The following is a 288,358-nucleotide window of genomic DNA, read 5'->3' on the forward strand; positions in this document are numbered from 1 at the left end:
ATTAAGTGACACTGCAAAACAATAGCTCTCAATGACTGTCTTGCTCGCTCTGGAAAATACCTTCCTCATGGCCTCAAGAAATGGATTTCTGTCTTTTTTTTTTTTTTAAAACTGTGCGGCTTGCCAAGACAATATGGTTTTCTCAAGGAAGTGTTTGGTTTTTTAAAAATATATTTTATTGTTAGATCACCCAGCAATTTGGACACAAAGATGGTCATTCTAAAGTCATCCTGTAGGAGTCTTTTAGATTCAACACTGTTAGGCCACCTATAAAGCCTTCCCACCCTGAACAAAATCCACCACTCCTTTAAGGCTTCAGGTCCATAAAATTATTTTGGTTAACAAGGAATACAACTACCTACCATGCGAATGTATGACACTGATATTAATTTCACTAGGCACATGAAAACGGCAGGAATAATCTGGGGTCTATAAATTCTATTTAAAAACCCCTCCTATACTGACTGACAGAATTCTACCATGTCCAGAAACAAAATGGCTGTAGCAATGAGTTTTTTGGTTTCTCACTGTGCCTCCCCCTGGCCTCCAGAAAGTATATGTGTATATGTGTGTGTATACACATATATACATAATATATACATATGTATTTTTTTTAAAAAAATCCCCAATACACACAATTCTGTAAGTACAATGCACAGCTTGGACTCTGGGCTACACTTTTGGTGAGGGCCACTTTTTAAAAAATGTTTTGCTTTTATTGGTCATCTTTCTCTAAAAAAAATTTTTGAAAGTGCATCAATCACTGGAAATTTACATGACTGTGTTATTTGAACTTCCTGTTTTACATATTTATGAGGTCTTTCACCTATCTTGGCAGGCTTTCAAATTAAGTGGACTGGGAAATTTGATGCTCTGTCTCTTTTCGGTTGTGAGCTGAGTCAGGTACTCAGTTGTGTTGCAACTGTGCTTTTCAAAACAGACAAAAATCTAGTAATTTAAAATTTTAATCATAAAACTAACGCAGTACCAGTCTTGAAAATATAAACTCACAACAGTCAGTAAATTCGAAAGTACATACTGGATATCACAGATATATGCATATATGGGTTAATGAATTAATACTATACAAAGAATGTTTTGTTTTCTTAGCTATTTGTACCCTAAATTTCCAGTTAATCAAGGATAGTCTTTGTTTGAAGAAAGAGGTGGGTAGTAGGGGTGAGGGAGGAAGAGAATGAAGAAGAGTTTTGCCTAGAATTATACAGGGCAGATGCCTCTTGCTCTCATGATACATTCCTTTCTGGCAGTTAATAGCACATTCAAAGGGCTTTAGCCAACTGTGGGGTCAAGGGGACAGTTCCTTGAACTATCGATAGACTAGTGTTCTCTAGACATTGTCCTTTAGCTGACAGGCAACTCCTGGCCTTTCTTTGGAAGTGTATCTTCTTAGATTGTAGGCAAGGGGCAACACGTGAACAAAAGCTGAAGGCACTAGTTTTCAGAGCTGGAATGTACTACTCTTCTCCTGACCATCAATTGACAGGCACACCAAAGCCTCAGAAAACACTTCTGCATGTGGCTCAGATTCAGAAGCCAACAGTGGGCAACTGTGTTATGGGCTAAATTGGAAAACCCAGATTCTAAGGTTAATAAATTCTAACTATGAGATATGCTTTTATATTCCCATATAGCAAAAATTCCTTAAGGTCTCAACTCAATGAAGAAAATGGACCTTTTGAGATGCGATATGTGAATAAATGTTTTCTTTCAATGGAAACCACTTCCTAGAGACATTTTTCTCTTTGTATGGGTGTTTATATACATGTATCTATCATATCTATGTGTGTGTGTATATACATATATATATATACACATATGATATATCCCTAGTTTAGTATATTCGGGGCACACTGAACCATGAGGCCTATAGTTATAGATATTGTATGTAATTATATGAACATAATTATAATTTTAAATAACTTGGTAGAAGAAGTTTCTTAGACATCTGAGGACATAATCATGACAAAAATCAGTATAGCATGTCATGTTTGTTCATTTGAAATGTACAGCGAAAGTATCTAGAAAAATTATAACACAAACAAGCAATTTTAAATTTTTATTGGCAAGACATCGAACTCTTCTGAGCCTCAGTTTCCTTATCTGTAAAATGGGCTTCATACCTGTAGCATCTACCTCACAGGGCTGCTGGGAGTCTCAAAGGAAATAGATACATAAAGTGCTTTTTAACTTTAAAGGGTTCTATAAGTCAAATGCTACTGTTGTTGCTGACTTGGCAATTCTGTATCCTCTAGCCGCATTCCATGGTTTTTCTGTCTGTATTAGGGTCTTGGTGTTACTTTTTGAGATGTCTTAGTGTTCCACTTTTCCCTGCACAATTGCAGTCACTGATTTTATGATGTAACACGTAAAGAAAATGAGACTATTCAACAACTTTCCAAAGGCCAGAGTTACACTAGTAAAATGAAGTAAGAAATTTAGGCAATTATCTGATTTAATGTCCTACTGAGTTTTGCTAATGTTTGTCTCTCTCTGTCTCTGTCTCTCCCCCACCCCCCTTTCTCTTTTTCTCTATCACTCTGGCTAATGTTAGAGTAGGAAATAATAACCAGCAAATTCATGAAATTAGTTTTCATTTTGTTCAGTTAACAGGTCACTGTAGTCACTGATTAACGAAACCATTTTTATATTGCATAAGTATATTCAAATTTCACAAATTTTACATTCAATACTAGGGAATCAGGTCAGTTACCATTTTCAGTTTCAACAAACATTTATTAGACCTCTGTTAAGCTCAGGACATTATATTATGTACTGGGGAGATAGAAAGGCCAAATAAAAAATGACTTTTCCTGTCACAGAGCTAATCATCTATACCAGTTTCTGCTTTTAAAAAATAAGAAAATATTATGTTCAGAGCTTTGCAGTATAGGCCTTTTGTCATGCAAGGCCCGGAGAAGTGACTTCTTGGGCCCACAGGAAAGACACCAGGGAGCAAGAGGAAAAAAAGGCAAAGGGCAAGAGACCAATAGATTTAGTTGTGGAAATTGAAGTATTAAGAAGATATTTGATCAATTTGCTGATATCATTCTTTCTGACCAATATGCAATTGGATGTCTGAACCCTGCTCAAGATGTTAGAAAATAATTTTAGACCATTCATTACCAACTGAAGCATCAATATGCTTTCAAAGAGGTTGTCGTAACAAACATGCCAGAATACATCAACCAGAGATTCAAGTAGAGAGGAAAGGCTTTGAGAACATTGCTTTATTGACTTTTGCAAGTCAGATAAAAGGAACAGAGCTAGAATCTGTTTTGCTCAGGTCAGAGTTAATGGATTGAATGGTGTGTCTATTGGTGAATATGCAGATTTCTATAGTTTGGCCGGGATATATACATATTATATAGTTTACTATAGAATATTTATCTAATATTCACATAGGCCTCCACATATTGTTTAGAAGCCCTTGTAAAAACATTCCTGGATGGTCTCCCTTTCATTTTCCCCTATGCTGAAACCCTCTTCACCATATTAGGATGCCAAAATGAAATTCTAAATGCATAGGTCTGACCATTTTTCTCCCCTCCTTAAAAAGTTCCAGTGACTCTCTCTTTTCTCTAGGATCAAATGAAAACTCTTCTGTTGGACAGTTAAAGCCTTTTGCCATCTTGCTCCAGATTTCATTTCCAGACTTTTCATGTTATTACTCCCCTTCAGGCATTATATATTCCAGCAAAACTGCACTCATTTCTATTTCTGACAAATGATATTCAATTTTCCAACATTGTGCCTTTGCAGTCTGTCCTCTATGCCTAGAATGCACTCACTCCTCACCTCCACTTCTGAGCACCCCTAACTTCCTTCAAAGCTCTCCCATCAACTGCCGCCTCTTCCTCTAACTGTTAGGATCCCACCCATCACTCAAATTACCTTATATTTACTTAGAATGTATTTTGTATTGACTTACATATGCTGTTTCCCCTGAGAGAATGTAAACTCCTTGAGGGCAGAGATATTTGGTTTTGTCTTTATATACCCAGCACCTAGCACAGTGACTGGCACATAGAAAAATGGTTACTAAAGGCTTGTCAATTGACTGATAAAATTTATACCATTACAAAATATATTTTAAAGCGATGCCTTATGAGCCTTTTAACACACCAATATTTCAATAATGGCTACGCTATTAAGACTTCTTCCGTAGTCATTTGGGTTATACTCATCTATTATAGTTTTTTTAATCACTTTCATTTAAAAAACATCTTTCATCAGAGCAGTTTGTGAGCATTAATGTAAGATCTTCAAAGAGGTTTTAAGAAAACTTACTTGAATATAGGTGTGAGATTTGATCACTTCAACAAGCACATAAGACACTTAGGTTACTCTACTTGGTGCTGGTGGAGATACAAATATCCTAATAACTGAATGGACCTGTGATCTTATCGGATCTTCTAGGTAGGCCTTCCAACTGTGGAGATCACAACCTACCCGTGCAGGCTCATTATATGGAAAAATTTCCCATGTTCTCCCACAAATGAGTCACAGGGTTTCTATCCAAATGTTGGGGAAGGATATAAAGTTCAAATTAAAAATGATCCTCACTTTCATGAGGCTCACCATCTATCAAGGGTTCTTAACTGTTTTTGTGTCATGGACCCTTTTGGCAGTCTAGCAAAGAATAGTATTTTTAAAGGCGTAAAATAAAAAATATAGAATTACAAAAAGCTGCAATTATATTGAAATAGTTATCAAAAAAAGTTTTTTTAAAGTTCAATGACACCAGGTTAAGAACCATTGCTATAGATATTGCCTTTTACTTTTTTTCTTGATTTATAGATTGTTTTCTGGGCCTTGCATTATATGCTTCCTGTTACGGAAAAGAACCAGAGAAAGATGATCCCTTTGCCCACAGAAAAAGAATTACTCACATTATGATCACTTTGTTGACCACACCAAGTCCTATCTCAATATTTCCTGCTTTTAATGTGCATATATAGATGCATATATATGTGTATATATTTTTTTGAGGAAGGGGAATACACACACACACATGATATATGTGTGTGTGTGTGTACGTGCGTGGGTGTACACACACATACATACACATACCATATTACTTGAGAAGCAATGTGGCCTAGTGGAGATACTGCTGGTCTTGGAGAGAATTCTCACTGACTAAATCACAGTTCTTTGATATATGAAAACCTCTCCCTGCTACCTCAGGCCTCTTTCCCCACACATAATCTCAACCCCCAACACACACATCTGTCAGTGGCAACAGGTAGGATCATTATTCATGGTGTTTAACTAGCTAAGCTATAGGGTATTGTTTCATTTTAGATTTTTTTTTATTTGCACAATTTCAGATAAACGAAATCAATAGAGCACTCCTGCCTTTACCCTTTGCTGTATGGGACAGCCATCACTGTGTCTCTGGAGTGACAATGACTATTGCCTATGGAACAAAGTACAGATTCCCTAGTCCAGGCTGGTTAGCCTACCAAAGAATTTTCTGTAAAGTTGTAACAGTGGGAGATTTGAGTGTGAGTGCTGTATACACTTTGAGGACCAAGCTTCCCAGAGAACCTGGGCTTCACAAGATTAGGTGATCTGCCCCTGCTCTTATAGTGTTGCTGGTAATGCACATTGGTTCTGTCTATTGTCCTAGTCCAGGCTTTTGGCAGTGGTCCAGAATACGTGCATGCTGTCCTAAATGTTCGTGGGAGAATGAGGTTCTTTTTGTCTGTGTGTATTTGTGAGGGAATTGGGGCCCAGGCCTGGGCTAATAGAGCCTCTGTTATGGAGAGGGCCTTTAGTGAAAACTGACTCTCAAACTAGTTTGAACTTCAGACTTTTAAATGAATGACCACAATCTGAGTCTCCACCTTTACGCATGAATAAAGAAGTATAACTGATGTAGAGGCAACACCTATCATCCCACTCTGCTTCTTATTTTGTCCATTCTAAATCTTAGACACCTTTGGAGTTTACTCATATTATCTACTGTCAGGAACAAGTGCGGAGGGACACAACTAGGGCCATGTTTTGGAGATGAACTCCATAAGCTTCTTCTTGCACCTGAGGAGTGAGAGAGATGGGATTGGTGCTAAAGAATAGCACTGGCATGTAATAAATGTCCATCTAGATGACCTTTGGTGCCACTCCCCACACAATGTGTTAGACAATGTATGAGTAAATGTCAAAGTAACAAAGCAGTGTATCGGCTTAACTATGGCAGAGAGTTTCTTTTTCTTTTCCTTCTGTGTTTGGTTGTATATGACTCTTGATTATTGAGACACTGGGAGAAATGAATAGGAGCCCATATGGCAGACCGATCTGCGTGAATCTACGATTGAGTTCTGAATTGCTTAGGACCATGACAAAGGATCTGGGGCAGCTGGATGGTACAGTGGATAGAGTACTGGGTCTGGAGTCAGGAAGATGCGAGTTCAAATAGGACCTCGGATACTTACTAGCTGTGTAACCCTGGGCAAGTCACTTCACCCTGTTTGCCTCAGTTTCCTCATGTGTAAAATGAGCTGGAGAAGGAAATGGCAGACCCCTCCAGCATCTCTGCCAAGAAAACCCCAAATGGGGTCACAAAGAGTCAGAAATGACTGAAAGGACTGAACAACAAATGACAAAGGATAGATGAAAAGGGAATCTAAATATATAGATTTAGAGCTGGAAGACAGCTTTGGAACTATTGTGTCGAGTTTGTTACTTTTTAAAAATCACAAGCTATAAATATAATAGAGATCTGTGATTTAATATACAATCCTTCTGTTTTTCATTATATATGGAAATGTTCATGTTTATTTATATTCATCAAGTTCATAACAGAGACTGAAACTGTGATTTTATTTGTATGAGGAACTGATGGATAAGGAAATTCTCTCTCTCTCCTTTTCCTCCACCGCCCCCCCCCCCACAAAATGTGGCACCTACTTTTTTTTGGCAACTTATAGATTTCTTGAGTTGTTCTCAGAGCACTGAGAAGTTAAGTACCTTGAGCCTGGGCAAGTTCTTCTTGACTTTGGGGCCACTTCTTTATCCAGTTTGATCCTTTGATATCTTCAAAATTAAAAAAAAAAGATTTACAGCTTCAAGAGACTATCCAAATTATTTAGTTCAACCTACTTATTTTATAGATGAACAAACTGAGTCCAGGACAGGGGTTAAACCCACATCCTGTGAATTTAAGTGTAATGATATTGCCAGTGCACCATACTGCTTCAGAAGAGAATCTAAGCAAAAATGACGTGTCACAGACTCAGCTTGAGATCTGTGCATCTGACCTTCAACTACTGAATTCAGTTCCCCTTCCTCAAAAGAGTGCCTGGCAGCAGGTACTAGGATGTGACTTGTCTGTATTCGAAGTTGTGTTACAATCCTAGAAGCATGAAGGAGCTTTTATTTTGGTGCCTGAATTGGCTAATAAAGGAAGGAGAGGTCCTGAAGGGTAATTTCTGGAGTGCCAGTGAGGTGACTCATTATAGCTTTTCAGCCAGAAAAATAAGCCCTTCAAGGCAACTTTTAGTAAGTACATTGATAGCCAACTATTATCCGAAAAGCAAATCTTTTCTTTCAAGTTTCTGATTCACACTGTAATAGAGGTTTGTGATCGGACTGGCCTACTGCCAATCAGTTTCAGCAAAGCAGCTGGTGACCCCAAATTTAAAATGTTTCCTTTCTCCTCAAACTTTCCATAGACCAGTTTATTTGGACTTCTCTTTTGTCCTCATCACATTATGCCTTTTATTATACTTCTGTGTGTACATGCCATATCCTTCCTAGTCTGTTGTAAGCTCTTAAGGGCAGGAACTATAAAATTTTTCAAATGTAATCTACTCCACTCTCTTCCTTTTATTCAGTTTTGGGCCAACCTCATGGTCTATGTGCACTGACTGTCCTACATATAAGTACTAATGAACAAACTTAATTAACTGGTTTTCTGATGGCATACCATAATTGGAACAATAGGCATTCTTCATCCATTTTGTTTTTCCTAGAATAGATTTGATTCAATTTTTAAAATTAAGAAACTACTAGGTTCAAGACTATGTGCTGGATTTTGGGAATGCAGACAAAAATGAAAACAACAACTGCTCTCAAGGAGCTCTTGTTCTCTTGGAGGATACAACATGTAAATAGATAGCAGCGGAAGGAACGCCAGATTTAGAATCAAAAGACATAGCTTTAACTACCAGCTCTCCTCCTTGTGTGACCTGAGATGAATCATTAAACTCAAGTTCCTAAAGCTGTGTAATGAAGAGGGGTTGGACTAGACCAAGGGTTCTTAACTTGGGGTTCCTGAACTTTTAAAATTATATTTTGATATAATTGGTTTCCTTTGGAATCCTATGCATTTTATTTTATGCATTTGAAAACATTCTGGAGAGTTCATAAGCTTCACCAGACTAACACAAAAAAGCTTAAGGACTCCTGGACTAAGCAATGTCTAAGGTCCTTTCTAGCTAGAAATCTATCATCCTCAATACGAGATATTTTGAGGTGATAGAGGACATTGATGAAGGAGATTTGAAGTCCTGGCCACTCTGTCTTAACACCAGAGGGGAGCCTGAAGATCCAGGGAGGCTTAACTTGAGAAAGTACAGATCGATGAAAAATCCCAGGGGACCCACTGTGAGAGCGGGCAGGGCAGGTCCTACCTAGAAGCACAGGGAGAGGCAGAACCTGGCTTTCATGATTTGTTTGGCACACAGTCCCAATTCAGGTACTAAAGCTGGAGAGATGAAGAAATCCAACCTAACACCAACCAATATAAAAAAATATGGCAAATCTTGATGGTGGTAAAGGTGATTTTGGAGGACCGCTTTGGAAGTATTGTGTTAAATATTTTACTTACACACAGACACACAGACACAGACACACACACACACACACACACGCACGCACGCATGCATGCACAAGCTATATAAGCATAATAGAGATCTATGGTTTCATATACAATCCTCCTATTTTGTTTTTCACTGTATATGGAAATGCTCATGTTTATTGATATTTGTCAAGTTCATAATGTTAGCAACAGAGAATGAACCTGTGACTTTATTTGTATAAGGAACTCATGGGTAAGGAAACTGTCACTTTCATCTCAAATTGGTTCAAAGAGGGAAAAATCCATTAACACAGAAAATTGGGTATGGAAATCTTTCTTACCCAACAAGGAAGTAAAAGTGGAAGGGGATAAGAGAAAGATGAGGGTGGGGGGTGATAAAAGGGAAGATGGATAAAGTAAGGCAATGGCCAGAAACAAAACAGACTTTAGAAGAAAGATAAAATTAAAAAAGAAAGGGGGAGGGAGGGAAGGAGTAAGAGGGAAAGAGAGAAAGAGAGAAAGCCAGAGAGAGACAGAGAGATAAACAGAAGAAAATGGGATAGAGGATAATGTATAGTGTATAATCATAACTGTGAAGGGATAAATTCACCAATAAAAGAGAAATGGATAGCAGAATGGATTAGAAACCAGAATCCACAGTATGTTGTTTACAAGAAACATACTTGAAACAGAGAGACACACATAGAATTAAAATAAGGAGCTGGATCAGAATCTATTATGCTTCAGTTGAAGTAAAAAAAAAAGGCAGGGGTAACAATTATGATATCAGACAAACTAAAAGCAAAAATAAACCTAAGTAAAAGAGATAATCAGGGAAATTACATCTTGCTAAAAGGGATCATAGACAATGGAATAATTATCAATATTATATATGTACCAAATTTGGATGCAGAACATCCAAATTCTTAAAGGAAAAGTTAAATGAATAACAAGAAGAATAGACAGCAACAATATACTAGTGTGGGAACTCAACTTTCCCCTTTCAGAGCTAGATAAATTAAACAATAAAGTAAATAAGAAAGAAATTAAGAATCTTAGAAAAGTTAGATATGCTAGACCTTTAGAGAAAAGGAATCAAAAGGAATATACTTTTTTCTCAGTTGTACATGGCACCTTCACAAAAACTGACCTTGTATTAGGGCATAAAAACCTTACAACCAAATGCAAAAAAGCAGAAATATTGAATGCATCCTTTTCAGACAATAATGCAATAAAAATTACATTTAATAAAAGGCAATGGAAGCATAGATTAAAATTAATTGGAAACTAAATAAGTAATTATAAAAAATGAATGGGTCAAAGAACAAACCATAGAAATAATCAATAATTTTATTAAAAACAATGACAACAATGAGACAACATACCAACATTTGTAGGATGCAGTCAAAGCAGTACTTAGGGAGAAATTTATATCTCTAAATATGTACATCAATAAAAGAGAAAAAGAGCCAATAAATGAATTAGGCATGCAACTGGAACAATTTAAAAAAAATTTAAATCACCATTTAAACACCAAAATAAAAGGAGAGATTAATAAAATTAAAAGTAAAAAAATTGAACTAATAAATAAAACTAGGAACTAGTCTTATGAAAAAATCAATAAAATGGACAAACCATTAAAAAGAAGAAAACCAAATTATCAGTATCAAAAATGAAAAGGGTGACTGCATCACCAATGAAGATGAAATTAAAGCAATTATTAATAGTTGTCTTGCTTAATTATATGACAGTAAAATTGACATTCTAAATGAAATGGGTGAATATTTACAAAAATGTAAATTGCCCAGATTAACTGAAGAGGAAATAGAATACTTAACCTTATCTTGGGAAAAAAAATTGAACAAGCCACAAATGAACTCCCTAAGAAAAAATCACCAGGACCAGATGTATTTATAAAGAAAGAATTAATAAAGTATTTGAAAAAAATAGGTAAAGAGGGAGCTCTACAAATTCCTTTTATGACACAAATATGGCTTTGATACCTAAATCAGGGAGAGCAAAAACAGAAAAAGAAAACTATAAACCAATTTCTCTAATGAATATTGATGCAAAAAATTTAAATAAAATACCAGCAAGGAGAGTACAGCAATATATCACAAAGATTATACATTATGACCAGGTGGGATTTATATCAGGAATACAGGGGTGGTTCAATATTAGAAAAACTATAAGCATAACTGATCACATCAGTAACAAAAACAACAAAAATCATGATTATAGCAATAGATATAGAAAAAGCGTCTGACAAAATACAATGCCCAATCCTACTAAAACCACTAGAAAGCATTGGAATAAATTGAGCTTTCCTTAAAATGACAAGCAGTATCTATCTAAAACTAAAAGCAAGTATTATCTATAATGGGAAGAAACTAGAAGCCTTCCCAATCAGATCAGGGGTGAAGCAAGGATGGCCATTATTGCCACCATTTTTCAATATAGTATTTTATTAGAAATGTTAGTTATAGCATTAAGAAAAAAATTGAAGAAATAAAAATTGGCAGTGAGGAAACAAAACTATCACTCCTTGCCGATCACATGATAATATACTTAGAGAACCCTAGAGATTCAATTAGAAAAACTAGTTGAAACAATTAATAACTTTAGCAAAGTTGCAGGATATAAAATAAACCCACATAAATAATCAGCATTTCTATATACTACCAACAAAACTCAGCAGGAAGAGATAGAAAGAGAATTACAGACAATGTAAAATACATGTAAGTCTATCTGCCAAGACAAACCCAGGGACTATATAAACACAATTACAAAACATTCTTCATACAAATAAAGACATATCTAAACAATTAGAGAAATATTAATTGCTTATGGGTAGACTGAGCCAATATAATAAAAATGACAATTCTACCTAAGTTAATTTGCTTATTCAGTGTTATACCAATCAAATTACCAACAAATTATCTATAGAACTGGAAAAAATAGTTAACAAAATTATTCTGGAAGAACAAAAGGTCAAGAGTATTAAGGGAATAAATGAAAAAAAAATGTGAAGGGAAACAGGCTAGCAATACCTGATTTCAAACTATATTACTAAGCAGTAATCATGAAAACAATCTGTACTGGATAAGAAATAGAGTGGTGGAACAGTGGAGTATATTACATATACAATACACAGTAGTAAATGACCACAGTAATCTGATGTTTGAGAAATGCAAAGATCCAAGCTTTTGGTGCAAGAATTAACCATTTGACAAAAATTGTTGGGAAAACCAGAAAGTAGTTTGGCAGAAATTAGGCATACACCAACAACTCACACTGTAATAAGGTCAAAACCGATAAATGATTTCAACATAAAGGGTGATATTATGAGTAAATTAGGGGAGCGTGGAACCATTTACCTATCAGATCTATGGATAAGGGAAGAGTTTATGACCAACAAGAGATGGAGCAGATCACAAAAGGAAAATGGAAAATTTTGATTACATGAAATTAAAAAAAGTTTTGCATCAACAAATTTGCATAAACTGATGCAGCCAAAATTAGAAGGAAAGCAAGAAACTGGGAAGAAATTTACACGTTTATCTGATAAAAGACAAACGACAACATTTAAAAATATATAGGGAACTAAGCCAAAAGTACAAATATCTGAGCCATTCCTGAACTGATAAATGATCAAAGGATATGAATAGGCAGTTTTCAGAAGAAGAAATCAAAGCTATCAATAATCAGATAAAAAAAGCGCTCTAAGTCACTATTGATTAAAGACATACAAATTAAAACAACTCCAAGGTACTACCTCATACCTATCAGATTGGCTAGAATGACAGAAAAGAAAAATGACAGACGCCGTAGGGGATGTGGAAAAATTGGTACTCTAATGCATTATATTTAGAGTTGTGAATTGGTTCAACCATCCTAGAGAACAATTTGGAACTATGCTTAAAGGATTATAAAACTGCTCATATCCTTTGACCTAGCAATATCACTACTAGGTGTGTATTCCAAAAAGATCAAAGAAAAGGGAAAAGGATTTATTTGGACAAAAATATTTATACAAGCTCTTTTTGTGGTGGCAAGGAATTGGAAATTGAGGGGATACCCATCAATTACAGAATGATTGAACAAATTGTTGTGTATGAGTGTGATGGAACACTATTGTACTGTAAGAAATGGTAAGCAAGATGGTTTCAGAAAATCTCGGGAAAATTAAATGAACTAATACAAAATGAAGTGAACAGAATCAGAATAACATTTTACACAGTAACAGCAATATTGTAATGATGATCAACTTTGAAAGACTTAGCTAGACTGATCAAGACAGTGATCCAAGACAATTCCTAAGGACTCAGTATGAAAAATGCTATCCACCTCCCAAGAGAAAGAACTGATGAACTCTTGAGTACAGATTGAAACATACTTTTTCACGTTCTTTTTTTTTGTGTATGTGTGTTTCCTTTTGCAGCATGACAAATATGGAAATGTGTTTTGCATGATTTCACATGTATAGTTGATAAGATAGTGCTTGTCTTCTTAAGTGATGATTGAGGTGTGGGAGGGAGGGAATTTGGAACTAAACTTTTAAAAAATGAATATCAAAAATTTTCAAAATGTAATGTAATTGGGAAATGTTTAATGAAACAAATTAAAAGAAAGAAGTTGCTGCAGTTGTTTGCAAGGTCTTTTTTCTTATTTTTAGCCTTCCTTCTCATTTAATGTTAGTTTAGACCTTTGTTCTGAGAGTTAGACTGCTTTTGAACAGTGGATTTTCCTATGACTCCTACATCAGTAACTAGTCATATCCTGTCTGTTAAGATATAGTCTTTCATTTTTGTGATGTTCAGTATTCAGTATGTCCAGCACCTTTGAACTCTCTTCATGAAGAAAGTAGTCCTGATCTATAAGCATGAGACTTTGAATAGTCTACAAGTCTTTGTTCTCTTTTGTTTCTCAAACTTGTTTCCAACATATCTTTTGCAATTCTACTCTGTGTCTAGTTCCACAATGAAATCACCAAGTGTCTGAAAAGATAATATAATTTGGAGGACCATGCCATGTTCTTTATAGAATTTCTCTACCTCCTCATCTTCTGCAACAGATGTTGTCTCATAAGCTCCAATTATCTTTATGGTGGCCTTTTTACTCATGGTCACTACAAGGTGAGATGACTTGTGTCCCATGAAAAGGCATTTCTTGTTGCCTTTGGACACACAACTAAAAAACTGCCAAATCCTTTGTTTTCCTCTCCAAGGAGAGCCAGTAGATGAAATACTGAAGAGCTAACTTTGAGTAAGTGGAATGACATGATCAAAGCTATGCACAAAGAACATTTATCTGAATAGCAGAATGAATTGGAAGAGAGAGAAACCGGAGGCAAGACCTATTAGGCTATTTCAATGATGCAAGGAGGAGATAATGAGGACCTGAACTGGGGTGGCAGCAGTAGGAATGGTAAGGGAGGGATGGTTCTGAGAGATCTTGCAGAGACTCAATCCACAGGATTCCTCTTGGCCAAGAGTGACATCCTTGGGCATCATTTAGCTTTCTTGGAGGTATCTTAGTACTAATGGATCCCCAAGTTGGGATGGTACTGATAAGGTTGAGCCATGAGTTCCACATGCTTAAAGGTCACTTGAAGTCATTCTTGAAGGCAGGTGGCTCAGTGGATAAAGCGCCAGGCTTGGAGTTAAGGATGACCTGAGTTTAAATCCAGCCTCAGACACTTACTAGCTGTGTGACCCTGGTCACGTCACTTAGCCTCTGTTTGCCTTAATCCACAGGAGAAGTAAATAGCAAACCATTCTAGTATCCTTGCCAAGAAAACCTCATGGACAATATGCTCCACAAGGTCACAAAGAGTCAGACACTACTGAATGACTGAACAACAACAAAATCATTCTATTCATGATCACAAAGTCCACTTCCAAGCTTGCCATCAAAAGCCTGGGCCATGTTCCACAAAGAGAATTGAAAGACTGTGCCTGGATCAGCACAAATGCAGCTACTGCAAAGAAATACCAAAAGTATAAACAGCATTAACATGTAGATACTCAAAATATATTCATAGAGGCATTTTGTGGTGCAGTCGATAGAGCATTGGTCCTGGAGAGTCAGGAACATCTAAGTTCAAATTCAACTTCAGACACTCACTGGTTGTGTGACCTTGGCCAAGTCACTTCACCTCCGTTGTCTGTGTGTGTGTGTAGCTGGGTGCAATGGAGAGAACATTGGGTTGAGAGTTCAAGGAACCTGGGTTCAAATTATAGTTTTGCTACTGGGCTACTTTAGCAAACACGGCCACTTGCTTCTCATCTCTAGGCTTCAGTTTCCATCTAGTTGCACTAGATGATGTCTAAAGTCCCTCCCAGTACTAAATTCAATGCTATACCCTATACATCATAAGTCAATGGTTTCATCTTTGCTTTCAAAGGAAAATAAGTGTAATCTATATATAATGTTCAAAACACCTTTAAATTTAAAGACAAATGATTAGTCACTGTTTTCTAGTACATCTAGCAAGGGTAATTTTATTTCTAGAAATCACATATGAATGACTTTCATTGAAATGCCTATGGAATCTTGGCCAATGTAGTAGCAAAATGTAAAAATGATAGACCAGATCTCTAATGGTAAAGTAAAGAAGGACACTAAAGTAACTGTTAGGTATTGCCCCCTCAAAAGATAATGTATGCCCATAATCATTCATTCTATAACATGACTTTTTCCTTTGATGACCTTAAGCAGATTTAGCCTAATAGTGAAAGGAGCTACGAAAACTTGCTGTTGTGCTTTGATTTTCTTATTCCAGACTAAAATAGTAATGCAACATGTGGATGATGACCTATTTATCACTGACTGCTTGATCCAAACCCCACCTACAGCTCACTCTTCTGCTGTGCTACCGTTACCATTCTTCTGTCTCTCTTTTAGATATTTCCTCTTCTTAGTCATAGCTGCCACAGGAGATTGGGGTTAGGGAATGGGGAAGATTATGTCAGGAGAAGACAAGGAAGGCTTTGCGTACACTGGGTGGACTCATTGAAATGAACTCTTTGGAGGGCATAGATGAAAATAACCCAGGATGAGCAGGCATGGATGAGCTGCAATCAGCACCATCGGAAGAAACTCTCAAACTGATAAGGCCATGTATCCATTTGAGTTTTTTAATGTATTATATTTTATTTCCCCCCCCCCCCAATTACATGTTAAAATAATTTATAACATCTGTTTTCCACTTGAGTTTTAAATGAACAGAAAGTACAGAAATATATTGATAGGGGTAGAAGTGAGACAAAGAAAGGAAAAAAGTGTTCTTAGAGCCATAACTTTAGATTCCAGATTCTAATGAAAATTTGTTGCAGAAGTTGTTGTCAAGCTTCCTGCTCCTGAGCATATTCTTGCCATACATCTTGGAGAGTTATCTCCTTTCTTGGGCCTCCAAACATTGCATAGTTTGATTGGGTGGCTGCTCATGTGATTATCACAGTTACAGCTATGGCATCTGTTTGGTTCTTTATATCTCAAGAGAAGAAAAGAAAAGCCAGTAGGTCTCCTTTACAGAAGTTCTTGGAACCATTCCAAGGATGATTTGCTGTTCAGGAACAATTCAGAGAAATCACCAAATTCCCATATATAGAGAACATATTCTCTGAGCCTTGACTGTAATGTCATTGGAGATGACTCTGAAAGACATTTTTACAGTGGTTCAATTGCCAAGAATGGAATAATGTGACATAAGCTTAGTGGTGGGAAAAAATAAGCTTAGTTACGGGCAATTTATGATTTATTTTGGAAGAAAGTTCTGAAGGAAAATGAGAACTGCTGGCTAGACTATTTGGTAATATCATTAATGGATGAATTGTTTACAAATTATTTTCAATTAAAATGGTTGCTAGAGAAGACATAGTGGTTAAAGAGACACTGCAATGTTTGGGAAACTATGCCTACTCAGACAGTGCAATAAGATATAAAGAGTAAGACGGTAGAGAAACTTGAAAGAAAGATAGAATAATATTTCCATGTATTCATATTAAACTAAATTCAGCAAGCATTTATTAAGCACCTACTATATGCCTGGCACCATGCTAATCAGTGAGGATATAGAGACAAGAGCGAAACAGTCCCAGACCTCAAAGTGCTTACATTCTAATGGAGAGAAAAGAAGTTATACACATATAAGTTATATACATATAAATTCAAAGCAATGGCATTCAATTTAATTCAACAAATACCTGTTAAATGTCTCCTATGTGATAGGCACTCAAAACAAAAGATAAAACAAAAAAACAGCCTATGCCCTCAAGGAGCTGACATTCTCCTAGAGAATGTTACACACACATATGTTTATGTATACACATACATATGTGCCAATAAATAAATATAAGATAATATGAGAAGTGAAAAAGTGATAATAATCAGGGGATAATGAAAGGTTTTTTACAGGAGGTAGTACATGGAGAATGCTTAAATTAGGAATCTAAGAATTCTAAGAGGGGAAGGGAATGGGTGAGTATATTCCAGGGAGATGGGAGATGGGATGCTGAATCTGGGGAACAGGAAACAGGCAAGTTTGGCTATAATGTAAAGCAGATAAAAAGGAATAATGCAAAATTAATCTGGAGATGTCTATTTGATCCAGACTGTGGAGGGCTTTCAATATCAAGCTAGAGCACTTATATTAAGGTAGCCATTGATGCTCCTTGAGCACTGTGCTTTAGGAAGATTATTTTAAAAGCTTTGGGGAGGATGGAGTGGGGAGGGGAGAGACTGGAATTAGGGAGGCTAATAAGGAGAGTATTACAGTTATCCCCAGAGAGAAGAGATGAGGACATGAAGCCCAGTGGTGGCAATGCAGGTGGAGAGAAGGGGACATAGGTAAGACATAGAGTGGAAGTAGACTTGACAAGCTTTGGCAGCTAACTGATTGTAGGTGGGGGATAAAGGAGTGTGAAGAGTCTCATCAAGGACCACTAAAGGGTTGCGGACTTGGAAGGACGTTGGTGTACTCCAAAGAAATAGGGGTTTGGAGGAAGGTCGGGTTTAGCGGGGAAGATGAGTTCCACTTTGGATATGCTGAGTTTGAAATGACTATGGAATACTCAGATGGAGATGTCCAGCAGGGAGATGGTGATGCATAATTCTGGTTAGATTTGAAGAGATTAGGACAAGGTCTCCAAGTCTGGGAATCATCTGAATTGACATAATAATCTCACCGATGTGAGTACTCTCTCTAAAGGTATATAGTCAGCATTTGTCCACACATTCTCACCCTATGCAACTCTTAACCATGTACTTCCACAAATTCATCAAAATAGATCTACTGAAAGGTTTTGTCTTTGAGTTTTAATGCTTCACAGATACTACTATAGCATTTGGGTTCACCAGCTGTTATATTCACTCTCACTATATAACTGGCCCACCTCTTTTTCTGATCATCAATTTCCTGGGAAGATCCCTTTTATAGCACTTCCTGCATCCAAGTTCTCATAGGTATATGTGTCGCCTATTTGTGGTGCCCAACATTGCATTTGGCACATCACCTTTAATTTTAATTCTTTGGATATTGTGGTGCTCCATAGCTCATCACTAGATTGGGAGGATACAAGTGTTAAAAAGGTGGGCTTTTGTTTCAGGAAGTAGCTTGGTATATTTAAAAACACTGTACAATTTCTCAAATTCAGTCAAGTCCTCTCTCTTCCTTTATTGAAAATATAAACAGGAAACAGAGGCTTTTGAGAATTATTTTCTTTAGCAATTCATACCTTCACAGACACACAGTTGACTGAATGGTGAGAATACAGACTCCACAGTCTTTACTGTATGCTGATGATGAAACAAACAAGATCCCATTGTGCATCAAGTGTGTAAAGGGCACAGATGTCATGATTTGGGGGAGGGGTGGGGAACTTAACCCTATAAGAAGTTATGTGTGAGTTTTTAGCATGAGGGGACTCCAAAGTGGGAGTTATAAAAATCCTAGGAAAAAAAAGTATCATTAAGAATGAAATGGAGGAGACTGGAAGGAGAGAAATGAAAAGACATAGTAGTTTGTAGGTCTTGCTAGAGAAGAAGCAGTGCTAGAGAAGAAGTACTCTCCAGGAGAACCCCTTTATTTACAAAAAAGGCTTATTTGGTTGTCATGGCAAGAAGGGTTTGTCTAGACCAGGGGTAGGGAACCAGTGGCCTCAAGGTCATAGGCTCCCCACCCCTGGTCTGGAGGTTGTGCAAAAATCTAGGGCTTCTAAATTTGCCTATTCAATGAGAAGGAATGAAAGTGCTTTCTTAGAGGAACTGGTGCCAAGATTGACATTATAACATCCCAGAACGATGAATCTGGACTGAGCAGAGACCTGCTCCTACTAGTTTGGGGTGAAGAAGGGAATTAAATAGAGAATATGAAGACTCATCTTCCTGAGTTCAAATCTCGCTTCAGACACTTTCTAGCTGTGTGACCCTTGGCAAGTCACTTAACCCTGTTTTTCTCAGTTTCCTTATCTGTAAAATGAGCTGGAGAAGGAGATGGCAAACCACTCCAGTATCTCTGCCAAGAAAACCCCAAATGAGGTCATGACACCACTGCAACAACTGAACAACAACCATAAAAAAAAGATGAGCATTCTTGAGAGATATTTGGAGAAGGCAGTCATATCAAACAGCTGCCAAACGTGCGGCCATGATTTACTCGCCACTCTGCTTTTGTTACTGCTATTCTGCTGATAGCTAGCAGGTAACATAGCATTTTCAAGTTTGCAAAGTGTTTTACATAGGTTACTTGATTCTCATAATAACCTTGCAAGGTAGGTGCTTTTATTATTCTCATTTCACAGAGGAAAATGAGGCTGATGGAGATTAAATGACTTGCTCGGGGTCACACAGCTAGGAAGTGTCTAAGGATTGAGGGCACACATGCTACATATGTGTAATTTAATCTAATTAAGATTTTATAGAAATGAGAAGCTTCTTAATCATCTCTTTTGGTTACTTAATACCATCTGTGAATGTTTTCAGTCATTTGGAATCTTCTCTTCCAGATATCTTGAGATATTGTCTCCTACGTGGTTATCTTCGATGTATGCTTGGTCTAGTTTACTCTCTCTCTCCATCTTTGTCTTATGGTGCCATTTCTACTTGTTGAATTGGCACATTTAGAACTGAAATCTTAGACTTCAAATGTGTTGGTTCCATTGTCATTAAGGATAAAAATAACTTGTTACTGAGATTCTGACAGATTTGTTCCATTTTTTTCATCTGTTTATTAACTTTCTTCCAGTTTTACCTTGAAATGCTCTTGGGATGATCTCATCTAATTAGATCTCACATGAAGCTTCTGCATACTGTTTCTTCCTCTACCATTCTTCACAGCTTTTTGAGATGATGTTATTTATAAACAACATGAAGGAAACAATATGTGTTATATCAGTGGTAAGAAGGAGCTGGAACAAAATCATCTTCTTAGAATTATTTTAAAATATATTTTATTTTTATCTTTTTTCCATGCGGTAATCCTCTCTTCCTCCTCCCAGAGAGTCATCTCTTACAATAAAGAATTTTTTAAAGAAAAAGAAGAAGAAGAAAAAAACCTCAGCAAAACTGTTTGATTCATAGAAAAAAAATGATACTTCAATATTCCACACTTATGGTCCCCTTACCTCTGCAAAGTTGTGGGGAGAGATATCTTCTCAAAACTCATTTTTGGGACTAAGCTCTTTTTATTTTGCATTCATTCATTTTTTATCAACTTGATCGTTCTTTCTGTTTGAATTTTATAGTCATGTGTATTGTTTTCTTGGCTCTGTTTACTTTACTTTGCATCTGTTCATCTAAGTCATTCCATGCTTCTCTGTGATATTCATACTTGTCCTTTCTTCCAGCACAGTAATATTCCATTATGTTCATGTATCACACTTTGTTTAGTCATTTGCTAATCAGAGACCATCTACTTTGTTTCCAATTCTTTGCTACTATAAAAAGTGCTACTATAAATATTTTGATGTATATAGAACCTTTTTTAACCAATGATCTGTTTTGGTGATTGATAATACCTACAAGTAGAACCTCTGGGTTAAAATGTCTAGGTATTTTATCCATTTTATTTACATAATTTAAAATTGCTTTCTAAAATGGTTGTACCAATTCACAGCTTTTTTTTGTTTTGTTTTGTTTTTTTAAAATTTTTTAAAATTTTTTTTTTAATTCACAGCTTTACCAACAATGCGTTAGTGGGCCTGTCCTGTCACAACCTCTTCAACACTGACTACTGTCTTTTATTATCTTTGCCAATTTGCTGGGTGTGAAGTGAAACCTCAGAATTGTTTTGATCTGCATTTCTCTTAACATTAGCGATCTGGAACATTTTTTCACATGGTTGTAAATAGTTTGTGATTCTTTTGAGAATTGTTTCTTCATATCCTTTTATTAAGGAATGACTTTCATCATGTACATACATTTTAGTTGTTTATAATAATTATAGACTCTATATAACTTAGATACCCAACCCTCATCCAAGAAATTTGATATAATGATCTCAGAATTCTTCATGGGGCAGCAAAGTGACACTGTAGAATATGTATGAGGCAGCCACATCAGAGAGGAGTTAAGTAGTTATATGCAAGGCACTGTGCTAAGCACTAGGGACACAAAAAAGGCAAAACCATGGTTCTTGACCTCAAGAACCTCACATCCTGATGGGGGAAGGGACATGCAAACAACCATATACGGACAAGATGTATACGGATTAGATGTAAAGTAATCTCAGAGGGAAGGAACTAGTAGTGGGGTGGGCAGTGAGGTGTGAGGAATAGCATCCTGAAGAAAGTGGAATTTAAAACATCTTGAAGGAAGCCAGAGAAGCCTATATTCAGAAGTGCAGAGGGAAGGCATTCCAGGAGTGGGGTACAGCCATCGTAAAGGGGCAGAGATGGGAGATGGAGCCCTGTGTTGGAGGGACAGCAAGAAGGCCTGTGTCCCCGGATCATAAAGTTCATGGGAAGCAGTAAAGTGTAAGAAGACTGGAAAGGCATGAAAGGGAGGGGCCGGGTTATGTAGAGCTCTAAATGCCAAGTGGACGTTCTATATTTGATCCTAGAGACAACAGGGAGTTGCCTGAGTTTATTGAGTAGAGAGGTGACAGGTAGCTTCCCTGACATTTTCCTCCTTGGCTCTTCTTTAGTGTTCCTGGTTACCACTCCTGGGGACCTCTGCCCTAGGATAAAGAATCATTCCTCTTGCTTTGCAAGCAGCCTGAAGGACATCCAGACTAATCTGGATCTTTGGGCTATAACAAACTTGAGAGGCATTCCATCTCTCCCTGTCCTATATGATGAAAGCTCACATGTTACTATTTTCCCAACTCCCAACCCAAATAATCATTATTATCATTAATAATGAAAAGTAATGCAGTACATATAACTGGTCTTGCAGTCAGGTGGACCTGGGTTCAAGTCTTACCTCTGATACACACTAACTTCTCAGGCAACTCTCTAAAATGCTAAGTTGTAAAGCAGTTGTTTACTTGCATTGGTGGAGGGATTTTCCTCCTAAGGAGCGCCCTATGGCAATAAAATCACAGGTTCTGTCAAAATATAATAAGTAAACATTTTTCAATGCTTGCTATGCCTATATTAAAAACTATGAGAAATGCAGAGCAGTAGAAACTATGTATAGGCACAAAAAATTACTAGCTACAGTCTCTACCCTTTATAATGTAACCCGTTCCAAAGCCCATTGGTGTGGGACTCTCTTCTTTTTGGTGGAGATGGATGCCCTGTCCTGAGTGGAGGAGTTGTTGAGAGGCTAGAGAGCTTCCATTTTCAGCCAGTCCAAAGGCAGTCCACCTTCAAAACTCAAGTGTTGAGTTGTTTTGGGTACTTTTGGCTTACAGCTTTGAGAGGGAAGATAGGAGAAGCCAACTCCATTTCAGGTTGCTGACAAAAAAAAAAAACTCTGGAAAGGCCTGGGAGGAGTCAGCATTCTCCATCATGTCTTAGGCTTGTTTTGCTAGGGACTTTAGGGGAGTTTCCCCTTGGGTGAGATCAAGGACAATCCCTCTTGGTTTTGCTGAGTTATCTTGCTTTCAAAAGGAGAGCTCCTGCACCCTATATTGCCTGCTATATATTCTCCTATGTATACCTTCTCTGATTTCAGTTTTGCTGTGGTTTGGATAAATGAGTTTCTTTGCTGTTTTCACTATGCTTATTCATTATGGAACTGGTATTTAGTGGGAAAGGAGACAAGCCTTGGATACAGAACCTGGGGTTCTCCTTCCTCTAATAGTTATGAAGAAGTGATCAGAAATTAGCTCAAACTTGATCATATCCCTTAGACTATTTAAGGAAATAGATAGGTATAATTCTGGGCTAATACTGCCTTTCTCTGAGGAGAGTGGAGTGGCCTCCAGCCCTAACCTCCTGCTTCCCCTCCTGGCAGGAATAAAAGTATCCTTTGGACAAAGGTAGGGGGATGACAGCCCTCACCACTGGTGGGCCTCTCTACACATAGGGCTCATTCTTTTCCTACATACATTTATAATCTGGCTGGGAAAACAATGTTCACATGGATGACCATTCCCACTGCATACCCCTCCCTCCCCAGCTACAGAAGAACGTTTACAAGACGACGAGAGTAACTGAAGGAGGCAAATGAAGTCCATAAGTTTCAAAGGATGGTAAAGTAGAGGAATACTCTGAGTTGGGTAAGGGAAAACTTTCCTGGAGAAAGTGAGTTTGAGGTGGAGGTTTGAAGGCCATGGCTTAGAGGAGCAGAGGGAGAAAGGGATCCCAGGCAGGGGGAATGCAAGGTGCAAAGAAACAAGGTGGTGATGGGCTTGGTCTCAACCCATCCAACACTTTCCAACATTTCCAACATTTCCACACTTATCAGTGACTGGAATGAAGACAGAGAAGGCATTGGTACCAAACAGGGGTGTGTCCCAAAGGGATGAGCAGATACAATGACAAATAACAGAGTCAAGATTCAAAATGATCTCGATAGGCAGAAACATGATGGATAGGAGGCTCTTCTCATGTTGTATGATAAAAGATATTCGATTTAATTCAACAAGCATTCATTAAGTTCCTGCTGTGAACTTTACAGGTTACAAAGGGGTTTACATGCATTGTCAAGTCACAGAGAATGCATTATGTGCCTGCTATGTGCCAGCCACTGTGTTAATCATTGAGGACACAAAGAAAGGCAAAAAACCCACTATCTCATTTGATTCTGAAAATAAATCTTAGGCACTAAAGGCATTATTATATCCATTTTATAGATGAGGAAACTGAGGCTTAGAAAAGTGATTTGCTTAGTTATGCTTCTCCTGAATGTACGATTCAATCCCAAGTAATCATGGGGTTAGTTTACTCCCAGCCATGATGACTCAGAGGTTGGTCCTGTGTGATGAAAAAAAAAGTCTCCTAATTGGCTGTAGAGCTAGAAGACCTAAAGAGTCAGGGAGTGCTGGACCAGAACTGAGCATGCTCACAAAAGGGCTGACCCATCCATCTCTCTCTTTGGTAGGTGGCTGTGACCATGGCAGCACTACTTTGAGCTGATTCCAAGAGTCGGGGTGGGGTGGGGTGATGGCCCCACATGCTATCTTATTACAGCAGCTGTGAGTACCTCTTGAATATGACATAATTATTATTCTTGCTTTGACTTCTGTTTAATAAATGTTTTTGGTTAAGAGTTAATGTAGTTATCTTGGCTGATTTGTTAGTAGGAAATATACCTGTGGGAGCTCATGAGCTAATAGTGTTAATAGGAACAGCTGATTACCAGGCTTCTCCCTAGAATCCTGAGAATAGTGAGTTGTAGGAACCTCCTTAGTGACCTTAGAGCTCACCTACTTGTTAGATTATGATCTAACCTCCACATTTTATGAGAGAGATAGGTACAGTAAGAGATTTGACTAATGTTGCCCCATAGTAAAATAGTACAGCCAGTATTTAAATTCATGAAATCTGACTCAGATCTCACCCCTGCTCTTCTCCTTCCACACACTGCTTCAGAAATTCCATGCCCTTAGAGGACTGGCCACTCCCCATAGCTGGTGCCAACTGAACACCAAATGAGACATTCTAAAGGCATGACTGCAAATCAAATGGAACATGGCTCAAATTAACCAAGTCATAAACCTAGCAGCACTTTTATAACACGAGTTTTTTAGTAATATCCCTTGCCTACTTTGCAGAAAAAATGATCATGTCTGTTATTTAAAAAAAAATATGTGCACACACATATGTCTGTATCTTTATGTGTGTATATGTATATGACTGATTGATGTTCCTTCTATTGTTTTGAAGACTATGCTCCATTCATAGATTTTTAATCTTGGAGGAGAGTATGACACACAAAGAAATATATTTATGCCTCAAGACACTAGTATCATGCTGACCTAAAGTGTCCTAGGATCTCCATCAGATTATACACAGCTTATTTTAATATCAACCTCGTAACATTAAAATGGTTCTTTCTAAAACATAATAAAACTTCAGACACCCAGACATATTGTGCCACTTGTCAGATATTGTTTATTCAGTCATTTCAGTTGCGTCTGACTCTTCGTGACCCCTTCTGGGGTTTTCTTGGCAAAGATACTGGAGTGGTTTGCCATTTCCTTCTCCAGCTCATTTTACAGATGAGGAAACTGAGGCAAACAGGGTTAAATCACTTGCCCAGGGGTCACACAAAGCTAGTAAGTATCTGAGACCAGATTTGAACTTAGAAACATGAGTCTTCCAGCACTCTATGCTCTGTAGCACATAGCTAGGGCTTAAGGCTTTTTGTTAGGATTGGGATAGGGCCCATTGGACACACATGAAGAATTCATTTGGAGGTATGTTAGATATAATTGGTGAGAAGTACGTGTTAATTGGCTGAGAACTGAACATTTGAAAAAAGATCTTAAGGACAACTACGACCGGAACTTGGACGAGTTCCAACTGAGACACGGGGAATAAGATGAAGAGAAAAGATTGTGGCCCAAATGTAGTAATGGAGTGGAAAGGCTCAAGAACCTTTTACCATGGAGGATTTCCATTTCCAAAGGCTGATGTTAATGTGTTAATTGTAAATTACACAGACACAGAGGACAGAGACGGGGAAGTTATACAACTAAAGGAGAGTTGGTCATACACTGAAAAAAAGGGTAAGGTAACACTTCCAGGCTTGAGTGTGCTTTTGGGTGGTGTAGTTCATACTGCTGTAAGTTATGCAAAAAACTGAGTTAAGCTCAGAGCCTGCATGGCTCTTGCCTTGGTAGGCTGCTAAAATTAAACTCTACCAAATGCTTGTTATTAAAGAGTCCAAGTTATTCTGTGTCTTGGGCACGAAGTGAGGAGGGAGAAGACCATAGCTACATAGGAGACTAACAACCATAAGTGACATAACCTTTGAATTTCAGCTACTAAAAATGATATGAAAAAACTATGAAAAATCATAAAAAAGACATTTCTCTGTTCTCTTAAGAAGAGGATCTAGGATATAATACAACTTTTTTGTTGATGGTCCAGGACTATTCTAAGAAATAATAGCTGACATTTAAATATACCTTAAGGTTTAGAAAGCACTTTGCATACATTAACTTATTTGGTCCTATCAACCACTCTGTGAATTAAGTGCTATTATAATTCTCATTTTATAGAAGAGAATGCTGAGGCTTTGCGAGATTAATGACTTGACTAGGGTCACTTAGCTAGTAAATGCCTAAGGCAGGTTATGATTATTGGGCTTGTTTTTGTTTTTAACATGCTAAAGCTGTAGTTGTAGGAATAGATGTTGATAAAACAGGGCACGGAGTAGGCTGGATACTAAACCCCAGAGTGGTTCTGATACTTGCTTTCTTTTTTTTGTTTGTTTTACATTGGATGTGTTGTCTTTTATTTTTTTTATATTTAATTTATTTAATATATTTAGTTTTCAGCATTGATTTTCACAACAGTTTGAATTACAAATTTTCTTCCCATTTCTACCCTCCTGCCCACTCCAAGATGGCATATATTCTGGTTGCCCTGTTCCCCAGTCAGCCCTCCCATCTGTCACCCCACTCCCCTCCCATCCCCCTTTCCCTTCTTCTCTTGTAGGGCAAGATAAATTTCTACGCCCCGTTGCCTGTGTATCTTATTTCCTAGCTGCATGCAAAAACTTTTTTTTTTGTTGTTTTTGAACGTCTGTTTTTAAAACTTTGAGTTCCAAATTCTCTCCCCTCTTCCCTCCCCACCCACCCTCCCTAAGAAGGCAAGCAATTCAACATAGGCCACATGCGTGATACTTGCTTTCTTGAAAGAGGCCTAATAGCTTATATTTCTCATAGCAATTCAATTCACTTAAATTCAACTGGGTAAACACTTATTTAATAATAATAATAGCTAATATTCATAAAGTTTTAAGATTCGCAAAGTACTTTATGGTACATATATATAGTATGGTTATAGCATGTGGTCCTTACAAGAAGTCTGGGAGGTAGGAGGTGCCTATTATACATAGAGCACAGTGCTAGGTAGTAGAGATGCAGTCTTGAGCAAGTTATGGTCCCTACATTCTGAGATCCATCCCTTCCTATTTATCCCCACTGTTACAACTAGAACCTCATTATTATGTGTTTGGACTATCTCAATATCTCAAAAGTTTCCTAAAAGCTTTTCTGTCTCCTTTCTTCCTCTTCAGATTCCCTCCTCTCTAATTCTGTATTAAAACTCTCTTTAAGTGTTCTTCCACAAGATTAAAAAAATCTATGAGTGAAGCATGGTCTTCAAAATGATAGAAGAAACATGATAGAATATAGAAGAAACAGCATTAAGAGGAAATTAGAGTGCAAGGTAGGCAAAGTGATAGCAAGGGAGCTTTTGCCAGGCCCAGATAAATTACGTCCCAGTTTTCTACAACTTAGAGATAGATGATCTCAGAAACATTGTTGAGGTGATGATGTTTGAGAAATCATACAGAACATGAGAGTTACAAGAAGACTAGATATCCAAATGTATAGAAAACTGAGTCAAATTTATAAGAATATGAGTCATTTCTCAATTGAGAAATGGTCAAATGGAATGAATAGGCAGGTTTCAAAAGAAGAAAGCAAAGATATCTATAGTGATATGAAAAAATGCTCCAAATCACTATTGATTGGAGAAATGCAAATTAAAACAACTCTGAGGTACCACCTTACTCCTCTCAAATTGGGCTAATACAACAGAAAAGGAAACTGACAAGTGTTGGAGGGGATGTGGGAAAGCTGGGACACTAGTGCACTGCTAGTGATATTGTGAACTGATCCAACCATTCTGGAGAGCAATTTGGAACTATACCCAAAGGACTATAAAACTGTGCGGAGCTTTTGAGCCATCAATACCACTACTAGGTCTGTATCCCAAAGAGATCAAAGAAAAAGGAAAAGGACATATGTGTACAGAAATATTTAGAGCAGCAATTTTTGTGGTGGCAAAGAATAGGAGATTGAGGGAACGCCCATCCATTGGGGAATGGCTAAACAAGCTGTGGTATGTGATTGTGATAGAATATTACTGTGCTAAAAGAAATTATGAGAAAGATGTTTTCAGAAAAACCCGGGGAGACTGATGCAAAGTGCAATGAGCAGAACCAGGAGAACATTGTACACAGCAACAACAATATTATGTAATGACCAAGTGTGAATGACTCAGCTATTCTTAGCAATCAAATGATCTAAGCCAATTCCAAAGGACTTATGATAAAAAATGCTATCCACCCTCAGAGAAATAACTGATGGCATCTGAATGCATAGGAAAGCATGTTTTTTTAAAATATTCTTTATTTTTCTTATTTGCTTTTTGTCTGTTTTTTTGCAACATAGCTAATATGGAAATATGTTTTGCATTACTGCACATATATAAGCTATATTAAATTGCTTGCATTTTCAAGGAAGGGTGGGGGGAGGGAGAGAGGGGAAGGATTTAGAATTCAAATTTTTTAAAAAAAATGAGTGTTAAAATTGTTTTACATGTCATTGAAAAAATATATAAAAAATTCCTCCTTCTCCCTCACCCAAATAAGACTAGAGATGTACAAATTTTCTAGTTTTAAATAGGGGAAAGAGTGGATTTTTGAAGCAGTGAACTTATAAACTGGATGTTAATTCTCAAAAAAATTCTAGAATGAATTATTAAACAGATAGTTTTTGAGCATTTAGAGAAGAGAATGAAGTTATTGCTAGAAGCCCATACATGTTTGATAAAAAAAACCTTCTATGCAGCTAAACTCATTTCCATTTTTGATAAGGTTACTAGATTTGTAGATTAAGAGAATCCTTTGGACATGGTATATATTGATTATAGCAAAGTATCTGGCAAAGTCTTCAATTATATTGTTTTGGATAAAATCTCAAAGTTCAAGTTAGATGATAGCACTGATAGAAGGTGGCACAAAGTGTAGAACTTGGAGTCAAGAACCTGAGCCTCAGATACTTACTAGTTGTGTGACTCTGGACAAGTCATTTGACCCCTGTCTAAGTTTCCTAATCTGTAAAATGGAAATAATAATAGCATCTACCTCCTAGGATTGTTGTGAGGATCAAATGAGATTAATATATGTATATGCATATATATTTTATATATAAAATCTTATATATAGAAGTCCTATATCCTAGTGAAGATGACGATGAAGTTCACAGTTAGGTTGACAGTAATTATCACAAGGGTATTGATTAACAGAATTTGTCCAATAAGCTTAGGGCGAGGTCTCCAGACCGGTGGCCTGAGGTCTTTTCCTCCTTCTTCCCGTCCCATTTACCAATCATTTCAACGGAGACTTAGGAGAAAGGATCACCAACCTGACGGGCGGTAGAAAGTCACGATGCAAAGCAGGGCGGGTAAAATGACCGATGACGGAGTCACATCCGAAACGTGTGTTCAGTTCTGGGTACCACATTTTAAGAAGTGAGGCAAATTTGAGGTATCGATTCCATTTAGACATCAATGCAGGAGCCCCGGATGTGAATCTTGGTGTAGTCATTTGCAGGCTCAGTCATGTGATCTCAGGCAAGTAACTTTTTTGGCCTTTAGCTTCCTCCTTTGCAAAAAAGGGATAACCATACTGGCCCCCTGGACCTCAGAGGGGGGATGAGAAGATAATGTGCTTAAAGTGATCGGTAAACCCTGAAGCTCTCTACAAATGTAACCTAGTGTACCATGAAAAGAGGAAGAACTTTGACGGGTGAAACAGTATTGGGGATGGGAAGGACATACAGGAAGCTGGATGGCAAGGCATCTGGGATGTTTTGTTAGAAGAGAAGATTAAAGAACATGACAACTGTTTTTAAATAACCAGGGCCTATAACATAGTAAAATTTGATTTACTATGTTTTGTTCTAGAAGATAGAAAAAAGACCAAAGGGAAGAAATTACAGGGTAGTATCTTTTGATTTAATAAATCAAAAGCGGTTTTAATAAATAAAATTGTCCAACAATGGAATACACTGACTTAAAGTAAGCTGTTCATTGCTGAAGGCATTTGAGCAAAAGCTGATTATCTGTCTGGGTTGGAATAGATGAAGTTCCTGCACTGAGAAGACGTGAACTAGATAGCTTCTATGACCCTTTCCAATCTCCAATGCTCCCCGAGTCTATGAGGCATTGGTTTGTATTCCTGCCCTTCCCCCCCCCCACCTCAAATGTCTTGTACACACACACACGTACATACATATATATAAACATTAGTATATCAATACGAATACATTGCTATTGTACAGATACAGAGAGAATAATATAAACTAATGACAAATCTTTTGGTGTTTTAAAAAGTCTTTTTAGCACTATAATTATTTAGAAGTGGACAAAGAATTGAACAGTTTACTATAGGAGGCCATGGACTCTATTAATGTTCATCAAACATTAGCTAATTGTGTGCTTAGGTTGGATTAGATGTCGTTCTCCATAAAAACAGCAGAGTAGATAAGGAAGTTCTTTGAAATCTCTTTCAGACAAATAATTTCCTGAGAAGAGAACTATTATGCTTCGGTTGAACTTTTATCAAAGTGTAAAGAGTAAAAATATTGGTGGTGGATGCTGTTATAACCACAGCCAGAGGGCACTCTCAAATAAGAAAACATTTTTTTTAAGGTATGTAACTGTTATCAGTCACAGATTTGTATTTATTCTAATGTGATACTTTTTGAGGACAAATTTATAGGATTTCTTCTAGACCTGGCAATGCTTTTCTTTCTACTCATCTAATTAAGGAAATACAGAGCTTGACCCAAGAGAACAGCCCTAGTTTACATTTCAGTAAAAATGTTACTTAGGCAGACATTTTAGTTAGGTATAGTCCAGGATGCTGCTTTTTTTGTTTCATACTAACTCAGCAATCAATCAAGAAGTATTATTCAATGCCAGACTTTAAGGGCGCTGTTTCTACCTTAACCCACCTTTGCAGGGAGAGACTGTAAACCAAAGTAACATGACATACACATAAAACCCCCTATATTTTTCTTTCCTAATTCATTTTATCTCAGACATGCATTCAGCACTTATTCAGACTTCTCTAATGATGTTCTTTGGGTATTGGAACCATTGTCTGTCTTCATAGGATATGGTCTGTTCCTTTTACGATTTTAGTCTTTTTGGTTGAGAGACCCCATTGCCTATTTCCACCCTCCCTGCACTTTCTTTGCCATCCAGTCCCTCAAGGCTAGACTAATTTCTAGACCTTAAAGCCCTTTTCGTGTGTGTGTGTGTGTGTGTGTGTGTGTGTGTGTGTGTGTGTGTGAAAGGGGTGGGAGAGACTGTATTTCTTCCCTTGATACTACCTTAAAAATACTTCCCTTCATTCTTCCCAATAACTCTTAAAACATTTCTATCTAGTGGTAGTCTTATTTTTTAGTTTTCTATTCACATAATTATAGATTTGTCATCCCCCTTCTGTAAAATTTTATTTGTACCTTGGAGTTGATTGGGAAATTTTTCACAAAGTCTGGTCACTGAATGAAACTTTGAGCCAGTGGAACTTTGGAGGGTGGAGCCTTCACAATGTTGGGCTCTAGAATCTCTGAGCCCTCCTTGTGCCACCATGTGGCTCCTGGGTTTGAGCTGTGCACAAAGTAGAAATCACTCTTCTGTAAAAAGGAAGATGATAACTTACCTACATACCTTACTTGGTTGCTATGAGGGTAAAATGAGATAATATATGTAATAGCAAAATGTACGTTTGAAAACAGAGTGCCAGAGACATGTTGATATTTTATACTTTTGGCCTTGAACACTGTACGTCAACTCTTAATTTCATGAACACTTTGCTCTAGCCAGCCAAATCTACTTGCCATCCCCTCAGCGTGACTTGATCTTTTTGACCTTTTTGTCTTTCGTGTCCACCGTTGTCCTATAAGAATGCTCTTCCTGGTTATCTTATCAAACTCACATTTCTCATTTCTCTCACAATCCGTCTACAGACTCACCTTCTCAAAGAAGTTTCCTTGATTAGAATAAACTACACTTTGTGGGCCCTCGTTACTTACATATAAATCTATTTCAATTTATGTGGTATATTCCTGAAAAGTGATATATGAACTCAATTTATACACATTAAATTGTATGCACATTAACATTTTAAATGAGGAACTCTGGTGACACCTTGCTATAATTAAAGTAACTATCTCTTAATATGTTAAAATTATATGTATATGTTTAGAAAGTTGAATATATGCTGTTATTTCTACTAATAGCTGGTGATGCAGCAGATAGAGTTTCGGGCCTGGAGTCAGGAAGAGCCGAGTTTGAATCAGACCTCGCATACTTACTGTGTGAGTGAAGGCAAGTCACCTAACCTGTTTGCCTTGGTTTCTTCAAATGGAAAATGGGATCATAAGAGCACCTATCTCCCAAGGTGGTTGCAAGGATAAAATGAGATAACAGACAAAGCCTGGCATATGGTAGGTGCTATATAAATGTCAGCTATTATTACTGTTATTATTAATCACAGGTACTTAGTGTATTTACTTATAGCAACTAACAGCATATAGGAGGTTGTCAATGAGTGTTCTTTATCAATTCCTGATTATGAAACAGAGGCTAATAATGAAAACTCTGAGAGTTTCCATTATATGGCCATTAATAGCATCAATGTTGGTTATATACCAAGGCTGGTATATAAGCAACCCCCCATCCAAAGTATAATACAACATAATGCTGTTCTTTGCGCCTAAGCTGTACAGTTGTTCTCTTTTTCATCTCAACGAGCAACTCTTTCTAACTCCTTATTAAGTTACCTCTTGCTTTTTTATTTTAAATAACATTCTCAATTTAAAAAAAAGAGATAGCAATGGTAGCTATAGTGGAATATACTGAAGAGTCAAAACACATTATATAGTATTGTCTTCTTATATAAAGTAAGTATATCCAGGGTGTATGAGATGTTCCAGCAGAACCAGCACCTCTGGTGTGAGAGCTTGCTGAGCCCTATTCAGGGCTGCTCATCCACCTTTGGGGTCCACCTTTCACCTGTGGCTCCAAGAAGCTGGAGCATGTGCAGTGGCTATACCCCAGTAAACCATCTCAGAAACAGACCTCAAATCCATTGGTGAGGTAGGGGGATGTCCACCCCAAGCATGGGAAGCCTTCCTGAAGCAGAATGGGTGATGGGAACAATTTGTTCCAATGGCCATGAAGGTGGCTTAAGCAGGTTCTGTGGAACATTGAAAATGCCAAGGTCATCCGACCTGGGCCACTGTTAGACATCTTGACAAACCACTGGACTCAAGCTCTGGAAGAGAGACTGAAGCTGACAACTTTGTGTCACTCTGCCTCACTTAAATCCAATTCACCTGTGAGTCAAGACATCCCCTGAGATGTCATTGGTCCTCTTTGAAAACAAAGGACAAACAATAACAACAAAAAATACATACAATACTGCATTACTTTTTTTAAAAGCATTTGAGTCATTTTATTAGTGAAACTCTTAAAACAGAGGATTTAGGGTTAGGGGGCAGTGGTGCTGCCAAGTATATATAGGGATAATATTTATTTTTGAGAGGTTGACCTTGGGCAAATGATTTAACACCCTTGGGCTGCATTTTCTTCACTTTTAAAATGAAGGGGTTGGACTAGATGGCCTTTGAGGTCCCTACCACTGCTCAATCTAGTATGATCCTAAATTTATTACAAATAAGTCTAGATTATTTTCTTTTTCCCTTTGAAGAGGAAAGAGGTTGTATTTTTGCTAATGTTACCAACAAATTTAAAAAGCTTATTAAGACTGAAAACATTTTAATCTTTCTACCAACGTGTACTATTTATCAGGGAGCTGGTGGCAGAGTCAGGAATAAACAGTTTTCTCAGCTGTAAAATGGAGGCATTGGCTAGACGATTTTTATGAAATTTTCCAGCTTCAAGGTTCTCTAATTCTCCAGTGTTGTGCAAACTTCAGAAGTATGAGGGTGGACGCGGTTTTTAACAGTAGGTCCTTAAGAGAGTGCCTGGTAGGTGGGTAGTTACCTGTGCATTTTAAAATAAAGATTTTAATCTTGTTACCAGGGCTATGACTAGAACTGTTGAATCAACAATATATACATATGTGGGCAACTAGGGGGCACCTTGGATAGAGTCAGAAGACTCATTTTATGAGTTCAAATCCAGTCTCAGACACTTATGAGCTGCGTGACCCTGGGCAAGTCATTTAATCCTGTTTGCCTCAGTTTCTTCATCTGTAAAACGATCTGGAGAAAGAAATGGCAAACCGCTCCAGTATCTTTGCCATGAAAACATGACTGAAAATGACTAAACCAATGGTGGAGAACCTGTGGCCAAAAGGCCACATGTGACCAAGTTTTATAGAACAAATCCTTTTATTAAGGGAATTTGTTCTGTAAAGTTTGGATTCAGTCAAAGGGCTGCACTTGAGGACCTAGAGGGCCACATGTGGCCTCTAGGCTGCAGGTTCCCCATTCCTGAACAAAAACATATACATATGCATGTGTGTATACACACATGCATATGTATATAAGTGAGGGAATAATTGTATTTAACCATCTCAGCCTACATTTAATGTTAGCTAAGTATGATAAAGTAACAAAGGGTCCAGAGCTAAATTTTACATTTGTTAATTCCATTTCCTTTCTTCTGAGACTCCTCAATCCCTTGTAATTTGGTCTTTGACCTCATTTATTGCACTCAGAAGGCCCTCTCCACAGTTACTAGGGTTCTCTTACCAGCCAACTCCAGATAAGTTCTTACCTTTCTTGACATCTGTGCAGCATTTGAAACCACTGACCACCTTCTCCTCTCTTTTCCTTGCATTACAATCTAATACAGGGGAATAAAACATGCACACACATGACTAAATTGCAAGATGAAATGTGATAGGCATAAAGGTAAATACAGACAAGGTGTTCTCACAAATTTTAAGTAGAGAAAGAGTATTTTCAGGGGAATGGGAGATTGGCTTTAGGAAACAAAAGGAGACATTTTAAGTTTTTCTTGTGATTTTGTTTGCTGTTATGAAATTTTTCATGCTAAAGATAGTCTCTCATCATTATTTTGTCACGTCCAGACTTTTTATTTTAACCTGTCTTAAGACAAAAGGAAAAGGTGACTTCAACTGAATTTGAATGATTTTGCATCCCATACTCTGCTTGGATGTTCTAGGCCTAGGAAAAGTGGCACCAGCTTCTAGGCCTGAGAGATTTTTAAGTGGAAGGGCTGAGGAGGAGGGTACCTAGCTGTTGCCCATGTATTGCCACACCTCATTCAACTATTCAATTAAAAAAAAACTTTAAGCGACTGTCACCTACTTTGTAGTGCTAGACGCTAACAAGCAAAAACAAAACAAAACAAAACAAAAACCACAATAAAACCAAACCAGGATTCCCCGGGGAGGCAGCTAAATATCTCACTTCAAATTCAGCCTTCTTTACTAGGTGTGTGACCTTGGGAAAGTCATTCAACGTCTCTCTCTGCTCAATTATAAAAACATGTTAATAACAACAGTTGGGGCACCTGGGGGTGCAGTGAATAGAGCAGCGGGCCTAGAGTCTGAAAAGTTCATGTTGCTGAGTTCAAATCTGCCCTCAGACACTTATTAGTTGTATGACCCTGGACGAGTCACTTCGCCCTGTCTGCCTCAGTTTCCTCCTCTGTTTCTTCATCTTCACCAGCTTTACCAATGAGACGACACATGCAAGCCGATGCGCACACCTTAAAGGGCTATTGCGAAGACCAGGGACGATGATGATGGTGATGGCGATGATCTGGACGAGACAGCCCCTGTCCTCGAGTCTTTTCCGCCACGTCCGACTCTCGGTGACCCCATGGGGGTTTTCTTGGCAAAGACCCTGGAGGGGTTTGCTATTTCCTTCTTCCACTCATTTTACAGATGAGGATGAGTAGGTAGAAACAAGGCAGAGATGGGGGCAGGGATCAGGGTGACCTCCTGCCACGGAGGACCACCTGTGTGAGGACGTGGAGGTGGCGGGCGCGGTGCTGCTCGCAAAGAATGGCCTCCGGTCCGGAGTCGGGCTATGCGATAGGATGCGAAGGGCGGGTGGGAGCTTTGCTGTGGACTAAACGTTGGACTGAGAAGGCTGGACGTCATTCTGGAACAGGGGCTCCTAACCTTTCATCGTCTGGGGAAACCTATGGACCCCTTCTCGGAACTAATATTTCGCTTTTCTAAAACATAAAATGCACAGGATTACAAAAGAAACCAAATATACTGAATCAGCTCTCACGATGGTTTAAAAAAAGGTCCTCGGACGTAGCGTTTAGAAGCCTGGCTGAGCACGGAAGGCGCACGCTGGGATCGCGCTTTAGGAATAGGAGGTGGGTGGGGGCGGGGGCAGGAAAAGGGCGGTTTCCGCCCAGTCATTTCCTGTCTTCCTGTAGGGGGCGTTCCAGCGCAGTAGACATTCCTCCTAGGGACTCGGCCGCTTTCTCTCGGACTCTCTTCTCGCCCTACTCATTTCTATCTCGATTTGCGGGCGTGGGTCCAAAGGTCGTCGGCTAAGCTGGCACAAACTGCCGGAAGGGCGAGGGGGCCCAGAGTTGCCCCACCGCCCTGGAAAGACGGAAAGCATAGGAAGGACCAGCGCCGTCTGGGCGGGGAGGCCCGAGGCGCGATCTGCACCTGCGCGAGCCGCGAGGTGCGAGACTCCGGGTGTGAGCCTTCCCCCCGCCCCACACCAGCGCCTTAGGACGCACACGCATGCGCGGGGCGCCGGGAGCCGTTGTTGGCCTGACCGCTGGGGCCCTAACCTGCGCAGATGACAGCTAAACGGCAGGCCCGGGCCAGGGTGCGGAGGGCAGCGGGAGCCCGCCTTTGGGCGGGTTGTATAGGCCCGGAAATCACCAACACCCTCAGAAGAGCATCGCCCCCTTCTCCCACCACCTTAACCACTAGACGCCCCGCTGGCATTCTGTTATTGAGCTCAGACAACCTTGAACAGGTATAAACCTGGAGGTGCCGGTGCGGTCTCCTCCCGCGTGGGGAGGCACGACTCCTTCCCTGTCCCGCCCCTCCCCGGCTGGGCCCAGAAAAGAGCCTCGGGGCGACCGTGGCCTCGCCCATTGCCCTGCTCTTCGCTCCTCTCCCTTCTCCCTCCTTCCTTCTTTCCTCCTCTCCGCCTTTCCTCCTCCCTCTTCTCTATTCCTCTCTCCCTCTCTCCTTCCTTCTTTCCTCCTCTTTCCTCCCCTCTCTCCTCCTCCCTTCCTCCTTCTTCTCTGCCTCTTTCTGGAGAAGAGCTCCAGTTCATATCTTCCCCCTTATTTCAGCTTCCCTCTTCTTCTTTCCTCCTTTCTTCCCCCCTTCTTCTCTTCCTCTCTTCCTTTCTCCTCTTCTTCGCCTTCTTTCTCCCTTCTCACTCTCTCCTCCCTTTTCTCTCGAGTCCCTTATCTTTCCCTCTCCCCCTTTTCCCTTTCTCCTTTCCCTCGCCCTTTATCTTCTCTTATCCTCTCTCCATCTAGCTTTTCTGTCCTTTCTTTTTTTAGTGCCCGACCAGAGAAACTACTTTCTGCTTCTATCCCCGAAAGTGGAGCTAACAGGATAGAATATTCCACTTCCCCCTGAAGTGGAAAAGAAGATTGTAAACTTCAAAGCTTAGCATCCCCATGCAACTCATATTAGGGGTAGGACATAATTGTTAATGGAGACTAGGGACGAGGGGATTAAAGCTGGTCTTTTCCTTCCCTATGGAATGGGTATGTAGTCATTGGTCATTTCAAGCCCTCCCTCTCACCGTATATTAGCTATATGACCATGAACAACTCAGCTTAACCCTCAATGCTCTTGACAACACTTATGACTACTATGATAATAGCATTGATATTGCAACTGAATTATGTTACGTTACCTCAACTTGAAGATACAGAGAGCTCTTCCACCAATAGAAAACAATCATCCTTGCTCAGGCTGTAACAGATCTTCCTTTCCTTTGGTAGCATTGTAGAGTGGTATGACAACAGGAAGGGTTTCTTATCTTGAGTGCAGAAAAACAGACCAGTTCACTTGGGCCCAGTCCTAAGGTACACCTTTGGTTTGCCCAGAAGCTTCAAGGCAATTGAGGATTTGGGCCATTTCTAATCCCATCTATACTCATTGTAAATACTCATCGACTCCACATTCTTACTTGGTTTTTTTTCTTCCAAGGAAGTAGGTAGCAACTCATCTGTTCCTGCCCATTACGAATATTCTAAACACACATATATATGTGTGTATATATATATATGTATGTATATATATGTATGTATATGTGTATATATGTGTATATATATATATACACACACACACACACACACATATATATATATATCCAGTCTTCACAATTGTTTAAGTCTGTCCACCAAAACACTTCACAGACCATGTGAAACAGTTCTGTTCAGGAATTCACCACCCAAAGGCCTATTCCTATTCTTTTGGAATGCATAGTTGGCTATATTTCGTGGTCCAGTGTCCATGGGTCAATTTCCTGATACCTTGTTTGGCCCTCCTTGGTTATAAAGGATATTTTTCTTTAATCAGAGGAAGGGTTCTAGTGCTATCTTACTTATCACTAGGCTAGCCTCCAAGCCAAAAATAGTCTGTACCAACCCATCTCAGGCAATTCCCTTTAGAGACTATCACATCATATATTACAATAATCTCTTTTTGATAATAGCACTGAAAATCAGAAAATACTCATTCAGTGCACATGTTCTTAACCTTTTTTTGTGTCATAGACCCCTTTGGCAGTATGAAGAGGCCTATGGACCCCTCAGAAAAATGTTTTTTTTTTCATCACTAAATTAAAATAGATGAGGTTATGAAGGAGGGTTGAACGTTAAAGTTCTCTTTGTGCAATTCCTGTGGATTCTTTCTGTCTATGTGTGTATAACACTTATATTGAAAAATGGCAATTTTTTTTGAAAGTTCATAGACTTCCCCAATTCAGAACTCCTAATTTAACGTAACTATTTTGGGAGTCATTGTAATGCCATACACTAGAGATTTTTAGCCTGGAGAAAAGAAGACTTAGGGGATATGACTAGTCTTTTAGTATCTATCTGAAGGCTGCTTCTATAAATGAAGAATTTGATGTGTTCTTAGCTCCACAGGGAAGAACAAAGCAGTAAGTAGAAATTTCAGAGAGGCAGATTTTGACTCAGACTTCCTAACAAGGGGAACTATTCAAAGTGGAAGAGGAATACCTTGGGAGGAACTTGAGAGTGCTCTTGGCAAAGGCTGATTGACTACTTATCGGTAATGTTGTAGAAGAAAGTCTTAGTTATTTGGATTAAATGACTTCTCCAGGGGGTTGCTGGACCCAGCGAATAGCAGACAATTGAAAGCTACAAATCAGGACTTGGTTTGTTGGGTTTTGGTTTTTTTTTGGATTGTCTAGACTCATGATAGGAAAAATGTCAATAATGCAGATTAAATTTAAATGTGTCATGAATACTTTTTTTGGAGAATCATTTGTTAAATATTTACTAGCACATCCTTGCTGATGTGCCTTCCAGCTCTGAGATTCTTTGAAGTGTGTTTTGTTTGGTTGTAGTTTTTTGGCATGAACAGGAGAAAATAGGAGTCATATCAGTATTATGGTATATTATACTAGATATGTAACATTGGCATATTACTGCATTATTTATTATAAGATTATGATTTATGTTCCTGATTTATGTCTCTGTCTTCTTTTGAAGCCCTCCTAAAAGTTATATTCTTCATTTTCTTTCTAGTATGTGAGATCAGCTAGTATAGTAATTGGCTTCCTTAACTCTAGCATTTGTTTGAGAAGAGATACTCTTTACCTTCTTGCTAATAGGTACAGGTTCATGCTAATAGGTACAGGTTCATGCTCCGAAGGTAGGGAGAGAAGGAAGGCTGAGAAGTGGAGCATTTGAAATGGTTAAATTGGCAAGCTTTGACCTTGCATAGTACTGTGTAATGGTATGTATGCACTTACACATACACACACATATATATACACACTCGTACATGTATATGTATATGGTGCAGTGGATAGAGTACGAGGTCGGGGGTTAGGAAAATCTGAGTTCAAATTCAGCCTTAGACACTTACTAGCTCTTTGACTCTAGGAAAGTCAACCTCCCTTTGCCTCAGTTTCCTAGTTTGTAAAATGAGGATAATAATAGCACCTATTTCCTGGATTGTTATGAGGATCAAATGAGCAATACAAATATTTGTAAAGCACTTAGCACAGTGGCTGGCACATAGTAGGTACTTTATAAATGCTATTAATTATGCAAAATTCATCCAGGTGTGTGGTGTGCTTTAGGTGTTCCTTAATCTCTCCCCGCAACTATAGAAGATGTCCTCAGCTTCAGATTACACACACACACACACACAAAATCAAGGGCTTCCAGATATTCGTTAAACTAGATTCTGCTTATCCTTACTTAATACAGTTTCTTAAAGAAGATTAGGCACTTTTTCTGGGCTTATTATGATTCATTACTAATGTGTATTCTACTGCTCTGAGTTAATTCAGAGTTGCTTATTTATGCCCAGGCTAAATAACTGAGACATTGGAATAATCTGAGTCATTGCATTAAGAATATAATTTATGGTATAGTATATTAAAAAGAGGATGTCTTTTTTAGTAATAAAACATAGTAGTTTTCCCTGATTATTTTAATCTTCTTTTCATAGGAAGAATAAGAACCTACCATCTAAACTTTGGAAGACACATAAAAACCAAAATGAAGTCATCAAAAGCTAAAACCATAACTTTTCCTCTAGGCATGGAAAATTCAGAATTAGCTTCTAAAAAAGCTTCAACTGTTTCAGCAGGATTGCATAAAACAAGGAAAAAAAGTAGCACAAAATTTATTAATGAAAATGAATTAATGTTCCTTGCTCCTCCACCTGTAGCAGAATCAATGCTAAAGCATGCCATCGCTATTCCATCTGAAAATTCAGGGGACATTCTAGATGATGAGCAAGTTGTTAGGAAAGTTACTAAACATCTTCAGGAGGTAAGAAACACTTTAGAACAATTACAATTCTACACTTTTGATTTCTGAATTTGTCTTATTAACTCTTGCTTTTCAGAGATCGTGTCCTAGTTTCCAGGTATAAAAAAAGCCTGGTTCATTTGCCGCTTCCTTTGGAAATGTAGGCAGAATACAGATACATTTTATCTGGGGATAAAATTCTAATCTGCTTGAGGCAGGAACTGTTTCATTTTTGTTTTTGTATCCCATTGCTTAGCATAGTGCCTTGCATAGAGTAGGAACTTAATAAATGCTTGCTTTTTTGCTTGATAAGTACAAAATCTGAAAGTGTTTCAGGGTCAGTGTTTTGGAGATAGTGAAATAGACTAAGCTGAAATGAATAACCTTTAGTAATTGATGATTACATTAAATATGAAGTGTGTCACTGGAGAAAATCAATTATGTGGCACTGGAATAGATAATTGCCTATGCAAAATAGACCCAGTCTTGGTTAGTTATGTGTCTGTGTTAAGTATATTTTAATTGATATTAAAATTTATAATCATGTTACTATTTTATTGTTTTTGTTTGGCAGATTTCTTCTTCTTTACAAAAAGCTTATGGAATTGACAATGAAGCACCAACGCCAGAAGGAGAAGAAAGTACACCTGTATGTATATGTAACCTTTGTTGCCAGGGCATTAACAGTAATAATGGCTTAGGTTTTCTTTTGGAGTCCACATTTATAAACAGAATGAGCAGGTTAGAAAACTTGGTAGTGCTAGTTCTGGCAAAGTCCTGGTGAAACTATCCTTTTCCATATGCAGAATTCAATAGTCTGCAACTCTGAAGTCACTTAGGTCTAGAGGGATGGACTGATTTATCCAGGATCCACTGGCTACCCAGGCAATCCTTCAGGGATGTTATCCACAAGGATCTTATATGCTGCCCTGTAACAAGATTTTCTGGTTGGCCAGATGATTACATCTTTCAGTGTCTTCTTTATACCCACCAGCTGCCTTTCAGAGACAGCCCCCCTAGGTCCACCATTTTACTTCCCTCTCCACGGGTTGCTTTCCTGTACTTTGTCCAGCAGTGTGGTAACAGTATACTCTTCCAGGATTTTCAGCAGTAATCTTCTGAAATGAAAGATAATTTCCTTTGGCTTTGAAGTTCTGTTGGTTCCCAACAGGTTGATCATAATCTACCAGCTGATCTTGAAATTTGCCTTACATGGTTTACCTCCCTTCTCACTGCTTGCAAGAATTCCCTGTGAAGAGAGGAGCAGAACCCATGGCTGTTGTCACAAAACCCTATCTGTGGCTTGTCAGGTCTCATAGCTAAAAGCTATGCTTTGCTCCCACTACTGTCATCTATTTGTTACATCATATCCCCTCCTCTATCCAAAAATAATCATAACACTTAAGTGAATTTAAAAAAATGCCCTTATTGGGAAAAAGATCAAGAATTCCTTAGCTAGATAATTTACAACTTTCTTGCCAGTGATCCTCTGAGAAAAGGCTTTTTTTCACTACACAAAATAACATGCTCCTCTTTACTGCCTTTAGACAAGTCTTCAGGATTTTAAAACAATGACAAGGACTTTTACATTTAATATCTCACTTGATTTCAATAAACCTGTGACACAGGCAGGACCCAGAGACTATAGTAACTTGCCCAAGGTCACATCGCTGGTAAATAGAAGAACTAGAATTTGAACTTGGGTCTTCTTTGAGGAAGTATTTTTTTTAACTTTTGGCTTTTCTTTTTTTTTTTTAATTTTGGAGGGGGGGAAGGCAGGGCAGCTGGGGTTAAGTGACTTGCCCAAGGTCACACAGCTAATAAGTGTGTCAAGTGTCTGAGGCAGGATTTGAACTCAGATCCTCCTGACTCCAGGGCTGGTGCTCTACTCACTGCTCCACCTAGCTGCCCTGAACTTGGATCTTCTAACCTAAGTTAAGTTCTCTTTTTACTTCACCATACTCTTTCCAAGGTTCAGATGGCCGACAATCATGTAGCCCTGCTGTGCTTCCTTGGTTTCTATAATCCAGCTGTCTACCTTTCCTAAGAATTAAAATTCTATTTGTGCAGGGATGTGGGAGCATCTTAGTTCATGTCTCATGCTGCCCGAAGGTGTGGACAAGCATGTCCTATTCATTGTCACTAATTGGTTCCACCAAAAATTGACTTTAGGACAAGCGATTATTCAGGGAGTAACTAGTTCCATAGGAACAATGTTATATATGGGAGATACATTCTTGGATGGTCAAAATTTGTACTATTAAAGCTTAAAATAAGAGGGGATAGTGGAGGAGCTTAGAAACTGCATGATGAAAATCAGGTAGTTCTACTGGCTTGGAAATTGCAGGTTTTTTGTCAGTGGTGCAAGGTTGAATCAATATGAGACTTGGTGGAGCTCACTTTAAGACCATACTGGGAAGTGCTGGCTGGAGGTGGGCAACACAAGTAGCTATGATAAAAGACTTTGGGGAATCAGATTGATTCCTGGCATTCCTGCAAATTTTTTGCTTCCTTGTACAGATAATGGCTCAGATTCTTTGCATGGCTATCAGTATTTCCAGTTTTCTCAGCCCTTGAATCCTGGCAATCTGCAGATGTTCTGGTACCACACTGGCATGACTTTTTCAGCTTATGCTTGCTCTTAATCCAGCCTTCCTCTACATAGCCTCTTTAGAACTAGGCAGGAATTATCCTAACCCAGCCTGGGGCTGGCCCCTGTGATCTCTGCAGCAGATATTGTGTGTGTGGCTTTACAAATGGATGGCTTGTAGTTGTAATGACAAAAGATGCTTGCGATACTTTCTGGCAGTTAGGTTCCAGAGATTGTGGAACTATTATGGAAGCTGTCTCAGATCTCTGAAGAATGAACAATGCTGCAAACCCCTTTAGATCACAGTTGGAATTAATGATCCTGTCCTCAGAAAATACTGGGAATATCTCAGATTTTTTTGCCAAGTAGGTGAGAACCTCTTAGGGTTACTGTCCCAATGCAGGTTGTTTCTAGACCTCCATTCACCACAGACCAAGCCAAGGTGGTGTCTTGCCTAATGGAGCAATCTGCTCATCTACTGTTCTTTTACAAATAACAAGTCATTTTTCGGTAATATGGTGGAGTATCTCCAAGAGGTTTTTGTAACTCTGTTTAGAACTGAGATGCTTAACAAGGAACCTTGATAAAATATGCCAATTCCTTATGGACACTAAGGTAAGATTTGACATGGAATTACCTTTGCTCTAGTGGATCAAATTTTGGAGGGCCTGGATATGCCTGTGTAGAAGGAATTCACTTAAGTGCATGTAGCTTCCGACTTGCCTGCATTTATTTAACAACACGTCTGCACTGAGACCTAGCTTTGATCATGGCCAAGTTAGTAGTGGATTGTCTGTACTTTTCCAGCCCATCTGATAAAAAGTAGGTGTACAATGACAAGTCGGTATAGCTCAGACAATACTGTATCTACCATTATCCTACTGTTCAGGCCCAGGGGTCCACCCAAGAAGATTAATGTTAAACCTGAAAATTTGGTTGAAGGAAACAACAGAGCTAGGTGATAGAAAAATCCATGTTGTTTATTATTTTCCCTTAAAGCATAGCTAGGCTAGCTTACTTGTATGTACAAGGAGTCAGAGCATAGGCTCTGGCTGTCTGAACAAAGCAATGAGAAAACTTATATACCTTATTTTGGCAGAGCTAGCAAGCCTGTATTACCTCATTTTTTATGACCCCCATGTATGTTTAACCATGATACAAGAAGAGGATTTTCCTTAATTGAATAGAGTTGTAAACAATGTTAACAAAAGTCAGTTGAAACTACAGCCCAGCGTCTCTGTGTCTCATTACATCCCATAACATAGTATATACCTGTAGGATATTAAGCAAGGTAATCTCTCTCGGGGTTAGGGTAATGTCCTTAGGTCAGTCTAATCTGGCCTTGTTGACAGAGGTAAGGGTATGTCCTGAGCAAACTTTTAGAGAGAACAAAGAAGCCCAGGTCCTGGATCTTCATCCAGTTACTCATTAATTCAGGCTCTGGGTCTGGTTGAAATAAGAAATGATATAAAATAGTATAATATTTTCCACATTAATCACACATAGGCCGCCTTGCCTGAAACTTTAGAGGAATTGAGGGTTAGACTTTTGCCCTGCTACCATTTTCTAGACTGACCTTAGCTTTGCCACGTGATCCATTTGCTTTTGATCCTTGACATGAAAATTCCAGGTTCCCAAGTATTTTGCATGCAAGCTATAATGGACTCTGAAGTGCCTTTGGGTATCATGGACTTGCTATTGCTCTGAAAAGGGTGACTACCCCAGAGATCTTGTGCCACCCTAGTAGTAGTTATAACAATTGAAGGGCACTCACATCATTCCAGACCAGTAACCCAAAAGACTCATCTCTCATGGATTTGACTTAAGTATATTTTTTAACACATAATATTTGAATATTTAACAATTTTGGAATTGTTCATACCAGTGAAACAACATGTGAAACAAATAGAAAAGTGAACAGTGGAAAAGAAGATAATGCACAGCAGCTGTCCCTGTTTTTTTTAAAAGTCTGCAAGCTTGTGTGCCTACTTAAAGATAATGAATGCTGCTAGTGACCAGGTCACTTAACATTGTTTTAACTTCATGGACTATTAATTCTAAAAATTCACTTGGGAAAGACAGACTTCTACTTTGAAAGTAGAACAAAGATCTAAGTTTTCATCTCCTGCTTGGGCTAGGATCATGGAATCTTCAGACGAACTGACATTGTCTTTACAATGAATCTAGCAGCTGGCCCTAGTATTGTAAACTTCCAGGGATGAATCCCTGCCCAGAGCTGTGGAGCACCCTGTTCCTGATATTCTCCTTCAATTGCACATACTTTAGTATGGAGGGGACTACTGTTATAGCAAAAACGTTTAACAGAGGCAGCTGTGGGGATACAGAAAGGAACTTCTAGAGTATGGATCTGAAGGAAGCCAAGCTCTGGAGTAGATGGAGTGTAACGTTGTCTTTTTAGCTCCAAAGGACCCTAGTAGTTGAGTTTTCTATTGTGAAGAATGTGTACGTACTTGTTCTCATTCTTGGTTGAGTGAGAAAGGAAACGCATGAAGTATTTCCTTCCTAGAAATCCAGGCTTTCCATTTTAATATGTATTATCTAGGAGCTGTACTTAGTGTGGTTTGATATTTTGACTTTTTTTTTTAATCAGGTGCTAGTTAGAAACAAAGTAGTAGCTTCCTCTTTGATCATCAAGGCAGTAAATATTATGAAGACTTGGTTGCCTTTTCATTCAAGGGCAGTGTGGCATTGGGGTTGAAGTGTTGAACTTTGAGTCAGAAAGGTCTAGATTTGAATGCTACCTCAGACTTTTAATAGCTGAGTTACCCTGAGTAAGTCATTTAGCCTCTGAACTTCGCTTTTCTCTTCTGTAAAATGGATATCATAATAGCACCTACCTCACAGGGTTGTTGTGAGGGTTGAGTTAGATAATCTGTACTGAATGTCTTGCAGACCTTAAAAGTATTACATAAATGTAGGCTGTTACTGTTACTGTTCAGAGTGCTGTATAAATAGATGTCAGCTAAATGATCCAACAAATTATGGATTAGAATATGGTAAGCATTTGTTTGTCTTTAAATGCAATATGCACAGAAACTCTCCTCTCATCAGTTGTCAGCTTACTAGAAATATTTAGTTACATGAATATAGATACTTAATAATACTTTCAAACAAAGAAAACAAAATTGACTGTCTTTATTAAACACATTATGGAGGTATGAAGCAATCAGATGATACAGAACAAAGAGAAGCAAGGGAACAGGGCATTTATTTAGGTGAACTAGTTTTCCAGTGACTCTTGGTGCCTCATGGAACCTAGAAGAGCTTCCATTAGTTGCTGACTGCAAATAATTATATATGAATAAATACTTAAACCAGAAGTTTACCATTAGTTTATTGGAAAAACCTAGATTAGAAGCAATTTATTGGCCAGATGGCCAGGTGTTGATGTAATTTGGGGGACATCTTAGATTTCCTGTGATCTTTCCACTTGTTCCTTCAAGGAAGCCAGGGCTTTTGTGGCTGGGTCTCTTAATCCAGTCTTCTAGGCTGTTTGGTGCTACTTGAGCGTAGTGATAGTCTTCAAGAAGATAAAAGCATTCACGTATTCTTCAAAGAGATTCTCTTTGTTTAGAGTTAGATTTACTATCGGTGGCTTGAGTATTGTCCTTAGAGTTTTCGGCGATATTAATAACAGGTTTTCTCCCCACAGTCAAAGCCTTACTTTTGGGAATAAAAAAAAATCTTGATTATTGGGCTTCTGGAGACTGGAGTGGTGAGTAAATGCAGTTTTGGATCAGGTCAGTTACTTTATCTTGAGTTTAGCGTTCTTCCCCCAGTCTCATTGATGGTAGTGCCATTCCTTCATAACCAGAGAGGAAACTCCTTTGGGTAGATATCATCACTTCGTCCATGTTAGATGGAACCCTATACTTCTCAGTTGTAGCAGCAGTAAAAGTAGGGCAGCATGTAGTGTTCAGGCTCAGTATTCAGTACTGTAGGTTCATGCAATGCTTATACTGATCATCTGGGGAACAGGTGCCACTTTTTTCTGAGTTGGGCCTATTTGCAAAATCCCAATCTGGTACGCTGCATTCTTTGATGGCAGATGCCCCAGCGGCATCTTGAATACAGTTTTGTTGATTATTCCTTAAACCTCGTCAGTTTCAGTCTGTTCCACAGTTCCAGAGCTCTAATAACTTATTCTTCAAGTGCTGGCGTCGTATCTCACACTAAAACTTGGGATAGATCTCCTGGAGGCAGTTTCAGCAATGTCCAAGTCTTTAGGAGCCAGTTGCTGTCCGTTAACCAAGAGCTTGACGTGTTAGCATCTGCATAAAGGGCCTTGGCACCTTCTCTCTGAGAAGGCCTACTGTGGTATGCATGGTGCTGGATATATTTCTTTCTTTGTTGCTTAGGAAAGAGAGACCTAAGGGAAATTTTCTGACTTTCTTGAATGTGAGGATTTCATTTAGAATCTCCCGGGATTGCTTTAGTTTTGGAGCTTGACCTCTTCTGATTTATCTTTGTGGAAAGGTTAATAAGAGGTGGTTCCAGTTTGGGATACAGTATGAGAGTTTCCTCTCTTTTCCCACTTGTCTCCTTGTTCCTGTGTATGTAGGGTGAGCAAATGGACTTTTTGTATTGGTTCCAGGACTAGTTCAACTACTTGTTCTCTTTCAGGGCTCTCTCTGGTGAAACCAAAATTTTGTCTCTCATCATAAGCAGACAAGGTCTTATCTCTTTTTGCCAGGGCCTTCATCACTCACAACTCCAACCTTCTTAGCAGTGAAACAGGGTATCACTTTTTAAGTAGGGATTGCAGTACTTTTCTTGGCAGTAGACGGGATATAGAGTTGTTCATAGGTGGCTGTTCTCACCAAGTTGTTAGTTTCTGGTCTCCATTGCAGCTTTTAACAGAGTTGTGACTAGGTCTTGGAGCTACAGTCTTTCCATGCACTGCGCTCCCATTATTCCTTAGCTTTGACTTGGAATCTGGATTCAAGCTATTTTGTCCTCACCTATGACCAACTTCTTCTCAGCACTACGTGTTGTTAACAAATATAGTATCTTATGAAAAATAGTGAGCACAAGAACAATTTATTTAAAATAACAAGCACTGTGATATTAAGAAAATATATTACTAAATACTTCCCAATACCTGTGGCCTCAAACAAATGACTTTGCTTCTTCCCAATAACCTAGAGACAAAATGTTGTAGGTCCTGGTTGTGAGTCTTTGTGACTTGGCCTCTAGGCTCCCAAGGTCAGTCTAGGGAAGCTGGAAATTCTAGGCTAGTCACTTGCCCCTGTATAGCACAGAAGGTAGGTACTGATGCTGCTTAATGTCTCAGTTGCTGGGTGATGCACCTTGAAGTTCACTGAGAGATCAGGATTCATGCTGGGTCACCTCAAGGATTGCTGAGAGATAAGGAATCACCCAATGATGCTTCTACTGAGTATGTGTGGGGGAACCAAACTGTTCTTGGTGTTATCAAATGAAGAAATTGAGACAGAAGCAGATTTGTTTTGTCTGTTGTCTTGTATGATATAGCCTAGCTATATCATACATTCTTCTTCTAGACTGTTTTGCTCTTTTCTGCACTGATTAATTTGTAGAAGTATCCACAAGGCCAAGATATAATGAAGGGCAATGCGGCCTGAGAAAGATGCATGCATATGCAGAATGCTTCAGGCTCCATAATCAATAGTTTGGCATTCAGATGACTGCTGTTCTGAGCTATGGTGAATGGTTGTACATTAGTTCTCACTGAGAGGTAGGTCTTTTGCCTGGGATTGTGTGTCATTCTGCTTGTGGATCCAACTTTTATTTCTTTTGTTTGTGGTTCATATTTTAATTTACTTGAGGATATTTTTTCCCTCTTCACCAGAGGGGAGTAACCTTATCTTTGGTGGTATTACCAAAGTGGGTCATGTTCATGGAGATGTTCTCACATTTTGGGTCTCAGGCTCATCTAGAACATAAAACTGATCTTTGGTCTCTGGTGTAATTCAGTTTGCAACTTGAAGACAGCAGAGCCTTTCCAGAAATTGGAAGTGTCATTGAATCCTTAGGAAGCTATTGTCTTTCTCCCTCTTGCAGACTGAACAGACCTGGGGTTGGCCATCACAGATTAGGTGGAACATTATCCCCTTAGAGTGACTTACAGGGCAGCTGTATTCGTCTTCTGATATGTTGGAGCTGTATTACCCTATTGGAGAAATAATGTGAGGCACTGAATCTAAACAAAAACCTATGCTTCCTGCCTCCCTTTTCTCAGTAGTACTGGGATTTGGTTGTCTGGTGCAGCACAATACAGCCTCATATGGGAATTGAGAGCGTCATCTGCATTTAGTATTTCTGAATGCCTGACTTTATGCTAAATCCAATTTATAGCTAGCCAGATCCCACAGTGAAACTCATTCTATGGCCAAATTGTTGAGATGTGTTTAGCATAGTTGAGGTAGAGGAAGAATTTTGGTATGGCTCTCTACCTCCCTGATGTAACTTTAGTAATATCTAGGATCACTGTTCTCTACCTTTGAGACTTGAGTTATATTCACCTCTGAAGTAAGTAAAACCCAATCAAGATATGAAGGGATAAGGGATTGGATTTGGCTTGTATGAATACTGAATGTCCTTTGGGTTGTACAGTCTTACAGTTTTTTCTCAGGTCCATGAATTCAGTGTTTCAGTACCTTCTGGACCAGGAAATGGTGGTTTAGCTCAATAATGTCCTGTTCTATGCCTGGAATCTTGTCCAACAGGCTGAATTGGTTTGAATTGAACCTTAGAACCTATTCTAGCATGAGCTATTTGCCTCATTAAAAAATCACAATTTGACAAGACAGGAATGAAATTCTTGGGGCTCTCAATAGGTTAGCAGGGATGTTTGTATGGATCCACAAGGTAATGTCTGTGTGTGTGTGTGTGTGTGTGTGTGTGTGTGTACAGATCATAACCTCCATGCATTGGTTTCTTACCCATATGGGCTATGGTGTGCTTCATCCTTTGGTTCTTTGCCTTGACTTTGTCCTCACTGATTATTGAAATATAACCCAATGCTTTCTAATGAACACCAGGGGTTGAGGGTTCATTTTTAAGAACTGAAATCCTGGTTCATTTCTGCCTTTAGCTTGATATATCTTAAACCACAAACCATTGATTATGGAGCCTGAAGCATTCTGTATATGCATGCATCTTTCTCAGGCCGCATTGCCCTTCATTATATCTTGGCCTTGTGGATACTTCTACAAATTAATCAGTGCAGAAAAGAGCAAAACAGTCTAGAAGAAGAAACTACCAGTTAAAGCCTCATTTGTGACAGGGTAGTACCATGTCAGTGGGGTGCAGTATCTTATCCTTGTCCACATTGATCTCAGGAGCCTATAGTTCCTTCAGATTGTCTGGGCACTCATTCAATGACTGGTCCCCTTGAAATTGTTTTTTAGGCAGTTCACTTTAGCATTCCTGAGCACTAGAATCTATAAGCAGCTGTGTTGTTGTTAAGACCTCAGTTTAGACACCTGATAGATGAATTATTCTCATAGGCCTATCTATAGATTATCAATTCTGTATCTTCTAAATCTCATCTACCCTTACTCAAGTAGTAGCAGGCAAGAGACAGTTATTCTTAGACCTTAAAGAGTCTGCTCTCTTAAGTAGACATGATGTCTGCATTTCAAAAATGGAAGACCCATCTTGAATAGGAATGGGCATCTCTTCTGATGAAGCTCAGTGGATAATGCACTTGTCTTTCTCATGTTTCTTCAGTGGAGGCTTATGGAATTTTGTTTAAGGATTGATGCATGATTGCCCATGTTCTCTGATGATTGCAATTACATATAACTTATAAAGTCTGTATATTCAGTATATGTTTGGGTTGAGGATCTAGCAGGCTGGTCAGTAGAATTACTGCAATTCTGGTGAACCCTGCTTTCGTATCGAGGGGTTATGACATTAGATTTTACCATACCCCTTTCCTCATTCTTTGGGTACAGTGCTATATTTGAGGTAACTGAATACTTAACTAAATTGGCTCACTTCTTCCTCTTTGAAAGTCCTCTATTTTATTGAAACTCCATATTTTGCCTTGGAACATGATACTCAGTTTTGCTGGGTAGGTGATTCTAGGTTTTAATCCTAGCTCCATTGACCTCCGGAATATCGCATTCCAAGCCCTTCGATCTCTTAATGTAGAAGCTGCCAGATCTTGGATTATTCTGATCGTGTTTCCACAATACTCAAATTGTTTCTTTCTGGCTGCTTGCAGTATTTTCTCCTTGATCTGGGAGCTCTGGAATTTGGCGACAATATTCCTAGGAGATTTCTTTTTGGGATCTATTTGAGGAGGTGATCGATGGATTCTTTCAATTTCTATTTTGCCCTGTGGCTGTAGAATATCAGGGCAGTTCTCCTTGATAATTTCTTGAAAGATGGTATCTAGGCTCTTTTTTTGATCATGGCTTTCAGGTAGTCCAATAATTTTTAAATTATCTCTCCTGGATCTATTTTCCAGGTCAGTGGTTTTTCCAAGGAGATATTTCACATTGTCTTCCATTTTTTCATTCCTTTGGTTCTGTTTTATAATATGCTGATTTCTCATCAAGTCACTAGCTTCCACTTGCTCCAATCTAATTTTTAAAGTAGTATTTTCTTCAGTGGTCTTTTGGACCTCCTTTTCCATTTGGCTAATTCTGCCTTTCAAGGCATTCTTCTCCTCATTGGCTTTTTGGAGCTCTTTTGCCATTTGAGTTAAGTCTGTTTTTTAATGTGTTGTTTTCTTCAGCGTATTTTTCAGTATTTTTTTGGGTCTCCTTTAGCAAGTCATTGACTTGTTTTTCATGGTTTTCTCGCATCATTCTCATTTCTCTTCCCAATTTTTCCTCTACTTCTCTAACTTGCTTTTCTAAATCCTTTTTGAGTTCTTCTATGGCCTGGGGCCATTTCATGTTTTTCTTGGAGGCTTTGGTTGTAGGCTCTATGACTTTGTTGTCTTCTTTAGGCTGTATGTTTTGGTCTTCTTTGTCACCAAAGAAAGAATCCAAAGTCTGAGACTGAATCTGGGCGCGTTTTCGCTGCCTGGCCATATTCCCAACCAACTAACTTGACCCTTGAGTTTTTCAGTGGGGTATGACTGCTTGTAGACTAACGAGTTCTGTGTTCCACGTTTAGGGGGGTGGTGCCAGCTCTGTCAGACCCGCACTGCTCCTTCCCCAAGAACCCCCAACCCGAACTGGGCTTAGATCTTTGGCAGGCTGTGCACCCCTGCTCTGATCTGCCACTTAATTCCTCCCACCAGGTGGGCCTGGAGCCGGAAGTAACAACAGCTGTAGCTGCCCCACCTCTGCTGCCCCTGGGGCTGGAAGCTGAACCTCGAACTCCTTCCACTCCTGCAGCTTTTCCCACTAACCTTCTCCGCAATCTTTGGTGTTTGTGGGTGGAGGGGTCTGGTAACTGCCGCAGCTCACTGATTCAGGGCGCTAGGGCCCCCTCCGCCCGGCTTCTGGTCTGGATGGTCCACGCCGCTCAGGCTGGGCTCTGCTCCACTCCGTTCCCAGCTCCCAGCTCCCAGCTCCGTGTGGAATAGACCTCACCCAGAGACCATCCAGGCTGTCCTGGGCTGGAGCCCTGCTTCCCTCTGCTGTTCTGTGGGTTCTGCCGTTCTAGAATTGGTTCAGAGCCATTTTTTATAGGTTTTTGGAGGGACTCGGTAATGGAGCTCACTCTAGTCCCTGCTTGCCAGCCACCATCTTGCCAGCTGTACTTCTGCAACCTCTGCACAGACTTCCCAGAAACTGGCAGACAGGGTGGTAGTTCAGTTTCCTCTCACTTAGGCCTGTCATCTGGGCCTAACGTAACTCATACTAGTCTATTACAGTGCTTTTTTGGATCCTGAATTACATCCAAGATCCAGACTGAAAACCTGGGAGAATACGGTATGCATTCCCTGGAATTACCATAGGCCTTGCACCCTTTCTCCTTCCTCCTTTCCTCAAAAAACATAGTCTTGAGGTCCAAGAAAGTGTTCTAATTGAAGGGATATTATAGACGTCCATTGCTTGACAATGAAAGTTGAGTCAGAAGCAGGTGTGGTGGCTTGAGCCCATGATTATATCACTACATTAATGACAGAGAATGGGGTTGCTGGTGGTTTTAATAAAAAGACTGAAGCTTTAAAGATAGAAATTTAACTCCCCTGGTATTCTGCATTTTTTTGCTCTTATCCTCAAAAGGACTCCACCACTCTTGAGCCTCTGCCCAGCAACTGGTGTTCCTGCTTGTCTCAGATCTTTTTGTTTGTCTTAGTGCTGCAGAGAAACCTTGTTATCAACTCAGACAAGCTTTTTCAGTTTATGCTTGCACCTCTCCCAGTTTGGTTTCTGCCTCCCTAGCTCCAGGTGTCTGTTACTCAATTGCTAGCACAACAGTCCTGACATTCCAGGAATACTATAGCAAGGAAAGTTTATTGAGCCAAAAGTTATAAGGAAAAGGGTGTGGCCACAGGGAAATAGCAAGGGAAGGAACTAATTCCTTTCTTGTAATTTGTTCTTGCTACCCCAAAATGCTCAGAAATAATTTTGTTTTTGTCCAGATTTTATACTGTTAGAGGATAGCATGATTCTCCAGGGTGCAGGCAACAGAGACAGTGATTATCTGGATAGATATTACAAAATAGTTTTATATGCATTAAGGTTGGTCTTTGTTATAATGTGTTGATAATATTGTAAATGTTTGTGGAATTATTATGGAGGATATGATTATATAGAAACTAAGTATAAAGCTAAAAACAACTTTGGTAATATACAATTAATAGATTTATATGGTATGTCTTTTTGAAATGTTTGTATTTTTATTAGATATTGCTGATGTGTGTTTTCATGCATGTTTACTATAAGATGACTACTTCTGAACTTCTTACAAATAAAAATGAAATTTAAAACTGTCACACTAGATTTGAAATTTACTTGGTGATCTTATCCGTTTCCATTAGTTTATCTTTATGCAGATGATTCCTAGATCTGTATACCATCCTTAGTCCCTCTCCTGAGCTACAGTCAAGCATCACCAACTACACCTTTTTTTTAATTAAATTCTGCATCTCCCTATCTTGCCCAGACTGACATGGGCATCTCAGACGTAGCATGTACAAAACAGAATTCATTACCGTTCACTTCCAAGTTAACTCCCTTCTAAACTTCCCTATTATCATCAAGAGCGCCACTGTCCTCCTAATGCCCCAAGCTTGCAACCCTAGTGATATATTCAGCTCTTCACTCTCACCTCATATATCCAGTCTGTTGCCAGGTTTTGATGTGGCTACCTTCAGAACGTTTCTCGCATTATTTCTCTCTAGTCAGGCAGGCACAACTCGAGTGTGGGCCATTATCACCTCTTACCTAGCCTATGGCAATAGCTACCTCAAGTCTTTCCCTGCTCCCATCCATCCTTCACTGAGCTACAAAGGTGATCTTTCTAAGGTGCAGGTCTGACCATGGTGACACCCTGCCTGTTGAGCTCCACTGACTTCCTGTTGCCTCAAGGATCGAATATAAGTTATTTTTTGGCATTTAAAACTCTTTCCAATTTGACTAATCTTTTTATTCTTTATTCCTTACCATGTATGTAATTTATTGATCCACCTTCACTGGACTGCCTGTAGTCATCTGACACGACACTCCATCTCTCTTGATGCCTTTGCACAGGTTGTCCCACATGCCTGTGATGCTCTGCCCCTTCTCCTCTGCCTCTTGGTTTCTCTGGCTTACTTCAAGATAGATCAGACTGCACAATTTACAAGATAGGGGAGGCATTGATGGAAAATTTTTTTTTTGAAAATTATTTGAGGGAAGTCTTTTTATAAAAATGGTATAATTAAAGGTTCTGGACAAATTACCTTCTTTTCAAAAAACAATAAGAAATGTGCTCCAAAAAGAAAAAGGTCAACAGCTGAAAGGGGAATTTAAAGCAATCTTCACAAGGTAATTACCAGATAAAACTAAGAATCAGCCAAAGGTAGCACTATTAGCTCTACATCCTGCCTGGCTGTCATCCTGATTACAGCCCCCTCTTCTCCTCCTCTCCAAGGTTATGTCTCTGCATGGCTGCTGTTGACTCCCTGTTCACTAATCGTAATTACATTCCATTTGTCCCCTGTACTTCCCATGATAAGGAGTGAAAGCTCTGGACTGAGGGCTGAAGACTACATGATTTCTTCTTGCCCCAACCCCAGATCTTTCTGTTGAGGGCTCTAACCTGAAGAGTATGCATTTCATGATGAGGACTATGGATTCTGCATGGCTACTGCTGGCTGCTTTCTTGCTGTATCCAACTTGGACGCTAAGGGAGGGTTGAGGACTCCATATAGTCTCCCTATTACCCTTCCTCAATTCATGTCTCTGAGCTGAAGGCTCTGTATACCAAAAGTTCCAGTTATTGAAGAGTCAAGAGATAATATGGAAGTAACAGGATATGGGACAGATCTTTACCAGCTATCTCCATTGGGTTCACCCCTCAGCAGTGAACCTGCAATCTTCCAATCCTTACTAGGATTCATAAGACTATATATGGGAGAGAACCAGCAAGGAAACACGGGGAAAGAACAACCAAAGGAACACCTAATCCATTGAAGAAATGCTACAGGCTGAGAGAATCCCAGAATAAAATTTACTATTTGCTAGTTTGCAAAAAACAAATGGAACACTAGAACAGGCAAGTATTGTCTCCAGGAATCATAAGAGTGGTTGGAAGGCCTGATAAAAGGATTGAAAGAAGATCTTATAAGAAGTAAAATTTCATCCATTGATAAAAAATGCAAAAGAAAAATACACTGAAAAGAATCTAGAAAACCTTATTGAAATAAAGGACATCCTAAAAAAATTATAGGAGGAAGTGGAAGACAAGAATTCAGTCATAGTTATTATCGAGTGTTTATATCCTGAAAGGATACCTTTGGAATCCCATCATCTCTAATGTTCAATAGGGTAATAAAAAATAGAGCTAAAGACTTCAAAAAACAAAATTAGAAAAACGTGCCCCCAAATAATAGAATGGGGAGAGAGGAACTTAATATTTCTGATAAATTGGATGCCACAGGAGAAGTTAATTCAAATATTGATATGTGTGTGAGAAAGGAATAAGCATTTATGTAGTGCTTACTATGTGTCAAGTACTGTGCTTAAACACTTTACAAATAGTATCTCATTTGATCATCACAACAACCCTGTCAGGTAGATGCTATTAGCCCCATTTTACAGTTGAAGAAACTGAGTCCAACAGGATTAGTCATTTTTCTAGGGTCACACAGCTGGTGTGTGAGGCTGGAGTTGAACTTAGGTCTTCTAGTCTCTAGGCTCAGCACTCCATCCACTTCATCACCTAGCTGCCACCTTGAGTGAATGATGAATAATGAGGTCAGAAGCCAGAATTCAGAGGATTAAGAAGAGAGTGAGAGGAAAGGAAGTAGAGGCATCAATTGTAGACTTCTCAAGGAGTTTAGCCAGAAGAGGCAGAATGAATACGGAATGATAGCCAGCAGGGATAGTCAAATTATGTGAGGGTTTTATGAGACTGGGGAAGACATAGACATGTTTGTAGTCAGTATGTAGCCAGTAGACAGGAAGAGATTGCAGATAAAGTGAGAGAGTGGGGTTGATAGAGGAGCCATCTGCTAGAGAAGATGGGATAGAATTGGAACACTTATTTAGGAGTTCGACTTGGCAAGAAGGGCAATGTTTTTTTTTTCCTGAAAGGGGTGAAGGATGATATAGTAGTAGAAGGCATTTGGGTGACATGAGATGAAGAGGCGGAGAAGAAGGAGCTCTGAGTGAATGGCCTCAACTTTTTCAGACATGAGGAATATGAAGTATGTAATATGCCTCATTTCAGACAAGGTTTTCAGATGAGAGGGTAGAGAGCTGGGGACCACAGGAAATTTGAGGAGGAAAGAAAACATTTGTGGTGAGAAGGGGTAATGAGTTAATTAAGTAGGTATAAAACTATTGCCTCACCGCATTGATGGCCTGGTTGAGATTAAGTAACAAATTTGTGGTGGACCCAATTGGCATGGTTTCATGATTTTCTCTAGCTTCATTCAACACCATGCAAAGTAGGAGTGAATTATTTATGTGTAAATAATACTCAAGAATGTTATATAAATGTGAAAGTAGACATATGGGTTGGTAGTGATGTTCTCGTGGTTGCTTCTTTTTGGTGGTAATAAGGTCTAAGATTTTCTTCATCCTTTTGATATTTCCCCTTTCTTCAGATATCTTGAGACTCAGTTCTTCAGTGTCTTAAAATTGTTTTAATTTAAGCATGGACCTCTGTGTTTGCTTGGTTTAGTCGTCTGCTTTTCCATCTCTATTTCTTTCAGCGCCATTTCCACATCCTCTGTAAGCATATGTCACTGTGATGTTAGAGCCCAGATATAGTTTATTCATTCTCCTCGATGGTAAGAAATTTGCTTTAAAAATACTTGAAGATCTTTTATATCTTTCAATTGTTTGTTGTCCTGTGGTCAAAGAAATTTGCCCTTTTTCACACCAGTGATCCAGTGGAGAGTCCATGTTAAATAGGAGGAATTCTCTCAATTATGGTAAGGTTCTTCACATATTCCTGTTTGCAGATGATATTGTACTGATTGCATCAAGCCTCAGGATGTCACAGAGCTTCCTAATTGAGAAGCACAATCACTCAAAAGAGTTCAACTATCTATATAGGAAAAGCCAAGCAGATGAAGAATGGCTGTTGTCCAGAATATGACATACTATTGAATTGACAACATATAGAGCTCATGCATCAGTGCACTATAGCAAATGGAAAATGAGTTTAGAATTGAATAGAAAGGAGCAGGTGCATAGGCTTTATTATAGCCTTTGGGAAATTGCAAAATATTTTAATGACCTCAAATTTCTTTCTGAAACAAAGGCTCATTTCTTAATGGATTGAAATTTGAGTATCATTTACAAAGCAAAATAATGGCAAAGGGCATTAATAGGCAGTAACACAATAAATGAGAAAGCATGGAGGAGAAGCATAGTAAAGAATCTTCATACATACAAAATGTATGAAAAAAGAAGATAGGCTGGTTACATGCTGTAAAAATAAGTGATAACAAATGGAAAGCCCATGTGTTTCATTGGTGTACTCGAATGTTCAGAGAAAGCAAGGATAACCTCCTTCAATATTGGGTGGTTCCCCTTTGGAAAATTTATGGGAGGACATGGACAAACTTTGTACAGCAAGATTAGGCATGAATGTGTTATCTGCATTGTTGGAAAGATGGTGGTCAGATCACATGTCCAATTGTGCTTCATTGTGCTTCAGGAGGTGGGTGGGAGGGAGAGACAGAAGTCTTCTTTTATTGCCCTTTTTGAAGTTTCAGTTCTTCAGAGACTAGAATCCTATCACTCATCATCAGAAGAATGTTGATATTTTAAAGAAAAAAATGGAAAACAAACTCCAACCCAAACTCAGAGAAATCTATCAAGCCATAAACAAGTTCCTAAAGACAAAAAGCCAGGGGCAGAAAGATTTACAAGTGAATTTTATCAAACATTTAAAACCAACCATTACATCAAATAAACTTTTTTCAGGAATAGAGAAAGGAGGCATCACAAGAAATTCCTTAAGGTAAATATGGCTCTGATGCCCAACCAGGTAGAGAAAAACCTCTGAGTCTCCTTCTTATTCTGAGAATCTGTGGCCTGCTTTGTAAACATCGACTGAGGTCAGTCCTCTGTGATTTCCTAGCCCTATCATTGAAACAATATGAGCCCGATTATCCAGAAATCTGGGCTCTGCAGTACAGGAAGGAGGCAGTCCGAGTAAAACTATGACAAGTTTGGTTTTATTGGAGGTGCAAAGATATAAAGAGCTGCTAGAGATAGAGGGTAAGAGGACAGAGATGCAATTACAAAAATAAAATAGATAATTTTGATTGCATGATATGAGAAAGCTTTTGTACAAACATGCAGTTAGGAGAAGGGAAGTCATCTTCATATCCAATATCTATGATAACAGCTTGATATCCAGAATATATAGATAGCTGATAGAAATACAAAAAAAAAGCCAAAAGCCATTCCCCGGTAGATAAATGATCAAAGTGGGGCAGCTAGGTGGCGCAGTGAGTAGAGCACTGGCCCTGGAGTCAGGAGGACCTGAGTTCAAATGTGACCTCAGACACTTGACACACTTACTAGCTGTGTGACCTTGGGCAAGTCACTCAACCCCAATTGCCCTGCCTTTCCCCCTCAAAAAAAGAACTAGAGATAAATGATCAAAGGATATGAACAAACAATTCTTGTTTAAAATTAATTTATTTTTAGTTTACAACATTCAGTTCCACAAGCTTTTGAGTTCCAAATTTTCTCCCCCTCCCTCTCCTCCCCACTCTCCAAGATGGCATGCAATCTTATATAGGCTCTACATATATATTTACATTAAACATTTTCACATTAGTCATGTTGCAAAAAAGAATTATAGCCAATGGAATGAACCACTAGAAAGAAGAAACAAAACAAAAAAAAGAGAGAACAAATAGTTTGCTTCAATCTGCAACCATCCTTTGGATGTGGAAAGCATCAGGAGTCTTTTGGAGTTGGAACAAACAATTCTTAAAAGAATTGCGAGCTATTAGCTATATGAAGGAATGTTCCAAATCACAAGAGAAATACACATTAAAATACACCCACCAAAATGGCAAAGATGACAAAAGACAAGAATAGTTAATGTTGGAAGGGTTGTGATAAGACAGACACAATGATGCATTGTTGATGAAGTTGTGAATTCATGGTACCATTTTGAAAATCAGTTTGGAATTACATAAATAAAGTGGATAAAATGTCCATACCCTTTGACTCAGAGATTCTACTGATAGGCATATTTCCTAAGGATGTCATTGACAGCCTCTGTTTACACATATTTGTAGTAGCAAAGAATTGGAAATGAAGTAGATGACCATCAGTTGAGAAATGGCTAAACAAACTGTAGTATGTGAATGTAATGGAATGTTACTGTGCTGTAAGGAATGACAAGACATGATAAACATGTAGCATGTACTTAAATGAATTGATTCAAAGGGAAATAAACACAGCCAGGAAACACAATAACTACAACAATGTAAAAAGAAAAAAACCAAAATAACCTAAACTAAATGTTGCAAAAATATAATGACCAAGCTTAGCCCCAAAGGCCTTGAGATTAAATAATTTAAGGCTCTCATATGATGTGCAACATAGGATTATGAAAAGTACACTCTATTAGGAGTAAAAAGATTTGGCTGTACCACTTGCTAGCTGTGTAATCCTGAGCAAGTCACTTTATCCTCTTTATGCCTCAGTTTCCTTATCTGCCTAATGGAGACAGTCATATTTATACTGCCTACCTCATAGGTTTGTCTGTGAAAAAAGTGCCTCATAAGCTACTATCATATCATATATTAGTAATTGTCATCTACTTGTAAAATCTTATGTTTTCCCTGACATTATTCATGACCAACTAAAAGTAATAGGTGATCCAAGTTCTTTTTTTTAAATTTATTTAATATATTTAGTTTTCAGCATTGATTTTTCACAAAAGTTTGAATTACAAATTTTTTTCTCTATTTCTACCCTCCCCCCACTCCAAGATGGCGTATATTCTGGTTTCCCCATTCCCCAGTCAGCCCTCCCATCTGTCACCCCACTCCCCTCCCATCCCCCTTTCCCTTCTTCTCTTGTAGGGCAAGATAAATTTCTATGCCCCATTGCCTGTGTATCTTATTTCCTAGTTGCATGAAAATACTTTTTGTTGTTGTTTTTGAACATCTGTTTTTAAAACTTTGAGTTCCAAATTCTCTCCCCTCTTCCCTCCCCACCCACCCTCCCTAAGAAGGCAGCAATTCAACATAGGCCACATGCGTATCATTATGTAAAACCCTTCCACAATACTCGTGTTGTGAAAGATTAACTATGTTTAGCTCCTTCCTAACCTATCCCCCTTTATTGAATTTTCTCCCTTGATCCTGTCCCTTTTCGAAAGTGTTTGTTTTTGATTGCCTCCTCCCCCCATCTTCCCTCCCTTCTATCACGCCCCCTTTTTTATCTTCTTCCTCCTTCTTTCCTGTGGGGTAAGATACCCAATTGAGTGTGTCAGGTCAGATCCAATGAGAGCAAGATTTACTCATTCCCCCTCATCTGCCCCCTCCTCCCTTCCTACAGAACCACTTTTTCTTGCCACTTTTATGCGAGATAGTTTACCCCATTCTATCTCTCCCTTTCTCCCTCTCTCAACATATTCCTCTCTTATCCCTTAAATTGATTTTATTTTTTTAGATACCATCCCTTCATATTCAGCTCACCCTGTGCCCTTTGTGTGTGTGTATATACATATATATATCTACATATATACATACATAGACACACACATATGTATATATATGTATACACATATATATGCATATTCCTTTCAGCTACTATGATATTGAGGTCTCATGAATTATACACATTATCTTTCTATGTAGGAATGTAAACAAAACAGTTCAACTTTAGTAAGTCTCTTATGATTTCTCTTTCTTGTTTACCTTTTCATGCTTCTCTTGATTCTTGTGTTTGAAAGTCAAATTTTCTATTCAGCTCTGGTCTTTTCATTGAGAAAGCTTGAAAGTCCTCTATTTTATTGAAACTCCATATTTTGCCTTGGAGCATGATACTCAGTTTTGCTGGGTAGGTGATTCTTGGTTTTAATCCTAGCTCCATTGACCTCCGGAATATAGTATTCCAAGCCCTTCAGTCCCTTAATGTGGAGGCTGCCAGATCCTGTGTTATCCTGATTGTTTATCCACAATATTCAAATTGTTTCTTTCTGGCTGCTTGCAGTATTTTCTCCTTGATCTGGGAGCTCTGGAATTTGGCGACAATGTTCCTAGGAGTTTTCTTTTTGGGATCTGTGGATTCTTTCAATTTCTATTTCACCCTCTGGCTCTAGAATATCAGGGCAATGATAATTTCTTGAAAGATGATATCTAGGCTCTTTTTTTGATCATGGCTTTCAGGTAGTCCAATAATTTTTAAATTATCTCTCCTGGATCTATTTCCTAGGTCAGTGGTTTTTCCAATGGGATATTTGACATTGTCTTCCATTTTTTCATTCCTTTGTTTCTGTTTTATAATATCCTGATTTCTCATCAAGTCACTAGCTTCCACTTGCTCCAATCTAATTTTTAAAGTAGTATTTTCTTCAGTGGTCTTTTGGACCTCCTTTTCCATTTGGCTAATTCTGCCTTTCAAGGCATTCTTCTCCTCATTGGCTTTTTGGAGCTCTTTTGCCATTTGAGTTAGTCTATTTTTAGAGTGTTATTTTCTTCAGCGTATTTTTCAGTATTTTTTTGGGTTTCCTTTAGCAAGTCATTGACTTGTTTTTCATGGTTTTCTCGCATCATTCTCATTTCTCATCCCATTTTTTCCTCTACTTCTCTAATTTGCTTTTCCAGCTCCTTTTTGAGCTCTTCCATGGCCTGAGGCCAGTTCATGTTTTTCTTGGAGGCTTTTGGTGTAGGCTCTTGCACTTTGTTGACTTCTTCAGGCCGAATGTTTTGGTCTTCTTTGTCACCAAAGAAAGATTCCAAAGTCTGAGACTGAATCTGGGTGTGTTTTCGCTGCCTGGCGATGTTTCCAGCCAACTTACTTGACCCTTGAGTTTTTCAGCGGGGTATGACTGCTTGTAGAGCAAAGAGTACTTTGTTCCAAGCTTGAGGGGATGTGCCGTTGATTTCAGAGCTATTTCTATATAGCCAGCTCTGCCACCCCAGCACTCCTCCTTCCTCAAGAACCACCAACCTGGACCTGACAGAAGTCTTCAGCAGGCTCTTCACTCCTGCTCTGATCCGCCACTTAATTCCTCCTACCACGTGGGCCTGGGGTCAGAAGTAACTGCAGCTGTAGTTCTGTAGCTGCACCTCCCCCGCTGCCCCTGGGGCGGTGGCCGAACCACGAATTCTGTCCCCTGCAGGTTTTCCCACTAACCTTCTCTGTTGTCTTTGGTGTTTGTGGGTTGAGGAGTCTGGTAACTGCCACAGCTCACTGATTCAGGGTGCTAGGGCCTGTTCTGCCCAGCTCCTGGTCTGGCTGGTCCTGCTGCCTCCCACTCTGAGCTCTGCTCCCCTCCACTCCGTGCACGATAGACCTCAACCAGCGACCATCCAGGCTATCCAGGCCTATTTTTATAGATTTTTGGAGGGACGTGGTAGGGAGCTCACGCAAGTCCCTGCTTTCCAGCTGCCATCTTGGCTCCACCCGCCCTTGGTGATCCAAGTTCTAAGAGCTATGTGTGCCTAAGGATTTCCAAACACGTAATGAACTCTCATGCTCATGGGGAGCAGCTCAGTAGTACTGGGGAAACAGCTGAGAAGATACTGCCTAATTGCAACAAAATTCTAAAGCACTGCTGAAGTACCCTTATAAGTGAGATGATGTATATAAAGTACTTTGTAAATCTAAAGTGCTATATAGATTTAATGAATAAGGGACACTCCTGGACAAGTACCTGACCCTATTGGGGCCCAGGTCTGGGCTCACTCTAGAAGTTACATGTGTATCTTCTGTGTCTGGAATATAGTAAACAATATTTTGTTGATCTCTCTCTCTCTCCCTCCCTCCCTCCCTTCCTCCCTCTCTCTCTCTCTCTCTGTCTTCATCTCTCTCCCCCTCTCTCACTCTCTCTCTCCTCCTTCCCTCCTTCCCCCACCTCTCTCTCTGTCCCCCTCCCACCTTTTCTTCCTTTTTATCACTTTTTTCTTTCCCCTTTTCCCTTTTCTCTCTCCCTTTGATGCCAGAAGTTGTTCTGGGGAAACACTGAACACTCTGGGTACAAGGGGCACACTGTGCCAGAGTCCTTCCCAGGTTAGTCCTATGTCCCTCTAACCCACTGTAGCATAGAAAGTACTCATCTTCCTCAAGCACAGATAACTCAAAGAGCATGCTATTCAGTTGCTGCAACATTTTAGGTTCTAAAAATTGACCATAAAATCACTCATGGTTCTTTTTTTTTTTGCATGGAAAAACTTTTTTTATTGAACATCTGCTTTTAAAACTTTGAGTTCCAAATTCTCTCCCCTCTTCCCTCCCCACCCACCCTCCCTAAGAAGGCAGGCAGTTCAACATAGGCCACATGTGTATCATTATGCAAAACCCTTCCACAATACTCATGTTGTGAAAAATTAACTATATTTTGCTCCTTCCTATCCTATCCCCCTTTATCCAGTTTTCTCCCTTGGCCCTGTCCCTTTTCAAAAGTGTTTGCTCCTCCCCCTATCTGCCCTCCCTTCTATTGTCCTCCCTTTTTATCTCCTTTCTCCTTTCCTGTGGGGTAAGATATCCAATTGAGTGTGTATGTTATTCCCTCCTCAGATCAAATCCAATGAGAGCAAGATTCATTCATTCCCCCTCACCTGCCCCCTCTTCCCTCCCAGCAGAACTGCTTTTTCTTGCCACTTTTATGTGAGATAATTTACCCTATTCTTTCTCTCCCTTTCTCCCTCTCTCATCCCCTAATTTGATTTTTTTTAGATATCATCCCTTCATATTCAACTCACCCTGTGCCCTCTGTCTATATATATATATATATCTATATATCTACATATATATGTATGTATTTATATTCCCTTCAGCTACCCTAATATTGAGGTCTCATGAATTATACACATCATCTTTCCATGTAGGAATGTAAACAAAACAGTTCAACTTTAGTAAGTCCCTTGCAATTTCCGTTTCTTGATTACCTTTTCATGCTTCTCTTGATTCTTGTGTTTGAAAGTCAAATTTTCTATTCAGCTCTGGTCTTTTCACTGAGAAAGCTTGAAAGTCCTCTATTTTATTGAAAATCCATATTTTGCCTTGGAGCATGATACTCAGTTTTGCTGGGTAGGTGATTCTTGGCTTTAATCCTAGCCCCATTGACCTCTGGAATATCATATTCCAAGCCCTTCGATCCCTTAATGTAGAAGCTGCTAGATCTCGTGTTATCCTGATTGTGTTTCCACAATACTCAAATTATTTCTGGCTGCGTGCAGTACTTTCTCCTTGATCTGGGAGCTCTGGAATTTGGCAACGATATTCCTAGGAGTTTTCTTTTTGGGATTTTTTTCAGGAGGCGATTGGTGGATTCTTTCAATTTCTATTTTACCCTCTGGCTCTAGAGTGTCAGGGCAGTTCTCCTTGATAATTACTTGAAAGATGATATCTAGGCTCTTTTTTTGATCATGGCTTTCAGGTAGTCTAGTAATTTTTAAATTATCTCTCCTGGATCTATTTTCCAGATCAATGATTTTTCCAATGAGGTATTTGACATTGTCTTCCATTTTTTCATTCCTTTGTTTCTGTTTTATAATATCTTGATTTCTCATAAAGTCGCTGGCTTCCGCTTGCTCCAATCTAATTTTTAAGGTAGTATTTTCTTCAGTGGTCTTTTGAACCTCCTTTTCCATTTGGCTAATTCTGCCTTTCAAGGCATTCTTCTCCTCATTGACTTTTTGAAGCTGTTTTGCCATTTGAGTTAGTCTATTTAAAGTTTTATTTTCTTCAGTATTTTTTGGGTCTCCTTTAGCAAGTCATTGACTTGTTTTTCATGGTTTTCTCGCATCCTTCCCATTTCTCTTCCCAATTTTTCCTCTACTCCTCTAACTTGCTTTTCCAACTCCTTTTTGAGCTCTTCCATGGCCTGAGCCCAGTTCATGTTTTTCTTGGAGGCTTTTGATGTAGGCTCTTTGACTTTGTTGACTTCTTCTGGCTATATGTTTTGTTCTTCTTTGTCACCAAAGAAAGATTCCAAAATGTGAGTCTGAATCTGAATCCGTTTTTGCTGCCTGGCCATGTTCCCAGCCAACTACTTGACCCTCGAGTTTTTCGTCAGGGTATGACTGCTTGCAGAGTAGAGAGTACTTTGTCCCAAGCTTGAGGGATTGTGCTGTTGTTTTCAGAGCTATTTCTACACAGCAGGCTCTGCCACACCAGCACTCCTCCTCCCCCAAGAACCACCAACCCAGACCACAACTCAGATCTTAAGCAGACGCTGCACTCCGGCTCTCATCTGCCACTTAATTCCTCCCAGTAGGTGGGCCTTGGGCCTGAAGCAACTGCAGGTGTAGTTCTTCCCGCAGAGCTGCGCCACCTCTGCTGCCCACAGGGTGGTGGCCAAACCGTGAGATCCTTTTACTCTGACCCGCAGCTTTTCCCACTAACCTTCTGTGTTGTCTTTGGTGTTTGTGGGTTGAGAAGTCTAGTAACTGCCACAGCTCACTGATTCAGGGCGCTAGGGCCTGTTCCACCCCGCTCCTGGTCTGGTTGGTCCGGGTGCAGCCCACTGGGCTCTGCTCCACTCTGCTCCAGCTCCGTGCGATAGACCTTACCCAGTGACCATCCAGGCTGTACTGGGCTGGAGCCCTGCTTCCCTCTGCTATTTTGTGGGTTCTGCAGCTCTAGAATTTGTTCAGAGCCATTTTTATAGGTTTTTTAGAGGGACCTGGCGGGGAGCTTATGCAAGTCCCTGCTTTCCAGCCACCATCCTCACTTATGGTTCTTGTGCTATACCTTTATACACTATACAGAAAATAATTATCAGGTACTGTTAGGAGGCTCTGCTCACCCTTGAAGCTCTCTTCCCATTACGCGTTCATAGTAACTGGGATTGTTCATATTCAAGAGGCATTAAATGTGGATATTGTTAGTGTCCTGTGCCAGGACTCAGTACTGAGGTGCACACATTCCTGAAAATATTGTTACCAATACAGGTATGAAGACTTCCAAGCAAGGAGTTTGTCCTTGGGTATCCTGGGAATACACATAAACAGATTGACCAAATAAAAGGTGTTTTCATTTTGGAAAACTCTTATCTTCTTACTTTCCTTATTGCATTTCTGTTGACCCTAATCATGTAACTATAGCATACTGGAATTTATCACACAAACGTAGCTTGATTGTATTTTATTACCCAGAGAGTATCCAGGAAGAGAGGATTGCCAAATGCGGAATGGGAGTTAAGAAGAATGAGAACTGAGAAAAAAATTCATATTTTACAATTAATAGATCATTGGTAAATTGAGAGTCATTTAGGTTTGGGAATTCAGTTGGAAGTCAGATTGCAAAGGATTGAGAAGTGAGAGAAGGGTAAGTTGAGACACTGAGCATAGATGGATTTTCTATAAGTTTGGTTGTAGCGAAGGTAAGAGAGATATAGGGTGGTATAACACAGAGAGGTGTTCTCCCCTTCTCCCTCAAGATGGAGATTTGGCAATGTTTGTAGGCCAAGGAAGGAAATGAAGGTTAAATAGAAAAGGGATACTTGTTGTGGCACTCTGTTGTATAAGATGGGATTCGATCAAGGGAACACATTGAGGGATTAGTGTTGGCAAGAGTGTCACAGCTTCTTTGGAGACTGGAGTAAAGTAGGAGAGAATAAGGGATTATATCCAGGGGATTTGAGACATAGAGGAAGAGAGAAGAGGGAGCTCATGGCAAATGGTCTCTTATTTTCTCAGTAAAGCCTAAGGCAAGGTCCATTGCTGAGAGAGACTGGGGGGGAGATGGTGTGGAAGGTTTGAGTAGAGAAAAGGAAGTTTGGAATGGCTTCTGTGGGAGTCCTAGGGTCACAGATCTAGAGTTGGAAGGGATCATCTAGTCTCATTCCACTATTTTACAGATAAGAAATAAGGAATCTTAGGTCCAGGGAAGTTAAGACCACATATTCAGAAGTTTTGTGGGAAGGACCTGACCAAAGCTGGCTCTCTAGTGTGTTGGTAAGCAAAATGGGCTCTTAGCACTTAGTTCAACCGAGTACCCTTGAAGAGTTTGGCTTTTGTTTCCTTTGAGTAATTCAGTGTATTTCATTGAGTCTTACTAAGTGCTAAGCCCCAGGCTCTAACCCCTATTAGGTGTTACCCTAACCTATGTGGATGTGAACCTCCCAGGGTCCTAAGGGGAGGGGCTAACTCAAGAGCCAATCATAGGAGCCTAAGTTCTGGTCATTCAGATGACGTTTGATGATATCTGAAATCCTATAAGAAGAGAAGACAGAGCCATTTGCGTATGGCTCTCACTCTTGGTGGCGTGTGGAGACTCTGGGCAGGTGTAGCTAAGAAGCTCTCCAGCTCGTAAACCCGGATGCTGAGACCTTGTTAAACTCTGGTACCTATGTATTGGGATTTGAATCAGACAAGGTCTGTCTGTAGATGTTTGTACTTTCTTTGTATTTTGCTCTGAAGTTCAGGGTGCTGTTTTTTTCCCCTGAACTGAATGAATGATATTTGTATGCTGAATTAAAGTAGGCTTGTCAACCCCTTAACGTTGCTTTCCTTGCTAAAGCAGATCAAAAGAACCTGTGCTTTTGCAGCGTGCTGGTAGCGTTCTTGTTGCTGGGGTTGTGTTGGTCTTTCACCCCCCACAACAGCTGCTAGCTGGATCGTTGGAACATCTAGCCACCATCGCATACTACCTTTTGTGTTCCAGGTACACCAGAATTCTTTAGCAAAACTCCCATCAATCATCAGTCAGCAAGCATTTATTGAGTGCTTAATATTTGTCAGTAGATAAGACTGTGGTCACCGTCTCTCTAATTGTCTCTCTGTCTCCGTCTCTCACTGCGGTCACTACGGTCACTGTGTCTCTAATTGACATTTAAGGTTAGGCTGACAGAGGTGGCGAGCTTCAGTGGGAGCAGTTGTTCTGAAAAGCCCTGGAGGAAAGGCTTTGTCAAACACGCCACCCTTGACTTGTGCACGGAGTCCATCCCACTCTGGAACTGTACAAACCATTAAGTCTACTCTGCTAATGCTGTTCCTTGTCATATGAGGAGGCATCTGCATTGGGATTAAGAGGATTTACTCACAGCCGGGAAATGTTCATTGGGGCACAGGATGGGCACCAAGGGAACATAGGTAGTGTAGATGTTTTCCATGGAAACTCACAGCACTTTATGGAAGAGATTTCATATGTTCCAGTGGGATCATATTCAGAGTTTATACGTGAGTAAGAAGAAAGTATATAGTTATCATCCTCTGGGTGATGAGTCTTTAAGGAAGGAAGGTCCTGCCTAAGGTGGTTTTTAAGTTAAAGACATGATCAATGAGAGAAACTGTTGAGCTGGAGAGAATAACACCAATCCAATACTACTACCTCTCTGAAAGAAGTCTCTGCCCACATCATCAGTCGCATGGCATGTTTTAAAGTACCACTTAGTTTTCTAACAATTTGTTTGGAGTACTGACCATGCACCTTTAAGCACATCATGATAAGAATATAGAACATAGAAGAGCCTTGGGAAACAATACAGATCTCAAGAACTGGGAATATTTGAAATGCAAAAATGGAGTAATGTAGTATTTAGAGGAAATTATTGACAGCAACACCATTGAACTATGGTATTGGTTGCCATCCTTGGTGATTTTGCCGTGCAGAAGAATCTGCACAGTACACAGGAAAGTGAATTTTCATCAAACAATGAAAAGTTCTGCACAGCACCTCTGACATTCAGAGAATGGGATGTCGGGGGTGGGTGTTGAACAGTCTAATAGGTAGTATATGAGTTCAACTAGCAATTCCACCACTTCCTTTACACCTAGAATTCATGGGGTTTGGGGATAAAAGTACCAATGTGGTAGACCCATCCTATTAGTGAGATAGTAACTACCTACTCCCATGACAGTAGGGTCCTGGATATACCAGCCTCCAATGAAGGGGCAGTACTCTTAGGAAATAAAGTAAGTACACGTCTAACTGAAAGATGGACCTGCTGCCAGGACATTTGGAGCAGCTTGCTCTAGAGTTAGCAGGAGGCACATATTAAGTAACATTGAGCTTGACTACCAAGGGTGAGTGTGACCATATATAATGATGGCCATCAGACCTTTAGCTGGGATCCAGGAGATCTGGCCTGGTTATTGTCTACTATTGCCATTCCTGTTGGCACACAGCTCATTAGAGTGTGGGTTTTCCCTATGGGAAAGGAATCATTCTTTCTACCCTATTTTCCTTTGTCTTTGTATTATATATGATTCTTCTTAGGTACCACTAGAGACCTCTACCACTAGGAGATTAACTTATATGACAACTCCTGGTCATTTATTGGCAAAGATAGAAAAAGGACCCTTTTTGGCTTGGTGATCCAAGACCTTTGCACAGGAGTAGAGAAGAACACATTAACAAGGATGTGGCCTCAGAAAAGGACATTGGATTCAAGATGAGCCTTATTAGCATGGGCCAGAGATGCTCATTCACTTCCCCTCTCCCCTTCCTAAATGAACTGCTCCTTTGTGGTTTGGCTTAAAACTCTTCATAGTTTATCCTCCTCCTAGGTGGCCCAGTGGATAGAATGCTGGTCTTTGAGTTAGGAGGACCTGAGTTTGAATCCTATATCAGATACTTAGTAGCCATATGACCCCGGGCAGTTAACTTAAAGCTTTCAGAGCCTTAGTGAAACGGAGGTATTAGCACCTACTTCACAAGACTGTTTAGAAGGATTATGTGAACTAACATGGAAAGTGTTTTGTTAGCCTTAAGTGTTCTATAAATGCTGGCTATTTTTATGATCTTGTTAGCTTTCTTACACATTGCTCCCATCCATACACTGTGTTTCAGCCTTACCTTGCTGGTTCTCATACTTGATGCTCCATCTCCTATCCAGGCCTTTACACTGTCTGACGCTTGACCCCACCCCAATCCCTGGAATAGGCTATCTCCTCACCTCTTCAGATTCCTTGTTTCCTTCAAGACTTAGCTTAAGTGTCATCATCTACAGGAGTCCTGTACTTATCTTCCCTTCATGGGAGTACCTTCCCCTCCCAGGTTATGTTGTATGTATTCTGTGTATTGGGATAATTCTCTATGTACACATTTTTTTCCTGTTAGAATGTAAACTTTTTGAGGGCTTGGACTGTTTTGCTTTTGTCTTTGTATTTTCAGTAAGACAGTGGCAAAAGTAGGTGTTTAATAAATGCTTATTGATTAATGAATTATGAGATAGAGCTGGCAGGCTTTCACATTATTTGCCCTATTATTGTGCATTGTGTACCTTGCCCTCTTATTGTGTACCTGAATCACTTGCGCAATGATGATATGTTTGTTGAAGCTTAATGTTGACTGCCTTTTAAAACTCACTTGTAATTGGGCCATTCACTCAGTACTACTTCTTTATGCATAGAAGGCTATAAACCTGATTTTTCTCTAGGTTGTTGCAACCAGAACCATTAGTCCCAAAGAGTACTCATTTATTCCTAGTTTGGCGACTATTCTAGTGATGGCTAAGTCATGATATATCTCAGTGGTGAGGGTTTCTGAAACACCAGGATTGATTCTGTGGGTAGGAAATATACATGTGCATGGTTGATATCTGTGTGTATATGTGTCTATCTCTCTCTCTATATATATGCACACATATATATGTGCGTATATGTATGACACATGTATATTGTATATAGACACATACAGTATATGCACATATATATTGTAGTGGTGCATCACTGAATTTGGAACACTGAATTCTAAGTCATAGGATCTGAGTTCATTTACCACTTCTATGACCTTCCAAAGGAGGAGACGGACTGGAGAGAGCTACGTCTAAACTAGATGGGGATGCAAGAGTGGGGAGTAGTGGCAATGGCTAGGAGGGAAGAAGAAGTTGGAGTTTGCTAGCTGTGAGATCTGGGAAGGCTCTGCTGACTGGAGCCTCACCCGATAGTTGTGGTGACAAAGGTTAGCATTTGTCTGTTTTCTCTCCAAACACCAGGATCCTTGACATTATGTTTATAATATTTTAAGAAGTATAGCATGATATAATTAAATGTAACTAAATAGAGGGCGTAACAATAATAGTTGCCATTCATGTAATGCCTACTCTGTGCCAAGCACTGTGCTAAATGCTCTGCAAATATTATCTCATTTCATCCTCACAACCACTCTGGGGGATAAGTGCTATTATTATCCCACTTTACAGATGATGGAATGGGCGAATAGAGGTTAAGTGACATGCTCAGGGTTGCAGAGGTAGGAAATATCTGGGATCGGATTTGAACCCAGGTCTTCCTGACTCTTAAGTCTGGCACTCCAAACATTGTGCCACCTCCTCTCACCACCTCCTGCCTCTACATCTGGAGACTGAAATAAAAGTCACATTTCTTCGTTAACTTTCAGACAGAAGCAGAAGATATGACTTCATTCTTGGTATCATGTACAGCGCTTGCAAAACAGCTTGAAGAAGCAGTTAAAGAAGAGCAGCAGGTATTTATCCTCTGTAAATTGCAAAGAATGAAAACATTTTAAATTTGCTTTAGAAAAATGTAGAATACAATGATCCATCTTCCATTCAGCTGCTGAGGTGACTTTTCTAAAACAATTCTGACCGTGCTGTCACCCTGTTCAATGAAGGTCAGTGACACCCTGTTACCTCTAGACTCTAATTTAAACTCCTCATTTTGGCATTAAAAGATCTTCACATGGTTCCTTCCCATTTGTCTAGTGGTGTTCTACTATAATTCCTTCGTTAAACTCCCCTACACTGGCCTACTTGCAGTTATTCAAGCATGGCCCTCTAGTCCTTGTTTTTGTGCATTTCTATGACTTCCCTTCACCTCGGCTTCTTGGTTTCCCTGACTTCATTCAAGACTCAGTTGAAGTCCCCCCTTTTGTAGGAGGCCTTTCCTGGTTCCCCAGGAAGGTCATACCTTCCTCTTTTAGATTATTTTCCATCTACTCTCTCTATCTCACATTGCCAATATGTTGTCTTCTCCATTAAAATGTATGTAGACAGGGACTTTTCCTTACCTTCCTTTGTATCCCAAGGCTTAGTACTATGTTTGGCACATAGCAAGCACTTAAGAAATGATTGTTGACTGCCTGACTGACTGATTCAGGAATTCCAGTCCAAGAGATTTCAAGTCTAATGAAGGAGGAAGGGAAGAAAAAAATGCTTACAGGTAAGTAGGGTACAAAGTAGAAAGTGCTATGTCCAAATGGGAAGTCATCTGGTGGAATTAGGACAAGGTGGTACACAAGCTGACTCTCAAAGGAAGAAACAGATTAAAACAGTTGCTGTGGGATTGCATTCTAGGCATGCTTGATAGCTAATGAAGATGCAAGGATGCAGGATAGGGTAGGGCAAGATGTCAGAAAAGCTGGTGGTCTAATGTGCATGGAGCAGTGTCACGGGCTTCCGAAGCCTCGTGACTATGCTCGGGGTTCCCCCCAAGCCCCAGGCCTCTGCCTAAGCAAAGGACCTGATCTCGCGGACAATGTACGGGGCGGGAGCCGAAAGATGGTGAATGACTCCGTTTATTATTTCAGCAAGCAGCACATTTATACCTTTAGTGACGTAGGTACACTCTTTGGTTACGTGGGTGAAAGACAGGTAAAGCTAATACACCTGGGTCCTAGGACCTCCCTGACTCCATCTACTCTCCTCCCCCTCTCCTCCCACACTACCCAAAGCTCCCTGCTGGCAGGCAGTCCAGGCAAAGACCGGAAACTCCACGTGGTCAGGCGGCCGAAAGTTCCACATGCTCTGCCAGAGAGCCGGAAGTTCCACGTGGTCTGGCAGGTCCGACCTGGAATCGCTAGGGAGGCAACAAAGGCGAGACCCCTCCTCCTGGCTCCACCCACATCCCAAAGCCCTGAGTCTATCTCAGCAGGCCCCTGGGCCTGGAGGTCTGAGGAGAGCAGGGCTCAGCTCTAACTCAGCCCGTAACATCTCCCCCTTTTCTGTTTAGCAACAAGAGTCAACGGGTACTGACTCAATGGCTGTATACAGGGCCCCAAAAAACATACTCGTCACTAAAGGAGTACAACATTGCAAAAAAGGCAAAGCCCCCACAGTGGCCACATTCTCTAAGACATGACTAGGCCAATTGAGGGTTAAAAAGATCTTAAAATGACTCAAACTTATCTATAACACTGTCAGGTTGTAAATTCTCAAGTACTGCCCCTCCTTCCTCAGTGGCCAATTGTAACACCTGGGTAATTTCTGCTGTAATGTTCTGATTATGAAATAAGGCTTAAACATAGCATTCATTATCCTAAGGACACAAGGTAGACAAAAACTTATTCTGACCTAACAAAAAACATAAGGTACTGTATGGAAAATAGTCAAGAATACATTAGGAAATGGGTAAATGTTTTGAAAATACCAATAATTTTTTGAAACTATCAATAATCAATAATTGTTCTGCTACTTCAATATTCCACTCAATTACGCATACTCCCCTTTTTTGTCTTTGCTGACACCTCACCACTATAGGTACATCCGAATTTTGTCCTTTAACTATCCCCTTGTAAGTAAATATTGGAAAGATTGATTGATGCATTGATAAATCAAAGGGGGCAGTCCCCTTTGTAAATACAGATACATAGACCCAAAAGGAAAAGCAATGATGTAATTGTCCCTTTAAGATTCAAAGAGTCTTTTCCTGTATAGTGTCCAGCAGGGAGCATCAAGTCTTCTGGTCCTTGGCATCTGCTCCAGACATCTCCAGCAGAGGCTTCTTCTTCTTCTCTTCTTGCAGGAACCAGCTTTCTGTCCATTCTCCTACAAGAGTAATCTTAGCAGAATTTTAAGTTACCATTTCTAATCCTTATAACCCTAATCATTTTACAAATTCAGAATTGGAACCTTGACCAATTGTTCTGTTTAAGAAATTCACATCAGAACCCAAATTCTTATACTTTACATTACTCATCATTAATTTTTCCCACCAGAGGGATGAAACTCTAGTACATGCATAAACACATTAAATAACCAATTTTCAACACAGTACATATAATGTCATAAACTTTTCTTTGATGGCTTAGACAAGCTTGATATTAACCAAATAGCAAAACAATATTCTCACAAGCCCTTGACCTAATTGTCTCCATACCTAACTGAGAGAAAACCTAACTTATGCCTACACAAAAACACTGATCCCAGTCCTATAGTAATCTAAGATGTTCCATAATTAATATTAATAGATTTTCACTGTGCTTACAAAACCTTCTGATTAATAGAAATTTGCCACCAAGAGAGTAGGGACTTAAATTAAGGGGACCATATTTTCCCCAGCTTCCTGTCAACTCCAGGCAGAGGCCATGTTAAACTACAAGCTGCATTGAGCCAGGCCTAATCTGCCAGGCTTCAATTAAGGCATCAGGTCAAAACGGTCCCACCTCAGCACATGCTGAACAGTTGCCCTCTCAACCCTGCCAAGAAATCATACCTGCAGCTCATGCTTGCCCTCTCACAGGGCTGCTGGCATCTTGGGTCAGCCTTCCTTGATACTCACACCTGGAGTTAGACTCAGAAAGACAGTCAGTTAATAGTCCCATAAAGTCTTAGAGTGGCAAGATTGAATGAATATAATCTCACATTGCTTCAGGAACATCCTTAAACTAGCTCTAAATAGCTTGTATGCATTTTCTCCCTTGTTCATAAAAATCTTCCCCTTAAGATCATAAGTTACTACTGCTCTAACACATTTGCATCAGTTTCTCTTCTGTCTTTCTATTTTCTCTAATTATGCCTGATCTGAAAGAATTGAGCCACATAACTTTATCTTTATGTTTTAGATGGTGGAATGAATTCAAATCCACATTTAACTTTTTCCCATTAATACAGAAATATTCTACAACTTCTCTTTTGTCACTAAAAAGCATCATATCATCTCACCCAGAACTTGGATAACTCACAGAAAACTGCAACCAATTAGCTTACAGGTGGAAATTCAGCAGGCCTTCTGAAAATCATACAAAAAGATTTTACAGAGCATTTTAAAAACAATTTAAAATTTATCGTGATATAAACAGGGATGGTCACTAAACTTTCATGAAGAAAAATTATTTGGAGAGCTTTAAAATGAGATGTGTCCCCTACTTAAAGCAAAATAACCTTTAAACATTTGGATTCATTCACAAATTAGACCATAAACCTCCAGATTAACATAAATACAGCTTTAGATGATGATAAAGGCTTGAATTGTTGATCCTGTGACTTCTGGTATTTCTACATTAATATATTAATATATAAATACATGCATAACATATATTAATACATTAATATCTTAAATACACTTTATCAGGAATATTTGCCTGGCCATGAATGAATTTATAAGAGAAAAGAAAAAACTTTATTTGCATCCCGCTTTCTCCAAGCTTCATCTTATGCATTCCAATCCCTGACTCTAATTCTTCCGCTTTTACAAAAAAAAAGTTTGAATTAACAAAAAACCTAAGGAATTTGAAAGAGGTGAGCCACTTCCTTTTAAGCAAAAGGAGCAAGCTAAAACAATTTTAGTTGCTGAGCAGAACTGACAAAGGTGAGTTAAAAAGGAACTCAGGATTATCCATGATAAAAATCTCAGCCACAGGTAAATTACCTTGGGCCGGGAAGTCCCATTGAAAAAGAAAAGAGCCTGCTTATGTTAATTTCCCAGGCGGGGAGCTTCCTGGACCAACAGGAAAATTTTTAACATTTTTAACACAGTCATACCTTACATAGACAGAGCTTAATGAATCAAAATCTTTCTGATAGTAAATACCCAGAGATACAATAAAACCTTTCATCATTAACTACAGGTTACAAATTTCTTTTAGTTTCAGCTCCTAAGGTGGAGTGGGGGGAGGGGATGGCCCCTAGCCACGTGGACCCCAAGCAAGCCACATGGACGGCCTCTATCCCCACAATCAAACTCCTCCATACCAGTCTCTCTCACCTTCCCAAACTTTTACCTTAACTTTTTTCTTTTCTTTTTACTTTTTACCCTCTATATCTCCAATTACAATCTTTCTTTCCCAAACTACCTTAAACATTTCAAGCAAATAAATTACACACTCACCCAGCTTTCCCTTTCCCCAGCTGGCTTACTTTTCACCTTAAAACTTAAAGATTAAAATGAGCAACAGCTTAAAACTTTTTGGAAGAGAGAACTTTGAACTTACCAGTCAAAGGTGAGTAGGACTCTGGAAAAAAGAGAATCCAGTGGTACCTTGTCCCCTCTCCTTGTACTGGAAGACTCAGAGTGTCTCTTTATTAGAGATTCACGCATTTTCCGAATTTGCCTTAGTGCCAAATGGTATAAGAAATTCTGATTTTATCTTAAGCCAAATTAGAACACATTTTCACTTAAATTTTAAGGGAAAAGTTCCTGCTTTCTTTCTTTTCTCTCTTCAGATCCCTCAAACTGGCCACATTTGAAGGAATGAAGTGAAAAAGAAAGAGCATTATTTTCCAGCACTTTTCCAAAACTACTTTTTTCTCTTTCTCTCTCCCCCACCCCTCCCAAGAGCCTGGGGTCAGGAAGGGAGAGAAAGAGATAAGGAAGATTACAGGGTGGCTGATTACACTCACACAGAGACGCAGAGGATTTTTTGAATCCTATATACAAAGTGCTTGGCCCTCTGATGTAACAGAGGCCAGGTGCCATGCTTCATTGGGGTCATGGAGACCCCGCTGTTAAGATAATCTGGGGCAAATCGCCCCTTGGTCTCTTCCAGTTGTTTAGGAGATATTTTTCCCCTACTAGCTTCTTCTGAACTTTCCTGTAATGTATTTTAAGTTCCCAAATGCACGGATTGAATCTGTGTAGAGGAGTTGGGGGAGGGGCCGAAGGAGACTTCATTCTTTCCTCCGGATCACAGTCTAAGTTGCCTTTTTCTGGTATCTTGTCCTTTAAATCTGCCAAGTTTGCAAGTCCCTCCTCTTGCTCTGTTCCAATAGCCCCAAAAGTCTGTAAAACTTTTGTTTTGAGGAACTTCAGTGTCTGCAGCTGCTGCTGTGATGTGATGCCCCTAACTTTTCTCAAATAAATCATGCATCCTTGCTTCTTGCTAAGCTTGTGAAGTATTCTACGGAATGTCTCTAAGTCCTTAGAGTCTGTAAAGGATGCACACTGCCCCATGATAAGAAGATAGACCTCCTACCTCATCAGCTTTGTTGAGTTGTGGTTATGAAGCTGAGTTGTCCGCGGAGACGAGAAGATAAAGCATTTCTCGCTGAGTTGAACCTGGACAAAGGCTGTGCGTGCACGCGAAGTCTTCCCTCCTGATCGTCTCCTTCTTGTTCCCCGAAGGAGGCACCTTGGGTACCGAGGGAACACACAGGCGTGGCCAAATCTGTGTCTCTGCCCCACGTTGGGCGCCACTTGTCACGGGCTTCCGAAGCCTCGTGACTATGCTCGGGGTTCCCCCCAAGCCCCAGGCCTCTGCCTAAGCAAAGGACCTGATCTCGCGGACAATGTACGGGGCGGGAGCCGAAAGATGGTGAATGACTCCGTTTATTATTTCAGCAAGCAGCACATTTATACCTTTAGTGACGTAGGTACACTCTTTGGTTACGTGGGTGAAAGACAGGTGAAGCTAATACACCTGGGTCCTAGGACCGCCCTGACTCCATCTACTCTCCTCCCCCTCTCCTCCCACACTACCCAAAGCTCCCTGCTGGCAGGCAGTCCAGGCAAAGACCGGAAACTCCACGTGGTCAGGCAGCCGAAAGTTCCACATGCTCTGCCAGAGAGCCGGAAGTTCCACGTGGTCTGGCAGGTCCGACCTGGAATCGCTAGGGAGGCAACAAAGGCGAGACCCCTCCTCCTGGCTCCACCCACATCCCAAAGCCCTGAGTCTATCTCAGCAGGCCCCTGGGCCTGGAGGTCTGAGGAGAGCAGGGCTCAGCTCTAACTCAGCCCGTAACAGAGCAGAGACTATTAAATGCAGGTTAAAGCCAGAGAACCCAGGAACACAAATGCCAGAATGAGGAGTTTGCATTTGTCCTGTTCTCAGTGGAGAGCTGTTGTAGCTTTTTGAACAAATTAGATATGTTTATTATTTGGAGCATTATTTTGACAGCTATATGAAGAATGAATTAGAGACGAAAAGTACAATGTAGTAGACAAAGTGCTAGATTTTGATCCAGACTACCTATATTCTAATTCTAACTTTTCATTGGATAGAGCGGAGAACCTGGAGTCTGGAATCCTGGGGTTCACATCTGGCCCCAGATCCTTATTGTCTTTGTGATACTGGACAAGTCACTTAGCCCCTAACTGCCTCAGTTTCCTTATGTGTAAAATGGGAATAATAACGGCACCCACTTCCAGGCTTGGTGAGAATCAGATCAGATAATATTTAGAAATAATTTTGCAAATATTAAAGTACTTTAAAACAACTGCTATTATTCTGAAAACTAGATGTGAAATCACATTGTCATGACAAGATAGTTTTTCACTCAACAGAAAATTGCTAGAGACTTGAAATAAATACAGTATCATATATTTTGCATTTTGAAGGTTGGCTGTTGTAATTGTGTTTATTGATCATATCCTTTTATTTTCCAGATATTGGAATCTCTTTTTAAGGTAATTATTGTTGCTGGCATTTACAAAACTTGTACAAAACATTTGCATAACTATATTTATAAAAAATCCACAAAGGTAAGGATATAAAATAGGATTACATATGAATGAATGACTAAACAAGTATTTAGTACCTACTATGTACTGCCTGGTGGTAGGCAGGCACTAGGGATAGAAATTAAAATGTGATACTGGCTTTGCCCTCAAAGAGGTTATATTTTAATAAGAGGGATATGGTGCAAGATGCAAGGGAATTGGGAGCCAGGGGAAGAAGTTCTGTCCTGAGGAGTTACAGAGATTGTGAGTGAATGCCTTTGCTAGTTACAGCGACAGCACCCATTTGATTGCTGTGTATAGTGCTAGATGGAGAGGTGCAGAGGGAGTGGGGGCGGAAGGGTAGTCTGGTAGGACATAGAACAAGATGCCTCTGCTGAGTAGACCCTGGTCTTCTGGCTAGATGGGTAAGACCGACTGAGGACAGGTAGATAGAGTGTGTAGTAGGTCACTCACCTGTAGAATAATTCTCCCAGTGTCGGGGGAAACTTGATTTCTGGAGGTCTGGACCAGGAGAGTTGTTATTCCTGGTAGGAGAAAGGGCAAGGGTTTCCACATTGTGTCTTTGGGAAGGCTCTTATAACAAAAAGAAGATTATCAAACTTTCCTACATACACACACACACACACACACGCACACATATACATTTCCCTGTCCGCTGCTGCTTCAGTTTGCTGCCTATCTGCACGCTCACTGGAGGGATGGTTTGGGATTTGGATTAGAATCAGAAAAGCTGTAATCTCACTGTGATACGTACTTCAAAGACAAAGGTGTTCATTTTGATATTTTGCTCATCTTGGTGTTTTGTTTCAAGACAAAATTTTAACACGTTAGTAATTAATATTCTTTTTTTCCCTTAAAGTGGTTTCAACAAGAGGTCTATCATGTAGAAGAGGTAAATATAATAACCTTAAACGATTAAGATGATGTTTGGTCTAACTTTTGAACCCTAAAAATCCTGGGTGTCTAGAGAGCCCTTAACCAAATTTATTATAATTAGTTAACATTTCTTGAATACTTTTTGGTCATATGTTACTGCTACTTGTTTTTTTTTTAAACTTTGAGTGGATTTTCTGCTCTGGAGGCATTCACTAACAAGACGTTTTCCTCCTTTCATATTAATTAGCAATGTGAACAATATTTTCTACCACGTTCCTTTCCCAATATTTTTGAGATATTTGTAGAAGTGGAATTCAATGTTTACTTATGATTGTATATGTACCACAGAAGAACGCATTTGTTATTAATAGCTTTTTTAATAGTTAAATCTTATAGGGAAAATCATTTTAAAAACTGGGAAACATTTTAAAAAAAGTTGCTCTCCCTCGGCCCCGACCCCTGTGGGGTCAGAGAGAAAATAGGCTGGGCGTTGTTTCCTTATTTCCTCGAGGAGCTTGCGGTCCAGTTGGGAAAAGACTGAAGTGTTTAATGTAGCTGAAGATTTGAAATGTGTAGTTTGAACGTCCTTAGTAGGCTCTTGATTCTTTTGAGAATAAGGTAGAAAGGGATATATGTGAGAGATACTATTAAGGTAGAAATGACAAGATTGGGCAACTGTGTGGCAGGTGAAAGTGAGGAGCTGAGGGTGGTAGTGAGGATGCAAACCTTGGTGACCGGGAGGCTGCCCTCACCGATAACAGGGAAAATCAGAAAAGGAGAAGCTGGGAGTTGGGAGAAGAGAAAATGATTATGTGTTGGACATGCTGAGTTTGAGATGCCTGAGGGACGTCCAGTTTAAATGTCCAGTAAGGTGGGAGAGAAACTAGGGATGTCTATATGAATCTGGGAATCATATGTTTAGAGGTGACAGTTTAATCTGTGAGAGGCAATGACATCATCAAGTTGAGAGAGTAGAGGGCTGCACGAGAAGAGGACCGAGGAACGGAGCCTTGAGTAACATCCGCAGTTATGGGGATGACTCGGATGAAGATCCAGCAAAGAAACCTGAGAAGGAACAGTTTTACACACAGTCTGTGCTTTCTTTTAATTTTATCAGCTTCTTGGCTTCTCCTTTGTAATCTGTTGACCACAGTCCTTGCCAGAGGAGTATGAGGAGAACCAAGAGAGAGCAGTATCATGGCAAAAACAAAAAAGAAGACGGTATTGAAGAGGAGGACGCAGCCAACGGCGTCAAATACTCCGGAGAAGTCAGGTTGTGTGAGGCCTGAGAGAAGGCCATGAGATGAGGAAATTATTGATAAGTTTGGAGAGATCAGTTTTGCCTGAATGATGAGATCAGAAGCCAGATTGCAGAGGATTTAGAAGAGAGAAAAAAGGAGAGTGTCTGGAAGCATCAAGTTCAGATAGCTTTTTCTTTCTTTTTAGAAGAAATTATTTGTTTTTATTCCGAACTTAACAAACTTTGAATAAAATGAGTGTTTCCACATACAGATTAGAATAGAAAAAGAGGTTTGTATATGAATCTGAAAATCTCTTTTATGAACATCTTGCTTTTCCTTTTAAATGTATAGTAAATTCAACATGTAACTTTTAAAACTGTCCTGCTTTTCTTTGACCTGTTTTCCAGGACAGTTGTTTTTGATAATTTGATACCTATATTACATGGTCTTCTATTTTTTTCGTCTTGATTTTATTCAAATAATTCTTATTCTCTTATGGAATCACTGAATTCTTTTTACTTTGTTCTGTTTTCAGTGAAGTCTACTACTAGGGTGAGGTTTTCCACTTTTTGTTTTAACCTATTTATTATTCTTCAATTTTTTTGAGTTCTAACTGTTTTTTTAATCTCTTCATTTTATCTGGTCATTCTTGGAATCCTTATGGCCAAGCCATTCCTTTCTCTGAGTGTCTTCTTGTCCTTGCTGTGGGATTACTCTTAGACTTCTGTTGACCCATAGTATTTCTCATTGTGTTTGTGATTTTCTTGTATGTCCAGCCTCAGTTTTGGGGTTGGGACTTTGTGCTAGGGCACAGCTCTACTGCTCTCCTGCCCCCCTCCATCCATTTTTGGATGGGATAAAAAGGCGATGCTTGGTTCTGTCCCCCCTGTAGTCTGAATGCCACTACCGGACATTCTGGATGGAATAAATGGGATCAGACCAACCCTTTTTCCTTGATCCCAGGTTTCTGCCTCTTCTTGTGGTAGCCCACTATAGCTGTTAATTTCAGCTCTTCTCCATTTCCTTTTTCTTGCACAATCTCTGGGAGTCGGTACTGTTTCTTACCACGATCCTGAAAGGCTCCAGTCATTTGTAGGAGATCGTCCTGGCCTCAGGCCACATGCACGACAAGCTGTCTCCAACTTTGAGTTCCTTAAGGCCTATCTTGCCTTGCCTCGTGGATACTCTTTCCCTGCCCACTGCTTCTCTGAGATTCCACAAGCCTTGAGCCTGATAACTGCACATAAACTATGCTGTCTCAGAGCTCCCCAGGCTTCTGGCCCTGTGAGAACAGGCGAGGTTCTGACTCTCTGAGTTCTGCTCATAGCCTCCATAGTCTGTTTGACCTGAGTTTGCGGGTGCTTTTGCCTTTCCTGTTGCATCCTCTGTTGGAGTGCTTGCAGGCTGTTGGCCATCCTCTTGGGCAGTCCTGATTTGGATGGAAGAACCTGCTGCTGTATTTCTTTTATCCTTTTTAATTGCTTTTAAATATTTGCTAGAGGATATGTGAGAGAATTAGGTTCTTCTTAACCTTTTCACATGGTAATTTTAAGCAGAAATTTTGGTAGCAAAAATGCTAAGTTAAAAATAATTTGAAACTTGAAATTTTTAACTTGAAATACATCTTGTGTGATTAACTTTTCATTTGTTTTTTTCATGTATTCTCAACTGCTCCTTGAGGGCAGAAGACCTTCTTGTTGCCGTATCTTTGTGTCCCATACGATGTCTAACACATTGCTGTACACACAGTATTCGGCACAAAACTGTGATCCACTTTTCTCTCTGTTTCTAGCTGTGTAATAGAAAACACATGACTCGTGGGAGAGTCTAATAGCTTCCTCCTTCCTTTTCCTACAAAGCATTGTTTGTGTCTTAGGCTATCAGGCAAATGATGGTCAACAAATCAGGGCTGGACCCAACCCTGCTCTGTGGGTTTGCCCTCTAGGGCTCCACTATTAGCTTTTTGGAATAATGTGTATCAGATAGATGAGGGATGATTTGGCGTGACCCAAGGCATCTGATGACTTTTAGTGGCTTATATATAGGCTATCCAGCTGTATGTTGCCAGAGTGACGAGATTTTCAGAAAGAATTTTGGGTAAGCAAATTTATTACCACTTACCAATACTTTAATTTGCCTTTCATTATTACTGTTATATCAGTTGTGTAAATATTGTTAGGAAAATATCTGGTATAGAAACTAAAGATTGATTTATCTTCATATATAATCTTTTATTTTCTCATATTAGAAGTAGTAGATGATTCTGATGCTGTTTTTACCAAAGAGACAAATATATAGGGAAGCACTCACTTGATCTTAATGTCATTTTGCTTTTTAAAATGTCTGATAACGATCTTAGTTTTAAACTTAGTAGCAACCCTTGTTGCACATTTGCTTACAAGTTTATGAAGTATTACTTTAACATTTGGCTGTCACTACAGGTAAAAATAGTATTCCAAGGATACTTTTGTTATGGTTAATAAAATATTTGGGGGAAGAGCCTCAGTTATAGTAACTTTAAAGTATATGATTGAAATTTTATTATTTTAGTTAGTAAAAGAACAAAATATTTCAGACTGGGAGCTTCCTTTGCCAGATAAAGCAGTATCTTCAAGTATTGCCAAAGTGATAGAACATTTGCAAAAACTTGAACAATTAAGGAATCGCCTTGGTACAGTGCCGAAGGTCACCCGAAGAGCTGTAGCTGCAAAACATAAGCTGTAAGTGAATTGTAATATCATTACATTAGGACCATGAAGAGGGAGATACAAGAGTTGTAGACACTTTTGACAGTGAATCTGTAGGTTAATTAGATCACCTAGCACACTTGATCAGCTTGCCATGTCTTCTCTATCTGTCTAGAGTTGTTTCCATGTGAAACTTTGAGCACTTGACTATGCCTCCCACCATAACATCTCCTATCTATCCCCTAACTGTCACTGCTTAGTTTTTCCACTCTTGTTTCTGGGCTGCAAGAGTTAATAGAAAGTAGTCATGTAACTATACTGATGTGTTCACCACAAATTCATACCACCTAAGCTCACGGGGGCTTCACTCTCCTATTTTTTAGTCATCTCATTTGTTCAGCAAGTATTTATTGAGTGCCTACAATGTGTAAGATGCTCTGGATGATATAAATAGGGATAAGACACAGATCCAGCATTTACAGAGCTCACTATTCTAGTAGGAGAGGTAAGACGTGTATGTATTTGAATCCTGTCTCTGTGACTGTGGGCCACTATTACACCTCTCTGGGTTTGTTTGTTCATTTGTAAAATGAAGGGATTGGGTTAGATGATCTCCAGGGTCCTTCCCATCTCTCTGTACTATACTATAAATAATCACAACATCAGGTAGAATGTGACAGCGAAAGCCCAAAAGAGTTGCAAAAAACCCACTTAGTGTTCAGAAGAGGCCAAGACTGCTTCTGTTTGGGAGGTGGGGGTGGAGGTGGAGTGAGGAGGGAGGTTTAGGGAAGGCACCTTGAAGGAGATGGCTTTGAAAATGGAGGTGCTTATTGAATTTACTGCAGTGATTGTTTTCTACCTTTTTCAACTCTACTTATCCACCCCAACCCTATGTCTTCCTTTAAGGAGATAACCTCATTGTTTTCCCTTGAACATCATCCTTGGAGAGAGGAGACAAGAAAGCCTCAGAAACGTACTCTTAGATAAAAGTTTAAATAGTCTGGGGCTGGTTTTCAATGAAAATTGTCACTCAGAAAAGTTCCTGAGCTCTTTCTAGCTATTCGCTGATAGAAACAGACTCATACTTGAATTAGGAATCCCAGAGACTAAAGGAGGAGGGTATTCCCTAGGTCACACAGTTCTTCGAGCATCTTGATATGACATTTCAGTTTTTTCCCCTGTAGCAGCTCCTCTCAGCAAAGCTAAGAGAGATGACCGGAACATATCACTAATTTTAGGAGCACATATGATGAAGTTTCTTATTGGCTCTGGCTAACTGTCTCCAATGGAGAGTGACTGTTACTGAGACAGTGCTTCATATTTTAAGTCTGTCTACATTGACAATCCACTTCACTGACTATGTGGAGGAATCAGCTTTCATTGAGTGTCACTGAGTATTTACTTCCTGTCTAGGCATGAGCCTGTCATCACACTGCTGATGCACATTCTGCTTTACCGAAGCTCAGGCTGTCTTTTCATCTCTCCATTCTTCCTCTTTCTGTTTCAAAGGAAGATGTATCCTTACTTGTCGAGGCTAATGCCTCAGTTTGTACCCTTGATTCCATTACTTTCTGCCTCCTCCAAGAACTGGTTTCATCATTTATCTTCTACTTTTCTGTAATTTCAGTCCCTTCCTCCCCGCCGGCTCCTCACCCTTTGGCTTACAAACATGTTCGAATCTCTAATAAACCTTCACTTGGTCTTACTGCATCATTTTATCTCTCCCTTTGCTTTTACCACGAAATTTTTTGAAAGAGTAATCCACACTTACTGCCTAAATTTCTTCAGCTTTTACTTGATCTTTAACTGCCTAACATCTGAATCTCCCCGACTCCCCCAGTCTATTTAAACGGTTTTCCAGAAGATCATCAGTGAAAACCTGATGGCCAAATCCTCACTTTTTTTTACCCTCTTTGCATCATTTAGTGCTGTTGACCAATTCTTGTTTAAAAGCTCCTATGGCCTTATATTTTCCTGATATTCTTTCCCATTCTCTGAATTCGGCTTCCTTTCTTAGTTCTCCTTCTAGCTCTCTAAATGCAGATATTTCTCCTGGCCCTCTTCTCCTGGTTTTCTCTAGTCTCTAGCCTTACCTACCTCATGTGTTCTCATCGATTCAATTATCACCTATATGAAGATGATCCTAAATGTTTCTATCTCTCCTGCCTTGCTCCAGACTTTCATTTTCAAATATCTTTTGGGTATATCTATCTAGATATCTTGCTGGCACCTTAAATTCAGTATTTTGAAACTCTTTTTTCAGATTTCCTTGTCTTCCTAATTCCCATATTTTTATAAATGGTATCACCCAGTAACCCAGGCTAGAAACATTCAACTTCTCCCTCTCCCTTGTTCTCCATGTCATTAAATATAGCTAAGTCTTCCTTTAAAGTGTTTCTTACAGGTGGAACCAAAAGATGATAGATTATATACTTTGCTCAGACCTCATCAATTTTCAGAAATATCCCCCCCAAAAGAAATTATATACCAGATATTGAACAATTACAGCTAAATCCACCGGATAAAAAAATAGTAACTCCAACTAGGTAAAATCCTTATGAATCAATACCAGCGCATGCTAGTCCTTAAAATATTTTCTCAGCACCCTTCCTCCACTAACTTCCCAGGCTTCAAGGAGGAATGCACATAACGACTTTTCAGCTTGTGCCTGGGACTCAGATTGAGATCCCACTTCTCTTCCTCCTCTCCTGATAACAGAGATTTTGCTGACACACCTCCCATCCTACCTGCCTCCCACCCTCAACAAATGGAAGACATATATTCTGATCAATTATGTGAGGAGGAGATTGGGCAATGTACTGCTTTTTATGTAGAGCCACCTAGGTTAGAGGAACCCTGGGATTACTCTGACTGTAACATTCTACCCTCCTCCCTTACACCCCCTGCAAAAAACTGAAGATGCTGACTCAGTCCAACTAGAGAAGGAAAGGAGGGGAGCCAATGGGATATAGAATGTAGTACGGTGACTGCATTGGGCCTGAAGGAAAGGGGACTGCAACCCAAGTCCTGTGCCCCAAGAGACTATTCATTTCAGGAACCCAGGCTTGTGAACTCTTAATTCCCCCAGTACAGGAAGAGGTTGAGGAAGGTTTTTAGTCCACAACTGGTATATACCCATTAATAAGGGAGGGGAGAGGAGTTAGAAAGTAAAGTAATAGGGGAATATAAGGAAAAAATGGCTGAGGCATTCAGAATTTGAAGAGGAAAAAAAAACTTAATAAAAACCCAGAACATAAGAAGATAAGTCAATAGAGAAAATCCTAAGACTAGAAATAAAGATAAGCACTAGTTGTTGAAAAAGAATATGAACACTTCTTAACAAATATTATAACAAAAGGAAAGTTAATAAACTCCTAATAAAACACAGAATTTTGTGGAATCCTAAGACAGCATGGAACAATAACAAAAATTTCTAGGATGATTTGAGGGAGAAGTGAAATTAATAATCATTCAATACATGTCAGAATCTATAATTCAGAAATAATAGAAACTCAGTAGATTAGAAGACATAAATACATAGTAGAGAGAGTTTTTCCAAAGAAGTAAAAGAGAGATGAACATATTTGGAATACAAAAAGCAGTGCAGTAGAAGAAAATCTGGCAGAAGAGAAGCGAAAGGCAACATTAAAAGGTTATATGGTTTCTAATATGAACCAAAGCCATTGACCTCAAAGACAGGATATACTTAAGGATCATAGTTCTCCTAGAAGAATTTGAAAAATTAAGAAACAAAAGCCAACATCATAATGCAGGAAATAACACAAGAAAATTGCCCCAAACTCCTGAGTACAGAAAACAAAGCACCAATCAAAACAATCTACAGAATTGTCTCAACAATATATATTTTTTAAAATCCTTACACTTCAAAGTCCAAGATAGAGAGTGGTTAAATTTAGTAGTTTCAATGCAGAAGCCAGGAGGAAGGCCTTCAAATAATAATCGAATAAAAGTCAAATAATACAAGACTATTCTGTACCCACTAAAAACCAAAGAAGGCAATGAAATAGTATATTTTGAAAAGCATGCTGTAACTCAAAATGATTTACCCATTAAATGCGAGACTAATCATCTTCAAAAAAAGAGTGAACATTCAACAAAAGAGAGACGTATACGGCATTCATGAAAAAACAAACATGAGCAGAATATTCACCTTGTAAACACCCTGAACAATAGAAATATAAGAAAGGTTCAGTGTCTCCCCTATCCATCCCCTCCTTTTCATTCATACTACTGCTACCTAGCTTAGACCCTTATTATTTTCCATCTGGACGACCTAGATCATTGAATTAACCTCTTACCTGTTGTTCATGCCTTGTTGAGCCTCGCTCTTCAATTTGATAGCTTTTTTTCACTACTTATCCTCCTCATCCTTTCTGCAGATTTTTGACACTGTTGATCATTCCTATCTCTTGGACATTCTCTTCTCCTTTAGACTTCATGGCATTCTTTCCTCCTGGTTTTTATCCTATGTGACTCCTTCTTTGTCTCCTTTTCTTTCTCATTATTCATCTCTTGGTTCTCCCAACCCCATTTCAGTGTGAGTGTGTTTATCACATAGTAGATATTCACTAAATGTCTTCTGAATTGATGTTAAAGAAACAAGGGAATTTGCCTACATTCTCCAGACATGCTCCTGATAACTTTTCTGTACAGTTCTATTTAAGTATTCTGCCTAGCTTAACTTAGTTAAAACTCTTGACTCATGAGATTCTCACCCTGAAAGTTTTGTTGAAGCTTTGTGTTTTAATTTCTTTCTGTCTTTTAAGCGCTTGCCCCAGCAGTATCCTTTTCCTTTCTTTTTGACTCCCACCTGCTGTTTTCATGTTCACCCTTACTTGTCCCATCTAGTTTGGCACTTAGCCATGTACTGCTCATTATTATTGACTTTCCATGCATATATATTGTCTTCCTAGTGAGATTATATATTCTTTCTGAGGGTAGGAACTGTGCAAATAGTATCCACTCAATAAATATTAATTGAATAAATGAATGAATTATTAAATGGTTAGTAATTTGTCCTTTTTCTGTTCTGTTTCTTCTCTGTGCTCTGATTGGTTATTTGTCCATTTAGAATTTACTTCTATAAATAACTATATTACATCAAACTTACATAAAACATTTCCTTTCCACAGCCAAATGGTATATATGTATATACCTGGGGAAGGAGACTACATATTATAGACTCCCCACTCAGTAGAAGTTATGAAGGAATAAGAAAAAAAAACTTAACAGGCAGAGCCAAATGTAATCAATAGATAGAGTTTTTTTTGATTCTTATTGGCTGGCAACCTCAGACTCCCCTTTCCAATTAATTTACAAAGAACTAGGGGCAAAAGGAGAAAAAAAGCTTGTGTTTCCTGCATATTTGAATCCTTGATTCATAATATATGAAATTGCCAAGCTTTGCTCAATTAAATTTTGAGTTTTAGTTTTGGTTTTCAAGTGTTAATGAAATTATTCTTTAGCAAAAAGTTTTCTTTTCCTATTGACTTCACATTTGCCATTGTTTATTTTGTTTGCATTCTTATTTTTGACTCACAGTTTGGATTGGCCATTTGGCTTTATAGCTCTACTAAGCTTTACTTGTTTCTCATTTGATTATTCTTTTTAAAAATTACTAACAGAATTCTCATAAAATGTGGTTTTTCTTACTTTTGTAATCAGATATCCATAGTACTTCTTAGACTGAACAGCAAGCACAGTTAAATGTAACTTCAACTCTCAATATTTATGTATTAAATTAGGTTTCATTGTGGTAAACTTTGACAGGGACGGACCATCAGAAACAACCCAAATTTATGAAGATGTAAAGAAGATGATTGAAGGTGATGATTTTTTTCATTAATATTGCTTTTAAAGCATTTTGGATGTTAATTTATAGTAAAAATCATTAGTAAAAGTTCTAAAAAATCTAATATGGATTTCTTTTCCTATAATAAGTAGGTATTTTTATATAAAATTAGAGTGATAAATTACTGCATAACTTTGTAAAAAATAATTACAAGCCCAAATTTACATACTTATAAAATATCAGAGTTGGATATTTAATTTATTAAATACTAGAGAAGCATGAATTTACCTCTGTAATATCTCTGATTACAAAATTTACTCCTGATCTACCTTAATCCAATTCTACCACAATTTTAAGTGAAATTGCCTTCTAAATTCCCTACTGGAACCTCAGGGATCCTTTGATAGCAGACTAGCATGTCATGATAGATTGCACTCACTAAATCACATAACAGACTTCACCTTGAAAACAACTGTAAGTTCATTGAATGCATACTTCATGACTTTAGGAATAGGTGATTTCAGGGGTATGGACACTAAATCCACCAATTCTGACCGTTACCTTTCTGTGCCTCACTAGAACATCTTTGTGTGAGTTGCTATGGCCAAAATTTTATCATCTTGTGATCAACCTTGGGGTGAGACTTTTTGAACTTAGGTAGGCTGGTCCTCAGATGACAACCATAGCCCATATTGAACACATAGAAATAACATAGCCATTGATCTCTTTGGAAATATTTTAGCTTCAACCAAACATGTGAATCTTTTCTAATAATGACTTTGAAAGAGGATTTTTAGTTTTAACATAAAATCCCAATCATATATTCAGAGACAAAAATAGATGAAAGGGTGGCTGCCAACACCCCAATACAGCTCCCCACCATTTAGAGGATAGAAGTGAGCTGGCTATCCCTTTGACTTTATGATTGAATAGGCAGAGCTAGCTCTATACATCCTAGCTTCAAGACACAAAAGCTTTGAAAACTAGTCAGGGAAATCAATTATCCTGAGCCTCTTTGATGATACTGGGTCCCTGTACCTTTTATAGCCTTACCCTCCAGTTTGCTTAACACTTTGGTCCTTAACTAGTCATTTCTTCTTGCCCTGTGTATCCTGTTCCGGCTCTGTTTTTATGAATATTATCTTACACAGAAAAGCCTGTTTACCTTGGCAACCCTTAGAAACTGTTTTGAATAACCTAGGACTGATCTATTTTCTGTATATTTGACAATTGTCTTGCTTGTGCCTCAGAACTTTTGTTAATCATGAGTGTGGATCTAGGGTTTGTATACTAAAACTTTGGTCTGAACTATTCATACTCCCATCTAGTTAAAAACACAAGGGAGTTTAAACACAACAGAATTTTTTGAAAAGCCTGTAATATCTGTTAACTCACAGCATGCTTTTCTCCTATTTGCTGATTTTGGGCCACCCAGGTAGTAAAGGATAAAGCAGACCTTTGGGTACCTGGTCTCAAGAAAGTCTTAGCTATGCTATGATCATTACATCAGAGGTTCCCTTTTCATACAAAGGTGCTTTTTTGGTGGGCTTCTTAATTTTCTGGCTCATGGCTAGCATCCAGATAAACTAGGAACTTACTATCTGACACAACCTAAGAAAAGTGTGGATACACAGGGAACCCACTAAGTCACTTGTGCTTTATAGAGATAAGGGCGGAAGATGAAAGCAAAGGCAAGGAATCCTGTAAGAATAATGATGAGAAGCTCAGAATAAGGTTGGTGAAAAAAAAGGATAGCAAAAAGATTTTTAAATATTGGGAAAAGAGTATCAAACAGAGACAAGACTGATGTTTGGGGTAAATGAGTTATTGGTAACTGATAACAGAATAGATAATGCTGTTTAATTTTATTTTTGATTCTGTTTTCTCTGTCAAAAAGAAAGTCTTTTGGCCTGGAAAATGTAGAACAAAGTGGGCAATATGAAGCTGATGTTCAGGAAAATTAGGGAGATGGTAAACATAGCATCTACCTACCACTTATAAGTTATAAGGCTCACGTGAACAGATATGCCAGAGTTGTGAAGGAACTGATAGATGTAGCTACTGAAACTGTAGTCAGTGATCTCTGAAAGATCATGACAAGTGGGAAACAAATCTCAGGGTTTGAAAAGGGCAATATATATATATTATATGTATAATATACATATGTGTATTTATATATAAAAGGATGAGAATGGAGTTTATAAACTCTAAGCCAGTGAGTTTAATATCAAATCCTTGCACAATCTAAAACATATTAGGAAGAAGATGGTTAGAGAACATCCGTAAAACTCATGGCCCAGCCCTCCCCTCCTCCCTCCCAGGAACTTTGGTCTATGGAGACCTCAATAGCAATTTGATCACCCCCTTACTCCAAGCATTCTAATGGCTCCTTATTACCTTCAGGATAAATTATAAACTCCACTGCTTGGCAGCTAAAAGTCTTCACAAACTGGTCCCTTCCTACTGTATCAGCAAGGCAATAAACACAACATCAATGATAACCGTGAACATGCCTATGTAGTTCTGTATTGTAAAGTATGAGAGACTCTCCCTAAAGAAGGTAGAAGAAGTATAGCATTTATTCAGACACCAGAGAACCATATCCCATAACCAGATGTTCAGCTCCCGTATCCAGTTAGCCCACTTTATCATAACAGCAAGGAACTTAAAACACCATATCACAGCATGGAGCCTGGCCATCCCAAAACCTCTCTGACCCCCTGCTGGGGTCTTCCCAAAAACAAACTCACAGTGCAGCTAAGTTAGCCTGGTCAGCTCTAACTCTCACTATGGTGGCCATTAGCAGCTATAACTGCTCTCATTCTCTCTCTCTTCTCTTTCTCTCTCTCTCTCTCTCTCTCTCTCTCTCTCAGCATTTCCTGTGACATAACTTCCTTTTCCTGTCAGGAAGCTCCTCCCCCCACATGTGACTTAGGCTTCCTATGATATAAGCAGGTCACATGGCCTATTAATGGGTGGAAAAGATCTTCAAATCTAAATTGCTACTACACCTACCTATTCGGCTTTATTATAGATTACTCTTCTCCATATGCTCTTTGGTTCAGCCAAATTGTGTATTTGCTATTACTCCCATACAACAGTCCTTTTTCTGTCTCAGGATTTTTACAATCCTACGTTTCATCCAAAACTCAGTTCATGTGTTATCTTCTTTATGTGGGCTTTCTTGGTCTTCCCCTAGGCGCTATTACCTTCCCTCTAAAGTAATCTTGTATCTATATTTATTTGGGTTTTGTATTTATTTGGGGTTTTTATATGTATGTATGTGTGCAGCTTGGTATTAGAACCATTTTCCCCACAGGTGAGGAATAAGTTCTGGGATAGCTGCATATACCTCTGGGAATCATGGTCTAGATGGAGAGGTAGCATCCTCTTGTCTGGTAGAAATTTTATCATGAAGTGAGAGTTGGAATTGGAATTAAAAGCAGGGGAGTGGCTTTTTTCCAGTCCTGTTAGCAGAATACTAAGCATTTATCTGGTAGTCTCATTAGCAATTTTGGCTAGGAGCAGAGAAGAGCAATGAACACATGGAGGGGGGCACTGATTGCAGTGGGATTGGAGAGGTGGACCAAGCTTATGTGACCCTGGGCATGTCTCTTAATTTCCCAGTACTCTGGGCACTTACCTAAAGCTATAAATTGTAGAGAAGGTGCTGACCTGCATTGGCAAAGGGGGTTTCCTTACCTGGGAGTTTCTTATACCAGTAAAATTACAGATCCATTCCCTATCCCTATAATTACTATTAGAAAATTATAAATAGTAGTAAAATGATGAAAATTTCATTTCATTTTCTTCCAGACTTTGGTACAAATTTTCAAAACGATGAGTTTGTAGAAAATATCATGGAAATTGCAGATAATGTGTTTTTAGCAGGTGAGTTTAAAACTGTATCACTGTGCTAATTACAGTTTGTTGGATACACTTAATTCTGAATTTTGTTGTTGTTTGGTCATTTCAGTTGTATCTGACTTTGTGATTGTGGTTTTCTTGGCAAAGATACTAGGATGGTTTGCTATTTCCTTCTTCAGCTCATTTTACAGATGAGGAGCTGAGGGGTTAAGTGGCTTGCTCATGATCACATAGCTAGTAGGTGCCTGAAGCCAGATTGAACTCAGGAAGATGAGTTTTCCTGACCCAGGCCCAGCACTCTATCTATTGCAACACCTAGCTGCCCTAACTCTGTAGTTTACTACCATGTTAGTTACATTAATTGCAATATCAATAATAATAACTCACCAAGGTTTAATGAATAGCCCTGTAAGATAGGTAGAAATTTTACTTAGTAAAAATAACTGATGTTTAGAAAGTAGTGCTATAGTACCTTTTAAATTATTTATGTGAGACAATATGATTCTGAACCCTGGGAGTCAGCATACTAGTTTTGCCATTAACTAGTGGTGGGACTTTTGGCAAATTGCATGATCATTCTGACTCTTGGTTTTCTCATTTGTAATATGAGGAACTTAGATGTAGATGGCACTCTTGATCAGGTATAGGTAGTCCTTGATGTCCTCTTAGGGCCCATTCTGTTTTGAGATTCTGAGTCTATTCAGCAAAGAAGGTGACAATAATGGGATGACAAAAACCAGTATGTGGATTTAAGACTTGGTTTTGCCACTTACTGGCTATGGGACCAAGGACGATTCACTTAATATTTGTCAACCCCAGTTTCCTCATCTATACCTTAATGATAACAATACTTGCCCAACCTACCTCAAAAGGTTGTTGTGAGACTCAAATGGACTATTTTTAATATACTTTCTAGTAATCCATTTCTATTCAACATTTAATAAATCATGTAATTATTGAGTTTCAGAGTTGGTACTGATTGACCAATATGGATGACCTTAAAGAATATCTAACCTACCCTCTACCTGATCATAAATACTTTGCAAAGTAGTCCTCCAGATTTCTTCTTTGGTTCTGGTCTTTCAGGTTCCAAATCTACCTAGTTATACTCTCTCCCAAGCTACTTCTCTCCATCTTGTCCACGAGGATGTTTTAAAAGTCAGTCTGTAAACAACAAAAGGCTTTGACACATGCCCTGCTTAAACTGTGGGTATATTATCCATCTGGGATTCTCCTAACAGTCTAATCGCTTTGTCAGAAAGAAATGAAGTCAAACTTATCTTGCTCTTGGAATGCACATTGACTCACAGTCAGTTATTGCCGTTTCCCTTTCCAAATGCTGTGTATTAGCCCAGTTGATCAAATTCTTTGCGGGTTCCAAGAAAGACACACTCAATAAAAGTGTTAAATCATTTAATGGAGATAATTGAGAAATGGTATTCAGCTATTTGAGTCACGTCTGACTCAGAACCCTTGGCTCTGGGGTACATTGTTGTCTCCTCTAACTGAGAGGGCTGTAAACCATTCAGGACAAAAATTGGAGTGTGGAGACCATATCCTCAATGGCTTCTCTATCAAAGCCTCAGTAAAAGAAGGATCTGTCAGCTATTCCAGGAAACCAAAGCCCAGAGAGGTTGTGATAGCTTAAGATTATAGAGATAGAAATAATTAGCAAAATCAGTAGTTAGCAAAATTGGATTTGACTTCAAATCTAGTGCTCTTATCACTCAAGCAAGGTTCAAGATCATAGAGGGGCAGAAAGTTATCAGCCAGATAATAAGAGGGGAAGAGAAAATAGGCACATCAGACAAACTAGATATGGCGAGGTTAGATACTGAACTTAAGTCAAGGCAAAGATGGGATCATTAGCAGCTATATGTATAATCTGTTTCTCTGGAGACAGAGGCTACTGCATTTCTGAGTTTTTTTTTATCCTTGACTACCTAGGGCTATCCTGGTTGCATCTAGGAATAATTCTCTGGATATTAGAGAGGCTTTTCCCTGTTAAGCTTTTGAAATGGGGAATCATTCTAATTTGCACAAGGCCTATAAGTGTCATAGCAAAGGCAAAGCCCCACATCCTTTGCCCTGATTCAAGGCTCATTGAGGGGCCTGCATTTCTAGCAAGTCCTCTGGGTCGGTGGGGTAAGTTTGTGAGGGTACCTCTTTCTTTTCTACCTAATATGTGTCAGGCCTATGTATCCAATCTTTTGCCAAATCTTTTCATTTCTGTCTTTGCAATATCTCTCAAATATATCCTCTTCTCTCCAATCACACAGACACCTCCCTGGTTGAGAGCTTCAGTTTAAGCCTAGACTATTGTAGTGGTCACCTATTGAATCTTCCTTCCTCAAGTCTCTTCCTGTTTCAGGTCATCTTTCACTGAGCAGTCAACCTGATCTTTCTGAAGTATAGGTCTGATTATGTTACGCCCCTCAGGAATAAACTTAAGTGATGTCCTGTTACCTAGGATTAAGTATAATATCCTCTGTTTGGACTTTGCAACCCATCGTGACCTAGCACCTTCCTATATTTCCAGTATTTTATACTTTCCTCCCTTCTACATACTCTATCCAGCAATCCTGGCCTTCTCATTGTTCTTCCCATACAACAGCCTTTCTCCAGACTCTGTATTTTTTCCTTGGCTGTCTCCCGGTTTGGAATGCTCTCCTCACTTCTGCTTCCTGACTTCCCTGGCTTCCTTTCAAGACTAAACTAGAATCTCACCTTCTTTGGGAGGTTCTTCCTGGTCTCTTTCCTACCCCCCCCCCAATATCTTCTCTAAGAGATTATAATAGTTCCTTTACACCGTATATATTTTGTGTACAATTTTTGCATGTTGTCTCACCTTTAGAATATGAGCTCCTTGAGAGTAGGGGCCATGTTTTGGCCTTTCATTGTATCTCCCATGCTTAGCACAGTGCCTGACACTTATTAAATGCATAGGACACATTTCTTGATCATTGACTTTGGTCAATGCTGCCCACTGTCAAATGGGAACTACCAAAGGCCCCCACCAGAGGTCTCCATTCACCCAAGAAGACATTTGTCTGAGCCCGGGGTATTCAGGTAAAACCCAGAGAAGGCACACAAATTCTCACACAGAGTATAACGTGAACTAGGATTCCCATACTATTAAGGACGATGAGATGCTGATGTTGATAGTCTTGTATAAGCTTCCAACGGTTAAATCAGGATTCTTGTGTGAATCTTATGGGACTCCCTAGTGCTTCCCATTTCAGGGGAATACTGGTAGCAATGAATGGCTCTACAGAACCTTCATTTTGTGTGTGTGTGTGTGTGTGTGTCTGTGTGTCTGTGTGTGTCTGTGTGTCTGTGTGTGTATGTGTGTCTGTGTCTGTGTCTGTGGGGTTACCCAAGGAAGCTAAGAAATCAGTCTAAGTCAGATAAATCACTGTGGAAATATGCTTATGAGTTTATTTATCCTCAGATTGGCTGGTAACCATGTACCTGAGAACATCATCTGACAGGTTTTTTTTTAACCCTTGCCTAGGGGAGAGCAGCAGGGAAAAGAACATATAGGCTTTTGAAAGACTGAGTTTTATCAATAGCTTACAATTTGGATCCTCCTGTCACTTCTCCTTTAAAACAGCATCAATCAATCAACATTAAGTGCCTGCCATGTGCCAGGCACTGTGCAGCTTGTCTTAGCCTTTGAATCAGTTGATACATTGAGAGTTTCAATCATTGGTCTTGGATACCAGATTTCTTCCACAAGACATACTGATATTTCAGCATCAAACATTACAATATTTCATTAGCATTCTAGACTTTCCCCTTGTGTTGTGTCAACAGATTAGCCATAAACATTCCTTAATGAACATCTTTTTGCATATATGTCCATACTGTCTTCTTTGCCCACATGTTTGGTTTTGCTCATTTTGACACCAAATGAACTCAGTATAAGGTTCAACCCCCTCTCCTCATGAGATATGAGCCTTTATATATAAGCCTTTAAAATTTTTTGGTTTTCATCTCATTTCCCCCTCAGCATCTACTGAATCAAAGGATCTTCAGTTTCAAGAAATGTTTAAAATATTTGAAAAACAGGCAATTAAGTTGAGACGGTAAGCTTTAGTTATTCAATAACTAGATTTTTTATGACTGATAATTTTAACTGTGTATAGCATCTTTCTCATGTTGTAGATTGTATCAATCTTATAATGAAAACATGAACAGCAACGAAAATAACAAACTATTACCTCTTTAGATACTTTATGATTATATAAATATATTTTCTGCCTAGCTGTAATTAATGTATATAAATCATTATCATTTCTATTTTTTCCTGCATTTTACTACATCTAGAGAGGTTTCTCTAAACACACACATTACATTTGTCATTTTCAATGGCAGAATAATGCTCCATTTGCTTACATGTCACAGATCATAGATCTAGGGCTGCACTGGACCTGCAGCTAGTTCAATCTCATTTTACAGATGAAAGAGACAGTCAACTAGCATTTAGCAAGCACTTACTGTGCTAAGCACTGGAGATACAAAGAAAGGTAAAAAAGAGTTTCTCTTGTCAAGGAGCTCAAAGGCTAATAGGAGAGACAACATGCCAACAAACATGTACAAATAAGGTATAATAGACAAGATAAATTGGAGGTAGCCTGTAATAGCAATTTAGATTTGAAGATCTTTCCCATTTTTCCCAGGAAACAAATCTAGCAAACAAATTTAACAGACAAAAGCCAAAAAGAAACAATCATAGCCTCATTCATAGTAGAGTGCATGAGTCAAGAATATAGTTTGGAAATCATCTTCTCCCGAATAAACAACAGTTACAGTATTATCTTTCCCATGTGCTATTAAGCCCCTTATCTTGGTATATTTTGTATAGCTCATTAGTTGGAATACCATCTATATTGTGATTATTGCCTTGGTGATACATAGCCTTAGAGGGAAGGTACTACAATTAAGGAAAAGGCTTCTTATAGAAGGTAGGACTTTAGCTGAGTGTTGAAGGAAGCCAAGGAATTCAGGCAGCAGAGGTGAAGAGGGAGAGTGTTCTGGACCAAAGTGATAACCGGTGAGAACACTTGGAATCAGGAGATGGAGAATCTTGTGTTAGGAGCAGCAAGGGGGCCAGTGTCCCTGAATTACAGAGTATGTGGAGAGACTGTAAGGTGTTAGAAGACTGGAGAGGCAGAAAGGAGTCAGGTTAGGAGGAACTTTAAAAGCCACTCTGGAAGAAATAGTGAGCCAATGGAGTTTTTTGAATGGGAGGCTAGGGTGGCAGGGTGTGTATGATATGGTCAAACCTGTGCTTCAGGGAGATAGGTGACAGCTGAGTGGAGGATGGACTGGAGTGGAGAGAGACTTGAGGAAGGAAGACTAACCAGTTGGCTAGTGCAGTAGTTCACGTGTGAGATGATGAGTGTTAGAGGAAAGGAGGGAGATGTAACAAGTATCACCCTGACCTCGAAGCTTACTTGCAGAATACTCTTTTTATTGGTGGAGAGTGATTATTCTCCCCTCTGATTGGAGAGCTGGAAGTTGGAACAATAAATGCCTTCCAAAGCCTTCATTTATGGAGGACTCAGAACTTTCCAGGTAACTCTTCGTTCTCCATCAGTGGCTCTGTTTGGCTTCAACTCCACAGAACATTGTGCCCCTGCATTGGTTTAACTGGTGGTTCCTACCCTCTCCCTACATTTTTGGCATCCTTTTGTGTACTGACTCCCATTAGATTGTAAGCATCCTGAGGGCAAGGAGTGTCTTTATTTTTCTTATTTGCATCCTCAGCACTTAGCACAGTACCAGCCACATAGTAGGAACATAATAAATGTTTATTTAATTGAATTGAACTGAAAAATTACTCAATGATCTTAACTTGTGTGGGAGGTGGAATTGATGAAAGATTGAGAGGAAAGATGGAAGCCTAAAGATAGGATCTCTCTTTCCTCTCAAGTTCTTGCCAACTCTGCTCTTCACACAGTCCAAGAACATTGAGTAATCCATCTCTGTCAACAAGGAAACTCCCATTCAAATGGCCTTTGAGCATTTCTCCCATAGGCAGAAACTTTTACAGCCCTTTACAAAAATCAATAATCAGTCTTCACTAATGAAGAGAATCTTATGCAAATGTAGTTTAGCTATAGGTTACACGAAATTTGGACTTGTTGAACTTGACAATTGATTGGATGGATGTGTGTGTGTGTGTGTGTGTGTGTGTGTGTGTGTATTCCCAATAATGAGATTGCTAGGTTAGCCAATATAATCAGTTTTATGATTCTGAATATGTAGTATAAGATGTTCCACCAAAAAAACCTCAAAATTTATTTGCCTTGTTACTAGCAACGTGTACATATTTTCCTATAATCTAATCAATAAATTTTAAAATTTCAATTAATTTTGCTAATTGAATATGAAGTGATACTCCCCAATTGATTTAATTTGTATTTGTTTACTTAATCGGTGAGGCTGGTCGTGTTTCAAATGTTTATTTACTATTTCTCTTTTCTCCTCTATAAACTGTTTATATCCTTTGACTCTTTGCATGAACATGAACAATAGTTTGCATTTTATCCTAAGGGTAATAGAGGGCTGTTAACATTTTATGAGCAGAGCAGTAACATTCTTAGACCTGTGTTTTAGGAATTTGGCAGCTATGTGGAAGATGGGTTGAAGACAAAAGAGACTAGAGGCAGGGAGACCAATTAGAAGGCTATTGCAAAAGTCCAGGTGAGGGAAGATGACGGCTGGAACTAGAGTGGTGACCTTGAAAGTGGAGAGAAAGGGATGAATATAAGAAAGATTGTATAAATAGAATGGAAGAACTTGGCAACTTGATCAGATGTGTGGGATGAGGGAGAGTAAAAAATCAAAGATTAATGAGATTGAAAATAGGGAAATTAGAGGAATGAATGGGTTTGGATAATGAGTTATGTTTTAGAAAAGTTGTTTGAGATATCTATGGGTTATCTAGACAGAAAGGTCTATCAGGGAATTAAACATGTAGACCTAGAGCCCAGGAGAGAGGTGAGGACTCAAAATGTGAGTTTGGGAGTCATTTACTTAGTGATGATGATTGAATCAGTGGGACTTAATGAGATCACTAGAGAGAAAACATAGAGAAGAAAGATCCAGGACAGGATGCTAAGACACACTCACACATAGGATGGGTCATTTATGATAATGTTGCAAAAGCTGATGAAAAGGATTGGTCAAACAGTAGGAGGAGAATCAGGAAATAGAAGTGTTATAAATACCCAAGCTCCTTGTGAATGTTTTGTGTGTAGGTGACCAGGAAACAATGTCAAGAACCTCAGCCATTAGTTCTCATACCCGATCAAGTCTCAAGGATGGTTTAAATACTTTTAAAGGAAAAAGTAGCCCTGCTTTACATGGAAATGGAGGTAGGGATATTAGGGTATTGTTGCACCACGAAATGATATCGTTGTGATGTCAGAAATAGTTGAAGAGCTGATTTCGAACAAAATTAGGATGACTTGAATGAAGTGATGCAGAATGAAGTGAGTAGAAACTGGAAACAGTTTCTACAGTAACAGTATTGTGAAGAAAAACAACTTTAAAAGACCTAAGAACTGATTAATACAATGAACCAGCTGTGACTCCAAAGGACTAGTGATAAATTACCTACCTCCTGACAGAGAGTTGCTGAAATCAAGGTACAGAATGAGATCTACATTTCAGACATGACCAGTGTGAGATTTGTTTTGCTCAACTATGCTTATATGATACAATGATTTTATTTTATTATTATTTCAATTTAGGAGGAGGGGGATTAGCAATAGGGTTACCACAATGAAAAATTAGAAGTAATAAAAAGAGTTATTGAAGCATTTAAAATGCATAAAAGAGAAAAGAACGAAGCTCATTGGAAAACACAGACAAGCAGGTCAGCTTTGGAGATACAACATGTTGAATTTATCATATCCTTAAAGAGAAAAGCAAGCTGTTCATAATACCAATTCATGCCTTCATATGTGATCCTATTTTTCAGCTTTGTATGGAAATATTTATCTTATTTGATGTTAGATGAGTTGAGAATCAAAAAGCTCAAAAACCAATAAAAATCACCACCAACAAAAAAGACTTTAGAGAGTGGATGCTGCAAATATTGTTTCTATTTTTTTAAAAAAGGACAAAAGTAGAGTCCAGTGATGTTAATTTATGTAGCACCATTCAGGAAAGGCTTGGATTTGATGCCTTTCAAAGGTAACATAGTTGCTAAAGACCATGAGAGCAATCTTTCTTCTAGTTTGATAAGAGACAAAGCTCTTATGAGATCAGAACTGATGGCAGAGTTTCCACTGTAGCAGCAATTTTTAAATCTTTCTGAAGAGAGACTAGAGAGAGATTTGGAGAGAGTGAGTAGGAAAGATGAGAATGGTTGCAGCTGGTGTTTCCCCCTTTTTGCTTTATTATTGCCTAAATACAGTCAAAACTGGTTATCACTAAGAGTTTCTTTCATTCAAAAAATTTCCTTACTGGTTATTTGTATTTTAATGATGGTGCTAGATAAACCGAAGATAATTTTTGTTGCATCCTAAATTAATGTATAAGGGGAAAATCAATGAATAATTCACTCCATCAGATTCAGGCAGCTGGGAGACCACCTTCCAGTTTGACAATCAGGAGACTGTCTTGGGACAGAAACAGAGTATTAGAGAAGAGTGCAGTGAGCTGCTTTATGGAAACTCCCCCGAACTGATAGAGAAAACACACCAGACAGAATATTAATTGGGGAGTCCATTACCAGTCAGAGTCACTTTTCCAGCCCAGGGTGGCATAGGGAGATAGAGAGGTCTGTGGACACTGAGGACTTGGTCTGATCGGGAGTGTACTTGGGGCACTCTAGCACAGGGAGAAATTGTGCACTAGGACAAGAGGAGGTCTCAGATGCACACAAGGGCACTGTATGCAGGGTTCAAGAACATGTCACAACTGGTTAGCATTGTCACCCTGGGTCACAGATCAAATAGATTGAGAAGGGGATCTATGCCCAGGGGTGGTAGACCCTAGGCTGTGCAAGCAGCAGTGATGTGACCCCAGGAGCACAGTGAGTTCTCAGTCCCAGTTTCTAGCTCAGTGAGAGGTCTGCAGAGGTCTGTGTAAGATTCAAAGGAAACTAATCACTGTCAAATAGGGACTTAAGTAGAAAAAGAGAAGTTCAGAGGATGCTTAAGTGACCAATACTGTATTCCCCACAGTCTGTATGTGATCAACACAATTGACCAAGAAGTTAGAGGTACAGTGTGTGACCATGTCCTCCAGATAACACTAACTGAAACACACAGGGATGGAATTAATAAGCTTGAATTTAACATATTGTTTTAACAAATCCAGACACATAACCGATAAACTAACTTTAGTTATTGAAAGATAATGGGAGATAGCTCACTATGACTCTTAAAATATATCAATAAATTATTTTAGTACTTTTGTCAGAAAAGTGGTAAAATTGTCCAATTTAAGTATTAATTGTTTTATATACTCCCTGACATCATTATGGCAGAAGTGTTAGTACGTTTACTTGTTTGTTAGGCAAATAGGAGAGAGCAGGAGAAAAAGAAAAGCACAAAGAATAGTCTGAAAATTTGATTAAGAAACCTAATTACTTGGATGTTAGTAGCACATTGAAATTTAATTTAGAATATTCAGAAGATTCAATTCTGTGTAAACTTGGGTGTTATGCAACAATTATTAATGGAAAATATATTTCACATATGAAATTTGTTTTTTTTTCTCCAGAGTGATGCACGAACTAGATAGTCTTGAGTTTGTAAGTATGCTTTACTTTCAAATTGAAATTTTCTATTTCCTGTAGTAAATGCATCAGCAGCACCCTGCCTTGATACATTCAGCAGTTCTTAGAATTGCTGTGAAACACAAGAGGTCCAGGACTCTCAAGTGATTTGGTAGAGATCCATGAAGAGAGCTATATAGCTGTCGGAGCAGTAAAAATGGAATCTAGGACTCAAGTCTCACATTCGCATAAGACTCTCTTCATTGGTGGAGAGAATGATTACTTGATGTTCCAGGCTTGCATAAGGGGTGAAGTCGGGGAGATCCTGGTAAGGATAAGTAAGAAAAATTGAGTAATTTTCTCTCCCTCAATAAGGAGAGTCTTATGCAAATGTCAGGCTTAAGTTCATAAAAGTTTAAATTAACAATAGGCTTCCTGTTCAGCTCTTACAGTAAAATCTTTCAATTCAGCTATGTACATATATTCTTTGACATAGACTCTTCATCCATATTTAGATATAGATTTTTTTAGAGTACTTCTCCATCCCAATTAGTTTTTTTAGGTAGGAAATTTCAGATTTCTGCAACTATAATCTTGGGCTTGTAGTTTTTAATGGTGCTGGAAAAGTGGCCCAAGATAATCAGAGAAATTCCAACACTTAGGAAAAGTCTCAGTTTCCTATTCTATAAAATGAGGGGGTTAGATTAGATGATTCTAAGGTTCCTTCCAACCCCAAGGTTCTGTAGTTCTATAAGTCAGGAATATGTTCTGTCTTGGAAGAATTCCTGGGAATGTCTTGACACCTCATTATTAAAAGATTCGGTTATAGATTCTTGTGATTTATGGACCTAACTGGTAACCATTCCAAGTTGATTTGTTGACTTGGAACCATACTCCTTGGAAAACTATAGTCTTACGGTATAGGTTCCATACTATTTCACAGATTTTTCTATTTGTACCTAATTCTAGTGGGGCAAGTTTGTTGCCATTAACTAGAGTAACAACAGACATCCTGATGCAATAAAAGTGCAGTATGTCAACAGTATAGGGTAGTTTTTTGAAGAAAAAAGCCCAGTTATATTGGAGTATATTTAGAAGAGTAAATATAATATAATAATGAGCCTCTTGGAGACTTAATATAAGCATTGTACTAAAAATTATTTCTCACATTGCCAAATTTTAGACATGGATAAACCTCTGATCTGACCAAAGCAGGATATTCAGGATATTTGTAAAGTTTTTGCACTAGCATATTAAACTGTTAATATTGTGTTAAGTCCAATGTAAAATTTCTCTAATCTGCTACATGGATCTGTCTCCTTTTCCTGTTCTTAGGCTACAAATTCTGTTTTTCCATGACTTATTTTGGAAACTAAACTTCACATTGCTGACATAAGATGTGATCATGTTCATTGTGCCACATATGTTTCCTAGCTAATTATTTCATAAAATTTCATTTAAAGAAATGAAATCTCTATGAACATATTTTGAAATTCTTTCTTGATGTTACCATAGGATCATAGATTTAGAGCTCAAAGGGACCTTCAAGGCTTTTGAATCCAACTTCCTCATATTGGAACTTGTTTTAGAAGAATTTCATAGACTTCCTTAGACCCTTGAGATTTAGGAAGCTGCAGGATGAATACAGGGTTCTTAAGAGCTGCTTGTGTCAATTTTAAAAGACTTTAAAAGGTGACAGGTGCTTGAGAAAAGATACTTTGATTAACTAATGATAAATGCATGAATGAAAATGAGCCAAGTTTCCCAAACTCTCCTCTCCAAAAAATAAGAACAAAAATGATTTCTAAATTATATAATCACTTTCCATTGTTTCACTGCTTCCACATGAATGAGTAATTTTTAAGGGGGAGAGGTAATATATATAGTTTTTTTGAGGAGGTAGTTATATATTAAATGTTTCTAGCTTGATATAGCTGATGAATAAGTTAAGTAATGTAAGTTAAGCAAGTTAAGTAAGAATAGTTAAAGAAGAGTAAGTTAAGTAATGTAACCTATTGAAAATGAGCAAGGCAAAAGAAACCCCCCTTTTTAATTTGAAGATATTACAACAAACCTGATGAACATAACCAGAATAAAAAGTCAGTGAAGTAAATTTGAGACATTTCTAAGTGAAATTTATATAAGATCCAAAACTGCAGAACCATGGCCCTTCCTCTCTCATTCTTTTGTTCAGGTACCCTTATTCTCAGTGGTACACATAGATTTAATGTTTTAATGGAAATGGTAATTTTTAAAAGAAGTCCCAAAATTTACTGTTAGATAAAAAAAATTTAATGTAGTTATATTCCACTAAAGTTCTACTTCATCATAGCGGATAGATGACCCTGGGTTCTCAAAATCTTTGTCTGTGGAATGCAAACCCTGATAGGTTCAGTCCAGCTGAAGAGGCTTCAGCTAGCGCCCCAGTGATGGAATGTAACTGAGGACCAGCTTATCTAACCAAGGAACTCTTGACCAAGGACTAATGATTATTTTTCTCTTGGTTGGAGTAGCCCGTGAAAATAGTCTCATCATGCACAGGGTTTTTGCAGTGTGTTGATGGAGGGAGTATCCACACAAATGAAACCATAGATATTTTGAAGTTTTGAAGGACTCCTAATTATGTAATGTTTCTATTTAAAGCATTTTACATCAAGCAGTAGAATAAGATACCCTAACAAGGGTAACCTGGACCCTAAATTAACTGCTTGTTTACAAAATAGTAAATGAAACATCTTTGTTTTCTCATTAATTTCTTATTATTAATTATCTTAATAACCTATAATTTGAGATATGCATGTATTTTTCATTGTCACATAACAATGTAACATTTGCTTTTAGAAATACAAGTTGATTCAAAATGATTTAGATATAATAACAGAGGAAAGAATGATATTAGAGAATGAACTCAAAAAAATTAAAGGTCCAGAAAAAACAGAGGTTAGTATGAATTTATAGGTTAAAAATAACAATAAAAATACTAGTAATTTGGGGTCAGGGCGTCAAAAAGATATTTTGATAAATGTTTTTGGTTATCCCTAACATATATATTTGAAGCAGTTCTTCTTCAAAAATAATGAAATAAAGCAATGCCACTGTTTCAGGGTAATATTTTTAATCAGTTAATATTAACTATCTGGTAAAAAAGGAGGCAGCTAGGTGGGTCAGTGGATGGAACACTGGGCCCGGAGTCAGCAAAACCTGAGTTCAAATGCAACCTCAGACACGTACTAGCTGTGTGACCCTGGGCAAGTCACTTAACCTCTGTTTGCTTTAATCTACCAGAAAAGGAAGTAGCAAACCACTCCAATATCTTTGTCAAGAAAACCCCATGGACAATACTGGTGTGCTATGGTCCACAGGGTCACAAAAAGTTGAATACAACTGAACAATAAGAAAACTTAAAAAAACTTTAAAGTAATTTTGCTGTCATCTACAATAGCTTTTATTCATTCACTCAACATTTATTAAATGCCTACAGTATGCAAGTCATTAGCACATATGTTATAGGGAAAAAAGAGCTGACCTCAGAGTTGGGAAGACTTGGATTCAAATCCTCTATCCTGTATCCAGCATCCCTGGAGGGTGGTAGGGTTCATGGAGGGGAGTACAGTGAAAGAGCTCAGATTAGGAAGGTTTTAAATGCCAAAAAGGATTTCCTGTTTACCTCCAGAGCCACTGGAGTTTATGAAAGGTGGGGAGGGTTGGGGGGGAACGATGTGATCAGACCCGAACTTTAAGATTACTTTGGGCAACTGAGTGAAGGATAAATTGATGTAGAAAGAGACTTGAGGCAGGGAGAACAACCAGAAAACTGTTGCAGTCATCCAGGCAAAAGGTGGTAAGGTACTTGTGTGACTGTGTGAATGGAAAGGAGGGGATATATGTTAAAATACTGTGAAAGCCAAAATGACAAAATTTGTTAACAGATTGGATATGTAGATCAAGTGTATCTATCACTTTACAGTAATTAACAATAACAACAAAAATTATAAACTCTACTGTTTGGCATCAAAACTCCTTCATAATTTACCTCTAAAGTACCTTTCCAGGCTTATTGCACATTATTCCCTGGCATAACCTATATGATCTGGACAAACTGACCTTCTGGGTGGTTCTTGTTTCATCTCCCATCTTTTCATAGACCTGGAACCCCCTCTCTTCATTCTGCTTTTTGGAATTCTTGGCATCCTTCAACATTCATTTGAGGTGTCACCTCTTCCATGAAGCCTTGGCTCATGCCCCAGCTGCTAGTGTTGTTCCCATGTCCAAAATTACCTTGTACTGATTTTGTATATATTCTATATACACTTGTATGTGTACATGTCCTTTCTCCACCAGGAGAATGTAAGCAGAGGCTCCTTTTTTTTCTTTGTATTTCTAGCACCTAGTACATTTTCTGAAACACAAAAGGTGCTTAATAAATGCTTATTGAGGTAGTGCAGTGGATAGAATAGTAAACATGGCATCAAGGAGACCTGAGTCTGGCCTCAAACTCTTACTAGTTGTGTGACTCTAGGAAAGTCATTTTACTTTTATCTGCCTCAGTTTTCTTATCTGTAAAATGAGGAGGATAATAATGAAACTACCCAGAGTGGTTGTAAGGATAGAATTAGTAATATTTGTAAAAGTGGTTTACAAACCTTAAAGTGGTTTATAAATATTATTATTAGTATATAGCATTTCTGGTTTTCCCTTCCTTGTCGTATTTTAATGACATGCTATGTAAACTATACATATTATGATACTCTTAGAACTTTTGAGGTTGGAATTGGTAGCACCTACAAGAAACAATTCCTGTTACAATTTTGTTGTAGAGGTAAGGATTCAAGGAGTTGTTTAGAAAGTCTTGAAGGTACCAGGGGGGAGATAAGGAGAAGGAGAGGGGAAAAGATAGAGACAGATAGAGGGATGCTAGCTGATGACTAATTTTTGTGAATTTCTGATTGTTTGAGGTTTTCAGAGTGTTGAGGCTCGTAGAATATTGAGATATTTTGAAGATATGCTTAATACAAGGCCTCATGCAAAGTAGGTGAACCCAAAATATTCTTTGAATGACTGAAGGAAAAATTGAATAATAATTAATTTGTTTAGTCATTTTTCAGTCATGTCTGATTCTGTGACACCATTTGGGATTTTCTTGGCAAAGATATTGGGAATGGTTTGCTATTTCCTTCTCTAGCTCATTTTACAGATGAAGAAACTGAGGCAAAGTTAAATAACTTCCCCAAGGTCACACAGCTAGTAAGCATATAAGGTCAGATTTGAACTCAGGTCTTCCTGACTCCAGGCTAGGTACTCCATCCACTGTTCCACCTAGTTGAACTAGACATAGGCAAATAGATGTAATTATTCTAATAAAGCATTGTCTTTTAAAATTGAAAGCTGCATTTTTCCTTTTATCTTAGAAGGCTCTTTGTAAGCTGCATTCCCCCTTAAGAGGATGTTGCTATCATCGTGAAAATAATTACCCCTAGCATTTAATTGAATGACAAAATGCACCTAGCATTGGCACAGCAGAATAAAATGATAGGTCTTGTAGACTTTATTCTGGGGACAGAAGATGTGCACCAGGACTTCTCAACATTGATGAAGTCACAGCTGCAGACTAAAACAAAAAACAAAACAAAACAAAAACCAAAGGAAACTGGATAGATATTTGCCTATATTGGGTGGATTAATAGGACTTTAAGAAAATTGGGGTATGTTGTCATTATCAGTCACTATATTTATTTGATAGGTGAAATATGAGTTTTGGATAGGCTTGGCACAGTGAATTTATTATTGTAGGGAAGGTATGCTCTAAGGGACAAATGCATTTTGCTGGGGTTATTTTGCCAACCCAATCTAAATGCTATAATAATATAACTTTAGTGAAAGAATGATTTTTCCTAGAATATTAAAAACATTGGCTGTTTTCCCACATACATAACATCTATAAATCTTTTGTTGCTGAAAGATATACATGGTGGGCGTAATCAGCCTGTAGGGTTACCAATGATGTTGCACAAGAATCAGTGTAAAAGACATTATTAAGGATATATATGGGTGGGAAAAAAGCACACTGGTCAAGTAATGAAAACAAACGAGAATAAAAGAATACCTGTGAGTATACCCAGACAATAAAAGAATGAAGCACTGCCCCCCCCCACCACATGCTGGGCAGATGGATAAAAATCACACATGGTGAGAGGTGTAGAGATATGCATATTAAATATCCGTCAGTGGAGGGCATATCTACAATGATGAAGTCTCAGATTCATCATAATATTCAAGTAAAGTTGCAGTAACCGTGGGTTACCAAACTAATTCGGTTATTTGACTTCCTTAGATGACATGCAATAGGATGTACAGTAAAATACTACTACAAAACACCTTACCACATCACAGATTCTATTATATTGCAGATCAAATGCTGTTCACCTACTACATGGTATTGAACAAGGGGCCCATAACTAGGAATTTTGCTCTTGAGGCAAATACTGCAAACTATTCTTTGGCTTGAAAGTGGATTGAAAGGTACCCTCAGTAGGAGAGGAGGGGTTGAGGAGGAGGGAGAATGGGGTAAGATACCAGCCTGTTATGGGAGACCACAGTATATCATGGAGCCAGTGAAAGTACCTAATCCTGGAAGTTGGCCATTTGATAGCTGCTGTTTGAGCTAATTATCTTGGGTAACTAGGTCAGTTGTTTTATCATATTTGGCATGCAAGCAGCCTGATTACTGAGAGGTGAGGGTGGAATGGTAATTCTCACAGCAAATACATAGATGCTTTTGAGGAAAGGGCTGAATGAGGGGACATGACTTGGCCAAAGTCAGAGGAAGGTTGATGCAACCCTTTTTGAAATTAATGCTGAGTTGAGGTGGGAAGCAAATGGAAGCCTACTCTCCTAGCCCACAGATTGTTGGAGTCAGAAAGCACCTCAGAGACCACTTTGTCCGTGTCCTTAATTTTACAGAGAAGAAAATACAGACGTGGAGTTAATGTGAGAGCAAGAACTAGAGCCCACATCTCTTGACTTCTAGCCCAATGCTCTTCGAACTGACATGTTGCAATTTGGCCTCTGTTCAAAGGACAGGGGCACTGACCGTTACTGAGTAATGATCTCTGGATTAATCAGGCTAAGCGACTGAGCAGGGGGAAACCTCAGTCCTTCTAGGTGTACCTTATCCCCAAAGTTCACCTCATGGGAAAGTTTGAGTTGACTGAGTGGGTAAATAAAGTAAAAGGTCCTTGAGATAGGAGACAGAAGTGGGGGCCATTTAGTATTCCATCCTTTCCCTCTAGTCTCGTATTGACTCTTTAAGTATAAAATGAAAAAAACTTATTTCTTGATAGCACGATAGGAGGATTTGCTATAATCTGTGATTATTTGTTCTGACTTATCATTATCTAGCAATTGCTACAGAGAGAAAAGACATTGTTGGAGTTGCAAAGGAAAAAATCAGAAAAAAATTCATCCAAAGACTCGAATAGAGATATAGAGAGGTAAGAAATAAGGATATTTTTTAAAAATGTATTCACATTGTTTCCATGTACTTTGTATTCCAGCTTATCTCTGCTATTCTCTCGCTTGACCATGGCACTGTATATCTTGGCTCACATTGTTACCTGGACCTGGAATGCTCTTCTGCTTTTTTTTGTTCGTTGAATCCCTACACATTATTTAAAGCCTAATTCAAATGCACCTCGTCCAGGAAGCCCTCTCTGAACCCTTAGTTGCTATATATGCCTACCCTACCAGATCTCACATAGAATTTAGTTTTATAACTTGCAGACGTACTCATCATATAATTTTGTGTATTATAGTTGTATATGCTAGTGATTAGTATTTATATCTTCAGGCTCCCCTCCTTTCCTTTCCAACGAGAGTGTAAGTTTACTGAGGGCAGGAATTTATGTAAACTATAAATCTTCTGAAAGTGCTCCAAGCACAATAGGTATTTTAATGTTTGTTTTGTCATACATTAAGAATGAGTGCAAACATTTTTTTCATCAGACCTCTAGTTGTATTGGTATAGAGAACTCTCCTTGTATAAGGAAGTTCAGCCCCTGGCTTAGCGACTTAGAGTCTTAGACAGGTGACTGGGCCACCAGGAGTGACCTGACTTCCCCACGGTCACACGGCTAGTATGCCTCAGAGACAAAATTAGAACCCAAGTATTTCTGACCAGGCTGTCTATTGACATATTATGCCATGCTGCCTCTTCATTAAACTGAGGCAGCTGGAGCTTGTTAACTGAAAAGCATTTATTAAGTACCAACTACATTTCATGATGGGCAGCTAGGTGGTACAGTGGGTAGGGTGCTGGGCCTGGAGTCAGGAACACTTATCTTCCTGAGTTCAAGTGTGACCATGGACACGTAATAGCTGTGTGACCCTGGGCAAGTCACTTCACCCATTTGTCTCAGTTTCCTCATCTGTAAAATGACTTGGAGAAGGAAGTGGCAAACCACTCCAGTATCTCTGCCAAGAAAACCCCAAATAGGGTCATACAGAGTTAGACACGACTGCAAAACGAATGAACAATATTTTGTGAACTATTCGTGGTGCTGGAGATACAAAGATAAAAACAAAATGGCTTCCATCCTCGATACATATATACATGCACATGCACACATATATACATGGATATATGTACTTATATATACACATATGTGTATGTATATATATATACATTCATGTATATATATATATATATATGTAGAGAGAGAGAGAGAGAGAGAGAGAGAAAGAGAGACAGAGACAGAGACAGAGAGAGAAAGTAAATGCAAGGTAATTTCAGAAGAGGAAGCAGGTACAAACTCCTTGAAGAATCAGCAAAGGCATTATGGAGGAAGTAGTACTTGATGTGAGCTTTAAAGGAAGCTAGGGATTTTGAGAGATGAAGGAGAGGAGGGAGTGAATTCTAGGTCTGGGCACAGACACAGAGAAGAGCAGTGGGATAGTGTATGTATGCGACGGATAGGAAAGATATGTTTACCTGGACAACAGAGTGGGAAAGGTAGTAATGTATGCTTGATGTGGAAAAGTAGGCTAAAGGCAGTTTATGAAGGCTTTTAATTATCAACAGAGGAGTTATCCTAAAAGCAACCTCACAAAGCACTTTGTGTTCTGAAGTCTGAGTATCAGCCTCCCAGCAGAGTGTAATAGTTATATTGTTACTAAATGATGTTTTAAGTTTGTTTTTGTTAGAAATACTCTTATAAGGATCCCATGTTTAGCATTTGTGTGTGTGTGTGTGTGTGTGTGTTTGTCTGTGTGGGATCTGTCCCATTTACAATGAATGTTTGTTTTTTCCTTCCCTTTTGGAAGGTACTAAACATGAGCCGTAACCTAACTTACTATAATCACAGTTGTCCTGGGATCAAGAAGTAGGCATCTTAATGAGCCAGTGATTATAAGAACAAAAGGATCCTTCTTATTAGAGGCAGATCTCCCTTTGAGTTGAACCTAGTACAAACCTTATGCCTAGATACAGAACCTGGAATGAGTTTGGTGGATCCAATGAGCAGTTCCTTAGTGCTAACCTAGGTAATACATATTTTAATACACACTGACTTTTTTTAAAAAAAATTTATTTTAGACTCAAGGGCCAGAACACAAATACAGAATAGAGAAAAGAAACAAAACGTATCATAAACTTAAATATTGAAACTTAAATACAAAATGAGAAAGAAAAAAAGCATGTCATGTGCATAGCCGAATGTAAGAGAGGATTCAAAATATGTAACAATAAATTTTCATTTCAAGAAAGCCTATATGATAAGTAATATGCGTGTTGAGAATTGTCCACCTTTTCTTCCTTGCGAGTTTTCTTTTGTTCTCTGCTGTGCATTTTTACTTTGTTCTTTTTTTCCCTCCCTCTGCCCCCCAGAAGGCTACAGTAATTAGATGTTTCTCTATAGCTATAGATGTATACATACATATATACATATTTATACATACATATATAGACATGTACTTTCTCAAAAATACTCTACTTCTGATCTTTGTTTTTATGTTTGTGTACATCTCTTGTTTCCTATCCCTTCTGACTCCTCTACTTTACTTCTACCCACTACCTTGCCCTATTAGTTGCCTACCTCCCTCCTAGAATCCCTCCCCTATCCTCATAAATCTAAACACCCTTCTATACCCCTCTTTTACCTATTCCCTCATTCCCCACTCTAAAAATCTCTTGTCCTCTCCCCCCTCCCTATGCCCCTACCACTTATTTCTTCTAAATTTAAAAGACTTTTATACTCTTCTGAATATATATGTTTTGTTCCCTCTTAAACCCATTCCTGGTGAAAGTAGCTACCAGAACCACCAGCCCTCTTCCCCCATCTAATTCCTCTATATCCATTCTACCTCTTGTACCTCATTTGTATAAAATAATTACTCTTTTTAGCTGTTCCTAAATGGTTTTACTTTTTAAATTCATATCATAGTCAGGTTTACCCCAATCTTTCTTATGAGCTCACCAATTATTAATAAGAATCTTATACATATATTTTATGTTTTACATATATAAAAGGTAAACAGTCTGTCCTTATGAATCCCTTATAATTAGTCTTTGGTATGTAATTTGTGTTTCTCTTGGTTCTTGTATGTCAAATCTTTTATTAAGTTCAGGATTTTTTTAACAAAGTCTTGAAAGTCTGAGAGTTTATCAACTGTCCATTTTTTTTCATTCAGGATAATACTTAACTTTGCAGCCAGAGCCCCAGTTCTTTTGCTCTTTGATATATTGTTTTCCAAGACCTGCGGTCCTTTACTGTCTCTGATGCTAGATCTTGTGTAATTCTAATTGTGGCACCATCATATTTAAATTGTTTTAATCTTGATACTTTTAATATTTTATCCTTGAGCTGGAGGTTTTGGAATTTGACTGTGATATTCCTATGAGTTTTCCTCATAGGATCTCTTATAAGTGGTGCTCGATGGATTTTTTCTATTTCTACTTCCCTGCCTTGTTCTAATGCTTCAGGACAATTTTCTTTAATTATTTCTTGTATTATTGTATTAAGATTCTTTTTTTGGCCATAAGTTTTAGTTAGTCTGATTATTTTTATATTTTCTCTTCTTGATCTATTCTCTAAGTCTGTTGTTTTTCTTATGTTTCATTTTCTCTCCTATTTTTTCATTATTCATATTTTGTTTAATTATTTCTTGATCTCTTATAATTTCCCTGGCTTCACTTTGCCCAATTCTAATTTTCAAGGTGTCATTTTCCTCCTTAAGATTCTGGATCTCCTTTTCTAATTGGCTGACTTTCCTTTCATAACCTTCTTGTCTTTCTTGGATTATTCTTTTTTTTTTTAAAGTTTTTCCTAGATTTCTGTCACTTGATTTTTAAAGATCTTCTATAAATGCTTTTTCGGCAGGTGACCATTTGATGTTACTCTTTGGGGGTTTCTTTACTTCAATATCCTCCTCTGAAGATGAACCCCAGTCATCTCTATTCCCATAATAGCTTTCTATGGTTGGATTCTTTCTCCTTTGCCTGTGCATTTTTTGTGGTAATAGCTTGATTTTTGTAATCACCTCTACCCCTGGGATATGGGAAATAGTGCATCTTGCCCCAGATCTTCACTTCTCCCCTCTAGCCTGGAACCAAAGCCAATCCTCTAACCTCCTGTAAATGCCCATAGCCAGGGTCTTTCTGCCCCACTGCTTCTGCACTCACCAGGCATATGCTGGTTCCTTCTCACCCCCACTGCTCTTCGCAGCACTGCTGGGTCTGGTGTTCCTCATCAGCAGAGGTTCTCTCAATCTTTCTGAACTCAAACGCCCAACTCCCCTCACTATCCCTGGGTGAAAAGTTCCTGTGGCCAGTGCCGAGGCAGCCAGCCCCTCAAACCAACTGTGCTTGTTGTTAAAATAGAACCTAGTCTGGAGGTGTTTGCTCTTCGCAGCGACCAAACCTCATACTGGGATTTTTCTTCTGATCTTCTCAAATTGTCCCAGGAAGATCCATTGTGCCCCTATTCTTCTTTGTCCCCACCCACACTTTTTCACCCTAAGGTGCTATTTTAACTCTTTTTATGGGGGAAAATCTTGAGAGCTTGGAATTTTCTGACTTACTCTGCCATCTTCCCAGAATCTTCTCCTACACACTGACTTCTGATGCCTAGCCCCTGTAAAAGACTACTGTATATGTCTGATTATTGCTCACTGTTATCTAGTGTATTGGAGTGATCTGTTTTTTTATTCAGGATCACGTAGTTTAGATAATTGCTTTACAGTTGACTCTGTATGTTAGTCATATGTCTTTATAGATTAATTCCCATATATGCATCTATACATTTATCTTGTCATATTTTAAATTGTGTTTCTCTATTACTTTTTCTGTTTAAAATTTTTTTGGAGGAGTAATATCACTAAATCACAGAATTTCAGAGTTAGTACAGAGTTAGGACCCTGAGGCCATGTGGTCAGTCCAACCCATACTTGAACAAGAATGCTTTCTACAACAGAATGACATGGTCATTTAGTCTTTACTTTAAGACCACCATTGAGGGGGAGTACACTACCTTTCTAGGCGGTTCATTTTACCCTTGATCCACCATTAGGTGTATGTGTCTGAGAATGAATTTTTCATGGAGGATTTAAATTTGAACTTGATCATTCAGGACCTTTTTTTTGGTCACTTTCTGAGTCCAACCAGGTATTGGACTTATCTGTAGCTCTTTGAGTTTTGCTATGCATTCATAGGAAACACGCAGTCTTGAAAGAACCTCCCATATGTTCCATTTCCTTTGCTCCATTCTAGTTCCTACGTATTTAGATCATAATGGTTTGCATAGACGTTTGACAATCCAACTTCCTTTGTCTCCTGGCATTTCTATCCTCTTGGTTCATGGCTGGCTGGCTGGTTTATGACCCATTGCATTTACTGACCCTAAGTTCCAGTCCCCCCCCATTAGAATCTAAGTACTTTCAGGACGGGGACTATCTTGCTTGCTGGTCGGGGTGTAAGGGGTATTAAAGGAGGATTAGCACCTTTGGTATGAGTGCTTGCTGAGCCCTTTTTGGAGCTGCTCATCCACTTTTGTTGTCCACCTGTCACCCAGCTCTCACCATGGCTCCAAGAAGCTATAGCTTCTGCAGCGGCCACACTCTTGTCTTGGCAGACAGGCCAACATAATTGATGGAGCTCAAACGTAGTAGTGAATTAAATGGAAGTCTACCCCAAGCATGTAGAAACTTCCCCTGGCAGAATAGGTAGATGAAAACAATTTGCTCCAACCAACAAAAGCAGGTGCTATGGAGTTGTTAGAGCTTCATCAGACATCGAAGACACCAAGGTCATCCACTGTATCCTGGGCTATTGCCAGACATCCTAACTTTTGTCTTGCCACTGGATTTTGATGCCTCTGGAAGAGAGAATGAAGCTGATGACTTTGTGCAACTTTGTTTCACTTAAATTCAATTCATGCACAGGTCAAGACATCACCCTGTGATGTCATTGGTTCTCTTTGAAAATTAAGGACAAACAATAGATCTTGCTGGTATTTTTATCCTGAGCACCAAGCATAGTACCTGGCACAGATTAAGTGCTTAATAATTTAATAACTTGACAATTAATTGCTTCATCTGTCTGTCTCTGTCTCTGTTTCTTTCTCCTTTTCTCTTTCCCCCTTTTTCTCTACATTCCTTGATGATTCCTATTTGTTCTTTTTTCCTAACCTCATATGTCAGTTTTTTAGTTTGTTTTAAATAGTAATCTTTAAGCATAATAAAAGTGATTTGTTTATCTCTTCCTTTGTTTATTCATTTTTTGTTTACTCCTTCCTACCATATTTATTTAACTTTCTTCTATATTTATTTGGGGTGTCTACAAGACAAATATCTGTTTAGCTTTTGAATTAGTTTTCTTCTAGAAATACTTGAAATGCATCTCCTTTGTTGAAGTCCATTTTTTTAAAATTTATGATTAGTCTCAGCCTTGCAGGTTATGTCGTTTTGAGTTGCAGTTTGGTATCTTGCTTTTTTCGTCATTCTGTTCCGTTCTCTTTTACTGTTTCCCATAACTGTAGAATAAGCTTTTGTTATTCAGTTATTTCTCCCTTAATACTTGTAGGCATTTCTTTTGCCTACTTGCTAAATTTTCTGTGACTGTGACAAGCTCAATGTGACAAGTTGAGCCTTGAAGGATGTGCAAGTAGAGAGGAGAGAAGAGGGCACTTCAATAATTTGATAAAAAAATACAATAGTGTTTATTCTCAAGGTTTATTCACAGTGAAAATAATAGCTTGACTTAAAGAGAGAGTTTGTGTAGCAGAGCAGAAGAAGATAAAAAAGAAATATAAGGCCTAGAGAGACTTATATGCAATATAAAGGAATTTTGACTTTGTGCTATAGGCAATGGAGAGTCACTGAAGATTTTTGATCAGGGTAATTTGACAGAAATATTATTTTGCAAATATTAGTTTATGTTAAGAAATTTGAGTGGGAAGACATAGGAGGCAGGGAAATCAATTGAAGGAGTCTAGGAATAAAGTAATAAGGGTCAGAATTATGATTGTAGCAGTGCGGTTGGGAAGGAACAGACAGATTTGAAATATACTCTAGAAAAAATTTTAAAGCATTTTTTTCTATAAACTTTTCACCAATCTTTTATTATGGCTCCTTTGATTAAGGAAGACCCTTGCTCAGCTTCCAGGGATGGAGAACTGTGACCTTGAGGCTTCATTTGGGAATTTGTTTTGTGAAGTTTGGATTCAGTCAAAAGGCTGCACTTGAGGACCTAGAGGCCCTTAATTAAGACTGCAGGTTCCCCACCCCTGGCCTATCTGGAATATGTCCTAGTCTACTCCAATCACCATAGACAATAGCCTGTCTATGAATGGGTCATCTTAGCAAGACTATGATAATATCTACCATATGCTTATCTAAAAGAACATTTAGCAAGTAGAACTTTTTCATTTCCTCTTCTCCTCCTGTGTTGTGCTAATGTATTCCCAGAATTTGAATAATATATTAGAGTGGAGCCACAGACCATTCTTGGGCTTCATAGCATATTTCCACAATTCTCCACACTGATTATACCTGTGAGGTTCAACAGCCTTTCACTATTCTTAAGCATCAGTTTCATAGTTGTCTCTGTCTTTTGGCAGTCATGATAGGTTCTGAAGATACCTTCAAGATAGTTGTGGGAACACTTTTATACCAGCCTGTCAGTCAAATCAGTGAGCAGTTATTGTGTCTACTATATATTACTGTGTGCTAACATTATGTTATGTACTGGATCAAGAAGCATATCGTGGGTAAACGCCTATTGCTATTCTCAGAAGCCAATCATTGTTTCCATAATCCACCACTTTCATAGCTAACTATTCTTGTATCTGCCAATGCCTCTACCATAATGTTGCAACAATTGGGCTAGCAGCTGCTGTGGGGGTGAAAGACCAACACAAGCTCAACAACAAGGACACTGCCAGCACAGGATCTTTGATCTGCTTTACTAAGGAAAGTAGCATTAGAGGGTTAACAATCTTATTTCAATCCAACATACAAATACCATTCACTTTCTCTTGAGTTCACTTAGTTCAGGGAAAAAAGCCAGCACCCTGAACTTCAGAGCAAATACAGACAAATTAAAAACATACATCATGAACAGACCAAATACAATTCATAGTTACCAAGAAAACATCTGGGTTGATGAGTCGGGAGGCTCTTACAGCGGCTGCCCAGAATCCCATGCCAACACTCTTCCAGTGAGTGAGAGCCTCAAGCAAATTGCTCTGTTCTCTCTTTTTGTACACTCTTTAGCCGTCATCAAACATCATCTGAGTGACCAGAACTATTACTATTGGCTCTGGTCTTAGCAACTCTGCTTAGGACCCTGAGGGCTTCATGCCCACATAGGCTTAGCACCTAGTAGATAGGGGTTTGAGCCTAGAGCTTTGCACCAGTAAGGCTCAATCAAAGACACTTAATTAACCTATCATTCTAAAACAGTAAAAAAGTCCCAACTTGATAATACACACAACCACCTGTGGAAACAGCCATGACAGTGCTGTAGACCTCCATAACTTTTTAATTCACAAGTTCCAATCCTGGACATATCTGCCATGGGATACTGGTTTGAAAAGATGAAGAAAGAATATCTAAAAAGAAAAGTCAGCGGCCCCCAGGAAAACTCACCTTTTTGTATTTCCCTTGTACTAGTTGCCAAGCGAGTGAGTTTTTACCATGATCCTGGAATAAAAAAGGACCTGTCCTCTACCTTTCACTGGAATCACATAGTATCACCTGAACAGTCAAAGTCTAGAGGGCCAGCCAGAAAACATGTCTTAGACATGGGGATTTTATTGGACCATGTACTTAATATGGATCACCTGTGTGACATGGCAACAAAAAGAAGATAAAAAAGTAGATTTTATTCCCTAATCTGTACCTGCAATGTAATCAGCATAGAGAACTCCTGGTGTGGAAATTCAACCACTGCTATCCATCAAGGCAGAGCAGCAGTTGAGACTCTTTTGAGAGTATTGAGAGTTTAAATGACTTGCCCATTTTCACACATGTAATATGTGTCAGTTATAGTATTTAAATCCATGTCTTTTTTCCTTTTGTATTAATTTATTTTTAGTTTTCAACATTCACTTCCACAAGATTTTGAGTTCCAAATTTTCTCCTCATCTCTCGCCTTACCCCACCTGCAGACAGTGTGCATTCTGATTACCCTTTTCCTTAATCTGCTTTGCCTTCTATCACCCCACTCCCTTCTCTTATCCACTTCCCCTTTTATTTTCCTGTAGGGCAAGATAGAATTCTATACCCCATTGCCTGTATACCTTATTTCCCAGTTGCATGTAAAAACAAGTTTTAACATTTGTTTTTAAAACTTTGAGTTCCAGATTCTTTCCTTTCATCCCTTCCCACCCACCCTCATTGAAAAGGCAAGCAATTCAATATAGGTTATACATGTGTAGTCATGCAAAACACTTCCATAATGTCATGTTGTGAAAGACTATTTCCCTTCATCCTATCCCTCCACCTATTTATTCTATTCTCTACTTTGACCCTGTCTCTCCTCAAAAGTGTTTGCTTCTGATTACCCTCCCAATCTGCCCTCCCACCTATCATCCCCCCTTTCTTTCCCCTTCCCCCCACTTTCCTGTAGGGTAAAATAGATTTTCATACTCAATTGAGTGTGTATGTTATTCCCTCCTTAAGCTAAATCCGATGAGAGTAAGGTTTACTCACTCCCTCTCACCTCCCCCCTCTTCCTCTCCATTGTAAAAACTTTTTCTTGCCTCTTTTATGTGAGATAATTTACCCCATTCTACCTTTCTTTTTTCCCTTCTCCTGGTACATTCCTATCTCACCCCTTAATTTTATTTTTTAGATATCATCCCTTCATATTCAACACACCCTATGCCCTCTGCCTATATATGTATACGTATGTGTATATACAAACATATGTATGTATGTATGTGTGTATGTGTGTGTGTGTATATATATACATACATACATATATATATACACATACATATACATATATACACATACATATACATATACATGTATATATATATAAATTCCCTCCAGCTACCCTGATATTGAGAAAGGTCTCATGAATTACAAATATTATCTTTCCATGTAGGAATGTAAGCAGTTCAACTTTAGTTCAGCTTATGGTTTCTCTTTCCTGTTTACCTTTTCATGTTTCTCTTGAGTCTTGTATTTGAAAGTCAAATTTTCTATTCAAATCTGCTTTTTTAATCAAGAATGCTTGAAACTCTTCTGTTTCATTGAATGTTCATTTCCCCCCTGAAGTTTCATACTCAGTTTTGCTGGGTAGGTGATTCTTGGTTTTAATCCCAGTTCCTTTGACCTCCAGAATATCACATTCAAAGCCCTTTGATCCATTAATCTGGAAGCTGTTAAATCTTATGTTATCCTGATTGTGTTTCCATAATACTTGAATTGTTTCTTTCTGGCTGCTTGCAATTTGGCTACAATATTCCTAGGAGTTTTCTTTTTGGGATCTCTTTCAGGAGGTAATTGGTGGATTCTTTCAATTTCTATTTTACCCTCTGGTTTTAGAATATCAAGGCAGTTTTCCTTGATAATTTCTCGAAAGATAATGTCTAGGCTCTTTTTTTTTGATCATGGCTTTCAGGTAGTCCAATAATTTTAAAATTATCTCTCCTGGATCTATTCTCCAGGTCAGTGGGTTTTCCAGTGAGATATTTTATATTGTCTTCTATTTTTTCATTCTTTTGTTTCTGTTTTATAATTTCTTGATTTCTCATAAAGTCACTAGCTTCCACTTGCTTCATTCTAATTTTTAAGGCAGTATTTTTGTTAGTGGTTCTTTGGATCTCCTTTTCCATTTGGCTAATTCTGCCTTTTAAGACATTCTTCTCCTCATTGGCTTTTTTGGATCTCTTTTGCAATTTGGGTTAGTCTATTTTTTAAGGTGTTATTTTCTTCAGTCTTTTTTTGGGTCTCTTTTGCCAAGCTGTTAACTCATTTTTCATGATTTTCTTGCATCACTCATTTCTCTTCCCAATTTTTCCTCCACTTCCCTTACTTGATTTTCAAAATCTTTTTAGAGCTCTTCCATGGCCTGAGACCAATTCGTATTTTTCTTGGAGGCTTTGGATGTAGGAACTTTGATTTTGTTGTCATCTTCTGAGTGTATGTTTTGATCTTCCTTGTCACCAAAGTAAGATTCTATAGTCTGACTTTTTCCTGCTGTTTGCTCATTTTCCCAGCCAATTACTTGACTTTTTACCTCTTTGTTGAGGTAGGACTCTGCTTCCAGTGTGGAGGGGGTACTGTCCCAAGCCTCAGGGGTTTTGTGCAGCTGTTTTCAGAGATATTTCTAGGGACCGGTAAATTTTCAGTTCTTCCAAGGTTGTATGATCAAAGGAGAGGTATTCCTCTCCTGGTCTGTGCTCTGGTCTGTGAGTGACCTCAAATACTCTTTTCTGTCTTGTAACTGTGAGGAGGAGTCTCTCTGCACTGCTGCCACAAGCTCTGCCATGGCAGTGCTCCTCCTCACCCCAGGACTGCCAACCAAGACTGCGACCCAGATCCAGGAATGGACAAAGCAAGAGAATCCTGCCTCAGCACCTGCGAAGAGATCCCTGCAATCCCCCTCTGATCAGCTGCTCAATCCCTCCGCCATCTGTGGGCTGAGAGCTCCAGAAGCAGCCACTGCTACTGCTGCTGCCACTGCCACCCTGGGGCTGGGGCTAGACTGTGTTCCTCTCTTACCGAGGTCCGACAGACTTTTCCTACTGACCTTCTAAGTTATCTTTGTTGTTTGTGGGTTGAGAAGTCTAGAAACCACCACAGCTGCCAGTGATTCAGTCCCCTGAGCCCTGCTCTGGGTGTGTCAGCCCCTGGCTATGCTGGCATGACCTATGCTGGACTGCGCTCCTCTCTCAAAATGGTGTAACAGACCTTTCCTGTCAACCTTCCAGGTTGTCTTAGGCTGGAAATTTGTTTCATTCAGTCTACCTCACTGGCTTTGAAAAAAAAAATCTTTGGGAAATATCGCCATCTTGTGGCCCCGTAGAATATTGCTGCATAAAGCCATCCTACTACTTTCCTGAGAAGTGATCAATCATTCAGCCTCTGCTAGAATAACTCCAGTGACAGAAAACTCTGTCCTGAAGAAGGTTGGGTGGGCATATAGACAACATGCAAACAGATATGTACATAGATAGTTATCTAGGCATGTGTGCACAGACACATATATAACACATATATACCCACAACACATGTGTTTTGTGTATATAACATGTATATACACAACACTAAGCAATACATATATACACACATACGCAAATGTGTGTATTATATATATATATACATATATATGCCAAGAAGTTTTATGACTTCCATATATACACAATATATAAATATATGTATAAATATATACACACTATATATACTTGTATATACACACGTGCATGCACATGCATATATGTCTATGTGTACATGTACATGCATGTGTGCATACACACACATATCTATTTGCATTTTGTCTCCTCCGTTAGGAAGACTGCGAGCTTCCTAAGAGCTGAGACTGGTTTTTTTGCCTTTCTTTGTAAAGGGAAAGCCTTCTTGTGGAAGGTGGGACTTCAACTGAGCCATGAAGAAAGCTAGGGATGCTGTGAGGCAGAGATGAAGAGGGAAAATATGCCAGCATGGGGGACAGAAGGACAATGAAATGCGTGGAATAAGGAGGTGGCGTATCCTGTGGTGCTGAACAAGGCAGGACGCCAGTGTCATGGGATCACAGAGGAGGAGGAGCAAGGTAGAAGGAGGAAGGGAAGGTGTGGGAAGACTTGAAAGGGAGGATGGAGGCAGGATAGGAAGGACTTTAAAAGCCAAGCAGACGGTTGTTTATTTGATCCTGGAAGGAACAGGGAGCCACTGGGGTTTATTGAATGGGAGGGGGTGACATGGTCACACTTGGGCTGCAGGAAGATCAATTTAATCACTGAGTGGAGGATGAATTGGACAGGAAAGAGACCAACCAGTAGGCTATTGAAATAGTCCAGGCATGAGGTGGCAAGAGCCTGCACTAGGGTGGTGGCAGTATCAGAGGAGACTAGCCAGTATATGGGAGAGATGTAACTTGAGAACTGATTGGAAGTCAGCAATGACACCCAGGTTGTTAGCCTGGGTGCCTGGAAGGATGGTCGCACATCAGGAATAGGGAGGTTGGGCAGAAGGGAGGGCTTGGGAAGTGAAAGAGAACGAGTTCAGTTTTAGACATGTTGAGTTTAAGATATCTTTGGGACATCCAGTTCAAGATGTCTAATAGGCAACAGGAGATGTGAGACCAGCTGTCCGGTGGCTCAATTTAATTCAACAAGCAGTTACTAGGCTACATATACTGGTGTTATAAAGATAAAAATGACCATCTTTTCCTCAACGAGTCTGCACTCTTCAATTCCTGACTTCCTGAATTGCCCCAGTTTTGTCCTCTGCCTCTAGAATTTCCAGCAACATGGAGGAGCAAAGAATTTTTGCAACTGTAGAGCTAGTATTTATCTAGCACTTCAAGGTTTGTGAAAATATTTTACAAATATTATTTCATTCAGTGTTTATAATGTTTACTATCCTCATAATAAAAGTGTTTGTTGAATTATAGGTAGTGAGTCTGGCCTGACGGGTGTGGAGGCATCTGTCTGTGAGCCTGATAGGGCTAATCAATGAGTTAATCAAGAAGCATTTATCAAGTCCTACCGTGTGCCCTGGAAGGCACATTTTACAGATGAGGAAACTGAGGCAAAGAGAAGTCAAGCAATGTGTCCAGGGTCACACAGCTGGTAAATATCCGAGGCTGGATTTGAATTCAGGTCACCTAGTATAAGGATCATGTGTTTCAAATAGACATGTGAACAAAGAGAAAGGTAAATGAATTGCTTCTTGTCTAAAGCCACAGGTAAGAACAGAGCCAAGATTAGAACTCCAGCTTCTTGGGTTCCAGTCCAGTGTTCTTTCCACCCCGCTTGGAGAAGCATTCTGCTGTACTCTTCGGAGCAAAGAGTTTGCCTGAAGAAGGCTATTACCGACACCGGGACAAAGAGGTTTGATGTAGTAGGGATTCAGTCACAAGCTTTTTGGCTGTGTCTTAACTCATCTTTTCGTTCCCGGGGATCAACAGGGTAATGTTCAGATAATAGGCGTTTATTAAATAAGAGGCAGCCAGCTGGTACAGGGGTTAGAGTGCTGGATGTGGCGTCAGGAAGGCCTAAGTTCAAATATAGCCTCAGATACCAATGGTGTAATTATGGGCCAGTTACTTAACCCTTGCCTCAGTTTCCTCATCTGTAAAGTGGGGATAATAATAGTACCTCCCAGGGTTGCTGTAAGGATTATATGAGGTAATATTTGTAAAGTGCTTTGCAAACCTTGAAGCATTTTAAAAATGCTAGCTATTATTATCACTAATATATAATGTATAATAATATAATTGTAATAACTTTTTTAGCTGTCAAGTCTGTTATGAGGACTATGGAGGCAGCCATTTGTGGCCGTGATATGGCCAGTCATTTAGTCAGTGAACAAGTATGTATCGAATGCCTACTTCAAGCCAATAATAGATGGACACATAACCGATGAGGAACACAAAGAACGCTAAAGTCGGTTATGAAATGGAGGTTATTTTGTGAAAAATGCAGAAAAGTTATTTTCAGCTGCTCGTGGAGCACAACAAGAAGGAGAAAAGGCCTGCGGATTGGGGCAGGGGGCGTTTTTTTCACGGATTTGGTTGTTGTTCAGTTGTGTCTGACGCTCCATGACCACATTTGGGGTTTTCTCAGCAAAGATACTGGAGGGGTTTGCCATTTCCTTCTCCGGCTCATTTTACACATGAGGAAACGGAGGCAAACAAGGTGACGTGACTTGCCGAGGGTCACACGGCTTGTAAGTATTTGAGACTGGATTTGTACTCAGGCAGATGAGTCTTCCTGACTCCAGGCTGGACACTCTATCCACTGTGCCATCTAGCTGCCCGGAGGAATTGATGAGGATGAAATCTAGCCAGATTTGAACTCAGGAAGACGAGTCTTCCTGACTCCAGGCCTAGCACTCTGTGCATTATGGCCTAGCTGCCATAAACTTTAGGGTCACTTAATTACTGGAATATAGGTGGTAGAAGACATTTTAAAAAACTGTGTAGTAGGCATTTGCCTTCTAAATTATTTTACTTTTAAAGTGACCTTGATATAATGATTTCCAAGGTAAGCACAACAGAATATAGAATAATTGCTTCATAGAGAGTCTATGCTCTGGGCCAGTGTTGTCAAACTCAAATAGAAATAGGGGCCGCTAACTGTAAACAAGGATCCCTGCAATCTGGGCCACGTGTTTGACAGCTCTGCTCTGGGCAAGCTCTTCTAACCTCGGCTTTCTTCTCCTCAGGGTTCTAGGGATTATGGGGTTCTTCTCCACAGCTAAGTGGGCCGCATCGTTAAGCTCAGAGGTTCATTTGATGGATCAACAACAATTAGCTTTTACGAAAAAGATATTTATTAAGAAAATAAAGCAAGACCGAATATAAACCTTTCCACATAACACCTAGAGGCGCACTTTACCCTCTGCTACTTTAGTCCCTGGGGACAGTGGGCTCAGATTGAATGTGGCTGCTACAAAGCATCTCCCTAGTCCAGGAGAGTTACTGCAGCTTGCTCTGCTGGATCACGCTCTTTGCTCTGTTCTTGCTCTTCACAGATTGAGCACGGACTTCAGTGACAGGACCTCTACTATCTCACTTTCCGTGCCTTTGGAAGTTCAGAGTGCTTCAGCCTTGTTGGATGTTCTACCTAGCAAAGAACAAATACAGAAAGGAAGGAGATCAGAGCCTTTTGGGCAAAGGTATGCTAGAGCCAGACCAAGAACTGATTGTTAAATTTTCATTATTAGTATTCATACATCTGAAATTGACAAATGCAACAATCAAGGCTTGATTTATTGTTTTGTTGATTGCCTAGACCTCATGAATGATGGATAAAATGTCAGTAATATAGATTAAATCTGAAAGTATGTCCTGTGTACATTTTTTTTTCAGAGCTGGTTGTTGAACATTTGCCAGTACATTCGTGGGGTATATACATCAACCTGAGTGGGGAGTTGATAGCATGTCTTCCTCGCTCAAACCAGCTAGGCAAGAAAGAGGAAGAGTGAGGCTTGCTTTGGCTGGTTTGTAACTCTTGAATGCACCCTTAGCTCTGGGCCAGCAGCTAATCAAAAGTCTGTTTCTTCGGCATGTGGTTAGCAGACTAGAAACAATGTTAGAATAATTAATTGTGTCTGCTTTGAAACCTATATAAGGATTTCATCGCTTGAGCAGTCTATGCTTACTCGTAAGGGTTGGGCTTGGTCAGTCCCCTATTTACACAAATCCAAGTGAGCAAGACAGGTCCTAATGACAGGTCAGATTTGGGAGAGCAGTATGAGTATGAAAGAATTCACTTAGATGTTCTCTGTAGCCAACGGGAACTATATTACATGAAAGCACACGAACCTTGTTAGTGAGAAGCTAATGAAAAACCCTATATTTGGGGGAACCAGGCCTGTATAGAGGTTTCAGAACGATGATGTAGTTTAAGTGGGTTTTAAAATGAGGGTTAAAGATTAAGGGCAGGACAAGAAAGGATTTTATGACATAGGATGAGGGAGACAAAAGGAATTCTTTATGGTTCAAAGATTTAAGGACAGGGCAGGGGGACACAGGCTAACGATTAAGGGACAAGGAGGAACGTAGGATAAGGGAGAAAAAAGCAATTCTTTTGATTCAGGTTAAGGAAAAGTTTTATGGTATTTCAAGATAAGGAGGAAAGGACTTTAGGATGCCCTCAAGTTATAGGATCTCAAGTTATAGGATGGGCTACAGAATGAGCCCCAATCTCCCTCAGGAGGTTCTTCACAAAGTACTGGAAAAGCAACCCTTAATATTCTTCTTAACCCTTAGGGCACCATATGCTATATCCACATCATTGCCTAAAAAGGACTTACATTCTAATGGAGAAAAACAACAAAGAGAAATTCAAAAATACTTCCTAGCTAGATAAGTGAAGCTCACCTATCAGAGCTCAGCATCCCAGGGGCAAAGTCTATGTTTTCAGTGGGAGGGGAATGAGGATGATCTGAGTGCTTCTGGCATGTTATGGAGATGTCCAGGAAGTTATATGAGGCCTAGTTCTTATTAAGGAATGCTAACAGTAAGGGAGAAAACTTCTTGGAGGGAAGTGCCAGCTGATTTGAGAGTTGAAGGAAGACAAAGATTCCAGGTATGGATCATGGCTTGTACCATCCCCTCCACAGAGGTGGGAGGTGGAGTGTTGAATTCAAAGAATAGCCAGTGGTTTAATTGAGCTGGAGTATAATTTGTAAAAAAAATACTATGAATTAAGTCTAGAAAGGTAGGCTAAGGGGTTGGTATCTTATACTATAGGCAAGGGGAATGAAGGATGATATTTTGTTGTTGTTTGTTTTGAGCAAAGGAGTGACTTGTTGAGTGTTATCTGAGTAGTAGTTACCCAACCTGCCAATTCAAGCAGAATGCTACTATTTCTTCTTCTCCTTCTCCTTCTCCTTCTTCTCCTTCTCCTCCTTCTCCTTCTCCTTCTCCTTCTCCTTCTCCTTCTCCTTCTCCTTCTCCTTCTCCTTCTCCTTCTCCTTCTCCTTCTCCTTCTCCTTCTCCTCCTTCTTCTCCTTCTCTTCCTCCTTCTCCTCCTTCTCCTCCTTCTCCTCCTCCTTCTCCTTCTTCTCTGCCTACTTCTTCTCCTTCTCCTCCTTCTTCTTCTCTTCCTTTTTCTCCTTCTCCTACTCCTCCTCCTCTTCCTCCTCCTCCTCTTCCTCCTCCTCTTCCTCCTTCTTTTTCTCCTCCTCCTCCTTCTTCTTCTTCTTCTCCTTCTCCTCCTCCTCCTCCTCTTCCTCCTTCTTTTTCTCCTTCTCCTTCTTCTCCTTCTCCTTCTCCTTCTCCTTCTCCTTCTCCTTCTCCTTCTCCTTCTCCTTCTCCTTCTTCTTCTTCTTCTTCTTCTTCTTCTTCTTCTTCTTCTTCTTCTTCTTCTTCTTCTTCTTCTTCTTCAACAGAAATGGTGAATTTGGGGTAGGTTTGAAAGGGAGGAAAGTTAATAAATTCCACTATGGTATTTTGAGTTTGAGATACCTAAGGGACACCCAGGGGAAGATCTCCAGCAGTCAGCTTATGATGTGTGGCTAGAGGTTAGGAGAAAGACTTGCAACATACCAATCTGGACCATTGGCATAGAGATTATACTTGAACTAATGGGTGCTGTTGAAATCTTAAAGACAGAGTATAAATAGAGAAAAGACAAAGGGGATTAGGAGATTGTTAGTGATATTGGAGAGAACAGTTTCAGTTAAATGATGAGGTCAGAAGCCAGACTGCGGAGAGTTGAGTGAGAGTAGAGGAAGAGGAGGCACCAATTATGGCCTTCTCTAAAAAAATAGCTACAAAAGAGAGGAGAGATATGGAATGATAGTGGGAATGGACAGAACAAGTGAAGGTTTTTTGAGGAAAGACAGAGGTGTGTTTGTAGGCAGTAAGGAAGAAATCGGTAGATAGGGAGAGATTAAAAATTCATGAGAAAGTATGTATTAAGTATAGCCCCTCACCCTAGGCCCTTGTTATAGAGACTTGGTAGAGTGAGAATCCTAGCATGTAGGCATTACTGATCCACACTGATCCTCCATCCTTCTCTTGTTGAGCTGGTAGAGAACTGAAGTACTAGGTACTGTTTCTATAATAGAAATCAGAAAAAAAGAGAGAAGTGAAATGTTGCAGTAGGGTAGAGTATTCATGAAGTCATGGGAAGATCAAGCAAAAGCAGACTGAGGGGGAAAGACAACTGGGAAGTGGTAGCAGTGGCAGTGTATGAGATGCCCTGAGTCCAGTATGCATTTCTCTGCACTCCTTTATGTATCCAATCATTTCACTTCCTATTTCCTCTCTGACCAGTTTAGAGGGGAGGGTCAAGGACATTCAACCCCTTGACTGCATTAGGTTTAATGCTTTTTGAACTTTTTTTTTATCTCTTTGGGACATATGGTCTCTTATGGGGTCACTGAGTCAGAGGTTAGCAACTGTTTACTAACTTGCATGATTCTAAATTGCCTTCTAAGACAACTGGACTACTTCATAGTTCCACCAGTAGTTTTGGTGAAGTTGTCTTCCCATAGCTCCTCCAAATTGACTGTTTTCCTTTTTTGATATTTTTTGCCAGTTTGCAGTGTATGAAGTGAATTCTTATTTTAATCCACATTTCGTATGGTTATTGATAGTTTGCAACTCTTATTTTGAAAACTGTTCATTTATATCCTTTGATCTCATCCCTGAAGCAATGTGTTAAACTTGGAATCCCACATTATTAGAGGGATATTGCCAAAGTGGAGCACATCTAGATAAGGGTGACCAAGATGGCAAGAGGACATAATCGTGTCCTATGAAAGATGTTTGGAGAAACTGAGGATATTGGATCTGGAGAAGAGAAGATGTTGGAATAGGGCATAATAGTTTTCTTCAAATATCTGAATGACTATTATGTGGAAGTTACTCTGGAGGATAGAATTCTGACCACTGGGTAAAAATTACAGGGAAACAAATTTTAGGAGGAACTAATAATTAGAACTTTTCAAAAATGGAATGGGTCACAACATGAGTCAGTGAATTCTTTGTCGGTGAAGATGTTCAAGAAGAGGCTACATGACTTCTTGTCAGGGATGTTATAAATGAGGATTCGTGTGTTGGGTAAGGTTAGATGATATCTAAGGTCTCTTCCACTTCTCAAATCCCATTATCCTACGATGTGTATATATACTGAAAAGTCATGCAAGTCCAGAACTTCTTGATTGGTAGGATCATGGGATCTGGAGCTGGAAGAGACCTTTGAGATGATCTGCCTCCTCATTTTATAGATGAAGAAACTGAGGCTTGAAGAACCTTAGTGAATTGCCTGAGATCATGTACAAATAGTAGTTAACAAGTCCAGGCTTCAGATCAAGGTGCTCTGACTCCTCCTTTTCCAAGTGCCATTTATACCCCATTTATACTGGCTAAACTCACCTGCTTTATCTTTGCCTATAAAATACAACTCCTAACTGTAAAGATGAGCAAACTGAGGTTAGGTGAATTGACAGCTAGGTTGGTTTTTCCTGACTACAGTTATCAACAGCTCTTTGATTCTTTGTTTATGTGCAGGTTCTCAGTAGTGCCAAAGAGATGAAAGTCCTAGGATTCTTGATATTGCATAATCTGTTTTATGATACTAACTGTACTGCTCATCTTTGGGTCTATACTATGGCACTTCTGGTATCAATATTATACACTCGGCATAGTGCTCTAATCTTTATAGGCACTTAATAAATGTTTTTCGAAGAACTGAGTTGAATTCTAGGAATATGGAGTCTATGATAGAGCTAATTTTTACTGTATCTTGTATTTGAGGAGATCTTGTAATAGCTAGTGTATGATTCAGGAAAATCTAACTTGGAATTTGTGATAATTCTATCATGTCCAGGCTCAAAATTTACCTGAAAAAAATAATTTGCTAATTGGCAAATGGATTGCAAGGAGATTGTTTAACATAGTTGAGATATACATTTTTAAAATACTTGGACAGCTTACCCTTTGATTTTGATTTAAACTATGTACTACGGAAGGCAAGTATGACATAGTAGAGAGAGAGTTGTTCTTGGAGTCAGGACAGTCTGGGTTCCAAGGAGTCAGCATGGTGCAGTGAGAAAAGTACTGGTTTTGGGATGAGAATACATTTTCAAGTCCCACCTCTCATACCAATTGTGTGACTTCCTGGGACTCAGTCAAACGAAGTGACTCTATTAAATGGTCAGTAAGTCCCCTTGCAGCTCTCAATCTGTGATCCTAACACCTACTTTCGACACTTGGGAAGATAGATTTTAGAGGCCATGGAGTCCATGGAGTCCAACCCCTTTATTCTATAGATGAGGAAACTGAGACTCCTGGAGATTAACTTGCCTAGGATCATCCAACTAGCAATTTCAGCTTGCTCTGTGACCCTAAGGTAATTCACTTAGACTCTATGGTAAATTATATTTTTTCTAATTAATTTTTCTCTAGTGTTTATTTTGTAGATGTTGGTGTGCATTACTTAAATTTTTAATAGCTAAATTTTAAATCTCAGATGAGATTTAAATGAGATGAGAGCTACTCCTCTAGCTAATAAAGCATATGAACTTAATCAGATTATTGCGTAGTCCTCTTGCTTGTGCTGTTCCTTATGTGATAGCACAAATCTGACACATATGGTAGCTTTTTTCTTAGTTCTCACCCTTCTTGGCCTTTATGAAAAATTTGACATCAAGATACTCTCTCTTCTCAGGGATTTCATGGCAGTACATTCTCTGGGTTCTTTTATCTGTCTGACCATTCCTTTTTAGAATCATTTGCCGACTCATCATCTATATTCAGTCATTTCAGTCATGTTTAACTCTTCTTGATCCCATTTGGGATTTTCTTGGCAAAGATACTGGAGTGGTTTACCATTTTCTTCTCCAGCTCATTTTATAGACGAGGAAACTGAGGCAATCAGGGTTAAGTAACTTGCCCAGGGTTACATAGCTAGTAAGTGTCTGAGGCCAGATTTGAACTCAGGAAGATAAGTGTTCCGGACTCCAGGCTGAGTACTTCTATCCACTGGGCCAGCTGGCTGTCTGTCCTCTCTAACTATAAATTGCCCCAAGGTTCTTTTCTGGGTTCTCTTCTCTTCATTTTCTGTCTGTCTGTCTGTCTGTCTGTCTCTCCTTCTCTCTCTCTCTCTCTCTCTCTCTCTCTCTCTCTCTCTCTCTCTCTCTCTCTCTTTCTCTCTCTCTCTCAATTCCAAATTCCAGTGTGGTTAAGTATCATTTCTATGCAGATCTATCCAGTTACAAGCTCTCCCACATCACCAGCTGCTTATTGGACATTTGAAATTGGATATCTTCATAGACATTTCAAATGTAACATATCTAAAACAGAAGAATTTATCCTCTACTCCTCATTCCAAACCCATTCTTCTACCAAACTTACCTCTTTCTGTTGAGGTTACCACCATCCTTCTGGGCTCACAGGTTTATAACATTCCTGTTATCTTTGTCTCTTCATTTTCCTTAATCCAGGTATTGAGTTAGTTGCTGAATCTTTATGTTTTTATCTCCATATCTGTCTCATATGTTCCCTTTTTTTCAAGTAGAGTTACCACCCTTGTTCTCCACCTCCATCATCTCTTGCTTAGACTATTGCAGTGGCTTCCTAATTGGTCTCCTTGCCTTGAGTCCCTTCCCTCTCCAATTCATTCTCCACCCAGCTGCCATTTTTTTAAACTTTAGTACAGGTTTGGCCATATTGTTCCCTTACTCTCTATAAAAACTCCACTGTTTGGTATTTAAAGCCTGTCAGAGCCTGACCCCAACCCATCATTACAGCCTCATTTTTAAGGGAGAAAAGAAGGATGTAAGTGTGATATATAAAAATAAAAGCTGTAACCCATTTTTGAAAAAATATTCAAACTTCTCTATTGAGTTGTGACTGGAAAAATGCAACATCCTGCAGCCAACCTGATGGTGACTCTTTCCAAACAGGCTAGCCTAGACAACAGCTCTCTCTCTCTCTCTCTCTCTCTCTCTCTCTCTCTCTCTCTCTCTCTCTCTCTATATATATATATATATATATATATGTATATATATACATATATATGTACATATGTATATATATATATATATATATAGCCTTGTCACTGGGCCTCTACTTAAAGCCTCTCTAGCTTAGTAGGACATACCAGAGCTTGCCTTTCGTGGGACAGTCTTTGAAAACCCAGACACTCACCGCTGTACCACAAAGCTTTAGAGTTGGATTTTGGGGGGAAAGTTTTTTTAAAAAAAATTTTACTGATCAAATAAAGATGTAGTTTTGATTAGTAAACATTATTTTAAAATGTCAGCCTATACATCGACATTTAAATCTTTTTGCTTTATTGTCTAAAAAAACCCAAAATGATTATTTAAAAATATTCATAATTATAGCTTTTCGAAGAAATCTTCCATGGTTTTAACAAGTTCTGATGCTGCTAAATTAAAAGAAGAATTGCTTCAAGCTCAGGTAATACATATTCATTTTTGTACTATGTGTTTCTGTCTTCAGAACACATAATATGGCTTTTTTCAGTTTTATAAAAGCATACTTCCTTAATTATGCTTAGTTTAAAGATCTGCTTAAATGTTTTGCATTCATTTCTTTCACATATCAGTTGATGGATGAACTGAGGAATCCTAGAGTTTAAGGATCTGCTTAAATGTTTTGCGTTCATTTCTTTCACATATCAGTTGATAGGTGAACTGAGGAATCCTAGAAGTATGCTCAGTGACAGCTGGAAATGAATATTGAATGATTTACAAAGTAGCTAATTCACATGCAGATAACTGATAATGTACTTTGCTTTTAAAAATATTTAATTTTGTAGTTGTAGTTGCCTTACTGAAAAAGCTGTATGAATTAAAAATCATGTCCCACTTGGTATATATTTCCTTTTCAGTACTGGTGTTGGGGAACAATTATTAAAATTAATTTTTTTATAAAAGGCTTTTTTACATTTCATCATATTTTGATAGCTATCATTCAAGCTTCTATACACAAATTTGTGTGAAACAATACGACTTTAAATTTTAGAAATTGTGATGTCCGTGAAAATTACATCTGGCTTACAAAATTTATTACACTAGCTTTGACTCCAAATAGCAATGCTGTTCCCTCTTGTGCTTGGTTATGGTCATATATTTTTGCTGCTGATCTCTGTATTCACAAGTATTTAGCCTACAACAAATACAGTTAGATTCTAAAGAATTTCCCATAGAAACAAAATTAAAAGTTAAATGGAAAAAGCAGACTACATTAATTTGTTTTTGTCTTGCACATGTATTTGTTAAATTCACTTTAATTCTTTAAGGCCATAGGTATCTTACTGAAATAGGACTGCTTCATTATATTATTAACAATAGTATGAATGCATTATAAAACTAATATAAAACATAAATTTGCATAAAAACACAGAATGGATAGCACAAGAGTTGTCTAGTTTGGGGGAAATATGATATGAGAAAAGAAATTAAAGGTAGGTTATACAGGTGTTTAAATGACAATATAATGAGTTTACACTTCATTCACCAAGAAGTGGAACAATGGTTTCAAACTCAAGAAGGAAACAGAGGCCACTGAACCATAAGGAACCCTAAAGATTTTGTTTTGACTTAGAAAACAATATATTAAGATGACCTATGTTCTATTGTATTTTTACTTATTTTGTGAAATATTTCCCATTTAATTTAATTTGATTTGGGCAGTATTTAGGCCCAGGGCTTCAAATGTTTGACACCTCTGGAGCAGAGCACCACTGAAGGCTTTTGAACAGAGAACATGATCCTAGTGATGCCTTATTAGCAGCCTTATTTATACAGTAGTATGATGGATGGATTGTAGAGACTGGCATCAGGAAACCTAGTTAGGTGACTGTTGCAAGAGTCTAGGTGAGAAGTGATGAGAGTTGCAGTGGGAGTGGAAAAGAAAGGTCAGAAGAAGGTGATATTATAGAGGTGGAATTGATAGGACTTATCAATTAAGTGAATGTGGGGATTCTGTGAAGGAGTAGGAAGTTTCAAAGTTTATTCCAAAGTGTCATCACTTTGGGTGACTGACTGGGAGGATGGTGGTATCATCAACAGATAAAGAAATTTTGTGGAGAGGGGCAAATTGGAGATGGGGTGTAGAGGGAGAGAAATGGTGAGTTAAGTTTTGGATATTTTAGGTTTGAGGGATGATGAAATATTCAAGTGGAGATTTCAAAGAGTTGGGAATATGTTACTAGAACTCTGGAAATATGTCGGAACTGAAAAAATATGATTGGGAGTCATACACATGGAGTACTAATAGAAATCATTGGAATTGAGCATATAATTAAGGGAGAGAGTACAGAGAAACAGAAGAGGGCCAAGAATAGAACCTGGGGGATGTCCATGTTGGAGAAGGAGGTTATGTTATTCAGTTGTTTTCATTCGCGTCTGACTCTTTATGACCCATTTCAGGTTTTTTTGGCAAAGATACTTGCAGTGGTTTGCCATTTCCTTCTCTAGTTCATTTTACAGAAGAGGGAACTGAGGCAGAGTTAAGTGACTTGCCCAGGGTGACACCGCTAGTTAAGCATCTGAGGCCAGGAAGATGAGTCATTCTGACTCCAGGCCTGGCACAGAGAAGAGGGGAGAGGGAGGAGGAGAATTATGAGGCTATAGCCTCAATAAAGTCAAGGGAAAAGATAATATCAAGAAGGAGATAGGTACTCAAAAGTGTCATGCTGTAGAGAGATCCAGGAGGATGAAGACAAAAAACAATGCTGCTGTATTTGTCAACAAGATCATTAGTGACCTTATCCCAAAATGGTAGCATCAACCTCAAATAAAAAGGGATACCTAAAGATGACAAATTAACATTATTTTTACTTATTTTGTTAAATATTTTAAAATTATATTTTAATCTGGTTCTATTGCATTTGGGAGTTTTGAAGGTCACAAGTGGCCCTCAGGCTGCAAGCTTGACACCTCTGTTATAGTACATCTACTTGATATTGTCGTCTATAGGGTGTTCAGGGAGGCCTAGCACTTCTGATATGAGGGCTTGCCAAATCCTTTTTAGGGCTGCTGCTCAACCTTTGGTGTCCACCTGTCACTCAACTTTCACCTGTGGCTCCAAGAAGCTATAACATGCTTAATGGTCACACCCCTGTCTTGGCAGATGGGCTGAACCAGGTTGAGGGTAACTGGCAGAGCTCAAATCCATCAGTGTGATAGGGCCATGTCTACCCCAGGCATGTGAAGACTTCCCTGGCAGAATGGGCAGATGAGAGCAATTTGTCTCAACCAGCTGAAGCAGGTGCTGTGGAGTGCTTAGAGCTTGGTCAGACATCAAAGACCCCAGGGTCATCCACTGCATCCTGGGCCATTATTAGTCATTCTGACTTTTATCTTGCCACTGGATTTCCACTACTCTAGAAGACAGAATGAGGCTGATGACTGTGCAACTCTGCCTCACTTAAATCCAGTTCACACACAATTCAAGACATCACCCCATGAATAATTAGGATAAACTCTTTTAATCTGTTATGGATTTCATTTATGAGATTATATGATTGTAGAACCACCGGAAAAAACTAAATGAATAAAAAAATTGCTATTGTCTAAACTGCAATATACAGTTGTTCATCCTTTGTTTTTGAAGAGGACCAGTGACGTCACTGGGTGATCTCTTGACTTGCATATGAGTTGGATTTAACTGAGGCAGAGTTGCACAAAGTCATCAGTTGCACTCTGTCTTCCAGAGTCATTGAAGTTCAGTGGCAAGACAAAAGTCAGGATGACTGACAATGGTCCAGGATGCAATGGATGACCTGGGTGTCTTGAAAACCATGTTCATTAACCTGAAAGGCCACAGTTGTGTTATAGAATTCAAATAGTATCACAGGAGAGGTACATGATCCTAGCCACATTAGAAATACTAGACTATATGTCTATTCTTGATCAAGTGTGATGGAAATTGAGGTGTTCCTCAACTGGCACTAGATATCTGGGATTAGTAGTATGGTACGCACTGGTCATGGATGGTAATAATATTAAGAGTCTGAGTCATGGTACGTGATGAGCTCACCACTTTTCTTTTTTACAAAGAGTGGAGTTGTCCTATGGGGACAATGGGTGGCTGGCATAAACTGTGGCCAGGGACTCCTTAAGAACTTGGGTCTCTGGACCAGTCAATGATTATAATTGTGCTGCTGTATTAAAGCCGCTGTCTAAGTTTATGTAACAATCTCAGACTATGTGAGGGTAAGGTTGCCATTTTTTGGGTGGAAAGTTCTTTGGATATGGAATACTCCCTGGTTATTGTCGGGAAGTCAGGGTATAACCATTAAGTGTAACAGACCCTTTGTGCTACTAACCACTGCAATCTAAGAAAAAGGTCATAGACTGAATACTCTCTGTGATACATGGTTTGTACAGGGTCTGTCTGTAAAAGAAAGCTTCCCTAGAAGATGGGTAGAATTAGTAAGTCATCAGTTTAGTATAGGTGAGTTTAAGTCTACAAACAAATGACTTGGCAGTTGGGAAATTTGAGCTCTACTAGTAGGAAGAAAGGTTTGTTTAGCCTGAACCCTTAGATGAAAAGGTGGTTCCCTCACCTTAGATCCTATCTGTCTCCACTTCCTTCAGCAGATCCTCATCTATCAGGTAGCTAGATGATAGGGTGGATAAGGTGCTGGATTTTTTTTATCAAATCATGCCTCAGACACAAATTGTGTAACCCTGGACAAGTCATTTGATTTCTCTCAGCCTCAGTTTCCTTTTCTATAAAATAGAAATAATAATCACATGGTTGTAGTGAGGATCATATAAGATAAGAAGGTAAAGTGCTCTGCAAACCTTAAACCCAAATAAATGCTAGCTGTTATTATCTCAAGAAGCCACACTAAAGTACTAACTACCCTGATGTTTCATCAGGTATGAATGACCTTAAAGGCATGCCAACAGAGGGTAATTTCTGGCAGAGCATACCTATCTTGGAAATGCTTCAGGCTGTATATTTGTTGTCTGAGTACTGGTCTGGCTAAGGTTGGAGATAGGACTACTGGCACATTAATAGTGTTCAGTTTTGAGTGCCATATTTTAGGAAAGGCATGAATAAGCTTGAGTGTAAGGCCTTGAGATCATGCCATATGTTATACATAGAGATAAATAGATAGACACATGTGTATATATATCCTTAAGAAAAAAAATACTTAGAGGGGAAACTATGGCTATCTTCACACATCTGAAAGGCTGTCATGAAAAAGAGAGATCAGACTTATTATCTTTGGGCTTAGAGGGCAGAACCGGGAACAATGAATGAAAGCAGTGAAGAGATAATGTGAGCCCCAGTATTGAGGAGAAAACTTTACAACAGTAGGTTGTTGTCCTTCATCCTCTAAAAGGACCAAAATGGCATCACTATGTTGGAGTCAAGGTACAGTATGTCCGACTGTCACTCATCAGACCATTATGAGCTTGGAAGGCTCTACCACAGGTCAGGCACAAATAGTCTAGATTAACATTTGAAATGGAGATGTTTCTAAATTTGTGCATCTCATGTTTCTTTTGAGCTATAGCAATTTTGCTTCACTCATACAGCACAGCACCTTCTTTGATACGGGCACGCCATGCTGGGTGATCCTTTGCCAGTGTCTTCCCATGTCATGCAATTGATTTCAAAGTTCTTCAGAGAGACCTTGAGAGTGTCCTTGTATCACTTCTTCTGTCCTTCCTGTGAGCACTTGGCTTGTGGGACTTCTCCATAAAATAGTCTTTTGGGCAAATGTACATTTGGCATTTGAACAATGTGGCCAGCCCATCGTAGTTGTGCTCTCTGCAGTAGAGTTTGAATGCTTTGCCGTTTAGCTTGAGAAAGGACTTCAGTGTCTCATACCTAATCTTGCCAGGTGATCTTCAGAATCTTCCTAAGACAACTCAAATGGAAACGATTCAGTTTCCTGGCATGGTGCTGGTATACTGTCCCAAGTATCACAGGCATATTACAATGAGTTCTCTTCTTTCCCACACTGAGCTAGCTCTGGTAATGCATGCTTCAACCTCATCATCTATGTGTACATCCCTGGGAAGTATACTGCCAGAGTAAGTGAACTTATCCACAGTATTCCAAATTTCTCCATTTCTACATATGGATGGTGTGGTGCTAGCTGGTGGACAACCTGTATTTTCCTGGTGTTACTTGTTAGGCAAAAATTAGCACAAGCAATAGAGAATCGATCCATACCTTGTTGCATCCCAGCCTCAGAGGCTGCATTGAAAATGCACAATCATCTGCAAACAAAAAATCATGCACCAACTCTCCCTCCACGTTAGTCTTGACTTACAGCCTTTTCAAGTTAAATAATTTACCATCAGTGCAGTAACTGACCTTGATGCTGTTTTTGTCCTCATTGAAGGTGTCTGACAACATTGCTGAAAACATCATGTGAGCAAGCACACAGCCTTGTTTCACTCCATTTGTGACTGGGAAAGTATGAGATCATCATCTGTTATCCAGAACCTATGCAAGCATGCCATCATGAAATTGATATACAATACTGATGAACTTCACAGGCAACAAAATTTTAACATAATTTTCGACAAGCCCTCATGACTGACAGTATCAAAGGCCTTGGTCATTTCAATGAACATCACGTACAGACCTCTCTTCTGTTCCTGATGTTTCTCCTCAACCCTTATTGAATTCACACTGGCTCTCAGGTAGATGACTATTTTCCAGGTGAAGGATCAGCCTGTTAAGGACTGTTAAGGACTCTGGCAAGAATCTTGCCAGCAATAACTAAGAAAAAGACCCTCTGCCCCTCCTTCCAATCTGCCTCCACCTCCACCCCCTTTACCTCTATACAGATGGACAGTGGAGGTGTTCACTCCTGGGGCATAATGTTTTCTTGCCACATAACCCAGAAAATGCCAGTCTACCTTTATGTGAGCAGTGGACCCCCTGTCCTGTGAATCTCAGCTGGAATAGAATCAGCACCAGGTGCTTTGCCACACAAGAGGAGCCTAATGGCGTTCAAAACCTCTTCTTCAGTTGGAAGTTGAGTTAGAAAGGGATTGACTTCAATCTGAAGTATACGGTTAATGGTTTCGGCATTGATTGATAATGGTCTGTCGAAAACATTATAGAAATGTTCAGCCCATCTTTCCAGGATCATGTCCTTATCACTAATCGATATGCCTCCGTCAGCAGTGAGTAGTTGAGATGCACCTTAGGTCTTTAGCCCATAAATAGCTATCAAGGCATTATAAAAGTGCTTTAAATTGTTATTATCAGCACAAAACTGAATTCCATCGGCCTTCTTACTGAGCCAAGAGCCCTGCATCTCTCTAAGTTTTGCTTGCACTTTACTTTGGATAGAGTTAAACAATGCCTTCTTGGAGGTGGATGAACTATCCTGCTGGTAAATTCTGTGGAGTTCTTGTTTTTCGTTTAGCAGCTTCTGAATTTCCCCATCATTCATCAAACCAACCTTGGTATTTGCAAGTGTTCTGGCCCAGATGAATAAATTCAATGCTGTACATCACATCTCTGAAAGCTGCCGACTTCTTTTCTACTCCACTATTTCCAACTATATGTTGGTTTAGCTTTTCCTCCAAGTTAGCAACAAACTGTTCCCACTTGGAGGAGTGCTCTAATCTGTTGACACTAAGTCTTCTGGTAGTTATCTTGCTTTTGTTGAATGCAAATATTTAACTTGGAGAGGATATGTTTATGATCGGTGCAGCACACATTGCCTTTATCACTCTCACATCTTGTCTATCTTTTCTCCTTACAGTGACATAGTCTGTTAAATGCCAATGTTTGCTGCCAGGGTGCACCCATGAAATTTTATTGTGTTTAGGTAAACAGAAGACAGTGTTGGTGATGAGAAGGTCATTAAGATGAACAAGTCTTCAGTAGCAAGTGACTGTTGCTGTTGCTGTTTACAACTCTATTCCTCCCAAGGACTCCCTGCCATGTCTGGTAGTCTGTACCTACCCTTGCATTAAGGTCACACAGAATTATAAGCTTGTTCTCTTTGAGCACATTGATGATGAAGGTCTCCACATGGTCATAAAAATTTCCTTTGACCTCTTCGGGGTTCATCATGGTGGAATCGTATACATTGATGATGGTGGCATGGCACTTTCTGCAACTGACAGTCACATTGCTCAAGCCTGTCATTCACTCCTTTTGGGAGGCATTCAACCTTGCCTATTAGATTAGTTTTGATTGCAATACCTATGCTAGTTTCATGGTACTCCCCTTCACTATGGCTGCTTTGGAAACGTGTGTATCTAGCTTTGACTTGGGTATGCTGGCCTTCATTTGCCAGCCTTGTTTGAATTCAGCCTTGAGTGAACTCAGGGTTGCTATTTGGATTAAATATCTACTGAGTTCTCTTGCAAGAAGAGGTGTTTGTCTTCCAGGTCTATTGGATTTTGTGTTGTCCATAAGCATGTGCATATTCTATGTACCAATGGTGAGTGGAATCATCTTTGCAAAAGTTTTTTTACCCTTTTTGTGGGATTCTCCAGGAGGCAGTAGACTCCCCTTTTGATCACTGGGCATGTTTTAAATTCAAGCATGGGTCATACTCCATAATGACTAAGATCACTTCACCTTTGGGATTTTGGATTCTGTAAACTTGTCTTTAGCTGGCAGCCTCCATGCCTGGAACATTCTCCCTCCTTCTCTCCTCCTTCTGGCTTCCCTGGCTCCCTTTAAGTTCCAACTAAAATTCTGTCTTTTACAGGAAGTCTGTTCCAACCTCTTAATTCCAGTGCTTTCCCTCAGTTAATTATTTCCTATATTCTGTCTATAGCATTTTTGCACGTATTTGTTTGCATATTGTCTGACACTGGGAAGAACTGTATCAAGATTTTTTCTTCTTCTAGTTCTTAAGGTGGTCAAAGCCTTGTGGGTTCTGGCAATGAAGATTTATCTAGGATGATGGAAGTGATAATAGAGAGGGGATGGATATGAAATAAATTCTGAAAGAAAAGTTGACAGAACTTGGTGAGTGAGGGGGACAACCTGTAGGTTTTCTTGTAATGAAGATGACTTGGAAATTAGTAATGCCATCAACAAAGATGTGAAAATTGGGAGAAGAGAGTTATTTGAGGATAAATTTCTTACTGTGTTGTTTCTTTGGCTACTGTGGATGTTACCAAAATCCAGAAGGCTGGGTTAAGTAATGGAACCATAGAAGCAGGAAGGCAGCAGTTATCACTAGTCCACCTAATGAAGGCACCAGACTCTGAGGCTTCCTATACGCAGACTATAAAAGCTGAACCAGACCAGGCTTCTTGGTGTGTGTTTCTAAACTGGCTCTCATATTTCAGAGCTGACTGTGAAGCCAGAAAGGAGACCGAGGGAGACTAAAGGAACAAGGTAAGATCTCTTTGTGGCAGAGCAATGAAACTGAGGATTTGGTTAATCAGGTTTTCCTTGGTGGTGTCTCTGTCTTGGAGGAATAGGCTTCACTGTAAGCTGTTAACAGTTTTAAAGAACAGCATAAACGAAAGGGTTTGGCTTGACATGTTGATAACACTATGCACAAGGTCAGCAATTACATAAGCCAGGACTCAAACCCATTCTGCTGAGACTGTCCTCAGTGGTGGAGAATGATTTCTCATTGCTTATTGCGGGGTTGGTTAAAGTTTGAGAAAAGAAAGAGCTTATCCTTCTGGCTTCCTCATTTGAAAGAGGAGAACACTCAATTCCCGATAACGGTACAGAAAGAGTCTGAGAAGAAGCTTACATGTAGAGTGGAGCTAGCACCTTGATCATGTCCCTATCCCCAGTTTGTTAAGATTTTGGAGAATTGTATTAGCAAGGCAATAATCACAGTATAGACAGTAATTGTCAACATGCCTGTGTGGTTCTGTATCACAAAATATGAAACTCTCCATATAGAAGATTACATTTATTCAGCCACCAGAAAACCAGATGCCATCACAGCAGCAAAGAGTTCAATACACAATATCACAGCAGAGAGCCACTCCATCCTATGACCTTCCAGCCTCCTGCTGGGGCCTTGCCACCAATAATCACTCACAGCACAGCACAGCACAGCACAGCACATATCTGCTCTCTCCCTCAGCTCTAACTGCTGTCTCTGCATTTCTGGTGACACATTCTTTTTCCTCTCAGTAAGCGCCTCCCACCACATGTGACCCAGGATTCCTGTGATGTAAGCAGGTCATATGGACTATTAATAGGTGGGAAAGATCTTCAAATCTAAATTGTTATTACTGGAACTCCCCCTTGTTTGAGATCTGGTACTCTCATTTTTGGTTGAAGTGAGCTCATTCACTCTGTATTGTCTGGCATGTTCTCATCTGTATAACTTCTGTGATTTCTGTTTGCCATCAGCTTGAATACATAGGTATAGTTGCCATTTGTGATGGTCTTGGTGGAGCTGGCATTTGGTGGGAAAGGAGTCAAACCTTTAGATATGTAGCTTGGGGCTCCACTAGAGAGATAAGTCAAGTCAAAAATTTAGCTACTCTGAGCAATGTAATGATCCAAGACAATTCTGAAAGACAATGATAAAAAGTGATAAAGATAAAAAGTGCTTATTCACCTCCAGAGAGAGAACTGATGGAGTCTGAGTGCAGATTGAAGCATAATTTTTTTCCCTTTTAAAATTTTTCCTGTTTTATTTTATTTTCAACATGGCTAATATGGAAATATGTTTTGCATGCTTTCACATATATAATTGATATCACATTTCTTTCCTTTTCAATGGGTGGGGGAGGGATGGGAGGGAGAGAATTTGGAAGTCAAAAAATGTTTTTTAAAGAATGTTAAAAATAAGTAATAAATTTATTTTTAAAAAGATGGTCAAGAGTAAAACTTGAACATAAAATTATTTCCCATAGATTAGTAATTATTTTTGGTAAATAGTTTTTTATTTTTTCCAATTACATGTAAAGATGGTTTTCAACATTAATTTTTTATGAGATTTTGAGTTTCAAATTTTTTCTGTGTCTCTCCCTTCCATCCCCCCTCCCCAAAACAGCAAGCAGTCTGATATAGGTTATACATGTGCATTCATGTAAACATAGTCCCACAGTAGTCATGTTGTGAAAGAAGAAACAGAACAAAAGGGAAAAACTGCAAAACCCAAAAAAGTGAAAATAGCATGCTTCAATCTGCATTTAGACTCCATAGTTCTTTCTCTGGATGTGGATAGTATTTTCCAAAATGAGTCTTTTGGGATCATCTTGGATTGTTGTTTTGCTGAGAAGAGCTAAGTCAATCATAGTTAATCATCTCACAATGTTGCTGTTACTGTGTATGATGTTTTCCTGTTTCTGCTCATTTCACTTTGCATCAGTTCATATAAGTCTTTCCAGGTTTTTCTAAAATCTGCCTGTTCATTATTTCTTATTGCACAATAGTATTCCATTACATTCAGGTACCACAGCTTGTTCAGCCATTCCCCAATTGATGGGCATTCCCTAAATTTCCAACACTTTGCCACTATGCAAAGGGCCACTATAAATATTTTTGCACCTGTAGGTCTTTTTCCCTTTTTTATGATCTCTTTGGGGTACAGGCCTAGTAGTGCTAAATGGACAGTTTGGTTGCCCTTTGGGCATAATTCCAAATTGCTCTCCAGAATGGTTGGATCAGTTCACAACTCCATCAACATACATTATATAAAATGTCCCAATTTTCCTAATCCTCTTCAACATTTATCATTTTCCTTTTTTTTGGTCATATTAGCCAATCTGCTATGTGTGAGGTGGTACTTCAGAATTGTTTTAATGTGCATTTCTGTAATCAGTAGTTATTCAGAGTGTTTTTATAGATAGCTTTAATTTCTTCATCTGAAAATTTCCTGTTCATATCCTTTGGCCATTTATCAATTGGGGAATGACTTGTATTCTTATAAATTTGACTCAGTTCTCTATATATTTGAGAAATGAGGCCTTTATTAGAAACACTTGCTGTAAAAATTGTTTCCCATCTTTCTGCTTTCTTTCTAATCTTGATTGCACTGGTTTTGTTTGTGCAAACACTTTTTAATATAATGTAATCAAAATTATCCATTCTGCATTTCATAATGTTCTGTATCTCGTTTGGTCATAAATTCTTTCCTTCTCCATAGATCTAACAGGTAAACTATTCCTTGATCTCCTCATTTGCTTATGGTATTACTCTTTATGTCTAAATCATGTATCCATTTTTGACCTTATATGGTGTGAGATGTTGGTCTCTGCCCAGTTTCTACCATACTATTTTCCAGTTTTCCCAGCAGTTTTTGGTCAAATAGTGAGTTCTTATCCCAGAAGCTGGAGTCTTTGGGTTTATCAGACAGTAGATTACTATAATCATTTACTACTGTGTCTTGTGTACCCATGGGTTAGCAATATTTATGGGAGATAGCTATCATTAAGCCTGGTTCTTCCTCTCTGAGGACAGCAAGGTCAGCCTTGTGGTCCCAATCTCTGGCTCTCTGCCTGGTAGCAATCAAAGTCTTTCTGGAGAGGAATGATTCAAGGAGAGTATAGAAATGTCTCTTTATGCCTCCCTATGAGCCACTTCTAGACAGATTCATATGGACACATACAATCTTCATGGATTCACATCCCCCATCCCCCCCAAATATACACACACTACAGCTGTGTCATTGACAGTACCTGTGAGTGAGGGATGAAGTGACTTGTCTAGGGTCCTGCAGTGTCTTAGGAGGGATCTCAACTTGGCTCCTTGTTGTTGTTGTTTGCTTGTGCCTTGATGTTTGTATTGATGTCCACCAGGGCAGGGTGTGATGAGTTCTTGTGAGTGTGACAATAGTCATTTTTAGGCTAGATATCTTAAGGTCACCCTCCCCTAATGCCTTCAAGTAACCATTATTGCAATTAAGTAATGTCACCAGAACTTTCTGGGATAGTTAATGACTACAATTCTTGTTTTAGCTTTAAAATATAGTAATGATAATATTTTCTAAAGAATAAAAATAATCAAAGAAAAATTAAATGATTTAAAATTTTTCTCATGTTTAAAAAACAAGTAAAATGTAATGTTTTTAAGTGTTCTAAAGTGAGTACAATCATAGAAAAGAAAAATAAATATTTTCTTATTATCTTATAGAAAGTAGTAATTTCTCTGGAAAGCGAGAACAAATTTCTTCAGGAACAATTGAAAGATGCTTTACAGGTAAAGGATAGCATGGCACTTTGATACAGTTTGCAAATTAAGCAATTGTTTATAAAGGATTTTTTAATCAGAATATATTTTGCATGAAAACAGAAAGATTCTATTCTATTATTTAATGACTGTATATTTTTGAAAATTGTGTCATTTTATATACTAAATATTCATTGTATATATACATATATACATAATGATCTCCTTTTTTGGGGCAACATCTGTTAATTTTCCATACCACTGTTCCTTTTTTGATAGAATCAATTTCAGTTCTTCTAGTGCAAATCTTTCTTCTTTCACCTATGGGCTTTCCATTTCAAAGGAATTATTTGCAGGTCTAGCAATAAATAAGCACTATTATTTACTTGGGGAACATGTCAGTTGTAATAATGACAGGCAAAAGAGTCTTAACTACTATCCTGGCAAATTCACCAACCACACTGTAGCAAATGTTTCATGTTAGTGCTGGTAGACTGTAGGAGATAAGCCTTAGGCACCACTTTCTGGGCTTCTTCTCTTTGTTTTCATTCTTCCATTTACTTTGATATTGGGATAGAAAATATAGTAGTTTCAGATAGCACTTAGGTAATGGCCATGTTTTCAAGGCAAATATGAACTTTTAAAATACAAGTTGAAAGTGGATGGGCGTGGTGAGGTTGAGACACATCTTGGAGGAACTGAGCAAAAACCTTGCTAATCATTGCTAACTACTTTTTAACAGGAAGTTGAAAAAGCCAAGAAAGATCTTGAAGTATCGCATTCTGAAATACGAAAAGGAAGTAGAAATGATAATGAAAGCATTGCTTCTAAAAAAACCAAGAAAGGTAAAAAAGAGAAAGGAGAGTCGAAAAAAGACAAAAAAGCAAAAACAACAAAAGCATCACAGGTACAGGAAAAAATGTGTTTTCATATTATTGCATACTTTATTCTTATTTATTCTGTTTGATCTTTTGTGCACCTAATTTTACCCTCACTACTGCCTGTTTTCCTGTAGGAATACCAATTTTTAAGTACTTGCAGACCAATGAAATCATTTAAGAACTACAGATTCCCTGATCTCAGGTGATCCTCTAAACCAGGAGTCTCCAAACTTTTTGATCACATTAGTAAAATATTTTTGAACATGCACTACCAATGGGTATATTTACTTATTAATTATATGCATGTACTGTTATACTAATAATTATATAAAATGAAACAGACAAAAATTTAAGAGGATGAGATAAAAATAAAATAATATTTGATCCTAAAATCCATAGGTAGCCACTGGAATTCATTGAGTTAGGGGGATGGCATGGTTATAACTGCACTTGAAAATCACTTTGGCATTTGAAGTATAGATTGGAGTAGGGAGAGCCTTGAGGTTGGAGACCAATGAGGAGGTCCTTATTTAGATGAGAGGTGATGGGGTCTTGATAGGGGATGTATGTGAGAGATGTGGAGCTAGAAATGACATCATCTGACAACTGGTTGGATATTTGGTTGTAAAGTGAGAGAAAATGAAGAGTCCCGATGACACCAAGGTTGTGAAAACCTGAGAGACTTGAAGGATGATGTTGACCTCAATAGTAACAGGGAAGTTTGGAAGATGAGTGGGTTTGGGGGGCTGGGGGAGGACCGCAGAAAGGAAGTAATGATATCTATGATTCAGATCACAATCCATCCATGCTTTTTCTTTGTGACTCACTCTGTCCCATCCAAAATAGAAAGGGGCTGGCAGGGCTCTTACTTAGGTCCTTGCCCTAGAGTTCAGAGCCCACCCTTCAAGACTTAACCTGTTGTAGCCACAAAATGATCTGAGGAGCAAAATTTTCCCTATTATACCTCCTAGGTTGCTGTGGGTAGGAGTTCAGGTATTGGCCATGTGGGTCTGACACTAGGTTTAAAAGAGGCAAGGTTAGTAGCTTGCACATCAGAGGAAGGGGGAGGAATGTTGGGGCATAAAGAGAGGTATAGTTGTGTTGTTGATAAGTCCCATGATTGGCTTTTGGCTCTCTATTGGATATTTTATCAAACGTGGGACAGGATTTTTCTCCCCATGATTACATATACCTTGAAATGATATCATAGTTGGGGGTTGGAGGTCAGGGTGTGACATCCCATTCTTTGGAGATCACTGCTCTAGATAGACTAAAATTGGAGTATAAAAAGAAATAGGACAAAATGCCCATCTTTTAAATTTAAATTAAGTAGAGTATAAGGATGGACTTTGAGAAGAGTCTTTTCCTTCCATCCTCATGTATATAGTTAGGCCTTCTGGAATTCAAGAGTGTTTCTTAACAGGGCAGAGATTTTCATATAATTATTTTGCAAAATGCATAATTTTGACAGTGTAGGCACCACAGTAGATCATATCCTTTCTATAACTTAGTAAATAAGTCCTAATTGCATGATGGCAAAGGAGATAATAGACCTTCCTATTTTCTGAGAACTAGCTAGTATTAGAGATGGGATTTGAACCTCAGTCTTCAGAACTTCTCAGTCTGCCAGGGTGCTAGTAACAATACAGAGGAGAAAATAGAGAAAGAGAAAAGACAACAATTGTAGGGAATAGCAAGAAAGACAAAGACAAAACTGCAGAGCCCACATGCATGGTGCCAGGAAAGAGAAGTGGGGTCATCTTCCAATTTTATTTCATCAGAGTAAGGCCCTATATGTGCAGGTAAGTCAAAGCTGGAAAAGGACTTGGAGTTAGGGCTTGAAAAATTTGCTTTTGTAGTCCCTGGGAATAACCTGTAACTCATATGGTTGAAGTCTCAGAGAGGGCTACCTCAGGTTCAGGGGACTCTATGGGTCCAGAGTTCATGAGCCTTCATTTATAAGTTGGCTTTTGAGTTAACAAGAGAACACAGTTAGTTCCTGCTAAATGTTTCCTATCTATGCCGGTTGTTGCCTTGCTGCACATAATATAGTTTTGCTGGATATTACTAGACACAGCCTCACCAGGCATGTTAGCTTTTCTAGGCTTTAAGCTTATGGTTTCAGCTTTTGGATAGCTCTTACTCATGAGTGGACTATACAATGTTCTTTCAGTTCAAAAGCCTATTCAAAATCCAGAGACTGAACAGAGGGAGGCAGAGCCAAGATGGCAGAGTAGAAGGGACATTCAAGCCAAACTCTCCCAAAATTCTCCTCCAAATAATTGCAAAATAATGCATCAAATTTAATTCTGGAGCAGCATAGCAAACGAAAGGTCAGGGTGAGACATTTTTCCAGCCCAGGACAACTTAAAAAGTCAGAAGAAAAGGTCTGTGGCACAGAGGTAGGTGCTGGCATAGTGCAGTGGTGACACACTCTGTGGGCCTTGGAGATGGCAGTGGCAGTAGCTACAATACCAGGAGCTCTGTCTGCTCAGAGCAAATAGGGGGATTGAACACCTGGCCAGGAAGAGATTACATAGGATACCTATGCAATACTAGGTGCAGTACTGGGCACCATTTGGCAACTGTATTGTCCATTACCTAGTTCTGAGTTGCAGTTCCAGGGCAGAGAGGAGTACTTGCAGCAGTCCCAAGGGAGCAGGGACCCTATTTCCTGGTCACAGTTCCAAGGAGGAGAAAGAAGCATTTTCAATTGCAATTGAAAAGATTGGGGGCCCTTTCTTTTTAAGGACCAAACTAAGACCAGGAGAGCAGTGACCACGGCTTTCCTTGGATCACACACTCTTGGAAACACCAAAAATTTACAGATGCCCAGAACTAGCTATGAAATAGTAGGAGAGAAAAAAAAGCCTGATGCTTCAGACGGTGATACCCCCCACCCCAGGTAAATAGAGATCAACTTTAAAATGAAGTTCAAAGTCAAGAAATAGGCTGGAAAAAAATGAGATAACAACAAAAAAGAACCTGACCATAAAAAGCAACTGTGGTGACAGGGAAGCTCAAGACACAAACCCAGAAGGAGAAAACAATGTGAAAACATCTACAAGTAAAGCTTCAAAGAAAAATGCAAATTGGTCACAAGCACAACAAAAATTCCTGGAAGAGCTAAAGAAAGAATTAAAAATGATTTTAAAAATCAAAGAAGAATGGTAGAGGAAAAATTGGGAAAAGAAATGAGAGCAATGCAAGAAAATTATGAAAAGAGAATTAACATCTTGGTAAAAGAGGCACAAAAAATACTAAAGAAAACAATGCCTTAAAAACAGAATTGGCCAAATAGAAAAAGAGGTACAAAACCTCACTGAAGAAAATAATTCCTTAAATATTAGAATTGGGCAATCAAGAATCAAGAAACAATAAAACAAAGTCAAAAGGATGAAAAAAAGATCAAAATGTGAAATATCTCATTGTGAAAACAGATAGAAAATAGATTAAGGAGAGATAATTTAAGGATTATTGTCCTATCTTAAAGCCATGATCAAAAAAGAGCCTAGATATCATATTTCAAGAAATCATAAAAAACTGCCCTGATATCTTAGATATCATAGGTAGATATCTTAGATATCTTAGAACTAGAAGGCAAAATAGAAACTGAAAGAACCCACCAATTACCTCCTGAAAGAGATCTCAAAATGTAAAGTCCCACAAATATTGCAGCCAGATTCTGGAGCTTCCAGAAGATATTGAAAGCAGCCAGAAATAAATCATTCAAATGCCATGGAGCCACATTCAGAAACACAAGATTTAAGCAGCTACCATGGTAAAAGGCAGCGCTAGATGGCAGAGTAGGAAGAGTGACCAACCTGCAATTAGAGAAACATCTTCCGGCGTTCAAATCTGGTCTCAGATATTTAGTAGCTGTGTGATCTTGGGAAAGTCACGTGACCCTGTTTGTCTCAATTTCCTCATCTGTAAAATGAGCTGAAGAAGGAAATGGCAAATCACTCCAGTACTTTTGTCAAGAAAACCCCAAATGCGGTCATAAAGAGTTGGACACTACTGAAATGACTGAACCAAAACATCAAGGAAATCAGTGAAAAAATGTTAAGGAAGGAAGCCTATGTATATATAAAATACTGGATTTCAAACTATGTTACAAAGTGTTACTCATCGAAACAATATAATACTAAGAGTATTTGAGCAGTGAAATATATACAGTATTCCAAAGAAAATTACCATAATAACCTATTGGTTGATAAACCTAAAGAGTCAAGATTTTGGGGCAAGGACTCACTATTTGACAAAGACTGCTGGGAAAACTGGAAAGTAATGTGGCAGAAACTCATCATATACCAACATCTCACACTGTCTACCAAGATAAGGTTAAAATGATATAGATAGAAAGGGTGACTTCAAAAGCAAATTAGGGGAGCATGAGAAAAAATTACCTGCCAGATCTATAGATAAAATAGTTTATGACCAAGCAAGAGATAGAGAGAATAAAGGGAGGTAAAATGGATCATTTTGATTATATGAAACTAAAAAGATTTTGTGCAGACAAAACCAATACAGTTAAAGTTAGAAGAAAAGCAAGAAACTGGGGAAATTTTTTTTACAGGAAGCAAAAGACCTCATTTCGCAAATATATAGGGAACTGAGCCAAATTGATAAAAATAAGACTCATTCCCCAATTGATAAGGGTCAAAGGGTATAAATAGGCAGTTTTTTTAAAGAAGAAATCAAAGTTATTATTAGTCATATGAAAAAGTGCTCTAAATCACTAAGAGACTTTTTAAAGGCTATTTTAGGAAAGCAATCATCTTCAGATACAGGAACAACAATTATACTGGGGTGTGGGTTAGGAAAGAAACTTTCATGTTTTTCCTGTGTCCTTATTAAGTTACCTGTCATGTTCCCTTAAGAACCTTGGCTATAAGGCCTCTCATTTCCAGTAGGAGATACCTCAGAAAACAAGATATTTAGAGCAAATAGTAGAGATGCTCACAGGAGTTAGTACCCTCATGTTCATCAGTTTTTTATTTGAACTAAACTTTCTGGGCCGGGGTCTCAGGCCTCTCCATCAGCGATCTCACCTTACTTTATGGTGAGTGTTCTTTATGCCTCCTAACTGTAATCCTTGAAACCTCTTTGCCTATGTACTGGAAAACAGCTCTGAGATATTGGATTCCCAAGTTTTCCACTTCCAAACCTCTTTTGTTCTCTTATGTAAATTTGTCTGGTTAGTGAAAAGTCAAAGAGACAAAAATAAGCCCAGGGGGAGAAGACATTGGTGTCTTTTTCCTAGACACATTTTTGTCTTTTCACATGTATTAAAATGCTTTGAGCTCACTTTTCACTTTGGATTAAGGAGCCAGAATTTTGAGTAAATAAGACAAATCTAAAAAGGCCTCCAAATGATAAAGTAGTTTGATTTCCTCATCAAGAGAAAGAGACTTGAGTGGCATATTACAGAGCTAGTCATAAAAGACAAAGAACTTGCTCTCACTGGAAAAGATGCCTAAGCCTTCATGAAGAGGGACTGATGGGGCATAATCTGATAGAGGCTGGGGATTTAGGAGTAAGATCCCTTCATGTCATAGGGGTTTGAGAATTTGGAAGTTAAGGGAATTTGGAAATTTGGACACTAAGGAAGACAAAAAAATTATTAAACTTTATAGGTCAGCAAATCAACAAATATTCATTGAGCCCATTTATAGGAAATGATCTCTGCTCCTCAAGAATTTATAACCTAGTTGTGGGAAACACAAGAAAATATTACTAACAATTGGGGTGGTGACTTCTGATCTCACTGGCATAGGGAACACTCAGATGAGGAAACTATCACTTCAACTCAGGACCTTCTCTGCAATTCATAATTTTAGAGAAACACCTAGAAAACTAAGAGGTTAGATGAGTTGTCCTAGGTCACACAGTCAGTTCTTTTAGAGGCACGAATTCACCTCAGGTCTTTTCCAAAGCCAGCTTTCTATCCACTGTGCCATGCTGCCTTTCATATAACTAATGATACATTCTAGGCAGTAAGTTATATCAGTAACAAATAAATGATGGAATTAGTAAAGAATCTAGGCATGCAGGAGAAGAGGAAACCTTTTTTGACATGTGTCCAGAGAAGGTTTCAAAGAAGAGATGAAATCTGAGCTGGGTTGTATGTATGTATGTATGTATGTATGTATGTATGTATGTATGTGTATATATATGTGTATATATGTATACATGTGTACATGTACATATATATATACATGGAAATTTATATGCAGATGCACATACATATATCATACACATACACATGTATGCATATAGGCATTCAATAAATACTTCTAAAATATATATTGTATACAAGGCATTGTGCTAAACACTTGGGTTACAAAGGAAAAGCAATGGGGACTGTCTCTACCCTCAAGGAAATCTCTTATAATCTGTAAAAGTAAATATTATACACTGGTAGCCATTATTCTGCCGATGCTATATTTTGCTTAAAATCCATATGTTTTGGCTACATGCACTGATACAGCCTGAGAATATCCTACGCAGATTTTGAGAATTGCCTTACATCAAACTCTGAGGAATTCTAGAGAGCTGCATGTTGGGAAAGAAATGTCTTCCCAGTTATCCTCTTTACCTCATGTGACAGTGAAGTAGGTATTCCTCAACTGTCCTGTCAATTTTCCTATTAACTGAGGCAGCATCATGCTGTGGAGTCAGAGGTCCTGGTTCAGATGCTAGCTCTGCCCCTTACTCTGTTTGGCCTCAGAGAAATCACTTTTCTGAGCCTCAGGTTTCTCTTTTATAAAGTCAAGGTATTAGACATGACTTCTAAGGCTTTCTGTTTTCTACCTCTAAAGATAGGATCCTATGACATCCCTATTAAATTTCTCATTAGATGAGGCCCAATAGTCTAGATTGGGGTGGGGAACCTGCATCCTCAAGGCTACATGTGGCCCTCTGGGTCCTCGGGCACAACCTTTTGACTGAGTCCAAGTTTTACAGAACAAATCCTTTTATTAAGGAAATTTGATCTGTGAAGTTTGGATTCAGTCAAAGGGCCATACTTGAGGACCTAGAAGGCCACATGTGGCCTCGAGGCCACAGGTTCCCCACCCCTGGCCAGTAAACCAGTTATCAAAATGATTTTAATTTGAGAAATGAGAAAAAAAATCCTCAAACCAATCTCCCACTACTCCTACCCCCAGTGAATTATTGCAAGGTGGTACATCACATGTAAAATCACAATTTGAGGGCTGACCTTAATGACCATCTTGTATGATCACTGACTGAAAGGAATTGTCACTGTAACAGAGTAATGTGCATATCAGGGATAAATTCATTTGGGTTTGGGTCTTGAGAATAAGGCTAGGATTGTGGTGGAAAGGGTAGAGGGAACTTAGTCATGGAAGCTTCACATCCAAGTTGGATGAAGCTAGGAAAGAAATCCATGTGAATTTATTTGTATATGTACACATACACATAAAATATATATATATATATATATACACACACAGTACACACACACACACACGTGTGTGTGTGTGTGTATGAATCTAGGAAAGCATTTTACATCACAGCTCACATGCATATACACACATATGTGTTTGGGGGTGGGGAATGTTCAGCTTAGTTTCTACTTATGTATAATCAAGATAAATGAAAGGAACTATTTTTATGATGGCTTTAGTCTTCATTGTTAATTTTTCAGATGTGACATCAGAAAGATTTCAAGTTTTAGCCTGGAAAACTTCTGCCCTTTTGTACATACATATTTATATCAAAGGGTTTTTTATTTCAGAGCTGTGGTCAAGGAAACCCAGTCATTTTCTGTTTATATTGCTTCTCTGGGTCAGAAAGTGTTTGGAAACTTTGATCCTAAACTTTAAAGCATTATAGCCAGAACTGATGAAGATACCATGCCATTTTCAGCTAAATTTTCTAAACTTCAGGTACTTACCAACTTGCTAAAGACCAGTTACTCAGCTCCTTAAGGAATAATGACTTTTGCAACTCTGGTCTACATGAGGAAAGCATAAAAAAATGGAGAGCAAGAGAGATAAAGTTACTTCCTTTTTCTTTCTTTCTCTGTAGGCCTAAATCACATGTAGGCAAGGCCATACAGCCGGCAAGTAGTATCTGCATGTAATCCAATGTAGGTTCTATATTTACCTTCACATTGAACTTATTTACATACTAGTCCAGTTGTAAAGAAGAATTATAACCAATGGAATAAATCATGAGAACAGAGAAACAAAAACAAAAAAGAAGGAAAAAAAGAGAGCAAATAGTTTGCCTCCATCTGCATCCAGACTCCACAGTCCTTTCTCTGGATGTGCACAGCTATTTCCATCATGAGTCTTTTGGAGCTGTCTTTGAACCTTGCATTGAAGAGAGGAATCAAGTCTATCAAAGCTAGTCCTTACAGATACCGTGTGTCTGTAATCATGTATATTGATCCTTGGTTCTGCTCCCCTCACTCAGCATCAGTTCACATAAGTCATTCCAGGTTGTAATGAAGTCTGTCTGCTCCTCGTTTCTTTTTTTTCCCTTCAAATCATTATTTATTTATATAATATTTTTAGTTTTCAGCGTTAATTTTCACAAGAATTTGAACTACAAATTTTCTCCCCATTTCTACCATCCCCCCCCCACTCCAAGATGGCATATATTCTGATTGCCCCTTTCCCTAGTCAACCCTCCCTTCTGTCACCCCACTCCACCCCATCCCCTTTTCCCTTCCTTTCTTGTAGGGCAAGATAGATTTTTATGCCCCATTGCCTGTATATCTTATTTCCTAGTTGCTTGCAAAACCTTTTTTTTGAACATTTGCTTTAAAAACTTTGAGTTCCAAATTCTCTCCCCTCTTCCCTCCCCACCTACCCTCCCTAAGAAGGTAAGCAATTCAACATAGGCCCACATGTGTATCATTATGCAAAACCCTTCCACAAAACTCATGTTGTGAAAAACTAACTATATTTTGCTCCTTCCTATCCTATCCCCCTTTATCCAATTTTCTCCCTTGACCCTGTCCCTTTTCAAAAGTGTTTGCTTTTGATTACCTCCTCCCCCTATCTGCCCTCCCTTCTATCGTCCCCCCTTTTTTATCTCCTTCCTCCTTCTTTCCTGTGGGGTAAGATACCCAATTGAGTGTGTATGTTATTCCCTCCTCAGATCAAATCCAATGAGAGAAAGATTCACCCATTCCCCCTCACTTGTCCCCTCTTCCCTCCCAACAGAACTGCTTTTTCTTGCCACTTTTATGTGAGATAATTTACCCCATTCTATCTCTCCCTTTCTTCCTCTCTCAATATATTCCTCTCTCATCCCTTAATTTGATTTTATTTTTTTAGATATCATTCCTTCATATTCATCTCACCCTGTGCCCTCTGTCTATATATATATACACACATATACATATATATGTATATTCCCTTCAGCTACCCTAATACCCTCGTGAATTATACATATTATCTTTCCATGTAGGAATGTAAACAAAACAGTTCAACTTTAGTAAGTTCCTTATGATTTCTCTTTCTTAATTGCCTTTTCATGCTTCTATTGATTCTTGTGTTTGAAAGTCAAATTTTCTATTCAGCTCTGGTCTTTTCACTGAGAAAGCTTGAAAGTCCTCTATTTTATTGAAAGTCTATATTTTACCTTGGAGCATGATACTCAGTTTTGCTGGATAGGTGATTCTTGGTTTTAATCCTAGCTCCATTGACCTCTGGAGTATCATATTCCAAGTCCTTTGATCCCTTAATGTAGAAGCTGCTAGATCTTGTGTTAACCTGATTGTGTTTCCACAATACTCAAATTGTTTCTTTCTTGCTGCTTGCAGTATTTTCTCCTTGATCTGGGAGCTCTGGAATTTGGTGATAATATTCCTAGGAGATTTCTTTTTGGGATCTTTTTCAGGAGGCAATTGGTGGATTCTTTCAATATCTATTTCACCCTTTGGCTCTAGAATATCAGGGCGATTCTCCTTCATAATTTCTTGAAAGATGATATCTAGGCTCTTTTTTTGATCATGGCTTTCAGGTAGTCCAATAATTTTTAAATTATCTCTCCTGGATCTATTTTCCAGGTCAGTGATTTTTCCAATGAGATATTTTATATTGTCTTCTATTTTTTCATTCCTTTGGTTCTGTTTTATAATATCTTGATTTCTCATAAAGTCACTGGCTTCCTCTTGCTCCAGTCTAAATTTTAAGGTAGTATTTTCTTCAGTGGTCTTTTGGACATCCTTTTCCATTTGGCTAATTCTGCCTTTCAAGGCATTCTTCTCCTCATTGGCTTTTTGGAGCTCTTTTGCCATTTGAATTAGTCTATTTTTTAAAGTGTTATTTTCTTCAGTATTTTTTGGGTCTCCTTTAGCAAGTCATTGACTTGTTTTTCATGGTTTTCTCACATCACTCTCATTTCTCTTCTCAATTTTTCCTCTACTTCTCTAACTTGGTTTTCCAAATCCTTTTTGAGCTCTTCCATGGCCTGAGACCAGTTCATGTTCTTCTTGGAGGCTTTTGTTGTAGGCTCTTTGACTTTGTTGACTTCTTCTGGTTGTATGTTTTGGTCTTCTTTGTCACCAAAGAAAGACTCCAAAGTGTGAGTCTGAATCTGGGTTTGTTTTCACTGCCTGGCTGTGTTGCCAGCCAACTACTTGACCCTTGAGTTTTTTGTCAAGGTATGACTGCTTGTAGAGTATGGAGTACTTTGTCCCAAGTGTGAGGGATTGTGCTGTTGTTTTCAGAGCTATTTCTACACAGCAAGCTCTGCCACACCAGCGCTCCTCCTCCCCCAAGAACTGCCAACCCAAACCGAGACTCAGATCTTAACCAGGCTCTGCACTCCTGCTTAATTCCTCCCACCAGGTGGGCCTGGGGCGAGGAGCAACTACAGCTGTAGTTCTGTCCTTAGAACTGCACCACCTCCGCTGCCCCTGGGGCGGTGGCCGAACCAGGAACTCCTTTCACTCTGTCCCCTGCAGCTTTTTCCACTAACCTTCTCTGTTGTCTTTGGTGTTTGTGTGTTGAGAAATCTGGGGACTGCCACAGCTCACTGATTCAGGGCACTAGGGCCTGTTCTGCCCAGCTTCAGTGTCTGGTTGGTCCCAGGCAGCCCACTGGGCTCTGCTCCACTCTGTGCCCAGCTCCATGCAATAGACCTTACCCAGTGACCATCCAGGCTGTCCTGGGCTGGAGCCCTGCTTCCCTATGCTATTCCATGGGTTCTGCAGCTCTAGAATTTGTTCAGAGCCATTTTTATAGATTTTTGGAGGGACCTGCGGTGGAGCTTACACAAGTCCCTGTTTTCCAGCTGCCATCTTGGCTCCGCCCCTCTGCTCCTCATTTCTTATAGCACAATAGTATTCCATTACATTTATATACCACAATTTGATTAGCCATTCCCCAATTTATGGGCATCCCCTTGATTTCCAGTTCTTTGCCACCACAAAAAGAGCTGCTATAAATATTTTTGTGCATACTGGTCCCTTCCCCACTTGTCTGATCTCTTTGGGATACAGCCCTATAAGTGGTATTGCTGGGTCAAAGGGTATGCACATTTTAATAGCCCTTTGGGCATAGTTCCAAATTGCTCTCCGGAATGGCTGGATCAGTTCACAACTCTACCAACAATGTAGCAATGTTCCAATTTTCCCTCATCCTCTCCAGCATTTATCATTTTCCTGTTTTGTCATGTTAGCCAATCTGACAGGAGAGATGTGGTATCTAAGAGTTGTTTTAATTTGCATTTCTCTAATCAATAGAGAGTTAGAGCATTTTTTCATATGCCTATGGATATTTTTAATTTCTTCCTCTGAACATTGCCCGTTCATATCCTTTGACCGTTTCTCAATTGGAGAATGACTTGTATTCTTATAAATTTGACTCAGTTCTCTGTATGTTTTAGAGATGAGAGTAAGGGAGAGATGGAATAATAGGATATTTGAGATTTTTCTTGGTGGCTGAACTACGATTTTCCTTTCAACTACAGTGTAAGAATCAAGAGAAGAGTTAAGAAAATTTAGTTGAAAATCAGAGTTCTGAGAGCCATCTCCATTAGAAAAAGCTTGAAGATTTACCATAAGTAATCATTAAGAATCAACAATCCATGGACAGAGTACTTTTACTAAGTAGTACTTTTGTGGCCTGAATAAGTTGATGTAGTTTTCAAAGGGTGCCTAATATAACTAGGATTATCCAATAGAAGAATGTCACAATATCCATCACATTCATTCATCACTCAGTGAAAGCAGTGTGGTATGTAGGAAATGATTTTGTCCTAGAAATTTGGGAGCATAGGTTCTGTTACCACCTTGTTCCCTAATTAGTTGTGTGAACTTTCCTGGAACAGTTTCTTTTTGTGTAGGATAAATGAGATTATCTTTAGGAGTCCTTTCAGTTCTGAAATTCTATACTGATTGGTTGATGATAATTGCTACCCTAAATGAAAAGTGTTATGAATTCTAGAGTCTTCCAAATGAGCTGATTAATGTATATATATTGTGTTTATCATGTATGTTTTTAAAGTTTACTCTAGTTTTATTGTCTTTTTTGCAGGCTGCAAATACCAAAACAGCAGGAAGAAGGTAAAAAATATTTTTCATTAGCCTTCCTATTCCTCCCCTCACACTTTCTTCCATTCCCCCACCAAAAATAGAGAATGGCAGTACTCCTTCCCATCATGGCTTTAAATTTTTTTAATTACACCATTACCTACTTTACCACAGTCATTTACTTGGGGAGGGAGCTTTTAGTCAGAGAAGGCAAAGATGTGATGATTAAAAAACAGCTAAATTTAAAAAAATATTGAAGAGAAGCTTCTTGGCTTCTTACTAAAACTGAAGTGTAGTGGTCAATATAAACACTGAATTTTAAAAAGAAATTGGAGAAGTTCAGTTGAATTCAAAATATCTCTTTGAACTACCTGCCAAGAAGGATGACTTGGGGAGCACATTTTAGTGGATCAAAGATCTCAATGATGTATGTAATCCCTCCGATGCATATTGCTACTTATTTATGTCCTTCCTATCTCCATGTCTTCTTATAATCTTCCATTCACTATCAATATTTGTTTTGTTAATTTTTGCCTTTTACTTATTTTCGAACTCTACCTCCTAAAATACACAGGCTTCCATAGGTATTAAGTCATACCCCTACACCTCATAACCCGCTTTGCTTTTTTCCTCCTCTCCCAATGCAGCTGAACACTTCAGCCATTTTCATTTATATCCTTCCTCTTCATTGGTAAGTAAATTTTACTTAGCAGATGCCTACTGGTTTATGAATCCATAAAAATGTCATCTCTCTCACATTTCTAAGTTACCAAGCTGACTATATCAGAATATTAGAAAATCTTGCCCCTGGAAGGTTTGCTATTCCACAAGTATTCTCTGTGACAGTGCATCCAACTGTTAGCTTGGATAATTAAGCATTGATGTATTTTAAGCATTTATATATTATCTTTATAGGACTTAAGAGTTTCTTAGCTTTATAATTACTATGTGGATGGGTAAGATGTCAGGAAAAATACTAAAGAATATTCATTTTTATGTATAATATTCATCTTCAAAAGTTTGAGAATTACTGAAGTAATCAGGTTTGATGAGAATTAAGTGATGATCATTCATGGTCAAAATTTAAGAAATACTCTACTCAGTACCTTAATGGTTATTTATATTTTAATAAATTGTTATTTTAGTCTCAAGAAAAATAAGATTTGGATTTATTCACTGGTCATAATGAAGCATATTTTGTGAATGTATTTCTTGTCATTTCCCTCTTTATTGCCTTGTATTCTGTGCCAGCCTTAAAATGAACAGGTGGAAAGATTAAAAAAACCAATTCATAGACAGTAGAAATAATGTGTGGACAAACAGTTGTCATGAAGACATTTAACTATTGCATAAATAGAAATAAATATAATATTGGAGTTTTCACTATGACCTAATGATATGGCATCATATACAACTCAAGCCAGTCTCTAACGACAGTGAAGTATTGGCTTTGAAACTAATGGAGAAGAAAACCTTGACTTCACTACATCTGTAGGAGAAGGAGAATTTGTATAGCTGCCACACCTAATTTATCAAAGCAATTCACGTCAATGGCCAATTTGAGACGAAGAGTTACTTTAACAATTGGCATTTCTCTATATAACATACCTAAATTTTCCATAAGGACAGACCACAGCACTTCAGAACTTGATGCACTACTTTTTCTGTAGAATTTTTAAGTCACAACTGGATTTTTTATTGGAAATGATGTGGTACTGCAGGAAGATAAGGGGCAAGAAGTGGAGAGAAGGATACCAGGTATAGAAGGAACCATTATCATTTCACGAATAACTTGTCCTTATAATGTTTTATTAAGTTTATGTTTTTTGTCTTAGGTAGATTTTCAGAATTCCTGCGCAGTATTCATTTACGGCCCTTGAGAGAAATAGTGGAATATTATTAAATAAGAGATAAAATTTCAGAAAATTTAACCACAATGACACAATATTATTCATCAAAATTTATTTTGGGTTACTCCTTAGATCCTAATAGAATTTCTGAAATACTTTGGAAAGTCTTCCAAACCAGCAGCGAGTGGAGGAGCCCCATGGTGTTGCTGTACAATAAAGTACAATTGTTTAAGCTTTACAACATTTAGCAATTTATTTGGTTGTAGTGAATGAGTTACTGGCAGAGAGTTAAATAAACTCACATTGATTTCTAACAACCAAAGGTTGCATGTGACATAGGGTATTTCATCACTACTTCAAAAATTCATGAGTTCATTGGTATGGTGACTCCTCCCATGATTGCAGATCCTGACTCCTTCATGCCTTAGAAGTGGTCTTCAAGATGCAACACCTTGTTGTATTTCCACCCCTATGGTGGTAAAATACACACACATACACACACACACACACACACACACACACACACACACAAACCCCTTATCAAATTTTCTAAAAGTGAGGTATTTCTAAAAGGATATTTGACAGCTACAAAATTTTGCACACATCTGTTGTTGGATAAATGTTCAAGTTCTACCCAGCATCACTCCTTCCATAGCTGAAGCCTATCTAGAGACTTCCCTTTATGTGGGTTGTTAGGTTAGCTCTTTAAAATAAAAAGGGCTTAGAATCATATATAGTAATAAGATGATAAATCACCTTTGGAGATTTCCCACCTCTAGCAATGATAGTTTCTGCAAATGAAAATTTGTCATGTTTCTGAACACTTCAGAAGAGATTCCACCATCTCCCTACATAATCTATTTGAATGTGTAACAATTCTCAGTGTCAGGAAATTCTCCTTATGTCTATCATACTTTCCTTATGGTATAATTTAACTTCATTCGTATTGGTCCATTGTCAGGAGAGATTGAGAACAGCTGTTTAACCTTCTGGCATAAGAATTAAGCACATAGTTGAAGATTTTAAGTAGCCTCTCAATATCTTTTTTAAAATAAGTTAAATAACAGCAGTTGTTTTAATCATTCTGCTTTCCAACCCTTTCATTATCTTTTTTGGCTATTACTCAGTCCTCCAAAGCTGAACACAACACTCCAGAAAAAAAATCTGACCAGTTCTGAGTATAATGGGAAAACTATCAAATGCTTCCTACAGTTTTTACACTCATTGACACATCTCTGTTTGAGACTGGGAATTCATTGCCTTAGGCATATATTGTGTAAAAAGAGTGCCTAATTATGGACTTCATTAATGATCTTTTCTATTATGACTAATAATTTTTTTTCTTGTGTACTTGTATGTAGTTAGTTGCAGTTAAATGTTTCCCATCTTGCTTTGGTGCAGCTTAATTTTTGCTCCCCAAATGGTATCACTTTACATTTATTTTTGAAAATAAACTTTATTGATCTCTTTTGTTCTTATATCACCTAAATTTCCCCAGGTAATATTCTCCCCTCCCCTATCCCCCCACTCAGAACTAAACTGTATAAACAAAGAATATTTTCTTATTTTTGTTTTTAAAGAATTTCTGCAACACTATGAGCATGAACAATTTAAAATTTGCTGGGAAAAAATCATCATTATGAGGGTTTTGAGGGGGTTGGATTAGGGATTGTGTGTGCAGTTTGGAAAACTCCTGAGGAAGAAGGCTTCTTGTAATAAAATACTTCCACCAGTAGGTATGGGTAGATCGTCAGAGTCATGACATTGCAGAAAAAGTCTGAAGGAAGCTTAGCTTGTGGACAGCTCCCATCCTGCTTAGTAACCCCTGGTGTCCTGAAGAATTAAGAAACTAATTTCATAATCTCTTCAGTCTCCCTCAGAGACATACAGAGCAGCAAGACCTATAGGGAAATTCCACTCTCACTGGTACCTAGTAGACAAGACCCAGGTTCCTGGGCCCTGACCAGGAGCAAGAGACACACATTCATGACCTAAGAAAGGAAAGGACTGGTTGCCAGGTGCTTCATGAGAAGACAATTCTTCCATAACCTCACTCGCTTCATATGCCTAGTTACTTACTCTGAAGGGAATTTCCCAATCTGGCTTGAGGGGTGATTAGGTTAAGATAACCAGCAAGATGCTTAGAAAGGTACATTGTCAGCCAGTTAGCTACTGATTCTGTAGCTGTGGTAGCGGATGGTTAGCACCATGGTTGTTCTAGGCCTAACTTTGGATGATGTGTGACTAGGGGGTGATGAGGATTGCAAGACTATAGATGGAGACTATAGATATTAAACCAGGCAGAAGCTCAAACTATGAAGGTGTGTATATATAAGTGTGTGGGTGACTTGGTCCGGCTGTTCAGAGGCAAGGACAAGTTGGGGGTTAGGAGGAGAAGGGAAATCCTTTATACAGAGTTTTCAGAGCCTGGTTGGCCCCACTGGGTGCTGGGTGAAAGGATAGGTTGGAATTTCTCACATGGTACTCAAGGTTGACCAGGTTTGTGTAGAGCAAAGTGGAGTACAGAATGAGGGAAGGACCCACCTAAGCCTCTAGGAGCACCCAAATCCCTAACAAGCAGGGGATGAAAGAGGGGGACACAAGGAGAGAGGGGTGTCACTGCCTGGGTTGCCCAAGTGGGAGCAATATGCCATGTCAGAGGTAAAGGGTTCAGTGTGGGATTCAGGGCAACTTAATAACTAGTGGTAATAATCTAGTGGTAACCTGACCAGCAACTGCAGCAATCCCTGGTCTCATCTTATCCAGGAGTTTTAGAATTTTTGCTGCTTTTTTCGGCTTTCTTTTCCCTTCCCCTAATATCTAGTTGTCTACCCTTTGTCCTTAAATCCATTTTTATGACACCAGAAAGGATGCTGTGGCTTTCCACCACCCTTCTATCACCTGTGTCCACCTGTGTCCAAGGAGAGTCTCTTCCACTCTGGTCTTGGTGGTGGATGATGGTCTTAAGTAGGCAAACCTGGCTGATGACCATGGGCAGATTTTTAAATCTCATCTTCTGTAGTAAGCCCTTCTTGATCCCCCTTGATCTAGAGCTTTCCTTCTGTTGATTATTTCCAGTTTATCCTGTATATAACTTGTTTGTACATAGTTGTTTGCATATCATCTCTCTACAAAAATGTGAGCCCGTCAAAGGCTGGGGCTGTCTTTTACCTTTCATTGTATGCCCACTGCTTAGCACAGTGCCTGGCACGTAGTAGGTGCTTAATAAGTGTCTGTTCACTGATTAACTACAGTTTTAGTTCTTCAATTTTAAACAAATATTGATCTGATATCAACTAATTAAATTTAATGTTGCATCAGTGCGGATGCTGTGAGATAGATTACGTTTTAATGAAGATAGGCTGAATTTTAAAATTTGCCCATGGTCTTCAGCCAGATTTGTCTACTTAAGACCATCATCCACTGCCAATACCACAGTGGAAGAGAACCTCTTAGGACACAAATGAGTCTTCAGCAAAGGAGATTGAGGAGTAAGCAGGGTCACAAAAATCTTCAAAAAGAAGAGTGTTATTGGCAGTGTCAACAGGTGCGGAAAGATCAAGAAGGATGAGGATTGGAAAAAGCCCATTAGATTTGGCAGTTAAGAGATCATTAGTTTGCTATTCAGTTAAACAATTTCAGATAAATGATGAGGTTGAAAACCAGATTGTAGAGAGCTATGAAGAAAGTGAGAAGAAAGAAAGTGGCGGCAGCTCTTCTAGCCAGCCTTTTCAAGGAGTTTAACCACAAAAGGAGGAGGGAGATGAGATGATCACTGAGATGAGATGGATGGACTAAATGAGGACTTTTTGAGGCTGGTGGAGACATGGGCATGTTTGTCAGCATTAGAGAAGTAGACAGGGCAACATCAAAGATAAGTGAGAGTGGGAATGTTAGAAGGGGAAGATGGAAGGAAAGGTGATTGCTTGTTAATGTAGAAGGGTTTTCCTGGGCAAAAACTTTTTCATGGTGAGATAGGAGTGAAGGAAGAGATAGTGGTAGAAGGCTTCTAGGTTAAATGAGAAGAAGAGGAAGGGAGAAGAGAACTCTTAGCTGAGAGGAAGATAACTTATGTCTAGGATAGGGTTGGACATACTCTCTCCTCTGACTCAAAGATTATGGAATTCCTGGAAACCTGGGAGCTGATTCTGTCCCATCTAGGGGTGGAGTGGGGACTGAGTAACATGGGGAGAGAGAACAGATTCTGGGAAAAGCAAACTCAGCTTGGGAGCTGACTCTGAGAAGCTCTGAGTTCTTATAGTGGCATAACTTCTGGAAACGGGTGGGATGGGGGGGTTGCCCTTTAAACTGAAGTGTGGAAAAAGGGATTGAGGAAGAAATGTGAGTAAAGGACAGTTGCATCCTCCCACATTCCCCAATTTTTATCTCAACCCTTCATTGGGCAAATATCTATGACTCCTTGTGACACTGTATCTATTTACACAATTATAGTATTTTACTTAAGAATGGCTTGCTCCCAATTTTGTTACTATGGTTGTCTTTTTTACGAAGCATCCATTTAAAAAAAATTTCCCCTGTGAGTTAAGGGATACTACAGGCAAGAATGCTTAATTAGCATTCTCTTAGATAATACACTGAAGATTTCAGTTCAAACAAGAATGTTTGTCTTCATATTTTCATAGCTAATACTGGATGTTTTATAATTCTAAAGCACGGACAAGAGAAGAGATAGTACTTATTCTTAGCTCTCTTAGAGGGTAAAAATGCATATAAGAACTGAAACCATCATGTTACAGAAAAGCCATCCCAGGTAGTCCTTGAGAAAAATGATGTTATCCATCAAAGGAAAAAAAGTGAGTTTTTGTAAAGATGTTAAAAGGAAAAAAAGATCTTTGACCAAAAATGAGAAAATGCTGATATCACCTGTACCTGCAATTCCAGTCACTCAATAGCTCTCTCTTCTTCCTGGACAAAAAGTGGCTGAAAGTGATTCATCTAAGGTATAGTATAATGTAGAATCTCAGAACCTCCAAGTTGTAAGGGATCTCAGAGGTCATCCAGTCTAATGCACACATGATCAGGAAACTCCTATAGAACATTCCTCACTAAGCCTCTACTTGGAACGCCTCCTAGGTGAGGGAACCTATTATCTCTTCAATCCATTCCACTTTTGGCTAGCTCTAATTATTAGAATGGAGACAGCTAGGTGGCTCAGTAAATAGAGCTCTGGTCCAGCAGTTGGGAAGACCTGAGTTAATATCTGACCTCAGATACTCACTAGTTGTGTAGACAAGTCACTTAACCTCAGTTTGCCTTAATCTGCTGGAGAAGGAAATGGCAAACTACTCCAATATTTTTGCCAAGAAAACCCCATATGGGTCATGAAGAGTCAGACAACAACAACTGTTAGAATATTTTACATTAGCATCACAGTAATGCTTACAGTGCTATGAATTACAAACTACTTAAACATCTTGAATAAAAATATCTAATTTAAAAAACATGTTCATAGCTTCATATTTCAAATGAATAAAAATCCTTCCCCTTTTCATATTTTATATTTAGGGTATTCAATGAAATGTCTGGAGATCTAAATATGAATATCTCAATTAGTAATAAACCTAGTAATTTTACTTTCAAGGTAAAGGTATGGTATAGCCCTGTTCCAATCCTAGCCAAGGGAATACTAGTCTATTTTACCATCAAAAAGAAAAGTATCCAGTATGAAATACTTTGGATAATATGCTAATTAATGTTTGCATTTTTGCAAACATTTTGAAAGCTATTTAATGTATCTATTTTTAAAAATCAGCCCAAATAGAGAAGGTATGCCATCACACCAGAGGACATAGGAGAAAGAAAACTGGGTTTTGAGAACCTGGATTCATGTCCCCAGTCTGCCATATATCACAGGATAACAAGTATGCTTCATTCACTTATGTAGTTATTAGGCTGAACCTTTGTGTGACTGTGGATCTCCATGAATAAGCTTTCCAGTATTCTGAGCCTAGATACAGTTAGAATACCCCTCAGGTGTTTGGTATCCTCCCTTTCAGAAAGCTTGACAGTCTCTCAATACACTGTAAATTGTGACCTCTACTTGTTCATCCTTTGTTTTGAAGAGGACAAATGACATCACATAGATTTGAGAGAGGCGTTGTACAAAGTCATCAGCCTTACTCCCTCTTCCAGAGTCATCAAAGATCAGTGGCAGGACAAAAGTCAGAACAAATAGTGATGGTCCAGGATGCAGTGGCTAACCTTGGTGTCTTTGACGTATGACCAAGCTCTAAGTGCTCCACAATACCTACTTCAGCTGCCTTCATGGCTATTGGAACAAATTGTTCTTATCTACCCATTATACCAGGGGTAGTCTTCACATGCTTGGGGTAGATATCCCCCCAACTCTCCAACAGATTCGAGGCCTGTAGGTTATCCTTCAGTATGGCCATTCTCACTGTTTACTAGGTCTAATCCATCTGCTCTTCCCCTCTTTGCTTTCTTTTCTGTAAGGATTAAATTATTAAATTATTATTTTAAATTATCTCTCCTGGATCTATTTTCCAGGTCAGTGGTTTTTCTAATATGGTATTTGACATTGTCTTCCACTTTTTCATTCCTTTGGTTCTGTTTTATAGTATCTTGATTTCTTATAAAGTCACTAGCTTCCACTTGCTCTAGTCTAATTTTTAAGGTAGTATTTTCTTCAGTGGTCTTTTGGACCTCCTTTTCCATTTGGCTAATTCTGCCTTTCAAGGCATTCTTCTCCTCATTGGCTTTTTGGAGCTCTTTTGCCATTTGAGTTAGTCTATTTTTTAAGGTGTTATTTTCTTCAGTATATTTTTCAGTATTTTTTGGGTCTCCTTTAGCAAGTCATTGAGTTATTTTTTCATGATTTTCTTGCATCATTCACATTTCTCTTCCCAATTTTTCCTCTACTTCTCTTACTTGATTTTCCAAATCCTTTTTGAGCTCTTCCATGGCTTGTGACCAATTCGTATTTTTCTTGGAGGCTTTTGATGCAGGATCTTTGACTTTGTTGACTTCTTCTGGTTGTATGTTTTGATCTTCTTTGTCACCAAAGAAAGATTCCAAAGTCTGAGACTGAATCTGGGTGTGTTTTCGCTGCCTGGCCATGTTCCCAGCCAACTTACTTGACCCTTGAGTTTTTCAGCGGGGTATGACTGCTTGTAGAGTAAAGAGTACTATGTTCCAAGCTTGGGGGGGATGCACTGTTGTTTACAGAGCTATTTCTACACAGCAAGCCATTACAGCCAGCTCTGCCACACCAGCACTCCTCCTTCCCCAAGAACCCCCAACCCGGAATGGACTTAGATCTTCAGCGTGCTCTGCACTCCTGCTCTGATCTGCCACTTAATTCCTCCCACCAGGTGGGCCTGGGGCTGGAAGGAACTGCAGCTATAGTTCTGTAGCTGCTGCACCTCCACTGCCCAGGGTGGTGGCTGAACCGTGAACTCTATCCCCCTGTCCCCAGCAGCTTTTCCCACTAACCTTCTCTATTGTCTTTGGTGTTTGTGGGTTGAGAAGTCTGGTAACTGCTGCAGCTCACTGATTCAGGGCACCAGGGCCCGCTCCACCCAGCTCCTGGTCTGATTGGTCCATGCCACCCACGCTGGGTTCTGCTCTGCTCCACTCCCAGCTGCCTTCGGCATAGACCTTACCCAGAGACCATCCACGCTGTCCTGGGATGGAGCCCTGCTTCCCTCTGCTATTTTGTGGGTTCTGCAGTTCTTCTCTGTTGTCTTTGGTGTTTGTGGGTTGAGAAGTCTGGCAACTGCCACAGCTTACTGATTCAGGGTGCTAGGGCCCGCTCTGCCCGGCTGCTGGTCTGGTTGGTCCACGCCGCCCATGCTGGGTTCTGCTCCGCTCCCAGCTCCGTGGGCGAAAGACCTCACCCAGCAACCATCCAGGCTGTCCTGGGCTGGAGCCCTGCTTCCCTCTGCTATTTTGTGGGTTCTGCAGTTCTAGAATTGGTTCAGAGCCATTTTCTATAGATTTTTGGAGGGACTTGGTGGGGAGCTCACACTCGTCCCTGCTTTCCAGCCGCCATCTTTGCAAATAATTCTACATAGGTGATGACAAAAACTAAATTGGAAATATAATTTAGGGCTAAGTCAAAATGGCCAAACTCTCAGGGAAAAACATTTTAATAAATAATTAAATATTTGCATACAGATACACACATAGACACATACATAGACATAATACATATGTGTATATTTATGTGTATACGTATATATGTATATGCACACATTAAAAACAATCCATGAGCCCAAGGGCAGAGCTTTTTCTTCTCACGAAGAGGCCCCAGCTCTGGAATTAAGTGGACCAGGTTCATGTCCTAGGCTGGAAAGCCTGGCCCTACAGTGTATCCTATAGGTAATTAGGTACCTCTCTTGCTTTCTGGATCAGTACACTTCCACCAGGGAATCCTGAGGAAAATCTATTAAAACTTAGGTTTGGTTTATGTCCAGGGTCTATCCCAAAGAGCACCTTCTATAACCAGGATTTTTCTAGAATGGCACTCATTATACAATGTAACTAAATAGAATAACTATTCCCTCTACCACAAAAGAATTGGTTAAAAAACAAAAGACCCATAAGCATGTATTGACATATACTTAAAGTATGATAAAAAGAACCTAACATTCCTGTCGTACTCTACCCAGAGGTTGATACTTAAACTACTTTGGGGGATAGCTAAATAGGCATTTTTACTTTTAGCTTAGGTCTACTGCACCATCTGAACAACTTACTCGAGGACCGCGTCCTTGGGCCAGCCTCCCCCTACATGGCATATTCTCCTGTTGGTGATCACTTCTACTCTAAGAAGTTGTAGCTACAGGGTGCACCTTTTTCAGAGCAGCAAATACTGACTGAGGAACGAGGAACTCCTGAACACTCTCAAGGTGGCCCCCAGGCTTGAAAAATCTATCCCTCAGAATTGCCGTTCAGTCTTTTGTGTGCTTAGGAAATGAAGTATACAAGAGGCAACTAGGACTTGGGGGTCCACTTTCAGGCTCACACAGATAAGCATATGCTTCTGTTTCTATGTAAGAGCAAATACCCTTGCTGCTGGGGGAGGGGAAAAATGATCTCCCCACCCCCAATCATGAGACACCCAAGAAAGAACTGTCAATCTCAAACCACATGGTCAGAAGGGAGGAAGAAGAGTGTGAGGGCACAAGTGGTCTCTTGAGTAGGAGGCTCACTCTGCTCAGGAGCCAGTGTTCTTCAGTAGAGTGCCTCATTCCTCAGGGTTGCACATACTCCTTATTAAGAGACCCACAGGACTACACCCATATATGACACATACATTATCTCCTTTGAGCCTCATTGCAGCCCTTTGAGGTATTACAAGTAGTGTTGTCCTTATTTTACAGAAGAGGTAACTGGGACTTAAAAAGGTTAGATGACCTGCCTATGATCACAATATTAGAAGAGGAATTGGGGCCCAGTTCATCCTGACTCCACGTCCAATGATCTCTTCACTATACAACCCACATATCTATTGATTATAGTGCCAAATGTACATCCACCAAAAATCCCAAGTGACAATATTTTGAAGGTCAACATGGCCAGTGGCTGAGCTCTCATTACCCATCAAACCTCTTCTAAGAGCACTTCGCATCCCAAGTGGGGTTGAAGAAGCACAGCACGAAAGCGTAGGATTTCAGTTGCGTGAGACTTTGGAGGCTCTCTAATCCAATTATGCCTACATAGAAACATCCTCTACAACATCCCAGCAAGAAGGCATTCATCCTTTACTAAAGACCCCCAGTGCTAGGTAACTACTGAGGCTATTTCAATTTTGGGCAGTTCTAATCAAATTAAAATCCCGCCCCCCATTGCTCCTAGTTTTGCCCTTTGCTATGAAGGAAAATATATTTAATCCCTCTTTTCACCTCACCATCTTTCAGCAACTTGAGGACAGCCATCATCTCCCTCTCCCCACCAGTCTCCCAACCCTCCCCTCTTCCTAATGCACTTAACCAGTGATGTGCTTTGGGCCTTTCTTATCTAAATTAACCTAGTTTGGGGCAAGAGGGTTTTTCTCATTGGAGCATAGACTACTGAACTTGGATATATGTACCCTGCCATTTTTTTTTCTGGCAAATCAGAACCAGAATGCCTGGCTTGTACAGAATTGCTGTGAAAATTTTTCACTTTCAGGTTAGAAAGTTTCCTGTACTGCATTTTCAAGATTAGACATTTATTCACTTAATGCTGCTACCCGAGACATGTGAAACCTGCTGAGGAATGACACCCTTCAGATTTGCATTTCCAGACAGTTTGTTGTGGTTCAATATTCCAATGGTTGGTTTATATGATTATGGTTTATATGGGATTCCAGGTGCTCCCTATCCTACTGCTATTCGGCATTGAGTGAAGTCATGACTATGAAGACTTCTTTCTCCACAATGATAGAGTTTCTTTCTTCTGGTGATAACATTTGGAAGAAGTGGAGACTCATGCTTCCAAAATGATATCAGACATGTCAGTCTCCAAGACAAAGAGCAAGTTGTGATGGGAGTTTTGAGAAACCAAGATGGAGGCAGTCATAAAGTGTATTGTTTGGGGTCTAGACCACCACTCCATGTTCAAATAGATACTGAAAGATTGAATTTGTGAACTTCTGAAAGACTATGAGGGCACTGTATGACCTAAAAGACATCACCCATGCAAAGTGAGCATGCCCAGCCTTGAAAGGAGTATTTCATTCATCATTCTGCTATTTACAAATAAATTGTGCATTCCCTGTAAGTCCAAAGTAATAAATGTAATAATTTGAGCCAGCAAATTTAGCTAGATATGAAGGGTAGGAAATACTAGTCTCAGATAGTTACTACACTGAGAATCTTGTAATCATGATAAAAGTATAGTTCTCTACTTTTTTTCTATTAATAACACTTGGGTTACAACAGAGAAGGTAAATAGAAGGCCAGATCTCTTTTGTAGTTTCTTCTCTGAGAACTTCTGGACCTTCAGATTCTTGGGCCAAGTTAGGGGATATCAATAATCCTATGGGATTGGGGACCATGAGACCAGGTTAATAATGAAATCATAGGATTGATGTGGTAGTAAAGTGTCTATCTCTATGGGTACTAAGATATTCCATAATTATAGGTATTAGGGCATCAGTACCAGGTTGGAGTTCAGCAGGAGCTGATGGCTGACAATCACATAACCCAAAGCAAAAGCCCAAAATTATGCTGCTTGCAGTATGAAGAGTGAATCATGATCTTCCCTGGATTCCACTAAACGAATAGTCTACTTGACACTTAATATGACTGGAAGTAGAGAAAATCAAGTAGTGAAAAAAACCTTGGTATGGTCCTGAGTCTCTCAAGTGCTGTCAGTCAAAGGAAATGGATCCTAGTTATGCATGGTCATAGCCACAAAGTTTCCAGAAATCTCCATGTCCATAAGGTCTTGAACCAAGAGCATTTGGCAGTCAAAAAGTTTAAAGTGAGGGCAGAAATAGATGGGCTAATGGACAGACTTATTTTCTTTTGGGAGCTAGAAGGGAATTGGTTTCATTAGTAGCCTCCTATTACAAAATGTTTCTCACTACTCTAGCCATTACATACATCCTCCAGAGGAACAACTTGCCAAATAGTGGTCATCTAAGTGACAGAAGAATATAGTTATTCTATTATAATAACCTATAGGTGTAATAGAGGTTGGCCTCCCTGAGCTGTGTAGAATCTTTGGTTTCATAGGTTGTGAGTCAGTGATATCACCTCCTGCCAGACCTCTGTATGCAGTTGGAGGTGGGAGGGTGTGAAAACAATCATGAAAACGAGCTGACCGGTGATAAAGGCAAAGGAGGGATGTGATGACAGGAATCCTCTTGGGAGGAGTATAACCGCTGAGATGACCATCCGGGTTTATAGAATCAGGCAATGTCAGAACTGGAAGAGATTGCATAGCTCACCAAGTCCCACACAACATCACACAGACTAAGAATTAAAGACCTCCATGGAGGGGAACCCATCATCTCCCAAGGCAGCACCTTCCACTTTTGGACAGCTCTCAACTGAAATTACTTCTGTTTGTCAAGAGACAACCTGCCTTTCTGTAGCTTCCACCTTTGGCCCTTCAACATTGTACCTCCTTCTCTTCTCCAGGCTAAGCATCCTCAGTTCCTTCAACTGATCGTGGTATGCCATATGCTCTGGTCCTTGTACCATCACTATCTTCTAGATGTCCTCCAGCTTATCTATTTCCTTCCTAAAATGTTGCGCCCAGCTGGAAACAGCACTCCAGATGTGATGCGACCATGGCAAAGGATGGGCACTATGTCCTCCTTAACACAGCCTAGGATAGCATTAACCAACATCTTTGGCTGCCATGTCATGCTGTTAACTCATATAGAGGGAGAAGGAAAAAGAATACTCATTTATATAGTGCCTGCTGTATGCAAGGCATTATGCCATGTGCTTTACAAATATCTCCTTTGCCTTGCCAGCAACTTTGCAAGGTAGGTGCTATTCTTCTCCCCACTGTACAGTTGAGGAAACTGAGGCACACTGAGGTTAAGTGACTTACCCAGGATCACACAGCTAGTAAATATCTGAGGCTAGATTTGAACTTGGGTCTTCCTAAACCCAGGCCCAGCTTTCTATCCACTGTGTCACCCAGCTGCCCCTTATTGTACTTATATAACATTAAAATCCTCAGATTGTATAAGTACTTTTCTAGCTATGCCTCTGTATCCTTGTACTTGTATAGTTGAATTTTTAACCCATTTGTAGGTCTTTACATTTATCCCTATTACTGGCATTCCTGGAGTTATTGTAGTGTCTCAGGGAATAGGGAGGCCTGAGGAGAGGGAGAAAGATGGGGGGAATGGTTGGTGGGATAGTCAGAACACACGCAATATTTATTGATTAAATTCTCTGTCTTATATAGGCATGGTTAATGGAGGCCCAAAAGAATTAAAATAGTAATATCAAAGGTCACAGTTCATCATAACAGATATAATAATAATGAAAAAGTTTGAAATACTGTGAGAATTACCAAAATGTGAGCTTGTGCTGTTGGAAAAATGGCACCAATTGATTTGCCCAATGCAGGGTTGCCACAAACCTTCAGTTTGTAAAAAATGCAGTATCTGTGAAGCACAGTAAAGCAAAGCACAATACAAGCTATGCCTGTAAATATTATATTTGATTCTGGCCTTTAATCATTTGAAATCTTTTTTGGATCTGCTCCCTGCCCCAACCATAATCCAGTGTATTAGCCACCATCCCCTCCCCACCAGTTTTGTGTCATCTGCAAATAGACAACAATGATTCTTAGGGTTTCATCCAAGTCATTTGTAAAAATATTGAATAGCCCAGGGCACTACCCTCATTTTTTAAAATGGAGGAAACTGAATCCAGAGAGGTCTTAACTTGCTCAAGGTGAAAAGGTCACATAGCAGAAGAGCCAGGACAAGCTGTCTTCAGCGCTCACTATAATTCATGCCAGTGAAACTTGCTGACTCCATCCCCCACTTTACTTAGCAAAGAGTAACTGGGTCTTTCTTGGGGTTTACAATGGCCTTGCCACTGAGCTAGGTCACATTGGGCAAGTCATTTAACCTCTATGAGTCTTAGTTTCCTAACCATAAAACATAGATAATCATGTCTGTCCTCCATACCTCACAGAATTACCTAATAAGATAATACATATTCTTTAAAAACTGAAGCACTATATGTAGTGTAAGGTTTTATATAATTTATATATTACTATATTGTTATGTATACAATAATATATTATAAAATGTATATTATTTAAAGTTTGTGTATTTTATAAACTGTCACGCTATAAATTATAGCATTAGTCAATATTATTTAGCCTCATTTTAAATTTGTTGTTGTTGTTTCTGTTACTAAAGCCTCATATTGCAGTATGGACTCTTCCCCCAAAGAAGAAGCCTCGAGGTAATCACATTTCTTTCTGCTTTACAAAATGAATACTGGACAAATGTACATCTAGATGGAAGGGTATTCTGGCAATGAATACCTTATTAGCTAGTTAACACTTGGATACACACACACACACACACACACACACACACACACTACCTAAAACTAAGATCTCCTGACGAGAAAACTGAATAAGTAGAATGTTAAAGGAAAGCAAGATAGATTCTAGTTCCAACCCTGTAAGTACTTTCAACATAGTAGAAAATTGAACTGAATTGAAATGGAATTGAATTGAAATAATTTTAATACTTAATATTACGAACAGATGAAATTGGATAGAGCTTGTAATCAGATTATGTCTACATCAGACGTAAAGATTAGCTTAATCCACTTAGTAAGGATGAGTAAAAAAATTAACTTGAGCAATGGAAAAAGATGTGAAGATTTATAAGCCCATTGAAGCCACAATTTCTAGGGCTGTATCATTCCCTTGTAGTCTTTTCTGTACTGTTGCAAGCATTATTATACACCTAACCCTGCTGAATGTACAAATGGCTACAACTATTTAGACCATCTTTGTGAGGGTAGGTACGTTATGTGTGAAAAAAGGAAATTTCTGTGATTTGAAGATGAGGTATGGAAAATGGTTAAGAATAGATTCTAAAAATGTATCTGAAAGGTTGATTTAATATGAATGGTTATGTAGTATGTGACTTATTTTGCATTTATTTTTGCATATATTTTGCATACAGCTGACATTTTCATTTTAAGAGAAATAGATTAGTACAGTATTGTATACTTAGTACAAACCTAGTATCTTAAGAAAAATTATTAAATCTATGCTTCATAGAATAATTTTTGAATGCCTTTTTTGGGTATTATACTCAATCCATTCCCAGCCCTTTTCTTTTTATTTAAATTCTGGACAAATCAATTTAAATATGCCAATTTAAATTCTGGACATACTAGAATAAGACAATATATATGTGTGTATATTTTATAAACATACACACATATGCATATAGTACCTACTAATTGTTTTCTTTCTTTTTCTAGAGGATCAACTGATTCGACTGTTCTAGAAAATGAAATTGAACAGACTCTTGTAGAATCCAGTAAGAATAATCCCATAGTAGAAATCTGCCTATTGATGCGTTTTTGCAAACAATGTTAGAAAATGATTCAGTTCTCCAAAATTTTATTTTTTGTGATGAATTAATATACAACCCATTCACATCGGGTCTTCTTTTCATATAGACAAACTTTCAACCTAAAAAATTCATCATTTTCACAGTTTCATCTACGTTCACTAGGCATACACACTCATTCTCTACCTGCATTTTAAAATTACTTAATTGCTTGTGCTTTCTTCCCTGAACTAGTACCTATTCTCCATTTGTATTAAGTACTAGTCACCATATTATGAGGCAGCTCTATGGCTCAGTAGCGGTTTGAGTGGGCATTAATGAGTTTGGTGAACAATTCAGTGGGAGAGATAAGAAAGGATACAAAAAGAACAGGAGATACGGTTCTTGCCCTTGTTGATATTCAATCTAGTTTTAGAAAGAAAAACACATATTCATTGGAGATGACTCAAAAAAACTTAGAAAACAACATATCGTAATGTGAATAAGGGTATCCTCCGCAATTAGAACAAGATACTGAAGAGCTATGTAATAGTGGTGTGAAAAGGGTTGAATAGAGAGAGTTCAATTACAGTTTCCTGGGGGAGTCTTTTGGATCTGATTTGAAAGAAATTAAGGAGTGTGCCTTGTCAGAAGGGGAGAGGGTATTCCAAGTAAGGAAAACTACATGGACAAAGAGAGAAAGCAAGTCGTATGCCAAGGATGGCAAGGAAATACGGGGGGAGTTAACAGGAAATGGGTTTGTTAAGATTGTGGAGGGATTAGGGGAGGCAAGTTGAAAATGCAGAGGACTTTCAGTCTGAGCTATGAGACCGAGAGGACTGCTGAGCCATCAGAAATTTGTATTCAGTATAAAATGGTAGGGACCCCCTTAGATTTTTGATCAGTGAAATAACATTGAAAATATTATTTGGGGAAGATCATTTTAACGGCTTTGTTAGGGAGGTTGTAAGGATAGGTTGGAGTCAAGGGTGCCAACTAGGATGTTGCCACAGTAATGAAGCACAATTAAGACCTGTAGTGGAAGTGAAAATAGAAGGGAAAAAATAAAGTTGAAAGACATTAAAGAGAAAGAATTGGGCAAAAATGGTGACAGAATATTGTATCAAATGTAGAGAATGAAGGGAAGAAAATTAAAAATGATTCCTAGTTTTACATTTGGAAGCTGGGGAAATTATGGTTTCCTTATCTGTAAAGGGGAAATTGGGAAGGGGTACTGCCTGTCATGACGGCACAAAAGCTCTTTTTTCCAACATATTTCCCAGGCTTTTCTGAGTCACAGGGAAGTATCATCTCTCTGTGTCTGGATCATGTGAAGGGCGAAAAGTACAATGGAGGTGAGTACATATTTCTTGTCGGAAAATTAGAGTTGGAGTTAGTGCAGCCAATGGGTCTACTAAATGGCTTCTCAAAGAAGCAATCTATAGAAAGAACACATGGCAGATGAGGCAGCTACTGAGGCACTGGGAGGAGTTTGGCACTCTACTCTGCAGCACTCCAATTAGAGCAGAGAGCAACTGAGTGAGGTGGTGTCAGTCAAGGTGTGACTGACAGTCAGCAGCGTGAGGATGAGCTAGAAGAGACCATTAGTTCAAAGCAAAGACTTTTAATGAAATGGCACTGTGAGAAAAGTAGCAATAAAGTATTTCCCCCAGGAACTTGGGAAGCACACTACCAAAAGTAACACACAATATCACTGAAAAGAATGGATACCTAGAGGGAACATGGGTGGTAAGGCGTGAATGTGAACAGATCATAAATTTGGGATCTACATGTGGAGAAGCACGCATACAAGGAACGAGTGTGACCAGAACATAGCTCTGGACGCTGCCCAGCTAGCCCTTGCTTGGCTCGCCCTACAGCAGAGCTTTTGATGCTGCTTACTTGGTCACCACTTACCCAGATGCAGTCTCCTTTGGACATTGCCACCTCAGTCTCCTTTCTTGGCTTGAAATCTGTGAGGGAAGATTGTTTAACCATAATTGGTCAACTTAAAGCCTACTCCTCATTTCAAAATTCTGTGATTATTTGTATTTTTTATATCAGATCAAGTTTTTCTTTCTAACCCATTCTGCCACTCTCTTTTTTTGATGGGCAACATCATCCCATTAATATTCACATTAACGGGAATGTTTGTTTTTCCCTCTGTAAACCCTGTCATAACATTTCTTTTAAGAAATCAGTTCCGAGTGATTGTAGTTTATGTTGCTTGGAATAATCCAGTTACATTCTCCTCCCTTCCCTTCCTGCTTTCAATAATTCCAGCTCAGGCCCACATCAAAGGATTGCTCTCCTCTTCCTTTTGGAATCAGCCTTCTCCAGAGGTACTTTGTTTTTCTTGAGGCAGTCCCTCTCCTGGACCTTACCTTTTGACGCCAAGACTCCTCCTCCACTTCCTTATTTCAGCCCAGCACCCTCATCATTTTATTCTGCTTTTACTTTTCCCTTGTCCTGCCCTGATTAAAGTGTGGTTCATCGGTCTCCCTCTCCCTTTCCCACCCCACCCACCATCTCTATATTTGAAACCCTTTCACTTGTGGCATCCTGATTTCAAGAAATACTAAGCCTTTCCCTACTCTTACCCCTTCTAGTTTGTCTCCCAAAGGACAATATCTGTGTCTTCCCATTCTTAGCATATAAGCACCTAACCCTTTTGGGTATTCAAAATTATTTGCTTTTCTTAAGTTTCTTTTGTATATTTCATTTATATATTAAAGACACTTCCCAAATCAGTTTTCCCCCTGAAATACATGGTTAGAAGTCAATTTTTCCTCTGTATGATTGCTTGCAATTTGAAAGAATCTTATCCTTGGTTGCAAGACATTTTCCTTTGCTTTTCCATACGTCTTAGTCCAAATTTCCTACCTTTTCCCCTGTTGGTGAGCAGTTTTGCTCAATTCTGACTGGAGTTCCTTTGTCCATGAGCCATTGCTTCCTTGCTACTCACAATATTTTTTCTTTAACATGGCTACTCTTGGACACGAGTACCACATTTCTTGGTGAGTTAAATCTGGGTACCTTTCTATTATCATCATATGAGTTCTATTGATCTGTATTTTGCCCTTTGATTCTAATACTTCTAGAGAATTTTCTTCACTGATTTCCTTAAGTGTGATTATTTGTTTCATCATGTTCTTTAGAGAAGCCAGTGATTCTTAAGTTTTCTTTCTGAGCCCTGGCTTTTAGTAGAAAATGTACTTTAGAGTCAGAGAACCTGGCTTCTATCCCTATCTCTGATGCAATTTGTGTGACCTCAGGCAAGCTACTTATTCTCCCTGGGGCCTCAGTTTTCTTATCTGTAAAATGAGGAAGTTGTACTTTAAAGGTCCCTATAAGCTCTAAACTTATGTTGCTATGACTTTTTTTCATTTTTGAGGCAACTAAGTGACTTGCACAGGGTCACACAGCTAGTGTCTGAGGTTGGATATGAACACAGGTCCTCCTGACTCTAGGACTGGTTGGTGCTCTATCCACTGTGCTAACTAGCTGTCTCCGAGCCTATGACTTTTAGAAGCAGTGTTGTGCTCCTAATTTTGCATCTTTGACCTTGCTGTAATAACTTTTATTGTATTATTGCATTTTTGAGATCCGTCTTCCTCATCTTCTTCTTTAGGGTATCCACTGCTTTGCTAAAATTGTCTAGCTTGTGTTCTAAGTCATTGATTTGTTTAAATTTTTCATTAAGAATTTTAATTCTGTTCCTTATCTCTTGCTACAGGTTTTTAATTAGGCTTTCCAATTCTGGACATTCTTGTGACTATTCTTTTTTTTTCTTTTGAGTTTCTAATAATAATTACTTCAGAATTATTCTCTTCTTCTGGACATTTCCCTTGGCAACCTTTTACCTAAAGTATTTCATGACTATATTTATATAAGGTGACTTTCTCTGTTTGTTCATTTCTTCAATTCCTTAAATTTTCCCAAGAAGAATGTCCTAATTAGGACTTCTTTGCTTCCTCTTTTTAGTTACTTTTTTTTTACTTTTGCTCATTTCTTGCTTTCTTACGGTGATGAAAGGGATCCAGAGTTCTTATTTAGCCATCTTGCTTCTATTGGTCCCAATTTTCATATTTTACAGATGAGCCTTTCTTGTTGCCATCACAGTATGGTTGGCTACTCAGAAGTTAGTGGAACTACAAAGAACCTTGCTGAGCAATCTTTTATATATTTTGGGAGCAAAAAAATTAACAGATGTATAAAAGAGAGAAGAAGCATCTTTTCTTTTTTCAGAGTTTCCACAATACATATATTTAAATATCTCTTTCTCCTGAATATGCTAATTGCACCTAGTATAATCACTATTTTGGAACAGTGTATTAAATTTCATTATATGTAATAGATACTTAGTAAATATTTGATTAGATTGGATTATGATAGAATCTCAATCAGAGAGAAATAAAAAGATTATTGTGCAATGGTAAAGGATGAGTTTTTTTTTTTAAGTAGAGGGAGCAAATCTTGTTGGGAACTCCATTATATATTTCAGAAGTGGAAGATTAGTTAATTAATAAAATAAGGAAAAAAGTTTTTTTTCTGGAGTTTTTATAGTAGATGTTAATTTTTCCTTAATGAATAAATTAAAAAGTCTATTCTCTAAGGATGAAACAGCATAGTATGGTGGACAGAGGAATGATGTAAGTCAGGAAGACCTGAATTAAGATCCTTCCTCAGCTTAATTAGCCGTATGATCTTGGGCAAGGTCCTTAGCCTCTCTGAGCCTCAGTTTCTCTAGCTACAAAATTAAGATTATAATTTTTTTAGCACTTACTTCATAGTGTTGTTGTGAAGGTCAAATGAGATAATATTTGTAAAATTGTCTTTCCAAATTTTGGAATGCTATATACATATTAATTATTATTATTAATTTTATAGATCAGGACGTTGTTAAAGTTAATAGTGGAAGTCCTTTGCCTACAGACCTAGAATTGGCACCAAACAGATCAGGGGAAGCTCAAGCAAGTCAAGAAGATAAAATAGAAATTATCAGTTGTAAGTACAATGATATTAAAAGTCTTTAAGCTAAGCATTAATATTATATTAATCAAGAGCTTGTTTTTTATTGATATGTTTGATGAGTCAGATCAGTCATTTTAAACTTTGTTTTATCTCTGATTTTGAATATCTTAGGAATATCAGAATAAATTTTTTTTTTTTGCTTTCTGGCAGGGCAATCGGGGTTAAGTGACTTGCCCAAGGTCACACAGCTAATACATGTGTCAAATGTCTGAGGCCGGATTTGAACTCAGGTCCTTCTGACTCCAGGGCCGGTGCTCTACTCACTGTGCTACCTAGCTGCCCCTCAGAATAAAATTTATGAATAAATGAGATTTAGTTATAATATGAAGAGATTAAATTACAGATACATAAAATTTCGGAACAAGAAGAGGTTTCAGAGGCCATCTAGTCAACTAGATAAGAACCCCATCTGTGACATCTATATATATATAGTCATTCCACCTTTACTTGAACACCTAATTTGGAGAGTTCTAGTTGTTAGGAAACTTTTCCTTATAAGGTTTTAATTTGCCTCTTTTCAAGCTTCTACTGTTGCTCCTGGTAATCCTCTGGGACTGAGCAGAGCAAGTTGTCTCTCTTCCATTTATCAGGCCTTCAGATAGTCGAAGAAAGATATCCTATCCTCCCATAAGTCTTCTTTCTTTAGGCTTAAACTCCCCAGTTCTTTCAACTGATTATCTATGACAGGGCTGTTCAACCTTAGGTTATCTTAGGGCTGCATTAAAATAAAATAATTATTCGAGGGCCATACCCAGAATAAAAAATACAGTACACTAATAGAAAGTGAGGGAACATGCGTCATCAATACAAAGGCAAAGGCATGAAGCGGGAAAGCAAACACGAAACAACAAAGTGACAATACAGCCATAAAGGTAAGTGCATACTGACTAGTCTGCATCGTACAGACGGAATGCATCCCACAGATTGGTTGAAAATTTTGTGCGATATGTTCCATCTGTAGTACTGCTTAAAAACACCAAAGAAAATTAACATCAATGAGATAATTTATTTAGTGATGGAATTAAAAAATCTAATACGCATTCCGTGCAAATTATTATTTTATTTTTTCGCTCGTGAAAATTAAAACCTGCAGGCGGGCCGCATAAAATTGCACTGCGGGCCACATGCATCCCGTGGGCGGTATCTTGGACAGCCCTGATCTATGACATGACTTGAGGACTGTCACCTTGGTCACTGTCTTGTTCACCACTTCTGGATACTCCCCAGCTTTACAGTGTTCTTTCCAAAATGTGTCACTAAGGACTGAATACAAAAGTGCAAATGGGGACTGACTAGAAAGGAAGGGAAGAGGGAAAGAACAAGTATTTATATCACACCTACTGTATGCTAGAAGTGTTGTTAAGCACTTTACAAATTTCATCTCATTTGATCCTGAGAGGTAGGTGCTACCATTACACCCAGTTTTACAGATGAGAAAACTAAGGACAACAGAGGTTAAGAGACTTCCCTAGAATCACACATTTAGTAAGTATATGAGGTCATATTTTAACTTGGGTCTTCCTAACTCCAGGCCCAGAATTCTATACCCTATGGTGCTACCTACCTGCCTTAGAAGGGCAGCTAGGTGGTACAGTGGCCTGAAGTCAGGAAGACTCATCTTTCTGAATTCAAATCTGGCCTTGGATGCTATCAGTTGTGTGACCCTGAGCAAGTCACTTAACCCTGTTTCCCTTACTTCCTTATCTGTAAAATGGGTTGGAGAAGGAAATGGCAAACCCCTCCAGTATTTCTGCCAAGAAAACTCCAAATGAGGTCATGAAGAGTCAGACGTGACTGAAATGACTAAACAACAACAAAAGCTGCCTCAAGAATATAAATATAGTAGGACATCTGTCTCTTTCTGGGCATTGTTTCTTAATTAGATAGCATTGGTTTGGGAGTGGGATAACTGTCATATTCCATTGTTTACTCATACTGAGCCCATTAAAATCCCCTGGTTTTTCCCTCACAAATCATATAGCTACACTTTCCCCATCTTGTGCTGGTGGAGTTGATTTTTCAACTACATTTAGCCCCATTAAGTAGCTTCTTATTAGATTTAGCTCAGTGATGCTAGCCAATCAAGACCGTTGTGCATCTTAGCTCTTATCACCCTGTGTATCAGCTTTCCCTCCCAGATTTGTGCCGCGTGTAAATCTGATAAAACATGCCACTTGTGCCTTCACTCACATTCACACCGAGCCATTAATGCCTACTCTGGTCATTTGAACAATTCTGAGTTTACAGATGTCTAGTCCACATCTCTCCCTTTTTTCCACAAGGATAGCATTAGGGACATTTGCCAAATGCACTGTTGAAATCTGAGTCAACTATATTTTTTAGCACTCTCCTTATCTTTGCTTCATTTGGTCCATAAGAAAGGGAGATTTGTCTATCATGATCTATCCTTGATGAAGTCTTGCTGCCTCTTGCTGTCTGCTTCCTTTTCAAGATATTCATTAACCATCTTCTTAAAAATATGCTCTAGTGTTTTGTCAGAAATTGAAATTTAGCTTTATAGTTTATAAATTCCATTCTCCAACTTTTAAAAAAGTGAGGACATTTACCCTTCTGTAGTCCTGGGACATACTTCTCCAATTCTCTATGACCTTATAGAGATAATCACCAGTGGCTCAGCAATCATAGCTCATATTCTTTCAGTACGCTGGAATGTAGTTCATTTGGGCCTGATGACTAGAACTGGTCAAGGGTAGTTATGCATATTCTTATATTAGGTTTCAACTCCCCATTTGGCACTTTTGCTCTATACTTCCCAATCCAAAACTTGTTCTCCTTAATGGAGAAAACAGCAACCCAATCCAAGCTGAATAGTTCTGCCTTCTTTTTATATTGCAATTGTACATTATCATTGTTCCATCCACCATAAGCCAGGGTCCTCTCCTTTCTGTTACCCTCCTCCTTTCTTCATGATAACTTGGAGGAGGGTGGGGAGGGGGTGAGGTGGGAAATAGAAACGGCTGTCCTTAGCTTTCATTGACAATCATAGCTCATTTTGAACTTTACACTCCTGAATCTTTGCTTATAAGACTGTCACCTTTTTAAAAATTCATTTTCCATCACCTGACCTTTCTTCCATCTTCTATTTACACATCTTTTAAAAATCTAAGTTGGACAGGAACTTCTCTGTGCAACCTTATCAGTCTCTTTCTCTTCATCAAAATTGTTTCTCTTTTTGTCCCGAATTTCATTCTTGAGAACTTTCTATCCCTATTGGCTGAACTTTTCTTATAGATTTTATATTTATTTTTAACATTACAATTTTTTCTAGTTTCAAATTCTCTCTCTCTAACCCCTCCCCACCCACTGAGAGGGCAAGGAATATGATATCAATTATACATGTGAAATCATGTAAAATATATCTTCATATTAACTATGGCACAAAAAAGCAAGAAACATACAGAAAATTATGCTTCAATTTGCACTTAGAATTCATCCGTTCTCTCTCAGAAGATGGATAGCATATTTCATCATTAATCCTTTGGAATCGTTTTGGATCATTGAATTGATCAGAGTAGCTAAGTTTTTCACAGTTGATCACCCTTACAATATTGCCGTGACTGTGTACAGTGATCACCTACTTCTTTTCATTTCCCTTTTCCTTGGTTCATACAAATCTTCCCAGGTTTTTCTAAAACTGTCCCCCTTATCATTTCTTATAGCATTCCATCACAATCATATACCACAACTTTTTCTGCCGTTCCCCAATTAATGGATATCCTCTCCATTTCCAATTCTTTGCCATCACAAAAACACTGCTATAAATACTTTTGTACATACAGGTCCTTTTCCTTTGTCTTTAGCCTTTTTGGAGTGTGGATCTAGTGGTGGTATTGATGGGCCAAAAGGAATGCTCAGTTTTATGTCCCTTTGCATATACTCTGAAATTGTTCTCCATTTTTCTGTGTCTATTTTTCCACACCCCCTCCAGCATATGTCAGTTCTGATAAGTATGAAGCAATACCTAGGAGCTGTTTTAATTTGCATTTTTCTAAATGACAGGGATTTAGAGCATTTTTTCACATGACTATAAATGGCTTTGATTTCTTCTTCTGAAAATTACCTGTTCATATCCTTTGACCATTTGTCAATTGGGAAATGGCTCTTATTTTTAGAAATTTGACTTGTTCCTTATGTATTTGAGAAATGAGGCCTTTATCAGAGAAATTTGATGTAGAATATTTTGATATTACTTCATCATCCATGGTATCTTTTAGTAAAATGTAATTTTCCCTGATTATCTCTTCTAATGAGGTCTACTTTTGCTTTGTCTGAGATCGTGATTGCTAACCCTGCCTTATGATGTTATGTTGACTAATTTCCCTCCATTCTGTTTTCTTCCATTTCTCCTCCTCCCTCTCTTTTTACCCTATTCCTCTTTAAAAGTTTGCTTTGCACCTGACCTTTAAGGAGGACTTATCCTTCCTTTTATCACTCCCCTCTCCCCCACTTTCTCTTATCCATAACTGAATATGTATTCTTCCTTCTTTGAACCAACTCTAGTGAGAGCTAGGTTTAAGCATTGCTCACCACCACTCCTATTTTCCCCTCCACTATGAAAATGCTTCCTTGAACACCTCTTTTATGTAGGTTGATTTTCCCCTTTCTCCCTCTCTCTTCCCCCTTCTCTCAGTGCATTCTTCGTTCTCACCCCTCCTTTTTAGATCACACCAACATAATCAACTTATACCTATGCTATCTATAATCTCCTTCTAACTGCCCTAATAATGATAAAGTTCTTAGGAGTTATGTGTATCTCCTTTCCATACAGGAATGTAAAGAGTTTAATCTTAGTGTGTTACTTATGAATTCTCTTTTTATGCTTCTCTCGAGTCTTGTGTCTTGAGTCTTGAGTCATATTTTCTATTCAGCTCTGGTTTTTTCATCAGGAATGCTTAAAAGTTCTCTATTTCATTTAATATCCTTTTCCCTGCTCTGAAGGATCATACTCAGTTTTGCTGAGTAGGTTATTTTTGGTTGTAATCCTAGTTCCTTTGCTTTCTGGAATATCGTATTCCAAGCCCTCTGCTGCTTTAAGGGTGGAAGCAGCTAAATCTTGTATGAGGCTGACTGTGGCTTGATGATATTTGAATGGTTTCTTCCTGGCTACTTGTAATATTTTCTCCTTGACCTTGGAGTTCTGGAATTTGGCTATAATATTATTGAAAGTTTTCATTTTGGGATCTCTTTCAGGACATGATCAGGGGATTCTTTCCATTTCTATTTTACCATCTGGATCTAGAATATTGGGAAGTTTTCTTTTGAAATATGATGTTTAGGCTCTTTCTTTGTTCATGACTTCCAGGTAGTCCAATAATTCTTAAATTATCTCTCCTTGATCTCTATTCCATGTAAGTGTTTTTCTATAAGATATTCATATTTTCTTCTATTTTTTCTTCTTTCAATTTTATTTTACTGTTTCTTGATGTCTCTTGGAGTCATTAGGTTCTACTTGCCCAGTCAAAATTTTTAAGGAATTATTTCTTCAGTTAGTTTGTGTACCTCTTTATTCCACTTGACCAATTCTTCTTTTTAAGGAGTCTTTTAATTCAATGAATTGTTATGCCTCTTTGACCACTTGGCTAGTTCTGTTTTTTGAGGTATTTTCTTCAGTATTTTTTGTGCCTCTTTTGCTGAACTGTTAATTTTCTTTTCATAATTTTCTTGCATCACTGTCATTTCTTTTCCCAATTTTTTCTCTACCACTCTTATCTCTTTCTTTAACTCTTGTAGGAATTCTTGTTGAGCTAGTATCTAATTTGAATTTTTCTTTGAGGTTTTGCTTCTAGCAGTTTTCACGTTGTTGTCTTCTTTTGAGTTTGCATCTTGATCTTCCTTGTCACTGTATTAACTTTTTATGGTCAAGTTCTTTTTTTGTTGTTGTTTGCTCATTTTCCCAACCTATTTCTTGACTTTGAACTTGATATTAAAGTTGGGCTCTGCTCAGCTGAAGGTGAGGGAATCATTGTCCCAAGTTTCAGGCTTTTTTGTGCTACTGTTTTCAGAGCTAATTCGAGGTCTCCAAGTTTTTGGTGCTTCCAAGGTAGTATGATCCTGGGAGAGGTGTGGTGACTGCTCTTCTAGTCTGTGCTCTAGTCTTTACCCCTAGGTATGGCCCCTACTTCCCTGTGGCCTCAAGTGCTGGTGTTCCTCTATGCCTTGGAACTGAACAGATCCCCTGCTTTCCTGAAGCCACAAATGCTAGTGCTCCTTTCTGTTTTGGAACTGCCACCAGGGCCCCTGCTCCCTCAACTATAAGTGATCTTCTCCTCCCTGGAACTGAGATCCAGAAGTGAGACCCTGAACTTCAACCTAGAGCTTTGTATGGGCAACAGAGTGCCAGGAAAGGGTCCCATGTAATCTTTTTCTGACCAGTTTTCTGACCCCCCCCCTTTACCATTTCTGGGCTGAGAGCTCCTGAAGCTGCTCCTGGTACAGCTGCCTCCAAGGCCCATGGCTGGTACTACCTCAGTGTGTGCTCTAGGCTGGCCCCAGCCTAGAGGTCTGGGTCCCAGACCGTTTTCTATCCTCCTAAAGTTGGCTTTGTGAAAGAAAGAAAGAAAGAAAGAAAGAAAGTTCACTCTGAAGCTCATAGGCTGTATTTTGGGCCCTCCTGCTTTAGAGTGAATGTCAATGGTAACCAATCTCTTTGGAACAGCAACCCTGGGGGTCTTCCCCTCCCAGCTTGATATTTTTTATCTTTTTTTTTCTAATGAAAGGGGCCATCCCTCAACTCACTTCTTAAAGAGGCCTTTTCACTGAATGGGCCTTACCTCACTCTAAGTAAGTACATGACAAGGCCTTAGCCTAAAAGGGCCAGTGTCCCCCATTGCATCCTGGGACATCTCCAGTCATCCTGATGAATATCTGGTCATTGGACCTAGATGGCTCTGGAGGAGAAAGTGAGACTGGTGACCTTGCACAGCCCTCCCTCATTCAAATCAAAGTCAACTGGAAATCATGTCATCATTTCCCTGATGTCATGGTCCTCTTTGAAAACTAAGGACAAATATAACAAAGTTGTCTTAGGGTGGAAAAATGTCTCATCCTGACCTTTTGTTGTCTTTGCTCCTCCAGACTTTGGTTTGAGGAATTATATTAAAGTTGTTAGGATAGGAATGTTGGGAGAGTTCAGCTGGGTTGCTACCACTATTCTACCATCTTGGTTCTGCTCCTGTTATAGATTTTCCATGGAATTCTAGAAAGCCTCTCTTTGAACTCTTGAGAATCTATTCTCTAAAAATTTATGGTACATTATTAGAGTATCCTTTTCTCTCTTCTGTTATGAAAACCAAGATTAGAGTGGAGACTTCTCCAGGTATCCTCATCACTGCTATTTTAGTAACTAGTTCTTGGTTAGAATCAGGTCCAGAATAACTGCTTTGCTCATCACTTCCCTTCATATTTTGAAAAATAATGTTACCAGCAAGGGAAGGCCAGAGCTTGTTACTTGCTCTGATTTGGGCAGAGACAGAACTCCAATAGATGTCTAGATATCTTGTCCCTAGAACAGAAAATCCTCCAACATTTACTATATGATTTCATCAGACCCTTGAAAATCCTTCCCCTTACTTTGTTGTCAAACCTTCCATGCTTAGTCTTCATTGCCAATATGCTTACAACACGTTTATCTGCTCACACTAAAATGATCAGAATGAACCTTCCTGGGTACTGAAGTTTATATTTTCAAAAGAGAAAATGAACAAATTGATTTTATGAAAAAAAAACCAGAAATGTCTCCTCCATTTCTACGATTTTCACTGTAGGCCTGTTTAACTAGATTTTTTCATTATTGAATTGACTAAAAGTACCTAATCTTGTAGTATATGAAGAGGATGATGCTGAAAAGAAAATTGCTTTGCCTGACCTATCTCCAAGCCAAGCTGATCTGAGTAGGTATAACATTAGTCGATGTTTTCAAATTATATTAAGACAAAATTTGTTTTTTAGCTTGTAAATGTATCAAAGCTTTATCACTGTTTTATCTTTAAGGTTTGCCTTGGCCTTTTAATAGTCTAGAAAAAAATAGAAAATTGGGAATCCTTCTTTATGTCCCTCAGGTATGGCCAGAGAATCATCAGACTGAGCCATGTATAAAATGTTCCTTATTAGGATTGTCATCAAAACTTGTATGCTCAGTTATATAGAATAATGATCTATTTTTTTCTTTTGTCCATACCTATGATTTCATCCATATAGGGAGTCCCTGGCGAGGAAGTTCCCTGCAGAGGACAGAGCCATAACTGTTGTAGAACTTGGAATCTCAGAGGGTTGCCGAGGGCACTGAGAGGTAGTGGCCCAAAGCATCCTGGTGGCCCAGTGGATAGACTGCTAAGCCTGGAGTCCAGAAGATCTGAGGATAAATCCAGTCTCAGACACTTACTGGCTTTATGATCCTTGCAGTTCACTTAACCGCTGTCTGTCTCAGTTTCCTCAACTGTACGGTGGGGATAGCACCCACCTCACAGGGTCCTATGGTGATAATCCAATGAGATCCTGTTTGTAAAGCACTTAGCAGAGTGCCTAGCACACCAGAAGTGCTTAATAAATGCTTATTTCCTCCCACCTCTTCAGCCAATACTAGGCAGAAGTGAGAATAGAGCCGAGGTCTTTCTGACTTCAAGGTCATTGCTCTGTCCAGGGCTCCATGCTATGTCTTGTCAGATATTCATGACCTTAAAAAAGTTAGGACAGACCTTATTGGGTACTCAATTATAACTTTTCAGAGGGGAAAAAGACTAATAAAATTAGAAAATAAACGTCTCAGTCTTCCCCAGAGTAGGTAGTCACGTTAAAATAGTTTCCCCTCTGTTGGGTGAACTAAAAGCATCTCATTTGTAATTCATAAAAAGGGAAAGGTCAAAGGCACAAGTTCTTTGCCTGGGGATCTGCAGAAGAACTCTAAAGAGCTACAGAAAGGCCAAACAAGTTAGTTTGCCCAAGATAACATAGTCAATACTAACAATTAACAAATATCTTTTAAATATTTTAAAATTCAGGAGTTATTTGATTCATAAATATGAATTTTAATCTTTAGGGTTTACCTTGATGGAAAATGCCCTGAGAAGAGTAGAAAAGAAATGTGACTGTTCCTCAACTGTTGAGTATAACCAGGGTCATTCTACAAACTACCCATGAAAATCTTCATTACTTTATTATTAAGCTACCCACTAGACTCGGTCGTGCTTCATTGTCATAGACCCACAATTTAAAATAAGGAAAGGATGTTTCTACATTTTTCTAAAAATTTTACAGTATGTATTTTAAAAGAGGTTTCCCCTGTTGAATAGATTACAAACTTCTAATTTTGTAGTTATGGAAACATTAAGGAGAAGACTGTGCATCTAGATTTAGTCAAGGGTTCTAGCTCAAGGTCAAGCAAGGTACCCTGCCTAAGGTGACATATTCAGTGATCAGTACAATATTCACCAATTGTTTAATGATTTTAAAAATTATATTTAGTAAGGGGAGTTTTTCCTTTGGCTTACAAATATTTATGTGCTTGATTTTTAAAAAATCATTACCCTTTGCCTTTGACTTTAAAGACTCTCAGAAGACAAAAATGGAATTTTCAAACAGGTTTGCTTCCCAATCATGACTACAAAGTAATGAGATCCATTCCACAAAGTATATTAAAGACATCTAATTGAACAAAATAATACAGCTAAAATGAGAAGAAAAGCAGGAAAATGAGGAGGAAAATCTACAGCAGGTTTCTCTGATACAGGTCTCATTTCTCAAATATATAGGAATTGAGCCAAATTTATAAGAATTAGATCCATTCCCCAGTGGATAAATGCTCAAGGGATATGAACAGGCAGTTTTCAGAGGAAGAAATCAAAGCTATTAATAGTCATATGAAAAAATGTTCTAATTCACTAGTAATTAGGGAAATGCAAATTAAAACACTCTGAGATACCACCTCATACCAATCAGATTGGCTGAGGTGACAGAAAAGGAAAATGACAAATGCTGGAAGACACAAATATTGGGAATATAGGTATACTAATATACTGTTGGTAGAGTTGTGAACTGGTCCAAACACTCTGGAGAACAGTTTGGAATTATACCCAAAGAGCTATAAAACTGTGCATACCCTTTGACCCAGCGATACCACTACTAGGTCTATACGCCAGAGAGATCAAAGAAAAAGGAAAAGAACTCACGTACAAAATATTTGTATCAGCTCTTTTTGCAGTTGCAAAGAATTGGAAACCAAGAGGATGCTCATCAACTGGGGAATGGCTGAATAAGTTATGGTACATGAATGTGATGGAATACTATTATGCTATAAGAAATGATGAAGGGGATGGTTTCAGAAAAATCTGGGAAGGCTTATATGAACTGATACAAAGTAAAGTGAACAGAACTGGAAGAATGATTTACACAATGACAGTGATATTTTAAAGACATTCAACTGTGAAAGACTTAGTAACTCTGATCAACACAATGACCCATCACAGTTCCAAAGGATTTATTATAGATAATGTTATCCACTTCCAGACAGAGAACTTATGGATTCAGGATACAGATTGAAGCATATTTTTCCCCTTTCTTTTTCAATTTTTGGTAGGGGGTGGTGATTTTTTTGCATTAATTTATATTTGTAATGGGATTTATATTTCTTGCCTTTTAAATGGGGGAAGCATGGGAGGAGGGAAGGAGAGAAATCTGGAACTGAAAAAGAAATAAACTTGAGTAAAAAAGAAAATAATTCATTTCAATACTTTTAGCTGTATTTTGTTCTCTCAGAACACTTTGTTCTGTGCTAACGCATCATGATGCGTGGAATTTAATCTGTTCACAACTTGGAAATATTAGAGGGTCTGTGACCAAGTACTCAGTTACAGACTTTAAGAGGAGAAAATTGATAAATGAGTAGGAAAACATTTCATTCTTCCCCACAGTTTTCACAGTGAATTTGGATAGGATTTTTTTCTCCCATTGAATTAACAGAGTGGCTGTTTCTTGTAGATGAGGAAATAGATGGTGAGGCTGAAGGCCAAAGAAGGCCAGAGTTGGAAAGGCAAGATATTCAGCCTGACACAATCAGTAAGTATGATATCAATAAAATTCTAAATAATTTAAAATATATTGAGCAGAAGAAGTTTGTCCCTTGGTGCATAAAATTAGTACCAATGTTATCTTTTGTTAAATTTTAATATTTTCCTTTGGTTTGGAATACCTTTAGAAAGATAGAAGGAAATTTGACAATAGAAGGAAACTTGACAATGGTTCTTTACCAGGTGCAATTATCTCTGAGTCCAGATATCACAGGTGAAAATCTTTCTTACAACACTGCTCCCATAGATTTGCTTTGATTCTGAAAGCCTAGGAAATCTTTAAAAAAAATTTTATTTAATATATTTAGTTTTCAGCATTGATTTTCACAAGAGTTTGAATTACAAATTTTCTCCCCATTTCTACCCTCCCTCCCACTCCAAGATGGCGTATATTCTGGTTGCCCTGTTCCCCAGTCAGTCCTCCCTTCTATCACCCCACTCCCCTCCCATCCCCTTTCCCCTTCCTCTCTTGTAGGGCAAGATAAATTTCTACGCCCCATTGCCTGTGTATCTTATTTTCTAGTTGCTTGCAAAAACTTTTTTTTTTGTTTTTGAACATCTGTTTTCAAAACTTTGAGTTCCAAATTCTCTCCCCTCTTCCCTTCTCACCCACCCTCCCTAAGAAGTCAAGCAATTCAACATGGACCACATGGGTATCATTATGTATAACCCTTCCACAATACTCATGTTGTGAAAGACTAACTATATTTTGCTTCTTCCTAACCTATCCCCCTTTATTGAATTTTCTCCCTTGACCCTGTCCCTTTTCAAAAGTGTTTGTTTTTGATTACGTCCACCCCCATTTGCCCTCCCTTCTATCATTCCCTGTTTGTTATCTTCTTCCTCCTTCTTTACTGTGGGGTAAGATACCCAATTGCGTATGTATGGTATTCCCTCCTCAGGTCAAATCTGATGAGAGCAAGAGTCACTCATTCTCCCTCACCTGCCTTCTCTTCTCTTCCTACAGAACTGCTTTTTCTTGCCACTTTTATGCGAGATAATTTACCCCATTCTATCTCTCCCTATCTCCCTCTCTCAATATATTCCTCTCTCATCCCTTAATTTGATTTTATTTCTTTTAGATATCTTCTCTTCATCTTCAACTTACCCCGTGCCCACTCTCTTTCTCTCTATATATATACACATACATATACATACATACACAGTCACATATACACATATATACATAAACACATACACACAAATATATATATATATATATATATATATATATATATATATATATATATATATATGCATATTCCCTTCAGCTACCCTAATACTGAGGTCTCATGAATCATACACATCATCTTTCCATGTAGGAATGTAAACAAAACAGTTCAACTTTAGTAAGTCCCTTGTAATTTCTTTTTCTTGTTATTTTTCTTGATTACCTTTTCATGCTTCTCTTGATTCTTGTGTTTGAAAGTCAAATTTTCTATTCAGCTCTGGTCTTTTCACTGAGAAAGCTTGAAAGTCCTCTGTTTTATTGAAAGTCCATATTTTGCCTTGGAGCATGATACACAGTTTTGCTGGGTAGGTGAATCTTGGTTTTAATCCTAGCTCCCTTGATCTCTGGAATATCGTATTCCAAGCCTTTCGATCTCTTAATGTAGAAGCTGCTAGATCTTGTGTTATTCTGAGTATGTTTCCACAATACTCAAATTGTTTCTTTCTGGCTGCTTGAAGTATTTTCTCCTTGACCTGGGAGCTCTGGAATTTGGCAACAATATTCCTAGGAGATTTCTTTTTGGAATCTATTTGAGGAGGCGATCAGCAGATTCTTTCAATTTCTATCTATCTTGCCCTGTGGCTCTAGAATATCAGGGCAGTTCTCCTCGATAATTTCTTGAAAGATGATATCTAGACTCTTTTATTGATCATGGCTTTCAGGTAGTCCAATAATTTTTAAATTATATCTCCTGGATCTATTTTCCAGGTCAGTGGTTTTTCCAATGAGATATTTGACATTGTCTTCCATTTTTTCATTCCTTTGTTTCTGTTTTATAATATCTTGATTTCTCATCAAGTCACTAGCTTCCACTTGCTCCAATCTAATTTTTAAGGTAGTATTTTCTTCCGTGGTCTTTTGGACCTCCTTTTCCATTTGGCTAATTCTGCCTTTCAAGGCATTCTTTTCCTCATTGGCTTTTTGGAGCTCTTTTGCCATTTGAGTTAGTCTATTTTTTTAAGGTGTTGTTTTCTTCGGTATATTTTTCAGTATTTTTTGGGTCTCCTTTAGCAAGTCATTGACTTGTTTTTCATGGTTTTCTCGCGTCCTTCTCATTTCTCTTCCCAATTTTTCCTCTACTTCTCTAACTTGCTTTTCCAAATCCTTTTTGAGCTCTTCCATGGCCTGAGACCAGTTCATGTTTTTCTTGGAGGCTTTTGTTGTAGGCTCTTTGACGTTCTTGACTTCTCCTGGCTGTATGTTTTGGTCTTCTTTGTCACTAAAGATTCCAGAGTCTGAGACCGAATCTGGGTGCGTTTTCGCTGCCTAGCCATGTTCCCAGCCAGCTTACTTGAGTCTTGAGTTTTTCAGCAGGGTATGACTACTTGTAGAGTTAAGAGTTCTATGTTCCAAGCTTTGGGGGATGCGCCAGCTCTGCCACACCAGCACTCCTCCTTCCCCAAGAACCCCCAACCCGAACTGGACTTAGATCTTCATCAGGCTCTTCACTCCTGCTCTGATCCGCCACTCTAATTCCTCCCACCAGGTGGGCCTGGGGCTGGAAGCAACTGCAGCTGTAGTTCTGTAGCTGCCCCACCTCCGCTGCCCCCAGGGCAGTGACCGAACCTCGAACTCCTTCTTTCACTCTGTCCCCAGCAGCTTTTCCCGCTAACCTTCTCTGTTGTCTTTGGTGTTTGTGGGTTGAGAAGTCTGGCAACTGCCACAGCTCACTGATTCTGGGTGCTAGGGTCCGCTCTGCCCAGCTCCTGGTCTGGGTGGTCCACGCACTCACGCCAGGCTCTGCTCTGCTCCTAGCCCCGTGTGCGAAAGACCTCACCCAGCAACCATCCAGGCTGTCCTGGGCTGGAGCCCTGCTTCCCTCTGCTATTTTGTGGGTTCTGCAGTTCTAGAATTGGTTCAGAGCCATTTTTTATAGGTTTTTGGAGGGACTTGGCAGGGAGCTCACGCTAGTCCCTGCTTTCCAGCCGCCATCTTGGCTCCAAGCCTAGGAAATCTTGAAAGAATATAGTGAATATACATGTTTTAGGTGACTTATAGAATTCATAGAATATCATCTATTTACAACTTGGAAATATTGAAAGGATCATGGCTGGGTATTTGTTATAGATTTTGAGAAAATAAACCAGTTGATAAATGAGGGGTGAAATACCTAATCCTTCTTCACAGTTTTCACAGTAGATATGTTTAGATAGGGCTTTTTCCCCCTACTTGTTGTGTTTGTCGTACGTTTTTGAAGAGGATCAAGACATCAGGGAAATATAATGACATGACTTGCAGTTGACTTTGATTTGAGTGAGGGAGGGCTGTGCAAAGTCACCGGTCTCATTTTTTCCTCCAGAGCCATCTGGGTCCAATGGCCAGATATCGAACAGTATGACTAGAGATGACCCTGGATGCAATGGGAGACCCTGGCCCTTTTAGGTTAAGGGCTTTTCATGTACTCACTTAGATATGTTTAGATAGGGCTTTTCCCCCCTACTATTGAACTAAGAATGGATATTTCTTGTAGCTGAGAAAATGGGTGAGTTTGAAGTCCGAAGCCTTTTGCCAGATTGAAAGGGCAAGATAGTCAGTCAGCCTGACACAGTAAATAGCAAGTGTGATATTAATAAAATTTTAAGGTTTTAAAATTTGTTAAGCAGAAGATTATTGGTGCATAAATGAGCACCAATCTTATTTTTTGTTAAACCATGATATTTTCCTTTAGTTTGGAATATCCTTAGAAAAATAAGAGGAAGTTTGACAAGGGTTCTCTTTCACAGATCCCTCTGAGTCCACAAATCACAGGGAAAAATCTTTTTACAACACTGCTCCCTTGGGTTTGATAGCCTAGCAAACATTGAAAGAAAATAGTGAATATAGCTGTTTTGGTGTGCTTTAGGTGATGTACTAGCACAGAATATCATCTGTTCACAACTTAGAAATATTAGAGGGACTATGGCTGGATACTTAAGAGAAGAAAATAAATCAATTGATAAACAAGGGGGAAAATACGTGATCCTTCTCCACAGTTTTCACAGTAGATATGTTTAGATAGGGTTTTTTTTCCTATCGAAGCATTCCATTGCCTTCCAAGTGCGGGTGTTCAGATTGTTCACATGGAATAGCATGTGAACATTGGCATCTTACAATTTAATAGTTCATTGTGGATGCCTCTAGAAGTCTACCACAGAGAATGGCATCAGTTCAATAAGTGCCAGCTTTCAAGTGGGACTCATATCCATCAATGGCAATCTATCCTCTATCGCTGTTATTTTAAACTCCAAATGATGAAGTATATTCAATTTGTTTTTTTCAAATCCAAATTTCCATCACTTTGTATAATCTACCAAATCCATATTTAACCAATTAAACATCTAAAGGATTATAATACAAATAGAAAATTTAGAAAGCATGTTTGCCAAGCTTGCTTTCCAACTGAAATTAGAGTTAAGCTATCCTGTGGTATCCTGTGTAAAGAAGACAGACTTACATCCTCTTGTGCCAATTTACCAAATTCCTCTGACTCTTCCACACAATTTAAGGCCTCATTTCTATTATCCTATGTTAGCTAGGCATAAAATGGGTCAGTTAAAAACCTTAATCTCCAAACCAATTCCCTGATTGCCAAATTCATAGAACCAATGAATTCACACTTAAAATATATGCTCATTCTTTTTTTTTTCCTTTGAGTGCTTCCACCCACAGACCAAAGTTTCCTGAAATTTCATGAGGGCTTTATTCCCTTCTGTCACTGAAAAGAACAGTCCTCAAATCTTCCCTTAAACCATCAGTTACATCATCATATTTTCTGCACCTGTTCCTTAGATGGTTCTTACCTTACATTGCACAGCTTGCCTAATAGAAACTGGATACCTTTGCTTCCCCTTCCTGTTGTTCTGTGGCCCTTGTATTCAGCTACTTACTTATGACTCTGACTGTTCGCTAGAGAGTGGCTCCTTTATGAACCTTAAATTTCACAAAATAAAAACAAAGCTGGGAACGTGCATTAGGAGCTGACTAAACTTTATATCATTAGTTGGTTTCGTAAAAAATACAAGTAATGCAGCTTCATAGGGGCCGGTTAGTGTTGTGGTCTCTTGGTATACATACGTGCTTTCGCATAGAAGTTAGAAGGTTTGTAGATAATCGGCAAATAATTTTGTTTCATTTCTGACAATGCCAATTTCCTTTTTCTTTCTTCATCACAGCTGATGAAGAACCTTCAAGACTTTCAGATGTGATCATCTCAATTACAAGTCTAATACAACGGTTAGATTTAGACAAAGTAATTGGTAAGTAGAGAATTACAATGGTAGAATTCTGAAATTCATTTACTGGTGAGGGTGGAAGAAAAAGACCTAAAAGTTAAAATGAATGAAAATTATAGTGCTTTTGTAAACTAATAATTAAAAAAGTGAACAAAAGTAGTGGCTTTTCCCTTGAATAATTTATTCCCTTCTAATTAATCAACTAAACAATATTTGTGGTGGGGAGAGCAGAAGATAAAGTGAAGTTCTTTTCAACAAAGAGCTTATGCAAGGTGTGAAAAAACTCAGGAAGTAGAACTAGATTCTAGACCTCAGTTAGTCAGGTTCACAAAATCTGAAACATGGTAGATAATGCAGAGGTCAGTTAGTTAATTCCCTCCTGGACGTGTAAATCTCCTATCTGGCATCTGTGTCTTTCTGCTTGAATGCTTTCTATGAAGGGGAATTCAATACCTCTTGAGGCAGCCAATTCCACTTTTCAATAGCTCTGTTTTAGGCCTAAATCAGAACTATATTGAGGTAAAATCTGCCAACCCACTGATTTTAGGTCTGCTCTCTAAGGATACAGGATGCCTAAATCTTGTTCCATAAAACAGGCCTTCAAATCCCTGATGACACCAAGATGTTTCCACCAAGTCCTCTCGTCATGATACTAATAGCCCTAATCCCTTCAAGTGTGCTTTATATGGCATGATTTCAAATACTCTCTTAAAATATAGATCCTTGAACTGAATTCTGGCAAAGGCAGAGTAGATTGACACTATGACTTCTCATATCTGGACGTTCCCCTTCCATTACGATGGGTTAAGAACAGAAATATTACTAAAAGGTTGTTTTACTTCAGACAAGTACATTCTAATCTAGGCAATTAAAATCTAAAGGATGTCTAGCTTTAGGTCCCTTCAGACATTAGGATTTTGTAACCACTCCTGGTCTTTAACAAGTGTTGTGATTCATGTTTCAGTGATAAATTGGTAAGATTATTTCTGTAGAACACCTACAGATATATAATCTAGGAGGTGATGATAAGAAATACACAAAATCAAATGTTACACAAATCAAAGAAATTAAGCACATTCAGGAAGACAAAGCATAGAACATCTCCAGGTGTAACCTTGATAAATTATGATTGAAATGATTGTTTAGGCAACAGTAATTCATGAAGGCTGTCTCCTAAGGCAAGAAGGGATTGGAGTTATACTGGCCCAGCAAGTCTCTTCGCCAATGAAGTCATGGACCTTGTAAAGTACTGAATTACACCTCTTTTTAAATCTCTTTAGAGATAAGCATAGATGATTTATTAAAGGACACAAAAGAAGTCAGTTCAACTCCAGCATGGACAGATGTTTCACCAAAAACTAGGCCTTCCCCAAAGCCTCTTCAACAAAATAAAATATCTGGTAAGAGAGAGACTATCAGTCAGTAAACATTTCTTAAATACCCATTACAAGCTAGGCACTGTGCTAAGAGCTGAGGATGTAAAAAAAAAGGCAAAAAGACAGTTCCTGTCCTGGAGAAGCTCCCAATTTAATAGCAGAAGCAATGAGCAAATGTGTACAAATGAGTTATATATTGGATAAACAGGAAATAATTAACAGAGGGAAGGTACTGGAATTAATAGGGAATCAGAAAGGCTTCCTGTAGAAGGTAGGATTTTAGCTGGAAATTAAAGGAAGCTAGGGAAGCCAGGTGATGGTGATGAGGAGAGAGAACACTATAGGCATGAAAGACAGCCAAAGAAAATGCCCAGAGCCCAGAGACGGAGTGTCTTGTTCATGGAAAATCATGGCCAGATTTTTTGGATCAAAGAATACTAGAGGGGCAAAATTGTAAGAAGAATCGAATTGGGGGGAGGACTAGGTTCTGAAGGGCTTTGAATGCCAAAAAGGATTTTGTATCTGATCCTGGAGGTGATAGAGAGCCACTGGAGTTTATTGAAAGGGGGTTGGGGGGCATGGTTGAACTTTGGCAGCTGGATGGAGGCAGACCCAGCAGCAGGCTATGGCAGTAGTTCAGATGTGAAGTGATGAGAGCCTGCACCGGGGTGGGGGCAGTGTTAGAGTAGAGAAGAGGGACATTTGAGAGAGGTTACAAAGTAGGGTTGAGAATCATCAGCTTAGAGATGAAAATTTGTGGGAGTTAATGAGGTCACCAAGTGAAGTAGTATAGAGGGAGAAGAGAAGAGAAGAGGGCCAGGAAAGAGCCTGTGGAACACTTATGATTGGTTATCAGATGTGACCTAACAAAAGAGACTGTGAAGGGGTGATCAGATGGGTAAGAGGAGAACCAGGAGAGAACCTGGAGAGAAGTGAGTGTGGAGGAGAAGAGGGTGACCAACAGTGTCAGAGGCTGCAAAGAGATCAAGAAGAATAAGGGCCACTGCATTTGGAAATCATTGAGCGGATGAGGTTGGAAGCCAGATTTTAGGGGGTTAAGAAGGGAGCGAGAGGCGAGAAAGTGGGGGCACCTATGGTAGGCAGCCTTTCCGAGGAGTTTAGCCGCCAGGGATATATCATGATGGTTAGTAGGGTTGGGAGGATCAAGCGAGGGGTTCTTTTGGGGAATGAGGGAGACATGGGCATGTTTGTAGGCAGTAGTGAAGGAGTCAGTAGATAGGAAGACATTTGTAACACAAATTCAAATAAGATAAATAGATTTAGGAGTGCAGAGTTCAGAACTTTGATAAATTATGGTTGAATTGTTTCGGCAATAGCAATTCATGAAGGCTCTCTAATAAAGCAAGGAGGGGTTCCATCTATATTGGTCTATCAAGTACTCCTACCAATGATAGCATGGGATTTTTAAAGCATTGAATTATATCTCCTTTTATCTCTTTGGAAATAAATATAGATTTACTAAAGGACAAAAAAGACAGTTCAAAGTTATCACAGATGGATGTGTCCCAAGAGCCTCTTCCACAAAGAAAGAAATTTGGTAAGAAAGAGTAATGGTCACTGAATAGTGAGGAACAGCAAGTGGGCCAACGTATCTGGATCATAGAGAGTGTAGAAATAATAAGAAACAACAAGAGTCGACCATAGATTGGGGACGGTCAGGGTTAGGGTTCATGGCATTTGTGGGATAGGGCAGTTGGACAAGGTTTGAGGGAGTGTGACTTCAGAGGCTAGGAAAGAGTAAGTCTGGTATACCAAGGTCTCTCTAAGTCTTCCTACATTTCCCTTCCCCAGTTCAACATGTGTCCATTACAATTAAAACATCTTCACAATTCCTTCTCTTCCTGCCTCTCCTCCTTCATGCCAGCACCCACTCTTTCCCATCCTAGAAGCTAATACTCTTTGCTCCCTTGTCTGCCCCAGATGTAGCACTAGAGATTTGTTATGCATCTTCAATCTTTCCTCGTAGGTTGCTTCCCGATGTCCTCAATGGCAAAACAAAACAAAACAAGACCCTCTTTCATCCCTTTGCTCAGTCTGGCTAATGTTCTGTGCCTTTTCTCTCCTACTCAATCTTATATTATTTTGGCAGGTCTGTGAGCAATTGATTAGAGGAAAGATAGACTGGAAGAAGGGACGTTAATTAGAAGGACAAGCTAGGAAGGATATAACTGGGGCTTGAACAAGGGTTTTGGTCATGTGAGTGGAGAGAAGCGGTGGCTAGGTGGCAGAGTAGATAGAGTGTCAGGCCTGGAGTCAGGAAGACCTGAGTTCAAGGGTGGCCTCAGACACTTACTAGCTGTGTGATCCTGGGCAAGTCATTTCATCTTGTTTGTCTCAGTTTCCTCATCTCTAAAATGAGCTGGAGAAGGAGATAGCAATCCACTCCAGTATCTTTGCCAAGAAAACTGCAAATGGGGTCATGAAGACATGACTGACACGACGTAACAACAAAAGTGGAGAGAAGATGATGCAGGAGATAATGTGGAGGTGGAATTGACAAGATTTAGCAGCTGATCCTGGGCTGGGAGTGAAGGCCAGTTAGGACTGAGAACAATTCCCAGGTAAAAACTTGGGTCACTGAAAGGATGCTGTTCTCAGCAGAAATAGCGAAGTGAGAGGAGGGTCGGCGTTAGCAGGGAAGGTGGCGATTTCCAGCTTAGACTGAGTTTGAGATGCCAGGGGGCTCTCCAGGTAGAGCTGTCCAACAGGCAGTGATGATATGAGACTGCACCTCAGAAGAGAGAATTTGTCTAGTATATTGATTTGGAAAGTCCTCTGGATAGAGGAGATAATATTTGTAAGTGCTGTGCTTGGCACATAGTAGGCACTATATAACTGAGATGTGTATGTGTGTGTGTGTGTGAGAGAGACAGAGACAAATGGACAGAGACAGAGACAGAGACACAGAGGAAGAGAGAGAATGAGAATGAGAATTTTCAGGTTGGCACTTTCATTTTCTCCCAGTCACCCCAACTTCTGTGCTGCTTAGTATGACTCCTTGTAAAATTTGAAAACCAGGCAGACTTGGACATCAAGCCCTCCTTAGTGAAGTGATAATCACCACCACATAAAAGTGGGATATCCATTTAGCTAACTTATTCACTACAGTAGAACAGCTTCAAAGGAAATAGAAAGAGTGGAAGATGGCAAGAGATGAAGGCATTAAAAAGACATTACAGGCTGGGAAGGAAAGCATTCTGGATCAGGGATAAAATAGAGCCTTTAAATAAAGGTCAGGATTAATGAAACTGTTGCAAAGTTATTGATAATACAAGTGAAACCCTTGGTTTAGAGACTCAAGTCATGAAGGACCTGCTCTGGCCCTCTTGGGGGGAGGGCTTTCTCACTCCCCCTGCCTCTTACGTCCCATCCAAAAAACTTGCGAAAATTTCTAGATTGGATCATTTGGTATAAAGACCCAGATATCTTCTTGTACATGTTATGTTCACAGTATTACTGAACCAAGGATCTCACAGTAAAGATTCCCAGTCACTGGCTGTCCTACAGTTCCAAGTGGGAACATTCCTCCGGCTGATGCCCTGTACAAGATTCATCCATTCCTGCTAGCCATCATCCCCTCTATTTCCTCCCTTTTGTGACTGAGCTCCTTGAGAAGGTCGTCTATGATCAGTACGCCCATGTCCTTTCCTCTCACTCTCTTAACTCTCTACAGTCTGGCTTCCAACTGAAATTTTCCCTCCAAAGTTACCAGTGATCTCTTAATTGCCAACTCGAATGACCTTTTCTCAGTTCTCATCCCTTGTGACCTCTGCAGTTTCTGACGTGGCTGATCATCCTCTTCTTGACGTTCTCTTCTCTCTAGCTTTTTGTGACCCTGCTTTCTCCTGGTTCTCCTCTACCTATCCAGCCTCTCCTTGGTCTTCTTTCCTGGATCTTCTAGGTAGTGCCCACTCACTGTGGATATCCCTTAATTCTGGGCCCTCTTTCTCCCCTCTCCTGTTTTGCTTGGATCTCATCAGTTTCCATATATTCAACTATCATCTCTATTTATCTATTCCTAACTTCTATCCTGACCTTTATATTGAATAGACATATTTTTTTTGGAGGGGGGAAGGCAGGGCAATTGGGGTTAAGTGACTTGCCCAAGGTCACATAGCTAGTGTGTCAAGTGTCTGAGGCTGGATTTGAACTCAGGTCCTCCTGACTCCAGGGCAGGTGCTCTACTCACTGCACCACCTAGCTGCCCCTCCCAGACATCTTAAACCAAGAGTGTGCTGGTATATGTTTAACAACTGGCTCTCTGGGGGGAAAAATATACATGTATCCCACTTTTAAGTTTAATTTGCATCAGTTAAGTGTTTTCTATAACTGTCTTAATTCTAGGCAACCAACAAAACAATAAATCTAGTCTTGAATCTTATTCCCAAGGTGTAAGCACTCACACTGAAAACTGAACAATCAGTACCTGTGAGCTGGTTTGAGATTGTTCTAGTCCACTCCTGTCTTAAATTCAACATGTCCAAAACTGAACTCATGTTTTCCCCCAACACCATCTTTTCCTATTTTGTCAAGGGTACCACTATTCTCCCAGTCACCCAGGGCTCATAGCCTAGATTTAATCCTTGATTCCTCACTTACCCCCAACCACTTCCCATCAGTCCAATCTTGTCAATTCTACCTTCATAACATCTCTCTTGATAACCTTATATAATTTATAAATTTAAATTGATCTACTTATGAGCCCAGATGAGGCTGTCTTTAACAGTTCCTAAGGCACCAATACTCTTAGATGCTGTAATTCTCCCAACCAACTCCTGAAAGTGGAAGGGATAATAACAGTTGACATGATGTTATTATTAGCTGGCATTTACATAGTGCTCAAAGGCTTGCGGAGCACTTCAGATGTCAGCTCGTTTGATCCTTGCAAAAACACTGTGATAGAGATCATGATTATTCCCATTTTAGAGATGGGGGAACTGAAGCAGAGAGAAATTAAGTGACTTGTCCAAAGTCCAACATCTGGCAGGTGTCTGAGGCAGGATCTGAATTTAGGTTCTTCTGACTCAAGTACAGCCTCATGCCCTTAACATAGCACTCACTTGCACTGTCCTCTCCCAACAGTCCCAAGAGGCAGGTATTAGAGGGATGGCTATCCTCCTTCTCATCTGTGACTGGCCCTGGCACATACCAGAAGGAGCAGTCAAACCAAAGGGTCGCTGGTGTAGTTTGGATGAGGTTTCATGAGGCCACAGGAAAGAGAGAGCAAAGGTTCCACAAGCCGAGGAGTAAGTGAAGACAGCAAATTCATGCAGCTGTTGGGATGAGGCATCAGGACAGAAGTTGGAGAAGGTAGAAAGTACCAGTCAGCAGTGTGGAGAGGGCTATGGACAGACTGGGCCAATGAGGGAAGATGTCAGGTGGCCTTGCTTTTCTCCTTTACTTGTCAATGTAGCTACCTTGGAAGACGGAAGGGACGGTCGGGGTAAGCGTACCTCAGCACCACATGCAAGCCCAGCCAAAAAGATCCCTTTGTCTCCATTTCATAAGAAAGGTAAATATGATCTATCCAAGAAGCCCCGGACACACGCCACAATCGGAGAATCATCCTCCGTGCTCTCAGTGATTGGTTTGTAGAAATTCTGACTGAGGCATTAGAGTAGACGCTAATCCTTAGTGGTCTCTTCCATGGTCCAGTCTTGCTGACATGTACTTTCTTATAAGCCCCAGGAACTCTGGGGCCTTAAAGAGTTTCACATAGTTTCATAGTTCACATAGGCAATAGTTTCACAGAGTCCCAGATTTTCCTTAGCTTAGGCAATAAAAAGGAGGTCCGTTCCACCCTGGTGGAATTGCCCATTGTCTCTGCCTCTGTGCCCTCTCACCTGGCTGGCTCCTGCAGATGGAGCGTCAGAGCCTGCTTGTGCACTCTGATTAGCCCCACTTCTCTTCTGACCAGTGAGGCCGAGGCGAGATCCTGGCCCAACTCGTCTTTGTTTCTATACAGGCAGGCAGACCACATGACGGCAATACCCCCTTGCCAATACCTCTTTTCTCTCCTCCTGCTCAACACTCCCTTTAGATAAAACTAATTAGCCTACGCGTGTCCTAACAAAACCAAATGTCTCATTTCACCTGTTTCTCCATCTGAAGTTTTAGAGCAAGTAAAAGCACAGGCTTCCTCCTTGAAGAGCTTTGATTTGAAGATACCAGTGAAAATGGCTCCACCAGACAAAAAGAACTACCTCAGGACCAGGCATTTTCCTCCATTAAGTAAATTCTTTGCAGGTAATTTAGGAATACGATAATTTAATGCCTATTGAGATGTTGTGGAAAGGGATTTAATTAAGGAGAAATGAGAAGTTAGTTACCCTGTGAGTCAGCCTTAAATGTCATGTCCTCATTTATGTGACTGACAGAGTACAGGAGAACATAAATAGTGTCTCAGTTGGGTCCATCTGCCTCACATATGTGCCTTTGGAATGGCCACCCCAGCTGGGGCACCCTAGGGATGGAATCTGCTTCTGTCCAGGACCCCACACTACACTTTCCTCCCCACATCCAGCCCAATCTCTCAGCACTCATTGGCTTTCTCAAAAACCACTGCTAGGTCCTAGGCTTGGTCTCATTTACAATGTCACCTCACCCTCTCTCACCCGTAAGTCTGGTTTTTCCTCTGAAATGCAGAGGGTGTGTATATTCAGAGCATCTTTTAAAACTGTTTACCTTTGCCTTCCAATACCCACTAAAAAAGTACAAAGAAACCTTTTAACTCCCTTTCTGTTTCCCACTGGGTAAGCTATAAAAACTCAGGAAAGATATAAAGATCTCTGTAGTGGCTTCAGGGATAGGAGAGTATGGGGACTTTGGTGGGTCTTGGATCTATTCTCTTCCATGAAGGAGCAGGAGAGGAGGAGGTTGGAAGCAGACAAACCAACCCTTGAGGCGAAAGGAAGGAAGGAAGGGGAGTAAATGGAAGATGATTTGGAGGGTGGAGATGAGTTACAATGGCAGGAGACTCTCATTTCCTGTCTTTGCTAACCTCTGCCCTTTGGAAGAACAAAACACATAGGCTTCTACATGCATTCTTTCTATATCTTTGTGGTCCTTTTTGGTTTTAATACTCTCCTATCTGAATGACCACTCCAATTCTCTTTGGCTGGCTGTCACTACCTTTTGGTATTTCTTCCTCTTCTCCATTTTCTTTCTTCCCAACATTTGAAACCCTCCTTCATGACAGGGAGCTAGGGAAGTCACTGAAGATTCTCTCTCCTATTGCATCAGGACATTTGTTTTTGGCATCTCCAATAGGCCTCTGAACACATTCTCCAATGGAAACATTATGATACTGGGTATGTTCCGTGGTAAGCCCACAAACTGTGTATACCACAATTGAATAATTGGAGACTTGGGTAGATTATATCTGTGCTGTAGATTTTAACATCCTGATGAGAAGTTTGTCTCCTAACATAAAGAAAAGCTCTTTTCAGTTTGGTCCTTAATTATTCATTCAGATTAACGCTATTCAGTCGTTTTTCAGTTGTGTCCAACTCTTCATTACCCCATCTGGAGTTTTCTTGGCAAAGATACTGAAATGGTTTGCCATTTTCTTATCCAGCTTGTTTTAGGGATGAGGAAACTGAGGCAAACCAGGTTAAGTGATTTGCTCAGGTCACACAGCTAGTTAATTGTCTGAGGCCACATTTGAACGCAGGAAGATGAATGTTCCTGACTCCAGGCCCAGCACTCTGTGCGCTATGGTGCCTCCTAGCTGCCCCATTCAGATTAATAGGCTAAACATAATACTAGAAGTATAGTGTGTTAATTGTTGCTAGAGAAATTGAGAGGAAGTCCATCCACTGGGGAATGGCTGAATAAGCTATGGTGTATGATTGTAATGGAATATAATTGTGCTGTAAGAAATGATGAGCAAGATGATTTCAGAAAAAAAGGAAAGACTCACCTGAACTGATACAGGGTGAAGTGAGCAGAACCAGGAGAACGCTGTACACAGTAACGGCAACATTGCACAATATCACCTGAATGACAGCTGTTCTCAGCAATACGATGATGCGAGACAATTCCAGAAAACTTAGGATGGAAAAATGCTGTCTACGTTCAGAGGAAGAACTGACGGAGTCTGACTGCAGAGTGAAGCTTACTATTTTTCACTCTTTCCTTCTTTTATTTTTTTGGTTCAAATCTTCTTCCACAGAATGACTAATATAAAAATGTTATAAATGATTGCACATGTATGACGTATATCAGGTTGCTTACTGTCTTGGGGAGTGGGGAGGGGAGAAAGGAAGAATAGAATTTGGAACTCAAAATTAAAAAAAATACCTGAATGTTAAAATTTGTTTTTACATGTAATTGGGAGGGTGGGGGGCATTTTTTTTAAAAAAGAAGAAAAATTATTGCTGTATAGCTCAAAGTGGTTATGGCACTCTTTTGAACTGCCCTGCAGTCATTTTTTTTAACCTGGTGTCACTGCATTTCTGTGGGACTGTGCAGCCCATTTCATCCCCATTACTAGCCCTTAGAATGCTCAGTCATCTTAATTTGAATGACTTAATTTGAATGTGCATATTAGTCAGGGCTGTAATTTTTTAATTGCTTAGTTTACTTAATGTTTAATGTTTATTTAATAAACATTCAGTGGCTACAATATCCACAAGTGGATATATTTTGGCTTTGTTCTGTTTTTAAAATTACCATCAATGTAATTCCTTAGAGTTGTAATTATTGATGGGAATTAAAAAGTATGAGATATGTAGGAGTAAAAAGAGGAACTGTTAATTACAAAGGAATTAAAGTTTTATTTGAGCATTCTTCCCCATTCTTGATTTGATTTCTTTCTCTTTTAATGTGATGACACTGTGCTTATTTTTAATATAAGCAGAAAAGGAAAGTAAATTATCATCCAAGGTACAGAGTCAGCAAGAGAGATCTTTTACTCCTGGGACCAGTACCTTCAATAGACAAAAGGAGATGATATGCCCAGGTAATTACATTTAATTTATGGTATTAACAAAATACTGCTTCAAATATTGCTGGTAAATATGCTAATGTGAAGTATTTAAACTATGAAAGACCAACACATGCAATTTGAAGCAACATGCTGGGATCAACCCACTTTCACCTAGGTTGTGCATTTTTTCCAGTACCTTTATGATACCTCTCATTGAATCATTTAATTTTGGCAGAATTATTTTGAGTAAGACTTTATCAGCAGTACGAAGTATGAACCAACTTGAAAATTTAACCCTTAAAAACTAAACTATTTTATTGGCATCTTGGAGTTTTAAATTTGAAAACAAATAAATTTCCTTATCACATTAAAATCACTGTGCTTATAAAAGACACTAATTCCTCACCTTTAGGGAGCTGCCACATTCTGTACCTTGTTCATTTGAAACGGGGTGTCCTCCACACAGCCCCACTGCAATGCCTCATTATAGCTTGGTGGGGACCCTGGGCTCTCAAGGCTGTGTAAGTTATGCATGTTTTAACTCTTTGGGGTTAAAACAAAACAAAGAGGTATTCTATCAAGGGGTAAAAAAAAAAAGACACAAGGGGGAAAAGAAGTAAGCATAACTTGAAGAGAAGAAAAGAAAGTAGAAGAGCAGAACAGGTAGGAAGACCACTTAGGAGACTGCTGAGACTAGCCTGGCATGAAATGATGGAGGCCTGGAATAGGGTGGTAGCCATGAGAAGGGAAGGGAAGGAACTAATCTGAGAGACATTTCAAGGGAATAAAAGACAGCAGTTGGTGCAGATTATATATGTTATAAACGAGAAACAAGGTTTCTTGATGGTGACCCTGGAAGAATGGTAGTACCACCAAAAGAAATGCGCACTTTGATAGAACCAACCAATCAATCAATCAATGAAGTTCCAGGCACTAGGGATGCCATTATCCAAGAGAGACAGCCTTTTCCCTCAAGAAACTTACATTCTATTACACACAACATATTCCTAGATAAATAAAGTGAGGCAGTATGGCCCAGTCAGTTTCAGTGTGGAAATGGACTGATTCACTTTGGGACAGACTGAGTTTGAGATTATAGTGGGACATTCAATTGCACACAAAATGTCAAATTTGCAAATAAAAATGGTAGCACAAATGACAGTTTATGGCCAGCAGATTTGATGGTCATGTGCACAGAGAGAAACCCTGAGAACAGATGAACTAATTGGTAAAAAAAAATATATATTTTTAAAAGGACCTAAGTCAGAGCCTATAGGGTACCCTCAGAGTGTTTGGGGGAAGCAGAGAGGGAGAGAGCAGAGGCATTGCGGGGAATATGAGAAGTGCAGGGTTCTAGGAGCCAAGACAAAAGAGACTTTAATATCAAATGCCCTGGAAAGGTCAAGGCGGATAGAGAATTGAAAAGGTGTTTAGATTTGGAGACATGTCCTGGATCAGGCTGGCAAGCTCAGCCTCAGTAGATGGATGGGGAAAGCCAGACTCTACAGTGAAGGGACTGGATGGATAGGAAATGAGGAGAGTAGCCATGGTCACATTTGAGAATAGCAGTGAAAAACAGAGTGAGATTGTATTTGAGAAAGACTATATATCAGGATTGAAAGGACAGATGTTCACACATATGCACAAATTTATCTGTAGAATTGATACTTAAGTTCCGAAGGGAGGGAGGTAGCATGGTGGAGTGGGGATAGTTTTTGGGAGTCTGGATTGTAGATCTTATGCTAAGTGGTTATGGTACTTCCCAGTTAAATTAGGTCAAGGGGTGGGGAACCTGCAGCCTTGAGGCCACATGTGGCCTTCTAGGTCCTCAGGTGCAGCCTGTTGACTTAAGACCAAATGAGACAGAACAAATCCTTTTATTACGAGGATATGTTCTGTGCAGTCTGGATTCAGTCAAAGGGCCACACTTGAGGAACTAGAGGGCTACATGTGGTCCAACAGGTTCCCTTCCTCTGAATCAGGTGATTTCTAAGCATCCTCCCAGTTTTAAGAATCTATGATTCTGCTATATTCGTATTCAATATATTCTTATATTATCGCATAATAATAATTGAGTCATAGATCTAGAGGTGAAGGTACATCTGATGGCATCTGGTCCAACTTTTCTCTCCCCATTTTACAAGTGAGGAAACTGAGGCACAGAGAAGTGAACTAATTTTCACTGGTTCACACAGGGAGTAAGCTTCAGATAAGAGAGGATTTGAACCCAGGCCCTCGGTCTCCAGAGACAGTGCTCTTTCCAACTTACCTCACTGTATACTAATCATAAAGCATGATAATACTGATGGCTTGCATTTGCATAACACTTTAAGGTTTGCAAAACTATTAGAGCCCCAACTTACTGAGGAGGAAATGAGGCAGAGAGAGGTTGAATACTTCCCCAGGGTTACCCAGCTAGTAGATGTCTGGGATAGGATTTTAATTCAGGTCTTCCTGAATCTAGGTCTAGGGCTCTGTCCACTTAAGGACTCCTTAGCTGGCCCTATGACCCGGTATTAAAGCTCAGAATGACTTACCTTTTAGTTTACATTTCTGAGATGTTAAAATTACATTGTTACAGAAGAAACGAAAAATGTTCCTTTTATAGGGTTTATGCGTGTTGTCAATGCTTGGACCATTTTGCCAGTGCCCAAAATACAGGTGAGTAACTTGCAAAATGCATTTGGAAATGCATTTTAATTCTTTGCAAAAGTCAAGTCAAATTTTAAAAAATATTTTTCATTTGAACTATTTTTCTGTAGTAGGTATAATCAATGAAATATAAATTGCCCATATTTTTAATGACAATTGGATTTTGGCAAGTTTTATGGTAAATCCAAGCTAGTTTTTTTGGACTTACATTCTTTTAGACATTTAATAGTTATGTTTGAAAGAATTATTTAGGTCCCCCAAAATTTACATATTGTGGGTGTATATTCATTGCCATCAGTTAGTATGTTACTGATACATTGTAGAGCAGAACAAAGTTGATCTAACTATGGAAGATCATTGACACCTTCTACATAGGAAGATAAGGCTTAAATTCTAACTATTCTTGAAAAAAAGAGAAGTTAGAATCAAAGCCTCCTCTTCTGTGTGCATTGCTAACGGGTATGTAACTAACCCTGTTTAATTTGTCCTCGTGTTTGACATTTAGTCTCAGGAAGATGTTTGCGCATCCATTACGAGATAGGTTCTAAATCAAGTAAATAATTATTTTTTAGTGATTTCTTGTGTGTCTGTGTATTTCCCATAACTACAAAAACCCTATCATTTCTAAGAAAGATGTAAATGCAATTAACAAAACCAGAACATGATATAGCCAGAGGCTTGGAGGTACAACTGAGCCAAAGCCCTGGACCAAAAATGTGTCTATGTCAGGGGGTGTTCAAAATTTAAATAATGTCATGCTTTGCCATGTCATTCTTTTGGGAGACTGCATGACATATTGGCTAGAGTAATGAACTGGATTCAAATCCCACCATGTATAGGTTAGCTGTGTGACCATGTCACTTCACCTTTCAATGCCCCCAGAAAATTCTCTAAAAACCCTAAGTTAGAGATTAGTGGTCAAACTATAATAGCAGAAGAAATTTCCCCACTGAGTTTATGTATCCACACCACAATGAGAGCTGCCACCATCATTCTTTACACAAAACCATTTTTTTTTTAGTACAGCCTAGTATAAACACCAGGGAGGGGTGGGAGTGGGGAGTGGTCGTGAAGCGGCTCATTTGCTGTGTGAGGAAGGCTTCTCTTATGGATTTGCTGGCACAACCTCTGCCCATCAGTTTGATACCGCACTGTACCAGCTGGCTCTTCCAAATGACCTTTGGGACAACTGTACTTGCATTGTAGCAGGGGTCATGCATGAAATCATTGGAGAGTATTAGAAAGGTAAAGGCCAAGAATAGCCAGCAAGTGAAGAAGATTCAGGGTAAGAAAGAAAGAAAAAAAATAAAAAAGCAAAACATTTGGAGGCCAGAGGTAACCCCTACCACCCCTACACCAAAAAGGTCCAGATTAATGTGGCCTTTAATAAAGGGAAAATTTAGCTATCAGTGAGCATAAAGGTCAGTTTCCCCTTTCTATTTCAAGAAAAGAAAATGCAATTTAGAAGATAGCTCTTATCCAGCACTCTTTATCAAGGAAATTCATTCATTAACTAAACATTCACAGAGCATGTTCTTCTAAAAAATGGAAGTAGCTTCTAGGCAGCATTCAAGGACAAGCTATTGAGTGATACTAGGTCCCTGACCTTCATCACAGCACTAAGAACAGGAGTAAATAGCTACAAAAATGAGATAATTATACAGTCTGATAAAGTTCACCAATGAGAGTGGTCAGGAGGACATCAGCAGGTGGCAGACTGCAGGGGGATCTGCAGGAATTCTGCTTGACCTTGTACTTGTTCAGTTCTAAATATTAGACAGCCCCTCTTTAGCAGTTTCGTGATTATCTACAAGGCCAAAGCCCATCCAGCAGCATTCATATCTGACAGGAATAGTTGAATCTAGTAGATTCCAAAGAAAGGATATATACATTGTTGAGAGTGGAAGTTCACTTAGACTTTGCAAAATCCCTAGAAACATTGCCGATTGCCCACTGAGCAATAACATACATTTAAATGTTTGTAAATACAGATAATTCTGGAATTTGAATTTTCAAAAATCTCCCTGTTGCTTTATTTTCAGGATCATAATTTACCTCCAGGAAAAATTTTCATGCCACAAAAGCTAAGATGTACTACAGTTAAGAAAATATTTAAATGATCTAATTCTATCTAGCTTATATTACCAGATTTGCTGTATTTTGATGCAGTATAAACTATTAAAATCTGTTAAATGTGATTATGAAACAAGATCTGTGGCAAATAGGAATAATTCAGGAAAACAGGAAAATGTATATGAAGTGAGGAAAGCAACACCAGAGAACATCCACAAACAATGGCTGTGGCAATGTAAATACCATTGTGCTCAGCACTGGAAGATCAGGCACACGTGGTACCTGCTGGCTGAGCACAGTGTACTTCAGATGCAGATCACTGGCCTAATCCTGGTCATCAGGAACTGGTCAAGGGCCACCACTGGTTGACCATACATGCATCATGAGCTGATCACCTCCCATGTCTCCTGCTGCTCAGGGGATCATCAGGAGCTCCTCCCTCTTGTATTACGTGTGGACCATTTCGACTTCTGCTGACAGGGACCCCAGGGCTGCCCAGCAACCAGCAGGACCTGGACCCATCCTCTGACTCACTCTCTGCATCCATTTGCAGCCAAACTCAGCTGGCTGGGACAGAAGACCTATTTGCAGCCAGGCTCCTAGTGAAGGCCCACCTGGTGAAGCACCTGACCCACCATAACTTATTTGAGGATAGGACCCTGTACTACTATTTAAATAAGCTCAGGACCCATCCCCTCCATTTAAATGAAGCACAAGACCAGCAACTACTATTTATACAGATCCCAGGTCCTTACCAACTCCCACCCCACACAACAACCATGTCCACCCTGCTGAGACACAAGGCCTGATGGAGCAGCATAGAACACCATCCTTCCATTGAAGCTGACCCAACCTCACCTCTAGGACCCCTCCCCACAAGATGACCTGGCACATGAGGCTAGGAAGCTAGATTTAAGGAAATGATTTAGCATTAAATGAGATAAACCTGCAATGCTAATTCATGTCAGAAACATAAGTAACATAATAAAATACATAATCCAAAAAGCTGAAAATATTTATGAATTGATACAGGAAAAAAGCTTTTCATAAAATTCCACATTTATTTATGGTAAAGACTCTAAAAAGAACAACAGAGGGAGTTTCCTTCAACACAATAAAAGATTATCTACCCTAAGTCCAGAATCAATACAATATGCACTGGAAAAATCTTAGAAATATTTTGTTTAAAAAAAGTATAAAGCAAGGATACCTCAACTTACCATCTTTATTTGATTTACTACTAGAAATTCTAGCAAATACAGTAAGATAGAATATTATTATTACAGGGATTAATATGGGAAATAAAGGGCCAAAATGTTATTGTTTGAAGATGACTGGATAGCCTAGAAAACCCAATTATCTAAACCCCAAAATCAAGCGAGTTGCAGAATATGAAATTAACCCATAAAAATCATCTATATTCTTATTAATAAAGATAAAAAATAATCCAAATATAATAACAGAAACTATGAAGTATTTGGGAATTAACTTACATAGGAATGTACAGGACCTATATGAGGACATCTATAAAATCAGATTAACCAAAACAAAGGAGGATCTAAATAATTAAGGAGCATTCAATGTTCATAGGTCAGGTGATGATAGTAAAAAAAATGTTGTTTTCCAAATTAATTTATATTTCAGCAAAAATTTTAAAAATGAGAGATTCAAGAATTAAACAACATCATAAAATTTACCTAGAAAAATGAGACAAAATATCAATTTGTGAGGTACAGTTTATCTCCCATTACATATTATAAAGCTTCAAGACCACTTGTACTGGGGGAAAAAGAGAAACACACTAAACGAATAGATACAATGGATATTCAACCAAATGTGTAAAAAGATTAGTATTTGATAAGCCTAGAAATAAAAACTGGGCAAAGAATTTAATATTTAACAAACATAACTGAGGAAAAACTGGTTGGTGTAACAGCCAGAAAGGGTTTTATAGTGACAAGTTATGTCACGTGCTCCACTGGCAGTAGGGTGGAATACCTGAACCTTTTATCAATCCCCCTATCAGATTTCTGAGCCCTTCAGGGCATCTTGTGCCATACTTAATAAACAGTATGCCCTGGAACATACATATGTGCTGAGTGGGCTGCACTCGAGCAAAGGAGGACAGCTGGACAAAGAACAGCTGCTATAGAGAATCTTCGAACTGCAAAGAACTTTAGACATCATCTCCCATCCACTGCCAGGAATGCCTTCCATAATATTCCTGGACAGGTGGGCTCACTACTTCCATTTGCCTTTTTGTTTTCTGTCTTCATTATCTCCATGGTTCTCTCTCCATTTCCTCCCTTGCTCAATCCACTCCATTTGTATACTTTGCAAAGGGCTGTCCTAGGGCACAAGAGCCATTTCTCCTTTTGGGGGTGCATCTGTCCCAGCTTTAAGGGTTGCTCCTTTGTTTCCCAGCCCTGCACAACGCTTACGAAGCAACAAGTCAGGAACTCGTTATTTTGTAGTACCCTAGCACCAACATTTCCAGAACATCAGTCTGCATCCTCAGGCATTAATCTCCCCACCTCCATGTTCAACCTGTCAAAAGTTTTGGGGTGGAACACATAATACAAAGAGAACACATTTAATTAGGGTGTTTTAGGCATTTTTATTCAATAAATAACTTCAATAGCATTGTAAAAAGTGAACAACTGTTAAAACAAAAAGGCACTTAAAACAAGAATGTGACTATTAGGGAACGGGCGATTCAAATGGCCAGAGGCAAATGTACAATGCTCTGTTATGGCACTTGTTGAAAATAAGAGAGGAGAGCAACCATTGTCCTGTGCACCACAGTAAAACCTCCTGTGTTTGCTGAAAAGGCAGAATTTACAGCTCAGGCAGGTGGCAAAGGAAAAGTGTCAATACAAAATTTTACAAAAAATGGTAAGATTAGAAATGGTGACCAAAAGCACCACGCTTTCAACAAAATAGAATAAAAGCACTTTAAACTAAAAAGTCCCCAGTCAGCAGACACCACATGAATTAAGGCCTTTATGTAAATAATATTTTTCAAGGACTGCTTTGCAGGATAGTTTGCAGTATTACAGGTCCCGGCTTGAATTTACAAATAAAGGCATAAAAGTTACTAGGCACTGTAACTTTAAAAAAAAAATGCAAATGTATTTAAAGTTTTGAGTTCCAAATTTTATACCTCCCTCCCATTCTCTCACCCTTAGATGGTAAGCAATCAGATATAGGTTATACATGTGCAATTGTGTAAAATATTTCCAGATTAGTCATTTTGTACAAGAAAATTTGAATAAAAGAAAAAAAATGAAAGTGAAAAATAGCATGCTTCAGTCTGTATTCAAACAGTATCACTTCTTTCTCTGGAAACAGATAGTACGCTTCATCGTTAGTCCTTTGGGATTGTCTTGGATCACTGTATTGCTGAGAAGAGCTAAGTCATTTACAGTTCTTCATTGAACAATATTGCTGTTACTGTGTACAAACCAGTAACTCTTGAAAAGAGCATACAGATTTTTTTTTAAAGCTATTTTTCTCCTTCCTAACACTTTCAATCCATTCCACATTTTTTAGTCTTCCTTTAGACAGTAGGAAAATACTCATCAAATATTTCAAAAACTTTTTACGCATTTAATTCTCAACTTGCCTAAGTTACAGCAATGTAATCAATCAGAGGTGCCTCACAAACAAATCTCAATAAGATAAGTTTAAAAGCAGTATTTCTAACTAAGCTAATAGCTAAGCAATTACTTTGGATTCAATGTATCTGCAAACTCAAGCCCTGATATTTTTGTAAAGCTAAAATTCCATTTAATACTTAATGGATAGACCTCATCATGCTGATTACTTTAACCATTTCCCTCTCAAAGTGTTTTTAGCAGTATCTTTTATTTCCTAAAGTCCTAGATATCAATAGCTCAGGAGGGAAAAGGTCAAAAAGGCACAATGTGACCTCAGCTGACTAGGATCAAGATCCTATCTCAAGTTTTCTTTCAGTCCCTGGCACTGATTATAACTGTATTTGCAAAAAAAATTATACATACTGTACATTTTCAAAACCTGCATAGGAAACACATACACATAATGAGTTAGTAAAGTCACTGCGGTACTGCCCTAAAGCTATCTTACTGTGACTATAAAAACTGCCCCGGCAGACAATGTTGTGCACTTGCATAAGCGTGTTCATTTGCCCTCATACTTAGGGTTGACCACAGTCGTCACTGCACTCTTGTAAATTGGATTTTCACCCTAAAAAGAAAGGGGTAAAAATAAATTAGTCGTATTGTAAAATTAAGCTATTTGACGAAACACCACACAAAAACTACTGTAATATAAGTAAGTTTCTATATCCATTTTGCCTTTTGAGTTTTTCCTTAATCAGGAATAAGCATTAATAAAAAAATCACAACAGACCCAAAGCTTTTCTCTATTGGTTGAATAAAAAAGTCCTCAGCTACAGAATGGAACTGGCAAATGTGAAGAATTCAAAGAAACTTGTTGGTAAGAAGCACAAACTGATGCAGAACAAAGAAAGCAGCAGAACCAAGGGAACAATACACAAGGATCACAAAAAGGAAAAGAGAACACTAAAATATATCAGACTTCATATTAACGTAATGACTTGATTCCAGAGGGCTTCCTCCCAGTAAAGAGGCAGACAACAGACACGGATTAGTGCATTCTATGTCAATCATCTTTGATTTGCCTTAACTGTCCCTTTGTTTCAAGGAAGAGTTCCACTGGTGATAGTGTTGGGGTGGGGGGTGAGGGTGTAAGAGCTGTTATTCAAAAGGGACAGTGGTATTTAAACATCATCAATTTAAAAAAATTTAAAGGCATTCAGACATATTAGTGCTTTATCAAACACGCTCAGATTTTGTTCACTCTTTCTGGGAGGTATACTGTAAGTCTTTTATCCTGAGCAAGGAATGTACCTTCTACCTGTATTTCTTTGGTGGCCACTTTTATGCATGACTTAAAGAAAACCTAACTCTTCTGCACTTTAGCTGACTCTATCGCTGCTTACTCTATTACTGGACATGGAATCCTACTCAGAGCAAGCAATCAATCAACATTTGTTGAATGAATGAATGGAAAGACATCTAAAGTATCATTGGTTCCTCTACCTCTATGGTAAGAACTCTCATTTGGGAGGACAGTGAGAGTTCCCCGGTATGTTTACAGAAAGCTCAGGAGTCTTTAGGGTAAACTTACCATAAAAATCATACAGACTGATTCAATAAATAGTGTTATTGAATTATGAATGATGAGTAAAATGATAATTACATCATTCTTCATAAACTCATTTAGGTTTTTTATTTCAAATATGGCAACAATGTATTACTTAATATCCTGGCAAGAGATCTAAAACCACATATATTTTCAAAGCCTACATAGTAATCCACCTGTATCATATGAGTTACCAAGTTGATCCCAAACCATGTAGCCAAGAAATTATGCAAGAACTTCCAGCATGCACTAGCAGCTGCATTTTATGAAGGAAAATACTTTTTCTTTGATCCCATTTAAACAGCAGCTACAATTATACTTGTGCATCGGTTTGCTCTTCTTTTTTGGGAAGTAGTATAAGAAATGTGATACAATAACTCTATCTGGTGACACATCTTGAAACATTCTAGTGCTGCAGAATGTACTCTATGGAAGCTATAGATGTCATTTAAAAAATTTGTAGATAGCTTCAGAAAATGTCATTTTTGCCACAATGAAATGTTTATGCAGGTCTTTTTTGGGTGACGCATATTATGTAGTCACATATTATGTGACTACAAGGGGTGTTGGGAATTTACAAGATTAGATGCACAACAAAATGATATATAAAAGAAATAGTATTGCACCATATATATGAGTGTATATATGTATATATGTGTGTATCTGTATATGTATGTGTACACACACACATATACACACACAATATCCTGTCATCAAAAAAATCTGTAGTGGACTATGAAATAAACCACAGTAACTCGACTGACTTATACTGATGTCACAGACATTCAGAGACAGACCAGGGCCCTTATAAAAGTGGTATTTTATACATTTAACAAAGATGCTGTGGAGCTGGGCAGAAATTTACATCGTGGGAGCTAGGAAACCACAGTAATACTGTTGATTTTACAAATCATTTAAACTTGTTCTACCCCCATTCTTCCTCTTCTAAATAAGGAGAGAAGTTGCCTTTTCTTAAAGAGATGTTGTGAAAATAAGCACAATACCCCATTTATTATGATTCATTTTTTTAAAAATAAGGTTCAAAGGTTGGTCCCAAATAAGAGATTTGGTCCCCCTTTCCATTCCTTTGCCAGAGGTATAGGGTCCATGGGTGTGGAATGCTGAATATACTGTCAGATGTTTTCCAATGTACAGACTGGGTTTACTGATTTCCACTCCCCCTCTTACTCTTTGTTTTTTTTTTTCTTTCTTTTTTTTTAATTCTTTGCCATAAGAGATGGCAAAGGTGAGAGGAAAGGTGAGAGATACAGAGAATATTTAAATAATACAGAACCAAAAATATTTTAAAAATCTATTTTAATAACAAAAATATAGTTTAGTAGTATGAACATGCTAGCTTCAGACCACAAAGCAAAGAACTGATTTTGTAGGTGCTTCCCATTTATAATAATTTTATCATTGGTTATTATATTATATATTTACATAAAAGAAAAGGAGTTTGTATTTATGAGTTTTCTATATATTGGTTTGACATAATTTCTCAAAAAAGAGTGGAATCAAGTTCAGATAATATTGATAGACTCAAATGGAACAGTTTAATGGAAGACCTTACCTTATGAGAAAAATTCATTGCATAATCAAACATTTCACTGACTAATTTCAAGGTAAAGCCAAATGAGCAAAAAACCTAACATGCAAAGTTAGCAGGTCAAATTAAACTAAGAGCACATGCCTGTCCAAATGAAACCATTAGGCCTGGTTTTAATTCAAAAGAAAATAAAGATAACCCAGACTAGTTTCTGTTAGGTGGAAAGGGAGAAGGGTAGGAATGGGGAGCGAGGCATTAATATCACAAAAATTAAACCAAAAATTCTGGGAATGTACTAAAATAAAGATTCCTCTCCTGAATGAAGTGACATCTGAGTGGCTTCTTCTTTGAATGGGTAAGTGAAGGGCGGCTGCATCAGCCATCTGGGTCTATTCAGGAAGATAGACTTACTAACCTCTCAACTCCACCCAAGCCCTGGGAGTCTGTATCTTACTCAACACTGAATCTTCACACTACACAGTTCTCCTGAAACTTCCCAACTCCCTCAAAACAATCAACACTTTCTTGGCAGTCTGGTCCCAAATTTACAAAGTGTTTCACAATATCTTCTTCCGCTGCTCCTATTATGCTGAGAAATGACATCTAGGAATATATTCTTACAGTAACTTGCTAAGATTTCATTAAAGAATCAAGAAAACCAAAGAGCTCTTAAATTCTATAGACTGAATATTTTAAGCAAAAGAATTACTTCCATTCTGTCCTAATTTGTATATTGACTACAATTATAAATAAAATTTATTATTTTCTCAAAGCATTCTAAATCCAGTCCCTTCAACCTGAAGACTCTCAAAATCTAAGTTCTAGAGAAAGTCTTGCCCTGAGTTAAGGGAATGGTATTTAGTGACTTAGTTTTCCTAAATCCCAGCCCAATACTTTTTTTCACTAAAAGTCATATGTAAACCAGCAGAAGCCTAACAACAATAGTATTTTATAAAAAATAATATTAAAATTTATTAACTTTAAGAGAATTGTCTACTAAGATTGTCATTTGAAAAATTCTAAAACTGGCTCATGAACTCAAGAAACACCTAAGAAATAATTATTTTTAACAAATTGATACTTTAATGTGCCTGGTAAAAAAAAATTCTTAAGAATTTATTAAATGATAGTTTCTGTAAATTTACCATTCCGTAGGTAAATCAATACCTCAATACAGTGCAAAATAACATCAAACTGGGAGGTACACATATGAAAATTATCTCCACATCTCAGTGTCTGCCCCATCAATGTTTTTCTGTGCTCTAGTTAAAAATTTTCAACAAGGTCTAATACTATACAACAAAATATCTTTTCTGTCCTTGACCATAAGAGGCAGTATGTAAAGAACACTGGCTTTGGAATAAGAGAATTTGGGTTCAAATCCCAGCTGTGCTATTTACTACCTGTGATTCCACTGGCAGATCACCTATTTTCTCTGAGTTTATGCTAATTTATTTTTTAAAAAAGGGGGTGGGGTGGGAAGAAGACAGGAAAGAAGGATTAATTTGATATAAAATGTCCAAGGTCTGAATAAGCTCCTACTGATGGGCCAAGGAGCTATGTCTGAGGGATGTGCTATAATTTGATTTACATACATTAGAGCACATAGTAGGGAAATTTTAGCTTTAGTAGTAACATGACAAATATCTTTTTATTGTATGCTTTGCATATCATGTTCATACCTTGTCCATCTTTCCCCACTCTCATTCCTTTCTGTGTGTGTTTTTTCAGTTTAAGGACTGTTTGGCCAAAAAGAGTGATGTGCTTTCTGTTTAATCAAAGGATTAAAAATTTAAAGAAGAAAAAAAAGTTACTGTGTATTAGCAACTCTGAGGGGATCTAAGTGCTCTCTATACTACAGCTGGGAAGAACAGGCTTATTTCTGTTTAACACTGTGATTTATCTCTCTTGTCCTATCAAACAAGCAATATCAGTAGCCACCAGGCCCAGGTTTCAATTCAGATTCTAGTTCTTGGGCATTTATTAACTTGACTTTGTAACACTTAACTTTTCTATGGCTTTTTTCTCCCTAACTATAAGTAGAGATAACAACTACCACTTGACCTGCCTCCCAGGGTGGTTGTGAAGATTAAATAAGAAAACTGAACTCATTATAATTTCTTTTCGAAACTTCCCTTTTACTGTCAAAGGCACCACCATTATTCCAGGTTTAAAAATCTAGACTTTGACTCCTCCCTCCCTCTCAAGCCACATATCCAACTGGCAGGGCAAGGTTATCTTTGAAACTTCTCTTGCATATTCCCCCTTCTCTTCTCTGACCCTGCCCAACTCTCATACAATAACCTGTTGGTTGGCCTCCCTGCCACAAAGTCTCCCTGCTCCAGCTCATTCTCCACTCAACTGTCATAGGGATCTTCCTAAATTGCAGGCCAACCACGTCACTGCCCCCCCCCCCCCCAATAAACTCCAGTGGCTCCCTCTCACATCCAAGATAAAAATAAAAAATCCTACATTGTTTGGTGTTCAAAACTCTTCATAATCTAGCCCTACCCCGCCCCACCCTTTTGCTACTTTTCTTATAGTTTTATACCCCATCACATAATTTTGCAATCCAGTGACACTAGTTCCCTTGCTGTCACTCACACAAAATTCTCCATCGTCCAACTCGGGGCATTTTTCCTGGCTGTCCCTCATGTCTGGAATGCTCTCCCCTCCTCATTTGTTTCTTGGCATCCCTGGATTCCTTTAAGTGCTGGCTAAAATCCATTCTACAGGAAGCCTTTCCCAATCTTCTTAATTCCCTGCTAGTTGAGTTTCAATTTGTCATACATACATACATACATACACACACACACACACACACACACACACACAGAGTTTCTACAGTTATTTGCATGTTTTTTCTCTCAATAGATTGTGAGACCTTCAAGATAACTCTTCTATTCTTGGCTTACAAAGTTAATAGTCTGAGTGTATAGTGCAGGGGTGGGAAACCTATGGCCTAGGGGCCACATGTGGCCTCCTAGGTCTTTTTGACTGAGTCCAAGTTTTACAGAACAAATCCTTTTATTAAGAGGATTTGTTCTTTGAAGTTTGGATTCAGAGGGCTGTACCTGAGGACTTAGAGGGCTAATGTGGCCTCAAGGCCACAGGTTCCCTACCCCTGGTGTAGAGCAAGCCACAGATGTTCATGAATTTTGAAAGCTTACATTAAAAGGGCTGTCTATTTAGTAAATATGACAGCTAGGTGAAAAATAAATTCACTAGGAAAGCTTGTCTTGGTTACTGCCTGTATTTAAGGAATACTCTTCTCAAGTGCGTATAAACACAAAGTTTTCAATTATTATTATAAAGGTTCCTTTCCAAGCATTTCCAACTGAAGACTTTCAACTTAATATTTTTTTTTAAAGATGTCAAACTCAAAGATGAAAGCACCAGAATTGTTAACACCACCCAAAGAATTTAGGGTTTCTTTCTGAATGAATCCCTTGTTTGATGGTAGAAAGAAATTCAATGCATTTGGATTCAGAGGGCCTGGTTTCAAACCTTGACTCTACCACTTACTGGCTGTGTGATCTTGGGCAAACCACAACCCTTCCACCTTGATTTCTATACAATAATAGTTAACATCTATATAGCGCTTATGATGTGTTAGGTACAGTGCTAAGTGCTTTACAAATATCTCATTTGATCTTTACAACAACCATGGAAGGTAGGTGCTATTATTATCTCCATTTTACAGATGAAGGAATTGAGTTAAATAGAGGTTAAATGATTTGACAGGGTCACACAGCTATTAAGTGTCTGAGGTCTAATTTGAACTTGGGTCTTCCAGACTCCAGGCCCACTGCTCTATCTAATGCACCATTTGGCTACTCCTATCTATAAAATAAGGGAGTACTACTACTTTAAGGTCCCTTCTAAATCCTATGGTTTCATTTACATAAGGTAATATCACTGACCTTTAAATTCAGTTAAAATTTGCAATTAGGAATAAAGCCTGTGAAAACTTTCTGGCACACACACCTTACAAAAAGGGCCAAAGAAAAGCAGCAGGACCGTTAAAGCCACACTGGCGAAGGCCTGAGAGTGATGGGAGGACACGCAGTGCAGTGAAAAAATTCAGAATCAATTTCACATGCAGAGGAAAGGCAGAAATGGAAGGAAAATACGAACGGAAATTTAGAGACCAGCTTTACGTCCATAGTTTGGATTCTTGAAATTATTAATAGGGCTCTTGTAAATCGGATTTTCTTGCTGAAGTGAAAAAAAGTCAATTTCTAATGATTTCAACAATAAGAAAAAGAAGTGACAATTTCAAATACCACAAAAAGAAAACACTATATGTAGACACACGTAAGAAAGTAAGCATTAAAAAAGCCTCTAACATGACAATGAAATGCAAATTACATTATAGCCCTCTATAATTGATGGCTGCACACTCCACAGAGGAAGAAGGCCAAGGCAAATGTCAATTCAATCCTCCTCTGAATCCAGGCCTGAATGAATAGACACCACTTTCCCCCTAGAACTCCAAACATAGAAAGTCTTCAAGAACATAAATAAGTAGTTTTTCTTTATGGTATGCATCAAAACCCAATTTTGATGTTTTATTTTTCCCCCCAGAAAAGGTAGCTCTTTAAGAACAATGTACTTTCAACAGACATTCATCCCTTTTAATTTTAATGCACTCAGGGCTAGGTATTTTTGAAAAAGGCACTATTACACAGCACAATATAAAATAATTTAGAAATAAAATGCATACTTGGTCAATAAAAATCAGAAGGCATACATTCATTGTTTATTATAATAGAATGTATTCTTTTATCACTTCTAAATATAATTTAGAAATCAAATGTATACTTGATCAATAAAAATCAGAAGGTGTACGTTCATTGTTTGTTATAATAGAATGTATTCTTTTATCACTTCTAAATATAAATTGTCCTCAAAGTTCTAGATTATTTTTAAGGAATAAAAAGACATTTTGGAATAAAGTTTTAAATATTAAGATTCACTTTATGGACAGCATTGCTTTTCTGGTTTTTCAACTCACCGTGTCCCATTTTGCATTCATTTTCTCCTTTTCAAATTTAGCGAATTCTCTTCTGTCATGAATTATCATCAGCAACTTCCAAATCAGCAATAATGCAAGGCCAATCAGCACAATTCCTGCAACCACCCCAGCTACAATGGGAATGATATCTGGACCAGTGGGACACTCTACAAGGTGAAAAGGGAAGAGGAGACACAGAGAATAGACCACAGTGAATAGCCAAGAATGTTATGCTATGACATGAAAATGCTATGAAAATTTTTTTACAGAAAAACCATTGTTAATAGACACTCTTCCAACTGACTCATCCTTCTTAATTTTAATATGTTCTAATTGTCTAAGAAAATTTATGAAATAGATGCCATCCTATGTCAAAATTTTGGGTAGTCTTCAATTGCTTGATGAATCTTTTGCTATCTTCTCTAAATTTTAATCTCCCTTTCTTAGGGTGAGAATTTGTAACAATGAGGTTAAAACATTTAAGTGGTTGAATATGAGAGATTTCTTTTGTATCCAATAACAAGAGCAAGGACTATCTTAGTTTTCTCTTTTTTTTTTTGAATTTTTTTTTTTGCAGGCAGGGCAATTGGGGTTAAGTGACTTGCCCAACGTCACACAGCTAGTAAGTGTGTCAAGTGTCTGAGGCCGAATTTGAACTCAGGTCCTCCTGACTCCAGGGCTGGTGCTCTACTCACTGTGCCATCTAGCTGCCCCTCTAGCTTACTTTTCTATTTGTAACTCTAGCACTTACCAATGTTGTGCATATAACAAGTGCTTAACAGATGCTTGCTTGCTTACTTCATTCATTTGAAGTGCAACCTTATGATGGAAATGGGAGAAAAAAGACCTTTCCCTATTGTGCTGGGTGTAAAATATTAGTCCATTTATGTCTTCTATCAATGGATTAGCTTGAGGCTACATGTGGTCCTCTAGGTCCTCAAGTGTGGTCCTCTGACTGAATCTTAACTTTACAGAACAAACCTCCCCTTAATAAAAGGATTTGTTCTGTAAAACTTGGAGTCAGTCAAAAGGCTACACCCAAGAACCTAGAAGGCCACATGTGGCCTCAAGCCCTCAGGTTCCCAACCCTTGCTCAACTGGGGAACAGTTTAAAAGAAAACAACTGTTATATGAGCATTAGATGCTGTAAGAAATAATGAATCTGAATAATTTATAAGCATGAGAAGATATGAATTGATACAGAAATAAGCAAATCCAAGACAATACCCAAAGATTAAAATGCTACAAATGGGAAGAAAAAAAGATCAAAACTGAATACTGTGTAATTATAAAGACTCTGAAGATGAATTAGCAAAATGTCTTGGGAGAGCTAGAGACTACGGATGTGGACTACTGCATACCCCGTCAACACTTAGTTTCTAAGTTAGCAGGTTTTGCTGAACTGTTTTTTCCCCAACTCCCTTAATTTTTTTTCTTTATTACAAAGAACAGAGTTTTGGGTAGGGGAGGAATATATTAATAACCAAAAGTGATATAAAAGTATCAATAAAACTTTTTAAAAAGAAAAGCTGTGTAGACTTGGACACACAAAAGTACTTAATATGGCTTAGCCCTATGAAATGGCAGATCAGGGAAGGAATATGTTAGATCTGCCTTTTTCCTTCATCAGATTCTTTTTTATTTCTATAACTCAAGAAACTTCTGAATTAAAAATAAATGTAGAATCTTAAAGTGACATTTCTATTCACTGGCATTTGCAAGGAAACAGCAGATAATTCTTTTTTTGGCTTTAGGATGGATGCACTCTTTTTCCATTCCTCCTCAGTGAAGTGGAACCACACATGAAACAGAAGGAGGAACTGGGGCTCTTAGTCAGGATCTGAGTTTCTGTTGCCCATCCACAGCTTAACATAGGTCAAAGCCAGTAATGTTCGTGTCTTCTCTAGCATGACCTGAGAGAGTGTTCTTATGTATCCCATTTCTCTCACATCAGCCCCTATCTTAGCAATATAGTACGGACGGAGAGGTAGAATGAGGACCAATCCAATTAATGTTGGGGCCAGAGAACCATAACAATGGGGCACAGAAGGGAATGGGACTTTTCCACACGTGGAATGGAGATGAATTAGGAAGTTAAAATCACTCAGAATGGTCCTTCTCTGTAACATATTTGTAACACAAATAACACAAGAGGGTTTTCTTTCTGGTAAGTCAGGGTCAAATTTTTGTCTAAATATATTTTATATAAGATTTCCTTTTCCTACTTAAGCTGCAATATTAAGTTTTGTTATTTTGTAAATTAACTATAATTTACTTCAAACTGTACATTTTTCAACAAATTCTTACAAATACTCTTCAAGCTAGATTTTGGAAACCTTTTCTGAATACTGAGAAATTTGATAACAGACAAATATGAATGAAAAATGAGAAGCAATCAAGAGGACCTTCTGAAACCACAAGATCCATACCTGGCGTCTCCACTACATGAACAACAACTTCATTATTTCCATTGACCGAATAGGTAAAATAGAACCAGCAGTCATCAACATCCTTCTCCTTACAGTGGGACAGGGCCTCCCGCTGCCCAGGCTGGGGTAAGTCTTCTCGACTTTTTACTTTGGTCATGTTGAAGTATGAACAATCTTTTGCACATGTATCCTTTTTTTCTCCTTTTTCAAAAGCTCTGCACTGAACGCATTCTCTGTGAAGACACAAATTAGTAACATTTTAAATATGTTTGAAATAATTTCTCAAATGTGTAAAACAATAATTAATAATTAATTTAAAATTTCTGAATTTTAAAAATAGTATCTTAATTAGAAAAGAAACATTAACATAGGTAGGCACTACAATGTCCATAGGTAAGTTCTTTGACCAGCAAAGCAACATTTGTCTAAAAGGGAGCCAATGATGCACTTTTAAAAGGGAAGCATGGGTTATATAGCTGCTAGATTGTTGGCAGATATGGTCTCCTGGCTCTATCTTAAAAGTTAGTTTTTAGCTTATGTGTATAAGTAAAGAGTTAAACTCAACTTATGTAGCTGCTTTGATTGAATGGGAAATGGAATCAAAATGTTGCATTGTTATTCTGTTACTTTACATTTAAATTAGAGGGAAATAACTTAAGAAGAATACTTTAAACATTCTAGATTGATCTTCTACAGGATTTAGCCATACTTATAACTTTATACCTTTTATTCCAAGTGATAAGAATGAGGCCGGCTTAGCGTGTGACAGAATCCATGGAGAGCTAACAGTTATTAAGAAACACTCACTTGTGTTCAGCACAGACACCAAGGCAAGTCTGACACATCTCACAAGTTGCCCCTTGGAATTTAGAATCGGTGCATTTACAGGAGCCACATACGCATACTCCTCGGCCATTGCAGATCTGCCCATTTGATGCCATACATGAAGATGTATCCAAAGAACAATCACAGGCACTGCCAGTGTAATTGGGGTTACACTCACACACTCGACACTTGCAAACACCATTTCCTGCAATTCAAAATTTGATATTTCACATGACAATATTATAATTGCGTAAGCACCTTAAAAATCTCTATCCATGCCACCGTACAGAGATAAAGTATTTACCAATGCAGAGAGCTACATGTATTCTGGAGAACCTACCACTTCTTCACCAAGTTAAAGGCTGCACAATTTCAGAACTCATTCTTACCTCCACAAATTAATCCGTTGGATCTATCACAGTTGAAATTGTCACATTCACAGAATTTGCCAGAATAAATTTCATTTGTATTATCCCTCTTCCTACAAACACACTGTCCACAGACACATTCTCCATTATTGCTGCAAATTTCAGAACTATTTTCTTTCCTGCAGTAAGCATCCATATCTTCACTATTTACTTCATCTGTGCTACATTCACAATGCCTACCGACACGTCCCTCGTTGCACCTAAAGGGAGGGCAATTATCAATGATTAAACTCTATGAAATAAAAAAATTTATTAAGAATGTATCATGTAGAAGTCCTGATGACAGTGGAAATTATACTGGTGGGAACTAACACTAAGAGTAGTTTTAGATAACAAAGATTCTCTCTACATTTAGACCAGCCTTATAAATCAACATGGGTCTTTGCTCCTGGTCCTGAAAGAAATCAAACTTAGAATCTATCAGCATTTCAAACTCAGACTGAAAACACAATCAAGCAATGTATATTTTCAGGCCACTGAAGCTCAAAGTCATTGAAAGTTTTGATTATAATGCAGAAGTAAGCATGAAAATGAAAAAGTAAAATTTCCAAGTAAGATAATGTTATGTCTAAGTGACTACCTGCTATTAATGGTAAGTAATATTATTACAATAAATAATAAATTATAATACCTACAGGTCACTGGAAATAAGATGCCTTATTTCTGAAAATTCAAAGTATATTTAATTTAATCAAGATTACAAAAGATAGTATAGACTGTAAAAAAGTGACTTTTTCTTTCTTGTTTTCTTCAACTTATATTTGTAGTTTAGAATCAAACTGATGTCCTTCCCACACACTATGATCTAGTCAAACAGGTCTTCTCCCTGTTCCTCACACACCATACTCCATCTATATTTCATGCCTTTGTACTGAAGGATCCCTATGCCTGTGTTGCTCTCCCTCCTCCCCTCTGTCTCCCCGAGACTGTCTTCCTTCAAGAGCAGTTAAAGCATCCCCATCTATGTGAAGCTTTTTCTCATCTTCCTGACAGCTAGTGGTGCTCTTCCCCCCTAACTACTCTGTATACTCTTTATTTTCTTATCTGTGTACTTGTAGTTTTCCCCAACAGAATGTATAAGATCTTTATGAGTGGGGATTATTGCATTCATTGTATTTGTATTCTCCTGCACCTAACACAGTGTCTGGCACCTATCAGGCACTTAGTAAATGCTTGCTGATTTATTGATGCTTCCTACTTCTAATGTTTTAAGGATAAAGACTGATTTCAGAATATGTTCCTTTTCCTAAGAGTTTTGCTTTTTAATTTGAAAAACACCTAACAAGCTTAAAAATGAAATTGAAAAGAAAATTATTACTTCTTTTTCATTAGTATAAGTATATACATACATATTTGACTTCAAAAATTCAACTTGTTATTTTATAAGAAAATGCTAATTTCTACCCCAAAATAAATCTTCAGTTTCTCTCACAGCTGTTTGTTTTGAATGAAATGCAATGCTTTAAAAAGCTGGAAAAGAAATAAAAAATTTAATATATAGTTTTACTGTTTAATAGGTTTCTATGTAATAGTATTTCCTCCTGCTAATTAAACCATTTGTTGTTACTGTTGGGTTTTCTTTATATGCTTTGGAAATAGGCAAAAAGAGGGCTATTAAAGTTTTATGAATAATTTGACAAACAAATTCAGTTCAACAAGCACTTATTATGCACCAATTACATGCAAAGTACCAGAGATGCAAAGAAAAAATGAAAGATTCCTTGCCTCTCAAGACACATGCCTGCCTCCCCGACCAGCACCACTCCCAGACCAGGCCTCTGCTTACCGGCAGGCCCCGCATTCAAATGTTCCATTTCCTTCATGGCACTCTGGACTATTTGGAAGGCCTGCACTCTGGCACTCACATTCACAGATAAACTGGAGAGTAATTTCTACTTCTTCAGTGAAACCCAGAGGCTTAATTTTGATGATGCGGTCCGTGTCTTTCTTAGGACATTTGGTGGAAGTTATACTAATCTCGAACTGAACCTATAAGGTAAGGAATGAATAGCTACATCACTGCTATGTGTCCACATTCTCACCTACCCAACACCCGACCTTAAATAAGTGATTCTCACCCACCTCATCACCAATGGAAATATTAGAACATTTTCTTCCATTTTCTCCTGTTCCATTCACTCCATTCTTGCAGTAAGATTTGTAATTTATTGTTACTCCCTCTGGCAACTTGCTGTTTTCCAAAATGACTTCTGAAGATAGGGACTAAAGTAAAGATGAATTTTAGTCTCCCCGCAAAAGAATTCTAATTTATTAAAAATCTAAAATTAAATATTAAAAGTATTAATATTAAATTAATTAGTATTAAAATTAAATACTTTTAATGTTAAATTAAAATAAAAATCTAAAAATTAAATTCAGTGGACTTTGGTTTGGAAAAAAAAAATCTCTTCCATAAATTATTTCAAAATCCAACTGGACAGTATTTCTTCAAAGAGTATATTTCTATTTTATTGTTGTTTTTTGTCAATGATTATAAATTAACAAATATTTGTTAAGCATCCATGTTTATTATGTCCTTGAAAACATGGCTAACTAGGATGTGAAACAGAACCATAAAAGGAGAAAATTATTTTTCTTCTACTTTGAAGCAACCTTCTTCCAAAGGCAACAACAAAAGGTACAGGTGAGACATAAACAATGATTCTTGGAAACAGGAAGCTCTGTCCTCTGTAAACAGCAAAGCAGAAATGAACAAAGATCCCTTCCACGGTCTCCATTCAACGGAAACAGGAAATAAATTCTGTCTCAAGTTGAAGGCAAGTATCCTCTGGGGTGAAACTAGAACATGAACTAAAGCTGTGTTTTCTAGTACTGGATTGATAGCAACAAGACCAATCTTTAAATAATCAGATTTTTTTTGGTGATGACTCTAAACAAGACACTTTTGTCCAATTTTTTTGCGAGTTAGGCTAAGAAAATGCCAATATAGCCCAGGAGACTACATTTTTACCCCCCAGGATTTGACCTACACAGCTTCTCAATTTTCCATACTGTCTATATAGGCTTGCTAACTTATACACAGGAGATGAGTGAAGCAACTTTTTTTAAAGGACTACTGTAAATGGCTATGAAAACAAATTCATTTCAATTACTTACATTGTATGCATCAATGATCAACTGAATTACATTGCTGGAATTTGCAGACAACGTTCCTACTGCTGACTTGGGGATCAAATTCTTTAGTTCCTTAACAGAGACAATGTAAAATATAAAACACATGTAAAGCATAAACACATTCATAATACCACCATGTACTAAAAATATCTAACATCTGTTTTGAATATATATTAAATTTTGGAATACTAAATGCCAGGGTGAATTAACTCAGATGACTAGCCTAAATATTTGAGAGCCAGACACAAAGAATTTTTGAAAAGGTGATTAAGACACAACCAGCAACTTTACCCAGTTTGCCCTGAGAGTACTTTCCTACAGTTTAATTTACAGTTCTTTTTGCTTGTTCATTAAACAATAAAAATCTATGCATATATACCTTGCTTTAACTTATATAAAGCAAACATAACTATATATTTACCTTGTAAACAGCCTGAAATTCTTCTGTAACTGCAAAAATTGTCTGAATGTTATTTTCACTGAGTTTTTGGACAAGGTGAGCAATAGAAGGATAATCCTAGAAAGTAAAGGATCAGTATTTGGTTAATGTGTAACTATAATCTACTAATCCATATAGGTTTTCCAGTAATTTTAGAAAGTAAGAAATTATTGATATGATAAAGTATGTAAGGTATCAGATTAATATAGGTAGTTCTATAAAATTCTCTACTTTAGTGTGTAATCCAAAGTATCAGAAATATAACATGTGCTAGTGAAGACTGGATGATCTCTAGCATCCTGCCCAACTCAAATACTCTATGAGTTTTAGGCGCACTCTAAAATTCACAACTTTTATATCAATTTGCATTGGGTGGGAGAGTACCTTTCCACTAAATTCCTGCTTCAAAGCTTTATTGTTGTGTGTAATTAATCCTGGATTCTCAAAGGCTAAATTCCAATGGAGTAAAAGCTCTAGCAAGGCTCATATTAAACCAGCAAGGTTTTGAGATTAGACTTTGCAGCCAAATGAATGCCATTCATTTCAAGACTAACCCATGTAAGTATAGAGAAGGACATCAGTACAAGGTTGGCTACTAGGCTGTTTTGGCCACAGTAACTTATAGGTACAGAGTAGTTGTGATCTATGTCAATGAAGGGAATAGCCCTACCAAAGAAAAATAACAGATCCTCTGAAATACTGATGAGAGATAATTATAGCATTCTTTTGATTCTTCAGAAGAAGCATTTCTCCCATGAATGGAAGGCTTTAGGGAGTATAAAACATTAATTGCTGAGAAATATATTCAGAGGAACTATCTAAAAAAAATGAATGGCTATATAATGGACCAATGCTTGAGGCATCTCATTTCACATGGCCATATCAGAAAAACATATATCTTTTTAACAGCTGCTCCATATCACATGAAAAGTTAATAGTGGAGAAGCTAATTCTGAGGAGGCTATGCCAACCTCAAAGTAATGAATGACTCACAGTATGCAGAAACAAGGAGAGGTACATGAAAAACTCAAATGATCCATTAAAAATATGGACAAAAACTTCACCTCTTAAAGGTGATCCAAAGATTAAGAGAAATTAGAAGAAACAAAAAAATTCTTGAGCTATCAGTCTTAAATAGGAACTAGCAAAATCAAAGAAAGAGAAGGTGAAAGTATAATATGAATTCATGTTGAAGTAAAACATTGTCCAAAATAATTAGCAAGCTCTGGACTGATATGAGAAAGGAAAAGGAAAATCTTGTCTATTTTAATCCACGTGACAGTGGTCTACATGTGACTAAATAAAAGTGGAGAAGGAGCAGCAAGCATCTTCTTTACTTAAGCCCAGCATCACTGTCTGGCCAATGTGGATACAAAGCCATGTGTTCAAAAACACATGGCTATGGGTTAAGCTTCATACCTACAAAAATAATACAATCCCAAACCCCCAAACACTCTTTAATGGAGCGTCAACAAATTTAATAGGGAAGGAATTAAGCACTCACATAATAATGGCTCATTGTGTACACATTATTTTCTAGGTGACATTGTCCATCATTTGGTAGAACAATTCCACCGAGTTTACCATCTCCAGCAAAGTGAAACCCAGCATCGGTGGAAAAAACCAACAGGCGTGTAACATTTCTCCAGCCAATTAATGACTTTGAAAGAAAAAAAGGGATGTTAAAGACAAAACAAAAAGTAGCCCAACACACATTTTTAAACTTTCGATTCTTTTAGCTTCTTTTTCATCTCTATGGAACCCTTTCCCTATCATTTCTTGGTGCCTTTCCTATCCTTTAATATCTAAAAGATGATCAACAAGAATTCTCTCTTTACCCCACTAACCCTGTAACAATTTTCTTCATCCCTGATTGTGAATGATACAGAGCCTTCAGTTCATCAGGCCTCGTGTCTCCCTCAAACCATAAGTCACGTTTCTTCCTCTGCCTAAACTGCCACCGCCTTACACTCTTCTCTTGAGAGCCTGTAATTCAAACGCTACATTTTCTAGGAACCTTTTCTCAATGAACTATGTATGTTCTAACCTACCGGAGTAATTACTGATTCAGAGCTTCTTCAGAGCCTGGTTTATTCCACTCATACACTTTTCCTGATCTGCTGAATAAATCTGTCTTGCCTTATTTCCTAATTAGAAAGTCAAAGTATGAGTTCCTTGCAGATGAAGACAGCTCCTATTTAGGGATTCTTTAACTCTCCTACGCCTAGGGGTTGAGGGAAGTAGATAACAGACAGCACAGTCCTTTAGGAAAGGAGCAGGAGATGGGAACACAGTCACTGCTGTGGATTAAAGAATTGACTTAATAACTTCTGAGGTAAGTGCTCTCCCAGTTTTAGCTTTGCAACTGTAGTATTTTTGCATCAGTCACCCCAAAAGAGACTGACATTAAAGAGTCCCCCTTGGAAATACAAAGACTCATGAATGGGGTCACCAGGAATGGAGTTCTATTTTAATGAAATGTTAACACTATAGCTGACTGAAAACAGGAAGGGGCACACAGTAGGCTCCTAGAGGAGACAGTATATAGAGGGTAGGAATGGGGAAAAAGGGAAGAAAAGGGAAATGTATTAAAGGTAAACTTCATCTATTTCAAAACTGTGCCTAGCATCAACTCTGACTCTGTTGCGAATCCCTTGCCCAACATATGCCCCAAGTGCTCAGTGTTTTGTAGTACCTCTGTGAACATCTCTAAGTACATGCTGGCTGAAAAACCCATCTTCTAGACTAAATTCTATTTTAAAGCTAAACCATACAGTTTATTAGAAAACACATTACTAAATACACAAACAGGCACACACATAGCATGAAAAAAAGATTAAAATAAGATTTTATTGATTTACTAAGACAACAGGTACAAAGTGTTATTTTGTACCTTGATTCCTCTCACAGCGCATAAAAAAAATTAAAAATTAATCTTAGGGATTAAGTCCCAAAGCTTTTGTTCTTCCACAGCTCCTTTGATGACACAAAGCCAGAAAAGAAAGAGCACCACAATATCAGGACACCTGGGCCAATACTTTTTTTTTAAGAAGGAGGGGTGGGGAGAGGACACAAGTCAAGAATCAGGATTTCTGGCTGGGTTCCACTATTGTTTCAAAATTACTGAAAAACAGATTTTTGAAACTCTATGTAATGAGGACTTCAAACTTTCTCTCCTCCTCTAAGTGGAATTATAATAACCATTGTAATTATTACTATAATAATGCTTTTCTCACATAGTACCAGTATGACATTAAACTCTACAACTCTGGAAGGCTAAAGTATGATATGGATATATGCTTATTATTTTTGACTGATAATGGGGTTGTAACTAATTGTAAAGAATTAAGTACTTACTCCACAAACTGCAACCTGCATGATTGCATCAAATCCCCCTTCTGGAGAATCCAAATTGCCAGAAATGTGCTGTTTTCCTACAAGCTCATTAAACACTTCCCCTTTATCTGTAAGACTGAGCACATTTTTGTAGCTAAATGGACTGGTGCAGTTTTGATCGCCTGTGCAAGGGTTCCTGAGTTTAGCTGGTGTTGTACTAATATATGGCATCACAGTTTTCTCCACGAAGGAACCAAATCCTATTGGAAAAATGATAATTTGTAGGTTTAAAACTTAAAATTACCAGTAATAACTTGTTATATTCAAGTCAACATTTCCATGTCATACTTAAAAAACAAAAAACCTTTGTCTTCCTAGCATACTGGCTGAGAAATGGGTTTTTGCACTTAAATTCCAATACAGGTATTGTAATGGCAATTAAGGTAGGACTTTTTTTTACTGTTTTCTCTTCTGGAGCACTTAGGTAATCAAGTGCCTTTGATAAGTCTGGCCTTTGTTTCTTTGATAACCTGCTTATGTCAAGGGAAGGCCTAGTTCACATAGATTTGAGTCCCATGGTTATGATGCCCTTTGACCCTGAGAAGGGTATATATCCTGGGAGGTTAGCATTTTGCTTTGGGGCTCTCACTCACTGGAAGAGTGTCCTGTGATTTGACCAGACAAGACTCTGGGGAGGCACTGTTAAGGAGCCTTCCGGCTTTGAAAACCCAAATGTTGGTGCCTCTCTTTCTGGTAACTGTGTAATTCCTTGGTCAGATAGCTGGAGGCCTGTCTATTGATAACTGTATGTGTTTGCTCTGTTTATATTGCCTCTGTTTGTAATTTCTGTTTGTATTTGCTCTGAAGTTCAGGGTGCTGGCTTTTCCCCCTGAACTAAATGAATGGTATATGTATGTTTAATTAAAGTGAGATTGTTAACCCCTTAAAGTTGATTTCCTTAGAAAAGCAGATCAAAGAACCTGTGCTAGAAGCCTTCCTGTGTGCTGGAGTTGTTAGACTTTCACCCCACAGCAGCTGCTAGCAACACTGTTGTTACAGGTATGCCTGATGTTCTGAGACTAAACACTCTGAAAAGACAACTCAAGAAAACCTGGGAAATTCTATCTTCTCATCACAAAGAGCTTAGTTTAGATCTTGCGTGCATCAATAATGCTTGTTACACGAATAAACGCAAAAAATGGATAGCTAGTTCTAAATTTTCTCAGCTTAGCTTCCCATTCCCAACCCATCAGTTTTAAGTAAGAAAAAAATTTGGGAAGACTAGTGTTTCCTCAATAGATTAAAAAAAGAGGGGGGGGGTAGGGGAGGGAGGGAGAGAGAGGGGGGACAGACAGGGGGAGGGGGGAGAGTGAGAGAGAGAGAGAGTGCGTGCTAGTCTTTTTAAACAACTACTATAAGATTTCTAAAAGTTATACGGTAATTTCAACATATAGTCCTTGGCGCTCCAGTAGTACATACAGGAGGTTAAGAACTTGAGGAAGGCATGAAATGAGATGTATATGTGTGAAATGGAAAATATGGACAAATCAGAAATGAGATTGCTGTGAAATGGAAGTCTAGGTCTGAAATGAGTTTGGTGACTGGTAGATAACAATTTTGAGTGCTAAAAGAGACATGGCAAAGGGGATTCTGATTTTGTCTTGGGAAAAGAAAACATTTATTTGCTTATTTTTGAGATTTTGTAACTGCTAAGAAAAGACGCATGTTTTCTATGTGGTGGAATTAAAATAAAATCCATTTGTATCTTTCTAACACTCTTACCAATTCGAAAATCTGAAGTGATTCTCTTCATTTCATACATTAGATCTGTTCCAAGACTCTTCACATTCTCCAAGTCATCTTTCATGGAATAAGAGAGATCCATAAGATAATAGAGGTCAATAGGATAGTCTTCAGCTCTCTTGAATTTTAATGCAAATGTCTGTGGTTCTCCTAATAAGGCAGATGTTAGAAAAAGAAATCAAATTAAGTTACTAGAAGCCCAAAGTATACCAATATGAAAACTATTTGATCAACATTACATTCACTTCATATCTAATATATTACTATTTCTATAGAAAGCTTATATGGTTTTAATACCGTTACTGACTAATGCAGATATTAAAATAGGCATTCTTTGACAGTACAGAAAGTAGTATTATAACAAAATAATAGATGCAAGTGTTAACTCTATGTCATTTTAGTTCCTAAAAATGTCTCTATTTTCTTGCTGTCATGTTTTACGTAGCAACACGCTGTTTAGAAAACATGTCTAAAATAGTGACTCTGACAGGACATTAAGTTCTTATTAACCATAAGCTTCCTGAGGGAAAGACCAATTCACTCATTTTATATCGTTCCTGTAATGTCTACATCTCACTATGGTATGAAGATGGCCCCAGGTTTTTTCTGAAAGCTTACCAGCACAGCACAAGCTCCGACAGGTGCAATAAACTAATTTAGTTAATGACAACATTTCTGGTCACAGTAACTCCTAAAACTATCTACTAGAGGCATGGTGGTGGGGCTGTGCCTAAAGAAGAGGTGATCTATTTCACTGGAGCATAAGCACCAGCATACACACTGATGAAATAAAGAGTTTTTCTGAAGTATTAAATTAAGGAACTACTGATATCTCTTTACTGAATCTGCTAAAAATGAGTTAATCCCTAAAATTCCATATGTTCTTGGTCCACAAGAGAACGCCAACTCGATTTACAAAGATCTGTTCTCAGTAGCACCTGTGAAACTGGGATCACAACGAGAGTCATGATGACTCTGACCTCATTTGGCTCACGTACCCGAGCGTAGCTTCAAGGTCAGTTGCTGTGGCTGGATCTGCGTAATATCTTCAGGCTGGAGTTTTTCTGCTGTGCCTTTACTGCGATTTGTCACGTTTTTATTTTTCCGGATATCTTTGTCGCCTCGAGGATTTTCTATGTCCTGCGGTCGGCAGCCTTTCTTTTCTAATGCTTCTAAATCATCGCACCGGGCAGAGGTAGGCATTCCCTCTTGTAAAAATGACTAAATCACGTATAAATATGAATGAGAAATTATGGCACAAATAATCACAAGTGGCAATATTGTTCATTACACAAAAGATTCAACACAAGATATTTACTTAATTTTCTGGCTTTTAAAGAAGCTTCCCCTGCCCAGATATGAGCGCTTGTACTTTAGAAAACCTTGGGAAATCTTGGGTGAACTAGGAGTTAAGTAAGCAAAACCAAGAGAATATACACAACCACAATATTTTAAAGAAAAGCAAGAGGAAAAGACATCAGAAAAATGTTCAATTGGGTGTGGAGGATTACTGGGAAATGACAACAGTATTTAAAAAAAAAATCAGTAAGACTTTTTTTTTCCTAAAAAAAGAAAAAAAAACTATTTATTCCATAGGAAGTTATGTTTTTAATAATCCTATCCTCATTCTCTTATTTTTCTAGGAATAAAGAACCTAAATAAATCTTAAGATTCATTGCTTCCTAATATCTAACAATTCAATGGGGCAGCTAGAGGCACAGTAGAAAGAATGCTGGGCCTGAAGTTAAGAAGAGCTGAGTTCAAATCTGGCCTCAGATATTTATTAGCTGTGTGACTCTGGACAAGTCACTCAACCTGTTTACCTCAGTTTCCTCACCTGTAAAATGGGGATAATAACAGCACCTTGCCTCCCAAGGGTTTTGACAGGATCAAATGAGAGTAAGTGTAAAGCACTTAGGCACAGTGCCTGGTACATAGTAAGTACTATATAAATGGTAGCTATAATTATCATTATCAATTAATAGTGTTTGTTAATTATCCATAAAATATAGCATGGTACAAGGCAAAGGTATCAAAGAAAACAGAAAAGGCAAAATAGATTAGCTTTTACGAGCTAGTCTGTATAGGACAAAAAAACTTGAAATATGAATAGCATTTGACAGAAGAGATGGTTGAAGATTATCTGCATAATTAAAAGAACTGAAGGTCAGCTAAACCAAACCTCCACTCTCCTAAATATTATCACTCTAAAACTATCCTCCACAACAAAAAAGCACACTAGTAAAGTAAGCTTTTCAAAACACTGACCAACACAAAGGTGTTAAGATTGTATCCAGAGCTCATGTAAAAATATCTTTAACCCTTTCTCTTTGAAACATGATTTAATACCATCAACAGACAACTGTGAATTATTTCAGAAATAGTTTGGTAGGGATAATCCCCAACTACAGCTCCCCCTGTTCTACAGATAATCCACACCATCAAGAGACTGGATAATAAAAAATGCCAACCGTGTTGAGTATGCTAAGTCTTTAAAACATCACTCTGAATAATCAACAGGTGGTGGGCACAACTGCTCCTGCAGGGGAGGAAAAGGGTTCTGGGTGGTCTCCAACTGTCCATGTCTAGAATAGCTGGAGGTTCAGAGAATAAGGACTGCTCCTTCAGAAGTAGTTTGTTACAGCCAGGATAGACAGGGGAAAACCAAACTTCATGCTCACAAGTATACTGAGGTACATTCTCTATCTTCCTTGTTGTCCCTAGTTTAACCAAGTGGCGCTGAGTGTAAGAAAATACTTTCAGTTCTTTAGGTATCTATGTTTACAATGGCCAGAGCGTGCCATCTGGTGTGACTAGTTTGTGTAGTATGGTGTATCTATACACAGTCAACCCTTGAGCTTTCCCCTATTGCTTCACCCTATTTCTGGCTGAACTCCCTCACCATTACTTGTTGCATATTCAGATAATGAAAATTAGCTTTCAATTAAGTTAAATCATATGTAATTAGGATCATTCATCTGTAACAAAAGTCAAAATATCTAGAGCATTTCAAAGTCAAATATAAGTGAATGTTGGGTTTTGTGCTACTTGGAATATATACTCCCAGTGGCACAGGTAATTTAAAATTCAACAAACATTTATCAAATATCTACTCTTTGCAAAATATTTGAATTAGGTGCTAGCAATATAAAGATAAAAAAGGAAAAGGTCCTTCCTTCTAGTAGATTTAACAAAATGGGATCTGCTATGTACAAAGTATAAGCAAGACAGAAAGTGATGGGGCAAAGCAGAGATCCAAATGAAAACTTTATGAAAACTTAATAGCTGACCAGATACCGATACATATCTTTACGAGTAATGTTGCTGGCCAGCTTGGAGGCTTCTGAGAATCTATAATTTAATTTAGTTAGAGGGGCAGGTACGGTAGAAGATATGAACTATTTTGAAGAACAGGAGGCATATTCAAGAGATATAAGGAAAAGATGTCATTCTTGAGGCACACAAGCCTTAGAAAAGCTATGAGTGACACACCTGAGAACTGAGAGTTATCCAATACCTACACTAGGAATAAAGTGGCAGGAATCTCACCCCCCCCCCATAAACAAACCAAGACAAAAACAAAACTTTAAAAACCAAGTGTAATTAATATATAGTACTATAATTCATGTCAAAAACTATATGCAATTTACACTACTTACGGAATTTGTGCACCATCCACAATTTGGTCCTGCTTGTATACATTCTCCACATGATTTTGCATTTGCTTTTAAACAGTCATTTCCACCTGTCCAAAAGAACCCGAGTCATTTTAGTTAAAAATATTATAAAATATAAGCATAATAATGTGGGATTATGCATGAGACAGTGGAAAGACCACTCTTGTCTCTGGAGTTAGAAGATCTGGGTTCAAATCTCAGTTCTGATGTTTACTCTCTGGGCCTCATTTTCCTTAGCTATAAAGTAAAGGGGCTAAACTGTATGGTCTCTGAATTTCCTTGGGCTCAACAGCTATGATCCTATGATTTTCTACTAAGATGAATTTAGTTCACAATGATAGTGAACTTGATACTTCCCCGAGGCCCTACTGACTCTCAATTTCCTTATTCCCCAAAAGAAGAATTATATGTCAGATATTGAACAATTACAACCACATCCACAGAACAAAAAAAGTGAAATCTCTGACAACATAAAGTCTTTGTGAATCAAGAACAGGAAATGCTAATTCCCAAGGCATTTAGCATACACTGCCCATCAGTCTCCACCTCCAAGTAGGGACACACAAGCTGAGCAGAAGGCCAGGGCCTGGATCCATGCTGCAATCTCCTCCTGTGCCACATTCCTTACCTGCTCCTCTCTAACTACAAGAGTAGATGCTGACCCTATTCAGCTACATCAGGCAAAGTGTGTACGAGAAGGGGACTGGGGTAAAAGAACAGAAAGGGGTGAGGGGAGAAGCATTCTGCTTTCTGTCTCTGGATCCCCAAGGCTGAAGAGATTTTTCCAAAACACTCTCCTCATTGTCCTCCCACTCTGAAAAAAAAAATTTCACTTTTTCTGCATTGGACATTAATGCTCAGAAGGAAAGGAAGAGAGCCACGGAGGAACTAGAACAGGGGGATCAGTCTACATGGCAGCACTGATACATATATGGACAGGGATCTGAGCTGACAAGCCCAGGTGAGGAGCTTCAAGGAGCTTCTGGGTCCAGTCCTTGAGGATGTACCCAGGGCAAGGGGGGAGGAATCAGGAAGCAACTTAAAGGAAGAAAATTCAATAAAATCCTAGAGCAAGGAAGAATGAATACAAGCCCTTAAAAATCACAAAGCTCTCTTAAGTTTTATCTTTTCCTTTTACAGTTCCCCCAAATGAAAAAATGTAAAACCACACAAAATCCTCATGATAAAAATGTATGGTCCAGCAAATCATTCCCACATTGTCCATGTCCATAAATGTGGATTTTTAAGTTCATCACCTCTTTGGAAGGGTGGCATGATAAATTTTTAGTCCTCTGGCCTTGTGACTTATTAGACTAATTAGAGTTTTAGAAGTCAAAGTTGTTTTTCTCTGTAATGTTGTCACTGTGTAAACTGCTCATTTCACTCTGCATAAGATCAAAGGTCTTCACAGTTTCCTCTGAAATGCTCCATTTTTTCATTTCTTATGGCACGAAAATAAATTATATTATATTCATATACCACAATTTATTTAGCCATTCTGTAATAAGTGGGCACCTCCTTAGTTTGCAGGTTTTGGCTACTATGAAGGGGTAGAGGGGGGATAAGGGAATAAGCACCTACACAGCACCTACTATGTGCTAAGCACTGGGCTGAGTGTTGTCCTTCATTCTCAAAAAGGACCAAAATGACATCACTGTGTTGGAGTCAAAGTAGAATGTATCTGACTGTGGCTGATCAGACCAATATGACCTCAGAAGGCTCAACCACAGGTTGGGCACAAATAGTCCATATAAATATTTGGAGTGGAAATGTGTCTAAATTTGCGCATTTCATGTCTGCTTTGCTCATGGAGCACAGCGCCTTCTTTGATGGGAGTACACGATGCTGGGCAGTCCTTTGCCAATGTCTCCCATGTGGTGCAACTGATTTCAAATCTCTCTTCAGAGAGCCACTGACAGTGTCCTTGTATTTCTTCTAACCCCCACAGGGGTGCCTGCCTTGTGTGAGTTTTCCATAAAACAGTCCTGTAGGCAAACTATGTTTGCCATTCGAACAACATGGTCAGCCCATCAGACTGCGCTCTCTGCAGGAGAGATAGGCACTATGCTGAACACTATAAATACATCACATCTGATTATCACAAAAACTGTGGGAAGTAGGTACTATCATTACTGAGGCACTCTGAGGTTAGGTGACTTGCTTAGGGTCACACAGCTAGTAAATGTCTCGAGGCTGGATATGAACTCAGATCTTCCTGACTCCAGACCCAGTGTTCTACCTATCATGTCATTAAGCTGCCCACATAAAGTCATGAATGAGGCTTATAATTGTTGACTGCACTACCCTAGGGTAGAAAGTCCTCTAAGTCTCCAAGTTTCCTTATACTTGTTCCATTTTAGTTACCAAGTCTTTAGTAACCAAACAGTAGGATCTTGTCAATACCTGGAAAAAACAAACATGTAGGAAAACTTCACAGATTTGTTTCTCTGACATATAGAGGAAGTGGTAGAACTGGCTTCACTGTATATCCAAAGGAAGGAAAAAACATTATTTCATAGATAATTGTTCATCTCTTCATCATGATGAACACAATCAAAAAGACCACCATGGGCTCAGCCATACCAGATATTAATTGTACTATAAACAGCAGTCATCAAAACTACCTGGTACTGGCTAAGGAACAGAGGCATGGATCAGTGGAATAGGTTAGGTACACAAGACGCAGCAGTCAATGACTATAGCAATCTACTCTTTGATAAACCCAAAGAATCCAGCTTCTGGGCTAAGAATTCACTATTTCACAAAAACTGCTGGGAAAATTGGAAAATGGTAGGGCAGAAACTGGGCATAGACCAATATCTTACACCATATACCAAAATAAAGTCAAAATGGGTTCATGATTTAGGAATAAAGGCTGATACTATAAGCAATTTGGGAGAGCAAGGAATAGTTTACCTATAAGATTTATGGGAAAGCAAAGAATTCATGACACAACAAGAGATAGAGAGCACTGCAAAATGCAAAATGGATAATTTTCATTATGTTAAATTGAAAAGTTTTTGTATAAAAAAAGCCAATGCAACAAAGATTAGGATGGAAGCAGAAAACTGGGAGAAAATCTTTACAACTAGTGTCTCTGATAAAGGTCTCATCTCTAAAACATACAGGGAACTGAGCCAAATATATAGAAATACAAGTCACTCTCCAATTGAGAAATGGTCAAAGGATACGAACAGGCAGTTTTCAGAGGAAGAAATTAAAAGATATCCATAGGCATATGAAAAAATGCTCTAAATCACTAATGATTACAGAAATGCAAATCAAAACAACTCTTAGCTACCACATCTCTCCTGTCAGATTGGCTAAAATGACAAAACAGGAAAATGATAAATGCTGGAGAGGATGTGGGAAAATTGGAACACTATTACATTGCTGGTGGAGTTGTGAACTGATCCAGCCATTCTGGAGAGCAATTTGGAACTATGCCCAAAGGGCTATAAAAATGTACATACCCTTTGACTCAGCAATACCACTTCTAGGGCTGTATCCCAAAGAGATCACACAAGTGAGAAAAGGACCCATATGTACAAAAATATTTATAGCAGCTCTTTTTGTAGTAGCAAAAGAATTGGATATCAAGGGGATGCTCATCAATTGCGGAATGGCTGAACAACTTTTGGTATATGAACGTAAGGGAATACTATTGTGTTACAAGAAATGGGGAAGATACAGACTTCATAATAACCTGGAAAAACCTACACAATATAATGCTGAGTGAGCGGAACAGAACCAGAACATTGTACACAACCACGGACATACTGATTCTGTGATGACTAACTTTGATAGACTTGGCTCATCCCAGCAATACAAGGTCCAAAGATAGCTCCAAAGGACTCATGATGGAGAGAGCTATCTACATCCAGAGAAAGAACTATGGAGTCTGGATGCAGACTGAGGCAAACTATTTGTTCTCCCTTTTTTTTTTTTTGGTTTTGTTTCTTCTTTCTCATGATTCATTCCATTGGTCATAATTCTTCATTACAACTTGACTATTGTGTAAATAAGTTTAATATGAAGTTATATACAGAAGATATATCAGATTCCATGCCATCTTGGAGGGGTGGGGCGGCAGGAGAAAATCTGGAACTGAAAATAATGTGGAACTGAGTGTTGTAAACTAAAAAATAAAAAAATCTTAATTCTTCTATGTGGCATTACCTGCCCCAGTGTCTAAAGAGGTAGAGAAATTATTTTAAGAACTAAGATCCCCCAAACTCAAAGAGCATATATACTGATACTCAGGCGCTTCAGTGAGAAGATTGCTATAGGAGAGGATAGAGAAAGACTTGGTTCATGATTAAGACACTAAAGAGGTGCTTATAGACACCTATTGCCTTAGGAAAATATTCTTCCAGAAGAACTAGTCACAGACCCCAAAGAGATCAAAGACAGAAACATAGGTCCCAATGTACCAAAATACTCATAGCAATACTATCTGTGGTAGCAAAAAACTGGAAAAAAATGCAGGTGTCCACTGAATGAGGATTGGATATTGATTAAGGGTTAGATGCAAAAATTGTGGCATAGGAATAGAATAAATGACCAAATGTGAGTAATTCAGAGAAAACTGGTTGGCATAGGAGGGAACAAATTGAGGATGTATGTGAATTGATGCAGGATAAAGCAAACAGAACCAGAAGAAAAAAATATGTAATGACTATAATAATGTAAATTAAAAGAACACTAAATAGTATCTGAACTCTGAGTAGCTGAATTAATCAGTCTTGGTCTTGGAGAAAAGATAATGAAATAGAATTGCCTCCTCTTGCAAGGAAGGGGATTACAGGAACAAAGCACCACACATGTGGTCAGATGTAGTCACTTTGTTGTTTGTCTTTGTTCATAAGTTGTATTCGTCACATCTACAACTATGACCCTATCAGTCTTAGGATCCTTGTTCCTATACATAACAAACCAATGCCACTCTTCAATCCCTTCTTTGATAAATTAATTTTTAAAAAAGTCCCTGATGACAGGCTTGTATCCAAGGCTTTACACTCGAAGAATTCCAATAGGTTAATCAGATATATTTCACCCCAGCAGGTTATCACTGCTTGAGCGTTCAGTGATGTTCTATTACTCTTTATAAAACAGATTCTACTTCACTAAATTAAGCCTTGGGGAAGTTTTATCTTAATGAAAGAATGTTGGCTTTTCATAATTACAAATGTGGTTTATTTTGCTTTTTAAGTTCTCTACAGAGAGGTGACCATATATATGTGTGTGCAGAAAAGGGATATTTTAAAATTCTACATAAACCATACTTATAGTCACAGACTTGGATTTCTAATCATATCTGTGGACATGGACACATTCCTGGTCTCTACTTTCCTACTCTCAGGTATACAGATATCACCTTTTCTCTGTGACCTAGATTCTAACTGACTTGTTGACTTCTTGTAAAGTTGTTTTTCCTCTTTTGCATAGTTTTTCGTGAATACACAAGTCTTTCACACATTACTTTCTTTCTTGCTGTTTTAGTGTTTTATTCTTATGTCTTCCATACACATGATTCCTCTTCAGGCTGTATTCCTGGACTTTCTTCACCATGTCCCAGAAACTTAATTCTGGGAGCTCACACTAGCCTTGGAAGTACCCCTCTGCTCCAGCAGCCTCTCCCTCTGATTGGCTGGCTCTTCCCCGAAGCTCCAACTGAAGAAAGATGTCCAGGGTAGCCAGGCCTTCTTTCTCTTTAGACTAAAGTTCTGACTCTCCTGGGCACCTTTATTTCTCCCTGCTGCTCTTCCTTCTTCACTATGTCTTGTCTTCTTCAGTAAAACATAAGCTCCTTGGAGGCAAGGATTGTCTTTCTGCTTATACCTGTATTCCCAGCACTTGGCACAGTGCCTGGCACATAGTATGTGCTTAATATTTTTTTATTTCCTTCTTTACATATATTTCAGAGCCAATATGCTTTCTACTATATCATGCTGCCTCTAGGTTTGAGCTGGCCTGGGTTGGGAAGCACTGTGACTAGTTAGTTTAGGATCGAGCTGGGAGAGTATGCTGGACTAATGAAGCAATGGCTGGTCTATTAGGAGTTCAGATATCTGGATGAGTAAGCTAGGGTGATGTGGTCATGAATTTGGAGTTAGCAGTGAGCTTTACTATACAAGTGAGAAGACTGTAGCCCAAGAGGTTCAATGATTGCCCTAAGTCTCACAGGTGATACTAGAAATAAAATTTGAACCCAGAGCCTCTGACCAGAAACAGTGTGCTTTCCACTCCATCATGCTATTAGAGAGAAACAGAAAAGACTGAAATATTCAGGTCCCTTAGTATTTCACAAATAGGACAAAAGAAAGACTGAGAGCTGAGATGACCAGAGGCAATAAAAGTCTTAGCTGATTAACAATCAGGTGAAGGGGAGGGGACAGAGATGTCAAGAGGGAGGAGGGAATCAAAGAGGAGAAAGAAGTTGAGAGGAGGAAAGTCATCAGTGGAGAATCCTGTGTGTTGATTAAATAGGAGCTCAAATAAAAGCAGTATCACTAAACAAAGCCTAGTGCTCATTGTTAAGAGTGAAATAAAGAATAGATTAGCTTACCTGTTTGGCCAAGTACTTGACAGACTGAGCAACTGACCAATCCAACCCAGAAAATTAGTTGTAAACTCATCTGTAAAATAAAATGTAGATCATGTAAGTAGTAAAATAGACTAAAATAACAAAATCAATTTTTAGCCATCTCTCATTCCACTATCTCTCCCAATGATTCCCATGATTCGGTTTTTTCTTAGAAAGTGAGGGAAGATTTCTACATTTAGTTCCAAGTTATATAAACAAGTATTTTTTGCTTTTTCGATGACAGGACAAATTTGGGAGGAATTCAGAGCTGACACTTATTACCCTAAAAAAATGATTATTAAGTAGAAAATTGTTGACTGCTCTCCATCAAGATTTTGAAGGTTATTTAAAAACTATTTGGTACCTGTGCAAACATATGGGAAGGACTAATTTCTGCCTCTAAGTACCTCTAGATGAAGAATAAACAAACACCTAGACATGAAAATAAGTGACTTGTTACTAGTTAACATTCATTAGTCAAAACAGAGTAATAGCATGGAAGAGAAATCAGGCTTAAAGATGGCCAAATGCCTTCTCTCTATAATGCAGTGGTCAAAACCCTTGTGAAACCAAAACATACCATAAGATAGTTTAACTGAAAATGGCTGAATTATTTAAAAGTATAATTCTGAGTAGACAAACTTGAACATTTAAGATGAATATAACATTCCAAAAATGTTTCAATTGCCTGTTTTTTTCAAGCACTTCAATTCCGGGGGAGAGGAAAAAGACAATAAATGATACAAAGAAAAACAGGGTTAGAAAAAAGTGATTTATTCATGAAGGTTAGATGCACAGAATTGGATTTGACATAGCTTTCCCAAAGGCTTACAATTTAGACTAAATGACAACTAAACAAGCTGATAACATGTTTATTTAAAAGAGCACTTTCAAGGTTATGTAAGAGGATCAACACAGACACTACCCCAATTACCTCTATTTATAATTCTCAAAATTTTAACACAACTGATGCACCAACACTGATGATTCTGAGGCACTACAAGATACTGACGTAACTTTTGGACGCATTCAAGACAGATGAAATGATCTGCTGTAGTTAACATCAGGTGTAATGTTTTTTGTTCTAATTCTCTGAAAATTCTCTGATTATGTATATTGTACATAAAGTAACTCTTAATAAACTCGAATAATTGGCTGACTAGATAAATTGCTAAAAACTATTTATTTTATCCTATGCATTTTATTGAGTTTTATAATTCAAAGATTTTGTAATGATAATAAATATGTGCTGAAAGTCAAACGCATTCATGGGTGATGATCTTTTCTACAAGTTGCAGACGCAAAGATTGTTTAATTTGTAGCTATAGCTACTACTTGTACATAAGTTGTTGCTTGGGACTCTTTGGTGTGCAATCGATCGAAATATTTGACTTTTTAGAAGAGTGGTCCCATGCCTGGATTGCCATACATAAGGAAAATCTGTCAGCTGCTGTCATTTCCAAGAAGTCCAAAGCTATAGCCTGTTCTATGGCATTCAGCTTCAAAACAGGTTTGAAGTATCTCTTGTTTTTTCCCTTGTCCTCTATTCTGGGTCATCCATTCAACATAACTACAGTGGAGTGTAGCTGGATTGAGTACTATTTCAGTCTTGGTGTTTCTTACTGGTCATACTAATAATTAGCATTAAGATATCTCATAAAAGCTAGAGAAGTGAGGGCAAACTGTCCCTTTACTAGCTTAATGGCATTGTCATGAAATCATTCCATTATATTTGTGACTCTAGAATCTAAAGCTCCTCCTTCTTGGATGGTATGCTACCTGTTCCCTACACAATCCAGAATATTTGTCTTTATCTGGGATGATTTACAACTACTGTACCACCTCTGGATCTGAATGCTTCTTTAGTTTGTCTTTTCCCTAGTAATGAGTGGGAATCGCTATGTAGGAGATCGTCAACTTGGCTGGTACCTTTGACAAGGCCACCAAGTTGCAAACTACCTTACCTGGGTCTACCAAAGCTCCTACTACCTCACCTACCATGTCTAAGCCTCAGCTGCCCATGAGATAACACTCCAAAACCACCTCACTTCAGGCCATTTTCTGGCTTCCCAAAGTGGAGTGTGTACCCTTCCTAGGGACACCCACTACACTGTTATTCCAGATACTTCAGATGTAGAGACATCTCCCATCAATCTGTGCTTCAATGTCAAGCAAGTACAAAAACCAGGTGGGCCTTGATTAGTTTTCACCTGTGGCTTTGATTCTCTGGGTGTCACAATAATTAGCCAAGTCTCCTCAGTTCTAAGCATATTTGGAATCCTGATCTTGCCACCAAATATTAGTCTTTCTGTCCTAGTCTCTGAAGCATCAAATCTGCCTTATGATTTTTCATCTCTAACGGGACTGCTGCTCTCTAGCTGAGGATGATATCTGTCTCATGCTCTTAGACCATGAGGCTATTCCTGACTACCAAATCATGTTCTAGGAGCACAAAAAGAGCAGGTAACAGGATAAGGAGCCTACGCCCATGAGATTCTAGGCCTGCTATTTTGTTACTGTGTAGAAATGATAATAGGATAGGTACAAAGTTGCAAGGGAACTCAGAGATCCTGGACCATAGGATCCAGCCTTTTCGTTTTGTAATGAGGAAACTGAAGCTCTAGGAGGTAAAGTGAATTAGGCACAGACAGCTGGGTTGGTGTAGTAAATGGGCAGAGCACTGGGCCAGAAGGAAAAACCAGTCTGAGACACTTATGTATGGATGGCAGGCAAGTCACTGCCTGACTACCAGGGTGTTTGTGATGATCCAATGAGATATCTGTAATGCACTTAGCATACTGCCTGGCACACGGTAGGTGCTATATAAATGCTATTATTATTATTACTTGTCCAAAGTTACACAGGCAATAAGTGTCAGAGATTGCATTTGAACCCAGATTCTCTTACTCCCAAATTAATGATTTTTCCATTGGGCAATTTCTACAAGTTTAGCACCTGAATAAAGGGCTCTGGAGAGCTTAGGCATTATAGCTCTGAAGGACTGCCCCTTTTCCCACCCTAGGCAGGATGTTGAAAGGCTTATTTACTTGCTTATGTAATTTCTGATAATCCATCAATATTTTATCTGAATTGCCTGGGGGCTCCCACAGAACTTGCTAGACCTCATCAGTTTGACATTAATTTCATGAACAGTCCTTATAGATTCATTCGTCTGTGCTTTGAATTGTTACCCCCTATTGTCTGAATCCACTCCTCCCATCCTTTGATTGACTATAAAAAGTTTTGCTTTTGCTCAATTAAATTCAGATTCTTGCTGTTCAGATTCTTTGGAGTTCCTGAGGTGAGTCTCTCCCACATAAATCACCTGAGAAGCACTCATTAAGTGCCATGCACTGTGTTTGTAAGGCACAAATGAAACAATTTCTACTCACAAGGAGTTTATACTCTAACATGGCCACAGGCATGACTAAAAGCACTATGCCTTACTTAGTACTGTTCAGTTACCGAGTATTACTGATGGCCATTTCTTACACGACTGGCCAAAAGTTCACCTTTTAAGGACTGCCTGAAAGATCCCTTTAGGCTAATGAACACAAGCCATTAAAAAATGTGACATCAGCTCCTGAGCTATAACAAAATGGCCTGGACCATGAAAGTTCCTGAGGAAATGCTCTGATGGAGGATGTTCCTGACCATGCTTCCACCTAAAGCAAACAGAACAAATATTTGCTCCATATATGGAGTGGCCAATGTTTCTTCTGTACAGATCCTTTTCACTCCTTAGGTTCCAGTGGATACAGCTAAAGGAAAGCTTTTTATGCACATAATAGAGAATGTACTACTCAAAATCCAGTGCCTCTCTCCCTAGTTGACAATGAAAATTTAGTTCTTTGAAATCAACTTTACAACATCCCAGAAAAGGCTAAAACATTAAAATCCCCACCAGTGAAGACAGGCTTCTCCTTAGTGGCAAGTGCTGCGAAAAGTTAACAAAAACCTGACTTCTTGAAGTTTTCTAAGTTTGCTGACTAGAAGGAAATAATCATCTTCCTGGCTGGTTATATACTTAAAGAAGAACCATCTTTTTAATTTTTATTCTGAAGCACAGGGTTGAAATGATAGGAGACAGGGGCAATTGAAGAGGAAAAAAGAGGAAAGAAGACAGAAAGTGGCACATGTGAGAGAAAACACTTGGGAACAAGTCCCAGCTCCAATACCTGCTGCTGCATAACTATAGAAAAGTCACTCTTGTTACTCGCAGTTTCTTTATTTGTAAAATGAAAATAATGCTACTTAAAATTTCACATGGCCCCAAATATTAACTAACATCCTTTCCTCACAGCAACTTTAACTTCTCAACCCTTATGACTCCCATTTCTACTCCACCACCTAATCCTTTCCCATGACAGCTTTCAAAAACTTGAAGAGTGCTGTTATGTCCCCCATCCCATTCCCCAATCTTATCCTCAGTTCTTTCAAACTCGAGGCCTTTTGCTAGTTAACCCTCTTTAAAATAACAGGGGATTCACTATAGGATTCCTTTAAATACCAAGCTCTCTTGCTGTACTTAAGATGATTTTGTGTACCTGCAACTTTTCAGAAACATGCCTCTTGTTCAAAGTGAAGCATATACATATTAAATCACCATATTCAATCATTGACAGTGTTTGGGAGAAACTCTGCAGTGTTTGTACACAGCCAGCGAGTGTCTGAGGCCAGATTTCAATTCAGTAATATGAGTCTTCCGGACTCCAAGCTCAGTGCTCTATCCACTTTTCTACCTTTGCTCATCTGTAAAATGAAGAGGCTGGGTTTGATGGTCTACAAGTTTCCTTCCAATTTTAAATTTGTGATCCTATGATACTATGATGAGTCTACCTTTTGTATTCACCTTCACTTAACTCTCACCTGTGGTTCCAAGAAAATGTAGCATGTGCAGTGGCCACACCTGGGTAAAACTGTCTCAGCAGACAGGCTAAACCAGGTTGAGGGTAACCAATGGGCTTCAAACCCATCAGCAAGATAGGGAGGTGTCTACCCCAAGTATGTGAAGACATCCCCAGAGTGGAATGGGTGAATGTGAACAATTTGTTCCAATGGCCATGAAGGCAGCTGAAACAGGTGCTGGGGAGTGCTCAGAGATTTGTCAGACATTGAGGATACCAAGGGCATCTACTGTATGCCAGGCTACCTCCAGTTGTCCTGACTTTTGTCTTGCCAGTGGACTTCAATGACTCTGGAAGACAGAGTGAAGCTGACAACTATGCAACTCTGCCTCACTTAAATCCAATTCACACATAAGTCAAGACATCACCTGTAATGTCATTGATCCTCTTTGAAAATGAAGCACTAGTAATAACTTTTAAAGTCTTCCTCAACTAGGAGGGCAGCTAGGTGGTACAGTTGATAGAGTACCCAGCCTAGAGTTAGAAAGACTCATCTCCATTTCAAATCTGGCCTCAGACACTTACCAGCTATGTGACCCTGGCCAAGACATTTACTCTTTTTGCCTCAGTTTCCTCATCCCTAAAATGAGCTAGAGAAGGAAATGGCAAAACACTCTAGTATCTCTTCCAAGAAAATCCCAAATCTCTTGCCTGAGCACTACATGACCAATTACTTGCTGGCATCACATCCACCTAGATGCCCTATAGCATTTCAAACCTTATGTCTAAGACAAAGCTCGTTATCTTACCCCCTAAGCTCATCCCTCCTAAATTTCCTATTTCTTTTGAGGGTACCACCACCCTGCTAGCCATTCAGGTTTGCAACCTAGGAATCATCCTTAAACTCTTCACTCTCCCTCAAACACTGCTTCTCCCCTCCCATGCAATCAATTGTCAAGTCTTGGCTCTTCTCACTTCTTCCCTAGACTACTGCAATAGCCCCCTCATTGGTTTTCTTGCACTCAGTATTCAAAGATCCATGCTCCATGCAGCTGCCAAATTGATACTCCTAAAGAGCAGGTATGATCATATCATTCCTCTGCTGAAGATTCTCTGGTGGCTCCCCATTGCCTTTAGAATAAAATAAAACCTCTTCTGTTTGGTATTTTAAAACCTTGCGCAATCTGCCTCCAGCCTACATTTCTACCTAATTGCACATCACACCTTTTTACGGACTCTAAGGTCCTTTTTGCTCTCCTGGCATGCAACATTCCACCCCCTGCCTCAACTACTTTGCAGGAAGAGGCCTCCTGTGTTTAAAATACTTTTCCTCTTTGCCTTTTGAAACTCTAGCTCCCTTCAAGGTTCAGCAAGTGCCATCTCCTTTATGAGGAATTTCCTGATTTTGCCAGTTGCCGGGGATCTACCCTCAACCACTGTGCATTTATTTTGTAGTGGGCAGGAACTTTTGTTTTTGAAAAAAAAAAAAAGATCAATTAAAATACATACATACATATATATGTATATGAAATTGGTGCCTCCTTATAACACTGATTTTCCTAACAATTTAAATAGATCATTATACAAAAGAAACTATCAATAAATCAATACATACAAATTCTAATAAGTTTATTAGGTACTATATTATGTTAAATTAAGTGATTTACATTTGTTTTTCTGAATGTTAGCGATTATTCATAGTTGATGCCCTTAATCACTTTGTATCCATTTATTTCCAATGAAGGAGAAATTTTAATGAATCATTCATTAGCATTCTTTCTGTATCCATTCAACCCTGATTCAATAACTTATTTGAATTTGTCTGTATGAATGAATGACTTAATGAACAAAAGAAAAAGTATTTATATGTTCACTATGTGCCAGACACTGTGCTAAGTCCTGCTGAAACAAATATGAAAAGCAAGACAGTCTCTACCTTCAAGGAGTTTTAATTAATAAGGGAAATCACAGGGATTATAAGTCATGGAGCAACTGACTGACATGTCCTTTCTAGGAATGATTGTGATTTTTATTATTCCCAGAGCAAGACGTGGAAAGGGAAGCATGTAGCATAGTGGCATGGCAGAAAGATAGACAGCTGTCATATGTAACCATGTGATACAACAAGGCAGATGTGACCTATATAAATTAAGGGCTAAGTGATTAGGTGGCGAAGTGAATAGAACACTTGGCCTGGAGTCAGGAATACCTAAGTTCAAATCCAGCCTCAGACATTTACCATGTGGGTGACCCAGGGCAAGTTACTTAACCCTGTTTGCCTGTTTCCTCATCTGTAAAATGAGCTGAAGGAAATGGCAAAGCACTCCAGTATCTTTGCCAAGAAAACCCCAAATAGGGTCATGGAGAGTTGCACACAACTGAAAAAAAAAAAACGACTAAACAACAACAAAGTTTTCAATAAACATCCAAATTCGCAAGCCAGAAATAGCTCTAAAGAAGGTAGCTGCTGCCTATTCATGATCTGAGTGGCTCAAAAAAGTCTGCGTGTCTCCCCCAACAAATTAACCACAATCAATTTTCTACCAGAGTACTCTTGAAGGCCTTAACTTGTGTTTACAGGAGGTTTTCATTTTAAAAAAGAAAAAAAATGAGTTTGAGTTTAAAAAGAAGAGTACTTTTGTCACAATGACAGGTTAGAGAGTAGGTAAACTTTTGATGGAAATGGTTAACCCTAGTGTCTAATAGAATCCCAAACAAAATAAGTAAGCAATACTATGAAGACACTGGTCACTTACAGCTTGCTTGCCCAAGCTTCTCTAATTTGGCCACAGTTAGAACTCTTCTTTGCTCTTCTCTCCATGGAAGGGAGAGACAGCAATATATAGCCAATTAATTTAAAATATCAGCCCAGGAGAAGTAGGCCCTTCTTTAAACTTCTTGTATTTGTGGTGCACAAATACAATTCTTCCTTCCAGATTGAAGGCTCCATGTCTCAAGAAAGGCCAGGAGATTATGGAAAAGGGAAATACCCTGCTTTTTCTGTTTGTAGATTTTTTTAATGAAAGGAGGTTGGCTGCTTACTAGCAGGTGAAAAAACACACTTTTCTTCACTGAAACAATGTTACAAAGGGTAGTCAGGAAATTAACTTTACTTAAAAAAAGATTTCTTAAGTGCTTATTATTACAGAATGCTGCACCTGGGACTAGGGAAGAGATAAAAATTAAATAAAACGTTCTCCTAGAACTTACAATGTAGTAGAAAGCTATAATACATAAGGAACTATTAAAAATAAATGCACAGGGGCAGCTAGGTGGCGCAGTGAGTAGAGCACTGGCCCTGGAGTCAGGAGGACCTGAGTTCAAATGTGGCCTCAGGCACCTGACACACTCACTAGCTGTGTGACCTTGGGCAACTCACTTAACCCCAATTGCCCTGCCTTCACCCCTCCAAAAAAAAATGAAAAAAAAAATGCTCAAAAATATGTGTATAAGAGTAAACACTCTCAAAACAAAAAACTGCAAAAACAAAATCTCTGCAGAATGAAAACTTCAGAAGATCCAAAATGTAATGAAGAGATGCATGACAGGCATAATTAATTAGGCTGAAATGCATCACCAAACACAACTTGCACTTAGAGGCATAAAAGATCTTACTTTGGTATGGACCAGTGATTTCACCAATTTAGGGAACTCTCAAGTGAGGAAAGTCCCTCTCTTAAAGCAGACTGGCACCTGTTCTACAATGAAGAGTCTTGAGAGTCAAAGTGACCAACGTGTCAGAAGGGGACTGAAACCTCTCTTCCCACAGATTTGCATCACCCATGAAACAGGGCTCAAAAAGAGCTGGGCTTACCACAGAATCACAAAATCTCAGAGGTGGGAAAGTCACTATCTAATCCAACCATATCCAAAAAAGAATCATTCACTATTACACACCCAACAAACAGATGAACGAACATCAAAAAGGAAACCTATTCCCCTCAGACCATTCCACAGCTGAAAAGCCCTCTCTTTAAAAAAAGAGAAAAAAGTTTTTCTTTTTTCATCAAATTTATATTTCTTTTTTTAAATTTCATCTATTTCAAGTATATTCTTGTTCCACATTAGTCTTTCAAGTACTTGAAAATAGCCATCCTATACCTTCTAAGCCTTTTCTCCTCAACCCCAGTTCCTTCAAAAGATCTTTATCTGTCAGGCAGCTAAGTGGTACAGTGGTAGTATATGGATCAATAAACATTTATTAAGCACCTACTATGTCCCAGGCACTAGAAGTAAAATACTGCCCCATAATTTCAAATTTTAAAAATACTCATTTCTCAATTTTTCCAAATTCAGCATGGCAACAGGACTTCTTGATCTTTTTCTGTTCTGGGCCCCAGCCCGTTAGTAGTTTGGGGAAGCCTAAGGAAACCTTTTCAGAATCATGTTTTTAAATAGGCAAAATAAACACACATAAAATTACAAAGGAAGACAATTCATAACAAATGCAACTAGCAAAAATTTTTTTTTAAAAATTATGGATCCTAGGTTAAGCATCTCTGGTCTAGAAGACGGGCAGGGGGGAAATAAATTTCTACTATATGCAATCCCACTGAATTTTTTTGCTTGACTATGCATATTTGTTATAAGGGTTTTACTGTGTAACCCTTGGCAAGTAAGTGTCTAAGGCTGGAATTGAACACAGGTCATTTAGACTCCAGGCCGTACTGTGCCACCTAGCTGCTATCCATTAGAGAAGCATTTAATTTGAAGTTGGAAGGAACTTTTCCAATATCCTCAATCTGCAGATGAAGAAAGCTAGGCACAGAGAAGTAAAGAGCTCAACGCCAAGGCCACACAGCTAACAAGTGGCAGGGACATCATTCAAATGCAAAGTTTCTCATCTGAAATCCTGTATTTTCCCCAATATTTCAAAGGGATAGTTCTGGCTATGCCACTTACTTATCATCTATGCTATACCTTGGCACAAGTTCCAAAGACTGTTGATGCTGGTCTAAATAATTCGTAGACAGGAATAGAATGTTATAAAAGTTTCTTGATTTCTATGTAACTTCTGGAAGCATCTGCCACCTTGAATTTCCTTCATTTTCACTGGCAATCTGTTTCCCTGCCCCACTGCTCCCCCCCCCCAAAAAAAAACCCTGTTCTGGAAAAATTGGGAAATGTTCCAGTTGATTTTTGTGAGGTAAACACATATATCCCTAAGTGCACAAGTAGATAAAACCACCAAGGGAACAAAATTTCATAAGGACATAGAAAAGCAATTGGAAGACAGCAAATAAATTGCTTCTGTATCCTATGGTTTTATCTGGGATTCAAACCTAGTATTTATTTTTATTTGTTGACAAAGTTCAAGTTTATATAATCACAACTCATTTTAAGAAAAAGGTTTTATTTTCTTTTTTTACTTTTAAGGCTTAATATCACCATCTTGTGGCCTTTTTGAATACTGTCATCAAAAGGAAACAGCAAGTGAATGTGGAGTTAAAACTGGAATTTAAATCCTGATTTTGTGATGTTGAATAAGTTTCTTAACCTTTCTAGGTCTCAGTTTTCTCATCTCTAAAACGCAGAGGTTTGACCAGATGCTCACTAAAGTCCTTTTCATAGCTCTATATCTTCAGTAACTTACAAAGCCTTTTGAAACTATCTGCACAAATGGGATCAGCTCTTGGCCCTTGCCCAAAGAGCCAAACAAATTTAAGCAGAAGGCTTTAGGTCCCCCATATCTAAAAATATAAACCAACTATCTGCATAATTTATGCAAAGCTGCAAACATTTTTTTCCCTTCAGCAGCAAAGTTTTCTTGCTTGACTTATGAAAGAATTGAAGAATTAAGAAGTTCTCTCCCTTGGATCGTATATCTTATGTCCCTATATAACTCTCAGGAGGAAAAGCCTAAGAAATTAGAGCTTGGGAAAGACCACCTGCTCTAACAGGTCTTCCTTATTAGCTAAAAGAAAGATGTAGATAAATTTCTTTCATCCTTCAGAGGTGATTAGACCAGGGAAGGATCTTAAAGTCAATAGTTCCAACTCCTTATGTTAAAGATGTCACTGAGGATCCAAGAAGGAAAGTGACTTAGCCAAGTTCCAATAATGAATCAGGTGGAACTCTCAGGTCAGCATTGCTTCCACTACACCTCCCTGGCCTCCCTTTTCTAACTTCAGTAACACGGCATGGTCGCAAAAGCCCTGGATTCGCCATCAAAAGGACAGACACATGCTTAGCCAAGACAAGGAATCTCTCAGGTCCCTTTTAGTTCTAAATTCTATGAAAACAATGATAAATAGTCATTTATTGTTTTCTTAAACACCTCTAATTCTAATTTTCAATCTTTGCTCTCATATGCTAATGACCAATAGACCACATTATAGCCAGTCCTCAACTGATGAAAAATTTTTTTTTCCAAAAGTTCATTTAAAAATAATATATAATGTGTATATATAATACATATTATATATATAATAAAAATAATTTCCCTAAAGAAATATTATATGTAATGGTTAGGTTCTTAGGCCAACCCACAAAATCCACTTTAATCTATAATATCATGAAACTCAATGTAACAAACATTTATTAAGCACTGTTCTAGGTTCTGGGTAAGACAGAAAGTTTAGATAAGACACAGTTCTCCCTACCTCAGTTTACAATCTATCTAGAGGCATATGAGACAATAATAAATAATATTTGAGTTTATAAAAGTTGTGCAAAGTGCTGAAGAGGGAAGGTCATTATCAATTACGGGAATCATAAAAGGCTTCCTATAATGGGTAGCAATTGAGTTGGGCTTTAAAAGACAAGCAAGGATGGATCAGACTGGGGAAAAGGATAGGAGATACATTTCTATCATAAGGAAATAGCTGTAACTATAGTACTTTGGAAATAGTATTTTCTCCTTGTAAGGCAAAGGAGTTAGCAGATGGTTTTATCATGTGTCCAAAGGCAAGAAGAAACATCGTATCACTGGATGTTTGGTCATCTCATATTCTAATACTCATAATAAATATTAACAAAAATACCACTGTGAAAATAATCATAGCTTATACCAAGACCTATCGTAGAGAATGAAGAGAATTCAATAAACTCCTCCATATTAAATCAACATTCATAATATTTGGTGACTTCAATGCAAAGATGAGAATAGATGTGGATGGAGAAAATATGGTGGAAAATCAGATTAGGAATAAGGCATGGAAAGAGGCTATAGGCTTCTAGATTACAGAACAGAATGCCTCCCCACATAAGTATCTCCTTTGAGGGAAAAATCAGAAACAAATGGTACTGATCATGGTGAGCACTGAATAGAATAAAAAAAATTGAAATTGATAACATTTTCACAGATAGGAAACCATTCATCATTGATACAGGAATCATTCCTGAATCAGTTTTTTATAGTCAGACCACTGACCCGTTAGAGAAAAGATCAAAATTACTACACAACTAAAAGAACAAAAATGAAAATTAGAAAAGATATCAAGGAGAAGCAGAAAGAGCACTGAATCTGGAGTTAAAACATCTAAGAAAGATCTAAGTTCAATCTTGGCTATTCCATTTGTCATCTGCATGTCCCTGGGCAAGTCCCTTTACTTCCTTCAGGCTCTAATGTGGTCAGAATAGAACACTAAGACCTCTTCCAGCTCTTTATCCAAGATCTAGCTAGGAAACAGTATATGGTTAAAACAACTACAATGTGCCCTATTTAAGCACATTATTGACAACATAAAATGGAACATGATCAGGTAACAAATACTTACAATAACTTCATATGGCTAGGCCAAAGTTCTAAAAAGTGCCTCAGCAGACAAGACAGTCAACTTATTTGCAAAGTGGAAAGCTATAGTAGTTACAGAAAAGAGAGATTAAAACCCATTTGTAAAATCTTACAGAGGATAGCAGAAGATTATGAATATACTGCCTAATAAAAGAGAAGGGAATAACTGGGGTAAAGTTACTTAGAATCAAGATGAGAAATGCAGCAAGATTAAAGGAAGTGTCTCCAGACAAGATCTAAGCTAGAAGTGACAACTGTGAAGGTGTTGAAAAATCATCTAATTCATAAGGTATGGAAGAAGTTTTGGACCTTCTTAATATCTAAAAAAACCAACAAAACCTTATCAAATGAATGATTTGTCTTTTTTAGTCTATGATATGCTGCTATAATGACCATGAAAAGAACTAGTTCATCAGTACACACATGTCTTCAACAAACTGGGCTCAGAATTAAACAGAAGTAGGAGATCAGGCTGGGATATCTATGCAAAATTGTTGGAATTTTTTTAAAAATAGTCTTAAACTTCTTGAAACACAGGTCCATCTTTTTAATACTGACATTCTCTACAGTTCTGTATGGCTCCAACTCACTTAAATACTACAATTTCTAAAAAATTAAAATTGAGAGGCAGGTATTAAGTGTGAATAGGTAGTGATCAAAAAGAAGATGGGACTAGTCAGTCACTCAGTGAGAACAACAGAGAATAACATACTCCACTGGTATCCTCAAGATATTAGAAGAAAGGGGAAAAAAAGCTACTAGCACCCTAGTTAATCACCATGCCCCCGGATGAACTTATAGGAGGGCACAGACAGGTAGGCATGGATAGATTTCAATCTGCATCATGAGTAGAATATCCACACTGATGAGATCACAAATTCATTTCAGTAAGCTTACAGTGGAAACCATTACAAATACTTACTAAATGTTGGATATCTGAGTCAAGAGGACAGTATAGTCACTATGACTATACAAATAAAGGCAATAAAAAACTGAGATTAGCATTAACTCATTAAAATTAAAGAGTACATTCAAAAATCTGAAGAGTCTCAGACATGAAAGGAAGCCCAGGAGTCACGCAGTTCAAACAATTCTGAAATTCCGTAATATGCCTGACAAGCAGTTAACCAGGATTTTGCTGAAGACCTCCTTAAAGGAACTTGCTACCTCTTGAGGCAGGGCTTTCCACTTTTGGACAGTTCTAATTACTATGAAGTTTTCCCTTACATAAAGCCTACATTAAAAGCCATTCCTTATGTGTATGTTGTTCTTTCCTCCCAGCTAGCATACAATATCAGCAAAAATTCTATTTTCTCTTCCTCCACCCTCCAACTAAAAAGGAAAAAAAAAATCTCATTTTGCATTCTGAATCTTTCACTTCTGTCAAGTGGGTAGTAGTATGTTTCATCATTAACACTCTGAAATCCTAGGTGGTCATTACACTGATCAAAGTTCCCAGGACTTTCAAAGTTGTTTGACTTCACAATAGTGTTTTCTTTGTATAAACTGTTCTCCTGGTTCAGTTCACTTCACTCTGTATCAGTTCAAATAAGTCTTCACAGGCTTCTTTGAAATTATTCCTTTCAACATTTCTTACAGCATATTTATATTCCATTACCTTTAAATATCATAACTTGTTTAGCCATTCCCCAAATGATGAGCATTCCCTCAGTTTCCAATTCTCTCCTACTGATAAAAGATATATATGTATACACACACATATATATATACATGTGTGAATACATCTATTTTTATATATCTATATCCTCTGTTTTGCTATTTCTCCCTTAACTTACTCTCCCTCTAATTGCCCCTTTCCCATCCTATTTCCCTGTTTAGTAAAATGTATTTCTGAACTCACCTCTATTCTTCATTCCCTTAACCCATTCAAATGACAATGAGGTTAGGGAAAATCATCTAACATAATCAAGCAGAAGTCTATACAAACAAGGAAGACGGGGTAGGGGGAACAACTAACATTTGAACCTCACTGTCATCTCTCCGTTCTTCTTATAAGACCCTGATTATATAATAGAACCACTCTCAAGCCTTCTGTCTAACTAGACTCCCTCCACGACCCTTGAAGACAATAAGGTTCAGAGGGGACACTACATATCATTTCTTCACATTAGAATTATACACAGTTTTGCTGAGCAAGTTATTCTTGTTTGTAAGTCTATATCTTCTGCCTTCTGGAATATGTATTCCAAGCTCTCTGCTCCTCTGAAGTGGTGGCTACTAAATCATATGTGATCCTTACTGCAGCTATGCAGTACCTGAGTATTTTTGTTTTCTGGCAGCTTGTGATAGCTTTTCTTTCACCTGGAAACTCTGGATTTTGGCTATAATGTTCCTGGGTGCTTTCATTTTGGATTTCTTTCAGGAGGTGATGGGTGGATTCTATTTCCACCATGCCCACTAGTTTTAAAAGATCTAGGCAGTTTTCTTTTATGATGTCTTTAAACATGATCTATTGGCTCTTTTTTTGGTGATGACTTTCAGGTAGCCCAGTGATTCTCAAATAGTCTATCTTCAATCCGTTTTCTTGGCCAGTTGTTTTAACTAAAAGATATCTTACATTTTCTTCAATTTTTTTCAGTTTAATTTTGTTTTAATATTTCTTTTCATCTCCTGACTTTATTAGCTTCTATTTGACCCATTCTCATTTTCAGGAAATTTGTTGCTTGGGCAAGGTTCTGTATCTCTTATTCCAAGTTGTTAGTTCCATTTCCAAATCTTTCTTCCATAACTCTCATTTCTTTTTCAATTTTTTTTCCCTCTAGAGCTTTCATTTGCCCCCTTGGTATAGGTCTGAGCAACAGGCCTATGGGCTTACCTCCTCTGGAGTTATCAGCAGACTGTGCTGGACTCATCCACTATGAGCCAGCTAGAAAACTCTGTTGGTTCAGAGTAAGAGAGTGACAGGATTTTTTTTTTGGTCTGGGATTCCTACTCTGGCTGTTCAGCAAGACATAGAATAAGCTAGAATAAGGACTCACTCCGCTGCTGAGGTCTGAGCCATATAGCTGTTCTTTGCTTCTGAACTTGTTCCTCATTCAGTATGCAGTCTAGGACCTACAACCACTCCTTCTCTGGAATGTCACCCCTGGGCACAGGTACCATCCTCAGTCTACTCTGGATCTGTGACCCCAAAATTGGTAGTAAGCAACAAGACCACATGTTGCATAAGGTCCTGGTATAGGTCTAGGACATGTTCTTGTCCTTTCAGTACGTAGGTGCTGGAATGGTTCATGTGTGGGGCCCAATACTCCTGGCCAGACCCTGTCTCCATAGACCTCTGTCTCCCTATTGATCTGGGCTGGAACTTACTTACTCTAACTTTCTCTTGTATTTCCCTATTAGGATTTGGTTTGGTGCATTTTCTAGAGTTGTTTAGAGGAGTTTCATGCTATACTTTTTAGTACCACTCCACCATCTTAGCCCTACCTCTCATCATCATTATTTTTTACCAAAAAGCACTCACTTTTAACGCCAGAAGGCTGTGCTTTTTGTGGTGTGTAGGTCTTTACTCTGTGATAAATAATTAAAAGAGCCCGAGGCAGCTCTTCAGCATCCATTGCGTCAGCCTACTATTGATTCATGGAAAATATGGACAAAAATCTCCTCTACAGGATGAAAAGGCACCTATGGATTATTATCTATATCAGTGGAGGCAATAACTATGCTTCTGAGATCATGAATCAATAAAAGTAGAAGTCAAGTTTTAGCAAATGATCAATGCTTTTGGAGGACAGTAATCCATAGGGAAAATAATTCTCATATCTTACCTTGGAAAGTAAAAGATTAAAGATTTATTTATATCTTAGAAGAAACCCATGCCCAGGTTATTCTAACTATCCCCTTCATTGACTACGGTATGGAACAGAACTCTGGAGTTAAGGACCATGGGTTTCTCAGGGGACAGAGGGGAATGTAAGCCATAAGATGGTACTGGGGCTGAGGATAGTAGAGATGAAACTGATAGGAAAGTTTTAAGTATGGAATTTAGGCAAAGAAGACCCTCATTCTGAGTTCTATATGAAGTGAGCAGTTCTGAGCAAGAGCTTTGGAGGTTGAAGAGGGAACAAGGGATGAGGAAAGGAGAAAAAAAATCTGAGGTACACACTAGGCAAACACCTATTTTCCTCTTACTAAGTAGGGGACTATTTCAAATTAATTCTTATGGTAGTTCTCAACTACATATAATATCTCAGAACTATGTTTTATAAAATGAAAATTTTAAAATACTACACATTGCCCCTATGGTATTTCAAGATAGAACCAAATTAAAATGCCTAATACACTTAGCAAGTTAAGGCAATATATTGGCTGAAAATATAATCTTGTTAAATTTAAGCATATACACTGTCAAATTGATTGCCATTAATTAAATTAAAAAGATTTTGACTTAAGCTTAGAGTGATACTGTTTTGCCCAAAAGGAGAACCCTTGAGAGAGACTATTTAATAACCATATTTTTTTATGAGGCAAGAATTGAGAACAGAGACCCTTCAAGTGTGGTGGCATGTTCTCTACTGCTTTTATTTTACAGATATTCATCCTAGGTTTAACTTTTTCTACAGACTAAAAGTATTAACTGTGTCCTATATGTTACTTACTGAAATATAGTTAGACCTACTTATTTTTCAATTAATAAAGAGTTAAGTTAGATCATAATCTACATGGTTTCAGAGGAAATATGGTCGAGTAGAAAGAGCACTAGTTTTGGAGCAGGAGGACCCAGGTTCTGGCTGCCACAATTAGCGGCATCAGTGAGGGTGGGCAAGATACTCTACGTCTCTTCTCAGTTTTTTAATAGGTAAAATGATAACATACTTGCATTACTTCTCTTTTGAGGTTGTTGTGAGCAAAATGCTTTATAAACCTGAGTTATTACTTTGATCCCCAACAGTTCTTGGGAGATAGTCTTTCTAAAATCTGAGGAAACGTTTTCTATGCACTAACTATATAATAAATACTTTAAAAGTTAATGTAGTATAAAAGTACTGGTGTAAGTTATTTGGAATTGAGGAATGACAAAGTTCTAACAATTAAACTGTGAGCTCTTTGAGAAACAGGGACTGTTTTGCTTGCTACTGTTTGTATAGCCAGCACACAGTGGAATGCCTAGCATACAGTAAGCACTTAATACATGCTTTGTTGAACTATAGATCTAATTACGAAAAGCAGTTTATTCTCTTCTAAAGTGAAAGTTTATAAAAATTTCTTCCACAGATTTTGTTAAACTAGAAGACTTATTTTTTTCTTGATAAATTGATTACAGTCTCTGTCCCACTGATCCCACTTCTGGGACAATATTCTAATATTAACAAAAAGAAATTAAAAGAAAAAGGTTACTACAAACAAAAATGTTCACAGTTTTAAAATCTGTAATAGTAAAAAACTGGAAACAATCAAAATGCCCAATAATTGGGAAATGGATAAAAAAATCATAGTATATTAAAAGCAAATATAAAGATTTTAATGAAAAGATAAAAGGAATTTTTTGAAAATGAAGTCAGTTTTATATGATCATAGAAATAAAAACAAAGATAACAAAACTACCAATGGATAGAGAATTAAATTGGTATTACAATTTTCTTGAAATCTGTATCAATTTTTCTAATCAAAAAATAAATAATTTGAATTTTAAGGTTTCATTTTGAGTTACATTTCATGTCCTGTTTATATGTGTATGTTCAAAGTAGTGTTTCTAAGTTATGCTGCTCTAAAAAAAAAGAATGAATGAAAAAGAAAATATTTATAGTATTAGACAGTGCCACTCAGTGTAAGGAGTAGAAGGAATCCTGAAGCATTATAAACCCAACTGCTCTTACACTCCACTTCCTGACTAAAAGAAAAAGTGAAAGGAATGGATAATGTAGGGAAAAAAGGCTGACAGCCATCAGGGCTTCTGCTCACCTGGTGGATGTCCCAAAAAGTACTTTACCTACTCAGTTCTCTCTTTTTTAGTGTTTGCATACACTTCCTTAGTATGTACTTTTTATATTCCTTGGCTAACTGCTAAATTTGGATCTTGATTTAATTTGGGAGACCACTGTTCTATGCAACCAGGGTGTCTTTTTCCTCTCATTTGTTTTTAATTTCTTGAATGCTAAAAAATTCATCTCATTCCTAAATTTGAGGGATGGCTCTTAGAAACAAAGTAATTTCGTCAGCATACAATAGTTTTCCCTTTGATACTATGTTTTTAACAAGAGATACTATCCCAAAATTAAATTGGAGCTGAAACGTATGGGAACATGTTGCCTTAAATGAAAACATTCTATTAGTTCTAATTCTGACAGCTTGCCAGTTCTCTACAAAATAACAATTAGCTAAAATAACTTCAAACAGAAGTTAAGGGTTAAATCTAAAGAAAGAACTAAATGAATTAGCCAGGGATATAAAACTTCTGACTTCAAGATCCAAATTTTAAAATGATTCAGGTTACTCACTACAAAGTCATTTCCATTTTTTGGCTTGTTCTGAACACACAGAGAAATCAGTCCATTATTTCAGGGCAAATAACTATAAATTAGCACTCTGAGCAGCAGATTCAGTTGTCTCAGTAAAACAACCTACCATTCTAGGGAACAGAGAAATGGAACTACTTTTTTCACTCAGCACTGGTAATATTATGGACCAAGATTAACTATAAGAGAAGGGAATAAAGAAATCTACATGACTATTAAAATGGTTAAAGTAGGTGATATTCATAGTTGTTAATTCTCATGTTATTTCTAACATACTAAACTTTTGGGGGGAAAATATGGCAAGGGAAATCCAAACTGTCTATTCTGAAGAAAAAAAACCCATTTAATCTTTGTAAAGTTAAAGTATTAATATTTCTATATTTTTAGAAGCAAACGTGATTCTTTGTTTTTTATAAGTCAAATGCATGAATTCTATATTTCTAATTAAATGAAATTAAAACTATTTTTTGCTTCTCTATCTGCCACTTTATGTTGCAACAAACCAAACAATAACATTTCTATATTTAAGTCTTACAGAAATCAGCTTAATAAGGATCTTAAAAAATGGTCTAAGTTTACAGTAAAAAATAATATTTTTATAAGAACCATACTTGTCAACGTGACACTTTAAACACTTCCCAAAGTGTTCACGTAAAATTATTTAAGTGGTCAAAATTTGGAAGACTAAGAAGCTGAGCTAGGAGCCAAGAGACCTATCTCTTCTATAAACTAGCTGTGTGACGTCAGGTAACACACTTAACCTCTTGGCTCTCAGTTTCTTCCTGATCTTTAAGATGCCTTCCAGCTTTATGTTCTTACATTTTGTGTACATCTTATCTCATTTTATTCCTCATTTCCCATTAGATTATAAACTTTTTAAAGTGGGGGGCTGCCTAGTGCATTCCCAGTGTCTAGAAGTGCCTTGATTAATATTTCTTGTTATTGTTGAATAAAATTAAATATTGCAGAGACTCTGTCACAGTAAAAATCCCTTAAAAATATATCACTTCATCTTGAAACACAACAGACACTAATAATCCAGTAATTCCCTCCCACTCAAAAAAGTTAGTTTGTAAAATATGGTATTACATTTTATACACTATATACATTTTACTCATGAACACTTTACTATTTATACTAGAATTACTTCAATATTTTAAAAAACTGATGTACTGAAAGTTCCTAAGCATGACTGGGAACTCAAAAAAAAAAGGTGCCAAATTTTGTGACTTTTAAGTGTCCAATTTTGATTGTGATACAATGACAACAAATGAATGTAATCTAAGAATACAATACACTGAGAATATAACAAGCAGTTCTGAATTTTAAGAATTTATAATCATTTTTTGGCAGTGTGGGGGGGGGTGTGTGAGATAAAACTTGTATACAAATAAGATCATAGTATACCACAAAGCTAAAAGGAACTTGAGAGATCAGAGAGTCCAACTTAATTTTATAGATGAAGAGATTTATGGCCCAAATAACACAACTAGTTTGTAACAGATTTAAGTCTCCCTACTCCCATACAATTTAATATTGGAAAGGCAACATGGAATAAATAGCGCTGAGAGCTGGGACAGCTTTGTGTTCAGGAAGCCCTGGGTTCAAGTTCAGCCTCAGCAATTAGAGGAAAGTTACTTAACAGTCTCAGTGCTCATAGAACACTTTAAGATTATAAGGTATAGAAAAGCTGCTGATTTGTTTCAATGGAGAGTATCCCTACACTGATGAAATCACAGACCAGAACCAAAACCAAAATAAAATTTAGTGTTATGAAAATCTTGAGTATAATAATCCACTGTTGGTACAAAAGTATGCATTTAAATATCCATTGTCTATAGTTTAGCAAAGTTTGTGTTCTTACACATAAAAACCTAAATAATTTGGGGAAAATATGCCAAAGTTGTCACTCATATTCATGTCTGTTACCTACCAATTTTTTTTATGTATCAGGTTCAATCCTGTACCCATTATATACATACCCATATACACTTAGGGCCTATGGTAAAAATAAATAAATGAAAATACTTCACTAGGAATTTTAAGGGTAAATAAAACATTACCTCAACACTGCTGACATTTTCTAGGCTGAAGAACTTTTTAAATCATAAAAGCAGGAGACAATGAAAAGTATAGCAGGAAGATCTAAGGCCAATGAAACTTTAAGCTTTAAAGGCATAAAGTGATCAAGTTCGCAGAAATATCAAATAGGTAAAAAGTCCTTCGATCCTAATCCATTGTACTTCAGCTCTCACCTGAGCAGATCCAAAAAACCTTACTTTAGATCCCAGGGGGGTCCAGCTAGACCAATTAGTGAAAGAACCTAGGACTTAAAAATGCAAAAAGATCTCTATAAATGGCAAGCCTTATTAGATATAGATATATATATGGCTCACCAGGAACCACATTCTACATCTCCAGGCTACAATGCCACAAAAGTGACACCTACAACCCAGGCAGGCCTGGTGAACCACCTCAGCACAAGAAAGGGGGAGGAATGTGTCCATTCTTTCTACCCTGGGGCCAATGACACAGCTGCTCTATTTCCTAGGCAGGGCACACAGTGTTTGACAAGAGTTCTCCTAGTCCAAGGGAAGTGAAGGTGAACAAAGAAGAAGAAAAACAGGGAGCTGGGGGTACGGATGGGTGTGGAAAAAAGGAAAAGATGGGGAGATGATGTGGGGGCAGAAGACTGGAAGAAAAGGGGGGTGGGTGAGAGAGAGGAAAAGACCAAGAGAAAAGTGAGGGGAGGCAAAGTAGAGGAAAAGACATGGCGAAAGGTGAGAAATAGAGGGAGAAGAAGAAGATGGGAGAGAAGTAAAGGGAGAGAGGGGAAAAAGTAGGGGGAAAGTAGAAGAAAAGAGGGAGAAGGTATAGCTGAAGTAGAGGAAAAGGAGGTGGGGGAGAAGTAAAAAGAAAGGGAGAAGTAAAGGGAAAGAGGAAGAAGTAAAGGGAAAGAAGGAGAAGGTGTGAAGTAGAGGAAAAGAGGGAGAAGGTAGAGAGGAGTAAAGGAAAAGAGGGAGAAGGTACAGCTGAAGTAGAGGAAAAGGAGGTAGGGGAGAAGTAAAATGAAAGAGGGAGAAGTAAAGGGAAAGAGGGGGAAGGTGGGGAGAAGTAGAGGAAATGAGAAAGTTAGGGAGTAGAGGAAAAGAGGGAGAAGGTGGGGAGAAGGAGAAGAAAAGAGAAGAAGGTAGAGAAGGAGAAGAAAAGAGGGAGAAGGTACAGCTGAAGTAGAGGAAAAGGAGGTAGAGGAGAAGTAAAATGAAAGAGGGAGAAGTAAAGGGAAAGGGGGGAAGGTGGGGAGAAGCAGAGAGCAGGAGGTAGCTGAAGCGACGGCTGGAGAAGAGAAGGCTGCAAGGCAGGAAAGTGGGGGAGGCCAGGCCAGTAGAAAAGTGGGGGAGGGCCGAGGCCGGAGAGGGGGAAGGGAGCGCCCGCAGGAGCGCGGAGGGCGAGGCGGGAGGCGCCGAGCGCAGGACTGAGCCGGCCCCGCGCTCCTCCCGGGGCTCTCCTCTCGGGCCCAAGGCAGGAATTCCTTGCCTTATGCGGAGGAGGCCCGGCAGTCCCCACCCCCATAGCGCCCGCTCCCTCCCGACACAAAGAGCGGCCCGGACCGGGGCTGCCTCTCCCTCGGTCCGGCTTGGGCCGGGCTGCCAAGCGCGCCCCGAGCCCGCCGCCCCCACAGCCCCTCGCCACGGCGGCCTGCTCACCTCGCCGCCGTCCGCGCGGTGTTCTCACGCTCGGGCGGAGGGCCGCGTGCTCCGGGCCCGGCCTGGCTCTCTCGCTGCCCCGGCCGCTCCGAGATCCTTCCCCGGCTCTCCCGGAGGGCGGGCGGGCGGGCGGTGGCAGCAGCTCGGGCTCCGGCTCCGGCTCCTCCTCCGGGGCGGGAGGAGGGACGAGTCACTCCCTCGGCCACCTCCCCCTCAGGAAGGTGGAGCGGGGCCCCTCCCCCCGACCACCGCCCTCCTCCTCCAGCCAGCCAATCTTATTCTCCTCCCCTCCCTCCTCCCGCCTCTCTTTCCGTCGCTGGCCCCCCCGGCCCCCTCCGCACGCGGACCCAGCCCCGCGCTCCCTCCGGAAACGCATTCCTCCCGGGCCGCGTCAGCCGCTCCGCCGGCAGCTGAGGAAGAGGACGAGGGGGAGCCAGCGGGGCAGGGCGGACAAAGGAAACCGCGGGAGGGCCGGGAGGGAAAGCCCGCCGCGCCGCGCTTCCCAGCCTCAGTTCCCCCGTCTGTCAAAGTCGGCCTGGCTCCGGTCGCCGGGAGGAGCCGGAGCGGGGCCCCCGCCGCCCTGACCGCCCTTCCCAGCCCCGCAACGGGGGCAGCCCTGCCTGGCCCAAGGCCGAGGCCGTGCCTCCGTCGCCGCCTTGTCACCATCTGACTTAGGAGATAGCTGGCAGAGGGCCTGGAATTAAAAAATGAGAGGAAGACTGGGGGAGGGGCTTTTGATCTGGGAAAGTAAAGGCACTGGCGGGGGCTAGACGAAGATCTCACAAGACCCCTCCCGAACCAGGATGGGGAAACTGAGGCCAGAGGCAGCGACTGCCAGCCGGCTCCCTCTCGGGCTACCTGGCAGTGAACTACTTTGTGTGAATTCATTTTATTTTTATGCTGTAGATTACGTAATTTTCTCCTGCCCTTCCCATTAGAAGATAAGCTTCTAGGAATAAGGATTGCTTTCTTTCTTTGCACTATGAAAGCGCTTCATAAATACTTGTTGATTGATTGACCCCAAGAAAAAAAGAGGAGGTGAGCATCCTTATGACTGACCTACTTCTCCCCTCTCAGTCCGAAGAAATTTTTAAAAAGCCTTAGGTAGCTTCATTAAAAAGAAAGGAAATAGTATTCATTATGAGACTTCTGGATAGGCAGGGTACATTTTAGATAAAAGGACTGAAACAGTACCAAGGTCATACAGAAACCCAGTTACTCAAAACATCCCGCCTAGGCACGATACCATCTTGCTGAACTGAAGATCCGGCTATTTAGAAAGTTGTGGCCTTTTTGGGCAAAGAGCACCCTTTAGGGTGCTCTTTGTTGTAGACTCGGAGAAGCTCATTTCTAATGGAAATACGAGGGCAAGAATATGCTTTGCAGCCCAGTTTGAACCAAACCTACCAAAAATATAGCTGTATTTGCTTAAATGCATCAAAGGGTGGAAATTTTACTTTGCGCTGTTAGAATTAAATCTACTTCTTTGCCCTAATGAGGTGAGAACTGCTTTTCCTATTTGGAATTAGCCTTGGTGTAATGGATGTAGCCCTACACTTGGTATTAGAAAACATGTAGGTTAACGTCTTATGTCTAATTAAGCACCAATTGTGCAAGTTCATTTAATCTTTCCAAGCAGCAGTTACTTTCCCCACAAAATGGGGAGACTTGTCTTGAGGAACAATGAGTTAATGTGTACAAGGTGCTTTGCGAACCTTAACTTTATAAATGTCAGTTATTATTAGAAGAGAATAAATGGCATTTGCAAATATATGTCCTAGTGGTAAAGCCACGAGAACATGGATCCTCGGATCCAGATGATTGTACTGTTATACAAAATTAGCAACAACCCCAACAGCATAGGAAAACCTTATGGTTTATTCAGTTATAAAAGTGGAATTGAACCTTTTAGCTAGGCATGTAAAAAAAAAACCACTTTGATTCCTGCTCAACTGACATGTGACATTCAGCTGTAACATTTGATTTAATTGGTATTCAATTAAAAATTGGAAATTGTGAACTTATGTTCAGCCTCAGTTATTGTTGCTATTTGACAAGTAGATTTAAATTTCTCTGTATCTGTTTCTTGAATGTCAAGTGACTTTTCAGAATATAAAAGATTTTCATCTTCAAATAGAGTTGAGTAAAATATCATTTAATGTTGGCAAAATGATTATCTAGTGCTATATATATTGTGTTCACCTGTATGTTACAACTGATTTACTAACAGTGTTACTAAATATGGTGCCCCTTCAACTACTTAGCACTTGTGATTCAAGCAACCATTTTAAGTGCCTACAATGTGGAAGTCACTGGCCTAAGGGGACTGCTGTAGAGACACAACGTGTGCATAATTAAGTTTGGGATAAAGAAAATTATGGAGGAAGAGAAAGCTGTAACAACCCAAGGCAATCAGAGAGAGACATCATGAAAGGGGAGGTGGCACCTTAGCTGAGCTGTGGAGGAAAGAAGACAGATTCTGAGAAGGGAAGTTGAGAAGCAAGCAGACCAGACATGGAGATCATGGTAAGAATGAATAATGTATGAAAGTAGGAGAGTTCAAGGAACAGAGACTTCATGAAGGGGAGAAGCATGAAACAAAGCTAGAAGAGTCAGTGGGATCAGATTGTGGAGGGCCTTAAATGCCAGACTAAGGAATTTATATTTTCTCCTAAGGCAATGGGGAGCTATTTAGAGATTTTTGAGCAAGGGAGTGACATGGTCAGTTGTGTATTAAGATCATTTTAGTAGCTGTGTTTAGGATGGATTGAAGGGAGAAGAGACTAGAATCCTGGAAATCAATTAGGACATTGCAATAGCCCAATGAAGAGGTAATAAGTTTCCAGATTAGAATAGTGGATCTGTAGGTGGAGAGAAGGGGACAGACAGAAGAGATTTTGTGTAGGTAGAATCAATAGGCACTTGTTAAATTCAAGGCACTCTGAATACAAAAAAGAAAGTCTCTGTTATCTGCCATTGAGGAGTTTCCCTTCTGTAGGGTGAAAGACAATATGTAGATAGATAAGCATATAAAAAGTAATTTTGGAGGGAAGGGCAGCAACAGCTAGAGCAGGGAGCAGGAAGACAGGATCAGGAAAGACCTCATGGAGGAGGTGGCACTTCATCAGAACTTTGAAGGGAGCTGAGGACTTTAACAGGAAGAAATAATGAGGAAATACATACAACTTTGTGTAAAGGTGAGGCTACAGGGGACAGATGATTTGACAATTGACTGAATATGGTGGCGATGGGAGAATGAAAGAAGGCTCTGTGGTTAGAATCTGGGTGACTGGGAATATGTTTCCTCAACAGAAAAAAGGAAGTTTGGAGAGGGAATAGGTTTGGGAAGGGGTATAATAAGTTCTATTTTGATGTGTTGATTTTGAGATAAATACAGGACATCCAAGAGAAGATATGTAGCAGGAAGTTCAGGGGAGAGATTAAGACTGGAGATATATATATGTGTGTATATATGTGTATATATATACACACACACACACACACACACACATATATAAATACATACATATATATAAATACATATATATAAATACATATATACACACACATATGTATATATATGTACATATATATATATTTGGTAGTCATTTGCATACTTGAAAACTGTTGAGATCTCTATGAGAATTTACATTTGTTTTTCTATGTTTTGGTTTGTGTGTGTAGATGTATTCTTTTACTGAAACCCATGTGGGCATGTATATGTATGCTACTGTGCTTCATACAAGTAAATAATTCTGTTGCCTTGAGATCAGTAGTTCATACCCTTTATGCATTTTTCATCCAGAAGTTGTAATGGATTTTTGCTCATCCATCGATACCCTAATTCAAGTTCTCCAATGCATTTGCAAGATATTTGATTAGGAATGCTGAGTATGTTACTAGAACTATATAAAGCTAATATATAATCTGATGATGTTTACAATAGTAATGTGGAGTTGGTAGTACAAATGTTACTATACCCACTTTATAAATGACAAACTGAAGTTATTAAAGGTTAAGTGACTTGCCCAAAGTTACATGGCTATCATGTGGCAGACGAGGCCTGGAACACCAACTCTTATTTTTAATAATTAAATTTTATTTTATTTTCAGGAAGATCTATCTTTTCTCTCTTCTACCTTTCCCCTCACTCCTGATTAAGAAAGCAAAAAAACCAAACCTCTTCTTACAAATTTGTACAGTCAAGCAAAACAAATTCTCTCATTGGCTCTGTCCCCCCACAATATGTCTCAATCTGTACTGAGTCCTCTCTATCAGGAGGTGGGTAGCATATTTCATCATGATTGCTCTGGAACTGTGGTTAGTTTTTGTTTTGATCAGAGTTTGTAAGTTTTTAAAAGTTGTTGGTCTATACAGTATTATTGTTATTGTATAAATAGTTCTCCTGGTTTCTTCTCATCTCACTCTGAATCAATTCAAAAAAGTCTTCCCAGATTTCTCTGACATCATTCCCTTCATAATTTCTTATAGTACAATACTTTGTGTCATAATTACATACTATAATTTGTTTGGCTGTTTCCCAATTGATGGGCACCCGCCTCTGTTCCTAGTTCTTTGCCACTACAAAAAGAGTTGCTATAAATAGTTTTGTGCAAATGAACCTTTCCCCTCTATCTTTGATCTCTTTAGTGTATAGATTTAGTAGTGGTATTGCTGGGTTACAGAGTATGCACAGTTCAATACTTTGGGGGCATGGTGCCAAATTGTTTTCACAAATAGGTGGACCAGTTCTCACTTCTACCAAAGGTGCATTAATATGCCTGTTTTCTCACAGCCCTTCCAACATTTGTCATTTCTCTTTTTTTCAACTTTGCAAATCTGATGGGCATGTGGTAAAACCTTAGCATTGTTTTAATTTGCATTTCTCTTAACTATTAGTGTTTTAAAACATTTGTTCATATGGCTATTGATAGCTTGTATTTCTTCCTCTGCAAATGGTCTATTAATATCCTTTGACCATTTATCAATTGGGAAATGAGTCTTATTAATTTGAATCATTTATACACACACGTAAATCTTAGAAATGAGTCCTTTATCAGAGAAACTTGCTGCAAATGTTTTTAGTATTTATCTGCTTTTCTTCTAATTTTAGCAGAATTGGTTTTGTTTTGCAAAAACTTTTTATGTAATCAGAATTGTCCATTTTACCTAATGTGATCCTCTCTTATCCCTTGTTTGATCATCACCTTTTCCCCATATCCATAGATATGATAGATAGTTTCTTCCTTGTTCTAATTTGTTTATGATACCATTTTTTATGTTTAATATTCATGAGATGATGGTTTATACCTAATTTCTACCAGACTGCTTTCCAATTTTCCTGATAGTTTTTGCTGGCTAGTGAGTACTTGCCCCAGTAGTTGGATCTTTGAATCTATCAAACATTAGACTACTGTGCTCTTTTGCTGCAGTATATTGTGTACATAATCTGCTCCACTGATCAACCTATTTCTTAACCAGTACCATGTTGCTTTAATGATTACAGCTTTGTAACATAGTTTAAGGCCTAGTACTGCTAGGCCCTCCCTGCCTCTTTTTTCCTTTCATTAATTCCATTGAGATTCTTGATCTTTTATTCCTCCAGAGGAATTTTGTGATTATTTTTTCCAGCTCTATAAAGTAATCCTTTGGTAGTTTGGTGTGGTATTAAATTAGTAAATTAATTTAGGTAGTATTTTCATTTTTATTATATTGGCTTAGCCTACTCACAAGCAATTAATATTTTTCCAGTTGTCTGGGTCTATCTTTATTTGGAACACTGTCTTCTAAATCCAAGTCCAATGTTCTTTCCATTATGCTAGTGTCTCTCTTGATATAATGTGCATTTTTTTAAACTTCGATGCTACAACTAAGCATGAGGAAAGGAAGAATTCATATCTCAAGAAGTTCAGACACAAATTCTTCTTCCCTTAAATTTATTAGAAAATATCCTCTTCTATCACTGAGTCTTATCATTAAGTCCTTTCATAGTATCACAAAACAGAAGGAAGTTCGAATTCAGTAATGTGACCATGTTTGTATTTTAAAATTTAATTCAGTTTCATATTTTAACCAGTACTACTGTGTTAACTTTTGAATTGTTAAACATAGTTTTTTCTCATCTTTCTGTGCTTATTAGGTCACTTAAAATAAATTATGTCAAAACTCTCTTCTTTCATTTTTTATTCCTTTTCATTAGACCAACAAATACAGTTTTAGGGGAATAAAAAGAAGTAGTTGTTCTAACTGAGCTAACCAGCAGGTCTAAGTGTTCACATCAGTGTACTTGAATATATGTATGTACAAATAAATACTTTTACTCTACTCCCACCCCAAAGATTTCCCCCCCCCAGAGGTTGGAAAGTTGAGCGACTGAGAGCTCTCAGGATCAATGAAGAAAGTTACTGCTGTAGCTGAAGTCATTGATGGAAGAAATGGGCATTCCAGGCATAGGTAAAGCGCAGAAGAGGGAAGGCTAAGAACATGATTGTGGGTTGTTGACTAGTACAGATTAATGGAGCATAGAGTATGTGAAGGGGAGTACTATTAGATAAGACTGAAGAGATAGGTTGGTGCAAGACTGTGGAGAGCACTAAGTACTAGGATAAGAATTTAGACTGTATTTGGCATGCAGATCATAGCCATCGATGTTTTGTTTTTGTGTTTTAAAGTGGTGCAGTGACTTGATTGTATTTGTCCAGTGGGAAGATTAATCTGGCAATAGAATGCAGGATAAATTACAGCTGGGAGACGGAGCAGGAAGGCTGGCCATATGGAAGGAGGGAATTGCTGCAAGACGCATTGTGGAGGTTGAATTAATAAGACTCGATGTCTGTTGGATTGTGGAGGGAAGGATGCTGAAAGGAGTCAGAGATGACAAGATTTTGACTGCGTGCAGCTAGGTGAAAGATGGAGCCGTTAACAAACATATAATCAGTAAGTAAGTAAGAAAGTCAAGAAGAAGAGCATTGGCTCCTTTAAAATGCCCATCTGTTGCTCCTGATTTTGCCCTTTGCAGACAATAGAGTAAGTCTAATCCCTCTTTCACATGAGACCACTTAAAATACTTGGAAGACAGTTGTCATGTTCCCTTTAGTCTTCTTCAGGCTAATATGTCCAGTTTAGATCTATCAATTCATTTCCTATCACATGCGCTCCTTGGACTAGACTCTACCATACTGGGTACCTTCTTCCTTAGCATTCCTCTACCTTCTCCTTTTCAGCTTCCTTTTGTATGTTGTCATCCTCCATTAGATTGTAAGCTTGTTGAGAGAAAGACTTTCTTTTTCTTATTTGTATTTTTAGTGACTAGCACAATGGCCGACACATAACAGACACTCAATAAATGTTTATTAACTGGCTGATATGATGTGGAACGAAGATCTTTCACCATAGTGTTGCTTTATTCTGGACATTTTCCAGCTTATCAATACCCAACTTAAACTGTGGTACCCAGAATTGAATACAGAGGAAGTCCAGCAAGGGCAGAGTGCAGGAACTAATGCCTCTGTATTCTTGGAAGCTATGCCTCTCTTAACGCAACCCAAAGATCTCATTAGTTTTTTTGGCTGCCATAATACACTGCTGACTCATGCTGAGCTAGCATTGCACTTAAACTTTCAAACATTTTAATATCAACTATTGTCTAACCATGCTTTCCCCATGTCATACTTGTGAAGCAGATTTTTTTACACCCAGGGATAAGGCTTTCCATTTATCTCTATGGAAAGCATCTCATTAGATTCAACCCAATGCTCTAGCCTGTCGAGACTTCTTGGGATCCTGACTTTATTTTCTGGTGTGTTAGCTACCCCTGTCTCAGTTTTATCATTGGCAAATTTGATAGGCACATGCCTTCAACCAAGTCATGATAAAAATGTTAAACAGAATTTTAAATGTTCTGTATTCTATGTGCCGCATTTACATATTTGATATTCATATACAAGGTTAATCCACTGTTTTTGTGGTGGCTTAAATTAATTATATTATCCAATAGGATTTCAATATCAGTAAACTTTGTGGTGATAGATTCTAGACACAGCCTTTGCTGTGTGTGTAAGCATGTATACACATGTGCGCATACACATACATATACAGAAACATCTTTAATGGCTCCCCATTGTCTTATACATAAAATAAAAAAATTCTCAGGTTGGTATTTAAAGCCTTCTACAATCTAGCTCCCATCTACCTTTCCTCTCTTATTCCACATTACTCCCCTTCACACACTATCAGTTCTAGTTAAACTGTCCTGATGGTTGTCCCAACAATGGCTTTTCATTTTTCTGCTCCTTCACCACTGAACAAGTGGCTCATAGGACTGGAATATACTCCTTTCTCGTTTCCACCTTATTGACTCTCTACCTTCCTTTAAACCGAAGCTCAGTGTTAAGGCAATCAGTATGTGAGAAGCTCTTTCCCTAACATTTGAATAGGCTTAAGGTGGGGCCCCAGGTGGGGCCGACTAAGGTTGGGGGGGGCAGCTAATTAGATCTTTGCTGATCTGATTAGATCTTTGCTCCTAAGTTTGCCCCAAACCCCTAATTACTAGGTGCTAAGCTGATGTGGGCATGAAGGTCCCAGGGTCCTAAGGGGAGGCGCTAAAACCAGAGCCAATCACAGGAGCTTAAGTTCTGGTCTCTCAGACGATGCTTGATGATGTCTGAAACTGTATAAGAGGAGCGAACACAGCTTGGAGATTGAGACTTGGAGCCAGCCACAGCAACAGCTACAGCCAAAGCTGAAGCTGAAGCCAAAGGAGCTGAAGAAGCAGGTGCTCCTGGACCGGGGAGTGCTGAACAAGGGCTTGAGGCCAGTGGGTAATCTTCTTACTGGAGGGAGGAAGCACGAATATGATTTGGTTTAATGTCATCATGTTTTCTGTAACCTCCTGGTTACTCTTGTGGGGCGGACTTATCAGGCCTGGAAGCTTTTGGCCAGGATATCGAATTGGGGACACTGGTTCATGGGTCTGCTACTTTGGAGCTTGAATAAATGCTTTAATTCTTCTGTCTTCTACTTAGAGAATTCCTTATATCTTGCGGTTTTGAACCATTCAGGCATATATATGATTTTCTTTGAAATCATAAATTCTGCCTTCATGATATACTGAGCAGCCACCTCCTGTACGAGACCTTCTTTGACCGAAGTTATTGGCATTCTCTCTGTTTTGGATTACTTTGTATATACTTTTTATTTACCTACTTGTGCACATGTTTTATCCTCGCAGTTGAATAAAAACTCTACTTGTTTTGTTCTTGGCTTTATAATCCCAGATAGTAGATAGTTAATATATATTTATTGAATTGAATTGAAACAACCTCCCTAGGAATACTTCGTGGCATTTTCAAGCTCTTTTCCTTTTGTTTCATGTGTCCCAGGAACCTAATCCTTTCTACCATCCATTCTTTTTTTGGGTAGACAACACAACACAATTTAAATCTCTTCGTTGTACCATAATGAAAAGTTTCCTTCACAAAAAAGGGACTATGAAATTGAGAGAGAAAATTCTGGATAAAAATTTGAGTTTTCTTTTCAAATTTAAATATAGACTTCATGTATTTTTTTAAAAAATTAGGCTAATAGAAGTTATTTTGGAAATATAGATGTGTATTGATGAAGACATTTAGGAGATGCAAAGTGATGTAGTGTTCCTAAAAAGGAAAACATCATAAGGATGATTGACTTAAACCAAATAACAAAACCAGAAAAAAGGAGGAAATCAGCATGGGAGATCGAAGACGGTGAATTCAAGTTGAAGAGGTTAGGAATAACAGGAATATACTGCAGAGACAATTATAGAATTTGGAGTGGGAAGGAACCTCAGTGGCCATTTAGTTAAGCCCATACCTGAAAAGTAATCTCCTCTGTAATCAGGAAAAGGAGATAGTGGGAAGTCTAGTTATATTAAATTACACCAAAGTATAAACTACCTTGGACTAAGCTTCTTTTTAGCGGAGCCTAGGTGGCCTGTTTTTAGCATCATCACGGATTTGCATCACTGGCAAATTCATCCTTTATCCCACATCCCCTTCCCTCCAATCAGAGCACACAAGAAAGGATGAATGAATGGTGTTAAATCACAGATACATATTCCTAATTTGGTCTCACATAGCTGAGTTCATCCTGAGGGGTCCTAAAACCTAAGAGAGGGTTCAGGATTTTCTCTCACTGGCTCTTTATGCCTCACTGTTGACTAACTCCAGGGAAATCTCTAAAACAAGCTTAGGGTTTTCCTAAAATGAGGATAATTAATAATGGTAACTGCCACAACTCACTGATTCAGGGCCCTACGGCCTGTTCTGCCCAGCTCCCAGTCTAGTTGATCTGGGTGTGGCCCACACTGGGGCTCTGCTCCACTCCGCTCCCAGCATGGTGTGATAGACCTTACCCAGCGACCATCCAGGCTGTCCTGGGCTGGAGCCCTGCTTCCCTCCGCTATTTTGTAGGTTCTACAGTTCTAGAATTTGTTCAGAGCTATTTTTTATAGGTGTTTGGAGGGTCCTGGGGGAGAGCTTTAGGCAAGTCCCTGCTTTCCAGCTGCCATCTAGGTCTTTATATCTTGGTGGGGGCTACTTCTTTTCTTAGCTAATATCAGAAAGTATTGGTTTGACTGCATTAAAATAATATTAATCTTTTTTACTCATGAGAAATAGACTGTTGTAGTGGATAGAGGGCTGGGCCTTGGACTCAGGAAGACATTAGTCCTAGCGTTACCACTGACACATAATTGCTGTGTGTTCACAGGTAAGTCATTTTTGTGGCCTCAGGCAAACTTAAGAGCAGTCTCTGACTCAGATGTGAAACTCTCTAGCTTTGATCCTGAGTTCCTGGGCTCCTAAGTGATGAGAGTTCTCTGTATCTAACCTCACCCAGGCCCAGCATACTGTTTTTTGCTTATCTTCACCCATCCCCTGCCTATGGATATCAGCTTCCTGCCACTGCCCCCCCTACTCCTCTACCTCTACTTCATGGAAAAGTAATCGACCAATAGCACCATTCCTGGAAAGGATGTGTCAATCAGTTGTCCTGTGTCTTCACTCACTATCCCTGTGACTTCTCAGACCAAAACACACCTCTCTGGTCACCACTCCTGTCTATATTGTCTTCCCCTAAGTTCCTTGAGGACATGGACTTTTTTGCTTCTTGTATATATATCCTTATCATTTAGCCCAGTGCTTGGCATATAGCAAGTGCTTAATAATGATTTTCCATTCATTCTTAAATTATAGATGTATTGCCCTTCCTCATTGGTAGAGAAAACTTCTACAAAGGGAGTTTTCCCACATTGATGAAATCACGGATTCACAAAACCAAATTTATTTCTATGCATAACCTACACAATAATTGGTTACCATGCAATGTAACAATAGTCATACATATCATAGGATCATAGATTTAGAACTAGGAGGGACCTCAGAAATTATCTAACTACACCTTTATTTTGCCGTTGAGGAAAGTGAATCTCAGAGAGGCTAAGTAATTCATTAAAAATCCCACAGGTAGTGAGTGCCAGAGCAAGGATCTGTGTGTAGTTCTCTTTACTCTAAATCCAGTAATCTTCCCACCTTACAATGCAAAATTAACTTTGCTGGAAATTCTACTTAATTTCAATACTGAACTTCATTTGTATATGCTTACTTTGCTTGGTTTGTGGCTCATGGAGCAGTCATCCAATCAACTTTTTAAAATTAGAGGGAGTATTGGCAAGAAGGTAGGACTTCACAGGACCAGAGTGAGGGATCTTGGTCAGAGTGGAGATTTGGGAACCCAAACAGGACAGTTAAGGGAAGAGGAAGTGATAATAGGTGGCGCCTTGAAGGATAATGATTAGCATAGGAGATCCAGTACTTTTAAAACTAAGCTGTCACCTGTAGAGACAATGGCTCAATTAAATGCTTTAAACTTGAGTTGATCTGACTGAATAGTTTGAAATTGTACTTGTATTCCTGAATTAAATAGAATTTATACTAAGAAATTCCCTCACATTATAATAAAGTTTAGTTTTATGCCAAAACTCTTTTCATGTGCTAGACTGTAGTGGGAAGTATGGGGAGAGAACCTGGCACCAGAGAAGGTCAGGATCCAGGGTTCTATCTTTTGATGGAAGAAAATTTCCTCCCATTCTTCCCCTTGAAAGTAGAAGCATTTAAAAAAATAAATAGACAAAAGGAACCTGACATCATCTAACAATTTATGAGGCAGGGAACATCTGGCCTGAAGTAGTGAAACCATGTTTTTCCACACACATTCCCCAAAACTAGTATGCTGGCTTAGTGCTGTATGAACCCCAGACAAACATTTAAGAAAGGGTCTCTTATCTTCTATAAATTGCAACATAGATCACCAACCCTCCAGTAGTGGAGGGGGCAGGGTGCTACTTGTTGAGATTTAACTCGAGTAAGAAGGTAGTGTTTTGTGGAGTCTTAGAGAGCTTTGATAATTTTCCGAAAGGCTAATGAATTTAAGCTCAACCTATTTCTTTTCATAAGGATCCAGATGCTGCCATGAAACAATCCCTCTAATTTGCTAAACATCAGCTTATTGAGAGTTAAGGAGAACAAACAAGTGTTACAAGTGTGATGACTGGGTCTTGGTGTCACTATCTCCCCAGCTCTACCTTTTTGTTTGTTACTGCAGGTTCTAATTCATTCTTGAGTCTTCCACCTGCTCTTTGAAACCTCTCTCCTTTTAGCTATATTAACAAATCACTCAGAATGTACAGTATAGTTAAACAAAAGTCTACCTGGGGGTAAAAATAGCAGGCACAAGGAGTTCAGCTGTTTTTGTTTTTTACCCCTTACTTTTATATTGTCCATAAACTTCAGTCTTCTCCATTCCCCCTGATGAAGTCAAAATTTTAGCTACCCATGCCTCTTTAATTGTAGGTGAGGGAATCAGCATACGTGCTGCCTCCATAAACTTTCTGTCTCTTCCCGTAAAGGAGGAGGAAGTAACACAATCATTAGTGGCAGGATGGCCAGACAGGAATTGGGCTGCATTGTAGTTAGTTGTTCTATGTATGGCTACAAGGTAAGTAGTATATCAAGACTAGCTCTCTCCTCCACAGTCCTGGAAACTCAAATTTTACTTCCAACTCCAGTTTGATTTTTTTTTAAATTTATTTTTCATTATTTAATATTTTTAGTTTTCAACGTTGATTTCCACAAGATTTTGAGTTACAAATTTTCTCTCCATCTCTACCCTCCCCCACCCCAAGATGGCATATATTCTGATTGCCCCTTTCCTCAGTCTTCCCTCCCTTCTATCACCCCACTCCCCCACATCTCCTTCCTCTTACTTTCTTGTAGAGCAAGAGAGATTTTTATACCCCATTACTTGTATATCTTATTTCCCAGTTGCATGTAAAAACAACTTTTTTTTGAACATTTGTTTTTAGAACTTTGAGTTCTAAATTCTCTCCCTTCTTCCCTCCCCACCCACCCTCCTTGAGAAGGCAAGCAATTCAACATAGGCTACACACATATCGTTATGCAAAACACTTCCATAATAGTCATGTTGTGAAAGACTAACTATATTTTGCTCCTTCCTATCCTGTCCCCCTTTATTCCATTTTCTCCCTTGACCCTATCCCTTTGCAAAAATGTTTGCTTTTGACTACCTCCTCCCCCAATTTGCCCTCCTTTCCATCAATCCCCCCTTATCCCCTTCCCCCCTACTTTCCTGTAGGGTAAGATATCCAATTGAGTGTATATGTTATTCCTTCTTTAAGTCATATACGATGAGAGCAAGATTCACCTATTCCCTTTCGCTTGCCCTCTCTTCCCTTCCATTATAACTGCTTTTTCTTGCCACTTTTATGTGAGATAATTCTATCTCCCTCTTTCTCCTTCTCCTAATATATTCCTCTCTCACCCCTTAATTTTATTTTATTTTTTTTAGATATCATCCCTTCATCTTCAACTTACCCTGTGCCTTCTGTTTATATATATGTATATTCCCTTCAACTACCCTAATACTGAGAAAGGTCTCATGAGTTACAAATATCATCTCTCCATGTAGGAATGTAAACAAAATGATTCAACTTTAGTGAGTCCCTTATGATTTTTCTTTCCTGTTTACTTTTTCATGCTCCTCTTGATTCTCATATTTGAAAGTCAAATTTTCTATTCAGCTCTGGTCTTTTCATTGAGAGAATGCTTGAAAGTCCTCTATTTTATTGAAAATCCATATTTTGCCCTGGAGTATTATACTCAGTTTTGCTGAGTAGGTGATTCTTGGTTTTAATCCTAGGTCCTTTGACCTCCCGAATATCATATTCCAAGCCCTTCGATCTCTTAATATAGAAGCTGCTAGATCTTGTGTTATTCTGATTGTGTTTCCACAATACTCAAATTGTTTCTTTCTGGCTGCTTGAAGTATTTTCTCCTTGATCTGGGAGCTCTGGAATTTGGTGACAATATTCCTAGGACATTTCTTTTTGGGATCTATTTGAGGAGGTGATTGGTGGATTCTTTCAATTTCTATTTTACCCTCTGGCTCTAGCATATCAGGGCAGTTCTCCTTGACAATTTCTTGCAAGATGATATTTAGGCTCTTTTTTTGATCATGGCTTTCAGGTAGTTCAATAATTTTTAAGTTAACTCTCCTGGATCTATTTTCCAGGTCAGTGGTTTTTCCAATGAGATATTTCACATTGTCTTCCATTTTTTCATTCTTTTGGTTCTGTTTTATAATGTCTTGATTTCTCATAAAGTCACTAGCTTCTACTTGCTCCAATCTAATTTTTAAGGTAGTATTTTCTTCAGTGGTCTTTTGGACCTCCTTTTCCATTTGGCTAATTCTGCCTTTTAAGGCATTCTTTGCCTCATTGACTTTTTGGAGCTCTTTCGGCATTTGGGTTAGTCTATTTTTTAAAATGTTATTTTCTTCAGTATTTTTTGGGTCTCCTTTAGCAAGTCATTGACTTGTTTTTCATGATTTTCTTGCATCACTCACATTTCTCTTCCCAATTTTCCTTCTACTTCTCTTACTTGATTTTCCAAATCCTTTTTGGGCTCTTCCATGGCCTGAGACCAATTCATATTTTTCTTGGAGGCTTTTGATGTAGGATTTTTGACTTTGTTGACTTCTTCTGGCTGTATGTTTTGATCTTCTTTGTCACCAAAAAAAGGTTCTATACTCTGAGTCTTATTCCTTTTATACTGCTTGCTCATTTCCCCGGCCAATTACTTGACTTTTGAGCTTTTGGTCAGGGTATGACTGCTTTCATAGTGGAGAGTGCCTTGTCCCAAGCTTCAGGGGTTTTGTGCTGTTGTTTTCGGAGCTACTTCTAACCACAAGCTCTGACACAACAGCACTCCTCCTCCCCCAAGAACTGCCAACTAAGACCATGACCCAGATCCAAGCAGGGCAAAGCAAGAGAACCCTGCCTCTGTGCCAGCAAAGCGCTCCCTGCACTTGCACTCTGATCAGCCACTTGATTCCTCCCACCCCATGGGCCAGGGGCTCAGAAAGCAGATGCTGTTAGAGCTCTGGAAGCAGCTGCCAGAGCATCCTGCTGCTGCTGCTGAGCCACCTCCACTGCCCCCAGGGCTTTGACCCGACTGTGAACTTCTCTCACCCAGATCCAGCAGTTTTCCTACTAACCTGCTCTGTTGTCTTTGGCATTTGTGGGTTGAGAAGTCTAGTAACTGCCACAGCTCAGTGATTCAGGGCCCTGAGTAAGACCTGCTCGGCCTGGTCTACTTTGACCCATGCTGGGCTGCTCTCTGCTCCCAACACGGTGAGATATACCCTTCCTAGCGCCCATCCAGGCTGTTTTGGGCTGGAGATTTGTTTCCCTCTGTTATTTCATGGGTTCTGTAGCTCTAGAATTTGTTTAGAGTCATTTTTATGGGTGTTTAGAGGGGTTTGGGGGAGATCTTAAGCCAGTCCCTGTTTTCAACCCCAGTTTGATTTTTCCTATCACATTTCCATGACACTGGAAAAGTGTCACTTCAACATGGCAAAGCCTTATGGCACTGTTAGAATAAGTGAGAGGGAGAAGACAACCCTTCATGTTCTCAAGTTGAAACCAGAGTAAACACGTCCTTTAGGGACCTTGAAGCTCTGCTGAACCATTAACTGCCCTCTCACTTTCTCCCTCCCTCCACCTTTCTTTCTTCTGTTCTCCCTTGACCTTGGCACACAACTTCTATGCTCTTCTTGTCAGTTTCTTTGCTCAGCCAGCCACTCAGGGCTATATTGGCACTGAAGTTATACTGGAAATCTCCTGGTAATGACAGTGATTGGGGCAATACCACCCAGAGATTCTGGTGCCCACAGCTAAAGAGACACAGCCCATGTAACTATCAGAGAAAGGAAGTTAGCCTCAGCTGATGCTCTCCTTTTTCTCTCTAAAGTTCTGTTATCTCTCCATAGCTACTAATTCCTTCTTTGCTGTCTACAAAAGTACTGAGAGTCTACAAACCTTCCTTTGCCCCTGCCATCCTTTCAAATTATTGTCGTATATTGTTGCTTTCTTTTTGCTAAAAAATTCCTAGAAATTTAGCTGTCTATGTAGTCATTTATATTCACTGCCTCTACTCTTTCACCATGCATTCAATAACATCCATTCAACAAACATTTATTGGAGTCATTGTACTAGATGCCAGGAATACAAAAACAAACAAATCCTTACCTTCTACTGGGGACAGAGTAGAC

General features: G+C 38.7%; 2 protein-coding genes across 3 annotated transcripts; one reads left to right on the top strand and one right to left on the bottom strand.

The window, feature by feature from the left end:
• Nucleotides 1–40,986: 40,986 nt before the first annotated feature.
• On the top strand, nt 40,987–177,877 carry CCDC7 (coiled-coil domain containing 7). The gene is made up of 20 exons (XM_036760529.1): nt 40,987–41,220; nt 41,774–41,848; nt 72,907–72,993; nt 80,067–80,087; nt 81,001–81,033; nt 84,809–84,978; nt 90,736–90,791; nt 94,574–94,648; nt 98,637–98,712; nt 104,369–104,399; nt 107,205–107,303; nt 111,762–111,853; nt 127,563–127,706; nt 134,892–134,967; nt 147,577–147,642; nt 148,355–148,519; nt 161,018–161,046; nt 161,661–161,704; nt 176,731–176,776; nt 177,818–177,877. Exons 1-18 carry the CDS (start codon nt 40,987–40,989, stop codon nt 161,662–161,664), a joined length of 1,533 nt encoding a protein of 510 aa, XP_036616424.1. The 3' UTR covers nt 161,665–161,704; nt 176,731–176,776; nt 177,818–177,877.
• Nucleotides 177,878–217,093: 39,216 nt separating this feature from the next.
• ITGB1 (integrin subunit beta 1) lies at nt 217,094–271,916 on the bottom strand. 2 transcript variants are annotated; one of them, XM_036758999.1, is made up of 17 exons: nt 271,694–271,916; nt 248,911–248,980; nt 242,325–242,410; nt 239,664–239,886; nt 238,645–238,815; nt 236,884–237,122; nt 235,031–235,186; nt 233,509–233,604; nt 233,070–233,159; nt 232,035–232,175; nt 231,739–231,941; nt 229,914–230,152; nt 229,507–229,729; nt 228,700–228,932; nt 226,271–226,437; nt 225,391–225,471; nt 217,094–218,723 (listed from the first exon to the last, which is right to left on the bottom strand). In XM_036758999.1, exons 2-16 carry the CDS (start codon nt 248,978–248,980, stop codon nt 225,397–225,399), a joined length of 2,412 nt encoding a protein of 803 aa, XP_036614894.1. In that variant the 5' UTR covers nt 271,694–271,916; the 3' UTR covers nt 217,094–218,723; nt 225,391–225,396. The 2 variants fall into 2 exon arrangements, with proteins under 2 accessions (XP_036614894.1, XP_036614895.1); XM_036759000.1 differs by lacking the exon at nt 225,391–225,471.
• Between the last annotated feature and the right edge of the window lie 16,442 nt (nt 271,917–288,358).

Source organism: Trichosurus vulpecula, chromosome 5 (assembly GCF_011100635.1).
Source record: "Trichosurus vulpecula isolate mTriVul1 chromosome 5, mTriVul1.pri, whole genome shotgun sequence".
In the NCBI taxonomy this organism is placed as follows: Eukaryota; Metazoa; Chordata; class Mammalia; order Diprotodontia; family Phalangeridae; genus Trichosurus; species Trichosurus vulpecula.

What these genes read in the sequence shown, in the direction of transcription:
- ITGB1 (XM_036758999.1), bottom strand. Translation starts at nt 248,980, where the DNA reads ATGAGTTTACAACTAATTTTCTGGGTTGGATTGGTCAGTTGCTCAGTC. An exon ending in AATTTCAGGCTGTTTACAAG is followed by an intron (nt 233,160 to 233,508) that starts GTAAATATATAG and finishes GTCTCTGTTAAG; the next exon opens with GAACTAAAGAATTTGATCCC. An exon ending in TGAATGCAAAATGGGACACG is followed by an intron (nt 225,472 to 226,270) that starts GTGAGTTGAAAA and finishes TTTTCACTTCAG; the next exon opens with CAAGAAAATCCGATTTACAA.
- CCDC7 (XM_036760529.1), top strand. Translation starts at nt 40,987, where the DNA reads ATGGAAAATTCAGAATTAGCTTCTAAAAAAGCTTCAACTGTTTCAGCA. An exon ending in AAGGTCCAGAAAAAACAGAG is followed by an intron (nt 107,304 to 111,761) that starts GTTAGTATGAAT and finishes ATCATTATCTAG; the next exon opens with CAATTGCTACAGAGAGAAAA. An exon ending in TCGAATAGAGATATAGAGAG is followed by an intron (nt 111,854 to 127,562) that starts GTAAGAAATAAG and finishes TGCTCTTCACAG; the next exon opens with ATTGAGCACGGACTTCAGTG.